At 34.3% G+C, this 260206-nt stretch overlaps 9 protein-coding genes across 14 annotated transcripts; 2 read left to right on the top strand and 7 right to left on the bottom strand.

Moving 5' to 3' along the window:
- Nucleotides 1–17086: 17086 nt before the first annotated feature.
- On the bottom strand, nucleotides 17087–110808 carry LOC128206747 (E3 ubiquitin-protein ligase rnf213-alpha-like). 2 transcript variants are annotated; one of them, XM_052909415.1, is made up of 96 exons: nucleotides 110691–110808; nucleotides 104740–105035; nucleotides 103597–104024; nucleotides 103400–103437; nucleotides 102994–103137; nucleotides 101213–101403; nucleotides 100510–100799; nucleotides 98938–99164; nucleotides 97162–97398; nucleotides 95282–95498; nucleotides 94420–94484; nucleotides 93398–93668; nucleotides 91300–91389; nucleotides 88284–88391; nucleotides 87506–87698; nucleotides 85850–86143; nucleotides 85005–85287; nucleotides 84229–84499; nucleotides 83734–83881; nucleotides 83328–83545; nucleotides 82709–82858; nucleotides 81196–81357; nucleotides 79916–80077; nucleotides 79370–79616; nucleotides 78151–78378; nucleotides 77437–77581; nucleotides 76722–76864; nucleotides 76429–76503; nucleotides 76214–76320; nucleotides 75843–75987; nucleotides 75548–75740; nucleotides 75125–75368; nucleotides 74343–74483; nucleotides 73568–73679; nucleotides 72998–73148; nucleotides 71681–71849; nucleotides 71014–71114; nucleotides 70539–70736; nucleotides 69062–69184; nucleotides 68491–68611; nucleotides 67984–68222; nucleotides 67147–67252; nucleotides 66719–66829; nucleotides 65490–65582; nucleotides 62509–62658; nucleotides 61826–61992; nucleotides 61048–61270; nucleotides 59747–59917; nucleotides 59361–59423; nucleotides 58278–58387; nucleotides 57409–57552; nucleotides 56658–56814; nucleotides 55488–55564; nucleotides 54679–54820; nucleotides 53036–53229; nucleotides 52074–52259; nucleotides 51813–51933; nucleotides 51408–51581; nucleotides 50857–50999; nucleotides 50519–50732; nucleotides 48876–49021; nucleotides 48221–48588; nucleotides 47929–48079; nucleotides 47363–47528; nucleotides 46652–46817; nucleotides 45551–45723; nucleotides 45194–45424; nucleotides 43227–43408; nucleotides 42814–42928; nucleotides 42312–42412; nucleotides 41314–41505; nucleotides 40573–40824; nucleotides 40077–40206; nucleotides 38885–39159; nucleotides 38491–38599; nucleotides 37788–37907; nucleotides 36927–37022; nucleotides 35930–35983; nucleotides 35230–35421; nucleotides 34523–34619; nucleotides 34142–34176; nucleotides 32505–32602; nucleotides 32264–32414; nucleotides 31426–31600; nucleotides 29750–29853; nucleotides 29343–29391; nucleotides 28954–29144; nucleotides 28531–28660; nucleotides 27696–27782; nucleotides 27291–27477; nucleotides 25259–25472; nucleotides 23987–24061; nucleotides 23048–23242; nucleotides 22364–22462; nucleotides 21258–21463; nucleotides 17087–20935 (listed from the first exon to the last, which is right to left on the bottom strand). In XM_052909415.1, exons 2-96 carry the CDS (start codon nucleotides 105005–105007, stop codon nucleotides 20758–20760), a joined length of 15573 nt encoding a protein of 5190 aa, XP_052765375.1. In that variant the 5' UTR covers nucleotides 105008–105035; nucleotides 110691–110808; the 3' UTR covers nucleotides 17087–20757. The 2 variants fall into 2 exon arrangements, with proteins under 2 accessions (XP_052765375.1, XP_052765376.1); XM_052909416.1 differs by having other exon boundaries at nucleotides 51813–51930.
- A 4563-nt stretch (nucleotides 110809–115371) lies between these two features.
- On the bottom strand, nucleotides 115372–129512 carry LOC128206754 (receptor-type tyrosine-protein phosphatase mu-like). Of its 3 annotated transcripts, none has more exons than XM_052909432.1 (21): nucleotides 128779–129500; nucleotides 127152–127290; nucleotides 126909–127006; nucleotides 126375–126470; nucleotides 125939–126097; nucleotides 125501–125664; nucleotides 125294–125381; nucleotides 124988–125052; nucleotides 124736–124772; nucleotides 123960–124063; nucleotides 123399–123524; nucleotides 122153–122301; nucleotides 121775–121910; nucleotides 121110–121238; nucleotides 120743–120845; nucleotides 120298–120374; nucleotides 118720–118854; nucleotides 118404–118544; nucleotides 118057–118214; nucleotides 116826–116961; nucleotides 115372–116258 (listed from the first exon to the last, which is right to left on the bottom strand). In XM_052909432.1, exons 1-21 carry the CDS (start codon nucleotides 129341–129343, stop codon nucleotides 116151–116153), a joined length of 2913 nt encoding a protein of 970 aa, XP_052765392.1. In that variant the 5' UTR covers nucleotides 129344–129500; the 3' UTR covers nucleotides 115372–116150. The 3 variants fall into 3 exon arrangements, with proteins under 3 accessions (XP_052765392.1, XP_052765394.1, XP_052765393.1); XM_052909434.1 differs by having other exon boundaries at nucleotides 127152–127270; nucleotides 128779–129499; XM_052909433.1 differs by lacking the exons at nucleotides 115372–116258; nucleotides 116826–116961 and adding an exon at nucleotides 117030–117676 and having other exon boundaries at nucleotides 128779–129512.
- A 2498-nt stretch (nucleotides 129513–132010) lies between these two features.
- Nucleotides 132011–142344, top strand: LOC128206778 (26S proteasome non-ATPase regulatory subunit 14). Of its 2 annotated transcripts, none has more exons than XM_052909473.1 (10): nucleotides 132011–132086; nucleotides 137768–137817; nucleotides 138167–138241; nucleotides 138731–138850; nucleotides 139210–139280; nucleotides 139656–139806; nucleotides 140286–140393; nucleotides 140956–141156; nucleotides 141440–141502; nucleotides 141803–142344. In XM_052909473.1, the coding sequence occupies exons 2-10, from the start codon at nucleotides 137770–137772 to the stop codon at nucleotides 141899–141901; spliced, it is 936 nt and encodes a 311-aa protein (XP_052765433.1). In that variant the 5' UTR covers nucleotides 132011–132086; nucleotides 137768–137769; the 3' UTR covers nucleotides 141902–142344. The 2 variants fall into 2 exon arrangements, with proteins under 2 accessions (XP_052765433.1, XP_052765435.1); XM_052909475.1 differs by having other exon boundaries at nucleotides 132047–132065.
- A 1457-nt stretch (nucleotides 142345–143801) lies between these two features.
- On the bottom strand, nucleotides 143802–166357 carry LOC128206758 (zygotic DNA replication licensing factor mcm3-like). The gene is made up of 19 exons (XM_052909438.1): nucleotides 166200–166357; nucleotides 162888–163000; nucleotides 159738–159860; nucleotides 158591–158676; nucleotides 158099–158229; nucleotides 157573–157731; nucleotides 157201–157280; nucleotides 156627–156923; nucleotides 155518–155615; nucleotides 155030–155238; nucleotides 153017–153106; nucleotides 152627–152711; nucleotides 152210–152339; nucleotides 150531–150681; nucleotides 149106–149246; nucleotides 148712–148818; nucleotides 148347–148444; nucleotides 145198–145297; nucleotides 143802–144873 (listed from the first exon to the last, which is right to left on the bottom strand). Exons 1-19 carry the CDS (start codon nucleotides 166272–166274, stop codon nucleotides 144687–144689), a joined length of 2460 nt encoding a protein of 819 aa, XP_052765398.1. The 5' UTR covers nucleotides 166275–166357; the 3' UTR covers nucleotides 143802–144686.
- A 228-nt stretch (nucleotides 166358–166585) lies between these two features.
- Nucleotides 166586–172945, top strand: LOC128206339 (tRNA-splicing endonuclease subunit Sen34-like). Of its 2 annotated transcripts, none has more exons than XM_052908724.1 (7): nucleotides 166586–166723; nucleotides 168149–168286; nucleotides 168705–168799; nucleotides 169146–169257; nucleotides 170060–170167; nucleotides 171061–171219; nucleotides 171880–172945. In XM_052908724.1, the coding sequence occupies exons 1-7, from the start codon at nucleotides 166633–166635 to the stop codon at nucleotides 172065–172067; spliced, it is 891 nt and encodes a 296-aa protein (XP_052764684.1). In that variant the 5' UTR covers nucleotides 166586–166632; the 3' UTR covers nucleotides 172068–172945. The 2 variants fall into 2 exon arrangements, with proteins under 2 accessions (XP_052764684.1, XP_052764685.1); XM_052908725.1 differs by lacking the exon at nucleotides 171880–172945 and adding an exon at nucleotides 171605–171668.
- A 1746-nt stretch (nucleotides 172946–174691) lies between these two features.
- Nucleotides 174692–179167, bottom strand: LOC128206576 (F-box only protein 43-like). Its single transcript, XM_052909149.1, has 5 exons — nucleotides 179112–179167; nucleotides 177258–178000; nucleotides 176870–176984; nucleotides 176497–176643; nucleotides 174692–176275 (listed from the first exon to the last, which is right to left on the bottom strand). The coding sequence occupies exons 2-5, from the start codon at nucleotides 177986–177988 to the stop codon at nucleotides 176033–176035; spliced, it is 1236 nt and encodes a 411-aa protein (XP_052765109.1). The 5' UTR covers nucleotides 177989–178000; nucleotides 179112–179167; the 3' UTR covers nucleotides 174692–176032.
- Nucleotides 179168–207862: 28695 nt separating this feature from the next.
- LOC128205095 (alpha-N-acetylgalactosamine-specific lectin-like) lies at nucleotides 207863–210810 on the bottom strand. The gene is made up of 2 exons (XM_052906513.1): nucleotides 210501–210810; nucleotides 207863–208744 (listed from the first exon to the last, which is right to left on the bottom strand). The coding sequence occupies exons 1-2, from the start codon at nucleotides 210780–210782 to the stop codon at nucleotides 208349–208351; spliced, it is 678 nt and encodes a 225-aa protein (XP_052762473.1). The 5' UTR covers nucleotides 210783–210810; the 3' UTR covers nucleotides 207863–208348.
- A 7526-nt stretch (nucleotides 210811–218336) lies between these two features.
- Nucleotides 218337–218708, bottom strand: LOC128204584 (lectin BRA-3-like). Its single transcript, XM_052905990.1, has one exon. The coding sequence runs from the start codon at nucleotides 218706–218708 to the stop codon at nucleotides 218337–218339; it is 372 nt and encodes a 123-aa protein (XP_052761950.1).
- Nucleotides 218709–235619: 16911 nt separating this feature from the next.
- On the bottom strand, nucleotides 235620–236872 carry LOC128204582 (lectin BRA-3-like). The gene is made up of 2 exons (XM_052905988.1): nucleotides 236861–236872; nucleotides 235620–236015 (listed from the first exon to the last, which is right to left on the bottom strand). The coding sequence occupies exons 1-2, from the start codon at nucleotides 236870–236872 to the stop codon at nucleotides 235620–235622; spliced, it is 408 nt and encodes a 135-aa protein (XP_052761948.1).
- Nucleotides 236873–260206: the final 23334 nt, after the last annotated feature.

The raw sequence follows: 260206 nt of genomic DNA, 5'->3' as shown, positions 1-260206 counted from the left end.
AAAACATGCAATCTGAGATAATATACAAAAAAAGAAAACCTATTGTTTACTCAAAAGTCCATTTCCACCGAGTTCAATGATAGCATATTCAGCAGTATTCTCTACCATAGACAGTTCAACATGTTGTGATTCCACATTTCCCTTTTGTCCGGTTTCCTGTTGGACATTTTCTTGTACAGTGTTTGAATCATGTGAACCGAATGAAATTTCTTCGTACAATGTGTTACCTGCGAAGCAAATGTTTGCATTGCTTATATATGTTACATATGGAATGAGTACATAATAGTAAAATTATAATCTTATATCGTGTTTAACGCTCACCCAATAGGTCGTCGGTTTCTATCATCCCAACATTGGTATTTTATAATGCCTTTCAAAATTGGGACTACTTCTGTCCCGAGAATAATTAATATCAACAAAAAATAATATCAACAAAAACCTGTCCTCACAATAAAGCTCAACTAGAATACATACAAATGTTCATGAATATCTTACCGGTCTCAGTATGATGTTCAGTAAATGAAGTGTGAGGTTGTTGAGCCATATGTCCAGGCCCGGTCTCCATTTGCTGGGCGGGTCCTGTATTTTGTAAATAGATACAGGCTTAGGACTGACTCCGAATAAACGACATGCTTGTTATCGCATTGTTATGTTGCATAGTAAAAACGAATTTCGAATTACTTGAAAACTTGTTAATACGACGAAGATTACGATATGAAGTTTTTGGTTAGAGCTGTTGTAAGCCCGCCCTCTCCTCGTTCTGGTTTCAATTCCCTCATTGGGTGAATGTGAATTTTGTCTGCTGTCACCAAGCCAGACAAGTGATGTTTTTCCGGATATTTGTCTTCAACCTCCCCCCTTCCCCTATCCCATAGCACAATACCAGTGTTAACAAGACTGATTAATATCATGTTGTTATTACTTGTTTCACCATTCTTGTAAACTAAATAAATGTAAACTAGACAAAGATTACTATAAATGAAACATTACTGTTTTCCTGCACTGTAGCGTACACAACTGGCTGTGGTGTATGTATATCTTCGCTGAGTTGTTGTTCACCTCGTGGCTTTTTGCAGCATAAATTGTGTCTTTGAAAAAAGTCATGCAAGTCTTCAATAACATTTACATATGATATTTACTATCTTGTTAAATATAAAACTAGTTAATAAACAAAATTAAACACATTTGTACGCAATATAAGTGATATCATCATGAATTTTAGGGGATTACTTCCTGTAATGTTATTATATTCATATACCCAATTAAATTAAATATTAAATGCATGTCCGAAGGACCAAAATCGCGCGATGCAGCTCAATTAGTTTCTTTACTACATACCTTCGTTTAAAAATGATGATAATAACGACAACCGCTACCACTACAAGAACCGTACTAACTGTCCCACCAACAGCCGCACCAACGTTTGGTTTATCTGCGTAATCTATATAACATGAGTGGTCAGTATGAATTATGTCTATAAAAATGTGTTTTTTTTTAATTCATGAAAACAAACCATTACCTGGAATGTGTATATTATACCATACATTCTAAGATAATGGCTTATAAGAGAAAACAACAAAACACGCCGTTATATAGTTACGCATATTTTAAAGGTTGTTCATTCATGACTCCTTTTATAATTAATAACACTAATTATATATCAAATCCATATGATGACGTTTTTTCATGAGTGGACGTGATTTATAATATAATGTAGTTTAAAAGTTTTGTTCATTTAAACACCTTCTACATTTTGTGTATAATAAGAAACTTGCATAAAGTTTAAACCATTTGTTGTTGTTTCGTCAATAAATGGTAGTATTATAATTGAGTATGACGGTTTATAATATATCAAAAAGAATGTTTCACCTATTTTCCTACTGTTCCTCTTATATCATGTTGATGTAATATGATACATAACAATGTGTCACTACCAAAGCGATTTAAGTGGAACGACAGAATACAAGTCAAAAGTCTTATTTCAGTTATTTGCCTTCATGTTTTACCTGAAGATATTATTTCCGCCTTGAATAATGATATTGATTATGCGAGTTTTTTATAAAGCAAAATGTTTTAATTAAGCGCATAAAGATATGACCTTATAAAAAGGCACGACACGTATGCAGACAAATATGGAAAGATAATTAAAGCTTTATATACAGGTAATTTAATATATCAATCTACGAAAAGATATAAATTAATGAGCATTTAGAATACTAAACAAATATAAATTGTTTTACCTAGCAAAGTATATTGTATAAAATACAATACCAAACGATACATTGTAAACGTTTTTTAATTGTGTTCGATATGGGTGATAATATGAATTCCCAAGCTAGGGATAATCAATATAATATTTACGACAATAATACACAAAATGACAACTTGCTGAACATTTAAATTACGAAGGATAAGGCAATGTTTAGTATTAAGAGGTTAAAGTCAGGAGAAACGCCTGGTCTTGATATGATTATTGTTTATTTTATAGATATATCAAAAGAAGTTACCTTGACACTGCGTACGTGAATATAGGTTATCAGACTAATTAAGAAAGAATTGGCATAACACTATGAAAAGCTCAATTAGATATGGACATTATTATTACGTTCAACCTCCTTAAGATGTTAAATACTATTTTAAAATCGAGTTCCCATTTTATTTAAGAAAGTGTTTGTGTTCAAGTAAAATTTGTCAATACATATCGGTCTTCATGTAGGTATCCCAAGGGTTAAAATACTATGTGGTTATTGTTTAATAATATTAATATTGGACTACATGCATTTTTTATGTCATATGTATGAAGAAGAATGAAAGCCTCACCTTTGATATTTGAATCCTAAGAACTTTACTCTAGAAAACAAAGTATGCCAATTTGTTCACTGTAGGTCACAATGAAAATGTCATAGTCATTTTTTATAAGTCTTTACATATAAAATTTAAGACTACATACATTAACGCCAAATTGCCTAGTCAAAGTCATAGTGAAAATGTAAATGTTAGTAGATGTATAAATGATATCGTTCACAGCTAAATGGATATTTATGTAAACTGTGCTTTTCATAACATGTCTATAAAGTATCATTTATTTAGACATATGTATGTTTGTCTTTTTGTACAAGTCAGAAATTTCATTGAGTTTGATTATGAATTTGAGAATAATAGTTTAAGTTGTTATAAACGCTTTTTAGTATATAACATGAATGGCAGAACTCACATTTACTCAAACAGTGGTGACCGTACCTCCCGTCAACACAAACGTCACAGGTATCTCCTTTGTAATATTCTTTACATTCACAATTGCCATTGCTAGAGGAGCAAATATCTTGTAAACAACCAGGATTACATGGTAGAGTACAGCTCATTCCGTACCGACCCTCAATACAAGACTCGCATTTTTCACCAGTATAATTACTGCTGCAGTTGCATGATCCGTCGGTGGAATTGCAAATATTTCCCTCACAGCCTCGGCTGCATTGCATTGAGCAGTTTTCTCCATACCTGCCATCTACGCACGACTCGCATTTGTTTCCTGTAAAACCAGTCGTACATGCAATGGTACACGTTCCGTTATCATTGCATGTATTTCCTTTGCATGCAGAAGAACACTTCTGAATACAGTTATTTTGTCTTCCATAATATCCTTTCTTACACGAGTAACATCCATTTAATTTGTAGCACGTACAATTTGTATATAAACAGGTATTTGTACAATTCTCACTAGCGTTCCAAAACCCTCCTCACAACTCTCACAGGTGAACTTGGTAGTGCAGAAACAATGAGGATATTTGCAAGTATTGTTACAACCGGCACCATATTTTCCGGGTGGACAGCTCGAACAAAACAACATATTTATAGAACACAATATTATCCACGAAATAATAAATATCATCATGTTGAAAAATAACACACGAATAACCGAAGTATTCTAAAATATTCTTCAAAATATTCAAACTTTAAACCGATCTTAACAGGCGATATGTACAAAAGTGATTCACCACTTGCTATTTAAAAACAAACCCTTTGTTACGACTGATCAGGAAGTAAAGTAATCCGGTATAATTGTATTAAAATTTAATACGAAATGTTTAAAAGAATTTGTGTCTGTTGAATATGAGAACAATAGTTTTAAACAGCTAGAACTAGTTCAAACAAAGGCATTTCCCGAACGCATAACATCATTCTGTAAATAGGACGACTCGACTGTTACCGGAAACATTTTTTTAAATGACGTCACAATAACGCGGGAAAATATCAACCACTTGAAATCGCTTTTAAACATAATGTTTAAAATATAATAACTTAGCACTTTCTAAAATGTTGATTTACATTTTACGTGACCTGCTTACACAATACAAACAATAACAAGATCAATAGTTTTCATGTATATTGTTATTCGATGAATTGCGATCCGAACATATCCGAAGATGTTGCGTTCATCGATTGATGAACGCAATTGCCGAAAGGCAGTTCATTTAAGGATTGGAAGTTGAGGTGTAAATATAGTAATATGAACTGATGACACTTTCGCGATGACAATTGTATTTAATGGTTTATATTGAGCTCAAACTACATACCACAGTTAAGGTTGTGTATTATAGCATGTAAGTTACATTTCAGAAAAAGAAAAAAAATAAGTAACTGATGGCAACATATGTAAACACTGAGTAAACTATGAGCAAAGGGATCTATATTTGTAATAAATGGTTATGTTTCGTGTGGCAGAGCAACAGGTAAACGGTCAGCTTGATTGTATTTTCAAACAAAACAAAAATTGATCCAATATTAGCTGAAATGTCTCTTTCGTGAGTTGTGTTTTGCAGCAAGCTTAACGAATATTATTTTTTACAACCACCCGTTAAAAAAGTCCTCATTGTTAATGCGGAGTCATTTTAATCACGTTCTTCTTAAGCTTATCCCGCTGGATAATTTATCTTCTTCATTAGCTTATCATTCGCCTACTGTGTGCTTCATAACACAGATGAATTCTACCATATGCAATGACTTACAAGGTTCCAATTTTGCTAATGCAAAAAATTCGACCATGAACTGACCTTCTGTTTCATCAGTCTGGCATTGACTTGTCACACTTATCTCTTTTCGTACCTACTTTCAAGTTATTGTTTCCTCTTTCGCACATTCCAATGTAGCGTGTGAGTGACGCTCTTATTCAAAATCAATACATGCACATGTATAACACACATTAGGTTTGGGTGATAAACCTTTAACTACTTACTAAATAATGCATTTATGGAAAATATTAATTACTGATAACAATAGTGTAACAGTGCTTTTAATAGTTGAAAACGCAATAATATTAAATGATTAGTGAATGCTAAACGATTTACTGTGATATTCTATCTTGTAATAATGTAGAAATACCGTGTTTTCTTTATCTTTCTTTCTAATTAAACTCGGTATCCTTAATAAGAACCATGGTTTTCGTCATTTATTCATTCATTTTGGTAAATTAAAACAAATGTTTTAGTTGTGGTAAATCTTATTTGGGAGTCAGAGTGCATCTTTAACGTTTTCCTCCATTCCCTCTCCCAGAACATAAAATGAGAAACAAATGCGGGTTAAAAACACATGATATGTGTCGATAAATGACATGATGTGTTATTGGTTTAAATGTTCAATAACTTACAATATCTAGTCCCTTGAACTCCACACATTTTAATCAGTACAACTGCGTTCATACTCCGATCACGCCTTAAAAGTCTAGTCCTTCGAAATCATTTGGACTGTTACACCGACTGATGGAATAAAAGTGCCTCTGTGCTCTGATTCTTTGAGTCTCATAAAAGGATATGATAGGATAAGGATTAATTCTTGATTACCAGTTTTGATAACTTAAAGGTTAACACCATGTATAAATGATTGTGTAGGTATCATTTACATTACTTTCCTCCTAACATGTCATAAACATTTGGCATCGTTACCTCTCTTTTTGTGTTAAGGCCATTTCCGCAAGTGCATAATTGTATTAAAGGGATTGTCTCACAGACTGGCACCATAACAAGTTTTTTTGTAACGAATCTCAGGACAATTATCTAATAGAATGTGTTACGCTTTGAGGTCAAAATTGTAAAAAAAATACCAAAATGTTAAAAAAATGTGTCGGAGCCCGGGTTCGAACCCGCGTCGCCAAAATTAAGGTATGGCGTCTTCCCTACTGAGCTATCAAGCTTACATGTTTAGGGTGACATAATTAAGCGATAAACCTACCCCGGTAATATCACGTGATAACGCCGACTTGCCAATCACACATAAGGATTGAATTCTACCCGGTAGACATACCCAGTAACTTTTTTAACGGAAAAATACGAAATAACTGCTAAAAAAGTGGTTCTTCAATAATAAAGTTTCAATGCATTGAACGCAATGATGCCAAGTTCATGCCATTTTTCGACAATTTATTTTTTTCATCTGTGAGACAGTCACTTTAAAGCTTATTATGTAACTCTTATAATAATCTTTTAAATTTTATTAAATGTGCATAAATTAAATTGTGATATTTTTCTAAACTATGTGATATGCTTTGGATTTAAGTTATGGTATACTTGTGATAAAATACGAACAAATACTTGCTGTGATACTTATTTAAAGTAATGTGATTATATACATGTGAAGTCTTAATTATTTTTCATGTATGTTAAATGTGCCTCTCTATGTCATGCCACCGACATTAAGGACCTCAATGGAAATAAGGGTTCCCTTTTTGAGTTTTTCTTGGTGCTGGTGTGCAAGGACTGGACTAGTAATATTTGCATGTATGTACTATTTTTATATTTACCGTACATGTTGCTTTGATTGTTAATGTTATGCACTCATTGCCGAATTAAATATATCTATCTCTCTGATCATTTAAGAGACGGTCATTTCAAACAAAAGAATTATGCAACACATTTTTTATCAAAATCAATTATAATACAGGGTCAAACTACAGTAACAACTTTAAACATACATGTTATATATAAATAAACAAGATCCTAAAGACAGGTACCAGTTACCAATATATGCTGGTCTTTGTTTTCAAAAACAAAATGTATTTTTACATACACACGCTTTTTCGCCTTTCTTTTATGACATGAACAACTTTTTAATGACTTTCAATTTACAATCACTTGCGCGGTGAGTTCGCTATTAAATGTAAAGGGTAACTGGGGTGCTGGCATGATATTACTACCCGAGATGTCAAATGATGGCTACAGACCATTGACCTTCATTCCCTGACACAAACAAGACCAGCTAGGGGGATCCCTAATGTGAGTATGATCCGAAAGTTGCTAGTCTTGAAACAACAATCTCTTTGGCTACCAATATCTTTTTGTTTTACAGACCGTCTTATCCAATGAACGTCTAAGTATTTCTAAAATGATTACCAATGTATTTGTTTATCTTTACATTGTGCACAATATATGTTAAGTACGTGAATTCATGAAACAATCTTTTTAGTAGCAATTTATGCACACGCAGTCTTCTAAAATTGGAAATGCAGAACTAACTGTAAAAATGTCCTTTACTTGATCAACAACGCACTTCAACATCGTTTTCTAATTTATTATTATTAGAATCTGGCAGACTAGTTGTTTTTCATTATCGGTAACCTCAACTAAACATCTTGCCTAGCTCTTTGTTTATTTGTTCCTGTTACTGCACATATTTCCCCGAATGCACACAGTGCTGGAAAGAAAAAGAATATGAATAGAATTCTAAAATCTGGCGCGATTTTCTAAAGATTGTGAATTAAATTAACTTTTAACATTTAAAATAAAAAATAAAAAGAGAGTATTATTTTGTTTGAAATTGTACGATTTCAATATATAGAACACCCCAGTTAGTCAGCCTATAAATTGTTTTACATACAATCCTTCTTATATTATACAACGTAGCATTACCTCTTTACAGCATTGCGCTTGTCACTGATTCTGTACGTACGTTACGTATATATTAAACCAAAAGATCTCGTGCTGGAAACATTTTGTGAAATACTGTTGTTTGTTCTCGATCGTGTTAAATGATATATCAATGACAATGTAAGACTGATATGATGAACGTTGATATAATAAACACTGGCATATCCATTTTGACATTCAGACTATTTCTGGCGCTTGCATTGTTATGCATATTAATTAAATATACGTTTTACAGAATGGCAAATATAACGGTTACATCATCCGTATAATGACAAATCCGGTCACACTTTCACAAATTGCGGCTGTTGAAACAACTCTATTTTCTTCAACAACTATGGCTAAATGAATATAGTATACCTTATGAGCATGTTCATTGTTGGAATAACAAAGTAAACAATGGCAATACATTCCAAAAGGGGAGATTCTATGAAAGCATAAACAACATGATAATTCGAAAAATGATTCATCATGTTTTGAGAAGTTTGTATTTAATTCGAACTGTTCATCGGCAGTAATGAACGATTCGATTATCGCAACATAAATAGAGAAAGTGCTTTTCTTTAGGTTTGCTGTAATACTTCCCAAGATGTTAAGTTCGTCCTTCGTTTACCCCTTCCGATTACATATGAGTTTTAGTGTCACATTTTGCATCTACGCCTTTTCTTCACATATTTCTGGAAATTAAAACCCATACTTTTGGCCAAATATATTCGGTTTCTCGCCCCGTACTACAGTCACCTATCGCTTTGTTGCATTGCATTTCTGTACTGGTAAAAAAACGTATCAAATTTCAAAACGGCCCATACACGGTTTCGATGTGCATTCGATGCATATGAAAGATGTGTTGCTTCAAAGGTTAAGTCGACAGTCTTTGTTACACCGACCACTGTCAATTTCAGATTTCAATTCAACCTGAGAATGAAGAGCATATAACATCTGTGTTTGGGAAGAACACATTATGGTTGAGTCTGATTACATATTACAATTGTAATCGTAATCTGTTCATAATATTGCACATTTTACACAGGTGTATCCGTCCTCACAGCAGTGCACTCATTACGCAGTTTACCGTTTAAATCACAACAACAATTACATTTACAGGAAATTACTTTTTTCAAGTAAAACAGTTTTCAAATGTAGAGCAACTGTAACAGCGATCGGGGCCGAGTTGCAAAGAATTCCAACTAAATACGTCATTACAAATGTCACATATATTACAGTTAAAGTTGTTTTCACAAATACATGTGACATTGTCATTGTATAACCTAATCCGCATGGTTTATCAGAGGAATCACCATAATGTCTTGCAATAAAATAGTCCCTCATTATACAGGTACAATTTGGTATTAAGTTGCAAGTTTTATCCCTATTGCACGTTCTATTGATGCAAATTGTTCTACATAGAGTTTTGCATTTGTCACCATAATATAAAAAGATCAAGTACTGCCGGAACGACGTTTAGAGTGGCAGTTTTTGTTAAAAATGTCCGTACAGTTAATGAATGACTGTTTCGAATAAACATAAGAGAAGTCAAGTTTCTCGCTTATAAAATTATAAGTAAAAATTTGTCCATATTTCATTGAGCTCACATGTATCACCTTCAACATTGTTAAATTTGCGACATGTGCCTTCATCATTTCATTTGCCTTTGTTGCACCAATTTGAAATACGTTCCATTACAAAACCCATCAAGGCAAAACTCACATTCAATGCGCATACATGTGTTGTGAGTGCATGTTTTATCGCAATTGTTTTCAGTTTCATAAAACTTAGGATTACACGAAATGCAATCACCATAGTCAAGCTAGTAAGTCTGGCAGTTTCCTTGACATGTCCATGCACAACGAGGTTGGACACCAACTATTCATGTTACCTGATAGTTTTATGAGAAAATGAATTACAGTGTTTAAGTGATAGAAAAACATTTACTTATTTCTCTTAATAATGTGTTATAATGTATAATAAATTTCACGAAACGAAAAATAAGAGTTCAAGACGGCAGTTGTTAAATAGTATGAAGATGTAAATTCAGGGTTCTGTTCAAAACGAACAAAAGTAATGTGAAGCGTAAATCACTGAGTTTGTTGAGGAGGTTCATCATTGAAGCTACAGGAACAAGCCAAGCCAATAAGGCTACATTGTTGTCACAATGAACGGGAGAAACGCTATTTTCTGGTATTCAAATTCATCCAATTTAATCAATACACACAAATATGGACACATATATCATAGTATACTACGAAATATGTTTAGGCCATGCTATGGCAACGTTATAAAACGAACTGTCCAACAGCCAACCCAAAATAAAACAACAAAAAAGAGCACAAAAGTGACATAAAACAAGATAAGTCTTAGAGCCAAAGTGTTGGGCCTTGCTACCTTTGTATGTGTTGTCACAGGAAACAAATGCAAATGAATTTTGAATGGATTTAGAGTTGCGGCCTTGACTCAAGTACTTGCATTACGATGACGATGACAACGCAAAGGCAATACCTCGACCCTTTCTTAGATAAAAAAAACCCAGAGAACTTTTAATAGTTGAATTGAATGTTAATGGTAAGATAAAGCAGCGTTATTACTTATTTATTAATTATTTGATACCTGATACTGGTTGGTGACAATGTAAAGTATATGTTGACGATGTAAGAAGATGTTTAAATACACATGCATATGATCATATTCTGTTTCGCCCTACTGTGATACAATATAAAGAATATATTAAGCAGCCTTTTTATTGCTCCTCTTCTCTATGAACTACTTTGTAGTAAAAATTAAAGTACATTCTTTTCCGTGTTAAACAAAAAGTTCAGCTAGTAGTCTTAGATGACGTTGGTCCTATGCGGGTATCGTAGTCTAGTGCCCTTAAACAATAACCTGAAGAATGTATATTGAAATGTCGAATGCCAGTGTCACTTCCTGAGCATTATGTTTGCGTATACGTGAAATTCTGAATTTGGTGTTGTTGGAATATCCATTTTTTTTAGTGTCAGGGTTGACACCTTCTGTTACTGAAGCTTGTCCTGTCGTGAATAGCCCGGTGTATGTAATACTCCTATCACAATAGTGCGGGTGGTATTTAATGTTTCGTATTGTCTGGGCTCAACTATTTCACCTCCTACAACATTTGAAAGACTGTTGATTCAAAGTAAATATTTTATGTAATTTAATGTTTCTTTTAAATTGTAATGACATAGTGTTAACTTCAGAGCCTAAAATTCATCTATATTCTTGTTTAAGTGCAAAGGGTTTAAGATGTAACAAACCTTCAACGAGTAGCACGCAATATTACAACGCCACAAGTATAGTTTGCATTGTCATAGAAAAAACGTTACAAACTGTTTAGGAAAAGGTTAAATATCATTTTTATATTCCTATCTAACGTAGTGATCCTTTTTTATTTAATTCTAACCGTTTGTAATATTTATTGGTTTCTGTTCATAAAAGGGTATAGATTGAACGTTATCAAATGAATAATATTTTTACAGCGTACTTCGATGGTTGCAGTATTTGTGTTTCGCATATCGTTTGAGCTATGATCTGAACAAGTACAAAGCCACAAAGACGCATTAAATATACATGTTTAAAACGTAATACATTAACAGTCCATTACACTCTAAAATGATGATAGGATGAAAAAACGACTTGCGCTAAAACTTAAATGATCAAGCGTAAGATTATGAGTCTAACACATTAACTTATAACCCACTGAACACAAAATATACGTTGATTGATAAAAGGAAACTTGGCCAGCTGATCACTGCAGGTACTTTAACAGTTATAAAAGAATGGAAATGACATAGAAAGAAAGACTTATAAACACTGTACTCATTTCTGGAGTATCTTCTTTCTCTCTTCGGTGTATATACAGTTTTAAACTTTAATCGTCTCGTTTCATGTTTCTGTTAAGGAGGTATTTGTATTTGATGTTTCTGATTGGAAATAATTATCTTTGATGTAGAAATACTTAGCTCACTTTTGGATGTAGAGCCTATCTTTATATAAGGGATTGGATACAGAATTGACTGAACGAGCTCAGAACATCAATATAAACAAGCACCACGCAAAACGTGCTTTCTGAAATCTTCTGGATCGTGATTTACAGTTATCGTGTCAAATCCAAGCTTATCAACAAGGTAGAAACGAATTAAACATAATAATAATAACACATTACGAATAAACCCCCGGCAATACTTCCTCCTACGGCGGTGGTGGAAACTTTTCCATTTCTTGCCGTACAGAAGCTGTGATACATGTAATATAATGTTAAACATTTGTATAATCTTATACAGCGCTAATAGGCTACAAACTATGAATGAATTACAGATATGCGATACCTTAAACCGTTTGTTTGTACAAATTTTTATTAACAGTTAATATTATCGGGAACTGACATTTAATGATATAAACTATAAAGTATTACATCAATGTCAGAACTCACATGTACTCAAACAGTAGTCACCGTACCGCCAATCTACACAAACGTCACATGTGTCCCCTTTGTAATATGCTTTACAATAACAACTGCCATTGCTAGAGGAGCAATGATCATGTACACAGCCAGGACTGTATGACTGAGAGCAGCTTTTTCCATACCGACCTTCAATACATGATTCACATAATTTACCGCTGTAATGTTCACTACAGTTGCGTAATCCATCACGTGAATCGCATGCTTTCCTCTTACAACCTTGGTTGCATTGCAAAGAACAGTTTGCTCCGTACATGCCGTCTGCACACGAATCACATTTGTTTTCTGTATAGTTTTGTGTACAAGTAAAACATCTTCCATTATTGTCACATGTATTGCTGTCGCATACAGCAGAACCTCTCGTGTCACACTTACTCTCTAATCCATAGTATCCATCTTTGCAATAAAGACAGTGTGTATAGTTTTTACATGCGCATGAGAGAGAAGTGCAGGTTGACGTGCAGTTTTAACTCGTGTCCCAATATCCAGTATCGCACCTGATACAATCCCATTGCTTGATACAGAAACAATGAGATGATGTGCAATTGTCGTTACAGTTGTCACCATATTTTTCATAAAACATTATGGCTATTATTTCATGTAAAATTAAACCATTTGGTTAGAATATCAGTATTATTTTAAGTCAATATAGTTTGTATGACTAATCAGGAAGAAAATCATTGCAACGAATCCAGTTCAAATGCAATTTCAGCATGTTTTATGAATTCATATTCGATGAGCCATACGAGTTAAGTATTGTAGGCTAAATATTTCGTTTGTGCGGCGGTATCAAATATATTAATATTAAGTGAAATTATGACGCTTTGACAATTATGTTAAATTTATTCAATTTAAATATTGTTCTGAAACTTTATACCACAGTACACTCTGTTACCGCTAAGATACATTTCAGTTTAATAAAATATCTATTCGCAAATTATGCTAACTTATGGCAATATATATGTTGACGCCGGGTGGAAATTTTATGTAATTGTTATAAAAATAGTTGTATGCGGAAGTGAAAAAGGTAAAATGTCAGTCGTTTCAATGATAAAATTTTCATAAAAAATAGTTTATTTTCAATTGCTTGTAAACTATTTGAAACGAGTTCAATCAATCCCGTTTTCTTTTGAAGGCATTTATTTGACTTGAAAGCCACTTTATAAAGAACAAATCATATTTAAAAACTTCATCATGACTAACAATCAGCGCGCATTTGTTTATAATATATTAAATATGTTTTCCTTGTTTTAAACATTTACATATCGTCTTCATATGCCGTTCAATAAATGTTCAAAATAAACAGCACACACTTATGATAAAAGTTTTAAGTAACAATTTATAGCATAACAACTTGAATACATTTAGTTGGGCATGACGTTATAAACAAATGTTAACTATGTTTCAGCAGTTTGAATGTGTCGTCTGATTGTAGCGCCATTTTTTTTTAATAATAATACTTGATCAATGATTACTAATACGTTGAACGTACGATTGCAGCATGTTTAACGTATATTTTAAACATACAACCGTCATTGCATTTGCGTGATAAGAGTTAGCCCGCTAAAAAGTTATCTACGTTTCGGTCCGTTTCTGTTCAACTCCACCTGATTATCAACTCTAACATCATTAATGATGCCCAAAGCCGCATTCTCCAAATCAACATACTCTGACCATGAACTTACCTCTTGTTTCTTTGGTCTGGCACACATTTAGTCGTACTTCTCTACTTTCACTCTAGGGCTTTCGCTCGTCAACCATTCCACTACATTAAGATATAAGACCTTCCGACAAAACCGATTTCACCACATTCCAAAGTAGCGTGTATGCATGATAAAAGCACGTTGTTGTCTTTATTAACAAGCTTAAACTTTTCTCTTACATTCTGCAAGAAATATATACACATCGGTATACAGTATTATCATGTTCATCTTTTTCACGACTTTTCATTTTTTATTTCATTTATGTTTTTTTATCTCATACACAATACATTGTAATCAATGCTGTTTAGACAATTAGGAATGATACAACTACAGCGATTCTATATTAGACTTAAAGAGTATTTTCGTTATGAGTTAAACAAAGCTTAATTTTGAAATAAAGACGCGCACTTGCATAATCCGTCCTTTACATCAAACGGTACTTAAAAGCATGCTTTGTTTCAAGATACATTCAAGTATTGAGTACTTAAAGCATGACTGTGGTCCTGTGGTTTTAGAAATAATATTCTTGGTTATATCATCAACTTTAGTAGAGAATAAAAATGTTGCTGTCTCCAATATATATCTAATGATGAATATTTAGTGATTAATTCATAAGACACTATACACAGAAACACACGTGTACAGTGTTTCTGCGATTATCAGTTTTGCGGCCTGTGCCGATTATCAAATATTGTTTTTGTTATTATTATCCGCCTGTGGATTTTTTATGCAAATGTTATTTTAATTTTTAAATCAAAATGACGTCCGAAAAAGGCATGCAATATTTACTACATAATCAAGTTATTGACCAACGCAAACAGAATATTTATTTAAAATGTAAAAGAAGGCAATTGCTAGCGTAGTATAAGAAAGTAAATTAGTTATCGATAATCGGGGTAGGCTAATAGGGCTTCTTTTTATTCAGCGTTGATATTGAAAAAATCCTTCCCTAAAGTTGGTACACTGTACATATATTTCAGCATTTCTATGAAATTTTAATTTAATATTTGTTTATTTTAGGCAAGAACATTGTCGTACTGGGTACAAAATCATTATTTTATTAAATTGAGTTGGGAAATTCAAGACATAAAAGTACGAATGTTAGTGCCAGACCAAATCCGTATAGGTTTATTGTGTAATCATAAGTTGTTTGAGTTAGCTAAGTTTGGTAGTAAAAATTTGCAACACTATGCTGTTTGTTCCTTTCCGACGTGGCTAACCCTTTTTTTATTAAAACGCACTTTAACATTAATCGTTCTAATTTCTCTAAAAAACAAGATTAGCCTCTAGCATACTAGTTGTTTTTCATTTACATAGTATCCACATCTAAATGACTTCACTAGCATTTTGATGATATGTAGCTGTTAGTGCACGCATTTGCCCGAGTAATTGAAATTATGCACGAAACATGCCAAGCGCAAATTTTGCATAAAATTGAATAGCGAGGGTTGAGTGTATGAACAGTTTTGTACCATTTCGCCAAGGTAAGCGTTTACTGATTACCATGTTCATACTGAAATATATTTGGGGTTTTTATCCTTACGTTACGTCATGCACGGAAGGAGCTCTGCCAACGCGATACAAATCTAATATGAGAATAACTGACTCAATAAAAATACCAAAAAAAATGCAAAATACGGTGAACAAATCTTACGACTTTTTATGAAAAACGTGTTCTGATATTAATAATTCTATTTGACAACAATCTTGATATATATATATTAATATTATTTCCTTAATATACGCTTTCGCCGCACATAGGTAAGACCGTGTCCTTTAGTCAGATGGTTTGATATAATACTTCGATACAGTTTGAGCAATCTAAGAACCATTTCGTTGATCGTTCGTTTCCCCTTATGCACCAGTCAATTATAAACACGCCCCCAGGTTTTGGGAATGGCGGGGACTTTGACTTTCCGTCCAGCCAAGCCCAGGTAAAATCCTCGCACTGCGGGGACGAGCGGCTGGTAAAATGTCCGCAAAATACCCCCGCGACCCAGGGAACATAGGTAAGGCTCATCCTCCGCTATTTTTGGTGCGAAGTCAAAACCACCGCATTCAACCTGCACTGCGGGACCACCTGGAAGGTAAAAACACGACCCATTTCCCCGGCTATCCCCGGTATACCCCCAGACCTTGGTGACCCCTAACATGCTGAACACTTAACGATATTCATCCCCATAAATAAATATTATAGTCGAAGGATGTCGGGTGATCAGTCGTTAGACGCATGTGCAATTGATAGTCGTTAGAATAGTATTTGCAAACACAAACGTGAACCACTGATGAGCAAATTGATTAAGGCAATAAATCGGGAATATTATGTTAGTCGGTAAATCCATTTCGCACGAGACGGAATGTCGAGTGCAATATTTTATTGCACAAGCAACGGGAAGTGGCACTATCCCACAGATCAACGGACCAACATCATAGTATTGTGTTTTTTATACCTTTAAGATAATATGTGAAATAGAAGTAGCAGTAGTTTTCTAAACAAATTTAAATTCGACGACAGGTCCTATTTCGAATGCGTATTATTGCCGAAGTTTGATTTTGCACATGCACACTAGGCTACTGTGTGATACAGAACCATAAAACACAGTGTGTAATTAATATGGAAAAAATATTCGATGTCCATATTTTATGGTCAAATCAGGCAATATTTAAGGGAATAGAAAAAAAAATGAAATTTAAACTTTTATTATTCGGTTGAGTGTTATAGAGTAGTGGATGATAGGAACATATTTGGGAAACTCACCGGGAACTGTTTATGTTTCGAAACATTCGAAAAAAATAGAATTTCTTTAAGTTTTGTTTCAATTATTTAATAAAATATGTTTTCCTTCGAGTATCATTTATAAAGTTTTGCTCGAGACATTCATATTACTATTTAATAAATGTGCATGTGATCAACGGCATTTTGGGATTTTGATTTATTCGTTAAATAATGCATATTCAAATACTTAATCGGGGGCCGGTAACAAGACAACACATTAATGTAAAATGATTTATTGTAAACATCAAACATGGTATGTATGCCAAGATTTAAATGTAGACATTTTAGCATATTTACGAATTGCAAAGAAGTATTATCAAAATCAAATCCAAGATGTATTAAGTGCTTGCCACCAAAATAATGCATGAAAAAAATGAGGACATATAATGGCTCTATAAAAGTATAACAACTTCTTACAGAGTCATACGTCGTACAATATAAATGATAAGTAATGAGAATTATGGCTTAATAAAGCACACTTATACAGTTTCTTAGAAACGTATAACCATCCATAGCATGCAATGAATTTATCACTGCAATGGTGTGTTTGATCTTAATTATACTTCTTCTTATCACAAACAATCCACGTCTCTTTTCTAAAACCATTGACACACTTTTTTTGTTTTAAATTTATAACTACCATGTTTGAGAGTACCATATATATTTAAAATCGATATGAGTTGATATAATCACGGAGAAGAACAATGCATCATTAAAAATATAAATACCGAATCAACATGCTTGATGCCACTTTTTATATTTGACATTCAAAACATATTTTGGTGAAAAACATTCATGCAATGCAGAAAATATAGTAGAAAAACGATAATTCGTAACTGTGTGAACCAAACACAACAAAAGATTGATTAGTAGCAGTGGATGAATAAATTATATCTAAAACAAATGAGACAAAAATTCTTACTAGAACGTGTTGGGTCTAATATTCAAAGTACAAAGGTATATCGACATTTATCAAATCAAACAGTGCTGGGGAGAAAAGTAATCCATGTTAGCTTAAGTTTTGCACATTCTTTCAAAGAATGTGAACTAAAATTGATTTGAACAGTTAATAGCATGATGTTTAAAATAAGTACTATTGTTTTATTATTATAAAATGTAAAACACATCTGTTGAAGCTTTTGATAGTTCTGTAGCAATCATGTGTGATATTACTTACATGAACTGAAGCCAAAATCTTTCATAAAAAGAAAACTACAACTAAAGAAAGCCAACACAATTATAATGAGCCAATTGGCTTAGATACGAACTTAGTAACGTATTTTAAAATATGTATATAAATAAAGCAAACATTTAAACAAATACGAAGATGTCAGGGAAACAAAGAATTGTTAAAACACTCAAAGTAGATTTATAAAATGACATCTTCCCAAATTGTCCCGAAAGTCGAATGTTACAAAATGAAAATCTATGCTTTGTAAACCTTAAATATTAGTAAAATTTTGAATATCTAAACAGGAAAAAGCTTACTGAAGTTTTTTTAATAAACAACATTCAACCGCGGATACAAATGACAATCGTTCATCATTATTTATCATAAAATTTGTCACATATCAGCTTTAATATAAATATATGATCTGTCTAAGATAATAACATACTTTTTGATAACTACGCAGCTACAACCAATGCATACGATATAATAATAACCGATATGTAACAAGCAACATATAATGCAGACACAATCATAAACCCTAGAAATACAGTTCATCAATTTAAGAAAACATTAGGTCAGCGCGATGAAAGTTGTAACGACCTCTTCATACTTCACGATCGTACACTAACATAATAATTTTCATTGCATTGTAAAAACTCAGTTAATCCTTCTAAGCATATTACACGCTATAAGTGCACTCGAAACGAAATAAAGCTTACACAAACTTTTTATTTGGAATGCAAATCTACATAATTTATGTTCAGAGTACGATTGAAAAGAAAGCAAGTTTTTCATGTAAAAGATGACATTTTATCCTGACAAATTGCAGTTTAAAACAAAATCAACTTATAAAAGACGTAAAATGTACACAATAAATATAACAAGATAAATATGTAAACATCATGTAAAAATATTTAAGATAAAAGATTTCTGAATACAACAAAGGGACCAAACATTAATGTGAACTAATTTTTCCTACACCAAACCTATTGATTGATACGGATCTTCAAGTGTTGCAATAAGAGCCTGCATATTATTCGAAGGATATTTTTCAAGGTATGTTTCAAGCCATATCAATTTAAAACAAAATCTGTTGCAGTTTCACAATCGAATAGTAAATCTTGCAAATATTTCAAATATATCGTAACAACTTTTTTCTAAAATTATAACGAACCCTGATTTTGAATGTATCTCGAAATTTGTGCATCCATTATAAATCAAAGTAAAACCTATACTTTAAATAAACAAATCAACAATACTATGTACATATCTTATACACGTGCATTGTGTTTCAATTTTAACAGTCCATCAAGATACCATTTAACTATTTTATGAGGTTATGTTAAAGCCAAGTATGTACAGCGTTACAAAATGAAAACAAAAGCAATTCAACATGAAACATATTAAAAATAATTATAAATTAATTTGTAACATCATTAAATAAACGTCAATCAAAATGAAAGGCGGTCTATATGTAAGATTATACTAGTCTGCTCTTCCAACAAACCAATAAAAAGCATCATTTTTGAAACATCACCACTCTAATCTAGCTCAACTATGTTAATGTCATTATATCACACAGTATGTGTTAATAATCGAATATCACATGCTAATGAATCAAAGGTATTCAAGGAACATGCTCAAAACAAATGGATTCATATACAAAATATACATACAGAAAAGTAATATATACAAAACATACAATCATATAAACATTCATAATACAGTAAAAACTACAGGGTCAAACAACACAACACAACGATTCTCAATACATAAAAAAGAAGACACAGAAAAGCGCACACACAATAAAAAACAACAACAAACAAACACTATGCTATAACAATCACAAGTTATAGCAAATATTTTACAATATCAGATGTGTATTTTCCCACAATAATATAGTTTGTTATTTTCACTGTAATAATATGGAAAATCGCAACACTAAGACGCACTAATTCTATTGTTTCAAAAGAACTTATTAACCTAAAAACAAAATAACAGTAAACTACGTATTAAATATAGTAGTCCATTCTTACATATAGTCACGTCAATATTAAGTCTTTATTTCCAAACTTCAATTCAGTCAATAATAACATTCTCAACAGCTAAAACAACGTATAAAACAGGAACTACAAAGTACGCGATAGCATTTACAAGTCATGTATTTAAAAATCTTTTATATTAAACACGGGACAGAGTACACTACACATACATGTACACCATGTTTCATTTGCAAGTGATAAAATACAAACAAATAAAAAAAAGAATCGCGTCTTAGCATCGGACAAATTCAATTAGGAGTTTTCATCAAACACATACTACAAAATTGTTTAACTACACAATGATCAACAGTAACCTTCCCTTTACAAATTACCACATTATTAAAAGTGCAATACAGTTTCAAACAGATGTGCCAAAACTATCAATACTAAAATACATTGTGATCAAAATAGTTGTCTGGTAAAACAATAAGTGCAAATAATCATGAAAGCGAATAATAAGCATATATCATATGAAAATACAAAACAAATCAGATAATAACGCCCACAAAATAGCCAATAGCAATTACATAATATTCAAATATGAAAAGGTCAACCAAAAGCAATATATGAAGTCCTAAATATTATACAAATGTTCAACTGTAACCATTGTTGTCTCGTGAACACGTGCATACTTTATGCTGTGGAATGAAATAGCACTTTGAAAATGTCTTACGCTGCATTTCAGAACCTTTGATCGTGTCTTCGTGTCATATACATCTTTTGAGTGAGCTCAATATAGGCTGCGATCCAAGCGTAAACAGTGTGCACTTGCAAGAGTCCATTTGGAAGGTTTCCCAAGACCTCATTAAATGGAACATCGGGGTTTTCGTCATTGTAGTTCGTTAATGTATCTCTGAGACTGTAATGGAGAAGATCACGTGTTTATTAAAACTCACTGGTAGACGTTATTGCAAAAAAAATGAATAACAATATGAACATAAAATGTGAGGGAACCCTTAATTTGTATATTTCATATATATATATATTGAACACATGTTTAAATGCCTACCATGACTTTGGTATTTTAAATTTATGTTTATTTGATTGTTGTACCTAATTTGACAAGATTCAAAAATTCCACATAGACATGTATTTTTAATTCTATATGTTTATTTACGTTTATACATTGGAGTTACTCGTTGTGTAACACTTTTTTTCGTGCTCATAGATATATGGCATACCTTGTCCCAGATGTGTCAACATAATCCGGATCATCCCGGCGACCTACGTCTGAGGTGGCAATATGTAGTAATAGACACTCATGTACAAACGACACAAACTGCGCATGCATATCTTCCGGAAGCCCCCTTACATAAACTTCGAACTCTTTTTTCACGTTGTCCGGTATCGGCTGATGGAATTTATCATCGATATGCTCAAACACCACCTTTATCAAGTAGATTTTTTATATGTTATTATTAGTTTCAACACAAATGAGGTAATTTTGTTCTTTTGTCAGATGCCGTTGATTAAGTGTCTGGTTTGTTATGCAAACTATTATACAGTAACGCAACAGTAAAACGGCGTATTTAAGTTCGCATTAAATATCTTTTCAACACATCAACTCTTCAGCAGTCAATGATATAAAACCTTTCTATTAAAGCTGTAAAAAGGTTGCCCTTTAGCTAAATTGTTTATATAATTGATTTGATTGGTAAGAAGTAAAGAATTTTTACATATTTGCGATTTTTTTAACATTTTGGCTAACTTTGAAAAATTGTAAGAAAGAAGCAGTTTTATATAATTAGCTGCAGCTGCCAATTAAAGACACTTGGATTTTCAAACACAACACATTTCGGTGGTTTAGTTTATACAAATTTCATTCAGCTCGATTATGACGAAAGCTGTGATAGTTTATATAACCACTCTCGAGTCCGATTCCTGGGTAAAACCTTTTGAGAGGCTATGAGAAAGTAAGTGGGGACAAACCAGTACTTGAGTCCCTTTTCAGAGGCTGTGATAAAGTAACCTTGTGGGATCGAACCGACAACCAATTGGTTGAAAGGCGGACTCCACTAGACTAGTTGCCCTTGATTGATTTTATAGGTTAAGTATTTAGTTTATATCTATTGCATATGGTCATAAGATCATGACCATAATCATACTTAAGTAGTGATCGTCATTTTAATTCTAAAACCAGGCTTGGTCCATAATGTATTTGTATACGGTATATACCAACGCGACTGTCTGAGTGATTCTCAAACACATACATTTGCTAGTGCTACTTTTTTATGAAACCAGACGCGGTTATAATAAACCAACGAAACTATTAAAACGCTTTACATACATCATGTTGAAAATGGCGATCTACCATCAGCATCGACTTTCGTAGAGAAAATAGCAGCCACAGAGATCTTACGTGTCCGAGTGTGCAAACTTGTCTTGCCTGAAAAAAAACAGAATTTTGAAAAAAAAAACATCCTTTGACAGATTGCATCGATCATCGATACTATTGATTAAAGGTCAAACACAATGCAATTTATAGCAAGGCATGTAACACACATTTTTGATGTTTTACTCAAGTGTCTCACTTGTGTATATCTAAAGCTTGAGATAGTACACACAGCGTTTGATCAAAACGGATCAAGAATAAGACAGTACATAAAAGCGTGAAATTATCAGAATTCTTTTCTAAGTAAATATGTATATACAGATATATACATATTGGTTTAAGTTATCATTCAAAAACCCTTCTGGTCTCATAGTAGCAAAAAAGTGCATCTTAACTGCAAAACTGAAACTAAACTTTATTAAGTAATGTACCTAAAGGCACGGAAAGAAATTCGCACGTTTTTATCAAATTTTTAAAACAGACATTATCATAACAGTCTGAAGATTCCAAGTATTTTACTGGTTTATTGGTCTTCGTCTTTGCTTCTATATATCTCGCTGAATGCTCTTTCGCTAGACATCACATGCTTAATTTAGATCCACTTACTTTAAGCAATACTTTTTTTACGAATAGGTGTACCTTTTGGCTACACAAGGCAGTCTTTTCTAAAAGGAGCGTCTTTGTCATAAACATATTCAAAAATATGTTCGCATCTCCACCCAATGTTCGAAGGAAGTTTATAGTCACGACGAGCTGATCTATCGAATTGCACAGGTCCGGTAAATCTTGCAATTCTTGGATAATAGAATGCTTGTGTTCCTCACCTAATTCAACCTGGAATGATAGACGGACGCATCTTTATTTTTTATAACGGGTGCAGGTATGTTACGGTAATACATTTGAAAGTATATATATATTGTTCTTAAATGTCAAATGTACGAAATTAATAAAACCACCTGTTTTGGACATTTTTTGTCCAATGATGACTTGTTAAATCTGTTTGATTTATGAAAAATCACACATTTAATGCAAAACCATGTCAGACAATAAGCAAAATATATTGTAAAAGACGAAACATCCTATTCTCTTAACTTCTGATATCATGTTGATAAATTTGTATTCGCTCTATTATTACTGTTAAAAGCAGATGTACATTGTACACATAAACATCTTTATTTATTTATTATATTTCTTACACAATCATTGTATACAATGTATGTATCACTTGGATGTATCAGTTTGCAATAATTGCACCATAATCGATTGATTATTTCTATCTTAATTCCAGTCATTGGTGCTACGTAAAATAGTACTTGATTGTTTGTATATCTGCACTGTAAAATTCAACTTATGTTCAATATGAAATTAATCAAATTATGTTTCATATACTGCCGATATATAGGTAACATAAAGCCTCGATGGGCCGGGTGTAAATGTAAAACTATTCATTATGAAATGTAATTATGCTATGTACACATGTCACTATAATAAACAATTTACTTACTTATATAAATATCATATAATATACATATATATAAATATTTATTGAACTGACTGTTATGTCAAATGCCAACTTACTTGCTGTATTTTCTCCTGCAAAGACTTAAACGCATCCGCTCTTGTTACTTCTGTTACATATTGCATCGTATCGATCTACAATTATCATAGAGGCGGCATTTAGTTTACAGAATATGTGCTAGAAACTATAAGCGGAAAAACGTTTGTTAACCAACACTGCCATAAAGGAACATAACCTTAACACTTACTGGTTAGATGGCATTCCGTTAAACTAGCATTAATATATAATGACACCCTTACTCTCTACTTTTTTCCTGAATACGTTTACGCGCAAAAGAAATACGAAGGCATTAATTAATACAGATGTTTTTGGTCATACATCATATCAACAGCCGTCCTTTGTATTATTGCAAATGTTTTCAGTGGCGTGTTTGCATATATATATCAGAATTGAACTGAATAAGTGTACCTAACTAATTAATTCAAATCAGTTATTTTTCACATTTCTATTCCTCAACCTAATATTTTTCTTTAAATATTCTGTTTGGAGATTTAACGAAATGAGTACTCAACATTTTTTGACAAATGATTTAAAAATGGTAAAAAAATAAGCACAATTACAGTTTGAAGAGAGGGCGACGATGTATGGATAGCGAAGAGTAGTACCATAGCATGTTGGTATGCCAATCACTTCAAAATATTTTTTGAAAAACACTATTTGTCAGTCAAAGGAGTGAACTTATCAATTCACAACACAACGCTTTATAGCATATTGTCAGCAAAGTGCAGCTTAACTATTATTATAAGTTTTAAAATTCAGAACGCCTTGTTTGCGCTCCATAAGGGGCACAGTCAGTCGCAAATGTTGATTGCTTTATTAGACGAATCAAGCTCTGGATATCTTTTCGTAAAATGAATCTTATGTCTAGATATTTTTGCTTTTGACAATTTTGCCAATTTGGCATAAACATACCAATAAAATATAAGTGTTTTGTTGTTATAATTGCTTAACCTTGTAAATTCTTTGAACGACTCTCATAATCACAGACTATGTTTGCTGGCATATATTTAAGGTATGTTGCGATATTTCGTTCTCATCTTTACACCGTATACGATAATGTTTACCAAACTGGTTTGTGGCAGTTGATGTCATAATAATTTAAGAAACGAAAGGTGGAAAATGGCCTTTGTTTGTCTCTTTTACGAGGTATTTCGTCTTGGCAGGAACATCAAATGACTAAATGCACTTCTATGTTTGTCGATAACCTTATTTTATCTGACATTTAGCATATTCTTATCGCAATTGCATATTGAAGTGCATATTTGCCTCACCTTCAAGTGGGATTTGATGTCTACATTGGACTTCGATATCAGATACTGGTCTACAAGCTGCCTCTGCAACCCTTCGAAGTCGTATTCAATTCGGTTTTCCTGTCCAATTACGAATGTGCTTTGGCAATTGGCAATTATCAATGGAATGATATCATTTTCGTGGTCATAGCTGATCAAATGTGCAGTTGTCAAACCAGTTGGTTTCACGCTTTTCCTATTAAGAAATAAACAAATTCGACAGACAAATTACTATTATGCATCGAAAACAAAGAACATCATTTATCTGCTAATTTTGCCTGTATACACTAATTCCTGCCTATGTTATTTTGTGTATGTTGTGTTTGTAAATTGCTTTATATATGAACAAACATCTGTAAAAAGCATTATCTAAAAGGTATAACCTAATCACTTTGTTGACATTTCATAGGTAAAAGAAATAAAGAAACACATCTACATTCTTCGGTTATTTAACCATTTATGTTATTGAAGTGCCCGAGAAGTAGAATATTAACCTTAATACAACTCATGTTCTTGATTCACCGGGGTATTTTTAAGTTTCACAAGTCTATTACTATTGGGCTATTCATCTGGCAATCAAAATTAACCTTGGCATTATGACAACTTATTACCCGAGTCAGCCTTATGTTTGCATGATAGTTATTCATCTCTGAGTATAAAACATGTTCATTTGATTTGAATTTATTTTTACTTGTTTTACTGTTTACACCATATGTATTTCTTTGTTTTCCTTATTGTACTTATACTCATATCAGAAAGGGAACCTGTAACACCATGCAATGAGTGCGGATAAAGTATACGCACACCACTTATTGCACGGTTTAACGTATAAATCAGTAATAACAAGTTGATACTGAATGTGAAATAAAAATATTATTATCGATAGTAGTGTTGTCGTCTCGGTGAAGACAGAAGATGTAGAAATATGATTTCATAATATGAATTAAGCCGCCATTATTTTTACCCATACACTTCAGAAGATGTATAGAAAATTCAAACCGTCGGAAGCAGTACGATGGCATAGTCGCTATACTAAGGAAAGAAACAAAGCAAATGCTACTGTACTAATATCAATGTTCAATGGCAGATCGACTTTATACCGGAAAATCGGACATAATGAACATTATTCGATGTCAAGTAAAACTGGGTGCGCCTGGACATAAAAAGACAGGCTAGGATAGAACACAGCACATGGGTTCCGAGATTTCGAATTTATAGTTGAGATTGGTGGACCGCAACAGAAACAGACATGATTTATTATTAATCAAAACTCAAACAGAGCTTGGTATTCCGGGTCGGATATACCAAATGCATTAACTAAGTATACCTTTAAAGACGAAATAAAAAATCTACTTCGCATCATTGTATAATGGGATAAGCGCGCGCAATCATTCTTGGTTGTAAATACTCAGTAACATACGTCTTTAGTCAGACGAGATCTAGTTCTTATTCTGACACTACAAGAATGTAAGTGGCTATTAAATCGTCTTTTATCTCATTCGACTGCACTGGAGTCAATTTTCACAATATTTTTAAACTACATATCGCCTTTAAATTAGGTAGAAATATTCCGGAAGTTGTTGGCTGATGATTATGACGTCAACAATAGAACGTTACTCTAGCGTAAATGATTGGAACCAAACACATATGCACTTTTTGTTTGGCAAGCTTCATTTAACTGTTCGTATTTTTCAGTGTTTTAGCTTTAAATTGTTTTACAAATCCGAATATAATTTTGTACATACTCTCTCAGTGTTTAAGACAATAGAACGCCCATATAAATGAATGAAACTCCAAACTCAAAATTGTGATTTATAACCTAGGAAAAATAGCATTTAAAATCATCGTGCAAATTAAGAATATATACATTCTCCGAGTGTAGTTTAGCAAATGTGTTTTTGATATAAGTAAATTATTAATGAAAACATTTCTCTGCAATTCTCTTTGTTGTACACTGAGACAATATAATAAATACACATACATATCAATCGATTAAACCAGGATGTATAAGTACCTTTTTCCGAGTCCACATTCGTCAAGAAAGGAGTTTTGCTTTCGTAACAAGAAGTCGATAAGCGCATAGGAGCAGAGTCCCTGACCATGTGTTGCCGGAAGAAAGAATGATAAAGGCGTGTCATCTGTGATGGGCTTCATACAGAACTCCTTTTGAACAATTTGCCTTTGGTCTTCTGTGTTACACACTGCAACATTTATTTTGAGGGATGTTAAAAAGAAGGCGACTTGCGAATATTTTTCGGAACATCTATATGGAAGAAATGCACTCAGATAGCCGAAACAGTTTATGGCAAGTCACTCAGATTGTCAGTGTCGTAATGTAATTATTTTCTCTGACAAAAGACGCCTTATCAAAATTAAAAAATAGGTTACAAATTATAGGAAAATATGCATTTCACTGTACCGTGTTTTTGCAGATAGTGCCTGGTTATCTCCCATGCATCAGAAAAATCCCTAAGAAGTGTTTCTGTATCTGTACCGGCTACTTTATCTGCAATTTTAATTGTTTTATTGCATAAAACTTATACTTTAGTATTCCAATTGCAGCGTAAAAGAAACATACAGGAAATAAACAATTACTAATGTAAAGGCAGTTTCCATGAAAAAATAAAATCTAGACGTCTGATAGTGTAAATCAGAGTTTGACCGGCATAAAACAGACACCATTGCTCTATGCTAAGAAGAGTACACTATAAGAAAAAAGCTGTTCATTCAACTTAAACGTAGTAATTGTAGAAGCAATGTCATACTAAACAAATGGCAATATATTTACTTGCGAAAACACAAGTATATACTTAAAAATTCATGCTGAACATTATTTGTAGGAGTATGGTTTCATAATGGGTTGGAATGGTTATCTAGGATAAGGTTTTATTAATTACAAATATAAAATGATCACATCAGATCAGAAAACGATACCATTCCACAGTGATTGCATGTACTAAGACCGACTTAATACTTCATGGAACAAATTATGAAATCGCTTATCAAGTTAGTAGAATTAAGCACGGTAACGTACATACTTTAAGATATATTATATTTCATATTACGTTTTAATACATTTATTGACATTGTGTCATGTTTAGTGCCTGTTATGCCTTTATGTGTGTTATGTATGATCAGTTAATCGTCGTTAATGTAGTTTACATTATGTTAACACTCTTGAAAAAAGAGATGAAATTTAACCTACGAACCTCAACATAAACAATGGTTTAAGGCGATAACAGTAGAAATCGAACCTGTTTTCATGTTCCGTACTGTACATCGTTTTGCTGCCGATCTGTCCAGTTTCATATTGTATTTTTGGAGAAGAATTCGGTGTAGTTTCATTATATTTGGCACAAATCGTAAGGCTTGTAGTGCATGGTCCTGGAATTAATGATATAACAACGATGGTAATTTAAAGCTAGTTTTGTGAAGCATACGCACACTACATACAGTATACCTTGCACTTCAAATATAAAGCTAAGGAATAATTTATTGTTATCAAATCATCAGGTGAGATAAATATTCTTAATATTTTTTGACAGTACAAATGCTTATGATGAGGCAATGGCTTAAAGTATAATTCAGTTAGCCATCTTGAAAAGGAATAACTATATAATTAAATAAAATAACAAAGCATTTATTTGACAGTTTGACGTATGATAAAAAGTTTAGACCTCTTGTAGAAATTCGCTCAAGATCTTCAGTGACAATTTATCTGCGATTTTCTTCTGTTCTAGGTCTTGTTGAAGATGTTCTATTGAAACTGGTGTTCTGTAGCGCCATGTTTTAGATGTTTCAGCAATTTTAGTCGGCTCGTCCGTTCCCTTCGTCCTATCAATGTCGTGAATGATGCAGTGAAATGGATCTGCAATATATGGTTGTTTTATACTTTAAGTACATTTTATAATAGATGTTTATACAATTATGCTTGCCTTTGATATCAAATTGGAACAAAAGCTTCAACATTTCACCAGGGCATTACTAAGGTATGCAAAACTAAGATTAATTAACGCAGTAACGACAATTATTACAATAAATGAACTGAGAAACAATAAACATATACCATCAGCTGCAACTTCTTTGTTTAAATTTCCGAGGATCTCGTTCACATTCTGAATAATGATAACATTGTCTTTAAATACAAACACGTTTGGCCACGCTTCGTTTAATTTAGATGTTATGCTATGACAACGAGCCACAGACGTTATTATGTATTAATAACAGCTCTGTATATGTCGTTTATATACAGTATATTTCATTATTTTTGCAAGGATCTATCGTCGCATTGATTTGGTTTGGCGATCTTTAGGACGTTTGAAAATTATGAAACTATTTCCCAGTCATTACATTCACACTTTAATACACCCTAAGTATTGAACTGTTGTTTTAATTAATGTTTCAAAAATGATGATATCAAATTATTCGTTTCAAAGGTGGGCTATTTGCATGTTGTGTTCAAAAGTCTGTAACCTTTAAGGTGTCATCTAAAGCTACTCTCGTGAAAAGTACTTCCCACGCCTGTCGATCATTCTTGTTCGTTAGTAGTGCCCTGTTGGGTGCAAACGCTGCAGATTCTGAAATATTAAAAAATCGAAAGCTCTTAACCAACATCACCCATTTACATTTTTGTCAAATTAGTGAAAATAAACTTTACTGTTCTGTGTTCGACGATATTTCTAGACATTTCAAATTTAGCGGAGTATGTGTTAGTGGTGAAAACTTTCTTATAAAATCAACCGCAAAAAAACGTAGAATGTGGTCCACGTAATGGAGTAATATAGGACAGGTATGGTGATGTCAGGGAGTGAAACATGTTACAAGGTGAGTTTGTGTTTCATGAAGAAAAAGGGTTTAAGGATTTTCCAAAATTTTAAAGAAGAAGAGTGGCTTCGCTTTTGTAAAGTTTTTTGGCAAGTTTTTCGGATCGATCTGTCTTGGCATGTTAAACAAGCCCTGAAGCAAGTTATTGCGTTGATTTAATGTAAGCCAATATGTGTTGGTACGCTCGTCTTCCTTGTAAGACTTTCCGATTGCATTATTGAACCAGGGTGGATGAATTGTTCACACTTCATCTACTTTAGCACAAAAAGAAAGGAACAAATAATGTAAAAACCAACAAAGGAAGTAAGTTTTCAGTATAGGTATAAATATCTTGGTGAAGCAGGAATTCCAATCAAATTGGAAACACGCTCGCTTTATCGACTATAGTACTTTTTTTTACATATCGTTTCAGGATAAGTATCAATATCATGGAAACAGCACGAATTCAGAACAAGTTCGCTTAGTTTAACATAGATTCATTTTGTTAATGTATATATCATATGTTTGAATTTAGAATCGATATCTTATTTGAAAATATACAATAGTATATCGAATAATGAACTCGAACCGACTGATCTTAGAAAGGTTTGCCAACACCTTACCTTTCAAATTTATTCGTCTATCATAATTGTTTATGTTACAAGATCTGCCTATTATTTAAGCCTTTTGACACACATAACAACTATAAATGTATCCATGCCATGATTGTCCCAATGTCGCGCGTGAGTAGGAAAGGCACGTGTCAATATTGTTAAGAGCCATGACGTTTGTGGGAGAAGCATCTCATACAACCCCATGTAAACAATTTGAAATATTAGTAAACAACCCTGCACAGTTTTTTGACTACGGATGATATAACTTTGGAGATATGAACGAGTTCAGCAGGCTCAAAGGTACTTAGTGGATGCAGCAACAAAGAAAACACCACGCGCACAACTTAAGTTACTGGTTAACATTTCGGTAATTGTAAAGACTTATACTTAATGATATATGTGTGACACAGTTATTTATGTTCTTTTTGACAAAGTAATTGGGTCTTACTCTACAATTATTTGGTGGGATTAACACAAAAAAGAAGTGCACAAGCGCTTAACAGTCATAAAAAGTGTTATCAGTTTGTGTAAGATGCGCGCGCCACATGTTTCGATAAACAAAAGGACGGATGAATACACAAGGAAACTTTAATATGCCCACCTTAAAAGCGTGTAACAACAGAAGAAATAGGTATGAATTAACTCGAGGTCAAGAATCATGCAAACCAATTTATATCATTACATTTCCAATTACTTAGAAACCAATGACAATTATCATATAATAAACCGTACCGACACTTTTGTTGTTCACCATTGAACTGATAAACGAATGCATCAAAAGCACGGTATCATCAAAACTAAGCTTTGTTGATTGCTGCAAGTCATCAAAATCCTTCTGAATGTGCTTCCATAAAAAGTCCTCGACAGTTTCAGGATCAATTTCCGGTTTGAAAATACCACATATAGTCTAAAAATAGCATCATATAGAAATAAGTCACGTTATTAATATTTTATAGGTCTTCTCTTTTCATATACCTTTTTTCATATGATACAGAAAAGGCAACATATCACTTAAGCAAGTCGACGCATAAAATCTATTTCCTGGACAGCCCCATTTTAATATATGTTCGTAGCATTTGAAAGGTATTTCGTTGCTGATTCCTTATATTGAAAATAAATGACCGAAAGTTATCATACAAATAAATATTACAGTTTGTATATTTCATGTTTCAACTCAAATCTAACCTCAAAGACATATTTTGTGGCCTTTCAGACTACGACTTTGTTGTAATTTCATTTTCGCTTTTTCAAATTTTCATTTTCTGCCAACATTATGCTTTCAAAGGATTACAAAATGGTACGGGGTCACCAGGCACTCAAACACACATATTCATGATCAGATACCTTACCGGCAATGGTCTCTGCGATTGTATGTTTTGACATACCTTATGAAACAGTGAATACAAGTATTTGAATCAGTGACGGTTAAAACACAGCTTATCCATTAAAATGAACTCATTTTTCATTCAGTAGCGATTTTATCAAAGTGTTCATGCTTTAATTTATTATACAAGATAATGAGAGCTAACTTGCTTAAAGCGCAATTTATCAAATAAATGGTTAATGATACCCTTTTGTTGCGTCCAGCTCCTCCTAAAAGAGCCATATGAAGAAAGATCCGAGTAATTGACAATGTTGTAACGGTCAGCTTCCTTTCAGGGACAGGTGGTCCCCTACTTTCCCATGGCCCAAGTAAATGCCCTGACTTTGTTTGGTCCGTTCTGCAAATTAAAACATCAACACATACTTTGGTATATATTTGATAACATAATCATATAAATTCAAGAATGCAGAACAAAACAAAAGCTTACAAGTCATCGACATTATTCCCTGGAAGAGGAACGTGTCCTGTACCACCTATTTCTGCACCACATTCTCTGCACCTATCAACTGTCCAAGGCCGTCCGCACTGCAATATATGAAAGTATTTTGTTGTCAAAATTATACAATATGATAAATGTACAATCGAAGGATAAAAATTGTATTTTCATTTCATGTTTTACTCTTAGCAAAATGAATGCGTATGCACCCTTTAGACAAAATATATACTTGTAACACATGTTACAACTATTACGACTTATTCGTTGTAATACAAGTGTCAACTATAGCAATGCATTTTTATGTTGGTCTGTAAACACAACAGCCAGAAGTTATTTATAGAGTTCTACCATTTAATACCTTCCGGGCTTTGGTGTTACTGGTTTTATGACTCTCATACAAAGGCAATCTTGTCGAAGACAAAACTGTTTGGTTTTAATAATATATATGTTAATAAACAAGCAAAGAACTTACTTTAGCAATTATATACGAAAAAATGAAGACAAATGATATCTACACTTAACAAACAAATCACGTCATAATTGAGAAGGTATACGGTGGAAATATTTTCAAATTCCAGCGAAAAAATAAGAACAATTTACTAGATAGAGAATCAATTTGACTAATTCACATTTAATTTTGGATTTTAATTTTCTTTTCATGAAAACATTGAATGAATGGGGGCATGTCAGATTTGTCAGGCTAATTCTCAGTCACATATCCTTACATTAAAGTTGTTTATGTACAGGGAAAACAAATTAGTGCACCCCTTGCACACTCAATCAAATATGACGAGTACTGTAACCATGGCAAGCATTGTCATTATAGTATCAATCGCAAGTTTAAACATGCGCTGTCAGAGTAACACGATAAGTACCCACGCTATGCATCGTTAAACAGTAGCAATTAATTTTAGGACTTATATGACCGGATAGCCTTTAGTTTCTCACACATATTTTCATGACGACCTTTCCATGCATTTTAAAGAACAAAGTATGACAACGACAAAAATAAGTCATTGCAAGATGAAGTGGATGCCATTTCGCGTTTTTTATCCTTTTCATGAGATTGTTGTACACGTGAACTCTTGAAATGATGTAAAACAATTGTCAAGAACTTTTTTATGAAATCCTGGAACAGAAAAAATGGTATGAAAGAAATACAACAGGATGTTAAAAAGAATGAAGAACCAAAATAATTATCCTGGTATCAATTATCAGAAAGTATTATCCGTGGTAGTGCTCCTTTAGACTAAAATGTCTGCGGTTCCAAGGTCCAAGCGTGCATACGTTATTTAGCTTATCCCATACTCTGCTCTGCTGCGCAGAAGGGGCCATGTGCTGGTCATGACCAACATGCCTACCAAGTATAAGGTATCTTGGTCCGAGCGTTCTTCGGTTATTGATCGGACACAGATTTTCAGCTCGAAACCACCACCACTTTCATTTGTGACTCATCAACATCAAAATCAGAAGTGTTCTTCTGCTAGTCATGACCAACCTGCGTACTAAGTATGAGATCCCTGTGCCTAATTGTGTTATAATAAGTGATTAATATACACCGTTTGCACAACTATAATGTCAAAACATGCTGCAGGCTAGTTGAATAACTTCGTTCTGAACATACTTACATCTCCGATTGCGTACTGATGACCGTTTGGACAACCTGTAAAATACAAAATAGACATCATATAGTTATCGTTTAATATATGCAAGGATTAAAAAACTACTTGTACTTGTAGTTTAAGCTACCCGTGAAGTGGGTTTCGATTATCTCAATATATTATTTGTCCTTTTAGCTTACTGATACTCAGTCCATAACCTCGTGATTCTATTCATTTAATGGCTGTTGAATCTTTTATATCAATATGATCGAACTGTATTTTGTGTCAATTTATAAAGATAACATAAAAATTCTTATTAAAAACTGTTTTGGCATTTATTGTTTGCCATGTTACTGGCATTTACTAAAAATATAAATATTAATTCACGGGCTTCATTTGTGTACGTACAATACAGTGTTGTGTTTTCATATTCATTTTCTAGGGCTTGTATTGCCTGTTTGACGTCTTCTCTGTCATCTTGTGGCATCGTCGGCAGGAACATTTCCTGTGACAATACATGGTATTATTTATCGCGTAATATCTTCTTTCATCATGTTCACAATCAAAACATAATTGTTTTTCACACCGATAATTGGCGTTTATACGGTCCATCTGTATTGCTTAAAAAATAATAGTTACACTATAATATAGGGACTTTCTCATTTTTAAGTTTCTGGTTATGAAGAAGCATTTGATCCGTGATGTTTGAGTGAAAATAAAAGTTCATAGAATGCGCAAATATTTGTTTCTTTTGAGTTATAATGAATTTCATTTTTCTAGCGTCTTAACAGAAATAAAAGAAGTAATAAATTTGATTTTAGCCAAAAATACTTTACATGAATATTTATCATTTGTATATCTAAACATGACTGAAAAGTATGTTGTAAACAAACTTGTTACCGGAGGGTGCAGAGTTTGTACTTGCAAAGTTATCCATTCCTTATTAAAGAGGAAATAAATTCGAGCCATTCAACGGCAATATTCTCTTTACAACTTACAAAGGACAACAGTACTAGATTATACACAGTAAAAGGAATATAAGTGATACTATCAAGGACATAAAACATTAACAACGAATATACCAGGCTCAAAATGTATATCCTAATAAATTATACCTGTATATTGCTTTCTCCATTTAAGAGTAAAACGAATGTGAACACGAAGGTCCCTTCCCATTGAACATTCTCTAGACTTTGCAAAAAATGTATGATCAGACATTTTAGATCTTTGGCTCTGACACTGTCCTCTGCCCTGCTGCGCAGAATAAGTGGCTGTATTTCATTCCTCAGCAACTTCACGGTACTTTCCTAAACAAACATATTATGGAAAGGTTTCATAATTATTCATATACTGATATTAGTATCAAAGCTGTTTTGATGATCCGCCATTGTCCATCTAGTGTAATGATTAGTCGTGCAATGTTAAGTTAGCTTCATATTTGAGAATATCTGAAAGAATGCGTGTACAATGCTGTCTTCGATTATATATTATGCTATAAGTACTGATACTTTCAAAATGGGAGTTCCTAAAGTTTCAACAGTTTTGATAAAATCTAACTACGCTAAAAAGTATTCAGAAATAGCTCAAAATTGATTTCAACGGACGTGTTAAGAAGGGTAATTATTACTGTTATGCAATATATCGATTTTTTTCTATTTATTGTTAACAATAGTGATTGTCGGCATATAAAAGTGTGTAAGATATCTCCACACATATATCGTATATATGACTGAATATGATATCTACATCAAGACATCTGAGTCTATGCCTCAATTCAATGTCGCCGAACCTTAGAACAAACACTTTGAAATTTACCTTCACTTTTGAAGTATAATCCTTTTCAATGAAAGTTGTCAGCTGTTGTGTTCGCTGAAATAATTATATTTGATTGATTATCAATTATTAATTTTTTATCCTTTGACTCAAAGACAGCCCAAAGGCATACATAGGTTGCAACGATAATGAACTTAAAACAATTGCCGCTTTATCAGAAGCATTTGCAAGATGGAATAAATGTGTGTGTTCTTTAATAAATGCTTGTAGAAATTTAAAATCATTGAAGAAAGGTGTCAAACAATTGAAGACCAAGTCGTATATCTTATTGATTCAAGATCCAAACTGGTTGATCTACCAGTGACGCTCAACATATACACAATGTTTCATTGTAAAACATAATTTTATCTCGTATATACTGAAAATACAAGGATTTTACTTATACAGTATGTGTCATCGAAGACTTTGACTTACTTACACCCAAAACAATTAAACAAGTATGGCCAACAACAACTTACAAATAAATGCTGGCTACGACCTTAAACGTAAATGGGGTCACACACTACACTATTCTATGAAAATTCCATAAACGTTGATGAATTGTGTGCAGACTTATCGCTCATAAGACTATAGATCGTGACCTTAACACTTACTTTAACATTTTAACTACTGATTCCTGAAACATAGGGTGGGATACTGGGTCAAGGGAAAGCTACCACTCTAGATTCATGGTTACAGATCCAATAGTTCTCAAGTAATTATGCGAGCAATACTTGTTCTTCCGATCGACCGATAGGCCAACGAACGGATGAATCGACCTACCGACACGTTCATGTATACATATATATCACTTTTGAGGGAAACGTAAAAATGTATTGAAATACGCCAATTTGATTATTGCCCCATTGCTTCGAATATTGAATTTTAAAACAAAACCCACCATGTGTCGTGAATGCTAGCTTTATTTCAAATATGAGAATCACATGTAACACAAATTAAGATCAAAACCCTTCATAAGATTTTTACTTCATGATATTACCTCTTTAGCAGGATATTCAACGCAGACACCCGTAACTTCTCTGTATATGGACAGTTGAACGAGCAAATCTCGCATGTTCGACATTGACGTTATTTCCTAAAACGTAAATAAAATAAAACGTAAATATCCAAATTCCTTGTTATGTTTAAAACTTGTTGCAATCGTACGTTTACTCTTTTTTTACTTTTTATTTGTACGTTTGCTTGCAACATTGAACTATTAGTAACACAAACAGAACAATAGAACCATTTTGGATAATCAGCTATACCCTAATTAGTCAGATTTACTGATTTATTTTTACAAAAAAACAACACAAAATATGCCTTTTCGTTTAGCATTTCAATGAATTAAAAAACAACAAAATAATTGTCTCAAACAGACTAACTTGACTCATGACAGACTCATTTACTTGAATGACAGTCGCATGTCAATACGGATGTATGTGTGAATTCTACTGAAAGATTGACTTGTTTCCACCTTTACTAACAATAACTTTACATGCGTTGATAATTGATTGATATAGCTAACTTTTAAAAGGGTATACTGAGTGTTCTAACCTAATTTATTAGCTAAGCGTGGAACAGTTGTCTTCTTTGAAAACAATATTTAGATAAGTTTAATATCAATGCTAATTTATTTGAAATATCAGCTCAAATTTTCAAGTCTTGAAATAACATTAAAATAGAATGAATTATTATATAATGACATCCCTATATCTTGTTTGTATTACACAAACAGTCCTTCGTCCATCTATTGCTTAAGCACAGCCTATATGACGTCAACACGTGATCTTTTGAATAAAATATTTGGCAAAAGTAGAGCATTTTCCATAAAGCTAAATAAAAATCTAATAATGTTTACCATGATGTCACGCCATATCTCTTCAAGACATCTCTCGCCGTGCAGGAAGCTTAAGATACATTTTCGAATATCTTTATACTCCTTTCCACAAACAACAAAGCGGTCCACTGACGACATTTTCTGAAACAATCGGTAGAGCTGAATGAAGCAATATGTCAGTGTTCAACAAAGGCATTGTTAAAAGTTAAAACATATAAAATAGGAATAATTGTGTAAGCTGACTGTCTGTATTTAAGTGGAAATACAATGTATTTGCAAACGTACCGTGTTCTTTACACATAACGGCTTACATGTCGCCTATTTCTTGCATCTATATATTGGGATTGGTGTGAGGTTGAGCTTTTGGAAAAGGGTTTAATCCACTTATGCGTTCATGGCATTAAAGTGAACATGCTATCAAAATAATTGTTTCTTAGCGTCTTATCGGTGTGACATAAAACGACCATCTTGTTTTCAATGCATTTTAATGAACCAAAACATTTTTTTCGATAATAGTGTTGTTGTTATGCTTTTGACAATACCTTTATAATATTGAAGAACTTATACTGCATTGTTTGTGATGCATAAACGATCATGAAGAGTCACTTAGATGAGGCAAACCATGACGACATTCTCTGACCGGCAGGCAATAACTCTTCTTAACTAGAGTCTACCATTAATCACTCAGATTCATGTCGATAATTTTATCATAAGATGTACGTACCTTTTCCTTGTGAATCTTAATCCATTTCAAAAACTTTGCCTTGGAGCCGCATATCGACATATATATGTCAAGCCCGTATGTTCGGCACAGATTCTTGACAAGAAACTGACTGTAATTACAATATATAAATAGACTGTAAAGTGAAGCATCTGACAACATATTTAACAAATAATAGCCATTTTTTTTAAAAACCTTAATCTCTTCAACTCTAATATTATTTATTTCAATTGAATAAGTTAGGATTGTAAGTAAACATTAGGGCTACGTACTTATACTTGCGCTTGTAGCTAAGTTACGCGTATTATAACAAAAATACCGTTGAAATTAGATGTAGGATATTTCTGAATCAGCGACACTTTGTATGTCAAGCGTGAAACTCTTATGAAACACTGACCTTGCATGCCCTGACTTTTGTTCTTTACACAAATATCTTGCCGTATCAAACATAACTTGTTCGGATTGCGGAACAACTGATGGGTTAGTGCCGTTTTTCACTATCCTATTCATGTAATCAGCAACAATACGCAATCCTGTTCTAGCTTTGGCAATGCTGTATATCATGTCCACGTTCAATTCATCGCTGCTTATACACTTTCTAGCGCTATTCAGAATTTCAGCTGCATATTCACATTTGTTTTTCTCCATGTAGGCTTTTTGCATGAGCGAATCCTGTAAAATAAATAGTTTATATGTTTAAAACACAACGCCTACAGTGACTATTTTTCTTCTATTTGATTGAATCCCTGTTTACGTTAATATGTTAATAATAACGGCATCTTATGACATGAAATTATTAAAAAATATGGCCCAATACGGTTTCCTAACTCTATAATCATATTTATTCCATATTGCATAGAACAATGTTGAATAATCTCAAGCAAAGCTTGTTTTTCAATTATTATTTCAATTTGTAAGGAGATGCATACTGAGATAAGGTGTAAAATATGTTAACCTGAAACCATTGCATGGTCAAAAAGAAGTGATTGTGCTGTTTTTAAATAAGTGCTGTTTAATACAACCACCCCGAAAAATATATTAAATAACACCTGTTTAATAGACTTGTTCTCAATTTATATTGATAAAAAAAATATTACTCCGCATTAAGGTAAACAATTCTATGAAAACAAAATGTGTATTTATTTATTCATTCTTTATTTAGTTTGCAAACTATTGTAAGCTGTAAATTTTTCAAACAATATTATAGCAGATGGGCTCTCGCGAGTAAGAAGTTGTCAAAGGATGTTGCCTGATGTAATATAAGACGTAACTAAAGTAAATGTTCTTATTACTTTTTGCTGTAAGTTTTAATAGACCATTACAAAATATAACTGATATTGTAATATATACTGGTATCTTCTGGAAATGGTTGATTGTGTCAAGTCTTTACATTATCTCGTTAGCAGTATAACATTTGTCAGCAATATAAACGTAACAAAACAAACATTTAACGAATAACGTCTAAGTTTTATGTTTCTTTTCAATTGCATGCATATATACCACGTAATTAAAAGATAAAATTATTCACACACATAAGTTTGGTTTTAAACATTATCTAGAAAATCTCATAATCCTATATGTAATGTTACCTCTATGCATTGTATGAAGAGTAAACACAGTTCGATTATATCAGCCGGTGAATATTCAACTTCATTGTCTTTGATACACTGAACAGCTCCATCAAAGAACTGTTGTAAATGTTTCGTTACAGCCTCTTCACTGCAATCGAAACGTTTATATATTACAAGACAACATTTTGAAAAGGCGTAATGTACATGAATGCTGTATCACAACGAAGGAACTAAAATGATCCGTTTGAACATTTTATTTTAAAAGATATCATTCTTTGCCGTTTAACGTAACCCAAATATGGTAATGTTTGGTCAAGAGTTGATAAATGTGTTATCAAACGGAAAAGATATTGGTCTTTGTCACGATGATTAACACTGTGTCAAAAGCAAGATGTCCAAAACTTCTTGAAATAGTCAAAATAGTTTCTCGTTTCATATCATTTAAACGCAAAGCTAATAATGATGTGTCTTTTGTGATGTATAATGAACTAAAATCTAGATATAACGCATTGACCTGCATCTCACGAGTAGCTGTATGAGGTAAGATCGGAACACCGGACTTCTGTCAATCCCTGTATTAAACATGGTCATTTCTTTTGTAAAATGCGATCGCCCCTCTGTTTTTGAACATGTTATATATCCAAAAAGCTTTTCAATAATTTCCTGACAAGGGGTTTTGTTTTCAGAAAAGCAAAGCTGTGATATAACGGCCATCAGAAAAGAGTTGCATTTTTCCTGAAAATTAACGAGTTTTCGCTTCTCTTCACTGAAATGATGAAAAAAATATGAATGCGTTTGCTCTACTAATTACATGTTTAAATACAATTACAACTAATGAAGGTCGTATCACTTAGTGTTTAAACCTGAAATTATCGGTTTAAATCTGGATCTATGCTATACCAATGATTTGACGAATAGTATTACAAGAACTTATTAATTGTATGCAATGATTGTATAATAGACTCACACTATTCTGTGAAATTGTATTGGACTCTTTGTGCAAAGTCAATTGTAAATGATAACTTGATAAAGGTAAACTCGTGGAACATGTTTTGGTAAGCCAAATACCTATGGTATGCTAGGTTATTCCTGCATAACTTTCGTAATTTTCGGTTTTAGACGGACCCCAATATGCTTTTTGCCAACGGACATGTACAATATTGGAATACACTTTTAATGTAAATGGCATATTACGGATGCGGTTGGACAAACATAGCTTAATGTGAAATTAAACATAAAACAAAGTTCCAATAACCGTTTTTGTTCAATGTCGGTTGGTTCCCAATCGACTGGAAACACTTCTTTGCAAGTGCTACACTTGTTTTGTTTCTCATTTCGAATTTCCTCATAACATTTCTCGCAGACAATATGGTTTTTAGAGCAAGGCAGGAAAACCGGTGGAGTTTTAACCTCATCTCCGCATTCTGTGCATTTCTTTAGATCCGTTCTATAAACAAAAGAAATATAATGTGAGGTTGGTTGGTGGTCACCAAGCCAAACAAGTGAGTTATTTTCAGTTACTCCGGTTTCCCCATCAACACAAGACCACAGTCGCACAAAACAACGATAGTGACTTAGTTTCAGTAAATATATCTCTCATCTCAATCGTTGTAACATTTTAAAACTCTCAAATAGAAGTAATTAAATTTACAAAACAAGATATGATTTTATACGGTTACGGGAGACGGCTGTTTCGGTGAGATATACAACACTGTTAAAATAACATTTATTTCAATATTGCTCACAAAAAGTTATTATTTATATATATATATATATATATATATATATATATATATATATATATATATATATATATATATATATATATATATATATATATATATATATAGTCGAACCCCGTTGGCTCGAACTGGCTTGGCTCGAACTCCTCGTTGGCTCGAACTTGATATAAAGGAACGATTTCTTTAAAATGAATGTAAACATTCCCGCTAGTGAATTTGCGAGGCTCGAAGTATTTTCTCCGGTCCCTGGAAGTTCGAGCCATCGGGGTTCGACTGTATAACATTTTTATTTTACTCACCGTGAATAAGTGTGCTGTATTTTATTCTTAAAATTGTGCAATGAAAGCGATGATGTAACACGTTATATTACATTGAATATTAATTCGAAATAATCCGAAAAACACCAAAACTTGTATTTTACAACTGTTTTGACTTTAGAATACTTGAACGAGAACATGCATTTTTAAGATTTTACATTCCTCAAGGCAGTATAATTTGCATATAAACTTACCCGTAGAAGAATTGAAAAGCTTTCTTGTTGCACAACGTTAAAAACTTTTCAACCTTTACAAAAGAAGGCAGTGTCGTACAATCCAGGTTGTCCCCCATAACCTTAAATAACAAGAAAAAACACAATAACATTACACTTTTATTATTTCAAATTCAAAGTTATTATTCTATACATCAGAATTAATTAATATAAAAAACTAAGGAAATTTAAATGATTCTTTGATGAGAAATATACCAATTTAAAGATTTGTCACAGGCACATTATCAAAGACTCCAATTCAGGACATAGTATTATTACTATGCAATGCTCAAAACCTAGCTTAAAACTGGATAAATTACTATGGTTCTAGCGACTTCTTCCAATCCGTTCATATCCGGACTTAAATATATTGAGAATACATCAACCCTAAGTAGGCCTGATATTAAAACGTATATAGGTCATTTTCTGTGATACACGAACTACATCTTGAATTATATTAGTACATGTATATTAAGTATCTCACAGTCCAAAGTTGTCCACATCGTTTCCATGTGATTGTACTGTCTGTGACGCCATCAAGTGGGATACAAATATTTTCGATAAACAGCTTCATCACCATGACTCTGTTCCATGTATGCCTGGTGCATAACAATATAAATAGATGTGAACATAAAATATGACAAAGTGTAAGTTAGGTAACAAATGTTGAACACGCCAAACCATGCCAAACAAAATACAAGAACATGGTCAGGCTGAGTGACCTCACAATTTTCTACGATCGTGTTTAGTGGCACAAGGATCAAAACCATTAACAGGCCAAACAAACAAACATCATGACACATTAATGTCAGGGTAAGTTGATTACTTAATATGTTAAATATGCATTGTTTCCATGTCAATGAAAATAACTCTAGATCATTTTGCTTGAAGCCTTACTTTGCCTGTATAACAATCCTGCTCCCACACATATCCGCACCAACTTCTGGTGAACTTAACACTTTTTCAATTACTGGTCTAACAATGTTAACCCTTTCTAACCATTGCTTTCGTGATTCAATCTCTTCTTCGCCTTGCTTTGGAGTTAGACTCTCGATCATAAGACAAAGCGCGGGAAAGATCTGGTGTATACAAATGACAATGTCAGAAACTATATATAAATAAATAAATAAATAAACATACTATTAGCCTGTTTAAACATTTAAACAGATTAAATTTAAAGGGCAAGAGTTTGAATATAACAATGACATTAACATAGTTCCAGCACGTTGTTCAGGGTTTTAGATATTAAACAAGATAGTTTGGTTTATGGTCACCAAACTGGGCAAATGAGTTTTCCCCGAGTGCCAGTTTCTCCTCCAACACAAGACCACACTCTCGCGTAGCATTTTTGTATCAGCGAGAATAATTATTATAATTCTTATAATAACTTGTTTCACAATCGTTGTAAAAAATACGCTTAAGAAACAATCGGCAATTGCGTAAAATGATGACCATGGCGTCTCTGATAATTCATCAAAATATCGCCCCAAAAATGATCATTTATCATTAAACCGTGACTCTGCCTAATCGACGCTCTTCAAAATCGTACATCACAATTTGATAATTTAAATGATTGATAAGAACTATGGTAGTTTTCATAATAATTCATGATGGCTTTGTTCAATGTCGAAGAAAGGGATCACTGACTGTAATGACGTCAGCAACTATATTCGTCTGACTTTACATACGATTATACCAAATTTATCTTACGCATATCAACTATTTGAGCTAATAATTTTAAATTTGAATTCGCATGTATTTGGCACAGCTTAGAAACATTTTACTCTGAATAATTTCGGGTATCACAAATATATATGCCGACATGATTATTGTCTTCAAGTACAATCTTTGCCTCTAACGCACACCGCATGAATTTGTGCCCAATACCTCGCTTCGTAGTAAATAACATTTGCACCGCGTTAAGGAGTCACGAATCATACACGAAATAAATGAGAGTTGACAAAATATTCGTCATATGTCGTCGATACCATTATACTTTGATGATTGAAAATTGAACCGGCTCGGGTTTTCATTAATTAAAGTAATACTTTTCTTTACTTAAATTGTTAAAAAGAACAATGAAATGCTATAATGACTCATTTCAATAGTTGTGCTGGAAATTATAAGTATATTCCATGACCGAGAGTGTAAGATAGGTTCATTCCGACCCGAGCGTATGGTGTTTTGCGGAAACGAGGTTTACCGAGTTTCCGCAAAACATACTGCGCGAGGGTCGGGATGAAACTATCTTACACAAGCGGCTATGGTAGATGCCTTTTCTCCCACCTCAGTTTAACAAAATTAATTAAAAATGTATTTCATGCTGTAACTCTTTTGTGCTTAGTGAAAATAATTGCGTATGGATATGAGATAGCACATGGTTGTCATGGATACGCGCGCAGTGATCCAGTTAATGTTAATAGTCAAATCGTTCTTTTTAAATAGTTCTAAGGAAAATGAAGCATTATTTCTTGAGTGGTGCGTGAAAACTGTTTTATAATGACATTTGAAGCGAGAAATAATTAATTAGCTTTCTTAATATTACCATAAGACAAGATTTCTTTGATGCTACTGACGACAGTCTTCAACAAGGGAAGAAATTATAATTTGGTGACCGTTAAAAAGAAGTTTCATACGGGCATTTTATCTTCGCCCGTGGGCAAAATAAGAATATCTAGCATGGTTAAATTATTGGATCTACTTATCTGAGGTGGGAGAAAAGGTGTAAAAAACTGTCTAGTCATTTGACATTCAACATATTGTTGAACTTCAATGCCTAATTAGTCCATATAAACTGACATATGGCTAAAAAACGTGCAATGTCACAGTTTATGATACGTTACATAGCTAAAATTCTAACTTACAATGCCCGCTTCTTTTGAGGCTAGAAAATTGTCTGGATTTTCCTTTCGAATATTTTGCAGAGCTGGGCTGCAGTCAGGCCATATTGAGTTGACCAATCTAAAATCAGCCAATGACGAAGACAATTCTTGAACGGCAAGGTGCGCACAGATAAGACTCCCGACAATATCCGAGCGAGATTTTGTTTCTTCGATGTTTCTCATTGTTTCTTGCCTGACAACTTCTAGAACAAGCTGAAATACTTCCATAATTATAGCAGATTTTTATCACTTTTATAATTAAATTCTACTTAACGAGGTATTATGTTGTCATTCTCAGAAATGCATATACATTATATACATTACATTAACTTAACATACCTTAAACTCTATATCATTGTCGCTGTTGTACAGCGTGTGCAAATAGTCCTCTACATAGCTGTCTACAATGTCTTGATAATCTTGGTCATCAATTTCAATGCCATACAGGGCTTTTCCTACACCACTTTTCAAAGTTAATGCTTTGCAGTCCGTGACTGTCTTGTCTTTATTATCTAAAAACAAGAACATAAAAAACTTACCAAATGACATCGTTGACATCGACTTACGTAAGGAAGACAACATAAGACACTTTTGTTATCGTGATTTTGAGTATATCATATTTATATTTGCACCTCTGTTTCAATTTTAAATTAATGTTACTTTACAATGACAAACTGTCAAAATTTGTTTCCCTATTGAAGCGTTGCGTTTACATTGCAAGCAAGGAATCAATTCGCAAGTGTTAGTCGTAAACGTTTTCAGTGAACGTAGGGTACTAAGGATTTTTACACAGTGAGTCACATAACCATGTTCAGCCATCCTGTCCTCAATGTTGATATTTTTAAATTAGCAATTTGTATTAGTTTGCTTATCATGTTAGTATTTGTCTAGTATTTGCACTCAAGAAGAATATCGTGAGATCTGAACGAGCTAGACTTATTTAAGTATATATTTTATTGATCAGAGCGACAAGACCTTTATTTTCGATACTTAAATTAGCTGGGGGGTTTTAAGATTAGATAATTAACGGTAATGAACGACACATGAAGCGTATAATTTCATGTGTTATAACTAATTTCTCCATATAGTTGGATCACGATTGGCGCTCACAACTGTTGGGAAAGATGACCTTCAATCTATAAAAAGAGCTATGAAGTAATTAATAAATTCCGATGAGGACCTGCTGTAACGCCATTCAAAATTGTCGCATTGCGTACGCGCTTGTGAAACTCAAGGCTCTTAACTATTAGTAGGCTAGCCTTGTGTTTACATACAAATAGTTGAATGGTTTTGTTGTATGAACATTTGTAACCTTAGAACAGTTTGATAAGTTATGTACCCACAAATGCTTAAGCAATAGTCGTCCCAAACGATTAAATGGGATTTACTTTATTAGATGTGTTCAGGCATGTACATATTTGATAACAATGGGTATATTACCTGTACATCCGGAAAGGTTTTTAAAGTGTAAGTTGCGTCGCATGGCATCGATATGCCGAGATATTACCCATGAAAATGGAAATGTGGCACTAAACAAGTGTCCCTCGTATCCTGAAGAGCCGATTGCAATTTGGCCATCCTCCTGTGTTGATCGAATGTCATCAAACTAAAAAAGTTCACCAATGTAACGATATGTTCAAGTGACAATGAGATTAAACATCTGTAAAAAGAAATCTATTGTTTAAACTGCTATTGTCATCTATCATATAACATGATAAGATTAACAAAACATTTAAACAACATATTTTTCAAATAAAAATGTTTACTTTTGTTAAGAACAAAATGAATTTAGCACAGATAAATCGATCACTTCAGCGTCTCCTTAAAACGATCAGATTAACTTAAAGCGAAAACTATATTGAATACTCAACTAAATGTATAAATCTACATTAACACAATAATTAGAGGATTAAACTGAAAACTTCTATAGCGTTACGATTAGTATATGAATATTGACCAAGCAATTATTAACAAGATATAATTAGGGCAAAATGCAATAATACAATGCGATATACTTTCGCTTATTCTCTTTAACGAATATGTACAATTCAAAGAAACAATCTTTGTAATAATAGAAACTCTGTTTTTATTTAAACTAACACTATGGCTGTGGGCTTCAAATTGATTTTGTAAAATATATGATTGTCAAACCTTGATATCTATTGCTCTCGGTGTGTTGATAAACTTTAACCAGAGTTGTGTCCGCCATGTATCTTTTGATTCAATAATATCTAAGTTTTTGTCCGTATCCAAGTAGGCAATCAAGCCAGCAAAAACCGGTGTAACTTTTGCGCACATTACTTGGTGGCAAGAATTCCTGAAATAAATTAATTTCATTTGTGCACTGCTTATTTTTTATCATACACACGGTGTTATTTAAAGGAAGTTACATCAATGGTCGGTTTATGTACCATTAACAACTATTTCATTAATCATTTATGCTTGTATTAGCAAATGACATTAAAAAGAAGACATCTTGATGATCAAGTCAATGGAATGCATGTAGAAGTGGCTACTATGTATGTACGGGAGCGAAAATTATTCAGGTGTTTTAATTTTGTGGGCTCAAACTTTTGCAACTCGTATTACTTCTAGCTGGCTTTACGCAAATCAAATCATTATTACTATAACTTTGAAGTTAATAACACAGATCAATCTGCGTAAGGAACTGAAATTCTTCCAATTACGTACAGCTATTAACTACAATAAAATGATACCTTAATGTGCCTGCTTTATTTATTTTCGACGTTGCCGCTGCCTCCTTTGACATCCAAGCCTTAGCCATCATTTCCGTTTCAACTGACTGTTCTTTTTCAGTAAGAAGTTTTGCGAGGATCATTTGCAAACCATGAAGAAAGTCATTCTGGTCTATAATAATATTGAATGTGAATGGATGTACATCTTCGAATTTAAGCCAACCAGCCCACACGTAGTTGCTTTTTGAGGCATAATACATTAGATCAAAATACATCGAATTAAATAAAACAAAATGTAACTGAGAAATCTTACCAAATCCTGATGATTTATTGATATTCTTTAGCAAAACTTCGACTCTTTTAGTGCCGCGAGAAGAGTCTGAAATGTCTTTCACCATTGCGGCGGCAGATTGCACACACTGAACGACGATACCTTTCACTCTTATCCTTGGAACTTGTTTGCATGTTTCGACTAGACCTCTACCTAAATCAGTTATTTCCATATTAGGTGGTGTTTCCGATCCGTCTTTTTCCGAATTAACATGGCTTGTCTCTACCAGGTGTGTTTGATCTCTTTCCGATTCCGAGTTGGTTTCTTCTTTGACCTCTGAGTCACCACGACGTTCTTCATGTGCAGTTGGTGAATTGTTTATAACATCGATGTAGACATCTTCGTTCACACTAAATATAAATTTTACTTTTGAATTAAACAGTACTCGATGATATAAAGTAGTAACTCTTTACATCAGTTGATACATATTAACAAACACACATTTTTTTTAATACACGGTGTCAATTCATTAACATAATAACTCAGTTCATGAAATAAGAAATATAATGTATATGTAGGTACACATTTGTCGAACGAATTATATGGAGTTCCATTCTCTATGTGATTTTTGTAAAGGCAATTAAGTTTTAATAAATAGTGTTAAAACTTAGTTTATTTTAGCAGAGTAAACACTTACTATGTCGATTCATCGTCCCTCGTTGTTGGTAAAGTTGATGCTGTGAATATGCTACTCACAGATATGCCTCGCATTTCATGAAGTTGTGGCGTTTCTATGTCTTCGGAATGCAAATCATCTATGTGAACTGATTCCCAAGTACCGCACTGAAAATCGAGCAGTATACCAGTACGGTTTGTAATTTCAAAGTTCTATGTGGAAGCGAGTGTATGTAGACATATGGATATTAATGTATGAACTTTCATATGTCAATCCTACATGGTAAGTTTTCCATATACAGTTAATGCATATCATTAGGCCAATTGAATGCGGGAAATAATACGCAGTATCTTGCAAGAATGCATTTTGTTCAACCAGGTGACTCTGTGTGTGAATTTTATTCCAATTACTTTGTTGAGCACCAGCTTATGCTAATTTTTTATGTCCTCATTAAATATAGTCATGCTTGAAATAAATCTATGATTAGATTTCAATAATGTGTAACCTTCTGTAGATTAGAGTGTTTAAACACATCTTAAAAACAATGCATACACCTAATATTAATTAATGCCAATAATAATGTGTTTATCATGACACAAACTAATGAACTTATGAAACTCTAAAAACGTTTGCTTCTGTTAAGTTTGTCCAACGTCTATAACTGCTTTGATTCATTTTATATTAAGGCTGCTAGTTGACATCATGGCTACGTCCGTTCACTGGATTCCAAAGGATAAAGGATATCAGTTTGTACCACGTTGGTTATTGCTTATTATTGCAACGCATTATCTTGTTTTGCCACTGACGTTACCATACTTTGGATAGTTATAGGCACAGCATCTTCTTACGAAGATTACAGTTAGATGAAATGATACATGTTCTGTGTCTCTTGTTTTTTGTCTAAAAAGGTTCTTCATTATTATTTATCGGTGTTTGCTTGTAGTCTTCGTGGTTTTATAGATGAATTTTCAACTACATTAAGTTAGCTTTGCAAAAAGACGTGTTTTTATCTGTTAAATTTAAAAAATGTCACCATTATTATAACTAACACAACAATGGAATCATGAATTCCGTGCAATTTGCTAACTAACTTTATTTAAATGCATAATTTGGTTACGCAAGTTCTAGTATAACATGAACAAAATAACATTCCCCTTTTCTCGCACCCACAGAGCTATATAAAATAGGATGATTGTGATAATTGAAATTGCTTAATGATTCTAAAGCAAAAAGAGGTTTTGCAATAGTACAGCGCATCTTATAAAGTTCATAGCGTTTCAATTGGGTCAACCCAATCAAGCGTTTTTGCGCAGACAATTATTGATTCACACAAAATTATTCATGACTTAAGAAAACTTTGCTGACCCGACCTCCGACATATTGACCGCAGAATACGGCCATTTGCAAGTGATATTATTCTACAGTTTTCATCAAATTGTACTCGTCTAACATGGTAAACCTACCACTGATCGCCATTGTATTAGCCCCTTTTTGTCGAAGGATACGATAAATATTTACTACAAAAGATTGAGTTTTCATTTTTTTCTATTTTGTGATATTTAAGTTATAGAGGAGAGCTGGGACAAACATGTTGTTGTTTTTTACTTTTGTCTTACAACAGTTTTCAAATTTATTTTGTGTTAAGTTCCATGTTTATTCTTTACCTGAAATCCTTTAAAGCATCCTCCGGCTTTTCTTGGAAGCTGCACAACTATAACGCAATGGATGTTTCCTTTTGTTTGCAATCTTTCGTGCATTTTTTCCATCTCACCAAGGACACCAAATCTAGCACAATCAATGAGATTGGCATTTTCGTCACCGGCTGCGCATTGAATCAATATCAAGCTTGGGGCATCACCTTGTTTATGCAAATGTTGTCTGAAAACGAAAAAAAAAAGTTTTGTCTATTGTAATCAGGATTAATTCGACAAAGTGCATTCATAATACAGCAAGCCAGATCCTGGTTAATATATATTTGTATAAATAAGGAACAAAGTCATACTGGATTCTGCTGGAAAATTGCTGTTCAGTCTCCAAAGACGTGAGTGCTTCGATAAACAAGATATTTTCCAGCTTTATCCCTGTTGCCTCACTTATTGCCTCTTTATGGTGTGTTCCGGATAACAACTTCGAATGCGTTGTAATCTGTATCATATAAATGACATTTTGCGCTAGGAAATCGATACGTTTACGTGTTTGAAACAAACTGTTACTTCAATCATATCAAATATCTATCATACAAAAGTGAAATGTGTTATCTGTACCACGATTATGTTACAATCGAGTCATTATTACAGTTATGATATGTATTTCTATTCACTGTCAGTCTGTAGGACTCATGGACAACAATGTCAAATCAATTAGTTTGCTTTCCTTACTTTCATATAGTTATTATATTATATCCACAATGTGTTTTCAGTCCGTAACGAAATATCCGATCCAAGGACACGTGCGTAAACCGGTAACGAGGCTTGGCGAGCGTGCCCGAGGGTCGGACTTTTCAATCCGGACAGGAAAAAACATCATTGGTGGTTTCATCGTTAATCGTTTTACCTGAGCAAGGAACTTTTGTCCGGATTTTATTTTGGCGTCAAGAAATCCAACAAGGCTATCGTGTTGTTTACTGTCAAAATAGTGTTTCGCAAGAGTTTCTTCTGTTTCCTCGTTCCGAACGACGCACTCCGGTGTTGCACATGAAAGGATAACTAACTTTGACTTCTCTAATATCTGTATTTAGAAAAAATAATAACGATACAGCATTACAGGAACAGTAAAGCTTTAAAACATTCAAAATACAATGACAAATAAAAAGTTACTAAATAACACGTCATTTTAGTTAAAAGTATTCGGATTACTTCAATAATTACATTTTGCTCATAACTAAATAAGTTTGGGTATTCTTAATGGTTTCTGTACTGTGGTGAAACACTAAGTCTTAATGTTTGGAAAATGACTGACTTCTTCTGCAGTTGCTTTTTTGTTTTCGAGAAACATTTGCAAAATGATTCCCGAGCATGTATCTTCGTTGTAGCTGATGAATCCATCTTCAATTTTGGACTCCCCGTTGCCACCGGGCCTTCTGATAAAACGTAAAAATTAATCTTGTATATTGCCTATCGTTTATAGCTACAGAACATTTTGTGAATATTATTTTGAAATACATCATACATAATTTAATGAATTGACAAATGCATGATATATTTTTAATAAATTCAAAACCTTAATTGCACAGCGGAAAACCGAGCCTCCACGTAACGTTTTGCCCAGTTCTCTAACCCTTTAGCAACTCTAGTTTGCTGCTTATCAAGCATGCCGTCACTGGTAAGAAAATGCTTTTCCAACCGGTTTATAAGCGGGATAGGAAATTTCTTGTAAACGGTGAGTTTTTCAGCAACAACAATGAGTCTGAAATTGGACGCTTTGTATATTTATGATGACCAAAGAGCCAACTATAAGCATATGTTAAATTTCCTTTGAAAATAAACCTTAAAGTATAGACACAATGACAGTTTACACATTAAAATATACTTTCGCAATTCTACTCAAATGAAAAAGCCGTTTGCTGTAATTTAAATGTTTTCGAAAGAAAATGTTATATAAATGTTTTTGAAAATAAATATTGTCATTTTCTTTAAGGTATAGACTAAAAGTAGTATTGCATTAATCAGTTGATTCGTTAGATTGTGTATTTTGCTTTTCTTGCGTAAAGTTATATTGCATTCGATTTGCGGTCTCGTGCAAAACGGACATTGCACAAGTAAACCGAAGTAATACAAAATCACACATCAATCAACTACTCTAATATACCCTATAAATGAAAACCAAACATTATCTTATCTGTGGTGTGTAACTGACACAGTATAACGTTTGTGGATTTTCGATAAGCTGTAGATAACCATAATCCTGAGAATGGTAATATACAGATACAAACTGCATAATACAATAACTTTAAATGTGATTTCAATTAGCTCCGTGAAAATGCTTTTAACTGAAGCGAATCACCTTCAATATTAAGATAGCAATTCGACCTTGTACATTTAGTTTGAAAGATCATATTTTATACATCATATAGAATCTGTAAAATAATGCAGTATATAAATCCCCAACAATACAGTTTAACCAAACATTTAATTTGAATGTTTCAGAAACAAAACACAATTAACATAAATAAATGTAAGGACCTGAATTCTGGGTGAACCTGGCATTTGACTCTGTGTGTTCCTAATCCAAGGTCAACAAATCGCTGGCCACCAAAGTACACGTAGTACTGGTTCAATGCGTCATAAAGACTCACATAAAGGTTTTCCAGATTCAACAATACCACAGTGTTGCCAGTTTCCATGCAAACCTTGATTTTGTTTATGTTTCTGCAAATCTGCAGATAAATAATTTATGAATGTAATTCGTATTTAAGATAAAACAATATCTTAAAGGATAATGCTAAAAAAAACAAAAGGTTTGCAAAAATAATAACGCTAATTAGATATCGTGTTTATACTGAGGAAACAATGATTTACGACTATAAATCTAAGTGACTTTGAAACTAAAAAAAGAAACACTCTTTAAGTAACCTTGACTGTACATGTATGTTAAAAACTGTTTTGGCAATAAAGTAATTAGTCGATATGAATAAAGAGTACTTAGAATGACTAGTAGTCTTTCGTCGATTTCAAAGCTTCAATCTCACAGATTGAACGTTATGACAACTTTTTTTGTCTTGGCACGAGCCAATTTTGGCGAAAATGCATGGAAACCAATAATATAAGACTGCTGACCGAAAGTTAATTCGCCGATAATCATATTTAAGTTCAAAAATTGATGTTTATGCATTTTTCTCAAACGGTTTATGCCATTAATAAAATTCGAACGGAAATATAAAAATCTGCGATCTGACCTTTTGTCAGCAATTTTTTATTATTGTTTTGCATATATTTATGAAAAAGTTTGTTCTTTCCAAGAGAAAAAAAATGTAAAATCAGTATATCTGTAAGAATGAAGCTATAAAGGATTTACTGTGATATTTGTTTGAATAAAGTATTGATTCTCAAGGACTTAATTTTTAAACTATTGTTTTATTTGCATTTATATCGCGTATGAAAATATATGTATATTTGTCGGCATATATAAACAAATGAAACAAATGTACGTAAATAGTTCCTCAAACATTTGAATTTTTAACTTAATATATAGAGTTTTAAAAGATCATCGTTAAGACATCGATGTGTGCTCCTCAGCGCCATCTTGTTCAATGATATAGAATATGGTAATAAACCTTATACTATTTAGTGCTGGACGCTCTAGTACATACATTCCTTCATCCTGATGTTCAAATATTACTGTCAAGGTTCATTTAACTTTAATTGCCACAGAAAAATATAACATTGTCTAAATGAAGCTATTTGACCTATAAGTTTGAACCAAGAGAACGAATGTTATTTGCGACACAATCATGCTGGTGTTTATTTCTGTGAGCCTTGATTGAAATTCAAAACAATTTAATAATTCTACAGTTGGGACACGATAGTAACAGACGAACGGCATTCCAGACGGAGAGTGTGACTATTGTTTACCTTATTTGGGACACAGTGCATTGAAACTAGCTGATTATCTTTGCATCTATGCATTATAAAATGTGTCAGTTGGTACGGTTTTCAGCAAGGTACCATATATCAATTTAATAACTGATATGAATTAAGTATTAATCTGTTTAAATAGACGTTTAAGAATTTATCATAGGCATGTTTTGCATTACTACACTGGTGATTTTCAAACTTAATTTCATTTTGACAGTTATTGTATAACATATTATAATCTTTTATTATACCTGTGTATATTCTTGATCTCCCCTGAAACTACTACCAAATATGATAATAGGTCTCGAAACTCTTTCGTTGCTCAAAATATGTTGCTGCATGAGAGAAACAGCTCCAAGATTGTCAGCCAATAAAAGCGGATACCGGCTCTCACTAGATGTTAACAGACAAACAAGATAGTATAGTAGTTAACTTAATCTGAATTTTTAGTGAACATTTACCCCTCCCTAAATTCGAGGTGTCTTTTAGTTCTTTTTCTCTCGTTTCTATAAAAGAGGGAAAAATGTTATTCAGTTTTTAGGCTAAATAAATCAAGTTTCAAATACCTGTACTATAAAACGAGTTTAACTTAAAATTAGAAAAAATAACAGTCAATGACGCTCAGGAATTTCATTTTGAATATGTTTTGGTCAAATTATTGGACAGCGATGAAAAAGATGTGGAAAAATAATTGTTATATAAACTTGAATATGCTTACTACCTTCTGTACATGATAGCCAAATTTACCAAAACATTTGCCTAACCTTGCTATAACATTTGTTTGATATCCCATACACGATTAATTTAAAAAATAATCAATCAAATAGTTAGGATATTGTTGGCAAAATTCGTTTTTAACATAATTTTTTTTTATCATATTATATGAAATCCTTCGCTCACCAGCATCCGATGCAGAATTATGGCATGTTCTGAACTTCTAACATTGTCTTTATTTGTGCTTGTTATTTTTTATATTTGTGTAATTTCATTTAAGTCACTCGCCTGTACATTTTCAAAACACAATTTTCAATCGTGGCTTGAAAGTTTAAGCCTAACCTACCCGTGTGTCTCAAATGAGCCGAAAATGCACGCATTAATAAGGCCCAAATGGCTGCAATCAGGGTCTGACTCAAGCACCTGAAAGTTAAAGCAAACGTTGTTGAAACTTGATATTACCTCCATTCATTATTTTTTAAACTTGCATTGCTTAAACCAATATCCAAGGTGCAAAGGTTCTGTTTGTTAGAAACATACAATCCATCAAATTACACATACTGAAAAAATGTTTTAAATTTGACAAATGATGTTACAGAGGCGCAATTTGAGAAATGCAGAATGCATATAGATATTGACAAGGTAAAGTATCTTAGCCCTAAACGTTTTCTTTTGAACATGAGTTTGTAATTTTATGCAAAGAAGATATTGTATAGGGGTATAACAAAACAAAACACCAGGAAGAGCGTCAAATCCAAACATGCGTTTCCATGGTAAGATAACTAACATGCAGCCGCGTGCAAATCGATGATAGTTTTGCTAATTATGATAATTACTTGTTAGAATTAATTGCAAGGCAGACTATTCAGAATTGCAAAGGCAACTAAAGACATTTCCCTCCGAAACACAACGTCTCAGGACATTTCTTCCCAAACACAGTGTGCAGTGGTTCGTTTAACACAAAATAAAGCTTGGTATTGAGGGTTTTGCTCCTGCCGTAGTGGGGCAATTAAAGGGATATGCAAAAGCATATTTAACTACTGATTGTTTGTCTTGTACAATGATTCAATCGCTATTAGACTGCTTAGTGTTGCATCTTAGCCTACTCTTTGACAGATGGTCACAATGCCACACTTTTTCGTATGCAGGTGATGTCTATATCTGACCTTGGAGTACTTTTTTTTCCTTTTATACTTCAACGGATAAGGCTTTCAGTGATTGTATTGGCCGTTCCAAAGCAGTAGCAAACTACTCATGAAGGGACACGCGTTAAACTCCGTATTATGTTTAATTACGTTGTTTTTCTATGGTTTCTTTTGAAGGACCAGCTTGTTGACAAAGGTTTGGACAGGTGTCAGATTAGGTGCCCATAAACTAGCTAAAACTACCAGTTCATCCTTACATGTGTTCACAGTCAAGGCGGTTACCCAAACATTTACCAATGGCGATATTTTGTGTTTAATAATTGTTGTAGTACTGCGTCTTTCTAATTGTATTCATTTGGCTATTCCCTTACCGTCTCAGTTGTCTTGTCTTGAAGATTTTCTCTGAAATGTTTGACTGAATCAACTTGCGGTAAACCGCCAAAATTCCGCTTAATACAGTGCTCCAACTCGCACCAAGTGGGGTTTTTTCGTGATCGCTCGATAAATGCAAACAGCATCTTGATCAAACTGTTGGAAAAATGTTAAAAAATATAAAGAATTAATGATCATGGAGAATGAATAATTTATGACAAATCCTTATGATCAACATCACTATCAACACTAAAAGCGCATGCATGTGTATGAACAAGGTACTATGTATATACGAGTTCTTTGTTTTGTAACTTGTTATCTTTGTTGATGTTGGTGTGATTTAAGTTCAAATACGTTTCTGAATCATAGGAATCGAAGCTACAAATCAAATCTATGCAATGAGTACAAACAAAACCACTTTAAATACATTATCAAGAGAATATATTTGGTGGAATTAAGCTTGCATGAAACGGACTGTATTGTAAAAGTCACTTTCTTTTTGATAATTCATTAATAAACTATTAATTAAATGAACATACATCGAATGATTTCATATAAAACTAAAATAACCTTTATATTACAATGCATATCAAATATTATTATATATTGTACAATACGAATGTGTTTTACTTATCTAAATGCTAACACTACTAGTATACGGGAACATGGGTATGTATTCACAATCAAACAGGAGTAATGATAGTAAAAAACAGTACATTCAACTTAATGTATGGTACCCTATCAACATACCTATAAAAGTCTCTCAGTCCGTAAAATTCACGCAATACAACTGTCGCTTCGTTAAAAACGTGCAGATATGACGTCGCAAGTGGTTCTATCAGAGGATCAATTATACGTTGAAGTATTTCGTCATTTGAAGACCCACATATTCCTCTAAGTATAAAAAATAAGTATAATGGAGGGGGTCACTTTTTAAGATGATGACAGTTTACAAACTACATAGCCAAAACCTCATGTTATTAAAATTCGCTTCGTTGAAATGATATCGGACAAGCCGCTAAGATATCATTCTATCTAGAAGCAACATCCTTTATTAGCGGGAACTGAATTGAATGTTCGAAATCGGTTTGAAATGACAGCGCTGAGATGTAAGACTGTTTTAAGCCGTCAGCACTTTACGTTAAAGGAAATCACACGAATGTTAGAACTTAAAATTGTATAAACACAGATTTCGAAAGTAAAACTAATTTGTTTACAACAGGTTACTTGAAATACATTCAGGGAAGGTGGTCTTTCGGAAGCAAAACAAGCATCAGAATCTATTGAATTGAAACTGTTCATTGGTAGTATTTTTTTAAAAATAATCTGTCAGTTCAATGAACTACAACAATAAATGTACAGTCTTTAAAACATATTACACAGTAGAATAGTTTAAATGCATATTCAGATTTCGTGTGTAATCGTTTTCTTGTTACTTTACCTATGTTATTTACAATGTCAGTATATGTTTTAAATAAAATTAGATTGAATTTGTGAATACGTATTGTCTTATGATGTAGAGTAAAACGAGTGAGATGACCGGATAGAAAAAGTGTTCACTGTTTAATATTGCAATTGTATTATGTTATATATAAACAAGTAAATTTCGAAATAAATACCTTGCTGTCTCATTCAGTTCCTTTTCATCAGGAACATCTCGCTGCACAAATATTCCACGATTCATTTTTGCAGGATCAAGTGACCAATTAGACAGCCCAATAAACGCAACCTAAAATAAGAATATATATATATATATATATATATATATATATATATATATATATATATATATATATATATATATATATATATATATATATATATTCAGTATGCTGCTACACACTTACTCCAAGCATATAAATTGTAAATATTTGGTTGTTTCATTTCAAAAATTTGGAACATGTACATAATACAAAATTAATGTTTGATTAATCGTCGGCTTTCATGGGCTGTTAATATAAATGCTGAACGAACGCAAAGAAGTGTTAATTCGGGAACATTTGGTCCATTTGGTTAATTTCGTACGCCAAAATGCACACCTGAAATGAAATAGCCGCTTCTGTCTTGGCAACAATACTAAGATGAAACATTCTCAATTATTGAATAACTGGCGTATTTGAAGCTTAATAGTGATACTTATAATACATAATCCATTAACAACTATTTACTTATCGTGCAATTAAATATGAGTGGTCCTTACCCTTTTGCAAAAGTTACCATTTAAAATTATTCAAGCTGTAATTGAAATACTCATTGACACAATTGTTAATGCATATTAAAACCATGGGCTTTACGTTATCATGAAACAGTAACCATGAAATAAATCATGTTTTTTATTCAAATAACCTTTTTCGATTTGCTGAAAGTTTTAACTCCCAAACCTTTTTAATTCATTCGAAATTTCTTTGCCCGTCTGTGAAACACAATACACTATCATAACTATAAGGATCAGCCCACACAATACGCCATTATTTTATTGCACGCAACGGCTTAAATAGGTAAATTGAACGTTACCTCCGCAAATGTTTTTTGAATCGTTACGGTTGCTAACACAGATAAAATGAATGACATGTTTTGCATTAACAATTGTTGATGATCAAATGGTACAAAACCAAAAATATATTTTTTCTCGCTTCAAAAGATATTTTGACGTGGTGCATTCTTTGGAAAAAACTATTTGGCGAATCAATAAATACATTTACCTTCATATAGTCCTCAGGAATTTCATCCCCTTGACAACCATCTTCCAGAAGTGGATGTAATGTCTGCATTTCATTAACATTGCCGTTTAGTAAAAGACTATTGTTTATCAGTATCACAACGAATTTCGTTTTATCAAATCAATAAAACCTGTTCAAATCTAAACATCAAAATACTTAAGACATGAATACATCATGTAAAAAATTTGATTTTAATCAACCTTTATTTAAGGATCGTTATAATACTAAGAAACGACAAAATTATTTTTATTGAATTCCACATATGTAGGCTTTGAAAAATGAGGTTTTGTATACAGTTGTTTTTTAACAAACCTTAAATTTGTATCAACCAAATTGGATTTGCAACACGTAAGGTGTACAACACTTACCTTGAGTGGCATTCGTGGACTATCTTCAGCAAGTCCTACCTCGTCAAGAACAACAGTTGATACAAAGGCTGACAAGTTTCTGTCTTTTTGAAACTGGGAACATTGTCTGAACGTAGCAACAATGCCATCTGGTGTCGCTAGTGGACTACATTGAAAAGACACCATCTGCGTCTGCATTGAAAGTTATTTTTAATGTCCGAGTTTTTTTATAAGCAAAACGAAATGATATTTGTTATCATGAAATAGTAGACGCATTGCCAAGTTTGATAACATGGATTGATTATTGCATGCATTGAAATAAAAACGATGTAGATTGTATTTCTACCATTCAATTGACAACATTTTCTCCTCAACTTCCATTCCTTAAATGAACTGCCTTTGAGCAATTGCGTTCATCAATCGATGAACGCAACAGCTTCGGATATGTTCGGATCGCAATTCATCGCATAACAAAATACATGAAAACTATTGATCTTGTTATTGTTTGTATTTAGTCAGCAGGTCCCGTAAAATATAAATCAACATTTTTGAAAGTGTTAATTTGTTATATTTTAAAAATATTCAACCCCGCAATTCATTCCTTAAATAACAGGACTGAAATTCGTCTATACGCTAGAGCTATCACTGAATACGCTAAATACGCCCAAATCCAGCATAAAAAACATACCTCTCCAATTTACTAAAATAGAATTATGTTTCTTTTAACTACACTTCCCCTCTTGTGTTTAATCATTGTATGAGGTTTAAATAATTGTTATCAAGTACATGTAGTTTTAAAGTCATTATCTAGACAAAAGATAAACGACAAAAAAACACACTGGGAAATTACTCTGTACTTTGCTTAAAATATGTTATGATTCATGTATACTGCACTTCCTCTTATTGTGATTTACCACTGCAGAAGTTTTATTAGATTCCATCTGGAAGTTTTCAAGTGATGCGCCGGACATGAAAAAGTAACATAGGGCTATGACTATTCAGGTAAAATGGAGTTATATAGAGAGCTCCTGCACAATGTACCTCGTCTTATTTTGTTCTATCATTGTAAAAAATGATTGAATTCAATCCAGTGGTTTTCAAGTTATGCTCCGGACAAGGAAAGATGTAACAGACCCCAGAGATTACTTTGACGACCTTTGCCAAGTTACAAGATGCACAATTTAAAATTAATTTATCTATGCATCCAGAACAAAAGTCCATGCTTGATTAAAAATGAAAACACGGTACCACAATAACGAAGTAATTTTATTGTGTGCATTGCTTGTGAATTGCATCCCAAAAGTAAACTTTATAAGCCATACCTGTTTAAGGTTCTTGAAAAGATTGTGATGAGCACTGTTCCCCTGCATTGCATCAGCTACTATCGTCTTTGCAAGCGATTTTGAACTTCCCGGTTTGCCAACGAGAAAGAGTGGAATCCTCAGTTCAATACAGATAACCATCATAAAGACATTTTCTTTCAGGGCAGTGTTGCGGGCGATGTTTTTTGCAAGGTTCACGTTGTTCAAAACCAAATTTTGACAACTGTAATGATATCAAAGGTTCCCATTAAAAAATCAAGTAGTATAGTTGCTGATTGTTTTAAGATGAAAACACATGTATGAACTCTTGTTGTTTTACGAAAACATCATACGTCAACATGAAACGAACATGTAACTAGTAATGCTATATTCCCTTTTAGAATTGAGATTGTCTATTAAAAATCTACTAATAGTTGTTGCTTCTTACTCATTTGAACGTCATGCTTTTTGATTACTCACTTCATTTATAACTAAATTATTTTCAGAAATGTTGGTGTAAATACGTTTTTTTATAATAACTTTATACTAATAATTCTTTAATGTATAAAAAAATGAACTAAATAAATTAGTATTTATTTCTTAAACATTTACATACAAAAGCGTCTTATACCATTATAACTGTTAAAACAAATCATCAAAATAACAAACAAAGTAAAGGCATTTTTCATTTAACAGCATTTACTTTAATAAATTATCTCAACCTTCATTCCCACTAAATACTATTAGAGCATGTCAAACTTTTTTTGGTCCTCATAGTACTGCGTTTTAAAATACCAACCACTCTATTTCTTGGCGAATCTGTTCAGCTCCGTCGGTTTCTCTTAAACTAAATGGTGCACTAAAGTGTTGCTGAACAGTTTCTCGATATTTCTGTCGGGATTTCAAGCAAGCGTGATAACACACACCAAGTGCCAGAATCAAGGACCTCGTAAGAGGGGTGGGTTCCTGTTATAGAAAGCAAAATAATTCATTATTATCTAGAACATACCAGTAATTTACTTATGTTTTTTGAAACATTTTATTCAAAAAACAAATTGTGATAGTATTCATTTAAACTGAGAAGATTGTATTAAGTAACTTTTTTTATTATTTTAACTGTGACGTTTACATAAGAAATATTAAGCATAGATGGCATACTGAATCAACAACGGAACTATAGTGGAAATGTAATGAATTATAATTATGTTATTGTCTCATAAAATATATTCAACTTCTATTGAATATTGGTAGGCCTGGAAATGTGAATTGTTTACACATACATGTAAATATACTTCGTGTACAGAAAAGAAATGTATAAATAAACCGTGAAAACAATGGGTTAATATCAATTTCCTTACTAAACTAAGCTTTAGACCTGATACTTTGCGCATATTAATAAACTTGTATAACTTGAAACATGATGTTGCCCTTTTGTTGTGAATATTGGCTATATATAAAAATATATGTATAATATTAACATACCATGTGTTCATCAGCATTTTCATTTTCGCTTAGCGTGTCGATCAGGTCATTCATAAATGGAAACAAACACTCACTGCCTTTCGAGTAAAACCATGACATGACAAACAAAACCCTTTCCACGTCTCGTAGGGAAACAAAGCTGCATTCATCCTTAAAAGTTTAAAATTAAACACTGATTTATATTATTTTCCACACATATATAGAAGTTAGAAAACGAGACAAAACTGCTTTCAATATGATGCGGGAGACTGACGCATATAAACACATACAAAAAAGTCATATAAAACTGAGGTGTCCTTTGTTCTTGATTTGCCTAACGACATCAGTAAATACTTTAAATTATTGCTATATGCGGATTATAGTGCAATACATTTTCCCACAAAAAATGATGATACACTAGCAGACAGGGCCTTGTATGTTTTAACAGATGACTTGAGGACAATACTAAACTACTCCATATATATTAGGAGAAACTAAATTATCAGATGACACTAAACGTCTTCTCAAGAAATATAACGTTCTTACAGTATGTTTATTTTTTTACAATGGAAACTCGCAGTAGGCCAAAAAGTTGACAATGATCTGTCTGAAGACTCTACTGCAAACAATATACTGGAGAAAGTAGACTCTAATATACCTTGTATATAGACAAATAATTGTTAAATAAATAAACTTACTAAAACCTTGATACAATGAATTAGAATTTAATGCTGTTTCTTTTTCATAACTCCTTTTTCTTATTGTACAATGGCATTACAGCCTATTTAAACCACTAGTCTTTAAAGTAAAGAAGAAAATTCATTTTAAATTGGGAAAAGCATGTGTCCAAATGTGTTTATGGGACAATAAACCAGATAAGATTGAAATAAAAATATCATATAAAACCTATGAATATAAAGAACTTAAATTCATTGATATAAAACATTTTAGTGCTCATTAAAATATATAAGGATAAAACGATATTAATATTTATGCACAAATAATAAAAAAAATATTAAATAAAGTATTTTTATCCAACTTAGACCAACAAAAAAGGAATAAGTAAATCATATTGAAAACAATGGTAATAAAAATTTAAGCTAAACGATTTTATATATGGAATTCAAATTACTAAAGCAAAATGGTCGCTCCTCATATTATAAAGAATTGTATAAGAAAGGTATAGAGTTATTTGAACATATGTAACAACATATAAGCAATACCTGCTACAGCTTTGAAAAACTTTCTGTTACGATATTTCCAAAAGTATATAACAGTTCTTACTTCTTTATCAGCATCATTAAAAGCGAAACTAAGTTCAGGAACCAAACATCAGCAGATAAATACACTGACAAATTACTAAAATTGTAAACAGACAGATAGACAAATCGGTTCCTTTATTCATTACAGCACATTGATATTTTGAAATCGCTGTCTGAAATTAATGACAACAATTTCAAAATTAGCATGTCGACAAAAGTGAAAATATAAATTGAATTCCACGGGATGAAATGATATGTTTTAACACCGAAATTCAAATAACAATCTCAATAATTTCAACACTTTAACGGAACATTTTTAATAGTATTAAATCATACATGTTACCAATGTATCTATACAAAATGATGAATGGCCAGTAATGTTCAATACATCAACATCAAATTAAACTCATGAGGCATGTAAATACATTTTATCACAACTACATACATGAATGGTGCTCTCTACCAGGATAAGGGACGGTATAAAACTAGTACTAAGCATTTAAAAAGGAGTAAAAAATATATCCGATGCATGTATTTAATAGTGTGTCAAGGTTTAGATTATTGATACACGTTTTTACAAGGTTTAAATATCAATATTTTACTTCATTGATGGAGGTCATAGGAGCATTTCATATTAATTATTATGTAAGCACCCCATTGGAAATAAGTTTAAGATTTTCCGCATATATACAACTTAGGGAAATACTGAATCAACCATTTTACTAAATTTGACATGTTATTAGGTCAGTGATTCATTTTATCATCATTGTATGAAGTTTTAGTTCACTGACCGGGATTGGAATGTAAAGGTGGTATTCAATTAAAACAAATACTAGTCATGACTCTTCATAACATCTGCATAACATTACTCGTTTTATGTAGGGTACATTTATATTTAATAACTTATGATATCTTAATTTGTTATAGAAATTCTAGTGCATACGTTCTCTTTTAATTACGATACATATTTAATTTGTGATATGTCGTATTATGCCACCGATTTATAGTGAAATCAATACGTTGTAAGCAACTCAGATACTTGGCCCTGTTTAGATAAATGATCTTAGTTGTTACTAAAACAGTGTTATATCTGCATGAACGTGACAGTTCTGTTTTAAACAAGCGTCTATGTATCAGTCGTAACTTCACAACACGAACATATACCATCACGATAGGTTCACCTTACAACTTAAATCGTTAATGACACTGGCTTCTGTAGTCTAGTCACAAGGCAATGGTGTGATTTTGTTTTGACAAGAAAACAACTAAGGTGGTTGCCGTTTTCTGAGCCCATTTCGAGTATACATATATAATTGATATCACTATTAAGCACTAACATTTATTGACTTCAATGTTTGTAGTACGTAAAGCGCAAATGTCATGTTTTCTACCAATCTGCCAACTATGGTAAAGGTCAAGGTCATTTGAAGATATTGCGGAATATAAGCTCAATAATAACGTTTTAAAATGCAACACGAGACTAAGTCAGTCAACATGAAATTAAACTGTATAATATATCAAAAATGAATTGAAAAACATTGATGAATACAAAAATGTAGGTTTGTCATCTTACTGAGATTTAAAACAATTACTAGAACACGAGTAATAATTTTTAAGATACTAACTATTGATGCATCATGTCATTATTTCTAACAGTCTATTTATAGCTTATTTACAGTTTTACTTAGGATTAGTTGCCTTTATATATAACTTAACATTATTACTTAAGTATTAACTTACTGCCTGTTTACGCATATACAACTGTGACTCGGTCAAAATCTTGCTCAACACATTTGTCAGGTTGAATATCGATGGCAATTGCCCGTCTTTGATCTGAAATATATAATCAAATAACGCGTTAGAAATATATGTGTACCCTGAGCTTCAGAGGGTATAACAGCCCTTCTACATGCGTACCAAATATTCCTCATTTCTTTCATAAGAAAAATGATATAACATTTATACAACAATTATAAGTGAAGGGACCTTATACCGTTATGTTTTAGATGTGAGACAATCATTTTATTGCAGTTTTTAATAGGTCAACACTTTCTGAGTATGAATTGAAAAATCAACGGTGCTGGAAGTAACATGGTTTTGAGCATCACTCCCTTTTAGAAGTTCAGTCTAAGGAATTGATTTGTGACGTCGTTCAAATAAATTTGATGTCATGAACACATACATCAATTATATTTATTTGAATGGTCACGTAAGTGATCAATTCAGTTTAAATAACATAAAATATCGTCCGAATATTATTCACCGTTTTAGTAGAAAACATTTTTCTTAAGAAAGTTATAACATATGGCTTATTTCAGCACATGGCGATTTATAATTGGATTGCTGCTTTTATATTATGCACCTCCAGCATTGCAAAAATAACAAGGTAAATGTTATTTTTTAATTACTTACACCATTATTTATAACAAATACTGATGTTGCATTAAGATCACACTACTAGATTGTTAATTCTCTAATCAAATAAATAATCACTTTCTTAGGCTAAAATAATTCAATCCGTACCAAAATGCATATTGTTTTATATAAATTTTAGATTGTTGTTCGTCATACTTTTATTGAACGTCTATTTCACCGACCATCGGAGATAAACTTGAAAACGGTAAAAACGCAAAAATATTCAATGATTGGTGAGTGCTTAAATATTTACTGTGATCTTTTATCGTTTCATAAGGTTTCTGCACCTTTCTTTAGAATTAAACTCGGTATCCTTCATAAGAAACGTTGTTTTCAATATGTATAATCCTTTTTGGTATATTAAAACAATTGTATTATTGTGGTAAATCTTATTAGGGAGTTAGAGTGCATCTTTAAATATGCAAGTTGAAATGTCAATGTATGACGTTTTATGATTGGGCTTTAACATAAAAAACCTGACCACAGTACATGAATATGAAAAGATGGATGCGTAATCGAATATATCTGTTTATATAATTAATATAAGGACTCACGTAACGTTTGACCATCTGGTTAATATAGAGTTCCTCAACTTCTATTGTCAGCTGTCCAAAATCCCATACTAAGGGTCGAAGACTCTGTGGGAGAGGGTGCACCCTGTATACCTGAAAGTTATCGTATTTGAAACATTCAACGAAACAAATTGATTTCGATAAGACTATACACACGTTTCGATTAGTTTGCAATAAATTACTGTATTTATGTGTCCTATTCATTCAGCATCACTTATATATGTACATATGTTTCTTGTATTAATCGGGATTTGTGTCGGTCGTTTCTGGCAGGACATGCGAAGGCATGCGCGCATTCATTAAGTGTTCATTCTAAAATTACTTAATAGCTTGCAAGTAATTACGTTAACTTAAACCTAAACTAAGTTTTGATCCTACAAAAAGGAATGCACAATTATAGTAGATCTTACCAGTCGGCGCAAGGGAATTTGTCCGAAAGTATCTGCTGTTTCTCCAGCCTGAACGTGATAGCCAAGTCCAGCATGCTCTAGTTTTTCGATCATTTTGTCCGAATGCCTTAAACGCGATAAGTCAGGTTAACATAAATGTTATTTTTTTAAATTACGCTATTAAAGCTGCATATTGTTTTCGTGGATACTTTTTTCTGTATCTGTATAATTTGTAATGTCGTTGATGTGATGGCGGAAAAAAACATAAATTGAACTTTCTAAGTTCATGAAATGCAGATTGAACATGCATCAATAAATGTTGGGGTTGCCGACTCGAAACGGGATAATTGGATTATAATTATTCAATTTTACACCTCGATGATACAAAACAGAAATTAAAATTAATGATACTCTCAATAATACTTTGACCGATCAATTTCATCCTTGTATAATTCATGTAACATGCATTGAAATCGTTTAGGTTCTCGGTTAAGTTAATACTAAATGAACTAATTTAACCCAATTATCAAGATGAAATCTGGTATGAATCAATCAGACGCTAAGCCACTTTTATAAAGATCGGGGGTGGGGGAGGAGGGGTTGTTTGGTAAAACTTACTGTCATGAATACATTTCAAACAATAACTGTTTTAAAGTTATTCAATGGTAACTAAAATACAAAGATGTGCTTGTGGCAGTCAAAGCAATGGCTCGACTCATCAAATCTGACGTAAGCTCAATATTGGAGTATGTCTTTTATTTGAAATATTTGAAATTAGTATGTGGAACACATTTATGAAATGTTGTACGCAAATGTAAGATGCATTTTTATTTTGAAAAAAAAACAACACGTGCACACCTTCTGTACGGGTTGCATGCAGCCACAATTTTCAGATTTGGAGAAAGATCTAGACGTTTGCCATGTAAAGACCTGTCACACATAATCTCCTTTAAAAGTCCAATTGCTTCAGTGGTGTTTGCCTCGTCGAAAAATAACACGGTGTCAATAGTATGATCCTGTTTAGCATTTTTCCTCGCTAGTTGGTCTGCCTTTTCTACTTTATTTGCAATATCCGCATGCGTTGTACCCCCATGCACCTGAACAGTGTAGAGTATAAAGTAGTTTTATTCATGAAACAATAACTATTAATTATTTTCTAAAAACGAAACGGTTTATCGGGTTTAAGCACATTTCCTACATATATAAACACACGAGTTTCTTTGCAATGTGTATGTGGGCTAATTGTCGTGGCTAAAACGTTATCGAAATCACGCCTGCAAACTAGGATTGCATATATGTTTGCAAACTAAAATGCTTACTAAGCTTCTATGTATTTTGAAGTAGACGTGACAGTAACCAACAAACCTTCATTACAACTGTATTTTGAAGTTCTAGATCGTCTGGAACTTGAAGAGAGCACATGAACTTGATGAGCCGAGTTTTTCCGCATCCTGTTTCTCCCATCACTATCACAGGTATGTCACACCTATAAAGAATACTTTTTGTCACAGTGTATATTGCACTAGCCCGTGGAGGTCAAGAAAAATACTTCCAGAATAAACTTTAAGAAAAGTTTGCATCGTAGCAAAGTATGTATTTCTTTTTTAACCAATTTATGAATAATTAAATCATCATCAGACTAAATGAAAATGGCTAAAGCCTCTCAAATTAACTCTGATTTGCTTGGTTTTCTTTTTCCAAGCGTTTGCCACAACTGTTATAAAGGTGTTGTAAATAAATATATAAACTTTATTTATTGTCTTGCTTGTCTCTTATTGGTCATCCTGTTTCGCTATGGATTTTTTTAATCTTCTGACAATTAACTAGATTACGGTAGCTTTCGGGGGAGGCATTTCTCTTAACTTCCTTATGGATTATTGATACAATTATTTTGCAATAACTTTCATCAAAAAGTACATTAGAACCATTTACTAACTTGAATCGCATGAAGATTGCTAGAATCTTCTTCACATTGTCCGTGGTAAGCTCGTAGGTTGGATCGGGATCTGTTTTCCTTTTACCTCCCATGACATTTATAAGTTTCTCGATTTTCCTTTCCCTGAATATTAAAGTGATGCTTTGGTCACCAGACATACATGTTTATATACTGATATTTAAAATTGTCCAAATCGTGGTCAAACATATTTTTTTAAGGAATATCCGTTGCAAGAAGTGTCTTTTTTATGTTTATCCGAAGGGATTGAATATTCTTTCATCGGATCGTTATGCACAGCAGAAACTGTAGCAGTGAGTTATAATTATGTTCATGTGTTATTGATTTTTATAGCAAAATCATTACTTCAAACATAAATAAAACGCAATTAAATGAAACCAATAACTGACGAGAAATATCATGCTAATAAGAAAAAAAGACTGCATACCGTGACATATGCGTTACCTTAATGAATTGTTACACGAACGTATGTTTTTTCTTTGAAAGTAAAATTATTTTTGTTACTAACATTATTTTAGCAAGGAGTTGACATTTAATGACGATTGCAGATAATCTTTGTACATTTCAAGGCGTTCGAACACTGTATATTAGCTCGACTACTTGTATACTAAACAAGACTTTAATTAATTGAAAATAAGAATATTGTGTTGACTTTTCTTTTATGAATTATGTAACCAAATCTAGCAATACCAAGGCATGTTAAACGAACCAAAACAAGAGTGGTTACAGTCATATGACAAATCAGCTGATCGGGCCTTGTCGGATGGATAGCCATTTTTAGAGGACGAGAGATGATGTAAACAATCTAGGTATCTACTAATAGAAGCCTATTTGTCATTTTGCATTAAATGCATGTTGGGTAATTTAAGGTTATGACCAACATGACCTTAAATGTTTGAGGAAAAAATGTATAGTTATTCACCAGTTCTAGATGATAAATAGGAGTTAATGACTAATATTATTACCAAGCCCCTTTCACAAACATCTTGAACATATATATTTCAGACAATAATTTACGCTGACCTTAAAATTCAATGGTCATGATAAACCTTCCTGCCAATTTGAGGACTTTAGGCCCAAGCAAACTAGTTGGTTTGGTCTACCAACCGACGGAAAAAGCAATCTACCACCTCTTATTCAAAGGGGGCATAGTAAATAATTAAGACACCCCAGCGATCTGGACTATTAACAAGCTATTAACAAGCTACTAAACATGACCGGTCAAAAACTATTTCCTAGTGATTTGTATATAGTTATGTGAAAATAACATTTATAGCCCGTCTTTGATATAAACACTTATGATTTTGTTCTATTTCCGATATGCATTGCAAAAAGATACGTTTAGTCATGTGTGTTTTTTAAAATATCAATATGAACAACTTTTAGATATAAGTGAACAAATGATTGAGTATACAATTTAAACAACAAATACTAACTACTCATTGCAATATTATTTTACCTTGTTAAGGCATCGAAGTCTTCACGGAGGTCAACTTGATTTCGAACGAGGGCAGTATACAATTGCCTTGTCATGATTCTTTCCTCAAGGATGATACCTGTTTGTTGGTCGATAAGATTTCCATTCACTGGGTCAATGTTAAATCCAAGAAAAGTAAAGGAAAACCCATCACTGTTGAAAAACAAGTATGGATGCGGACTGAAAAAGAAATAAAAATTGTGATTTATAATATTTGTAGATTAGTGTTTTTCGATTATGATTGTGTATTTAGCTCAAGGGTGAAAAGTTTGTTGTTTGAATAGAACCGGTTCTTGTGTCCATTTTGACATGTCAAGAGAAAACACTCATACTACGGATCTGTTGGTTGAGAGGTGGTTACATATATTACTCTCAACATTTATGTGATTATAGCGCATCGTTAATGTTTTCGTAGGTTCAATAACGACACATAAAATATTTTCGTCCATATACATACCTGCTTTCCCATTTCCTTCGTAATTCATAAGTTTCTAAATTAAGTCCTTGGTCATCTTTTGACGATTCGTCGCCAATATTAAGTGAACGATTCGAAAAATCCTGTCAATCAAATGTAAATATATATGCAAAAAGCTATGCAAAAAGTAAGTCATATTGATTTGATGCAGTAGTATATCAGAATTGTAATGACTAGCTGCCTTGACACGGATTATCAAAAACTTAAACACGATATTTATTCTGCCGGTAAATATTTGCGTTTAAGTAAGATTTTTTTCCACAAACGTAACACTACATCCAGATATGATCCCAAAACCCAGCTCATGTAAAACAATTTTTTGAGCGGCTTCAACTTTTTCCTTGATTTAATGCCATCCCTTATTGTCTAAATCACATATGTGTTGTAGCGACATATTTGCTGTCGCAGTGGTGTCAAATATTTAAGAAAAATAATCAAAAAGTAATGACAGCTTGTAGCAAGTTTTTGTGAAATGTACAAAAACTTATGTCTGTGATTATTACACCAACATTTATAATAATGTTAAACTAATTGGCTGCAATGAAACGTAACAATCATGTACGAGTGGTAAATTTAACCCACATAGACGGTAAATGGGGAAGCACCGTGGTCAAACTGGCTTTGAAAGAAATGTATACTATTGACCTACCTTCGACATCTGAATCAGAAACTTTAAAACAAATTGACCAAATCCTGGTAGGTCTTCCGCCGCTGCAACACTCACAAATGCGTTATTCTCAAAGCCAATTAGTTGGGTGTTTAAAAACCACACAAAGTGGTGCAATTCTGCCCACGACGGGTTAGGAATTCCACAGTGTCTGTGGAAACGGAAATCTAACTTAATTATATATAAAGACAATTGCATAAATAAAATATAGTTATCAATGGATGACATCAGTTGTGTTGATCTAGATAAAATTTTAATTTGTTAACACCAAAGCAAAATAGTGAACATTATAATGTGTTTCTTAACTGATTTCAAATATCTTAAGCAAACATGCGACAAATGTCTATAAACATAACTGTTAAATTCGTCAAAGACTGGATCAAACCTAATTGAGTAAGTAAGCATAGAAGGTAATATTGACCAAATTTGTGAGTGTGCTGTTGTTTATTGACAGCAGATATCACGGCTATTAACAGTGTGACAACATTTGGCAAACATCGACTGCTAGTTACAGAAGTAAGAAGGCGGACAAAATGAATGAACTAAAGTTATAAAACTGTTACTCAAAAACTGTCAAAAGGTATGATCATGTATATCTTGGGACATTGCATCTGGCAATCGATCTAGGTCAGGATTTTATGCCAATACATATTGTAAAAACAGTTTGAAAGGCATCGATGATAAATCCTTGTTAGAGAGCCGACAATAGAAATTGGGTCAAATTTTGCGATTAAAAAGGTCAAGATTTTATGCCTTCAACAATGAGACTTAGTTTTGTAAAGACTGGATTAAAAATGCTCAAGTAAAGAGAGGGCGAAGTAAATACAGTCAAATTTCGACAACTCAATGGTCGTTACTGCAGCGTTGGTAGTTCGACCAGGCTGAATAAAACTTAATAAAGTTTCGGAAAAATATACAAGATCAAGTACGAGTGAAAAATAAATTTGATAAAGACTTGACAAATCAAGACTCAAAACTCCAGCGGGAATAATACAGTGAAGCTGTCGATCAAAGTTTTGCCGAGATTTTAAACCCAATGATATTGTCACAAACTATGGAAAAGAAATATATAATAAATGCTAAAACATAGAGCGGATAGAGTTAATGTGGGCTAATCAACTGTCATACACTTAGCTGAAAAATGCGTTTGGTAAATATTGGATTTCACATGTTATAGTTTCAGAGCGGGCATAAACAGATCACTCCGCGTAGGGCACTGACGTCGACGATGGTGGCGCCGGACAAAAATAGCTTTATATGACTGCCACAATACTCAGAATATAGCAAAGTACGGTGTACCTGAGCAAAATTTGTAGACATTCCTGGCGTGTCCCGACTGTGCTTATGGGATTGAAATCCACCATTTTTACTTTTTCGTCGATTTGTTTAAGGTATTGGAACGGCCTCTGGAACACATCACTTCGAAATTCCTGTTCATCGAACAGTTGCACTGTAAAACGATAAAGACCATTATAAATAAATGTTGAACTTGCATTCAATTTAAAGCAAATTTGCACCACAAAAGTGAAAGTGGTGGTTCGATATGAAGCCCCGAAATCTATAAAAACCACGATGAATTAATCTTAATAGTAAATAACAAATGTCAATGATTTTATATCAACTTGACAGTAAACATTCATATATCATAACGTTCCAAACAGCCAAGCAGAAAAAACATTTCGGCTCATACCAACCCTTCAACCGTTAATGTATATATGTACACATAATCATCAATAATTGAAAACTATATGTCCTGTCCCGTATCCAGTCGTTGTATTTTTACTGCTAAAGGGACAAACCTTTTACATATGAATTATATAATTGCATTAAAATAAATGTCATTGGAATACAACATAAACGTTTATTTACCTGTTTTTATTTCGCTATCAGTCTTACATTCACTAAGACATTCATTTGGAGACCTGCATATTACTTGGGGTAAAATGCGAAACATCACTTCAGTATATTGCAACTTGTCGTTCTAAAAAAAACGATAAAATCATTAAGCGCTTGTTATCAAATGCTTTTCGGTGATTTATATAGGTGTATCAGTGCAATAAAATCGGTATTTCACTTCGAAATACCATTTGATATTTAGCACACTCTTGCTTCAAAGTTAAACGACAGCGCGCAATGAGTTGGGGCACAATTTGAACGACGTCATTTCCACCATGACGTTGCGTTTAGTTATGAATGCTGTAATTTCGTAGAATCGTAATGTCTTACCAGAAGTATTATGTCCAAGACAACTGTTTTTGCGAATGTGTTGCTATTTATAGAAAAACAAACGTAAAACTGTGTACTAATTGTTTTGGTATCTTTACTCTCTTGATATTCTCTAATCGGATTTATAAAACTTTCATGGAAATATCCTAAACATACGTTTTGTGTGTTATTTTTTGAATAAGGAACAAATAGAATTTTATTAACGCACTCGCTTATCAACAAGGCATCCTAGGTATAATTTTCGGCCTGACACTCGTTTGTGGCCATTTAGCCAGAAAAAGGAGGTTTTGACCGCCTTCTGCGATTTCTCTTTCACCCAAACCTACAGTTTCGCGAGAGATCGTGCCAAAAAAAAGTGTTCAACTCGTCACAAATATAAAAATTGTTATGGAATAAGTAAGATTAAACTAAGACTGACTTTTGCGGTAGATGCCTCTTTTGGCATATGTTCTATCAGATAGATATCTGATTCTGAGCGTCTCCACACTAATCCGGATTCTTCTTTGAGGCAGTTCAAAATTAAAAGATTGAACAGCAAATTATCAATTCCCTCTTGTACCTACAAACATCAAACATATATATTGAAACAATGTTCTTAAAAGTATTAATGTCAACGTAATTTAATTTCGTAATTTCATATGGCTCGTAATAACGCAAGAAGCTCCGAAGATCGGGGCGAAAACAATCACAAGTCATGCCTGGATGGATGATGGACTGCCGGTTAAACTGGTTAATATCCAGCATTACCACGCGCTCAGCATGTGCATGTTAATTAGAGCATGGTAATACTCCGTCATGATTACAAAACAGATATCATAATTATATCAATAGTTGATAAAAAAGAATTGACGTTTAGGTATGACATTCTTTCCGTTTCATTCGTGAACACGGCAATAAAGTAAAAGGATGACAGAATAAATTTGCCTACAACTGAAGCATTTTGCGGGCGTTTTCGACATTTGGAAAAAGCAAATATTTATATATACTATGGACGAATAAAGCATTTTGGCGTTAAGATGGGTTTACATACAAACGCACATGGCAACTTTAGCAAATAAAGTGTAAGATAAAAGGAGTAAATTTTGTTGATTTTTTAAGTTGCCCTCAAACATATCCTATCGTTACGCGTCTGCGAGAGGATAAATGCGCCAGCGGGTTAAATGAAAATGATTTTTTTTTTCAGATGATAGGGTGCCTTACCTCATGTGAGATATCAATATGAAACAATCGAGCAGTCTTTATCTCTGGTCCAGCTGCATGTTTAATAAGACTTCGTGTAACATAGTCCAAATCCACTATCTTCTCTTGAAGTGGTACTGTGACTCTTTTGAACTCGACATGCTTTTGAGTTTCAACATGTGCCCGTAATTTTTCATCAACTCTTTTAACAAACAAACTTTTTCCCACACCAGCTCTTTGCGACAGGACAGCTCTCGCATTTGACCTTTTTTAAGTATCACAACGCAAATATACTAACAAAACACATACCATGCAAGCCACAGTAGTTGATCCAATGCTTAATAAAAAAATATATCTCTGATTACGAGTCCTCATGTACTGTGTTAATATTCGGTGTAATTTTAAAATGTAATAAAATTGTTTGCAATTAAAAATCATACTTACTTTTCAACGTCTACATTTGATGCAAATGTCTGATCCGCGCCCTGTTTAAGCGAAAATTTGGACAGTATATACTGTGACAATTTCACTTCATCAATAGGTATGTCAGCTCGAATGTACTTTTGCAGTGAAGACACTAGAGGAGATCTGTTTTCATTGTCACGTCGGCAGATAATGAAAAGCCTATAGGCGTTGTCTAAAGTAAACACAATAACGGTTAGTTTAGTTAGTCTCAGTAAATCCTAATGTTTCAAATTGAATTAATCTAACTAGATTGTTATTTCTTTAAGATACATACCTCTCTTATAGTTCTTCTCTTGTACGCACTCCTCCAGAAAGTGACCTGCAGCTTCACTGACATCAAAGTCAAGGAGGTCTGCATTGACTAGACAATGCAATTTCCCTTTCTGCTCATTCATTGATCGTCTCAAGAAAATTTCAACCTGAATTAAATGTAATGGGGGGCAATATTTATGTGTTTGTGCTAAAATTCAAATTGGCAACACTAACCATTTAAGTAAGCGTTTTGATCTAAGTCGTTTACTCGAAATATAGTAATAACCTAATATATTTGTGTCAACTAGTTACCACTGATAATTGTCATCTATTAAGTACTGGATAGACTTATCTTGGGAATCATTCAATCAATTTAATAATTGACAATTTCACCTCTTCCTTGTTTGTTGTATGTGTACATAGCAAAACCTCGTCAGCAGATGGAAGCGGTTGTTCAATACTATGCATGTATATCGACAAAGCCGTTGTTAAGGTTTCATCTACAAAGACACATCAATATAAATCAATGGCGTAGAATCTTAATACCTGTCGTCTGCGATTTTTTCAAACAATGGCATGCCGTAAAAAATATGCATGTATTAAAGTACCTGATTTACAAAGGATCACATTAGGTTCGTTTTCCATGCTGTTTGCGGGAACTTCTCTTCTGATGTCAGCTTCATCTGAATTAAATTTGCATAATGATAAAAAAGTATGTGTCAACGATATTTCCCCCCCACACACACACAAGAATGGTTTGTGGGGATACTATTAAATCTTGCACTTAAGCTTTTTGTCTCATTTAATATAAATATAAAATATCAAATCCATTCCTTTTAACCTAGTTTATAATGCCTTGAACTTTAAAAAGGGATATCCGATTAAAATGCATTAACCTAACCTCTTCCTGCTAAGTGCTTGAGTATTATTCCAAGATGCTCTAGGTTCAGGTAATCACTGGTTCCTGTTGAATCAGTGATTGAAGACAGGAAGCAATCCCATAGCTCCTTCAAGGCGGAAATCAAGGCCACGACACCAGTTTTGCTAAAACAAACATGTATTTTTTCTTAAAATCAAACATGAATATTGTTCTAGGAGTTATAAGAGATTCTTCAATTGAAATGTTGAATATATTAGAGACAAATGTTTGAATCCAATTAGAGATAATATAAAATACATGAATGAAAACTGGAAAATCATAAAAAACCGGGTTACCTAAACCTTAAACATGATTTTTTGAAAAGTGTGTAAAAGGTTTCAGTTTCCTCTCGAGAAAAATAATAATCCATACTGTTCAAGTTTTGTTTCAGGTTAGTTATTTAGAAAATATGATTACACAAATCCATTTGTCTTTTTGTTTTAAGTGAAACATCTTGTATAAATACTTGTGAGGGATAAGTTAAGAGAAATACATCCCAATATAAAACGAAAAGTCAATGATTATGTGCCAAAATGTTTTAAATACCCAACCAACCTGCCATTCCTAATATTGCTTCTATTTAAAATTTTAAAAAGTACAGACAAACTGCCTTTAGAACACCTCTACAGAACCTAGAAAAAAGCTTTTACAAAAAGTTAAGACTCAAATGAAAGCAAATATCGCATTTCTAATATACCTGGAAGAATCATATGTTTCGATTTTCGCATTCCACAACGTTGACACAGATTTTTCGCCGGTGCACCATTTTGAAAATTTTATTTCTTCAGCCGAAGGGGTGATCTCTGCTTCTTCATTTTGATTGTCCATGCACCAGAATACCGCTGAAAGTAAAATGACAGCTTTTATTTTCAAGTTATTATTTATAGTTTTCGTGATAGAAGTGAGAAAGGTATTAAAAATGATACCGTCAAAAAAAACCTACTTTCAATGCGAATTAACGACCTTAGTTTCGATTTCAAAATTCGGAGTACAGTAATTTAACGTTTAATTTAAAGGTAGTGTATAAACATGTCTTGATGATGTTATGGCCATACAATGAAATCCTAAAATGGAATCACAATATCTTTCAATTGAGGTTCTTGTTTAATTTGTATTTAGTCTATTTTTGATGTTTTGAATTCCTATTGTGTTTGTTGTATTATTGAAACGGCAATGGAATATAATAAACAGAAAATCACTATATAACACCTTTCTGGTAATATGAATCAGCGTCTTTTCGCGTATTATACGAAAAATATCGGTTTTATACAATTATCTGTCTTGCCGGGTGTTTCTGTATTGTGGTTGCCAATCATAATGTTTTTTTATTGTGAACCTAATAACCCGTTGTATATATTAGTGAACTCAAACAGATTTATGGAACTTTAAAGAGTGCTGTTAACAAAGTTACCGTCGTCCACAACGCATGTTCTTATATCTATTTGTTCATCCACGTATCGTCTTGCAATATCTTCACTCAGTTCTGCAGCTAATAATTTCTCAACAAATTCCTCTCTTCTCTGTAAATCTATTTCGTCTTCTTCAGTCGTCTCGCCTGTTTTTCCCATGTTACGCTGTTTCACTTTTTCCATCGTCTGTATGTCCTTCTTTGCAAGATCCATGGCTTTCACTAAATCAGCTTAATATCAAAACATGTAAATGTTATAAAACTTTATCAATCACAAACATGTTATTTAATTTATATTTAAAATCAATTACCACACGAATTCAGTTCAAAAGTATTTATTTGTTAATTTACATAACCAATCCCTAATTCGTATTGTACATTTTTCTGCACAGTGTGTCTGTATTGTCACTATACCACATATACTAGAAACTAATTGTACTGATGTCTCCGTTTGACTGATATATATATATATATAGCATATCTAGCTTGCTATTCTAGATTCTCCCGAGAACCTATTTGTGTTTATGTATATTTTCAGTGATAAACTTTTGTAATGGCCCATAGCAAATACGATTGGGTTCTATATACAAATATTTAACCTATACAAAAATGCGCCTTGTGTGAGGCTCGAATCACTGACCGCCGGGGTTTTAACTAGGAACGTTACAAACTGAGCTCTCTTGTCACCTTGCATATCTTATCGCAAACTACACTCTTTAATTATTACTTCATCATATAAGTCATCGCCATCAGCAATTGCATAATTAACACAGATATGTTTTGCTATTCTAACGACGACGAAATTTACTAGCCTCGAGTGTTCTAAGCTGATAAACGATACATCTGATCTGATCTAAATTTTAACCCGACCTAAACAATCTTCGCTTTCAACTAGTATATGACTTTTAATACGTGTGCAAATTAAACAAATAATATCGTATCGTCAAAGTATGTGATGAAATACATGGCTTTTCCCTTATGTTTCTACTGCATAAATGACCCAGATATTTAAAAGATGAATGAAGAAAGTAATGTTTGTAGTCGCAATATCGGTACTGGTAACTATATTTATGTTATTGTTAATTATGACCAAGTGGATACAGATTTGGCCATGGAATGGACAAATCTAAATGTGAACAACAAACACTAAGCAACGGTCGATTACATGAGTGCGAAGGTGATTGAAATGAAATAAATAATATGGTGTGATCTAATTGATTACCAAGGCAGCAGTTAGATTTCACATTCGACAATAAGTCATATATTGCCATCAGCGGTGTTTCGCTAGATGATATTTGCACAAGTTCCTTCTGCAGTATCACTAGTTGATCAATGGTGAAAAAGTTCAGGTGAAAATACTTCTTCCGCGTTTCCTTTATGTAGCTGTACCAATGCGCTAGGCAAGATTCCATGTATTCTGCCACAGCGGGAATCATTTTGTCCAAGTTATCTTCACTAGATTGGCGTCCCTTATATAAAACAATGTTTAATCTATTACGTTTCATTCAATTCGATTTACTTACATCTTTTATGTATATAGATCCTTAACACGGTGTGTATAACAAATGGAGAATCAAATAGAAAGTGATGTACACATTAATTTTGAAATTTGAAAAATAATTATTCACATAACATATTCATAAAATAAAATATATGTCCACCTTTATTAGAACAAGTTAAGAAGAACACCAATTGGCTTATGATTAATTACTTATCTACTTATAATTTTTCTGAGACCAAAATTCAGTCATTTCGTAAGTTCTCTCACCCTTAGCATTGGAAGATCACTTTTTTGTCCAAAGCGCATAGTCAAGCAGGTATTCTTGTTTGCGTTGCAACGGAATGTAGCTTTAAGGTCGTTGAAAAGGACACATCCGGCAGAGCATAGTTTAATAAATACGTTTCCGAGACGAACGAGGCTGTTCAGAATCTATCAAAGAAATGAAAGCAAATGTTGCAATAAACCAACTTTATCCCAATATAAGATATTTTAGTAAGCAAAAAAAAAATAAACTTCACCAATAATACTGTCTACAGAGAAAAGATAATATAATGTATATGTACTACACTTATACCTAGTGGTGAATATAATATACTGTATATACTACACTTATCCTTGTTGGCAGATTAATTAAACGTGTATACTACTCTTATACTTGTTTGCGAATATAAAATATTGTGTATACTACTGGCTAATTTAATAGAACTGACTATACTACACTCATACCTGTTGCCGAAGATAAAATACTGCATAGACTACAAATATGACAGGTAATGACGATGATATACTGTATTTATTGCACATATACCTGGCAGTGAAAATAATAACAATGTATAAACTACATTTTTATCTGGTATTGAAGATGATATCATGTATATTTAGACATTTGTAAGCGAAAGCCAACACATAAGTTACTCTGCGTTATTCTCTTTTATTCTTATCTTTATTTAGTAAAAATATGCAGAATCAAGCTATCACCATGCAAAATAATCATGCATCAGTCGTTCGATGTTCCCAAATTCAATCTTGCATTATGATTAACAATTGTCAAACAACCTCTATCTATACAATATCATTACTTACACAATCTTAATTACATGTTTACCAACCGGTGTCCGGTATGTTTAATATTGGGTTTAAATTAGTGCTACCGGATGTGTAAACTCCCTAACACCTCTATATGTAATAGTTGTTTCAAATAGAGCTCGCGATTTTGAGCAAAATAAATTCATTTCCGGTACGGTTTCAAACGGCTTACGGTACGGGCGCACATACCATTTTGGAATCAAACTATTCGGAATCATTATTTTATTGACCCCATTTTCATGATGTTGTACGGATATAAAAATATAAGTAATACTTCAATCAAGACGTCGCGAAATATAACTACATTCCAGAATCTGTGCAATGTATTGTCCACGTTATTTAATAACCGATTTCAATTTATAGATAAATTATCATAATTTGAAATAACTGTATTTTGGACTTTGGCACTTAGTATTGAGCTCTTATCTGAAGTATTTACATCGTTATGCAATTTCACTTACGTCTACAAATTTATCCACGTCGATATTGCCTGCTTCGGATTTCCCCATAACAAGCATCAGTCTGCTTTGAAGGTCTTCTACCTCGGAATATGAGTACGTCTTCGTTTTTTTGGTTTCCTCACTTTTCGGGACAATAAGTTTTAACACCTTTTCGACTGTCAGCTGTTAAAATATTTCAATATTGATGAGCGATATTAATAATTTAAACACGTAAGTACTTATTGTATCAATGCGAAATTAAAAGGTCAATGCATGCATTTTTATATAACCGGTCGGGCAAATACTCTAAATGATAATGCCTGAAGAAAGTGGTCTTGGTGTACCTCATAAAGGGAATACTAACAGTCAATTGGATCAAACTGGATAAGATATCAACATGATATATTTTTGGCCAATTCGCACATAAACGCAATTCGATTGACCAACAGTAAGTATTGACCTATACATAAATATTTTGCTTTTACTTTCACAAAACCAACAAATGAACCAGCTGCTGGTCTCTAGCCAAGCGTAATTATATTGGCTTTCAACGAAGCGATACAGCTCAGTATAAAACAAATCAGTATAAAACAAAATAAAGACATTAAAACTTTCAATACAGCATTGTATCAGGGAGATGCGGCACTAAATTACTTTAACGGGATTAAGTTGATTTCATGTCGGCACAAGTATGTACTATCTAACGTCATATGGGAGCGCCACATAGCTTTTCAAGAAGTTATTGAATAAATCATCTTTGAATGGCAGGGCAGTGTACTTTTATGACATAGTTCTATAAGGAGCGGTGTCCCTACAAGGAATAACTAAATCAGTTTGTTGTTTAGACCCCCCCCCCCTTAGTGGTATGTGCATGTTAATACTTTTTGAACTGCATTTGAACAGTAGTAATGCTTGCCCTTCAACATGGTAGTTGAATATAAATGAGGATTACAACGGAAATCATGATTATTAATAATGATACAGATTCGAGAAGAAAATCCTCCAGCTTAGATGGACACAAACAAAGTTACACTGATTTCTATCTTTTTCGACTTCACAACCACATACTGCTTAAAAGTTTCATACCTGTACTAACCATAAAGCAACGTTAGAAAAAAGCTTATAAAGAATTCACTGAATATTCAAAATGGTACTTTAAGATATAAGTAATACACAATGTATTTTCAATATAAAATAAACAATAAGGGTTAGTCAGTCATTGCATAAAGTGCAATAGTCACAGAACATTTGATTATAGTTAAAACATAAAAGAGGGATAAACGTAAACATTCCAATTCCAGGCATGTTTTCGTTAAGCTCATAATATATTAAGACGTTAAAATTACTTAACGAAAACGCATTTACTGCACGACCAAACACGTCATTGAAATATATCAGTTATCACTAATATTGCAAATGAGAAAATTGGATAACACAAATTAGTACGTGCCTTTCGAATTTAAACGGGTTTTAAGACTACTTTTACGAAAATTATTGGTTATGCATCATTTGTAATAAAACACAAACACTTTACCTGGTGGAAGTAGCCCTTCATTCCATCGGCCTCCAAGACGTACTTGCCTTCTTTGTTTATCATTTCAGCCTGCTTCAGTGATGTAGTTTCCACAGCCCCGTGTGTTTTGTGTATCTCTTCTAGCCATAGTAGCTCGCGACTTGTATCCCGCTGAAAAATACCGGTAACAATACGGTGTCTTTTAACTAACAATTTAAATTGCATCACTACCAAACGGTTGAACTCGTATTAACACGAACATATTACTAGTTTTATTATATCAGTAAGCTTTGATACGTCTCGTATACTGCTGTTTTAAAAATGTAAGATTTTAAGTAAATATTTAATTAAAAATTGTAATAGATTCATGACAAAGAGCAAGAACAATCTCATTTCATATAATACATAAATAAGTGTTTCATTTTATTTTTGTTTCGCGTTTTTTAACCGCTTTACTGAAACAGTCTTGAAACCGTGATTCTTGGTTTGTGATTGTTTGTTTTTGTGTTCTATGTCGTTGGCGTTTACCCTGTTAAACGATGTTTATATATAAGCTTTATGCTACTGAGCTTGTTTCTGTAGTTTTTCATATACATATTAATGCAAAAACATAATTCATCAACTTAACATATTTTATTACCAATTGCTCCGGTAGTTTTGGGTTTTTATCTAAGTTTTTCCAAACTTCTTCACACTTTTCAATAAGTTCCACGTAACCAAAGTCTTCTTGTATATGAAACAACAGCGGGGCATATCCAGTGGCTGACGAATGGAGACACTGAACTTTTGTGATGTTTATTGGCACCTCGCCAGCAGACATCATTGCGAGATCAACAAAGACGTTCAAATCTCTTCCTCCTAGTAAGTATTATAAATAGTGCAATACTCAACGAATATGTTTTTATTTCAAAATTTACCTTTGATTCTGAATTATTCAACACAATTTGAAATATTAATGCAGCTATTATTGAAAAAAAATCGTTTAATTTTAATGTTGAAAATGAATTAACATTAGTTTCATTTAATGAAATAATGTGTAATTTTACCTGATCCCATCGAGTTGCGAATCCATTGCACGGCTTGGTAACATTCAGCATAAGCCTTCAGGCATCGTGTCTTTTTGTCATCTATCTGCTCGAGAAATTCCGGAACTTTTGGTTTTCGCCATTCTTTCATTTTCAGATTTGTGAAATTCTGAAACCAAAATGTTAGTGTTAAAAGAAGGTCCATGTATAGCTACGTCAGCTGAACGTACAGTGAAAACAAGACGCAACGTCTTGTACCATGAAATAAGATTATAGTTGTGACACATGAAAAGCTGTTTACAGAACGGCATATACGCATTTTCCATAGCAATAGTCATCGTTTAGATGAAGTGCCTACGGTATATTTTAAATTAAACGGGTCTTTAACGCGTAAGTTTCTTGCACGGGCTCAACAAAATTGATAAAAATGATAGTGGGTATGTTAGTAACCTAAAACCTAACTGCAATTACAATACTTAAAAATGTTGTTGTTTTTTCTCATTTTTGAATACTTGCAGCAACAAGTTCATCGATTTCCGTGAAATTTCCACGTAGATTGTTTTGCTGCTTTATTTCATTCAGAATTTCAGCGCCTGTATTGCAGGTATCCAAATGTTTCTTTTCCAAAAATTGTTTAATTCTTTCATCAACTGTAGACTTCGGAATGCCGCACATCACAAGCTCATCCTGTATGATGGCAATATCATTCTGAAGAGGTTGTATGTATTGCTCAAACTCGCAGAATTCTACATTTCCTGATGCGATAGAGTCCTTTATGTAAATATATCTAAAATATAACAATAAACATTTTTTTTCATACCCTGGTATTAAAGAAACATTAAAATGAAGGACGAGAGCAAACTTTTATTTAAGCAAATTAACAGCAAACATTTCATTTCACATATCAACGGCAGATGGTTTAATGAAAATATTTAACATAAACGTCCTAATTCTAGCAGGCAGCATTAGTCAATTCACTTCTGTCCTCTACTTACTTATGTTAACAAATAAGCATTACTTTGAAACAGATTGATTGAATACTTCTAAATGATGTTATATATAAGACAGTAATGCTGTATATGCTAGATAACAACACCTCGCAATTGCCTATTTAAGTCCATAAGAATACGGGCGGGCCACACATGAAAAGATTTGCTTGACGCAAACATGAGCAAAGTGAACGTGCCATGTCTAATATGGATATCTCTTAATTGAGAGAAATCATTTTCTTGAAGAATTGGTAATTTTATTTATTTATTTTTTATTTAAAGTTTGATCCATATTAAACATACCTCTCTGAAACAGGTTTCCACAGGAGTTCCAATATTTCCCGAATAGACTTCACCTCCTCGGAGATTTGACTACACATTGCAAACCACATGTGTTCGAATATTCTGCTTTTCGAACGTTCTGTTATATTTGGCAAAACATCCAACAGCTCCTTATCAACACCAATGTATGTCACAGTTTGCTTACTAGATGTTCTGTCGTCTACAGTCTGGGTTGTGCACAATTCGTCTAAGAATGAATCTTCTGTTTGTTGTCTAAGAAGTTGAATGATACAATTAACGGCCTCTAGAATAGAAGAGACATTTTCCTTCATAAATTACAATGTAAACATAAATCGGAGATAAAATGTAAGAATAGGCTGTTACCCTGTTTCGGTACGGAGATTAAGGTAACCACTTCTAATATGTTTCGTTTATTTTTTTTTTCTTTCTTTTCTTCATCCATGTTGATGTTATTTCGATTGTTGTATTATCAGAACAAAAACTCAAAGTAACGTTATCCTGCGACTTAACACTATGACAAGAAATGCCATATTCAGTTATTTCTCAAGCCCTACAAACGATTGCTTAAATAGTTGGTCGATACCTGCAATTCTTGAACATAACAAAAACAATATCCGTCGCGGAGACACGCAAAAACTCTGAGACAAAATAAAAAGCATGTTAATGCATGATTTTAATATATGCCATTTTTTCCTCATATTTCCTCATATTTACTTTTAACATCTTACTACGATATCTTGTCAACAATTGCAAAACGCATGCTTTATATCATATACTATCATGTAGTATAAGTCTAACACGGAGACGCTTGTAGTCGCTATGAAATATGTTTGATAATCATTTACCTTTTACGTTCTCACAATGTTGCACAAATATTTTCATCTGATCCTTCTGCAGTTTGCACACTTGCAATTCTCTCGATCGTAATTCAATTGTTTCTTCCACTGACGCACTGTCCATCTCACAGATGAGAGAAATGACTTCAACAAGTGTACCTTTTTTGGAACACATTATTTCAAGCATATTTAGTCTGATGTGTCCAGACAAGAGCCCATTCCATGCTTCTCTCAGAACACCAATTGATTCAGATAGATGTTTATGGTTATCTTCACCAGATAGAAGACCACTCGATCCATTTCCTGGAAGATACAGAATATTAATAAATGGTTTATCTATGCGAACAAGGTTAAAAACAACACTATAAAACTATAAGCATATGAACTTAACCTCGACGTCATCATCATCATCATCATCATCATCATCATCATCATCATCATTAACAAGAACAGCAACTTGATCATTGCTGGGTTAGCTTTTCGCATAAATATGTCAATTGGGGCATAGATGTGTCAGGTTTTAGACATCAAACATACCTCAACGTTATAAATAATACGCTAATTTGTACATCTATGTCTTAACTGTTGCTGTCTTCAGACATATGCAGCATTCATAAAGGTAGATGGAATAAATAGAGGATACTTGTTTATTTCAGTGTAAGATCGTATTTTATTTCACGAGTGTCATAAAGAAAGCGTAGCCACGACTGAAACTATTGTTTTTCTCTGATCTAGATTTAAATAAAACACGATCTTACACTGAAATAAAAAAATCTTTTTTGCTTATTTTCCGAGATATATACTATTTTAATATATTTTCTGAATTACCCCCTTTCCAAAAAGGGTGCTATTTACGCAGCTACCCGTAAGACGCCCCTCATGCAAAATTATAGCTGGTGAAGTAGCTGTCAGTTTTCTATTTCAGGTTTGTTGAGAAAATGTTCACTGATATTCTTTTTTATAGTTTATTATTCGCTCGTTTTTGTGCAACGATTTTATGAACAGTTATCAATGAAGTTTTACAAGTGCATCTTTGTACCAAAAGATAACGAAACACTTTTATTTTAGGTGAGGCATGAATACATGACCAAATTATTACGCCGCCATTTATTGAATGAAAATTCGAAAGATCGAATGTGTTAACAAACCAATTACAATATTATGTATGCTGTACAACTGAATAAGATTAATTAATGTGTAATTACACCTACAGTAAAATATGGATATATAACAAAGTCATGATAAAGATAGTTTGATATGATTGGTCCAACAGAACAAACCACCGCAAAATGCGGAACGAGTATGCCTTTTGCATTGTAACACAATGCCGCCGCCAACGGCAGGCAATGACATTAAAGAAAAGCATGGCTGTAGCAATTATACCGTGATATGGCGCCGCTAAATAATAAGGTAAAACCCTACGGGTACAGTAGCATATAGTAAATTTAGTATTACAGATGCACATTATATAAAAACATGAACTTATGCTTTTAACATAAATCAATGTATCTTATATATTAATGTTCAACAGGACAGCATTAACTATGATGAGCAAATGAATGTTTTAAAAAAAAATAAACCAAAGTTTTTAATACCGACTATGTTTTATGTGTAATGTAAACACATTATCGACACCATACATTGTTTCTAAATGTACGTATTTACCAAGACTTCTGTAGAACAATTTCATTGCAGGCCATTCAAGTCCATGTTGCAAAATTTTCAAAGTCCTGTGTGATTCTTCATTTCCGACACGTACTTGCCATTGTTCTGTGAAATGGTCTGACAATGTCTGTTGGACAAGCTGCATTTGCATCGCTTGAAAGTTTCTCACATCAACTAATCCGTTCAAAACGACCTGCAATTTCAAAAAGGACACACTCCAATACTTACAACAACCATTTACATGCAAATATTTACATCTCAACTTACATTCCTTAACTGAACTGCCTTTCGGCAATTGAGTTTATCAATTGATGAACACAACATCTTCGGATATGTTCGGATCAGACTGTGTCAGTAAGTCCCATAAATTATAAATCAACATTTCAGAAAGTGTTTATTTAGTATATTTTAAACGTATTGTTGCCAAAAGTGTATCTATTTTAAGTTTAAAAGTGATTTCAAGTGGTTGATGTTTTTCCCGCGTTATTGTGACGTCATTTGAAAAAATGTTTCAGGTTACATTTGGGTAGTTCTATTTAAAGAATGGGTAAGAAAGGATTACATAATTGTTGAATGAAATAATGTACTATTGGTGTAAATATAAGGAATTAATTGATGCAATTATCGGGAATATAAACGGGATATGAACGGCTTCGGACTCCACACACTTTGACAAGCCCAATTGCGTTCATTCCCCGTACTCTTTCAATTCATTCCTTAAATTAATCTAGTTTGCACTTGCCACTATAATTCTTAAGCATATGTATATATTATATACTTCGCATGTTATTTCCGTTAAAGTCGTTTGAAGTTCATTGCTGAAAGTTTCTAGATCGCTGCAAAACACTTTCAACAACACATGCTCGTACCCGCGGACGGTCATGATCTGGAAAAGAAATAATGTTTTGATAATGATACCGCATTAGCAACATCTACAAATTACCAATGATTTTTTAGAACTTTTAATGTTTTCGAAACGGCAAAGAAAATGTCCATTGATTGTTGAATCACGCTCGTTGCCGATAACATTCAGCTGTAAGATGCTATAATGTATGGCAAATGCAATGTAAAAACTAAAACATTTTTTGTTCTAAATGTTCAACCGGTTGTGTTATTTTTGTAACAATTAATATCTAGTTTTATCTCAAATAAAGCACATAAAAGAAACAATACTGAAAATCCAACATAACGCACACTTGGCCTAACACAGATCTTACAGGGAATGTTGAGAAATTGCAAGTGTTTGTAAAAATTATGATTTACATGAAACAACACCAATTCGTCATTTCTATTTCATGCCAATTATTCAATTAAAAATGATTTTACCGTGAAAAACCAGTTGTTAAAAAAATTGTTGATTCGTTTGACAGATTTAACATATCGACAATGGCTAAAAACCTATTTCATTTTGTTTTCTAAGTATACTCACTAACATTAAAAAGCGCATCAAAATATTGCTTATTGCTTATACTAATATCAATGAAATTTTACTACATACAAATAACTAAATTTCACTTTAAAGCTGCAATTTCACAGACTTACCATTTTTACAACTTTTTTTTTATTTTTTTGTCTTGGGCAGAGCAAATTTTTGTGTAAATATCTGCAAACCAAATATATCAGATTGCTGACAACAAATCAGATCTTAAATTTTCATATTTCCGTTCGAAAATTAATGTTTTATGGCTTAAACCGTTACTAACGGTTTAAGAAAAATGCATAAAACATCAATTTTCGCAAAAATAAAAATCTGCGATCTAATTTTTTGTCGGCAGTCTTATTTACTAGTTTCCATAGATTTTCGCAAAAATTGGTTCGTTCCAAGACAAAAAAAGTTGTCAAAACGTTTAATCTGTGAGAGTGTAGCTTCAATTGGGCTTCATTTATAAGATAATCAAACAGAAAGGGACCAGTGTTACCAGTATTCATGGTGGGTGCATTTATCCTTTTTGTACCCATGTGAAAACCATTATAATGGGTGATGCATTCCTTTGCCCATATTTTGGTGATACGTAGCTAAGAAGCGATAGTATAGCAAATAAGTAAAAAAGTAATCAAGTTTAACTAGAAGTTATTTACTTAAAAAAGCTAAGAAAAATCATACAAATTAACAACATGATAAAACACATTGTTAACAAACTTTTTTTGTGAAGAATAGTTAAGGGTCATGGTCCAAATTATGTTGTATGGATTCAAAATTACTACATGTATTATCCGCCATTTTGATTGAAATTTTAACAACAAACGAAAGATTATCTGAGCGGATTTAGTGAATTCCGTATTGAACTGACACGACTTTAATACTATGCACCAGTCAATTGTAACCACGGCCCCTCCAGGTCCGGGGAATAACGGGGACTTTGACTTTCGGCCGACTTTCGGACTAACTGATGGTAAAATCCCTGCCAAAAGCCCCCGCTCCCCAGGGACCCTTAGTAAGGCACATTTCCCTCTATATTTGGTACAAAACCACTGCATTCACCCGGCACTGCGGGCCACCGAGAAGGTAAAAAACGGCCCTTTTTTCCCGGCTATCCCCGGTATACACACGGACCTTGGGGGCCGTGTTTACAATTGACTGATGCATCATATAGGGGATATTATGATATGTCGCTTTTCTGATGACCTGTATCAAGTCGAGTCGGTGTGTAAAAACGTATCCGTCGAGACCGCAGGTCGAAACTAATACATGTCTACTCACCAGAAAGGCGTTTTATCGTAATATTCCATTTATTATATACCTGCATACCGTATAAATGTGTTACGTACTTTTGTGTATTGAAGTCAAGGGAGGCTACTTCAGCGAAACGAATCCAAAGTTACAGAATTCACTACATTGCGCAAAATGAGAAGGACATGTTTTAGATCTTAGCAAAATAAACAAACTGTTGATACGAAAACAATCACAAATGTCACAGAACAAAAAAAAAACGGTACTTATTTAACGAGTGTAGACTAATCGTCATTTCCTGCATACGTTACGCTGCCATTTTTAACAAAGTGAACATTCGCAGGATTTTTCACGATCATTATATGCAGAATTGAGGGAAGTTCGTGAGTCAATCGCTATTTCTATCGATGACACGAATTCGTCTTCTTCTTTGTATTTGCAAGCTGTTCATGTTCATGATAATGCTACAATTTATGAACTTTGAAATGGGAAACATCTAGATGTCTAGATACTGATAGATTGGAAGTGTTCTCTGCTTCGACCTTTGTGCTTGTCCTCATGTTTCTTTGAAGAACCATGTTCCTGCATATTTACATGCTTCTGGAGCGTGAGGAAAGTTAGATATTCTATGTATTAATTATTTCATATAAAAGTGGACAGGTTTTTTCAAGCTATTTTTAGCAACGCAAAAGTAGTTCCGAGACTTAAAACACAAGGTACTCGCATGATATGGAATCAGAAAACCGACAGTATGGTGATACGGATTTATCAATACGGCGTGCTTTATTTTCACTGTTGGATATGGTAACGGAAATTGATAGGCATATAATAAATTAATATATCATACTTTTACATTTATTACTTAAAGCACTAAATACATAATGTGTCGCTATATATAACATATTTTAACGACATTCTTTTATTACGTTACGTCAAAAGTTGTTACAATTGTCAAGCAGTTATACATTAAAGTATAATGACATTATGCAATTATTAAGCAATCGCATTTTCTATTTCCTGAATTCTTGCCATATTTATATATTGTATTAACAATTAATTTGCATACTTCTTTATTCATACTGCATTCAGACAAGGTTAAACTTTGACAAACTAAACCACTTACCTCTTTTGAAATTTCTTTTTTTATTTCTGTATTCCAGGCTTCCTCTGCATTTTCGAACAACGAAATTTGACATATGAAGCTATCACACATCTGAAATTTATTATTTGGCTGGAATAACATAACTAAAGTATATACATGTTACTTCTGCTCTCAGTATTGTTTAAATTAAACCAAAAGCGCACGTGAACGAACAAGGATGTTTGTTTAGAAATTATTTTTACAAGGGACCATTTAAACTACATACAGGAAAAGTGATCGTATTTTCTTAAATAATAGTTCACATATGTAGTATAACTATTGTTGACGAGAGGTGATATAGCGAAGCACATTGACGAGTCAAATACACTATTCATAAAACATTGTGATGAAGGGTTATGCAATATTTATTGGAGGACATTCATCTTTAAATCAGTCTTTAATACAGTTATTTGGACTATCAGCATATTATATAAGCCACAATTCAAAAAGTAACTATGAATGAGTAGCAATTCTTTTATACCAACACTTAGCCAACTTATTTGGGTGTTTTGGGTGGATCACTCAAACCACTCCTTTTATATTGGCGACAGCCTATCGCACTCTCACAAAAAAAATGCCTGGCATTTTCAATATTTAACCCTGCTCTTTTAAAATCCTGGCTTGGGCAGTGTATAATAAAAGTGAAAAAAAATGAATAATAATAATAATACTGCCTTTAAACTTTCAGATAGAAAAATAACTATATAAGCCTTAAAATTCCAAAATGCAATTATATATTATATATGCAAATTCAGATATTTGTTTTCCTAAAACATTAATGGCCAGCTTATATATGATTTTTGACCGGCTTTCTGTATAAAACATAAATAAAAGTAAAATAAATTCCGAGAATTACAAAAGATCAAGAGATCATATTTAGAAAGGTCGTCAATCGCGTGTCCGTTTATTTGAAGATAAATTTTGCACTCGAAATCTGATTCAGTCATATTGAGGACAAATTTTTGCGATCACAAAGCATAAAGATACTTGAAAAAGCACATACACATTTATTTCCTTCGTCGCTGTGAAATATTGTAGCTTACTGAAGATAGTAATTCATTGACTATAACATATATTTCAACGTAAAACGCGTATTTTCCATGGCGTTGCCTAGCATAACAACAAGATAAAACCAATGCTTCTATAATTATACACTTTATGCATTTTCCGGAACCGGAATAGTTACCGGATACGAGTACAGATCATTTCTGAGTTTAATGGTACTTGAGAACGGAAGACTAGAATAAAAATACCTTCATTAAAAATCTATGTTGATTTTATGGGTTTGAATTTCTAAATAAATAGAAATTAATTAGGGTGTGAAAAAAGAATTAGTTTTGAGATGTTTTGGAAAAAATTATACTTTATGTGAAGGGAAACAGCCGGGTTCGGCAGTAAATTTGACCAGAAATAATGTAGATGACTACGTTCTTCCAGGATCCTTCAACAATATAAAGTCTCAAATCAGACTGTTTTAGCTTTTCACAAATATTCGAATATTTACAGATGGACGCAACATCGCCAGATATGTTCGGAACGCGAATCATCACGTATTAACATAAAACGTATACTATTGCTTGTATTGTGTTAGCACTCCACAGTATATTTTAAGCAACATGTTGAAAAGTTTAAATTTATAATTTGATTGTGGGGCTATTCTGTCCGCAGCAATACAACGTGTAAACCGCTCAGGTCGTTCTATATACAGCATTGGTGAGTGTTCTTAAATGAATTTATGTATTTTGTTAACAATAATGGAAATGAATAATTAACTACTGGTATAAATATTAGGAATGAATTGCGTGATTGATGTCATTATCGGGAATATAAACGCAATTAAATATTTCGGACTCCACACACTTGAACCAGCCCAACTGCGTTAATAGCCCGAAAATGACATCAATCACGCAATTCATTCCATAAGTCTAAATTATTTCAAATATAAAGAACATTTTGTCTTAAATATTCCAAGTTGCCAAATTGTATGACTGATAAAATTTATGCTTGTGCTATACAAAATTCGACTCAGTGACATATCCGATATGTCTTTCCGATATGTCTTTTAAATGCCATCGTTTACCTTTAAGTACTCTGGAATCGATGCAGATGTCATTTTTACTGCTGAATACATGCGTTTAGTCCATGCTAAGAGTTTTCGCTCTATGTCACGTATACTCTGAGATGGATCAAAGGTGCCTGTTGTGTTTTCGTTGCTAAGCACAGAAAACTGTGAAATAGACGTCAAGAAAATGTGCACCCAATTCACGAGACTTTCAAGACTTTTTGAATTGCATGCCTTGTCAACACCATCGATGGCTATTTTGTAGGTCATTTCCCATGTAGGCAGTGAACTGAAACGAGAGATATCAACTAAGTCTTTGGTCTTCCCAAAGCATGAAATTGATATTGTAAAAAGCGATATATTGACCATTGTGTAGATAAATATTGTTTAATCCTATTAAAAAGTGAACTAGGTGCAAACAATAAAAGTACACGTAATATATATAATGTTTCAAAACGTAAACGCAATCATGAAAAGATATCAGTCACTAAATAAAACAAACATAAAAAGAATATTACAAATACTATGCATTTGAGTGCACATATGTGTCTCACAATACTACTAGGCAAAGACTACGTGCATGATAACAAATATGGCTTTAAAATTGCACTTTCAATGAGAGGAAAAAAGTTTTGTTTTTTTATAGATGAAATCACATTTGTGTCGCAAACAAATAACAATGCATCAGTGTGAATTCACATGGAAAACATCATCAACGCGAGACAATAAATTGGGATCCAGAAATGTATTTTCATTACAAATCATTGATCACTTATCTTTGCTTTTTTCATAACATGTTTTTCTCAGACGACATACTTTGTGCAATACGATATACGGTACCACCGATCGACAAAAGTTCCCAAGGCTTCTTCTCTAGGACTGACATAATAAGTTTCTTCTTCTCTTTTTTTACAAAGTTTGATACTTCTCGTGAGTAAATAAAGTACATTTATATTCTCATTTTGTTTGGAATTCCAATCCTTGACAATTAACAATTTTAAATGTTTACAGGATACTATTATACGATAAATATAACTTACACTTTTTTGTCCATTCTTTGCCTTTCTAGACGTATCCTCATTTCCTGCATACCTTTGTAAAAAGCCTGAAAAATATTAGAATAATGCCTCGACAATATGCCTTGTTGAATTCATGCATATTGAAACCACCCAAATAATAATTCCCGTTTTAACTTTTTATTTATATAACGCTTAACTTGTTGTCGTTTTTTACAGTTGCTCAAACCACATGTTTTTCTATGTAGCTATTTTTATTTCGTAACAGATATACATTGCTTAAGGTCAATCGAAGTGGTAACCAAAACATTATATGTTTATATTGATAAGACATTGGCCAATTTTCAAGCTAAATAGTAATTGGACCTTTGATTTGATGATCTTAATGTAATAGGGGTAAACTTGTATTGACCAACCTCCCAAACCACCGTAGGTCTTAGTATTGGATTTATATTGATTTAACAAAGTGTTTGTACCCAATGTCACTTTGACCTTGACTTTTGACCTTTGAATCTCAATATTTATAAGTGTGAGAGCAGTAGACCTAAGCATAATCTAGATATCAATTGTACAAGGTTTTTTTTCGGCAAGTCAACAGTTTTGTAATGCGTCAACTAACAGTCGGCACAACCGTTACTTACAGACCTTTAATTCAATATGAGATATCTGCTGGGCATGACCATTCTTCTTACCAAGAGTGAGGACAGTAGGCTCAAGTATTCTCTAGCATACTCTAGTTACCAATCGGATAGGCTTCGTGCAAGTTCGCCACTAACGTAACCTTTGACATACTGACCTCAAAATGAGAGTAGAGATCGTCAGCGTCTCATATATGTATATATAGATATATATTAACTACAATGGATGAAAGACATTAATAACTTACCAGCTCGTTTTGAGTGACAGATTGACTCAAGGTATACTCTGATTTGCTCAGGAAGTTCCAGTATTGCAGCGAAGCGCAACACGCTTCCAGCGAGATAAAATCCTTCCCAATCATGTTCTGAATTTCAGATGTGACCAAACAAGCTAGGAAACTTCGCGACAGATAGTAGTCCATTTTGAAGAACGGCATTAAGGTTGATACAACCTCGTCAATTGGTCTGAAATAATATGGTTTGGTTTAAGTGCGTTCCATTTTCCGATTGAAATATTCCCGTGTTTACAATAGCAGAACTTGTAATTAAATCCTTACATATTTTGTTATTAAATGCTTTGTTTCTAAAACCGTATAAATAAATTGATAAATGGTACCGTCCAAACGACCCCAAAGAAACTTAACAAATTTCCATAGAAGGTATTAAATATTTCTCGAAAATATTAGTATCAATATAGCAATGAAATGCTCTAAATCACATACACGTATATTTAGTCTGGTCTTGATCTGATCTAGATATAGTTTTTATATTGTATAGTTATTTCTTGATAAGCAAAATGACCAAATAAGCTCATTATTTAAGTAAAAATAGCACTATTTTGCAAAGTTTGATTAGATCGTCACCTTAGTGTTAGAACTCAATACCTGCTTCTATTTCTATATCCAGTTATTGAGTTATTGCACTTAGGTGACGAGATTATGCCAGACCGAATCAAAATTTAGAAAAATGTTGACAGTGCAACAGATATTTTGGACATTACATAAACAAAGAAAATTTGAATGACTCATATAGAAAAAAATCAAATATCAGTTGAAATTAAACATTTTCATTCGTCCAATATTATTTTTCCAAAATGCCAGAATGATATTATGTGTAGTTGTCTTGTGAAACCATTGCAATGAACACAAACAATTCATGAAACTTTAAAATAATGTCTAAAACTTCTTGTAAATATTTTGTGGGGAATTGTTAAGGTGAAGCAAAACAGGCTATTTCATTTACATGTGGATGAAATAGAATATTTTTGAAACATTATTTCTTGCAATATTCCTGTTTTAATGTGTTTTATTGATTACTCTAGAAATTATTTTTTTATAAATATATGTACGACATGTAATCTTTCATTTGTAAATATAATCTTTCATTATTTTTCAAGTAATTTAAAACTAATGAAAACAAAGGTGTAGTTGGTTATCAAGTCACACGGTATTTTACTCAAATAAGTTTAATCATATTAAAATTGAGCTAATGACCTTGGAGTCAAGAACAATCCCCCTACTAAGTTTGATTACCGAATGACCAACAGCAAATTAGGTTCGTCAGAGTACTATATGGAGTACAGAGTTGCTGCAGCTGTATTTGAAAGCATTTTACAGCTGTACCCTTACAATGAAATACAACAAAAGTCATTTATTACTGCTATAGCTGTATAATACAACGGCCATAAAGCTATAAGTTTCAGCGACCCACATTTACATTTATCGTGTTCGAACTTCATGCATATTTATGCATTTTCTAGTACACTTTCATTTAAATAGAAACTTTGATGATGCGCAAAAATATATTTTTATTAACATTAATGTGGTTTACACAAATGAGTCTCTATGTTGCATATCCGTTACATTTGTCATACCTGGTGGCGTACACATTCATAATTAATTAATGAGTATTTCACATTGGAATTACAAAGGTCATATATATTTTAAGATTTATGATCTATTAAGTTCTCATTTAATTATATTATGCCGTGTGTAGTATCGCATTTCCATCTCATAATGCCTACTTTCAGAAAAAAGGAAAAGTCATATTTCGTTCGCCTTTTGTTAAAAAAGTCCATGTTTCGGATAAAGCCCTATGTTTGAAATATATAAATTAAAATCAAGCTTACATCTGCCAATCATCTTTTGCCTCTTTGAAACATTGAACTGTTTTGTTTATCTCAACGGTTCCCCACCAATTTGGCTTTGCGTTTTTGTGAGTGATGTCTGTTGAAGGCTCTTCATAGGGAGCACAATAGCCACTGCCGATATGCAATAGTGGCAACAGGTACATCCACGAAGGGTCTTTTTTATACTTGGGAAACTTTAAGATAAACTTGACCAGTTGCATTCGTAGAAATCCACTTCTGCAATATAAACACACATTTCTGTAAGATATAAATTTATAAAACATGTAGGTATAACACTAATAATGGGGCTAAAATATTTAGGACGGTGCCGTTCAGGAAAATTATGGATAAAACATTAAGGACATTACATGGGTATATCTTATTTTAATTTCCAACCAGTTTCGCAGTATTCGCCCTGATCAGAATGAAATGAAACCACTTGGCAAATAACTTGGCAAATAAAGTAGGATAAACCCATGTTATATCGATCAAACAGTTTATGTTCGCGTTTGTGTGTGTATGTGTGTGTGTGTGTGTGTGTGTGTGCGTGTGTGCGTGCGTGTGTGTATGTGTGTGTGTGTATGCGTGTGTGTGTGCGCGTGTGTGTGCGCGCGTGCGCATGCGCGTGCGCGCATGCGTGCGTGCGTGCGTGTGTGTATGTGTGTGTGTGTGTGTGCGTGCGTGGGTATGTGTGTGTATTGTGCAAATCTTTAATGGATCACAGACATTTGAGTAAAGGTACTCCACGTTATCCACTTCTAAACACTTTTCAAAATGAAAAAATAAAAGAATTGTGGTGGTTAATAAAGTTGGTTAGTAAATATATTTTGGTTAGAAGTTGATTGATAGCACGAAAACAAACAGAACAATTAAATGCTATATGTCTGCATGTACAAGACGAGTTCAATGGCCAAAGGCTCCAAGTCAACGCTGTTTTACAGACCGTTCCGAAACCGTTGTACAAAAACGGTAATATCATTTTACTTTTATCAAAACAATATATCAATTTTGGCCAATTTTTATGTTCGTTCATTATCTAGATAAGCTAAACACCTTCAACGGCTAACAAATCAAATATATGTTCAATTCCTTCAAAGCACATAATTGGAGAGCTAACTGATATTAATGGACCTTTGAGGTAGGGTCCTGTGTCCTGCATGCAACACATCGCCAGTATGCACTGAACATATGTGTCAGTTTATTTTAAATCCTTCAGTGCATAATAAAAATACGACCCGGACATGATCAACTATACTGTATATGCCTATATGCAGCATTACATAATAAACCTTTGAGTGTGACCAAGACCTGTTGTATAAATGTGGGTATTACACGTTACAAATCATCTTAATGTAGAGCACACATGTGTCAACTTATTTCAAAACCCCTCCCTTCAAGACAAAGGTATATACACGAGCGAAGTAACAACAAAGTAACAACTCGGACTGACGCATGGACGGAAGGACGGGTGGTGCTATTTTGATATGTCCTTCTTCGAGGGCATTAAAAAGCGTTTTCGTTGATATTTGTATCTTATTTACCATAATACAACACGTTTTGAAGAACCTTTGTAATGAACTCTTAATTGTTGCAGGAGTAATTTTTATTTATGCTTTCACAATATTCATGCATGTAGTGAGATGGGGCTGGTATGTTTAGAGCTAGCTTTATTTTCCTCCCAACCAGACTAAGAGCAACGGACTGTCTTATTTACATTACGTACATGTTAATCCTGCTTGCCTTGTCTGAATCAAATATTTCATATAAACGTATTACCTTTCAGTGATGAGATCAGTCAAATCACTTAGAATATCGTCTGATGAAATATCCGGAAGGAGACGCTGGCAAAGGAATTTTCGGGTTTCGGCATTCATGTCGGCATTGACATTATTGCAAGCATCAATAATCGCTAGGGCGGTGATTTGTTGACTGTACAATTCTTCAGGAGTCCGTGCATCCCTTCTAAGATTCTCTATGGCAGGTTCAAACAGTTTTTGGCATATCTAGAACATAATGTGTATTCTTTTTCGGAAAGGATAAGAGGGCAAAAAAGCTCTTAAAAGACTTTTTAAATCAGCAAATGATGTTAGATAAAAAGAATATCGCATTCGTAAAATAAAACGTAATAAAACGTTGGCTATTGCGTATGTCATGTTGTTTAATCTAGAAATACCTCAAGAAAACTTTTAAATGAAAATAAATATCAATTTTTCACTTAAAACACGTATTTAATCAATTTCGTGTATACATAAAACCTTATTTAACTAAATGACTATTTTTAGAAAAGGCGATAACTAAACAAACTGTTAAGTTCCAGATACTAATTCACTTCCAACTTTTAATGGTTATCACTGCAATCAACATAATTCAAGTACAAAATATGCCCATTTTTATTAGAATGCAATGTTATAGAATACCACTTGATAACTTGACTTATTATTTAAGTTTTTGGATTATCCTTATTAAATAGTTTTTAGAATTTAATGATAAATGAAGCAATTTTTGATTCAGAAAACACGTTTAAATTAAATTAAGTATTTACTAAATCATAACCGAAACACTCATTTTAAGACTTTAGTAATAAGAATTTTTAATTCAGTTTTAGATGCTTTGAACTAGTTACTATGAAAACAGTGCCAGTACATGATACATGTATCACTACAAGTATGGCTATAGTCAACTTCCATCGCATTCATCATAAAATAATCTGGCAGGAGTAATTGAACTTTAAATGTTAATATTTGAGCAATAATAAAGATAAGAATAAGTTATACGATTTTCTAAAAAAATGCAAAACACCTATCACGCAGTGGGATAGTATGCAATACTTTTCTACACCCATGCAGTCTAACCAGTGCTGTCTATTTATTTTGTCATGATCAATATGCTTTCTTTTCAGACTATACTATTTCACTCTAATGACTACAAATTTCTTTTTGTTTGTTCTTGTGCAACCTTGCGTTCAATTTGTAAGATAGAGAAATAGCCGTTGTAGGTTCTGCATTTAACATTCATTTGCATGTTGGTGTAAACAATATATATACTTATTTATATTCAATACAAGTGTTTGACATATCGTTTTCCTTATAAAACATTTTTTTAATATTATGGCTCTAACAAGAGAATCCGAATATGTTGCTGCAAGTAGTGTCGTTTATAATAATTGTGAATATACGTTATACAATAACTTTAGGACGGCTTTTCTCTTCTTGAATGTATTGATCAATGTGAGTTTAATTAGAGCTCATCCTTTCCTTGTTCTAGGTTAAATAAACAGAGAGTAACTTTTGTAGGTTAGGTATTGTTATTCGTTTGTACATAATATATAGTGTCAACGACTGTACTCACGTCTCCAGTGAACTCATTCGGCGTTAGCCAAACGCGATTATCTCGCTGATACACCGCGTCAAGTCCTTTTATAAGACAAATCATTTTTTCAGATGATTCCTGGAAGGTCTCGGTAATTTCCTGATTAGAACATATTTGTTTGAACCAGGATGGACAGAATTCTCTTGCAAACATAAATGCATGTTGACGAAGCTTCTCTGTTCTAGATTTCTGCCGTTTATTGAAAAATATGTCTTTCAATGACGATGTCGGATCAACTGTGGCGACCCCATCATATTGATGCCACACGGCTGTAACGTGTGTAAATAAAAGCATATAAATAGGCATGCTAGAATGAGAGGAAGGGTGGAGAGCAGAAATAAAGGAGGGACCTGTAGATAGAGGAAGAAACGACAGGGGAAGAAGTAAGAGAGCTAGAGAGGGAGGTAAAAGTAAGAGATGGAAGAAATAGAGCAGAGAGGGGGGACAGTAATGAAGTGAACTAGTGGAGGAGGGGAGGGAACTAGTAAGTGAGATATAAAAAGAATGCGGACAAATGGACGGAGAAAATGGAGGGTGAAAATATGTTTTGCGTTCAGAATTTCCAATGGATTTATGAATGCAATAGAGAATGCTTGTGTTTGGCAGTTAACCATTTTTGTATAAATGTTCGATGAATGTTGCCTCCAATGAGCGTATGAATCATCGTCGGAAAAGTACATACCTACAGTGTTCATGTCTTCGATATATTCAATATATCGGAGCTCCTTCTTCTTACCAAAATAATAATCTTCTTCAACAACTTTTGAAACTCCTCCTTTGTTGACCCCATATGAATAGAAAATTACATCTTTCACTTTTGTTCTGAATAGTTCCTTTCGAAACTCAAATTCTGCATACTTTTTGTCTACATACCTGTTTGTCAGAAGAAAATTGCATGTTAGTATATTAAGTACATTTCGAAAGTCGTAATTTATATATAAATCTCCAAACTAAAAGCATCGCCAAATACGCTTCTTGCCTAGTGAAACATGGCCGTAATCCACTCTGCTGTGTTCACGGGATAATAAAAGTGCGTTCATAGCACGTTGATGTACTTGGTTGATAATATGCAAATTTTCATAATCAGTTCTCCGTGTGGCGGTTTAATGCCTATTTATATAAGACCAGTCGATCCCTTCAAGGTCAAGCATGCTTTTGTCTGAAGGGATCTTTTGCGTCTTTGGCTGCGCATTTTACGAATGTTGGCAGCGGTAGGAGAAAGACAACTGCCGGATCGGGGTTGCCTTACCCACGAGTTTCCCACGCCAAGACTCGGACGAATCTTCTCGGAGGGAAAAGTAATGTAACGTTCATAGTACGTTGATGAACTTGGTTGGTAATACATTGGCATAATCAGTTCTCCGTGCGGAGGTTTAATGTATATTTATATAAGACCAGTTGATCCCTTTAGTGCCAATCTTCCTTTTCTCTAAAGGGATCTTTTGCATCTTTGGCCTCTCACGTTACAAATGCAGTTGTCTTCATCACACCACTGCAACCATTTGTAATGTGCGAGGCCAAAGGCGCAACGAATTCCTTCAGGGAATACGTAAGTATTGAAATTGTGTATTATTTGACAACGTGTGTCAGATTTTGCTATATCATGTTCTTTTTTGTTCAAAAGTTTAGACTTCCAAGTTACGCCTAAGCTGCCGAATAAACAAAACGACACAAAGCGATTACAATTCCCCGAAGAGCTTGACTGCAGAAATGAAAATGATATTTGTATCCGATCGTGTTTTTTTTTGCCTTTAAATTGAATAAATCCATGCCATGAGATGAAATCCAGTCGGAATCGCAGCTAAATGATGTCAACAACAATAATGTGATAGTTGCATTGAGTGTGTTGTCTTGTGGCGTTGTTTCATTTGTTTTTCATTTGTTTAACCTTGACAAGTGTGTCTCTTGCGTAGGTCTTTCTTAATTTCAGGCTACTTCGTTTGTCCTTGTAGTTTCCATTGTTTTAAGTATTAAAGCAATTTGCTTTACATCATACTAGATTTGATTACTTACTAAAATTGCAGGTTACTGGCACTTTTTCTGAGTATTTTGTAGTTTAATTATCAATGAATTATCACTGGAATAATAGTATCTTTGTTTAGAAGCATAACGTCTGTTTTCTAGCGATTTAGAGGTAATTGTTTTCTAATATGATTTCGATACAATTGTTTTTTTTATCTGTTCAAATGCAAATTCATCAAAATAAATTGCAGGTGAGTCCAATTAAGCAATACTGTTTACCTGTTAAATTGTTTACAAATATGCGGATATACATATCACATTCCTGTGAGGGCGTTATTGAAAAATTGTCAACCTGAGAATTATAATGTTGACCGAGGCAGCGCCGACGTCAACATTATTTTTCGAAGGTTGTCTCGTCTTGCCTTGTCGTTATACATTCATTCTGTATTGACATTGTATATCTTGTCACACTATGTCTACTACTAACAATAACTCTCTTACCTCTTAAATGTCATCATTTCGTTGTACACCATGCCTTTCCCACCCAGTTTCAAGCAAATAAAAGCGCCGTTTGTGTTTTCTTCCCCAAGAAATTTTGATGAAAACAGAACGTGAAATACGACAGTTATTTGTTCAGTTATTTGCCTACAATGTACAAAACAATTAAAACATTATCACAAATTCAAATAGTCATTGTTCATGTGTAAACTAAACGCATGTTTTTAATAACAAATTAACAGTTAAAGAGGTGTTCCAAAAGGAAGTAGTTTTTATGCATTCGTTTAATAGATATGAGGTATGACTGAATGCAGAAACAAGATAAAAAGGAGCATTTTTTATCTTTTTATTTATGTTTGATAAGTATGAACTCATATAATCATCTTAAATATTAAATACAACGTATTACCTTTTCACAATATGCTGTTCGGGTGCAGGTACTTGCTTCTGAAATAGGAGTCAAACATTATTTGTCAGTATCATCGCACATACCAGAGTGAAAGTTATATCACTATGTTTTTAATTGATAGAAAATACGAATAATTTGATTTATTGTAAGAAACAATGAAACACTAGCCAAAAAGCGAAAACAAATCAGAATGATACCCCTTTTCGTCCTCTCTTTCTCGTTTTAATTTCTTTTTTTTCATGGCCTGAAATATCTCCTAATTCTATTTTTTCAAACTGCATTGACAGTTCATCAACATTTTTCTCCGCAGCATTCGGGTTTATGAAGCTTTTGATTGTATGGGTATCTTCCGTACGATCGGGTGTTTCATCGGACTCAGCGGAATCTGAGTCTTCTAAATTGTCTAGATCGGATGGATACAAACAGGCTGTTCTATAAGAACCCCCACTGCCTTCAGATTCCTGTGGGGATCCACTTTCAGGTGATGATAAAGCATCTTCATATTCCTCGTCCGAAATATCATACTTCGATTCTTGAACGGTATATGTGTCTTCGGAAAGTTTATTTTCAAATTTTAGCAAATTGTTGAACTGTTCTTCGCTTTCAAATTGTTGAGCTAGTTTATCTGAGAAAAAATAACCAATTAGTGAAATGCATTTTTCCTTAACCTGTTCACTATTTGACATGTGGTATTGTGACTCTTTGTTACTATATATCTCCATGAAGAAATATTCAGTAAGTATACATTACATGGATATCTGACATACCGCATCTATAGACAAATGCATGCAAATGCATAAAACTGGCTAATTCTTGTTTGGTCAAAGTCAGTTTTTTTAAAGTCAATATTCATCCATGAATGACTATTTACCAATCAAATAATTTAAATGTGTAAACGGGCCCATCGGTAACCTGTGAACAACTTATTTAAGATGTGTAAATTTTGCTGCAGATATCGGTCAAAATCGGTCCAAAAAATGAAATCGTTGCCATAGAAATCGATTTTTTCTTATAGCATTGCCAGTATGACAATCGCCTCTGTGACAAATTTGATGGTACACCAAAATTAAAAATACATATATCGTCTCTGTCTCTGAACCAATTTCAAATGGATTTTACGTCTGCGTGATAGTGATAGAACGACGAAAATAAATATATATAAAATAACAATGAATAAAAGGGTACAAGATATATACACTAAATACATTTGGATGTTCTTATAACTAATATACAGTAAATTAGAAATGCCTTTGAATGTGTTAAAACTACATCCGCGTTGCTTTGGTTTTATAAATTAAAAACTCGTACAATAATATACTTATTAGAAAGACACGACATACCTTCCGCTTCGATACAAACTGTGCATTCCTTTCCATTTGTCAATTTAGTTCCACATTTGGAACAAGACTTGTCAAATGGCTGTGTTCTATGAACCGGCTGTGTGCAATGAGGGCATATTTGATCATTCTCTGTTAGCGGCGATTTGCATTTCTGACCATTTTCCAAAACACCATCGCAAACGAACTCACACGTTTGAGCTTCTGTCTGGTTTTCACACTTTGGGCATTTCTCTGACTCGTGTGATGAGCCACACTTCGTACACTTCATAGTTTAGCTTTCCATCTTTTATCTTTAACTAAAACAAAATAAATAATTGTATGATTATTTGTAACTATTTGTATGAATATATATGTGTGTGAGCGTATGCGTGCTTGTGCGTTGGTGCATGAGCGAGTGCGTGTGCGTGTGTGGGTGTGGATGTGGAAGGCTGTAGAATTGCCCTGTGGTTATTTCGCATGGCGTTATATGTGTTGTTGCTGAAAAGACAGCAGACCAGAAGAGACCTTGTAAGATGCAATTATTTCGGGTTAATTTCGTAAAGGTCCCTTAATTTTTAACGTGCCTAGTGTAAAGCCTCGATACACGGGAAACGAGGTTTCTATTTTTAACCAGTACTGAGTTCGTATAATTGCACAGTACTACCCTTTAAGCCAAGTGCCATTACATGTTTCCACTCGTACCATTTTTATACCGGCGCTATATGTGCTTGCCTTAAAGTAGCATTAGTGCTCAAATTTAGGCTACTTGGCTTGTTTCTGTCTTTCCCATTGCTGTTGTTCTATGTTCTTAAATGCAGCAGGGTAGGTTTAAAACAATGTGAAGCCAAATAGATTTCTAAAGGCAATACGGGGTGGGAGCGGGCGGAGGCAGGTATCCCCTCTCGTATGCGTATTGTAATTAGTGCAGTTAATATATTTACAGCAAAAATTATGCAAGGTTTTCACGTCAACAAAATAAAAAGTTTTTTTATAAAAATCAAACTAAAAAAACATGTCAACTGTTACTGTCTCAGGAGTATTCACACTTGTTGAGGTCTAATTTTGTGTTTGGTTTTAAGGAGCTTGTATTTGCTGAAACCTTTTACACTAACACAGTCAGCAATTTAGAGTTGCAGAGTGATGGCAATTTTCATTTTCTTGCAGAGAGTGGGGTATGGTGTCACCCGTGTGTTGCTTGTAAGCACAGTATCTGCCATGTAAGAGAATGTCATAGTACGGTAGTTCATGTGGTGTTTGAAAAGAACCACTCAAACTTGATGTGTTTCTCACTCACTGCCATTGGTGATTATTGGTTGGTCACGTTGGGGTCATAATGCTTTCTGTGTTATCGGATCTGTTGGTCTCCATAAGTGGAGTTCGTTTTAGTGATTGGCGATTGCATTCAAGAGACATACTATGTATAGAAAGGTCAATTTTGAATTCATAATATTTCAATGGTGAGTTTGATGCCGCAATCTCACTAGCCCGACTGTCATTCCAAACAACGACTTACATCATTCTAATGACCAGATTTAACTATTTGTACCCTGGTTAACAATAATAATGCAACTAGGGATTAAGCCAGGCTCGAGTACTGCTAAATGTTTTAGTTGTAAAAGTAATCCAAATACAACATAGAAATATGTTTTCAAAATGTTAACAAGGTTAAAATTGCATGTATTTCTGTAGCTTCTAATGAAAGACCTAATCTAATCTAAGTAGGCCGAACGTTACATTATAGCTCAACCGCGGACAACATTGATAAATGTTTGCAAAATTACACACATGGTCTAAATTGCATAGCTGTTACTACACAAATAAGAAGGTACGTCAAAAGGTCACAATCAAGGTCATTCAATCACAATGCTCTTTCAGTTTTCGAACTGTAAACATGATACAAATTGTATTCCTATAGCTTTGAAAGAAAGTAAAAAAAATCGAAATGTCACATGCTAGGTCATCCAAGGTCAACAATGATATTTGTTTGTGAAACATGATCCGAATTTCATTGCTGTAGCTTCATCAATAAAATGTAGGTCGAAAGATCATAGTCAAAGTATCCAAGCAATACATTGATATTTGTTTTCAAAACTGTTCACATGGTCCAAATTTTATTGCCGATATTTCAAAAATAAAATGTAAGTCAACAGGTCACAGTCAATGTCATCCTAGAACACCATTGAACATTGTTTTGAAAACTGATCACATGGTCCAAATTTCATTGGTGTTCTTTACAAAAAAAAAACAGTAGCTCAAAATGGGTGGGACCAGCTTTGACTCCATGGATATAATTTGAACAAACTTAGTAGACTTAGTAGAGAACCATCATATGATGCTACATTACAAATATTAAAGGTCTGGTCCTTGTGGTTTGATATGAGAAGAGTTTCCTAAATAAGTATACAGGAAACTTTTTAAAATCCTGGGCGTGACCAGTTTTGTCCCCAAGGTAATAATTTAAATAACCTTGGTGGAGGACCACTGTATTATGTTAAATACAAATATCAAGGGTCTGGGCATAGCGGTGTCGGACAAAAAGTTTTTTTTTTCTTTTTTAAATACATAGGTTATTTGTGACCGCCAGGGCGGGGCCAGTTTTGACCCCAAGGCACGATTTAAATAAACTTGAAAGAAGACCAATACACGCTACGAACAAAGTATTAGTAGTCTGAGCCAAGCGGTTTTACAAGCATATTTTCAAAGATTTCCCTACATGAGTACGTAAGAAACTTGTCGTACCCCGCGGCGGGGCTAGTTTTGACTCTAGGAGCATAATTTCGAACTAACTATATAGAGGACCACAAAACAATGTTACACACCAAGATATATGCTCTATGCCTCACGGTTTTTGCCATTAAGTTTCATCGAAATTGGCCATGCGGTTTATGAGGAAATGTCTTTGAAGCAATTGTTGACTTACGACGGACGCAGGTAGTTCAGAGGTGTAAAATATGGCTTTGTGCAAATACGTTTTCAGCAGTTACCAGGTGTACTTGCACGGCTCGTCGTATTTATTGTTATAGGTTGCATTCTTAATATTGACCCTGTTAGCAAAACAAACACAAATAGGGTCAATTATTTCAACAAATACATTGAAATAAAATTGATAATGTTTATCTAATAACAGTTGTAACATTGCCAAATAAGTATCATCCAAATTTACAATAAATTAATATATTTGCATAACGATATGGAAACTAGTGTAGGTAAAACAATCGGCTAGTATGTTAACTTTTCAGTACATTATAGTTACTGTCAGTCTTTTGTTTACTTTAGTTATGAAAGGTGATTGGAAATCCATACAATACAACGTGCTAATGAGGTGCATACTTCAATCAATGATCTTAGTCGAAACTTCACAAATCTTGAATATATAGAAACATCACCTTCAATACTGAATTAAAGTCGGTTTTTACAAATATATAACAAAATCACGAAATATGACAATACGGTCATTTGACTTTATGACTTAGATATTTAATTTTAAAATTATTGAATTATTTCATTATAATTTACAATTTAAAGGGTGCAAGATCAACTCCGGCCATCATCAGATATGGTAAATTGTCTTTATTTAAACGACTTTTTTATTCAATCCCACGATAAAGTTTGAGTTGGAAAAAGATTAAATAAGCCATTTCATTTTTTAGCTATTTATAGGTTGATGTAAAAAAAAAAAAAATTAATGGATTGGCATGCTTTACTCATCTGACTTAAATGATAAAACTGCATACGATTTTGAAAAGATAAAAAATAGCCTTTGTTAAGTTGTTTGTAAATTAATAGCTACGTGACCCAAATTCTCCAATAGAAAAAGCGCCAAAATATATCTTATATTTTTTATCTGTGACAGTTAAAATACACTAGAAATAATAGACAACCAAATTGACCTGGGGTGATATTCAATATACAACTTAAGTCAATGTTTTGCATTTAATTCTTTCACTGTGTAGTTGCGGTATTCATACCATGCAATCCGATAGGCTACGTCAAATATTGGGCCCAATTAAGATCAATAATGATTACAACCCCTTGGTGCCCCTGTAGTGTCCATTGATTTACTAATAATTCAGACATTAATAATCACAATACCAATGCTCAATCGTTTCCTTCATAATCATCGTATCATATCGAAGCGATCATGACAATTAAACGCGCGTTGAACTGCAAAACTTTACTCGGGCGGACGGACGGTGCGATTTTAATATGCCCACCTTCTGGGTCATTTAATAGGTATGGCTGAAATTCGAACCTATATGTATGCCCAAATAATTAGAAAAACCTACAATGTATCACTTAACATAGGGGAATATAGTTTCCGACATGTTTTAACTTAATATGAAATTAATAAACAGATGTGACCATTGCGGAACTTGTCATAAAATATCAACATCTACAGTGATATAAATGCTTATTCAAATGAATAAAATTAAAGCCAAAACGTGTTACTCTATGTTAGATAACTCAATAAAGCACACCGATTGTTCAATACATTCAGGTGAGACATGAACTGGGACAAAGCACAAGGTGTAAACATGATGGTATGCCCTCGGAAGATAAACAATGTTTTTCGCACGTACGCATTAACTCCAAATAAAGTATGTCTGTTGTAAAGAATGAGAGTACAGTTTATTAAATGTTATAAATAAGTGAGGTACGCTAACTTAAAATAAACAGCGTATTTTCGCCTCGCCACTAAGGATATTTTCTTCTTTTTTTGTCCAGCAAATTTGCGTATTTTCGTATTTTTGCTCTGCCACCTTGAATGGCGTGTTTTCTTATTTTTGCAACGCCATTTGTCGTATTTTTGCATTTTGGCCGTCCGGTAGGCATACGCAAGCTGTTGAGCATCCGTAAGTAGACCAAGATCATTCATTTCAATGTTATGCATTAGAACAAAATACGTCAATGCGAAGAGTAAAGATTTTAGCAGATTGCGAAACATCTAATTGGCCAGATCTCTGGAAACCATTATAACAATGATACAGTACTTCGGACTCAAACATCGAAATGCATGCTAAGACAAAGCTTTTAAAACAGTGTCCAATCATTAGAGTTTGGTAGAAATGTCTATGACTGCTGTCATTCCATTCCAGAAAATCATATTCAGGTTTTTCCTACACTACGTTTCGTTTTAAAATGGTACATAAATGTACATGTCTGAAATTGTATGATACGTGTTGATGACCTTAGTAAGGTGCAAAAGTTGGCAGGATAACCAAATCATTTAACAGTTTAAAAACAAGTTTTTTAATTGAGTTTTGAGGTTCAATATTTAACAAGCAGAAAGCATACGCTCTTTGTATCATTTGTATGCGTAATTAAGCAAATTTGATGGATTTGCATTCAAAAAGCATTTCAGAAATGTCTCTATAAAATGACGTATTTTTTGTGTCAAATTAGTCATCACCACCAAATCAACAATTTATTGTGGCTTTGTGATGATTGCAGAAGGTATTTGCATTTTTGTAACCAGGAAATGAATTTAATCCAATATGTTCTGTTATTATTTTTTTTGATATTTTTTATTAGAAAATAATCTATCTAGAAATCTGAAGACATTAAGACATAGTTGATTGGGTGGTCTCTGGCATTTTGACACAAAACTATACTTATATAGTCGACAGTCTTTTCTGAAAGGAATTACAAATGCTTTTTATCAAAAATCTGATTAAATCTTCGTTCGTTAAATTTGTTAATCTCCTTATCACACCGAAACATGTCGCAAAGGATGTATGATTGACTCCAGTTGACTGATTGGTAAAATTGTTTATCAAAACTAAAAAACCTACTAATTTTTTGGCCTTCCCCACCCACTTATTCCTTGTGGAATGCCTTTGAGTATATAAAAGAAAACGTCTCCATTCTGTTTAAGATCAAAACACGCATAATGTGCTTACAATTAGTAACGTTCGCATTTTCAATGAATAACACATTTACTTCCAAATAGATTTACGTGGTAAACTACATACCTGCACTTCATGTTATCAAATATTAAACACAAATAGTTCGTATTCTCATCAAGGTCGCCCGGTGTAAATGATTTAACCAGCGCTTACGACAATATCTTTGTCCCAAATAGGAAGTAGAAACTATTGCACTGGTTCAATTCTGGCACGTGACAAATTTATCCCATTTGATTGGGAGAAAAGAATCGTCTGAATATTATTTACTCTTCTACAAAGAGAAGTTTTCATTTTCTAAAAATGATGATTTACCAATGCATAAATTAGCCGATATGTATCATAATAATTTTAAGTGCACACATTTAGGCAACTGTTCGTTTAACTTTCGTTTCACATATCCTTAGCCCACTTGTGTTCCAATATAAACTAAATATTTCTTTCCTAATTTACCAATCATTTTCTTAAGCACCTAAGAAAATCACAAAGTAATGAACTTTGTCTTTGAATGCAACAAAAATTGCATCGTAGTCAATAGATCATACCAACATTTAGGTGGTTTGTATGTGGTGTTGACTAATAGCGCTGTGTCTCTGGTGCCTTAAAACAGGATCTCGGTTAAATTCGTGGCTACTGTAGACTAGTTTCTATTGTTTTTTTATTTGTATTTCTCAACCGGTATTTTCTTTTGACAACAATGTAGGGAAACAAAGACATAAAACTCGTTGGCCTTAAACGACTCCAATTACATGTTTTAAGCTTACATACTGGCTTCAACCGGTTTCTTCGGGATAATCGAATGATATCTTCTCGTCCAAATAAGACAATACCTTAAATGTACATGCATATTTTGTAAGTATGGCCGTTTAAATCACTTTTGTATTCAACTGATAGGTAAGAGGAGCATTTGCTATCTTGATAACATATAACTGGGTCAATATAAGAGGCATTTATGGGACTGTTTACTTTTGTATAACTACAAGTTTGCGTACTTTCAATGTTTCAATATACATGCACATGTAATTTTTATAAAACCCAAAGTGTGAAGAAATTTTAAGGTTCTTCCCATACTTCGTTTTTGGTATTGAATTTGTACCAAATTAACAAGTTATTCTTCACAGAAAAATATTTATGGACTCTGTCTCTTCAAAGTGCCTTTTTGTTACCGGATCGTATAGAAATTACTTTTGAATTACGTGCATCATGTAGTAATTGTTGAGATATCATTTTTCTATGACCTTTAAATGATTCTGTTTTAACTTGTTCAATTTAAATTACGCATTCTAAATCATGCAAATGTCCATGCCCATTGTATCGATCATTTTTGTTTATGCTATAGGTACGTATGTACATGAATACATTGTTGGAATAATCGGTATTATATTTACAACGTGTGATTATTTACAAACTGTATAAATTTATAATATGTGGAAATGCATTTGCTAACCCACCGTAAATCATATTGAAAAGGAAAATGTGTTGTTGTTTTTTTTCTTATTTATTATGTGGGGATTTGATTATCTAATATTTGGCCTAGTGGCCTAGCTTTTCACCTGGGGTAAACCATATTTATTTATTTTCAAGACAACATGCACACATGTATTCTTAATAAGTTTCATAACAATTGGATGTTAAAGCTATTTAATTTATGACTGGGATTATTAACATCTAATTTGACCCAATTACCTACATTTTGACCTGAATTGACTCATATTCATAATCGTTCAGGTAAATAAGTAAGAAGCCAATGTTCATAACAATTTGATAAAAAATATGAATATATGACATGGATTAATAAAGTTTGACTCAGAATTGTAAACGTCATGCACCCTAACGCATGGCCGTCCCGTGTTTGTAACTCAATAACCTGTAATATTCCGTTATAAAATCCGACGAAAAAAAATGTTGTCAAACAAACTCGCAGTGCTAAGGGGCATTGATAGTGTTGCACTTATCATCCCTGTGCTAAGGTGTGTTGACAGTGTTGCATTTATCATCACTATGCTATGGGGCGTTGACAGTTCTGCACTTATCACCACTATGCTATGGGGCGTTGACAGTTTTGCACTTATCATCACTGTGCTAAGGGGCGTTGACAGTGTTGCACTTATCGTCGCTGTGCTATGAGGCGTTGACGGTACTGCACTTATCAAATATGTGCTAAGGGATTTTGACAGTGCTGCACTTATTATCGTTGTACTATGGGGCATTGGCAGTACTGCACTTATCATCGCTGTGCTAAAGGGCGTTGACAGTTCTGCACTTATCATCCCTGTGCTTTACGGCGTGGACAGTGTTGCACTATCATCGCTGTATTTAAGGGGTGTTGACAGTGTTACACTTATCATCGCTGTACTATGGGGCGTTGACAGTGTTGCACTTATCATCGCTATACTAAGAGCGTTGACAGTGTTGTACTTTTCATCACTTTGCTAAGGGGCGTTGTCAGTGTTGCACTTATTATTGCTGTACTTAGGTGTGTTGACAGGTTTGCACTTATCATCGCTGTGCTATGGAGCGTTGAGAGTGTTGAACTTATCATCACTGTGCTAAGGGGCGTTGATAGTGTTGCACTTATCATCTCTGTGCTAAGAGGCGTTGGCAGTACTGCACTTATCATCGCTGTGCTTTAGGGCGTTGACAGTGTTGCACTTATCATCACTATGCTAAGGTGTGTTGGTAGTACTGCACTTATCATCGTTGTGCTAAGGGGCGTTGACAGTTCTGCACTTATCATCCCTGTGCTTTAGGGCGTTGACAGTGTTGCACTAATCATCACTGTACTAAGGGACGTTGACAGTGTTGCACTTTTCATCACTATTATAAGGGGCGTTGACAGTGTTGCACTTATCATCAAGGTGCTAAGGTGTGTTGACAGTGTTGCACTTATCATCGCTATACTAAGGGCGTTGACAGTGTTGCACTTTTCATCACTGTGCTAAAGGGCGTTGACAGTGTAGCACTTATTATTGCTGTGCTAAGGGGCGTTGGCAGTACTGCACTTATCATCATTGTGGTAAGGTGTGTTGACAGTGTTGCACTTATCATCGCTGAGCTATGGACCGCTGAGAGTTTTGAACTTATCATCACTGTGCTAATGGGCGTTGACAGTGTTGCACTTATCATCTCTGTGCTAAGGGATGTTGACAGTGCTCCACTTATAATCGTTGTGCTAAGGGGCGTTGACAGTGATGCACTTATCATGGCTGTGCTAAGAGTCGTTGACAGGGCTGCACTTATCATCACTGTGCTTAGGGGCGTTGACAGTGTTGCACTTATCATCGCTGTTCTGAGGGGCGTTGACAGTGTTGTACTTATCATCGCTGTGCTATGGGGCGTTGACAGTGTTGCACTTATCATCGCTATACTAAGGAGCGTTGACGGCGTTGCACTTATAATTGCTATACTAAAGGGCGTTGACAGTGTTGCACTTATCATCCCTGTGCTAACGTGTGTTGACAGTGTTGCACTTATCATCGCTATACTAAGTTGTGTTGACAGCGTTGCACTTATCGTCACTGTGCTAAGGGGCATTGACAGTGTTGCACTTATCATCGCTGTGCTTTAGGGCGTTGATAGTGTTGTACTTATCATCACTGTGATAAGGGCCATAACAGTTTTTACCAGATCATGCTTAGCCTGAATGCTTACTTTGTTGTTTTAAAGCCTGATTGTCAAGACACAAGATGTTTACGTTTACTCAGACATACCATTAAATTAAAACTACAGTTGTGTTATAATGCTTTTGTAAACTGGTATCATCAAACGAATATTGAATTACTCATTTTGCAAAATGACATTCAATTACGTTTACAACTGTGGCAAAACTCTATCATGATAACGACATAAGGCTATATAATACCTGGGACAAAACTCAAGGTCGTCTTTTATCCACTCGCAGTCGATAAACACATTCGCCTGCACGTAGCCACGAAGACACTAAATCGATAAGGTTTATATTACATTTTTTAACTTAGGTATGCAGTAGGCTAAATAAGTAACTATATGGTATTGATATCAAACTTGTTAATCTTCGATTACATAAAGCTTGACTAAATAGTCATATAAAAGTTAAATAAGTAATTTTAGAGATTTTTCAAAGTTTTCATATTTACTTAAAGGGACTCGCTCATGTTTTTGTAAAATGCACTTTTTGGTATAACGCTATTAAGTGTGGAAATTCATAAGGAGTGTTAAAACTAAGACACTGACGGCTGGAACCCTTCAAGAAATGTTGATATGTGCTCAAGTATTGCTTTTGAAGTCAGCGATTTTCAATAGCGTTAGTAACGTTTTTTTAACAAAAGGGTTCAAGGTTAAGTTATCCATATGTTTGTGTATGAATCATTGTGGGTGTGTGGTTTTGTTTTCAGTTTTCGGGTGGGGGGTCCTTGACATTACCGGCGTGTGTTTACCACTCACTGAAACAAGAATATCTTTTCATGCTTTAAGTGTATTTTTTGCACTTTCGGTATCAAAGAGTAAAGTAGTTATAATATAAGTGTTCTCATATTCATTTCCGGGAAAACGAAACTGGTGCCAAAACATGAGCGACTCCCTTAATGTGATGGCTTTTGGCTAATGGTATTCAAAGGCTTTTGACCTGGAAAGATTGCTTAATATGACATTCATGTCGGATTGCAGTTGAACTAAACGCTTACAAGCCGGAATGATGGGAACATGAGATATCAGAATGAATTTTAGCAAATATACGAGTTCAACTCACAATTTCGCATTAGATAAACAATAATTACATTGCATTTATTTTCATTCATTAACAATTATCAAAATATATTGCAAATATTAATGCATATAACATCGTTCTAAAGGGGCAAGACAGCAGATAGTCCCATAAATGGCACATACATTTTTTCCACCAAAACAAGCCTAGAATTGTCAGTACGAGCTAGTATGAGGCCGATAATACATAATTTTACATGATTAAATGAATATTTTGTCGCTGTCTCAGGTCAGTTTACCCGTTTAAAAAGAGCGCATAATGGTTTCCTAGTTTATAGTGTGTATATTTAGCATGCGAATGTCACGTGATAAGTACATATACCTATACCGACGCTGTATTTAATTTAACTAAGAAATAAATGTGGTTGACAAACCAAGTAAATGCGTTTGATACACGTGCAGTAAGCGATGTGATAGAGTAAGGTGTAATTAGAGGTTAATGATTGCTTGCTGCTCGCCATTATGCGGTAATCGCCCGAAGATGTCCATAATGGCATGAGGGCTGTAGGCCCGAAAGACATTATGGACTCGACATACACAACAGCATACATATTGGATACAGTTTTGGACATATATTAACAAAAACAGATAGTATACATATATGTATGTTAAAACAGGAGAAAAAAATCTACAAGTATTGTCAAATATTTTGGTATCAATATATATCATCCTTTGGATTAATGTCACTTCATTTCCGTGAACACTGGACAGCTTCTTCATCTTTCAGTAATCGTAAGTACGCATTCTCTTCGTATGCTGTTGTTTACCTGGCATAGGCAATCGCATTATCTAGGTATTTAATGCATTAGATACATTCTCAGTGAAATTCGAGTATTGACTGTAATCAAATGACTTCACATAGGACAACACACATTCGTGGCAAAATTCAAACTGTGTCTGAAAATAAAGAACACATTTCGTGAAAACCTTTGTAGAAATATTCCAAAAGTGTACTTCATGTCCTCAAAAACACATGTACATTATAGTGCAATCCATTGTTTTTTCCTCAAAAATAAAGAAAATCATTTCGATACTAATTTTTTGGACAAGAATCCGGAATACCTCTGAATACCATTTAGTATAAATAATTGAATTAAACGTATAATATGTTTTATCTATAGTTTTGGTTTACCGGTCATTTCTTACATAATCAGTTATAATACACGTGTTGTCAGCGAAAACATAGCTGTGTTGACCCGGAACGCAAGAATATGCTCTATGGCAATGACGTGAACAGTATTTATTGTTGTCAGATATCAGTTTTTACTTGCAACAATGTAGTATTAAACCTGATACACAAATAGAACACAGATGATATAATATATGAAATATAACCAATGTCTGAAAATCACAAGTATTCCATTTAATTTTATTTAAAATTCTAAAAAAAATTTATGACCAGTGTGTTTTTTTATAAGACATATAGAAAGTGACTATGTATCATCATGTAGTAATACTCATTACCTTATTAGGAATCGCTGACTTCCGTCTTGATTTGACCTTTCTGATTGTGTTCACAACGCTGACTTCTTGTTCCAGTCCCATCTTCTCAAGCAGAATTGAAACAATACAGAACAAAGCGCTCTTGCCCGCCCCGTCTCTACAACGAGAGAATTAAAACAATACAGAACAAAGCGCTCTTGCCCGCCCCGTCTCTACAACGAGAGAATTAAAACAATACAGAACAAAGCGCTCTTGCCCGCCCCGTCTCTACAGCGAGAGAATTGAAACAATACAGAACAAAGCGCTCTTGCCCGCCCCGTCTCTACAGCGAGAGAATTGAAACAATACTGAACAAAGCGCTCTTGCCCGCCCCGTCTCTACAGCGAGAGAATTAAAACAATTAAGAACAAAGCATTCTTGCCCGCCCCGTCTCTACTGCAAGAGAATTAAAACAATACAGAACAAAGCGCTCTTGCCCGCACCGTCTCTGCAACGAGAGAATTGAAACAATACTGAACAAAGCGCTCTAGCCCGCCCCGTCTCTACAGCGAGAGAATTGAAACAATTAAGAACAAAGCATTCTTGCCCGCCCCGTCTCTACTGCGAGAGAATTAAAACAATACAGAACAAAGCGCTCTTGCCCGCCCCGTCTCTACAACGAGAGAATTAAAACAATACAGAACAAGGCGCTCTTGCCCGCCCCGTCTCTACAACGAGATAATTAAAACAATACAGAACAAAGCGCTCTTGCCCGCCCCGTCTCTACAGCGAGAGAATTAAAACAATACAGAACAAAGCGCTCTTGCCCGCCCCGTCTCTACAACGAGAGAATTAAAACAATACAGAACAAAGCGCTCTTGTCAGCCCCGTCTCTGCAACGAGAGAATTGAAACAATACAGAACAAAGCTCTCTTGCCCGCCCCGTCTCTTCAACGATATTGGATCAGTTAGGGAAGTGAGACAAGTCACATGTCAATGACCATGTTTAGATAAAAGCCTTCTATGTAGTCAACAAGAAGGGCAAGGCTCTAAAACTGAGTATACATTAAAATATAATTAAATATAAACGTTGGGCTAAAACTTATAAATGGTTAATAAACGTGACGATAGATGATGACGTCCATGATGATTAACTTGGCCAAAAATGGTGCCCTTAATATATTTTTTTCTATGTTTGATAGATAGAAAGTGTTTTTGGAATCACATAAAGGTTATGCTTAAGAAAGAAAACAAAACCAATTTCTGTACTTACAAACAATGAACAAGAATTGGGCCTCTGTTCGAAGTTTCCCTTAAGTTGACGTCAATACTTTCGATAAATTTAAGAAAATCCTTTGTTGACTCCGGAACTTCCCTTGTATGATTCCATCCATTGAATTCAAAGTGGTTAACTACCCTTTCGGAAGGTTGCTGTTTAAAGTAGAAGTTTTGAGACTCAGTAAATGGTTGGTTATAATTCAGTGTATGTTACCGATTTGACAAACGAATTTGAATACGTGCTAACTGAAATATTGTCGAATGCTAGCCAATTAGATAGTGTGCCAATATTTCTTAACATAATATGTAAAGAGCTAAATAATGAAAGAATTAAAAGGTTACCCCAGTAGTTCCACTGTGTTTGATAGTTAAAAGTCTTTGTGTGCAGTAGCCATGGTTCTCTGTTTTAGTACAGCATACTTGAAACACACCCGGTTTTAAAGTTTTGTTGTCAGCAGGATAATACAAACCAATAGTTTGTCTCTGAAATAAGCATTTCCATTTATATCATACCACAATGGCACTGATAAGCCAGTAACAGAAAGCATACTTATGATTTCAATAACGATGATTGATTAATACATGTAAACTAATACGTTTATTAAACGTTCAAACATTAATCAATGTAACACATGTATCTTGAATTAATACACCATACTTTGTGTTTTGCCATAGGAGGTTCAAAGCTTATGACACAAGTACAATTTTCCTGGTACAAGAGTGTCAAAAAGTCAATCACGGTTCCTTTCGTTGGACTTTGTACAACCAAGAATCGATTTCTTGCTTTCAAGCTCTGGAAAAGATGTAGTTGTTGCAAATTGCTACTGATGCACGTTGTAAATCATTAGCTTATTTCTATTTACCAACCCTTATTTAAGACTCAATTTTTAAAACATCATGAAACTATTGATTTGCATAAGGTTGATATATTTTAACAAGAGGCTCATGAGGGCCTGTGCTCTACTGGCTTGTCTAATTTGGTCACTTTCTGTATCAAGATTATAAGACATTTGTTAGCAATTGTTTGATAACCACGAATTTGCTAGTTTTGGAAAGGAACCGAGCTCTAATAGATATATAACTGTTGTATAAATTAGTAAACATAATAATTCAAATGAATTGCAATTATAACTATATCAAATGTAAAGTCAATGGCCATACTCCAGTCATGCATGAACAAATGTGGCTGGTTAAAATAAGAAACCGAGATCTCATATATTCCGAATCCCTGTATAAGTTTAGTAAACATCGGATATTTAATAAATGCGTTCTTGTGTTCACAAGTTAAAGTAAGCTGTTTGCCAGTTTAAAGTTTAGATGACCATAATCCAGTCATGCATGGGTGAATGAAGCTGGTTTTTAAAAGGAACCCTGCTCACACAGATATCTAGCTATTATAAGGTTTGGTAAACATTAGATAATAATGTAGGCGTTTTTAACATTACTGTTAATTTTAAGGGCCATCACGCAGTTGTGCATATACTGATCTAGGTGGATTTCGGAAGGAACAAGGTCCTCATTGATATCTTATTTCTGTATGGGTTCGGTAAACTTGGGGTTATATTTGAAGGCTATATTCACCAACTGAATTATTGCAATTTTGACCATTTAAAGGGCCATAATCAAGTCGTGCATGTACGGATCTAGCTGGTTTTGGAAAGGAAACAAGATGTCATGGATATTTAACCACTGTATACGTTTGGTAAATATTGCATTACAAAGAAAGAGTAAATCGTGTTCACAAGCTCAATTATTGCATTTTTGTTTCCTTTCCTATATATATATATAATCCAGGCATGCATGGACGGGTCTCTCAGGTTTTCTAAATAAACCGAGCTCTGACGTATATTTAGCTTCTGTATAAGTTAAGTATGTGTCGGATAATAAAAAAAACTGTATCGCGTTCACAGGATCAATTATTGCAATTTTGACTAAATCAGGGGCCATAATCCCGTCATAAATTGACGGATGTGGTTTGTTTTCGATAGGGATAGAGCTCAAATGGTTATCGAGCTGTTATATAGGTTTGGTTAAAATCGGATAAGAAGTGAAGGTTGAATCGCGTTCACTAACAAATTGTTTCACGTGCAGACGGACGACGGACACCATACCATTTCATAAGCTATTTTGGCTTGTGGCCAGTATATCTTATAAAACGAATTACTTCAATTAACGTTGATATAATACATAAAGTTGGTTATTAATCAAGTTAGCTTAATCAGTAAATGATACCTACATCGACGTATACTGCATTGACATATCCAGAGGATCCGGATTGAATATCAAGAAAGAGACTAGGTCTGTTGCGATCTCCTACAATATATATCATGAAAGCAGCTGTATATACGTTCAAGTATTGCCTTAAATATTTAGATAAACGACATGCTATTGTTTTACCTAATGAATGTCATTCCTTTGTAGCAGAAAACTTGCTTCATGTTTAATGTCACCAAATACCTTCATCGTGGCTATGCAACAAGCACATATGAAAAATAAACTAAACATGATATTTACACAAATTGACATCAGTCTACCATACTAATTACAATACCTCATCTCTGCTTTATGAGGATACAGCCTACAAATAACCACTGAGAAGTGATTAGACTGAGGATTTAACTTCTTTTCAAGCGAATGAATTGAACAATCACATACAGGAATATTGAACAACAACAAAATACCTGGTACGTCTGCAAATGGTCTGTTCTTGCCCTTCAAACTCTTATTCCTCTCAATGGCCTGTATTTCATTATCTGATGATTTTTCTAAAACTGTTTGCATTTCCTGAAAATATTATAAGCGATTTTTGTTTTGTGAAATATAACAACAACACATACTACAACAAAAACAACAGCAGCAGCACCAACAATAAAACATATAAACATTAAATATGTTTCTCTTGTTTTTATATTGACTGAATCAGGCCTCTCAACAAAAGCATTTGAATTGTATTACAGTTGTAGTCAACGCATTTAAATATGTAAATACAGAATAGAAATACCCTTTTATGTACAAAGAATGAACCGAAGTCAAAACAAACATTTAAACCTGAAATTGTCGACTGAAGTCTTCTTCCTCCATCGCATTCATGTACTGGCGAAAATGTTTCCCTCTTATTTGTTTGCTTATATCACTCAGTGAACAGACGAGAGCTCTATGTAAAAACTGGTACTGGTTCTAAATAGAAAAATGACCAACGAAATTACCAATTATGGTGATCAGCTTTAGTATGCAAACTTGAACCTTAGTCAATCAAAAGCTATTTAAGTATTATCAATTGTTTTTGGTTCACAGTCCATCTACTATTTATTTAAAAACAAAGAACAAAATATTTTATAAGGTCGTGGACAATAATTCTTGACTATTAAATTAGGGGCAGAGACAGGACGCAAAATGGATGGTCTAGACAGTAATTTTAAGTATAAAAACAATATAGTATTTGCTACAATCACTACAATTATTATTCCTGCTACATGTACTATGATAGAATAAGAAACACATACATACCTGGCTGTTTATAAAGATAACAGTAATACAGCACGGTTCGTATTATAATTGATCTGTTAAGCATCAGTGACTTAACATTTATAGAGCAACTAAATTCAATGGCACTGATATAAAATCTACTGTTATCAAAATTTGTACTACTGGCACTAAGGATATGGTAAAGACATATATAAGGCGTCAAAGATACCCCTGACACCATTACGCACCAACGTCTGTATCATGTAGGCCCTGTCTTGTCTCATGTTAATTACACAGCCAGGAATGTGAATAGCTCCCTCACTCTCTCCTTCCTTTGTCAACATATCTAGGGCGATGTAGGTGCCAGTTCTACCGACGCCAGCACTGGAAAAACCAATGACAATTGTTTTTAAATTGCGTTGGCATAAGCAAGAGAGACTGTTTCTTTGTCACATTAACGAACATGAATTATATGTTCGTCTTAATCGAGATAATATCCTTTGGGTTTTTACTATTTCGACGGATCCTGGCAGCACTGTTTTACTAACCAGGTAGGAACGTTATAACAATGCAACAATTGAAATGAAGCAAACCATTAGGCCTATTTAAAATAGGACAGGAAGTACCTGCAATGAACGAGAACAGGGCCATCAAATTGGTCAGGTAGATTCAGGACTCTCTGTCTGAACTCAACGATTCCTGTCACATCCTCAGGTACACCTTTGTCAGGCCAGCATGTAAAGTGAAGGTGGTGAAGCTGTCTGGTCTCGCTATCCTGTAAAAAATACTATTTCATTTTACCGCCGTTTTTACACACTGTTCACTTGATAAGCATTGTCGGATAGTTTAAAGTTATTCTTACATTGGTCTTACCACCGTGATATATCTCATACCATTAATCGATTGTACGTGGATATATCAACCTTAACTTCCCCATGCATGTTTGTCGCATTAATAGTCGGTAGTGCCCCTTTGCCATTATTTTACAATCGAACATTTTAATTAGTTTTCATGTAACAGAAATTCGAATAAGATCCGAGTAATTTCTTTACGACAAATAAAAGTAACTTAAGAATTTAATTAGTTTTAGTTTAATCAGTTTCTGACTAATTTTCGTGGTTATCAATCCACGATGGATATCGATATTAGAATATAGTATAGTTTAAATCAGGAAATGAATGTTAGAGCCTTGAATCGTGTGGCTTCAAGTTCAGCATAAATTATCTTAAGGATCCAGAGGTCATTCCTATGGTTTTGGTTGTGTTTTTATGCAATTATACCATCATTTTGTTAGTTCCTATTTGGTGAACTTTTAACTTAAGAATTTGAGTTTTAAGATATTTTCTACTAGCGTGTGAATTAAATAAGGAAGTAAATATTTGTAAATTTATATTCCGCATTTAAATAGTGTACCATTGTTCGATGTCCTTGTATTTGTAAGAGCGAACGATCTGTAGTTTGAAAAGAAAATGTAAACGTCTACCCCAATGTAAACCGAATGCCTTAAATGTGTTCATTGTATTGATGGCAGTTTAGTCCTGAATGATTCAGGAAGATATGTCAATATTTTAACTAATGAATATTGTAAACATGATTTAGATTAATCAAAATGTTAAGCGACTAAATAGAAACAGTCATACGGTTTATCGTTTATAGAAATAAGGTTTAATTGAGAGTTGATTTTAAAAATATGTCTAAGGCATAATATCTTCCTGAACGTTAGAGTTACGTTTATTATATTATTACAGGAATATAAACTAATCTAGCTGTTTCTAGATTTATAAAATAGAACAATATTTCGTTGCTAAGCACTTATATATAATTCACAGTAATACTTTTTTCATAAAGGTATTGTTCATTCCAATAACTCACCTTCGAAATTGTGAATTCTCTTCTCGTAAACTCGGCATATTCAGCTTCAGTTTGGCAAGAAATAAACACGCGTCCGTAATGTTTATCTGTTCCAGGGTTTGGCCAATATTGCTCGCATTTGTCTTTCTGTAAGAGAGCAACAAACATTTGATAAAAACACTGTATGGAGGTAGAAAATATGTATATGGCAGTAAGAGGCTACATTGAAACTAGAAGTTCCTCAAACTTTCATTTTTGTCAAATATATTTTAATAAAGGGCAAGTTATAAACCCTCGTATTTCACCGCAATGAAAGTATGAGTATAACAAGCGCAATTATAAAATAAAAGTTTGATTAATTGAGTCAATTATAACCACGCACCCCCCCCCCCCCTCCCCCTCAGGTCCGGGGAAGAGCGGGGACTTTGACTTTCGGTCCAGCCAATCCCGGGTAAAATCCCCGCTAAATGCCCCCGCATCCCGGTATACCTAGGTAAGGCCCATATACCCCTGGACCTGTATGTGGGATGAGGGGGGGGAGTGCTACAATTGACTGGCGCATTTATTGTGAAGTTATCTTACTCCTTCTTCAACAAGGTTGGTCAGCATGACAATTTTCTCCACTTTTTCTTGCCAGATCATCTGCCAAAATGGACCGAAATCCCCGAGCTGCTTTGACATGGGACCTACAAATTCATTGAAATGAAAAACCTTTCAGATGTTTGTTTTTTCTTAAATTGAATCGATTATATATAAGATAACTCAAATATCTATACTGAAATAATTGTTATGTTTGATGTTTTTGTTTAATTTAACTAGAAATTCGTGCCATTCAACAGTAAGGAAATAAAATCATAACAGGAAGAAAATAATAACAATCTTTGTCACACCAGCGTGAATAGAATGATTTATTAAACTCTGTATTTTAGACAGTTCCTTTTCTAGTGTTTGTAATTAAATGCACGTACAAAAAACGATTAAAAAATAATTTGTGAAATCAAGATAAGTATTCGGCTGTATTTCCCCAAGAATGATAAATCATGCCCCAAAATTGTAATTATACGTCAACAATTAAGATTCTAAATATTAAATACTAGTATTTAACGTTTTCGCAGACAAACCGCAATTTCTCGAACCGATCAAATTGCACATACCTTACACTTTTCAGAACAGTGCTTATTCATCTATTTAACATTGTGTGGTATCTGTATACTACTTTTGAGATGGAGAGAACTATCTACTAGAAACAAGAGTTCACAGTAAAAATCATTAGTGTAGCGTAAGTTAGTCAACCTTTGATCATGGTAGCTATATGTAACTTTAAAGTGCTTAAACTGTAGAAATACTGTATGCATTACCTAGTGCTGCAATGTACGCATGTCTTTTGTTGTATCCCTGAAATAAATATATAATTGTATGCTTTCAGAAAATGCATCTTACCAACAGCATCGACTGTTATATGAGACAACTCTGAACTCGAATCTTAGTGGCATCGATTCTTGTATTGGGAAGCACTTTAAGGAAACATTTCAAAGTTTAACAGTTACGTTTTTATTGTTAAATATAGTATACTTGCATTTCATACGAAACGTGCTATAACATTTACTTACATCTATGAAACTAGCATTGATGTAGTCCGTCTCACAGTCGCTGAGTTTGACCCTTGTGTCGTCATCTGAAATTACATTTACAATTTATCCGACAAAATACCCAGAACATTTCCATGAACGATGAATGTATACCTTTATCAATGCGTATTTTGAATAGATTAACATATGACATATATACGTAAACGCGGACATAGGGAATTGGTAAACACGCAGAGTTGTTACATGAAAAGATATAATGTCCTGGCAAAGAAAAACTCAATAACAATTATATTAAACGCCATGATGGTATCAAATGGCAAACCATACATGGATAAATTCCTTTATATCTGTTCCGTTGAACATTTTCGTGCTTCTGCGAATCCGCGTATGGTTTTGTCAATCCGTAGGGAAATTTCTGCAAGACAAAATTGTAACGTGTAATAATCGGTACTGATTATATCAATTAAAGACAATGAAACATACATTTTTTCTAAATGATGATGTGTTGTTATCAGCGCATGAACAGTATTTTACCTCGAATTCTTCTTCCATATCAATGTCAGTTTTCTCGATTACATATGTCGTTAAGTTGTCAACAGCGATTTTTTGTTTATTGATTTTATCAGCGTTGTTGTAATATAAACCTCCTTTCTCTTCAAACTTGGCTGCGATTGCTCTGGCTATTTGGTCATCTTCGTCTAAAGGAGGATTAATGTAATGTATTAATACATCAGTCAATAAGATAATAACATTTCATCCGTTATAGAAGAAGAAAAAGAAGAAGAAGAAGAAGAAGAAGAAGAAGAAGAAGAAGAAGAAGAAGAAGAAGAAGACGAAGAAACATTTTAAACTCATAAACCATATAACGAATAAAAATTAAACATACGAAAGTAAGAAATAATAACGTTATCATTATTTGTTAGGACCTTAAAAATATAATATATTATGAACATATAAGTATTGAAAGTTTACCGATTTCAAGGATAGCATCTTCAGCAGTTTCATCTACAATAAACAGTTCAACTTGTTGTGTTTCCACATTAACATTTCGTCCGGTTTCTTGAATGACATTCTCTTGAATAGAGTTTGGATCATCAGCTCCTAATGAAATGTCTTCGTATAATTTGTTATCTGCAAAGCAAATATTTAACAATACCTGTTTATGCATAACAACAAAGTCATATTGAAGGTAAAAGTGTTAGAATGGTTGTGGTTGTCGCCTTTTACCCATAACGTCGTGGGTTTCCAGCAAAGTATTGACACCATGTCTCTCAGACTATTCTCTTAATATGGAAATCTGTTTCGCCACAGGAAACAGACTCGAGATTGATTCATATCAGGTTATAGCTGTCTTCATAATCGGGGTTTTCTAAAACTAGTATACATAAGTTGTTCATGATAATCTTACCAGTCTCAGTATGGAGTTCGGTAGAGGAAGTGTGAGGTTGTTGTGTCTGATATCCATGCCGAGTATCCCTTTCCTTGGCGGGTACAGGTTTAGGCCCTAAGTATAAACGCATTTACTTCAGGCTTTAAATATCTGGTAAATAAATAACATCTGAGAACTGATTCCTATTAAACGATGTGTTCTTTTAATCTGAGTGTTATGCAGTAAATCTCTACTCTTACATTGTATACACCAAGTTCTAATTTGTTTGAAATGTGTGAATGATATTTTCTTTATGAGTCGAAGAAGTACAACAAATACAATAAAGATTACTTCTTCTTGTAGTATCCCATTAGTTAACGCACCAGCTTCTTACTAACGCGTCCCGAGTTCAATTCCCGCCGCGGGTGCATGTGAGTTTAGTTTGTGGTCATCATTGGGTCTCGTATTACAACGTACCACAACTTCATTAATATGATGTTGTAATAGATTATTTCACAAGTTATAAATAAATATATTTAAACTAAACTAAGATTACTGTTAATATCGCATTACTATTTTTCTGGACTGTAGCGTACACAATAAGCTGAGGAGTTTGGATTTCTTCGCTGTGTTGCTCTTCCCCTTGTGGCTTTTTCCAGCACAATTTGTTTCTTTGAAAATGATAACATGAAAGCAAATTGTACTTCAATAATAACAGCATATATAATTTAATATTTACTATTTCTCTTAATACAAAACCTTTAAATAACCAATTATGAACATAATTCGTTATCAATTAGTTAATTCACAACATACCTTCGTTTGAGAATAATGATAATAACGACACCAGCTCCTACTACAAGAACAACACTCACTCCCCCACCAACAGCCGCTCCAACGTTTGGTTTATCTGCCTCTGTCCGATCTGCCTCTGTCTGATTATTATTTTTTTCCGCTGAATATTTATGTCATATAACATTTTAAAATTATCAGGAAAATCATACTGTATTCTAATAGGATTACTCATCAAAACATTACGATCGAATAGAACTAGAACTACTACGTATGACTTAAGATGAACAGAATCACTAACAAATTGAGGATATAACATGAGTGCTCATTCAATATGGAATTTATAAAATGAGTTTCCTAAAAATGATAAAAACGAATCTTGACCGCGAAAGTGATATGATGACGACGTGGTTTATCATTCAGGGTATTTTTTTAAATCATTAGCACACCTTTTCCTTTTGCTGTATGATAATAAACTTGAATGAAGATAAAATCATTTAATGTTGTTGCTTTTTTTTAAAGTTAGAGTTGTATTTTATATAAGCGTTTAAAAATATCAAAATCAATGGTTTCCTTATTAATATTGTTTGAACACGCTTCCATTTCTTACATGATGATTGTGTTAGTTAAGGATGAATCACAACCTAAGCGCATAAAATGTGATGGTTATACAAGCAAGGAGCCCATAGGTATATTTACACAAATATCTAACTTCGCGAATTATAATATTTATTTCCACTTCGTATAAATGAAATTGATAATGATGCGATATATAGTTTAATTATTTATTGGAATTAATGTTTAAATCGAGGGCATTAATATGTGGCTCTTTTTAAAAAGGCAGAGCACGTATTATATACGGTCACAACCACCATACTGGGGTGGTACGTGTAAAGAGAATGTAACGCTGATACGGTGAGTTTGAGGCTGCTCTATCTATAAACGAAAAGAAAGGAATTAAACAGCACTCGGAATAATCCCAAGGAATTTAAGACTGTTTCATGTAGCTTAATATCAAAACCGTAAATGAAAATATTTAGAAATATGGATAGGTTTGTCTACATATGATTATGCCAAAGTGCCTACTTATTTGTCTTGGAATTAGCCAAATTTTGCATAAATGTCTGAGAACCGGTTAAACAAGACTGCTGATAAAAATCATATCGCATTTTTTTAATATTTACGCTCTAAAATTGATGTTTATGCCTAAACGTATTACTTACGCTTTAAGAAGAAGTGAAAATTTCGGTAGTTTTCCAAACAATTGAGATCGGTTATATTGTGTGTTTTTCAATATGACTGATGTGAAAGCATTGATGCCAAAATCAGCTTATTCTGAGACAAAAAAAAATGAATAATTAGTCAAATCAGTCAATCTGTGAGAGTGCAGCTTTTAATGTGTGAATTGTTGTTAGAAAATCGATAAAATATATCAATTTTCAATATGTGTCTGTGTAAAAATAAGGTTTTGAGAATAATATCTCAATAGGTTGTAAGAGCTTTTAAGTTATGTATTTGAAGAAAGGTATAATACATCAATGGAAGAACTCACATTCATTCAAACAGTGGTTACCGTCTACACATACGTCGCATGTATTGCCTTTGTAATATTCTTTACATTCACAATTTCCATTGTTAGAAGAGCACTCACCTTGTACACAGCCATGATTACATGGTTTAGAACAGTTAGTTCCGTACCGACCTTCAATACAAGATTCACATTTTACACCCTGATAATATTTACTACAGTTGCATGTTCCATCAAGTGAATTGCAGACGTTCCCTTCACAACCTTGGCTGCATTGCAAAGAACAGGTTGCTCCATACATGCCATCTACACACGAATCACAATTGTTCCCTGTATAATTGGGCTTACAATTTAAACACGTTCCATTATCGTTACATTTGTTGTCATTGCATCCAGAAGAACAATTATTTACACACTTATTCCCCAATCCATAAGATCCGTCCTTGCACGAAAGACAGTTTGTATAGTTGGAGCATATGCATGCTGGAGTAACGCATGTTGACACGCAGTTTTTCGTTATGTTCCAAAATCCATCTTCGCACATATAACATGTACTTTGCTGGTCACAGAAACAATGAGAATATTGGCAATTGTTGTAACAGCCGTAACCATATTTTCCGGCTGGACAATTTGTACAAACCGCATTAATAAAGCACAAAAGTATTGCAAAAATAGAAATTACAATCATGGTAATTAATCTTCACTGAAAAAGCAATGATGTACAATAATTCTTATTTTAAATCTCCAACTTAAAAACGATTTGAATTGTTTGTTATGCATTAGCATACTGAAGATTTGCACTACTTCATCTGATATTTGAAACCAACCTTTTTGTATCGAATGATCAGGAAGTAAAATAACCTGGAATACTGAAAATATTCCCAATACAGCTTATTGTGGTTAATGTAAGTGTAATGTAAGATCTGTAATGAAAACTTGTGAATTAGTTATGTATATTGTGATGTAGACATTTCTTCAATACAATGGTTTAACACGTCACCGACTGTTGAAACGTATTTGCTTTGTTTCCATTAAAAGGTAAAACAATTTAATAAGTTAATATTACAATGAAAACAACATGAATAGGCCCAGTGGCCCAGTAGCAACAACTTTACGAAGACCCTGTTATAAACAGTATATTTCCAACAAGCCATGCGATCACAAAATGAAACCTGTAGTGGCAGTTGATTAAATGTTTCTTTAACTTCAGTTGGCAATTTTACTAGCAAATAATGAACGTCCTAAAAATTACAGTTTCGTTACAAAAATAACTGTTATACTATAAAATCAGCGGAGTGTATTGAATTTCAACCATGACAATTCAAGCCAAAACACTGACCATGTTACAACATAGACTGAAAATTATACGAACATATCACCATTTGGTAAATTTTGGGGAAGCCGCCTTGACACAGTCAGTAAATACTTGGTAAAAACACTACTGGGTATTTAAACCGGTTTGCATGTGCCCATTTTTACACTTAATTTGTTCAAGGTATATGAAAGGGGTAAATGGAAGATAAGACGTACGTTCGTCCTTTCCTTGAATAAGCCGCGTATGTCATCCCACAGCGACTGTCACATATGAATTATCCCATGGCGTGCTGCGAGAATCGTGGAACACGATTGGAACCGCACAGACACTGACCTTATATAGAACGGTCTCCAATAGCGGTACATCAAATGCGATTTTTAAATAATAAACAACCTAGTTGACATAGCACTAGATCCGCCACTCAGTAATGATCAAAATACCCGAAAGGCACAATCGATGTTTCAATCAAATCCGAGCCCGAACCTTCATCTACCAAAACAGTTTTATCCCGACAACCATTGTTCAGTGGAAATTTTTGTCCAAATATGTCGTTGACAAATAATCCGGCAGAATTTCTTTCTTCGACGACTCGCTCGAAGCGCGTATCGACATGAGCGAGTGACCAAGACTCAAAAAGCAACTGGCTGCACGGAATCAAATGGACATCCAGTGACTCGGGACCGGCGGGACAGAAGAGTGACGCGAGTCTAGATGTCAGTGCTGTCGACATAAAAGTGGGTGAACAGTTATTAAACATTAAAAACTAATATCAAACGCATTAACTACAAGTTCGATGGTATTGAAAAATATGTTACGCAAGCAAAGGTTGTTTTTTTCTGACCGGGTGAAAACAGATCATGTCGTTGTAGATACCGGATGCGCCGTAGCTTCTGTGCATAGGGAATTTCTGCAATTAAGGTCATTTTTTCTGGGTTCGTGCCTCATAAGCAGACAAACATATTTGATTGTTTTCAATTTTTTGAAAAGGTTCTTTATTCAATAATATATATCGTTATACATGTACGTTTGCTTCTTTAACTTATTTCGACAGATTTCAGACGTCAGTTCCTTAAAATTTAAGTGATACGGTTGTGATGATATCCATTATTTATCATACATGTTTAGTTTTCGTGCAGCAGCTCACATTATTTTGTATACATTATTTCTTACTTACTAATTATTGGCGATGTGGCATTTTGCACTTCATTATATATAGTGAATCAAGCGAATTGTATTTTAGATGCTATATTAAGGACCAAATTTATCTCTTGGGAAATAATTATTATTTTGCAAACTGGGTTTTAAAAGTTAGGGAGATTCTCAAATCATCTGGTCATGATGAAGTAAGAATTTAAGTGATTGTTCCCGTACTAAAAAGTAGACTTAGATATATTCATGTCAGTAATTTGAGGATTGTGTTAGACTTGTCTTCTTCTCTAGATGTATTCAAAGAAATTAAGGCCAGTGTTGAACTATCCTCATAGCTCAGTCTTGTAGAAAATACATGAATAACATTAGCGTTACTCAACTGAACTATGTCGTTTCATGTTAAACATTGAATTAATTCCTAGAATACCTACAAAAACTGTCTAAAATGTACATGTTATTATATTGATTTCCATTAACGTAGCCCACAATAAAACGGGTCACGAATATCACGGACCATGGACATTATGATTATGGACCAGACATAACGGACCATTGTGCAGCACAAATAAGCACATAAATGAAAACAAGATTTACTAAATAACAAACGAAATAAAAATAAATAAAAGGCCAAACTTGTATTAACACTTTGAACAACGAATGAGAATAGATAATATACCTATGGTTGCTTTCAGTTAGGAGCCCCTGTTCCACATGTAAAAATGGTTGAACAATCAACAAAACAGGAGAAAAAAAAAATCATGAAACTTTTTCTAGCCTTAGATCTATATACTTTTTTATAAGATTGATCGGGATGCATCGCGCATTGTGAATTCATTTTACTACGGTTCTTCCGTTTCGCACTTTAGGAACTTCTTTTGTTGATACCGTTCGTTTAATTCGTGCTTTATTCCGCTATTTCCGGTATAATTCGCTTTGTCAGAAACCGGCTCTTTTCAATTATCGAAAGGTATATATTGCATTTTAAGTAAATTGAAAGATTGAAATCAGTTGGTTTGATACGGGTTTGCATATAATTTATTTAAAGATTTGATTGATTGTCTGGAATTTGTAATTTGTATAGAATAGATACAGTGATTGAATGTTGTTGACAGGTGGATAAACACTCCAGATTTCTTCATCTGCTAGCCACTTAATGCGCATTTATGCAACGTTTTTTAACATATAAATGTTCATTTTGTACCCTACACGCCACAAGTCGACTGATCCATACCCATGTAAAATATATTCTTCAACTCTAACTCCACAATACTAATGCACCAGTCATTTGTAACGGGTACCCTTTGTAATCACGACTCCCCCAGGTACGGGGAATAGCGGGGACTTTGACTTTCGGTCCAGCCAAGCCCAGATAAAATCTGCGTCCTGCGGGGACGCTCTGCCAAATCTGCGTCCTGCAGGGACGCTCTGCCTGTAAAAGCCCCGCAAAATGCCCCTGCACCCAAGGGACCCTAGATAATGCCAATTTCCGCTATATTTGGCATGAAGACAAAACCACTGCAGTCACCCAGCACTGCAGGGCCACCTGGAAGGTAAAAACACAGCCCATTTCCCCTGCTATCCCTGGTTTACCCCCGGACCTGGGGCGGGGGGGGGGGGGTTACAATTGACTGGTGCATTAAACACGAAAGTTATACATTAATTAATTTTAGCCAATACCCTTTTCTTATTACACTCAAGTGTTAAATGAAACAGAAATAAAGTCTAATTTAGATCGACTACTGTAAACAAAGTGTGGCAATTTTGGAACCTAGCAGGTTCCCATTATCTTTCCGCTCAATATACGCTGGGATCTGTCATTCTTGGCTAGGAAAAAAACAAGTGGGATATGGACGCGTAGAGCGGCCAAATAAAAAATCGTCAAAGACTCTGAAGCAGCTGTTTATATATGGACTACATTCGCTGCTTGGGCAGGGACTCAAGAGTTTACAATTTTTAGAGCTGTTTGAGAGCCAATTAATTAGACAAAAAAAAAACTAATTTTAAAACTGCTCCATAATTTGAATAGTACAATTGGTACTGCAAATTTAATTAACTCAGAATTACTCTAATAGCCATATTTGTGAATGAAACCATGCATCATACTTGTCCCTAGAATCATGACCAACCTTGATTTGCGATAAACTTTGTTTTATCGTGGTTATTTTGATATTTGAACATACTTGCAAGGCTGACATATTTTTTACTAGAATGTCGTCATGTGGCCAAAAATTGTCGGTACTCAGGTTCTTCTGACATTGTATGTTGCATGTTCATTCGTTAAGACCATGTAGGAACCATTGACTTTGTTGTTTTTTTGGTGAAATGTCATTGACAAAGCAGTCTTTTCCTCGGAAAGAGGTGTCAAAACTGGCCAAAGTTACAAATTAAGTGACAATATAGATCAAGGATTTTTGTGTACTCTTTATGTAATAAATTGATGTAAAATCCCCTGTTACTGATTTATTTTAACTTTACTTGGGAGATACCAGTATTCTGACAGAATTTGTGCCTTAAACGTAGCATATGGATGTTTAATGGAATCTCTGGCCTGTAACTTTGTATTCGGCTTGAAAAAGTTTGTCTTCAACAAGCCAGGCTTGCTGGTTTCATGAAATTTGAATTTCGTACATGTTTATATATAGTAAATAAAATCACAGTTAATTATTTCTTGTGGTGTTGGACATTGAAGACTTTAAATTAGGGTACCATTGAATAGGTTTCAACAGACAGCTTTCACGCATGTTATTTATTGATATACTGAACCTCAGATAGTTTGAACTGTTGATTTATTAAAAATTATAGAGGTATAACATTGTTAAGCAATTTTGCAAAACTTTTTACATGTGTACTTAATCAGCGAATAACTAAATGGTGTGAAAAAAATAATGTAATTTCTGATGCACAGTTTGGTTTTAGAAGAGGCAGGTCTACAATCGATGCAGTGTTTATTCTTCAGTCAATTGTGCAAAAATACGTTAACTTAAATAAACGGTTGTATTGCTGTTTCATTGATATGAAACGTTGTTTTGATTCCATATATCTCAGTGCGCTATGGTTAAAGTTGTATAAATCCAATTTAGATGGTAAAATATTACGTATTATACGCAATATGTATCAGTCAGTAAAGTCCTGTGTAAAACACTGTAATAGCTATTCAGACTTTTTTAATATAGCAGTAGGCTTAAGGCAAGGAGAGATACTTTCCCCGATTATGTTTTCATTATTTGTGGAAGACTTAGAATTGTATTTACAAAATAGAAACGATTGTGGTTTAGCTTTACGTGATATTTCTTTGATTTTATTGTTATTTGCGGATGACATGGTTGTTCTTGGTGAAACCCCGGAAGACTTACAATTGTCGTTAAACCGTTTATATAGTTATTGTAATACCTGGGGCTTAGAGGTCAATATTGCTAAAACTAAAATTGTAATTTTTCGCAAAAGAGGTGGCACAAAACGTAATGAAAAATGGTTGTATGCAAACGAAGATGTTGACGTTGTAAATGATTTTAACTATCTAGGAGTAACTTTAAATTATACTGGCAATTTTAGCCTTAATACCCAAACATTATATGGTAAGGGTTTAAAAGCAGTAAACACATTGCTGTCAAATCTTAAAAAGTATGAATGTAAACCTAGGGTAGCTTTGCAATTATTTGATGCCTTTGTTTCATCTATAATTGCATACGGGTGTGAAATTTGGGGATTTACGAAGTCTACACAGCTAGAAAAGATACATTTAAAATTTTGCAAAGCCGTACTAGGCGTCAGACAATCGTCTTCAAATGTTGCTGTTTACGGTGAATTGGGTAGATACCCATTGTATATAAATAGATATGTACGTATTGTAAAATACTGGTTCAAACTTAAGAAAAGTGACAATATAATTACTCAATCTGTCATAGAAGACGCAATGTTGAATATTAATAACAATCAGGATAATTGGTTCAATAAGGTTAAGAACCTTCTCACCAGATATGGCTTTTATGATGTATGGTGTAATGATACACAGCTAAACGAAAACCAGTTCATTTGTATTTTTAAACAGCGTCTGATAGACGAATATTTACAACAATGGCATGGAAGTGTTAATGAAAATGGTGTCTTAATAGTTTATAGAGTACTTAAAACTGCATTCGAGTTTGAATCCTATTTAGACAATATTGTGTCAAGAAATCTTAGAATTGCTATCACAAAAATACGTATATGTTCGCATAATTTAAGAGTTCATACTGGCAGATATGATAGATTAGAACGCCACTTACGTCCTTGTCAAGTATGTGACTCGAACGAAGTAGAAGACGAATTTCATTTTATATTTAAGTGTACACCTTATGTCCAATTAAGACAAACTTATATTAAAGGTTATTATAGAATAAGACCTAGTATGTTTAAACTTGTGCAACTTCTTAATACACAAAATACATCTGAAACATTTAGGTTAAGCAAATATATATCGGAAGCATTTAAGGTGCGTTCTACTTTATTAATGAATCAATAATTATAGGCCTTGATACACATTTTTATCTCAAGCAGTGGTATGCTTTGTTAACATTTGTAACCATTGGTTACTATTTATGTTGATATATACTATGTGAGTCTGTTTTATTGTTAGAAATTGATCAATTGTATCATTTGTTCCAACATATACTAGTATATAAAAAGCAAACTATTGGTTATTGTATTATATACTATTATAGTTTGATTGATTCGTGTTTTCTATTCCAGTTCATCCTTAAAAATAGATTAATTATAATATTTATTTAATATTTCACACTACATTGTATAATTGTAATTGTAATTTATAAAATATGTATATGAAACACAAAAAACTGTATAGTTTACGTGTAATAAAAATTCTGTTCTGTTCTGTTCTGATTATTAAGTTTAATTGATACTGTGAAATCATTAATGTTCGTGGGCATGAAATTTCGTGGTTTGCCAAAAAAAAAAACAATTTCGTGGGTACTTGAATTCGTGGATTTTCATTTTTGAAAAAAAATAAAAAAAATCGAAGATGCGGTCGTCCTAGATCGTCTGCATAATATCCACGTGCTGGCCCGTGATTTCCGTCTTCTACGTCACTCGGTTTATGACAATCGCTAATGTGGTACGACATGCCAATTAGTGCTTATACCCATGTCACTTATCGATTTAATTGGGAATAAAGGTAATAAAAGAAGATGTATCCTGATCATAAATATAGATAGGGGAAGCCATTGAATGCCAATTAAGAATTTTGCAAACTGTGAAAACACCGAAAAGGTGCGTATATTGTCACGTTTGGTGCTTAGTAACCTTCAATATACTAATAATCGATTAATTATTTCATTAAATAAAAAAATCGAGTATGGACACTCGTCACGCACATCTTGTAAACTTCGAGATTTTCATTAACAGCACACGTTTAAACACGTGCTTATAATTGTCATTTGCTGCATAAAACACATTTAATTGATTTGGTTCATTATTTGTTAAAGGCAGTTATAATATATTAACAGAATAATGATCGTAAGTTATACAGTGAGACAGGTTTTAACACTGTATACTGCGACCTCTGTAAAGAATATACTAGAGTATGTACGTAACAAGGCAATTGAAAAAGTGAATAAAGGGTTAATATTTCGTGGGATCTTGAATTCGTGGATCACCCAACCCACGAAAACCAAGAACATTAATGCCCCACGAACATTAATGATTTCACAGTAAGTAAAGAAGACTGGTGTTTCTTTTGATGTTTATGTTTATTTCATAAGCTCCCCAAGAAAATTTCAGTTTTTAAAATTCTTAAAACTGTGTTCGTGGTTGAAAACTATTATATAGAGACTACAGTATCCTTATGCTTCCTAAAACATTTTAAGAGCATATTGTCGCCGCTTTGTCCATCCCACTTCTCTTGCCAAGGCTTTTGCTCTGCAACCACTGGCTTTATTAAAACCATGAAACGTTCACAGAAAAGAGAATTTTCAGGATGATCATCGCACTAATTTTTCACTGAGTTTATTTCCATTTAGAATGATATAGAACAAGTTTGTTCCACTTTTTGTGCTATTTCTTATTAACTACATGCTTGAATTTAATGAAATTTTATGGCAACTATCACTAACAAGAGAAGATGTCCATATTATAGCATGTTCAAGTTTGATGATTTGTCACAGAGTTATGTCCCATTTTGTTTTTATGTAGTGTGATGAAGGTCCATTTGTGTCTGGGCTAATTCTCAGCAGGTATCAACTTTAATTCAATGAAACTTTATTTGAAGCTTAACTTGATTTTTCACATAGTTTGACTTTGTTCCCCCTCGGAGGCACAGGCATCTGGATCATTGTTTGTCACTTAAATGTTGTTTAAAACCATTTTGGGTACATACAATGAGATAAACAACACATCTGAAGATATTTAGTGTCTTTCATATACAAAAAAAACTTTTTTGTATATGAAAGACACTAAATATCTTCAGATGTGTTGTTTATCTCATTGTATGTACAAACTTTTTTGTATATGAAAGACACTAAATATCTTCAGTACATTTAAGTGACAAACAATGATCCAGATGCCTGTGCTCGGAGGGAGCAAACATTGTTTCCAACAATAACTTTGTTTAACCTTAAAACTTGTCCTTAATTCCATGCTGTCTCAATATTACAGATATGGACAGACTGTTAAGACTCGGAGGAGGGATGCATGGCCTGGGGCAGGTAGGTGGTTCAATACTTGACATAGATATGTGTAAGAATCCTGGTATAACGTGTGTTATGATTGAGAATTTGAAGGCATAAGTTACAAGCTTGTATGTTTGTAAGATTTGCAGCATTGATTGAACCAGACACCTTACTCTCAAACAAAACAACATCTTCCATTAATATTTAGTGAATTAGTGAAATAAAAGATGTTTCTTAAAATAATTATAGCCAATGGTTATGTTATCATAAACTTATTATGTTAATTAACACACTTATGAACAAAATAAGACAATTATAAAAGTTTCATTAAATTAAAAGACTTGGCAACAAATAGCATAAATAGTAAATTCCCAATTTATTGTAGGGAGCTCCGCCATCTGATGCCCCGGCAGTGGACACAGCAGAGCAGGTCTACATCTCATCCCTAGCTTTGCTTAAGGTAAGTGGTCTCCATTTGGGTTCGAGTCTCAACATTTTATGACTGGGGCAAGGGCCCTTTGAATTGTGAAAAATGTTGACACTAGTTTGAGAAAAAGTAAGATTTTAAAAACAATGATCTTTACAAAAACTACTAAAGATTTGGCTTGTACCTTTGCCTACCACAACTTACATGCTAAAATACAACAAAATTAACAAAAAAATCATGTATTTTCAGATTTCTGAATTTTTTACCACTTTTGTGAAAAAAGCAGTCTTTTTTTGAATTGAAATTGTGACCAATTTCAGGCACAAGGAGTTTCTCCCAATTCTTTTTACGCTATAATATATACATTGTATATTGTAAAGTACATATATATATTTATAATGTTTAGTCGCTCCCTTCCTCCCGCTCTTGCTCTCAACTCCGCTAAAGTATTTACCTGTAGTCATGTTCTATAAGCTGTGAAACCAGATAATGAACACTTCATTATATTTCTCGCTCCCATAGATGTTGAAGCACGGACGTGCAGGTGTACCCATGGAAGTCATGGGTCTGATGCTGGGAGAGTTTGTTGATGACTACACAGTCCGAGTGATAGACGTGTTTGCTATGCCTCAGTCTGGCACGGTTAGTACTAAAACATCATTGGATTCTAAATATCTGTACTGTTTAAAGCCACTTTTAAGTTGGTCAATACAGAATGTTGACAGTTTTGGTAATACTCAATACCTGATGAAAAAGCCATGTTTTTCACTAAAAGGTAATATATGACCTAAACTCTGCATTCTCTAGTTGGTTCCATAAAGTAAAGCTTATTAAACTTGTAAGTTCATAAACCCTAAAGCAGAGATGCTAATGTTTTAACGTACCAAGCATCATCCGGCAGAATAGTAATGAAATCTTCATTAAGTGCATGTTTCTTATTTATAAACAGTTTGATTTTACACAACTCCAGTAAACATTTATAAGAAATATGTGTATTACAGGGAGTGAGTGTGGAAGCTGTGGATCCCGTCTTCCAGGCCAAGATGTTGGACATGCTTAAACAGACTGGACGGTATGTCCCTTGAAGTATTGTTTCTAACCATTTATAAATGGTCAGTATCAATTATGATCCTTTGAGTTTTGATCTTTCTATTTGAGTTCAACTGTTATGTCGTTGCTGCAATGACAGTCTTCAAATGTCTTAAACATTTTAAAGCCATGATATGTTAACTAACAAACATTGTTTCACCTACATGTAGCCAAGCATTTGTAAAGCTGTGAAACCTGTGTTAATGATAACTAAGATGAAGCATGGATATTATAAAAACATAACTCAAACAATTATTTCCCCCTTCGCAATTGAGATATGGAGTTTTTAAATTGGTAATTTCTGTACAGATGTACAATTTCATATTTGCATTTTATTATCTTTATTATATCTCATCAGGCCAGAGATGGTTGTTGGTTGGTACCACTCCCACCCTGGGTTCGGCTGCTGGCTGTCTGGTGTGGACATTAACACACAACAGAGCTTCGAAGCACTTTCTGAGAGGGCGGTGGCCGTAGTGGTTGACCCCATACAGAGTGTCAAAGGAAAGGTAAGCTAGAAGGTTTAACTTTACTATTTAAAATGCATTGCAGTAATTTGGAGACAGGCTGACTGGCAGTATATAAATTTTGTTTGTAGTTCAGACTAAATAAGTGAATGTTAAATATCAAGAGACAGTGGTGGGATTGTTCCATGTTTTGTAATCTGTTAATTTGTTCATATTGAGATTAACAATGGTGTGTTAATTTGTTCATATCGAGATTAACAATGGTGTGTTAATTTGTTTATATCGAGATTAACAATGGTGTGTTAATTTGTTCATATCGAGATTAACAATGGTGTGTTAATTTGTTCATATCGAGATTAACAATGGTGTGTTAATTTGTTCATATCGAGATTAACAATGGTGTGTTAATTTGTTCATATCGAGATTAAGAATGGTGTGTTAATTTGTTCATATCGAGATTAAGAATGGTGTGTTAATTTGTACAAACTAAATCTTGGGTGTGCACCATTCTATTTGTGCAGGTTGTGATCGATGCCTTCCGCCTGATCAACCCCAATATGATGGTGCTAGGGCAGGAGCCCAGACAGACCACCTCCAACCTGGGGCATCTCCAGAAACCTTCCATACAGGTAATATACACATGTCACCCCATCATGTCAAACATGGAGGAGTCTGAGCCAAAATGCCTCTCCAACTCATATTTCTATGCTGCCTGAACTACCAAGGGATGTTGTGTAAATGTGCAAGACTTTGTGGGGAAATTTGCAGTATAGCTATTAACATTGAAAATTAAAAAGAAATGGGAGCATTTTATTACAATTAAAGAAACAATTACATTTTTTTAGTAGGACCTCTGATACATTACATGTAGAATTCATTTTTAATCATGTTAAGTTAAAATGAAATTTAACATAAAGAGAATTCGTTTTTAGTCTGCAAGACATCTGGAATACACACAAATGTTCAAAATTGTGAGCTCTGATGTCACACGTTTAAATGAAATTTAAGATAAAGTGATTTCATTTTAAGCCTGCAAGACATTTGAAACACACACAAACAAATGCTCAAGATTGTGAGCTGTTATATCAAATTTCAAAATTTCACATCAAGAGTTTTTAAGGTCAAGTTTTAAGTACTTCTTGGTTCCATAAATCAGCCGTATATATATATATTTATATTTCTCATTTTCAGGCATTAATCCATGGCCTAAACCGTCACTACTACTCCATAGCCATCAATTACCGTAAGAACGAACTAGAGCAGAAAATGTTACTGAATCTCCACAAGAAGAGCTGGGCGGATGGACTTACACTACAGGACTACAAGACACATTGTACAAATAATGAATCTGTTGTGAAAGAAATGCTGGAACTGGCCAGGAATTACCACAAGGTTGGTCCATGAAGTTTAAAACCTTGGTCACCGATTTCTGGATTGATTTTTTGAATTTTCAAAGTGTGTATGATAAAAGTTATAGTTATGATAAATCATGATAGTAATAATAACAAAAGTAATGATAATAATAGATGTGATATTAATAATAGTTCTAATAATAGTGGTATTAATATTTATATAACAATAATAATAATGATCATAATAGTAATACAAGTATTAAAATTAAAATGAGTATTACTATAATAAAGGAAAATAATAAGTCTTTATGTTGTCTGTTTAGGCCCTAGAGGAGGAAGAAAGCATGACACCCGAGCAGTTGGCAATAAAGAATGTTGGCAAACAGGTTAGGAGGGTCCATTCTTGTATATATATGTAAAATTCACACACTCTCACAAAGGAATGCATGGTTTTTGATAATGGTTGGTCGCCAATTTTAAATCGAACTACCAGTTTAGCCAATTACCATACATATTTAGCTTGTACCAGTAACATTAGCATACATGTATAAAGTAATTTGTCAAACATCTCAGGTATTTTAAATAACATCAAATAATGAAACAAGACATGTTTTTTGTTCAAAACTTTCCTTTCAATAGGAGAATTATTGGTTTTATCACTGTTAATCAAAAATTAATAATTTCAGGATCCGAAGCGCCATCTGGAGGAACATGTAGATGTCTTGATGACAGAGAACATCACCCAATGTCTCGGAGCCATGCTTCATACAGTTGTGTTCAAGTGATGGACTCGATATGTTTTCATTGACTCGTTGACATACATTTATGAAATTCACATGAACTTTTCACACATGATGCACGGAAGTGAAATATTCATGGACTTTGAATTACATTAAGATTTTTTATGGAATGAGACGCATTGTATCAGGGCTATGATTTACTTACATAATATTACCGTTGGATGATACATGTATGTAAATTGATACATGTTGTATGCATGTTTAAATGTAAAGTAAAATGAAACACTAATGCACCTTAAAAAGGTCATCATTCTGTTTACAAGTGCTGTTTAATAAATCATTTCAAATATTTTTAATAGCCTTTATTTAATATTTGTTAAAAATGCATATAAAAGGTTTATTTTTCTGATATATATATATATATACGAGTGATTGTTTCCTTTTCCTCATTATATTGCTACTAGAGCAAATAAATACCAGTAACCTGCTGTTGCCTGAGCGTCTCCATCACTGGCTACCAAAGTACTTTCTTCACTTACACTACATTCACACTGTGGGAAAATTGACAGACAAAATCTCATTTTAATGAATTATTCATGATGCAGGGGAGACAACACCTATTTCAAATAAATTACTCAATTCAAAACCCAGAATTTTCAGAAAAACATCTGTTGAGTGTTTGTGCATTTTTCTGTATTGGTATCTTGCGGAACCAATGAAACTACCTCATGAATTATTCCTGATTACCAGATTTCCTTGCCACATTGACATGGTACACAGCGAAACAAAGCGCAGTAGAGTATTGGTGGAATCCAATTCTGAACTTCTCTATGCAGTCTTGTTCGTTATGATATTGGATCAATCGTGATGGTTAAATCATAAAGAACAGTTATAAAAATCACTACTTGGTAATGTAATGCAGCAATTTGGTTTTTGTCAGACCTACAAGTGTGACCTTGAAATGACAATCAAAATAATGCACTATGCGTCATCTCAATATGATGAACATTCGCGTGCACTCTGGTTGGTCATCACAATATCATGAACATTTTGTGCATTTATTTAAATGTAAATTCAGCGTTTGAAAACAACTATGAAGCAGATAAGAAAAATCATGGCAATTTGTTCTGCAACGCCAAATAGTTACGTTGACAGGACTTGCCCTATCTGCTCGTTTTCATGTGGTGAACATAAAAATCTTTCGAATATTTGGAGAATCAAAAGCAGACGCTCATGATTTGAAATTTTTAAAGCATGCACATATTGACTTACCTAAGGTATTAAGCAGGGATATCATTTCATATTTCTGCTTCTGATGAAAGGTTATTTATATCTGGAAAAAAAATGATATCCTGTCTGCGTTCACATGTTCAGCCTCTCAGATCTCTAGGACACCTGTACCAGTTTTTATCAAGGAAATTGGTACAAGGCAACTTCCATCTAGCTTCATGAAGATTGAAATATGACAACTAATAACAATTGGACTAAAGAAATTTCAAAATACCAGTTTAAACTGAAGTTCAAATTTCTTCAGTCAATTGAGCTGCAAAGATGTGGTTGCATATACTTCACACAATGGTAAGGGAGCCAGGTGGTCTGGCAGATACTTCATACTACGACGAGCAAGCTGCATCCTCTGGCGTATATTGCATACTTCGGCACTCAACCGTTCTTTTTAAGTCTAGACACAAGTTACTATCAACGCGCATTATGGTCTCGGGCAATATGATCGCGCATTATGGTCTCGGGCAATATGATCGTAAAGCAGGCATTTTTCTTGTTCTCATATCAGTACGAGTTCTTTATTTCGAGTGTTTTCTATAGAAGTTTGACAAAATGTCTCTATTTAAAGCAACTTGTACCAAACATTCTCATTCCATAGCGTTGGAACAAACTGAAGCCAGAAGGTTATCAGTTGGGGGACATCGTCTAATGAACAAACAGGAAGATATTGTGAAGTTTATTTATACAAATATTATTTTTTTACATTCAGATATTTGAAATTAATATCAAATTTGAACACATTCTAGTGATAACATTGGCACATGACAATTTAAAAATTCCACAATAATTTAACAAGATCGTTCAAGATAAAAATTTGAATCCTGATTTTATTGAAAAACAGCATTTTGCAATAGGTCAACCCTTTTATAATAAATAAATACAAATATTTTATGGCTATTAAATTAATATAATTGCCACCTGTTATGAAATGAATATATAGCATGTTTGTGAAAATATCTATTGCAGTCCCAAAAACCATAATATGATTAATGACCATGATGAAAATCTTGATGAAATTCTATACAAAACAGACATACAAAATATTGCAAGATGCAAACTACAATATTCATGATTTCAACTTATATTATCACATTTGTTCCAAAATCAGGATTATACACAGGATCGATTTACATTACAATTAACAATTTGCATGAAAATGAAGGCGATGACCACTTTTCGTCAACCCTAACAGAACATTATTTGAATTGAATCATGATTATTTCTATCCCATAACACTGATAAATTAATACCAGTGAACATATACAAGGAAGAGAGTGAACACTGGAAAGCCCGATTACACTCCCACATTTTTGCAAAATGCATCCAATTTTATGGGCTTTTTACAAAAGTCAATTTCTTTAATCTTCAAAGAACTCTGATCCAAAAATGCACATCAACATCCAGATTAATTGTTTTATGTTAGTACAATTTTTTTCTGGTTTAAGGTTAACCACATCATCAGCAAAAATGAGCCTATAAACGTCACTGATCTGAAATTCCACATTTAGTCAGCAGAAATTAGAATCTTGATCCAAGTGTTTTTTTCTCAGATGAGGAAAACCACATCATCTGCCAACATGACCTGGTTAGCGTCCATCATTCTCTCAATAGCACCAAACACCTCATCCTCGGAAAAGCCAGAGCCCATGTGACCTTTCACCTTCTCCAAGGAAACTGACTGGGCGTGCTCATTCTTGAACAGGTCAAACAGCTTGGCCCGGAATGTCTTCAGTCTAGAACAAGTAAGGAAAGGTTTAGTCAAACCTAAGTATTGATTATCAGGTTTATAGCAGTCCTAATGCATAGGAAACAAACAAAATTTAACTACAATAAAATAGCTAAGTGATTTTCTGTTCCAAGGAAGCTGGTATTTCAAAGGCATCGTATACTAACTTTTGGTAAATTAAAAGCAACATTTCAAACAAGACTTCTAAGATAGTATTTAACCAACAAATAAAGTTGTGCCTTCAAATCAAGTAAAGACTGAAGTATAAGACAAAATCTTTAATTTAAATTACTGATGAACCTACAATTAGTGTGCAATCACATCAACTTACTTGGCATCATCAACTCCCTTGGTGCCACCAGCCCCAGACTCTGTATCCATGGCCTCTGTCTCCTGGGAGCGAGGCTTCCTTCTTGGCTTATCAGTTTGCCCTGGAAATATGAGGACAAACAAATTACTTGTGTATCCAATATAACCTTTATCACATGTATTTTTTTAACGTCCCAAGTGTGGTACATTTCACTTATCCCAGAGGCCAGCTTTTATCCTACCAAAAACAATGGCATTTTTTATTTTCTATTGTGTAATCGCCCAAATCTATCATAGTTGCTCTAACAATTCTCACACATAGCTTATTCTTGGTGTATACATAAGTTGATTTTTACTTCAAAGCAAGAAGCAAGAACTTGTTTGCATTCATTTGTTATTTAATGCCAGTGTATTTTTCTGCTGCACACATGCAATTTCTTCTTGTGATTCAAGTTGATTCCATGTGTCGATTTCATGAATACTAGTTGATTTAATGGATATGTTTACTTTTTACAACAAAACCATAACATTCAAAATGCAAACTGTATATTCATCCTTGTTCCACAGCAAATAGCAAAACACTCCTGGCAACTCCCTCACACACACACACAATGCAGGCATACCATGACAAAGACAGCACCATACCAGTGCCAAAATGTGGCAATCTCATCTTGTCCACTGGTTTGATGCCATCTCTGTACATGGACAACATTCCATCAAGCAACTTCAAACATTACATGGGCCAGGCCATAAAATCAAGCTGCCTTATTGTTAAGCAACTTCAAACATTCCATGCTGTCAGATTAAGCAGTCTTATTGTTCCTTGTCCACTGGTTTCATTCCATCTCTGTACAGAACATGTCATGAAACAAAACAAACACACATGCAGACTTTTCTACAGCATAAAGCAGGTTTCCTCGGGTAACTTCAGAATTTTCTGTGCTGCCAGAAAAATATGTTGAAACAATAATCCATGCAGACATTTCAAGCAGTTTTCTTTTTCGCACCTTCAAAATTTCTTTAATACACAGCTTGTTATGCTAGGTTTACATCTGGCCACGATCTCCCCGATTAGCCAGAGGCTAAAAAATCGTGGAGCTCTACTATTAAATTGTCTATTCCACGTTCTGTTATGCTTCCTTACGAAATCAGCACGTTTTGTTGCGCTCTACTACGATCGAGCCCACGATTTGCATCACGTTCTGTTACGCTTTGTTGCGATCAACACGATTGGCTTCCACGCTCCACCACGTTCCGTTACGTCCTGTTAAGATCTCCCACTACAAAGCCGCTTTGTTGCGATCTCCTGCGATTTGACCTACGATTTGAGACAAATTACCATGTTTTACGTCACGATTTGATATTTAAACAAGAAATAATTCACTTTAGGCTTATTATTCCTGAATTGACTGTTTTAATTTACGCATATATTGTTGAACGAAAGAAAAGGTCACAGCATACACGTCATACAAATATCGGAATAGAAGTCAGAAGAAGAAATAGAAAGCTAGGTCATGCTGGGTTAAGCCATGGTTAAGTGTTGAAAGTAGGCTTCAATATGGACATTACACACAACTATTAAACGCCGAATTCCGGTGTCGGGATGTTGGAGCATCTTCAATTTCTTCCGGTTGTGGAGGTGGGGGAGGGGGTGGTGGCGGATGAACATCAACCACAACAGTTCTTGAAGTTTTGGAACCTTTTTGTTTCGCTGGCATGATTAAACTGATAGAGTACCAGTAGATAAAGCTGTTAGGTATATGCAGCTTGCGTGGAAATCGTGGCTATGCAGCTTGCGTGGAAATCGTGGCTATCGTGAGGAAACGTGTTGGAGCGTGTCATAGGGTATCACATCGTGAACGACAATCGGGGATACCGTAGGAGAGCGTGACGCAACGTGAAGCAATAAATGATAGAAAAGTGTGTATCGTAACAGATCGTGGTAGATCGTAGCAGAGCGTGGAGCTATCGTGAGACGTCGCAGCGAAGCGGGATGAAAAAATGTGTCCACGCTGGTCCCGATCTGTTGCGATTGTACTCCACGTTCTGTTACGCTTCGTTACATTTTGTTACGAAGGCCATGCTCTGTCACGATTAGAAAATGAATCGGGGCAATCGTGGTGAAATTTAAGTTTGATTTAAAATCTGTCCCGATGCCCACGATGTCCCCGATTCAACCACGTTCCGTTACGCTCCCCCACGATCACCCCGATTCGACTCCACACTCTGTTACATTCGCCACGATGCTCTGGAATCGGGGACATCGTGGTAAGGCCTAATGTAAACCTAGCATTAGATGTCACATTCCATAAAGCTATATCAACACCCATGTTTTACGCAACTTTAAAATGTTTTCAATTCACACCTGGGTATGTTGATGCATTCCATGAAGCTATTATCAAATACACTTGCCATACCAATATCAAGCTTTTTTTTCCAAGCAATTTCAGAAATTACAATATTCACATCCATTATAACATTGCATTTCATGATAGGAAGCAAACTGTCTCGGCCATGCTGTCATCTCAAGCACTTTTCTTCAATGAACTTCAGAATTACCACAATTCAAATCATATCACTACTTGTTCATGCATCACTAATGTCACCATCTTCAAATGTGAAAGATATATTCCATTTTCACTTTTGGTAGTGTTCAAGATAGAGCTATCCTGTCCTTATTGAGTAGCACCCTCTCTGCCCTCATGAAGATAAACATCATCACCCATCTGCCTTCATGGACTTAAATGCTAAGACCATCAAATTTATATTTCATTTTTGTTTAAAACTTGCATGATTTATAGATAAAATAATTACTTCTTCAGCAGTTTAAACCTATGTTTTCATCAATTAAAATGGAATCCATAACATCAGTCAAATTCTGTTCTTCACAGTGCAATATATGTGCCTTTTTCAACTAGGTCACTCTTCTGAAGCAACCTTTCCCTAGTGTCAACACCTGGATAAAAACTCTACTTGACATGCCATTGAAGTCTTCACCAGAGCATGCACAAGCTTTGACTGTTTATAGTTTAACAAAGCTTTACTCAAAATGAATTCTGTGCAGATAGTACAGTACTAACTATTACAAACGACAAATCAATAACCAGACATCAAAATCAACAAACCCAAATTCATGAACTCACGTCCACATTTATTAACTTGTGTTCTTACCTTCATCAGCTGAAGCAGCCTCATCTTCATCAAAGTCGTAGGGATCATATCCCTCCTCCCCTTCCTTCCTGGCTGGACGTCTCTCCCGGACCTCACGTCTGAAAACAAAACATTCAGACATGTACTGTTTGAAAAGTTTGCATCAGGAAATATTGAGACATGCTGTAAATTTGTTTACAACTTGTTGGAAAAATCAGTAAACTTTGAACCATCTTTAAACAAGTTTATTGCGCAGCAAACAATAAGATTCATGAATGATTTGCAAAGATCAGCTGATGACACTTAGAGACAACTTTCTAACACACAGATCAAACTACTTTTATCTTACACTTTTTGAGCATGGCAAGCACACATAGATTTCTTACTTTTTCTTCTTAGGTTTGTCTTTCTGCGAGGATTCCTCCTCCTCCTGGCTACTCTCTCCAGTATCCTCACCGTCACTATGGCGGCGCTTCTTCTGCTTCTTCTCAACCTACAGGGAAAGCAATAATTCAGTATTAAATACTATTTCTACTTCTGGAATAATGTCTTGCAAAGCAAACCCAAAACAAAATGCTATCAGTGGTTGAAATAAGCACATGTCTTGCTGCAAGTCTTGCACTAGTAAAATCATTTTTAGGCTTGCTTAACTTCATAATTTTATTTAGCAGGCCTTATTCATTCACAAGTCTATTTTTGATGATGTATTATTCCCAAAGTAGTAATACAATATGACTAAAGCAATTGTTCACTAAGGTTATTTTAATGGTTATATATTACCTTTTTAAAGTAAGCATATTCAATGAGCTCAACAGCCGCTTCAGCATCCTTCAGGTCCACAGTCTTTGACAGGCGACACTTAGCGTGGGCGGTGGCCAGACGGATCATGGTCTCCAAGGTACGGGCTGTCACTGGGGTCGTCTATAAGGAAAATGAAAGTACATGTATAAAAGATAGGGATGGCAACGAGTAGTAAAATTAATACTCGAGTACTCGGACGGTCGTTCGATCGAGTACTCGGGTACTCGATTACTCAAAAAAATTGAATATGTGTTCGCAAAGACAAGATTGTGTATACATGTATCGTTTATGACGTATATTGTGCGTTGGTCGTATTATTGGTCATTTTCACCTAAAGTAAACTTTCATTACATATTTTTACTATTTTAACAAAAAATGATATAAAAAGGAAACAAATGCTGTTTCAGGCTTTTAATTTGTCTTATTCGTTTCATTTTATACAAGTATGCACTGCAGAAATGAACAACAATCAGAATTACAACGAACGAAAATTAATAGCATACATAAAAATATTCAATACGAAGTTCAGTTGTTGAGTTGTTTACTCTACAAATTTTTTTTTTTAAATTATAGTTTTTCATGTAATTGTTGTTTACCTCATTAATATTCATAATTCTTGATTTAATATCAACCAATCAATTGTGATAATCATTGCAAAAATAGTTAAAATGCGCCCATTAAAAAATCAATTCTCGTAACGGTCAAATTGTGTAGGTGAAAGTACCGCTATCAAAACTTCGCTACTTGACATCAGTGTTAATTTGAAATAGGGGTCCTTTGTTGACAGTTTGCAACTATCATAACAACTGTCAACTAATTGATTGAGGTCAATTGTGTACAAAGCGAGGATTAGAGGGACCGTAAATTGTCCTCTTGGCAACTAACCAGATCTGATATTTTGTCTGTAAATCGTGTATTTGGTGATTTTTATATATTTTTTTTATTTTTTTCCGAGTACTCAATGTGATTTGGTACTGGAGTACTCTGACGTTCGATCGAGTACTCGGGTACTCGTTGCCATCCCTAATAAAAGACAATCCTCATACACATGCAAGCTTCAGGTTAGGTCTCATTTCAACACAGTGAAGCCCCAATTTTGAAATGCTCAAACTTGACTGACCAAATCCCAACTTACCCTGACCAAGCTGCTGGTGCCTTGGAAATTCAATCTACTGGATAGTGCCAATAAAAGATTAATTTTGTTAACATATCTGGATTTGGAAGAAACAGCCTTTGCCTTATTTCTGCTATTTTAGCAATTGTTTCCACAGCCTTCAATCCAAAATTCCCTGACGTTTGCCAATTTCCATGAGAAAATTAAGAATTCCCGGACAGAAAATAAAATGAAACCCCAGACGGTGGATAACCTGAACATAGCACAAATGTATAAGAGTTCATCCTTACCCTAGCCACATTATCCTGTGACATGGAATCATGACTGCGAAGTTTGGAGTACTCCTCTGATAGCACTGTAGCAGCCTGCTGGGTCAGTGTAGGACGCAGGGCCTTCGCTACATGGATGTACTTCCTCATAAACTGCATGCTAACTATCTGCCTGGAAATACAAGGTATACAAACTAATAACTTGCGTCTCATAATTCTGGCACATTTAATTACTTTTCTAAACAAAAGTGAGTGAAATGGCTGAACATACTGCCACATTTTGAAATGTATTTCAGCATGTTCAAATCACTGTAGTCTACTTCCAGAAAAATAATATTATCAAGCTTTCAGAAATAGCGAAGCCTATTATGAAGGTTCTACAGTAGCATCAATCTCAATTTTATCAAACTTAAACAGGGTTCCCCCTGGGTTCTAAAAAGTTGTCGCCACTTTTTCATGGGGGGTTAAGGGGGCCGCGATAGGCCCCCTTACGGGTCCAGGGCAGCGCCCTTGTGGGGGCCAAGGGGGCAAAGCCCCCTGAAGCTCATGGGGTTTAAGCATTTTAAGAGCCTTAAATTGCATTTAATTAGCACATTGTCGTGCAAATCATAACATTTTGTTGTACATGAAGCACAAGATATTAATAGCAAATTGTTATTCTGTTGACAAAATTCATTGTATGTGGACTAGTATATAAATAAAAAAATATTGCAAAAAATGTGACATAAACATCAATATGTTGATTTCAGTCTAATGCCTGCATACAATAAAAGAATACATTTGTGAAATTATGAGATAAATTTAAAATAAATGGAAACTCAAAGAAATATACATTGTCAAACTAGGGCCATAACTTTCCTCATAGAAATTTGTCTACCTACTCTTTACTCCAGCCAACATATTAGAAGCCTTATCAAATGGGGTTTAATCCTATTTATTTGATTTCTGTTAATCTTTTTGACACTTTTTGAACTCTTAGAATGCTGCATTAATAACAATTACAAATTGCGACAAAACCGAAAGCAAGTCTATTTTTAGCGCATAAACGTCATTACGAAATTTGCATATCACGTGACTTTCCGACAACATAAAATTCTACGATTTGCATATTTAAAATTAACACGATAATTACGCAACAACAAGGCTGTTGAGCTAAATATTAAAATTGTTTGCTAATAGGAGACATAACAGTTAAAGGATGTCATTGTTTATCCGTGAAAGCAATAAAATTCTGCAATAATTAGCGAGGTGTTGACTGGGCCGTGACTGCTTGCCCTAATTATCGGATTAATTTTTGTTGTCGCACCAGCAGATGCGCTTGATTTATGACAGTGACAGAATCGATTATCATGCAGGCCGCATGGTCACCACTTACGTCATTCTAAGAAAATATTTTAGAAAAAAATCGTTGTCGCCATAAATTCGCCAAATTTGAAAAGTTGTCGCCACTTTTGCGATTTTGTCGCAAATGGCGACAATGGCGATCGCCAGCGGGAACCCTGCTTAAATAGACAGAATGGTCAAGGGGCGGAATTCATAAAACATCACTTTTGATGGCAGTGTTTGTTTATAATTGTATATCAATCTTCAAATATTTTGAAGAGCTTCCCTAAAATTATTTTAAATTCCCTTAATGTAAAGGCCAGGCCTTGTCCCAATTTTTGCTGTATAAGCTCTGTATCCTCTTCTCAACCACTTACTGTTTTGTCTTGGCCGGTCCATGAAGCATCTTGTTGTGTTTCTCGTACACGGGCGTCTCGGTATCATCGTCCCCTTCAAAGTCTGGGTCTGTTGTGGCCAGCATATCAACACCGGTACCCAGGGGTAAAACTGTTGAAACATAAAGTGGTTATCATTCTTGCAAACAACACAATAAAGATTCTTGCATTCACCATTCAAACAGTAATCTACTAAATATGGAGGTTTACATTTTTCCACTGGCCACATTTTTTCTACATTCAATTAAAAGGTCCCACAAATGCTTACACTTTTTAAGAATTAGGGTAATGATGCATTACATTACCTTACTCACCAGACAAAACTCTTTACATGAAAAACATTTCAAAAATTTCATCTGAAGCACCAGTTTACAAAGCATTTAAGAAGCTCTGCCCTACCATCTCCATCCTGCTCTGTAGCTCCTCTATATCTGTGCATTCTGAGTACAAAATCAGCAATGTTCCTGTCCAGCTCTGGGTCCATCTGCAAAAAAGGTTGTTAGAATTAGCACTCCTTGAAAGGTTCTTTTTTTACCAATATTTTAACTTTCTACAACTGTCTTTTCATTCTCTGAACAATGTTGAAAAAGACCCTTGAAGCAAACAAAAAATTTAATATATAAAATTTTCACAGTAAGTAATCACATCAGCACCGTGCATACATGTATGAAAATTATGACAATAAATAAGAAAATGTACAGAAACTCCACAGAATTATACGAAAGAACTTCAAATACATAATAATTGTTTTTAAATCAGAATACACTTCAAAATTGTTCCAAGACTTACCTTGTCCAGAACAATGAAAATCAGATCAAAACGTGACAGCAGGGAGTCCTGAAGTCCAATATTCTCCATTGGGGTCTTAAACTGGTCATACTGTAAAGAAACAACATTTTGAACCGTTAAACTTGACAAGTGTATTTTCAAAAAAAAAATTGTATAGCAATACTTGATAATCACAGAGCTGATTTCTACCTTCTGTACCCTGTGCTTTTGAGTAAAAACAATACTCAAAAACCTCCATAGGAATTGTATTTCCCGCTTCAAATTTCCCAGCAAAGCCAATGACTCAACTTCATAATAATGTTAGGGATAACTTGTTTTCTAAAAGTAAAGCTAAAGTTTTACCTTAAAAACATACAGATATGAGCCATAATATGGAGTCCGGGAATTTGCGTTACATCACAAACACTGTGGTGTCCTCTTTTTTAATATTTGCGTTTGTCAAATTTTATGCTGTATTAGGATAGAACAATATCTAAAGCAATTATATTTGAAATGGCATAACACTTCTAGCTTTAAATACAAAGTAATGTGGATTTTAAGTTTTATTGTTAGTAACACTGGACACCATATTACAAAGCATTCTTATCAAGTCCAGTTGATTGTTTTCACTTATTTATACCACTTACATCAATCAATAGCTTTATTTGAATTGCTTTTAATACAGAATCATGTATTTAGTTAAATATTTAGCAGTTTGTTACCTAGTTGAAGATTGATGTAACAAGACACAAAGTGAGATGTAACTGGACACAATTTGTGTAACAGGACACCAAAAACTGCACAAATTGTGTAACAGGACACCAAAAACTGCACAAATTGTGTAACAGGACACCAAAATCCACACTGGTGTCTTTGTTATGCACAAACAAAGTTGGAGTAATCACAATGCATCTCATCTATTTTATTATAAATTGTTTTCCATTCAAAAGTATATATAGATTCACTTATGCAAACACATTATTTTTGCGTATACATCATCTATATCGCCGTAGACGGTTGTCATATGCAATGGACGTAATACGGGACACGACTTTCTTCAGTCAATACTAAATAAAAGGTTATTTCTGTTGAATTAAATAATTGTAAAGGGTTTCCATACATCACTGATCACTTTGCTAAATAAAAGGACGTATTATGATACATTCTTGGCGACCAGTGAATGCCGCGATTTGTTGCCAACGTAATTTTTTTTTGAAGTCTTTCCTCGTTCATATTTGAGGTTGCCATGCTCGTCTTGTACCGTAAAAAGGCAACGAAAATACCGAAAATTGGTGAAACAGTTATGGATGTCGTAAACAGAACTGATAATACCGCGTTTCCGAGGTGTTGCACTAAGTATTTGTTACTAATATAAAAATAATGCGACGTAACAAAAAAGACACAACTTTCGCACCCGATAGTTGACTTCCCTGTCATTATAATCCGACGTTTTCCAGAACCACCAGTTTACGACATTATCAAAGTTCACGATCGATCACGTTGTTATCATGCTGCGCGAAGATGCATCGATGTCAAGGTCATGAGTTATAATGCTTTTTTCTGTGACGTAACAAGGTGGACACATTTGGTTACGTCGCATTACATGGTTTTATTTTGGAAAATAATAGTATTACCGCTGCTGAAATAAAACTGAAATTAGTAAATACAAATAAAATGTCCACGTTTTTATTTCACACAAATAAGCCTACAAGGATTACATAAAAAGAAATCACATTTAGTTTGTATTTTGAACAACCCCTCCTGAAAATGTCCGAACAGGACACCTGGAAAATGGATGATAAATGTATGATTTAAATGAAGTAACAGTTGCTTGAAAGGTCAACATCATATCAATAAAGACAGTTATTTGTCTTGAAAATTTTCTTTAATTTTACAAATCTGTATATCACATGTATTTCTCCAGATACATACGATTAAACTGAAATTTCTGTGATGTAACGCAAAATCCCGGACTCCATATTATGGCTCATATGTACGTAATACAGAAGTTAGAAAGAAAACTAATACACCTACCCGTCCATAAACAGGATTTGCAGCAGCTAACACACTACATCTGGCATTCAGTTTGGCGTGAATACCAGCCTTGGCAATGGTAACCCTGCCCTGTTCCATCACCTCATGGATGGCTGTACGATCAAGGTCAGACATCTTGTCAAACTCATCAATACACACAACACCTCGGTCAGCTAAAACCATGGCTCCAGCCTCAAGACGCCGCTCACCTTATGATGAAAATGAGCATCTAGATTAGTCTTTTGGCATAGCCTACACATTTCTTCAATCTCATATTTTTTTCTATGCAGGTTTCACTTCTCGCTAATAAACCCAAACAAAAATTTGTTGATGTTGTTTCTAAATAAATTATTACTCTTAAATTATTACTCGCAAATTAATTCTCTGACTTTAACAAACCTGATTATCAATGTATTAACATTTAACATTTAACTTCCAAAATCAAACACTGTATTAATCTTAAACGAGTTAGTTGTGAGCTATCATACCTGTCTCCTGGTCAGTTGTGACAGCTGCAGTGAGACCAACACCAGAGGAACCTCGACCAGTTGTAGTGACTGCTCGTGGAGCTGTGTGCAACACGTACCTGCACAATGTATACAAATTGAATGCTCATTTTTAGACGTATTACCACAGTATTTTAATTTTGGGCAAGTCTATCTAAAGATATATTGAACAGATCTTAAAATTAAATCTGTTTTCTACCATTATTACTTGGCTAAAGAAATTAACATAAGCCCAGTTATCTATAATATAATTTTGAGCGAGACTAGCAATCATTATACCATTGCAGGACATACAGGCTTATGCTATATGTGACCAATAATAGATCAAGACTCTATATAAACTAGAAATGTGTCCATAGGACACGGATGCCCCCACTTCGATTTTTTGTCACAGAAAATAAGCCATAATGATTATTCAGGATAATCTGCACAAGGGCAAATCCTTTTCAAAAATTAGATCGGATAAGATATTTTTTAAGTATTGTTGGGAAATAAAGGGCCCAAACTCCTAAATGATTTAAGCGATTTCCATGGCTATCGAACTTGATCAAGGTATTATGGTCACAAACATGTGTTTAAAGTTTGGTGAGGATTGGACAAACAGTTTTCAAGAATTAGATCGGAAACAATCTTCGGGACGTATTTTTCAAGTCTTTTTTTGCAAATAAAGGGCCGTAACTCCTAAATGACAAAAGTGATTTCCATGGCTATCGAACTTGATCAAGATATTATGGTCACAATCATGTATGTAAAGTTTGGTGAGGATTGGACACATACTTTTCAAGAATTAGATTGGAAACATATATTTTTGAAGTATTTTTGGCAAAAAAGGGCCGTAACTCCTAAATGACTAAAGCGATTTCCATGACTATCGAACTTGATCAAGATATTATGGTCACAAACATGTGTTAAAAGTTTGGTGAGGATTGGACAAACAGTTTTCAAGAATTAGATCGGAAACAATCTTCGGGACGTACGTACGTACGTACGTACAGACAGACGTACGTACGGACAAGGGCAACCCTATATGCCCCCACTTTGTGGGGGCATAAACATGCTACACAGCCACGTTTTTATGCAACAGGTCTCACCTCAACATCTGAGACTTGGCTACAGAGGGGTCACCAATCAGCAGGACGTTTATATCTCCCCTCAATCTTGTCCCGTTTGCCAGCACTTTCTCTGTCCCTCCCAGTAACATACACAACACAGCCTTCTTAATGTACTCATGTCCGTGTATAGAAGGTGCGAGAGAGCGACCCAGGACGTCAAACACATCTGTACCCTTCTGTCTGCTAAATTTCTTGATCTTTGCGACATCGTCTGCCGAGAATGTTGGTGAAACTTCTTTGCTCATCTGTTGGATGTTATTAGCAAGCAAAATTGTTCTGAAATGAACATTACAAAAAATTGTTTATACAAATTTCAGTGGTTAAATCTATTTTAAATCTCCACAAATTGAAAATGCTTTCATTAAACTTGCCTGAATGCTTATACTAGTGCTCAACATCGACATTTTTAACATGGCCAGGTATATAACAGTCAAATTAAAGCCAGCCCAGAAAGTATTTTACCTGGGCATGGATCCAGACTGGTGCTTATTTGGATCACTACATATTTTTATTTTATTCACTGGTCAGTTTTTCAATAAGACATTAAACTAACCTGAAAGTGCCAGATGTGTAGCCATTCTTCTTTCCAGGGAGACATCGGAATGTACCAATCACTTGTGCTCTGTCTCCAGGCTAGAAAAGTACAACAGAAAATACGATAAATTTCTTCGATTTTCTTTTTCTTTTTCTTACTTGACAAGACAGAAACTCATTTTTAAACTGGCACTGAACTTCAAATGTCTCTTGATCATTCTGATTTGAAGTGTGATGTTTTGGTTAAATAATATTGAAAATGAGCTGATCACACTTGGCTGAAGTGTATAATGGCACATTCCATGTTAAATGCAAGCTTTCATGTTGCACTACTTTATTAAAAGCCATATTGGAAATACACAACACATTTGTCAACGACCACCATTCTTACCTTGCACATGTCCACTAGGTCGTTATCAGCTATAATGTCTACTGATCGAGGCAGCTGTCCAGCGGGGGCTTTCTCAGGCATCTCCTGTATAGAGAATGTCTGGTGGTCCTTGTACGTGGACAGGCCATACTCTGTCTCCAGAAGGTTACCATCTTCATCCTTTGATAGAAAGTAATATTCGTTTGGTAACAAGAACTATTATCATGTATATAATTCGCTGTGCAAGCAACATTTTTTATTCCCAAACATTGATTTTCTAGAACTTTGTGTTTAGGAAGTCTTGACTTCATCTTTTTCTAAATATCCTACAGGCAGATCTTCTGACCCATTCCCAATGGCAGAATTCTTTAAAATCATGCAAAATGGCCAACTTGTTCTTAATTATTTTTTTTTAAATGTTCATTCCTAGGCAACATTGGAATTCCTTATTTAGGTAAGAAATGCCACATTTTTGTGCGATTTTTAACATGGGCAATAATTTTTACAGTTATATTGTATTAATACTTCTTATGAAACATCAGTATACCTTGGTCGGGTATGCTGCACTGGATGGGAAGGCATCTAGTGAGGTCATGTCTGTATATTTTCTCTCCATGGTTTTTGTAGTAGCTGGGCAGTAGTGGACACTACGCACCATCTTTGGTCGGATCAACGAACCTGAAATACATATATTAATTGTCAAAAAGATATACAAACTTTTAAGATGATTTGCAGGAATACAAGTTAATTCAAATGCACCCATTTAAGCTTTATCAGCTCCTTCATAATCAATATTATTCATTCAGCATGTTTAATAAGTTATTTCAATCACTCCTACTCCTATCAACAATGGTCAGGTAGTTGAAACGAGGACACGCCCGCAATATTCTGCACTTGCAAAATGCTTCCCGAGCTTATGTAAGAATTTGGGCTTGTTTATGATTAAAACTTGTGGTACAACAGACAGTGAAACAGTAATCAAGACTTTCAAGCCCACTTTGTAACACGAGTACAGGGGGTAGGCATAAATTGTACGTACATTTTGTGACAATGCCCTCCACACACACAAGGTTGCCCAGGTATCTGGATGTGAGTGTCCTTGGTGAAACATGCTTTGCTCCAAAACTGTAATAAAAACAAAACAACATTTATTACCACCATACATTTAACAACTTCTAGTAACAATCCAAAATTTAAGACACCTAACTACTAGTATCTGAGCCAAGAAGGATCAGGGCTCGACATTAACGGTGGTCCGATGGTCCGGGACCACCAGATTCATGGTCCGGCCCAGTAGAAACCAGTTCTGGCTAGTCCGACTGGACCAGTGAAATTTCCAAGAAGAAATAATTTAATCAGAAATGTTAAGCACGATCCCTGACTAAATCTGACAATATGTATAATCCAACAAATAAATGCAGTGCAAGCAGCGTTCGTTGTTTTTATTTACATTCCCTTGCGCATGCGTTACATCTGCGACCGGAAGTAAACAGCACAGAACAGTTTACGATAGCTGTGAAATCATCGGAATTAGGTCAATCTTTATTACGATGTAAAATTCCAATAACTTATTTTAGCAAATCATTTCGTCCATATTTATTGAATTTGGTTTTTAAGTATTTATCGTATGCATAGTAAATTAAAGCCATTTGCTAATGTGATTGACAAATTTTAATGTACATTCAAGTCAGATATGTACTATATATCTTTTATTGCTGCCTGATAATCCAACGTATATTCTAGTCAATCCTCATACTATTGTTTCATTGTTGTAATGTTAACCAGTTAAAGTTAGATTAAAATTAAAAGCTCACCATTATTTTCATCATGTGTGTATATAATAAACCTTCACAGGCAAAGAATTAAAATCATATCATCAAAAAGTATCAATTTGGTCAGGACCAGTGGATATTAGGTCAGGACCAGTAGAAAATATATCTACTAGTTCGAATGGACCAGTGGATTTAAAAGTTAACGTCGAGCCCTGAGGATACATTTCCATTTGTTCTTTACCACATTTTAAAATATACTTGTCATTGAATAGAATTTTGTCCTTTACTAGTTCTGTAATTCAAAGACCATGCAATTGCCTTTAATGACAATGCCTAATTTAGACCATAGCATCAGCAAACAAGTGAAACCTCACTTCTTTTTAATGTTAAAGCACACAATCATGTTCATCGTACCTTCCAACAAATCCCACAAAGAATTCCTCATACTGCTTGCTGTAGATAGGGTCAGCCGAGGCCACAAACTCCTTCAGTGCTCTCTGCAGTGCTATCAGTTCTGTGAACGCCTCTTTCAGCAACCTAGAAAAGTGATGGAAGACCATCTTAATGATCAGGACAAAGACCAAGCCATCTTCAATCATAATAACGAATGTTGAAGCATGGTGAAATTGAATGCTGCTCTTGGCACAATGTGTAAAAATGTACTTATACAGGGGTGTAGAAATGGGCCGGGAGCCGGTAAAATCACCCGGTAACTTTTGCATCCTCACCCGGCTACTTTTTAACAGCAACGAAAATATCATTTGTGTAATAGTTTTGTAAAGTTCGTTCGTTTACGTCCTTCCAAAATTGGTTTCCCAGCACTCTGAATACAATGCAGCAATACCTCGCTTTGTGACGTCATTAGTCTTATCCCCTCTAGAAAGTAATGATTTAGATGTCCGGAATTTCCGAAATTATGTTACGCATTTTGGCGCGAAATGTGAGGTTATTAGCGTTATCCCTCTGGTAACAATTGTTCGAATGCGAGGCAATGGAGGGGAAAGCGAAGCCGAAGCAAGAAAATCTGTTTCGTTTTTTCCAGAAAAAAAAACAGAGTAAGTATGAAACCAACTAGAACTGTAAGCCATAGGCTAACGAATACCCCCCACCCCTCCATGTCTAGGTTGTTTGCCCTGGCGTTAGGCCGGACAAAGGTAATTTTGCCTACAAGGGGAGATAACTCCAGTCAGGGTCATGTGACCTGTACCAAATTCACAGAGGCGAAAGTTTACAACATGGCCATTAATTTCTGAAAGTTTGATAAAGATTTGTTGAATAATAACAAAGATGAATCCCGGACAGGGCTTATTTTGCCTACTTTAACACATCAAGGGGAGATAACTCCAGTCAGGGTCATGTGACCTGTACCAAATTCACAGAGGCGAAAGTTTACAACATGGCCATTAATTTCTGAAAGTTTGATAAAGATTTGTTGAATAATAACAAAGATGAATCCCGGACAGGGCTTATTTTGCCTACTTTAACACATCAAGGGGAGATAACTCTGGTCAGAGTCATGTGACCCGTACTAATTTCACAGAGGCGCAAGTTTACATCATGGCCATTAATATCTGAAAGTTTGAAAAAGATTAGTTCAATAACGACAAAGATGAATCCCGGACAAAAAAAAACGGACGGACAGACGGACAGACAGACAGACGGACAACCCGATTCCAGTATACCCCCCCCCCCAAAACTTTGTTTTGGGGGGTATAATAATTTAGGCCAGTTGTCGTTTCAAATAAATTCTAGTCCAGTGCCCTATATATGTGAAAACTTGATTTTTGTTGTGATGTCATTGTCAAATATTAATCAGGGCATAGCGTATATTTGCATATCAAGCAAGATGGCGAATCTTTACTCGTACATCCGGGTACTTGCAAAAGTTGTAACGAGCCTTCCGAAAACTGTTAACGTGTACACATAAAGCAGAACGGGTTCATACATTATCGGTAAATTTTATGAAAACGAAAGTAACTATGTTTATGAAAACGAAAGTAACTATATTTTGTGCATGCAAGAACACCAGGGGTACATTTTCAAGGCTGATCTTTTTCTCTGTGCTTAAAAAAATATTGATATTAGGCCTAAAAAATGTATTTTGAGCAACGATCTCGAAATTGCTTGGTAGTGACACAAATCTCAAATTTCGGTTGCGCGAAACACAGCTACATGTATATTTAAGGACTTGATTAAGTATGGAAAATAGCCGCCACAAATTGTTAAAATTTTCAGGGTTTTTTTTCCAGAAGAACCTGAACCAGGTCAGACCACTGATGTTGTCAGCATCGAAGCTAAGAAGACCAAAAGTATGTATGAAAACAGTTGCAATAATGAATTAATGTTTAATCACACTATTTTATGTGAAATAAACTTACATTTTCTGTATAAACTTTCAGTTAAAATTTTGTTTAAAATAGTGACAAAACACACACACACACAAATGGTTCATAAAAAACAATATATTTCAGGTTCTGATCACACGAGTCAGTCTTCATCCCCAGAAAAAAACTCAAAGGTCATCGTGTTATGGTATAGCTACCAGGTAAGTGCTCTAGCAGTGTACTTTTGTAGTATTAGTTTTAAAGCTACTACCTGGTATTTTTAGAAAATGAACAAATTAGTTTCTTTTACAGCATAATCCTGTTGATGGTAGTGATCAAAATTACAAACAACCTATTTCTAAATTAGAATAATCAGTCAAAAAATGTAGTATGTGTTTAATTTCGTACACTTTAGGTTTCGATTGCCACGGGCAAAGCGAGTTGAAGTCAACCTTGCAGAATCCTTAAGAAGATGGAGCCACATTAATGGGCCAGATGTTTTGGGCAAAAGAATTTGATAATATCTGTGGATCTGCTGTTAAATTATGGCTGTCTGCAAAAAATCGGAAGAAGTTACCAGGAGCTTTAGCTAAGGCTTCAGTTTCAAACACCAAAGAAGGTGCAGTTCACTGTTCTGAGGCTCAAGTAGATTCAGTTTCTGTAAGTGGTATAAGTAGGGAAGAAATTTTTGAAATTGTAAGGAGGGAGTTGCTAGCCTATGACAAAATGTGTGACATTGAATACTCTGAATCTGAAAATGATTCTGATGGTGATAGCTGGGACTAAGTTATCCAGAAGCATTTGTTTTCTATTGATAACAAAACTTATCAGTTTTTATGTAATAATATGAAGTAAAAATAAACAAAATCAAACACCAGGAGACTAGATTTTTGAGTTCAAATATGGCTGAAATCATTTTCAGTCAAGGGGGGCTTCGCCCCCCTGAACCCCCCACAGGGGGCGTTGTCCCCTAGACCCCTTATGGGGGATGGCCCCCAACCCCCCCGGCTACTTCAGGAAAACACCCTGCTACTTCAAAACATTTCTACACCCCTGCTTATATCAAGATTTGCAGATGACTGATAGTTCACTAACCATTCTAATTATTTCCATCATTATGGTTTTAATCTGATTTTCAATTTCTTCGAGATCATTGGTAGAGCATATCTCCCATATACAGTCAGGCATCTCTATCAATTATACAAATTTTTATGAGTTATAACAATGAATGTGCACTTACGAAGCAGCTCTGGTTGGGTTTTTCCTGCGAAGGTCATTGATGTTTACGATAAGCCGAACTTCATTGTTGGCTATCATGTCCCGCACTTTCTGCACATAAATTCCCTGGTCATTCTGAAATTATACAAGATTTTCCTCCAAAAATGCAACATGTCTAACAAGAACAAAGCGTTAAATGACTTGAAACCCAAGATGTCTTTGAAATATGGCAAAATATTTTACCATTTTTGACCCTTGACCAGGGATCAACAAATATTCTCCCAGCCTTAGCATACAAAGCCTTGATGACGAAGCTGAATTCGATCAACAGAGATTGCCGTGTTGCTACGAAAGTTCAAAACAAAGGCACTGGACCCAGCATCACCTAGCGAACATTTGAGCCAGTACAAAGATGATTATCCTTAAGAGTGCTTGTCATATAAAAGGCTGCGACTTACAGAATTTCAATGTGAAATTGAAGACTGCAACGGTTGTTCCTCAAATCATATGTTCGGAATGATTTAGTATGATCTATACAGAGAAGCATTAAATCACTCCCAAGATATCTGTGTATTGTGCTATTTACACAGGGATACATTGAAAATTGGAATTTGCTGTACATATACTGTTTCCAACTTCAGAAAAAGGCAAAAATGGGACAATCAATAAGGCTTGGACTAGTCTAAAATAATAGATGTGTTATACAGGATTCTTTCAATCCCTAACGTCTAAACAGGTTTGTGCAAAAACTGGGTGGGTTTGAAAAAAATTGAAATTGTATTAAGTGAAGAATTTTATGTTTGAAATGGATAATAAAGGTTTATGTTCATATTTTACCATGTAAGTACAAAGCTATTTTGAACAAAACAAGCATTAAACACATGATATACCTTTCCAAAAAAACGAAACTTGACTGACACAGACAACAATTATGCCAAGCGGAACAACTCGACCCAATCATAATAACTCGGCCACCTCCGACAAGCTTCGTGATAGACCTCATAAATACAATCGTAACAACTCGGCCATGACCGAAGTGCTCCGATTGTTGTAAAACTGTGAACTGCAGCCTTGTGTTATGTTTTGACAGAATGAAATGAAGGAAACCCCATCAAACTCATAATTATTCTTTGGATTTTATTTTTTGTGTACAGAACTTAACTAATATAAAATAACATTATCTAGTAATATTTCTTGTTTTTATGATATTTTATGGATACAATATGCTTTTACCCGAGATCCCGATCAGAACAACTACCAACTTTTGGTACAAAACAATTTGTACGTTGCCTAGTCTAAAATAATAGACGTGTTATACGGGATTCTTCCAATCCCTAACGTCTAAACGGGAATGTGCGAAAAACGGGGGTGTTTTAAAAATATTGAAATTGTTTAAAGTGAAGTATTTTATGGTTGAAATTGATCATAAAGAGTTATATTCATATTTTACCATGTAAGTGAAATGTTATTTTGCACTAAACACGCATTTAATGCATTAAAACAACTTGTTTACCTTTCCAATAAAACGAAAGTTGACTGACACAGACAACAATTATGCGAAGGGGAACAACTCGATACAATCGTAATAGCTCGGCCTCTTCCGACAAAGCTTCGAGATAGACCTCGTTTATACAATCGTAAAAACTCGGCCATGGCAGACAATGCGAATGTCCGTCGGACAGTCGGACATGTCCGGTATATTTCCATTTTGACCGACGGAACTTTTGTTTTGGTCGGTCACAATGTCCGGTGAAAAAATACAGTAAGCACCGTTTAATTTTCGGAAAATTTACTTTCAGTTTCTAAATAAATGTTCAGAGTTATTTTTAACTATTATATCATGACTATTCAGCGTGTTAATCCGTGTATCACTATCTGTAAACCCCGTTTTGCACATGTTTCCGTAAAAGCCGAAAAAACACGTAAGGTTACGATTTCAGTTTGTACTCCAATACTTTTTAATAGACGGAATTTTACGGAAATGTTCGGACCTTGCAAAATTCCGTATGTATTTTTTTCGGCAAAGTGGTTCCCGGCAATCGTGTTAATTGAAATATGATGATAAATATACCGAGCTGACACTTTCCGCTCTGTTTAACATTGGCAATAACAAGAACTCTACTTTCGTTTTTGCATAAATGTTGTGTCTGAGTTTGACATGTAGTACAATTCGTTATATATTTTAACCGCACTTTATCTTTAATTTAAAGATGAATTAAAAGAGTAAGATCTGGCTGCTCCATTGGTAGACGAAGCGGATATGAGTTTTTTTGGGAGGAATGGGAGGAAAAAATAATGACTTAAGATCCGAAATATTGATTTTTTTGACCTGATGTTTAGCTTCTTTTTTGTAATTTATAATAGTAGGACACATCTAACCAAGAAGATCTAAACCTGTTATAATGGGGAATTACAAAACTTATTTAAATAAGAGGCTTAAAATCAAGTTTTAGGCTGATGTAACTGAATACTGTTTGTTACATTGCGACAGGTAAAAATTTGGTGCGACAGGTAAACTTTCACGGTTTACCTGTCGCAATGTCCTGTGAAGAAAAAAAAGTTTTCGCGTGGTCTGCCATGGCCGAAATGTTCCGAGCGATTTAAAACTGTGCCCTAAAGCCTTGCAGGTGCCCTTCATGTATATATCGTTATATTTTGACAGAATGAAATGAAGAAAAGCCGTCAAACTCATAATTATAAGTTGGATATTTATTTTTTTGTGTACGTAACTAATATAAAATAACATTATCTGGTAATATTTTTTGTTTTTATGATATTTTATAGACGCTATATGCTTTAACCCGGAATCCTGATCGGAACAACTACCCACTTTTGATACTAAACAATTTGTACGTGAAGGATTTGCCATATCAAAAATCTAAAAAAAATCCTTCAACGTACAATTATTTGCACTAGTACGTTGCCATATCAAAAATCGTAAAAAAAACATCAACATACAATTGTTTGGACTATCGCACATGATTTTAAGGGGCATTTATATATATCCAAGACAACAAATGCCTGTGACATGGTCACAACACATAGTCAACAATAACATTCAACATTTCCAATATATCAAACCACTGTGGGCCCTCTGGCTAAACCCCGGACTGCGTCATACAGACATAAATGATAAATCATTTGAACAGGTAGCTTTCTTGCCTCGTGCTCCACATGAATGAGAGCAACTGGCAATTCTTGTAACAATGCAACTTGTGTAAAAACAACGAGACTTGTTTCCGTTTGCCAGTGCTTTTCACCGACCAAGAGGTTAGCGCGTAAAGAAAGTATAGGTTGAACGTATCTCAATTATCATGCAAGAAGAATACCTTACCCCATCATCAAGGAAGTCCAAGTATTCACGTTGAATTTCTCGCTGTCGTTGATCGATGTCAGTTGGTGGGTCCATGATTTTCGCACAAAGCCCGGGTCTGCTTTCCCGCCAGTGAAACCACGTGGGATTTGGATTTCGGATTGCCTCAAATCTTTTCGTAATGACTTACCTAGCGCATAAACGCCGGGCTAAAACTGAGAACAAGCAGCTTCCTTGCTGCACAAAATATTTTAATTTTGACAAATACTTGTTTTCATTAAATAATCAGATGACTTTTGAAAATAATTTTGAAGAGAAATAAAGTTAATTTATTGTTCATCCGGAATATTTGTATTGGTTTTAATTTTAACAGAATCATTTTTGTGCATCATTTATAAAAGAAAAACAAACATGGCTGCGCCCATGACCAACAATGAAATAATTTACGTTCTTGATGTTTTACGAAACTAATAAGATGTCCACAGAAAAGTTTCCAGTCAAAATAACAAATTTTCAAAATGATTTCTTAATATGGTCTGCCTCAGGTATAAATTCCGTTTACATGTGTACTAGTTACAGTTTCAGAAATAATTGGGAGGGGGCTATTCCACACAGGGAGTTTTTTTGTGTAAATCCTGCCCACTAAGGAGAAAATTGTGAAAATCCCTGACTGGCCTGAGGACAGGAATTTTCCAAGTATTCAGAATTCTCTGAAAAAAACATCCAAATCTTTCCCAGAAGTGGTTGTCTCACTGGGCCTGTCAAAAACCTGACTACCGCAAATGACTGATTATAAGATGCTAGTATGTATAGGATGCACTTCTTATATGGTTAATAGGACACAATGAAAAAATATTAAAATCGTCTGCCACCATATTTGTTTGGACTGTGACATAAAAAAATAATCATGAAAATGGTGATGGTTATTGTAAACCATGCTATATTAAAAACATTTAGCAAAATATGTTTCTTTGTTTTATACAATAATACATAACAAATTGTTTAAAATGAAAAACATTCAAAATTAAGGACAAAGTTCATAGCACTGAAAAGTACCTCTTATGACAATTTGTTGGTGTTCATTCTGATGGCATTTGGTCGTACCCTGCAGCAAAGTATAAAGAACATGGCAAAGTGTGAAAAAACAAGACTATTATCGCAACAGTTTGTACTATTGGTATGTTCATTGCTTAAAGGCAGAGCGGAATTTTCACATCTTTTCACTCTATTGATAGAATGTATTTCAACAGTGCACAGGTATGCTTTTATACATGCACGTTTGATTATTATTACTTGTCCCTCTTGGTGACCACTAACCAAATTCGCATGCTCCCAGGCCAGGAATCAAACCTGGGTTGCCTACCTGAGAAGCAAGTGCACTAACCACTGCGCTAATTGGACAACCTAAAGATAATTTATATGCAGTAGTCAGATCCAAAGTCAGAGTTTAAAAAATATTTTAAATTTTGTACCCATAATTTTATGATGTCTTTTATTTCATTTTTTTTATTATTTTATCTTTAAAGCTGTACTCTCACAGATTGACCATTTTAGCAACTTTTTTATTTTTTGTCGTGGAACGAGCCAATTTTTGCAAAAATCCATGGAAACCAGTTATATAAAATTGCTGACAAAAAGTTTGATTGCTGATTTTATATTTAAGTTCAAAAATTGATGTTTTATGCATTTTTTCTTAAACCGTTAGTAACGTTAATTTTCTAACGTAAATATGAAAATCTACGATCTAAATTTTTGTCAGCAATCTTAAATCATTGGTTTGCAAATATTTACACAAAAATTTCATCTTTCCAAGACAAAAAATAAAAAAGTTGCTAAAATGGTCAATCTGTGAGAGTACAGCTTTAATAAGTCCATTATGCTTCTTTGGAAACTGAACGATAGTTGAAATATTTCAAATCATTATATTTTAAGTTCTTATAAAGCTTAAGTAAGTCTTGTTGTTGTTTTAGATTCACGTGTAGTGAGGGAAGAGTTCCGCATTGTTGGGACCCTAACAGGGTGTTTGCCGCGGGCTCCACATCAAAACACACACCTTGGTCTGCCTCTGCAACTTTGTAAGGAAGAGGTCAGACTTCTCATTGATAAAGGTTGGTGTAGATTTCTTTATTTTATCACTCACGTTGGCACGATATTACGTGAGAGTGTGGTCTTGTATTGTGGGAGATTGGAGTACCAAGAGGAAACAACTTGTCCTGCTTGGTGACCACAAACCAAATTCATGTGCCCTGGCCGAGAATCAAACCTGGATCACCTACCATATTGTCAAAAGTACCATTCTATAAGAAGCATGCTTGCATATTGAATCATCAGTGTAATATATTCACATGCTATCATTATTGCTGGGTACTGCTCGTAATTTTTCTCATAATATGAGTATTAATTATCAATCAAAACACCGATAAGGGGTAGCCAGTTTTAGGTACTCAACCTGTAAATTATTTTCTACATTAATGTTGTCTTACTTGCACAAAATATTGTTTCCATTTGAATATATTTTATTTATAGGATTTGCTGAGCTAGTGGAGACTGTATACGAAGATGTTAATGACACAACTAGAAATGAGTTCAAACAGAGAGAGCAGGAGAGTTATGAAAGACAGGTACAAAAAGAAAACAAATGAGAGTTTTGAAAATAAGATGAATAAATCACTATGTTTGATATATTTTCAAAGGAAACAAGAAAAAAACTGGAACTGACTATATAGAACATCTGGCTTCCATAGCATGACTGTATTTTGCTGCTTCAGTGCAAGACTGTTGCAACTCACTGTAGAAATAGCAGGCAGTACATTAGCCTTGCATTAAGCCCTTGATAATTTGTTAAATGAAAAGACAACTGCTTTGATACATTTAGAAATAAAGTGGCAAATAAACTATTTTATGACTAGACAGTACCGGTATGTATAAATTTATTTTTTGATAAGAAATATTTTTATCTGGTTTCAGATTGATTTGTTTAAAGAGGACAGAAAGGTCGAGCTAAAGCGATGTCTGCCCAAGATTATTGAGGGGAAAAAAGCAAAAAGAAATAAACTTCTGGATGAAAGAAAGAAGAAAGGTATTGATTAAAGGGGATAAAGATTAGTCATCAGTGTTATCAGTATGTTTTTGTTTTTGTTTTCAAAAAAGTAGTCTGCAATATTTATTTACCAGGTCTTCTTGCATGTTTTTTTTGTGAGCTTTTTAGTATTTTTTTTCTTGTTTCTTGCATATTTCTTTCTTGTTTCTTCATGTATCTTGTGTGTTTCTTTTATGTATCTTGTGCGTTTCTTATGTTTCTTCTTTGTATTTTGTTTTTTGCTTGCATGTATCTGGTGTCTTTCTTGTTTGTATTTTATATCTTTCATGCATTTATCTCATGTGTTTCTTGCTTTCTTTGTGTATATTTCTTCATGTATCTTGTGTGTTTCTTGCAGTTATCTTGTGCGTTTCTTGCATGCATCTTGTGGAGCACTGTAGTTTCTTTGAAACCATAAACATGAAATTTGTTGAACAGAATGGCTATTTGCGACTCATTAAGTATTCAGAGTAATTACACAATGTTGTATATGTGACCTGACTGCCATCGGCAGCATGAGCTTGCTTAAGCTACTTTTGCTTAATCCTTTAGCAATTATATTTATTATATTACAAAAAAAATAAAAATAATTTGTTTCTATATTGTCATTCTCAAAAAATACGTACTCAACTGATCATGAAGTGTTATTTTGATTTTTTGCTTTGTTGTTAATATATTTTCAATGAATACATGAAATTCCCATGAAGAAAAAAACACAACTAATAATTTGCTATTTTGCTGATTTGCTAATGATTTGAGCCATGAAAAGATGAATATCAAAGGCTTTTGTTCAACTTTGCAGGTGAAGACATACCAGACAGTGAGTATGAGGCAGAGATTCAACTATGTGTCGAGGATATCGCCATTCCCGATATAGAGAAGAGACACATGATGGTGCAGACACCCCTTGGTAAGAGTTGGAGACAGTTGTGAGGCTTATATAGTTGGGTTTTAAAAAGGACAGGGTGTTGAAGGAAAGGGACAGGGTGTTGAAGGAAAGGGACAGGGTGCTGAGGGTCAAAAGTGCACATTGTATCGAACAGTGAATATTTAAAGCATTACAAATTTGAATGAAAATAATGGAATTGAACTTATTGGATGTAATATTAGGTTCCAGCTATTAAATATATAAAGTCATAATCATGTTTTAAGTTTTAATAAAAAAAATAATATTTGATTATCTTAAAGCTGCACTCTCACAGATTAAACGATTTTACAACTTTTATATTTTTTGTCTTGGAACGAGCGATTTTTGCGAAAATCTATGGAAACCAGTTATACAAGATTGCTGACAAAAAAATAGATCGCAGATTTTTATATTTAAGGTCAAAAATTGATGTTTTATGCATTTTTCTTAATTTGAAGCCATAAAACATTATTTTTCGAACAGAAATATGAAAATCTGCGATCTGATCTTTTGTCAGCAATCTTTTACCATTGGTTTGAAGATATTTACGCAAAAATTTGCTCTTTCCAAGACAAAAAAGTTGTAAAAATGGTATATCTGGGAAAGTGCAGCTTTAAGCATTTAATTTGTTAAAGGCAGAAGTGTGCACATTCTAATCTCCATGAGGGCAGAAGGGTGCCAAAAAAGGGCAGGGTGTAGCACCCTTCCATACCCTCTAGCTAAAAAAACTATACAGTGAAACACACTATTTAGTGACGCTATTTTTATAATTGATTGGTCCCTAGCCCCAATCATACAGCAGTGAGAAAAAAACCTGAATTATTACATGTATGAAGAATTCAGTCTTTTGCTAACAATTGTGTACAATCCACTGTAACTGTTTAACATTTTTTCAGAATGTGCTACGAAAAAGACCACCTACAAACCTGTGGACTGGGACTTTCCCCACACCGACAGCGAGAAACTCCGCTATGCCGTATTCAGGGATCTTTGGGAGAGAGGACATTTCATAACATCAGGACTGAAGTTTGGAGGGGACTTCCTCTCATACCCAGGTTGGTTTGTTTGTTTTTTAGTTTGTTTTTTAACAACAGTGAAAATATCAATTTCAGATTTTCACTGCAAACTAAGGAGAGCAAATATCAACTTTAAGAACAACTTTTTGTAGTTATGTCCCCTTGATCAAAACTAAACATGTCACTTTTGAGCCAGAAAATCACTGGTCAAACCAACACGTTGAATATTACCACATTCTAGAACAAAGGTTGAATGTCATAAAGAAATTGAGGATATTTGTTCATTTCAGTGTAAGATTAAAAATTAAATACTGGTACGATCAATGTTAATGGACTAACACATCTTTGCATCCTAATGATGGATGGACTACATCAAAATTTCTACACAATAGACAAGGGGAGTGTAACTTATTCTGTATTACAGGTGACCCCTCTCGGTTCCACTCCTTCTTCATAGCTGTATGCAGGCCGTAAAGGGAACCATTATGTGAATGTAAATGTTATTCTGTATTACAGGTGACCCCACTCTGTTCCACTCCTTCTGCATAGTTGTATGCAGGCCGTACAGGGAACTATTATGTGAATGTATATATTATTCTGTATTACAGGTGACCTCTCTTGGTTCACTCCTTCTACATAGTCGTATGCAGGCTGTACAGGGAACCATTATGTGAATGTATATATTATTCTGTATTACAGGTGACCCCTCTCGGTTCCACTCATTCTTCATAGTTGTATGCAGGCCGTACAGGGAACCATTATGTGCAGGGGATATTGTAACAATGGGAAGGCTGGGAACCAGTGTTAAGAAAACTGTGGTGCTTTGTTCACTGGATGATGCAGGAAAAATCTGCTATACCTCATTACAATGGACTGGCATAAGCTGAACATGCCTGTATTGCAAACTTTTATATGTTAAAATTTGGTTTGTGTTCTGTTAGGCTTTTGAAAATCTCTATCCTGTGGCAAAGATTTTCCAAAAAATAATATTTGCATGTTTACTGAATCTGGGGTGAACATGCTTGTAAAAAAGTTCAAGCCCACAAATGTCAAACTTAATTGTTCTGCTTTTTTTGCTCTGATTCAAAGACCGGACATATTTATTATATATGTATCTAAACAGTGGACTGGCAATAATATAATGATGCTTATTAAGAATAACGATTGTCAGTTTAAAAAAAAAATCAGCAATTTGCACGTCAATATTTTACATGATTGTCTTGAAATTAAAACTCGAGCTGAGTCACAGTGGTATAGGTGTAGGGTTTTTGACAGGCTTTCAAAAGGAAAGGGTGCTGCAGAAAAAGGACAGGGTCCCAAAGGAGAACAGGGCATATAGTGTCTGGCAGCAAAGAATTTGAACATATGATTCTGCCAAAATCAGTAAGAATTGTGCTTCATTGAAGTAATAATGAGTTTCAATTGCCAAATATGTCAGGTTTGTATGAATTTATATTAGTATTTTAAGTTTTAATCAAACCGAAAGAATTTTTTGATTATCTTGAGCATTCTTTGAAGGCAGGAGGGTGCCCATGCAAGATAAGAAGAGACTGAGAAATTGGGGCTAGGCATTGAGTGTGAAGAAACTGTTATGCCGTGTTCTCTAGATGATGGGTTAGCTGATCATATCATATTTTTACAAAGATATGAACTATTTGGCAAACTACAATGTATATGAGTTATGTGCATGTATGTTATAAATGTAATTATGTACAGTTTATTGACATTTTTGCGATAGTTTTTCTTACTGCAATAAAATACAATTCAATTGAATTCACTCTGTTCTACATTCAAAACCTAGGTAAGTGATTTCGATTAGTTAGATATCCAAGAACTGTATGTTGGTTTGCCCGAAGCATCATAACAAATCTAATTTAATGTATAATGGGTCACCATGACCTTGACATCAAAATTAATAGGGGTGATTTACTGTTCATGATCAGAAAAGCCTACTTTGCTGAAGAATTGTAGGATAAAGCATCTTGCAACAAGTTTTTCTTTGAGTAAGGGTCACAACAACGTTGACCTTTGACCTACAGCTGCTAAAAAAAAACTAAGAAACATCTAATCATTTCCAATGTGCAAACAAACTTTGAGGGGTCAAGGACAACAAAACATTCATATGAAGTTGATTTGATACCATATCATTAAAAAAGATATTCATGACCCGACCTTTAACTGCAATATCGAATTGGGTCATGCAATGTCATTGACCTCTGTTATTGATCTGTAACAAAGTTTAACACATAGATGGTGATATATTGATCCATGTCTGCTATTCTTCACATATAAAGCTTAGATATGCCTGTTAACAACTTCTGTTAATAACTTTAAGGCAGAACTCAGATTGGGTGTGTGTAACTATATGAATTGTGTGTATAGTGCAGTAATGCAAATTTTGCCTGCATCAGAGCTTAACCACATTTTAATCATCCAGAACTGACAGAGTGAAACCTTCAGGAATGAAATATACCTGCCAACGAGAGACGTTTGTCAAACATTATGCCCCCCTAAAATCTATATTGTCAAGAATTATTTTGTCATTTTAATCAAACATGCATGGACCGAAAATGCCAGGTTATTTGAATGTCATTTCACATGGGATGCTTATGAGGCAGTTTTAAGATATGACCAATGTTCATTCAAACTTTGAGGAAAGTAGGGACAGTTAATCATCTGAGATGATGACAAATATTTGCATATAAACATGTATCCTCCTGGCAACAGGGTATGAGTACATGACACAAATTTTAATGTGACTTTGACCTTTCAATCTGATGACTCCAAATCAATATGGCTCACTTACTGGTCACGTCCAACCTCCATGTCAAGTTTGAGGTATTATCAAGTTATCACTCTGATATTCAGATAAGCGTTTCGCATTCAAGGTCATTGTGACTTTCAACCTGATGACCTCAAAATCAGTTCGGGTCATATACTGATCTCACCCACAAACTTTTCAGTCTATTGGTGCAGGCATTGTTATCACCCTGACAAGCTTTTCAGGGTCAAGTTTACTGTGACCTTTGTCAGAAAAATAATTAGGGGTAATCTACTGGTCACTCCAAAACTTCATGTCAAGTTCGAAAGCAATGGATGCAAGTGTTGTCAAGTTACCACTTTGACAAGCTTTGGTCTACCAACAGACGGACCGACAGATATACTCCATTTGGGTGGTATAACTATATCAATAGCATTGATAAAGAAGGAAACGACGAATGCTGCAGATTTGGCCTTGTTTGAGTATTAGCCAGTTGACCTCAAATTGTGACCTTGACCTCTTAGAGAAGCGGGAATGCTATGCCCGACACTTTTCTATAATTTCTGTACACTGTGAAGTCTTATCAAAATTCAGTTAACATTTAGTAAGTTAAACACGATAGAATTGGACAGACGGAAGACTCACTTCAATGTAGGTTTTATTGTTAGTTATAATATAAGTTACATTGGAAGTTTAGTTATTAACTCCCTTTAGGGTTTTTAAAAAATAACTTGAGTGTTCATGTGTAAATCATAGTTTATTCAAAATAAATTGTAAACATTACAATACAATATAATATAAAATATGTATAAAATTTTATGGCATCATCAAATGATTTAATATATTACAATCCATGCAAATATTGCAGTTTCAATCATCTATGAACACATCTCATGCCCTATTCATTATATTAATGGAAATTTAGAGTACAGATTTAAATACCGAAATCCATACTTTTTTCACTCAAATAAATTATTATAATGTGAAAGACAAATACAAACACATTGTGGTAAAAACAGCAACATGAAAACGGGTAGATTAGATCGAACTCAGAGAAGGAAGATTTACGAGAATAGAAACTACAAACATGTACACACACAAGACTACTCAAACTACAATTGCGAATATCAATGTAAGATTAACATTGATGAAAAAATATTATGCATTCAGTTTATACCTATTATAGCAAGTTTTTTTTTTATTTAGAACTTTGAAAATAATTTGTTTTTTTTGTTTAATAATTTTAACAGTTCTGAAACATAAGTTGTTTTAATGTTAATTAATAAATAATGTAATTAACAGTGATCAGAATAATGAGAACATAGCTTGGTATGTTGGAATGTTTTGATGCCATACACTAGTGTAAGACTTTGGGCTTATGAATTAAAAAATATGACTTGGATGACTGTTCTTATCATATATATCAGGCAAACGTGTACACATACCCCGGTATATTAAAAAATATTAAAGTAAAACTCATGTACTTATGTAATACTTGGTCTTAAAAGGCATTCTAGTAAATCTAAAAAGAGACTCTTAAACTAATTAAAGTAAAATTTCAATAAAATAAAGCGACTAAAACCATTCATGTCTAAAAACAAGTGTAAGCTATTGAGATTTCGATCAAGAGAAATTCGATCAGTACTAAATAATAATTAAGAATGCAGTGATATTTTGCGATAATTTGCTGAGTTTCACAAACACTTCAAATAGTGTAACTAATTTACACATTACTTTGAAGTTGTCATGAGTGACAATTTTAATACTGGTCTGGCTGAATCACAAGCCAAATGATATGTCGTGTATAGATTCACTGCAGTCACTGTGCCTCACTCAGTAGATGATTTCTTACACGTGCGTCACTCTTCAATGGATCTTTTAGCGACATATTTCATTCACTCATTGGCCCTGCATCATGCAGGGGGGACGCAGGTCCATCCAGGCCAGCTCTGCTACCAGTACCCACTCCTGTAATATATCTGCGTCACATCTTCTCCACACTGGATATAGCGAGCACCTCCTTTTTCCTCCGTTGTCATCTTTGGTATGTCCATCGTTCAACTCATATTTCTTCTTGCCATTATCACAGATTCACAACCGTTTCAAATTCTTCTTGCTCTTTTTCGTACCAATCGTGGAACTTTTCGTCTTTTTGCTCACAATGGGTACACACCCCTTGGAACCATGGAAATCGTACGAGCATTTTGTGCAGAAGTCATACCCACAGTCAGGGCTTTGACAATAGCCTCTATCCTGAACCGGGAGACACTTGGCTGGTTTCCGACACTTTGGACACTTCTGTAGTTTCTCTTCATTCTTCAGCTGAGATGCTGCCTAAAATTTTAATGAGTTTTCATTTATTTTCATTGGTTTTAAATGCAGTATGCCAAAAAATTCAAAACACTGAACCCAGATAACTAGTCACCCAGGCCTGTATTAATAAAACATCTTAAGTCAAATATTTTACTCATCATAGGATTTCACAACTATTCTAAATAATATCAGAAATACTTATTTTCATTAGTTTTATTGAAATTGCATTAATCTCTGCATACCTCAATGAACTGTTCAGTGACTGTTTTATCCCTCTGTATGGTTTGTCTGGGAGGCCCTTCTGTTGTTTCCTGTGTGATAGGCAGATTCTGTAGAGGCCCAGTCGCCGCTCTGGGAGCACCAGAATGTGTCCGCTTTCCAATATTCTCCTAAAGAAACAAGATGAAATATAGCTCAAACAGCGTATAATAAAACTTTTTCTCTATTTTTAACATTCAGTTGTCTGTTTTGGTCTGTCTCTCAGCTCTGGAAGAAAGGGGCGGGTGCCCTTCTAAAGTTATATTTTGTCAGAAAATATGGTTTTCAAATATAACGTCAAGTAAGATCAAGGAACCTTTAACATAACCAAACAAAAACTAACAGAGCGAATCTTACCTTTCCTTGTTCCTGTAATCGGGCCCGATGTTGTTGAAGGAAGCGCCTCCGTCTAGAGTTGGCCATGGAATCACTCTCGACAACCCTCTTCCAGTCAGTGCTTACTTGGGATATGCTGAAAAAAGGCAGTCAGCAAACTAACTTAAGGTTCATTATTAATAAATTCAACAGTTGGGGTAATACAGGTAAATATTGGTTAAATTCTTTACATTCTATGACAAGATTTGAAAGAAGAAAGAAATGTGAAACAATAGTTTAGTGTGATTAATATAGTATTTTTAGTATTTTTCATTTCATGACTTTAATTTATGACGATTTTCAGTATTGTAGTTACATGAATGGATTAAAAAATGTTATAACAATAACATAGTAAGCACTTTACACACACCTGCAAAGGTCTTGAGGATCAAGGTATGAGAGAATTGTTGAAACACATGAAATATTCAGCTGGTCCAGCTGTGATAGAATGTCAACATGGTTTCTGCCCATTTTTCGCCCAATGAGACGATCTGGTTCACTTGGAGAGAATTTCTGTAAGACAGCTTCAAAGTTTTTCAGTATATGAGATTCATTTGGCAATGAGGATGAAAGGAGTGGTGAAGATGATGATTGAGATTCTTTTTGATTGTCATAAATGTCTAAATCTAGATCCAACTTTCTCACAAAACTGCAATCAAAAGATCGTGAAATGCGACTTTGACTTGAATTAAGAGTGTCATTACAGCTTGCACTAGACGTTTCAGCTTCATCAAAACTAAAGTAGGATTCTAAACTTCGCCGACTGGAGAATCTTTTGGAAGACTTAGGACTAGCACTAGATTGGATGGTATTGTTTAAATGGAAAGGAGAGTTCACACTTGAAGTTGGTGTTTTACACACGGTAAAGGTTACAGTAGGCTTAGCACTGTCCATGGGGTTTGTGACTGAGATCTCTGTAAGGGATGATCCCAGTCCACTGTCATCTTGCATAGATAAGCCAATACTGATGGATAAGGCACGATTTTTGTGAGACACATGTTGTCCGATGAAAGGCGTACTGGTACTGAAAGACCGTTTTTTCTCAAGATCCTTTGGAAGATGCAACCTCTCTATAGGTCCATGTAAAAAATCTGCTTCCATCTTGCACTCTCACTGGAAAACAATGCAAGATTATAAAAGACTGAAAACCTTTCATGCATAACAATCATATTTATATCAAGTGTATAGATAGTCTACTCAAAACATCATTTATTTTTTTAAGATATATGGAACAAAATTAACTTCAAACACACTTCTGTGAGTGTGTTCAAAATAATATCATTATTCAACGTCTTAAGCTTGGCTACAAGTTCAAGTTTTGTTGAATAGATAGTGAAATTTCATTCATTTCATTAAAGGTCAGTATAGTCCACACTTTATAGTTTGTCTCTAATTTAAAAAAAATAATATGGCTACAACAGGGTTCTACACTGTTCAAAGGGAGTTGGTGATTCTGTTGCTCCTTAAGACTTAATTCCTAGAAATTTCAAGTTGGCTGTCCACTATATGAAGTTTTGAGAAATTGGGGCTGAAAGAGGGGTTTATAGTCATTTCGTACCCTGACCATTGTGTACACTCCGATTTTAGGTCTAAAAACAAACTTAAAAGACAAATAAAATATGTACAAAATGACTTCAGGTCGGGTATGAAATGACTATCCAAAGGTTACAAAATTACAAAAAATCGGAGGATATAAAATGACTAGTTTCCCCGAGGAGGAAGTGCTCGAATCATTAAGCGCTTCTCGCCCATGTTTACTGCTTTATTCCATTGTATATGTATTTTTTAAGAAAATGAAAATGAATAGTAAAGAAAAGTAAGCCAAAATGAACCAAGTAAAGTTTATCACTGAGCTGAATGGACCTTGATTTGGCTAGACCAGTGACTTTGTCCTGGCCTTTTTACATATTCATAAATGTGTGTTGTTCTTGGCTTATAAAACAAAACTTACACATGTACCCACGGTTTTCACATGCTTTAAGCTAGCAACCACGTCAAGATATATGCCCACATTTCTTAAGACGAGTATCACATTATTATTTGTAGCTATTTATAAGTCACGACTTGTGACCATCATGGTAAAATGATGCAAGTTTTAAACCCAAATCGGCAAATACTTTTTTGTGGGTTGCTTGGAATGTGTAATATAAATTATTTCTAAACGGTGAAAATAATAAAACGTAACCTTAATATCAAAGAGCGACAGAAACTACCTAATAAATACCTTTATATTGATGATTTTCACAATATTTTTTTACTTGTCAAGTTGTACGTTCTTTGTAAACATTTGAACTTTTCCGCTAAATGTTAAGTCCAATAGAATTATGTTTAAGAAACGCCCTCGACCAATGAAAACACTTTTAACAAATATGTTTTAATCGATTAATCAACTACTTCGGTCAACTTTCACTATTATAATAAGTGTCACATTTAACGCAGTATCCTCCCCTTAAACAAACAACATGAATATCTTCATCAAGTGATTAACCCAATGACTTTTTATGTGTTGAATTGGGTCCTAGATACCTGAAAAGTCATGGTTTTTATTATACGATGTACACAATTATAGAATGAAGTCATAAATTATAATTATTGCACTAGTGAAGATAAAAATAGTTTGCACACACGCACGCACGCACGCACGCACGCACGCACGCACACACACACACACACACACACACACACATATATTTAGTGTTTGTATGTATTTCTTTAGACCTTGCAGTCAAGGATAACCCGTGAAAGTGCAAAAACTTATTTCCAACGGGGATCTTTGTTTTTGCTGAAGAGACAGCACGCGGAAGAGACAGTTATGGGATACAAGGAAGTTCGGGTGCGATACCCTAGCTCTTTTTCGAAGAGACCCGACCCTTGGTTCTTTTACGTGCTCGGTGTGAAGCACCGATACACGGGGTACAACTGTCCTAGGTTAAACCAGTACTGAGAAAACCACTTTTCTACGCTTTAAACGCCAAGCGCCAGGCAAGGGAGCTACTTGCACCAACTTTTAAAACGTCTTTCGGTATGACGCGGCCAGAGATCGAACCAACGACCTCCCGCTCCGTAGGCGGACGCCTTAACCACTGGGCCACGGAGTCGGTATGGTAAATTGCTGGACATTCAAGATGGCTGCTGTCATTAGGATCAATCTGGACGTCTAAGGTGGGGATCAGCCCCATGGCTACAGACATAGCTTTGACCGGAATAATCTGGATAAGAGGAGCGATCGACCAGCCTTGCTTGATAGAGAGTAGAATTTGAAGTATCCGGATAGGAAACCTTAGGACACTTTAGTTTTATTCAAGAATATACTCATCTCTTGATCATTTTTTCTCATCAGTGAAAATAAAATCTCACCCGACTTCCAGAACAGATACGTGCTGTTCCACTGTAACCCCCGCGACAGTGTCAGCGGCCGGTAAGAGCTCCACACGTTACCCTTCAATAATACACGTGCACGTTTCCCTGCAGGTGGCGCCATATTTGTCTGAACCTCAAGCTGCATCGGTCGCATCCCTTTAAGTATGTGTTGATCAAATTAGGAAGTATTGGCCGCTTGATCTGAAATGCTATGTTTTATCATTTTATGTTGTATATTCAGACCTGTTTTACGATGGCATGCCATTTCTTAAGTTTTCTATCGCCGTTATTTTTTTATATAAATAAGTGATATAGGGTGTAGGATAATACAGGAATCGAATAGGTTTTGCATGAATTCCACATGAAAAGTGAAATCCACTCGTAACTCATTTTTAAAAACATCGTTTTTTATTATTATACTCATATTAGAATATCAATTAATCATAAAAGGTTTATATTTTAAATTTTATTGAAAGTTAATGTACATTTTCATGAAAATGTTCGCGAAATAATGGCTGATTTCATGTTTATTTCTATCAAATAACAAAGTAAAAAGAAGGTAACGAAATCTGATAAAACATCTAAATAGAAAATCCCATACGTTGATGACATAATACGACACTATAAACTCATAACCATTTTTAACAACATTTTATTATTATTATACTCGTATTAAAAAATATTCATAAAGGGTTTATATTTCAAATTTTATTGAAATTTAAAGTATATTTTCATGAAAATGTTCGCGAAATAATAGACGATTTTATGTTTATTTCTATCAGATAACAAACAAAGTAAAAAGGATGTCACGAAATCTGATAAAACATCTAAATGGAAAATCCAATACGTTAATGGCATAATAAGACACTATAAAACAGTTATATTTTATTCATAATAAAAACAAAGCCTTCAGGCCATTTTTCAATACAATTGGTGAAAAAATAATGTAAAAAAACGCACACCATATGCTATTTGCACAATGCTTTGACTTATTCAGGCAGTTATCGCATGATCTATAATAGCGAGCAGGAGCCACTCGTGGGTTACAGAATTTGAGTGAGAGTAATTGATATATCACTGTTTTAAAACAGTGAAATGACATGTTGATATCACACAATGTTTCGAAACTGTTGCCCATTGTGCCGTTTCAATCCAACGTCATATTCAGAATAGCTTTAAAGGTAATCGCTCATGTTTTTGTTAAATGGACTTTTTGTATGAAAGAATAAAATACGGTTTATCATTAGGATTGTAAAACCCAGATACCAAAATCTGGAACCCTTCAGCAAATGTTCATATTTACATATAAGACCACAATTTTCATTAGCGTATAATCACTTAATTGCAACTTTGCTGTTGCGCGATTGATTGATTGACATTGTCACGTGATTTTCAATGATCAATGTTCTGTTAAGAGGTTAAAATATATACCACTTTTGTTAAAGTCCCGGGGGCCTTGTGGTTCAGGCGTCGGTTTTCTATTTTTCTTGGCTCTACCGGCGTGGAATCACACCCCACTAAAACCAATATACTTTTTTACATTATAATTGTATTTTTCTGCAATTTCGAATCATAAGGAAATATAATGTTAAATTAAATGTTTTCAGATGCATTTCCGGGAAAACTATTTTTGGTCCAAAACATGATTGAGTTCCTTTAAGTAATCAAGTATTAAGCGCACCTTTGCGATGAAATTCTAATTCACATCATTTTGAATGAATTTAAGCATAACACATATGTTTGTTTCAGTGAAATATCAATTTTATTTGATCTAAACCCTTAAACCCTAAAAGTTCTCATTTTCTCTCATGTGAGTCATGTCACTTGTGATCTATATACTGTCGGTGCTGAACGTTAAAATGAAATGTATATCTCACTGAAACAATCAATTAATAAAACAAAAAGAGATTAGTACATATGCTGGAATATAATAATTTAAAAAAACAACAACCCAATATTGTCGTTACAAATAAGCTTAAGAGAATTTCTTTTTCAGACAAATACCACTATTCTTAGAGAAACGTAAACTTACACATGTTTAATATAAAAACGATCTTAATTCCTGTATTAAACCGGAAACAATTAAGGGATACGTGATAAGCGTTTTAAACATGCATAACATAAATACTTTACCAATTAAGATAACTTTAAAACAATACAAAGAAAATAACTAAAACTTTCTTTGAGATAGCAGGATCTTTATTCAAAATATTAAAGCAAATGCTGATCGTGAATATTAATTACTACTACGAAATCTACCAGCATTTAAGTGCTTGTAGATATTACTTATACAATGTAAACAGTTATCAAATATTCCACACTTTCCGATATCAGATAGTTGTAGGATATATCAAGAACCAGGTATTTATATGTATTATTCATGAATATAAAAATATATACATTAGACCTTAGCTGGGACCAATAATAAATCCTACTTCAAGACCTAAGTAATAATCTTTTAGATGCAAGTATCGTTGAAATGGAATCCGGGTCAACTCGAAATTGAAACTTTCATTTATCAAAGGTGTTGTCGGCGTTCATTTTAACACTCTCGCACTTGCACGGCTCTAAATATTTGCGCCAACATAGGTGTGATTAACTCAATACCATAGACACGCTTTCCTTTCAAAAGTAGGCCGAAACGGACTAGGCCGATTTGGACCAGGCCGAAAAGGTAATTGGGCGGAGTTGACCCGACACCGTTGCCACGCAACCTTTCGATACACTGGAGAATGATTGTCATATTGCAATGTTGTTGTTTTTTGTTCAAATTGGTATAAATGTGTAGTTAGCAAAAGAACTTTGCACGGATCTCGGTAATATCCTGAACACTTTCCGTAAACGTTCCCAGTGTAAATCAAACCGGTTTGACGGTTTGTAATTGCAAAGTCCATCAAGCTCGCCGATTGTTCTCGTTCAGGTAGTGCAAATTTGGTAATCTACTTCGTTATTCCGCAGGGAATCTCTGTTTTATCAGAACAATTATTCTGAAATACCCATGCTATTATTATTTTTCAGAGAAAAATGTAAACATTTCGTTTATTATCATTTAAATATATTGAACTTTGATTTGTCATATAATTTCGCGATACCACTTTATCACACAGGAGTTATTATCACACAACATTTAGGTTACATTGAGCTTATTTACGTTTTCATATGGAGAATCTTATGAAGAAAATAAGATTGCATGCATTTTTTCAGTGATCATGAAAGAACCTCCAAACTTATGTGTTTAAGTAACCCTAGGAGGAAAAGTATGCTTTTTGTGGGTCAGCGGGAGTGCTAGCATAGTGCTCTAACCAACTTAGCTACCTGGGTGAACGGTTCTTGCCCACACTCACACACACACACAACTTTCCTCCCCTATTATCTTTTAAGCTGATGCAAGCACTCTTGCCATTTACTTCTGACACTATTGAAGTAAATCTGTCAGAAAACTTACAGCATAGCAAATTCATGTGCATATTAAAAAGCAACAACATTGAAGTCTTAAGTGCAGCATAATAACAAACAAATGACAGTGTACTGTACCAATAATTCGCCCACTTTAGAAAAATGTAATCAATCTTACATGCTGTTTTATTTAGAGGCTTATTTTGTGGTGAAATATTTTTTTCAAGAGGTAAAAAGTCCATAATTCCGCACTGAAACAAATATGGTGACATTTTAATAGCTGTTTTTTTTCTGAAAAATATAAGTTTTCCTCTTTTAAAGCTTCACTCATATATAATGATTGAATAAATCATTTGTATGAAAAACAATCACTCTGAAATTGTTGAACAACTATTTAACAGGGTGGGCGAATAATTGGTAAGGGCCAAAAGGTGGTCCCTAACCAATATTAAACATTATACAATCTCTAAATTTACACATGATGTGCATTCACTCATTTTATTATTTGAGTCCAGCCCCTTGATTTACATTTGGCAATATTTAAGTGTATTAATTCTTATTTAAATTATATCATGATTGACATGATATCTAATATCATCTTCTATCTAGTGATTCTGCACAAAGGTGCATAGTAGTCATTTCTGATTTGCCATACATATATATATAATAATATATTCCCTATTTGTATCAGCAGTCAAGATTTATTGAAAGTTTAAAATATCAAAATGTGAAAGTATAGCTACATAAAGGGTGACATGCTATCAGTTTGTTTTTTTTAAATTTGTTTGTTTAATCCACTTTTGTGGAACTGGCTTGTTAAAGTTGCAAACTATTTCAAAATTTTATCAGAATAATTGTACAATAATGTAAAAAAAACATTTGGTAAACTTGAACTTCCATGTTTTGGATTTTAAATTTTCTTATTCTCATGGTTCTCATGGCTTCTCAAAACAAGTATTATAAAACTGTGTGTTTTCCTACCCTTCATTAGCTCCTTTCAAACATCTTCCATTGACTTATAAATTTATCACTCTTATGTTTCATTTTACAGTCTTGTACAGCAATGGAAACACCGAGACCAGAAGGGGATGCTGCCCCAGCAAAGCAGCAGACAATGATTTACATTTGTGGAGGTAATTGATACTTACAAGTACCAATTAAAAATCACATAGATGTCAAGTATACTACTCAAAATTTGCTTTTAAGGATCACCTAAAGCTACTACTTATTCATCTTCTTAAATAAGCTAGTGATATTGATTCAAGGTTAAATAGTCAACAGTGGTTTGAGGATAGCCGAGCCATTTCAAGCCTTAATGGAACTCTTGGAAAAACCTAAAATATTTATATCCTTTTCAAAAACAGGTAGGGTAGGTAGGGTTTTTTTTTATAAGGCTTTATAAAATAACGTTTTTGTCATTATTGGAAAGTGGTGTTACTGTATTTTCCTGTATAAAGCTTGAAAGATTAAATATAACAATCACACGCTAAAAAAATAAAAATAAATAGCAACTGACTATAAAAACGGTAGGGTCAGCACCTGTTTCGTAGGTAGGGTAACCTGAACCATATTAATTTTATTTAGGCTTTATATTACGGGTACCCTGACACAGTGACATAAATCAGAACTAGAAATGCAATCGCATCAGTTCTAATGAATCTGAATAGAATGTGAAAGTATGTCATGATACTCTCAGGGTTTTAAACCTTTGATCTTATGACTCGGTTCCACATACACTAGCAGAATAAAGAAACAGAGCATGATAAACTATTCCACTTCACAAAACACAATTTTTAAGGATGGTTTAATTCTGAAAAGTGTCACACGCTTTAATTAGGTTATTCCCTGTATCTCAGATACAATTTGTATAATAATGTGACAAATAATTTTAGACAGATTTTATATAATGCACATTTTTTAGACAAATTTCGGAGAATGCACAGTTACCTTTTCAGACAAATTTTGTATAATGCAAAGTTACATTTTTAGACAAATGTCGTATAAAACACAGATTTCCTATAATTCAGAGTTTCTATCTCAGCTATTATGTATCTTATTATATTCGTTACAGAGTGCCATATGGAGAATGAGATAAAGGCGAGGGATCCAATCAGATGTCGAGAATGTGGATACAGAATCATGTACAAGAAAAGGACAAAAAGAAGTATCCTTTGCCTTTCGTCAGTATTTCAAAAATGGTTTAACCTCTTTGGTACGGATATATATATATATATTTATGGTGGAACCATACATGTAATCACCCGAGTCTCAAATTTTAACATTAGGCTGGTAACTATTATTTATGAATCAGGTACGGTTACAGCACATATATAAAGATCTACCGTATGCTGGCATCATTGAACTCTTGTGTTGCATTTACTGGCAGCATTATTTGAAATCCTGTAGAGCATTTGGTGGCAGCATTGTTTGAAATCCTGTAGGGCATTTGCTGGCAACGTTATTTGAAATTCTGTAGAGCATTTGGTGGCAGCATTATTTGAAATCCTGTGGGGCAATTGCTGGCAGCATTATTTGAAATCCTGTAGAGCATTTGGTGGCAGCATTATTTGAACTCTGGTAGGGCGTTTGGTGGCAGCATTATTAGAAATCCTGTGGGGGGGATTTACTGGCAGCATTATTTGAACTCTGATAGGACTCGACTGGCAGTGTCCGTTTTCCAACTTTAATGTTTCATCACGTAACTTGGTCATAATCTTAATGGTCAAAGGTTTCATGACCCAATTCCAAAAATCTTGAAAGTCCATGTTACTCCAGAGTTATGAACCATTGAATTGACCCTCAAATATTGACAGTCAGCTATCAATTTTGGCAAACGATTACTAATCATCATTAATCTGCACACGGTATTAGTATATAAATACAGAGGTAATGGTGATTAGTAATATATTATATAAACTAAGACAAATTAGATTATTAGCTTGAAAGTCCATGTCATCCCAAAGATATGACCATTCAATATAATTCTTTTTAAAGAATTGACAGTGTTCCCGCTCTATCATTGGCAAATGTTTACCATCATCACCTAACTTGTCACAAAAGCAGTACAGGCTTAATATGCTTTAGTTGGCGCATTTTTCTTTGGCATTCAAATGTGTCAGAAACATGATGATCATTTAGATTGATGTTTTAAATTGGAACTTTTTAGTGAAAAAGGGGCAGCTTTTAATTAAAGGATTCGTTTTTTTTTTCTGTAGGTAAAATAATGACATAATGTAGAGTCGTTTCTGTTTGACATTTCTAACATACTACAATGTTCATATTTTAACCCATTAACATCGTATTGGCCTATGCAATAAAGCTCTTTGTTGAAAACACATATACATGATGAGCATTTATATTGATTTCAAGGTATATTTCGTCATTATTTGTTATGTTCCTTAATAAGCATTCACAGTGATTGTGTTCGATGCTAGGTGATATGGAAACAACGGTGGTGTACGAATGGACGGAAATGGATCATGTCAGAGACATGAAAAAAACACTTAAGAGAAAGATCATGTCGTTGTGATTACTGTTAACTTCTGACTTATCAAGCAGAAATAATATAATGCAACATTGTTAACTTGGATAACATAACAATGTATGATAAAGAAACATCACCATTCTCATGTTCTGGAATTGTGACACAAGTTCATGTCTCTTCAACTGCAAGTGTGTAATGCTCATAATTATTATAAACCCAAACATCTCCATCTTTACATTATGATTATAAGAATTGTGTCGATAATTCCATAACTCATTTTTATCCCCTTAATAAGTTCTGCATTATTCTTTCATAGGTGTCTTACTTTGTATGTTTATTTTTGTCATAGCACTCTGTTTTGTCATACCATTGTGTATGTCATACAATCATACCATTTTGTTTTTTCATACCATTCTGTTATGTCATATAATTCTTGTTTTGTCATACCATTATAATTAAGCATACCATTCTTGTTCTTGATGTCAATGTAAAATTAAACATATTGAACTTGTTTGCTTTATGCTTTATTTTTAAGAACATCGACCTTCCTTATTATTATTTTTCTGACTAGCGTTGTTTTATTCAAGTGACACTGTTATTCAAAATCAATACATACACATGTATAACAAACATACATTTTGACTGATAAACCTTTTACTACTTACTAAATAATGCATTTATGGAATTTTTTTATTACTTATAACAAGATTGTAACCGTGTATTTATAAGCAGAAAGCGCAAACAAATTAAATGATTGGTGAATGCTAAAACTTAAAAAGATTTACTGTGGTCTACTATAGTTTTTTAAGGTAGAAATACCGTGTTTTATGCTCATTTCTTTCAAATTAAACTCGGTAACCTTCATAAGAACCATTGTTTTCGACATTTATTCATCCTTTTTGTAATATTTTAACAACATTTTTAATTGTGGTAAATCTTATTTGGGAGTAAGAGTCCATCTTTAACTTCTTACACATGGGACTCATCAATTTTTATCCACTGCTTAATTGAAAACAGCAGACAATCGGTTTTTAATCATATGCTTCACAAATCATATTGACTGTCGACAGTTATTTTAATTGCGTTTTAGGTTTCGTTTATGTTGTCAGTGCATAACGCAGTGCACAAAGCATTAGTTATATATATTTAGCATGCTCTCATTTCAAGCATTATCTACTATGTAAATGCAAATCTAAGGCTTACACTCCTGTCTCAGCCAATGGGTTATGCGAAATGATTGTGATTCAAGCATTTAAAAAGCCTCTGATGGAAAAAAATGATTATTTCCCATTGCACCGAGAACTACGCAGGATTTTTCTGCTTAAAGAGTGTTTCGATCAAAGTATATGTAAGGGTCCTTCGGGATCGAGGAGGCAGGTGGGCATGCATTCCCACAAAAGCTACAGAAACAAGTTTTTTAAGAGTTTTGCAATCAAAGTATATGTTAAGGTCCTTCATTGTAGGGGATCGGGGAGGGAGGTTTTCATGGAGTTTTCGGGTATATTTCATAGTGATTATACACCCATTTTTGATGTGTTCCACTCGATGAAGGCATTTGTAAAGGGTTGATATGATAGCTGAAAAAAACAACATTTTCAAGGTTTGAAATAGTTTGATACATACCGTTACGATATAGAATCCTTTGAATGCGGGCCAACATGTCATAAAGCCCAGCACTATGACGTTCATATTCCCTGAAAGGCTTGGTCCAGAAAGGCCCGGCACTATGACGTTCATATTCCCTAAAATTCTTGGTCCAAAAAGGCCCGGCACCATGACGTCCGTATTCCTTAAAAGACTTGGTCCAGAAAGGCCCGGCACAATGACGTCCATATTTTCTGAAAGGCTTGGTCCAGAAAGTCCCGGCATCATGACGTCCATATTCCCTAAATGGCTAGGTCCAGAAAGGCCCGGCATCATGACGTCCTTATTTTCTGAAAGGCTTGGTTCAGAAAGGCCCGGCACCATGAAGTCCATATTCCCTGAAAGACTTGGTCCAGAAAGCCCGGCACCATGACGTTCATATTCCCTGAAAGGCTTGGTCCAGAAAGGCCCGGCACCATGACGTCCATATTCCCTGAAAGGCTTGGTCCAGAAAGGCCCGGCACCATGACGTTTATATTTCCTGAAAGGCTTGGTCCAGAAAGGCCCGGCACAATGAAATTCATATTCCCTGAAAGGCTTGGTCCAGAAAGGCAAGGCATCATGACGTCCATATTCCCTGAAAGACTTGGTCCAGAAAGGCCCGGCACCATGACGTTTATATTTCCTGAAAGGCTTGGTCCAGAAAGGCCCGGCACCATGAAGTTCATATTCCCTGAAAGACTTGGTCCAGAAAGGCAAGGCATCATGACGTCCATATTCCCTGAAAGACTTGGTCCAGAAAGGCCCGGCACCATGACGTTTATATTTCCTGAAAGGCTTGGTCCAGAAAGGCCCGGCACAATGAAGTTCATATTCCCTGAAAGGCTTGGTCCAGAAAGGCAAGGCATCATGACGTCCATATTCCCTGAAAGACTTGGTCCAGAAAGGCCCGGCACCATGACGTTTATATTTCCTGAAAGGCTTGGTCCAGAAAGGCCCGGCACCATGAAGTTCATATTCCCTGAAATACTTGGTCCAGAAAGGCCCGGCACAATGACGTCCATATTCCCTGAAAGGCTTGGTCCAGAAAGGCCCGGCACCATGACGTCCATATTCCCTGAAAGGCTTGGTCGAGAAAGGCAAGGCATCATGACGTCCATATTCCCTGAAAGACTTGGTCCAGAAAGGCCCGGCACCATGACGTTTATATTTCCTGAAAGGCTTGGTCCAGAAAGGCGCGGCACCATGAAGTTCATACTCCCTGAAAGGCTTGGTCCAGAAAGGCCTTGCACCATGACGTCCATATTCGCTGAAAGGCTTGGTCCAGAAAGGCCCGGCACCATGAAGTTCATATTCCCTGAAATACTTGGTCCAGAAAGGCCCGGCACAATGACGTCCATATTCCCTGAAAGGCTTGGTCCAGAAAGGCCCGGCACCATGACGTCCATATTCCCTGAAAGGCTTGGTCGAGAAAGGCAAGGCATCATGACGTCCATATTCCCTGAAAGACTTGGTCCAGAAAGGCCCGGCACCATGACGTTTATAATTCCTGAAAGGCTTGGTTCAGAAAGGCCCGGCACCATGACGTCCATATTCCCCGAAAGACTTGGTCCAAAAAGGCCTAGTACCTTGACGTCCCTGTTACAAGAAACGTTTGGTGCAAAAAGGCCCATATTTAAATCCATAATGCTTTTCATGAGTGGGGAGTATATTTGATCCGGCGTTCATTTCGTTTATTAAGACGTTTAATTATGGCTCCGGTGCTAATAAATAGACATATACTCAACATGGACATAAAGACATTCCAGCGAAAAATAAAGATTTTATTAAATGACTGTGCATATATAGATTTACGAAGTGCCCAAAGTTTTTATGTAAAATACAGTTAAAGTTTTAGTTAAGATGCACTCTTACTCCCAAATAGAATTTACCACAATTATAACTATTGTTTTAATTTTCCAAAATGGATGAATAAATGTCAAAAACAATAGTTCTTATGAATGATACCGAGTTTAATTTGAAAGAAATGTGCATAAAACACGGTATTTCTACCTTATGAGACTATATATAGTAGATCACAGTAAATCTTTTAGCATTCACCATTCATTCAATATTTTTGCGTTTTCAGCTTTTAAATACACGGTTACAATCTTGTTATCAGTAATTAACATTTTCCATAAATGAATTATTTATTAAGTAGTAAAAGGTTTATCACTCAAAATTGATGTTTGTTATACATGTGTGTGTATTAATTTTGAATAAGAATGTCACCTTAAGCATTACATAAGTTATCCGAAACTTCAGTGTCCGTATAATAGGATGGAAATGCCTTGTTTTGATAGTATGGTACATACGTAGCAGAAATTAAGTTTAATGCAGACCAAAGCGGTCAAGTGCCATAAAGGTCCAGTTACCGGAGAAACATGGTCCAAAAAGGCCAACGTTTAAAAACTTTAAATCCATAACACTTCATAAGTATCCGTATATTTGTTTCGCCGTTCTCTTCTTAATACTTAAAATAAGCAGTTGAATCAAGAATTCGGTGAGTTTGAATAAAAAAAGAGGCATATATAAACTACCAATGGGAAATGCGATAAAAAAACAATCCAGATTTTTTTTTATTAAATGTGCATATATAAATTTACGAAGTGTCCAAAGTTTTTAAGTAAAATACAATTAGTTACAGTAAAACATTGCATAAATTAACCAAATACTTAAATAGATTTTGAAAAAGTTGCAGTTAAGTTTAGGTTTACCAAAGCTCAAATTGTTTTTGAAAACAGAAAACTAGTGTATAGTTTGTATTTACATAACTTGATGGCAGGATCGCCATCACCTTCGTCCATATGCATTCCGTATTCGCCGTTGAAAATAAAATAAATTATTTCGATGATTACACATGCAGGTTATTTCAATTATTCGACAAAAATGTATAAAACATTGATACACGAAGGTTCTTGAACAGTGTGTGACATTTTTCAGAATAAAATACATTCTTAAAAATGCTATTTCGTTTTTGTTTTGTTTTTGGATTTTCATTCCACTTGTATATTCTGTTAGTGTTATACAGGAAGTAGTTCTGTCTATAGATGCTATGTTACATACGCATGCATTTCGATATAAAAGCACTATATAGGCGTTTCGCAGACAAACATCAACATACGGTCGCATTTCGCGTCATCAAATTTGTTGGAGAAAAGGGGATATTGAAACTGATCGCGTTTGATAAGCAAACACTCGTTTTTATCGGGAGGACCACCCCATGCGTCCGCATTGGTAAACATGTTGTACGTCCACTCCTCTCCAGTTACCCAGGTGAAATTGCCCTCGATCGAAAGGTCATTTGCGCCAACCCACGTGTCAGATAAAGGGTCAAGTCGTAGGCTAAGGACGAACTTGTATTCTTCATGTGTTGTTATGGTAACAAGATGGCCGCCTATCAGCTCGCACGTGCTTTGTGCATCCTGCCAATTTCTTTCAGCGAAAAATGGCCAATACATTGATGATCCAAATTGAGTTCTTACCTGAAAGATATATCGTTTCTTGTTATGTGTTTGACTCCTATGATTATTGACGGAAAATTGCAACAGTTCTAATAGTTTAATTTGGTGTTTTCGTAGTTTGTGTCATTTAAACACTTAATATGCCTAATCTGAAATAACAAAACTTTCAATATATCCAGATAAAATTGCCAGTCGTAATACTATTATGTGTAGTAAAGCCCCTGTAATTGTCTAACAATGACCTTTGATCGACTGATTCAGAAATGAATGAAAGAGAGCGCTGGTCTCCGCGCGTTGGGACATTTGATCGACTGATTCCGAAAGAAATTGAAGAGCGCGCTGGTTCCTCGTGCTGTGATGTTGTTCTATAGGTATCAAGCTTTGACCTTTGATCGACTGATTCAGAAATGAATGAAAGAGCGCGCTGGTTTCCGCGTGCTGTGATGTTGTTCTATAATATTCGAGCTTTGACCTTGGATCGACTGATTCAGAAATGAATGAAAGAGCGCGCTAGTTTCCGCGTGCTGTGATGTTCTATAATAATCGAGGTTTGAACTTTGATTGACTGATTACGAAATGAATTGAAGAGCACGCTGGCTTCCGCGTGCTTTTCTGTTAATCAATGCGTGTATACCATCTGCCATTTAAAGGAACTGAAAAAGATTATTTCGGACGCTACTTAAGCGTATAATTTAAATATTTCTGAAACTACAGACCATTATGAACCCCTCAATATTTTTAGATCAAAAAACAACTTCTTTAGTTAATTTTATTGGATAATTAAAGGTTACATAAAGAAAAGATTTGTTTTCGATTATAACATCGAATGTGAATAGATGCAACGAGACAAAACCTTCAGCTGTAATTCTTTGAATAGGGCTTCAGACCGGGCATACCCGGCCAAGTTACCACAATAGTCTGGATTCATAATAACTTGAGTCCTCAGTCTGAGTTTTAGACTCAGATTAGGAACTCTAAATTTGAATTTTGTTGTAAAATGCTATTGTACGAGCAACGATAGTAAAACATTACGCATTGCAGATTATCTGTTAAACAACCAGCAATTATCTTTTTTCACTTTTCTGAGCCTGCGTCTGAAAATCAGACTGAAGTCTTTTGTGAAAAGTCGAGAAAGGCACACTTTTGATACCAAGAAAAGGAACGGTTCTTCACAAAAACGGTCGATGAGTTTGAGGGAATCTCTTTTTGTTAGCATTAAAAGAAAATATAAGATGTTGTGAGATATAATGGTTTTTAAATGCAATTATGCATGCATAAAAATATGTACAACATACCCTATACATTAAGTCCAACACAGTATGCTTGAACTCCAGTGGACCAGCAAAAATAGCATGAGCTTAAAGAATCCGAGCCAAGTGATAATCAGTGTGTGTATACCACGTGATAAATTGCGTCATAAATGCTACGTCGGAAAGCAACGTTTTACTTCGAATAAAGACTTTAAACAAAGATAACTTTCCTATATCTTCACCAATTGAATATTCTATATGTTTGACAAGAACAGTTTCTGTTTTACAGGAACAGTTTCTTTCAGAGAATCTAAATTCTTACATGGCTAGATGTAAACGGTAACATGTTTTAAAAATCACTTTAAACCACAAACATGAGAAGTTGAGAACCAATCCTATAGCAGTTAAATTACAAAGAAAATTTGTAATAAGGTACTGTTGTGACTTATTGACTTGATAAGAATATGAGTACTTAAGTTAACATAGTAACACCTTAACATTTCAGCATAAACTAGCATTAAGCAGAAATAGGTAAATTAGTTGGTAGCGGTTACGTCCCTTGTTTCTATAATCGATTGTTCAAATTTTACCTTCGATTGTCGCCGACGTAGGCCTTTCCGATCAATTGTCGATTATAATCGATCATCGGCAAAACACTAGTATAAACATAAGAAGTATTTGAATTATTTCAGTAAAATATAGTTTAAGTTATAGTTCAACATATTATGAATAAACTTAAGCTCGAATAGTTTTTGAGAAAGAAAACGTTGGTGTTAAGTTGGCATTTACACAACTTTGTGGCAGGGTAGTCATCGCCAATGTACATATACATATACATTCCGTATTTGTAGTCTAGCGAAACAATAACTATGCCGATGACGTATTCGACACAAATATACTCAGTGATGCATCGAGGTAATGCCATAAAGCATGTGACATTTTTAAGAATAAAGTAATCCGTCAAAATGCTAATTCGGTAACGGAACAGCTTTTATATTTAACTTTTTTTTGTAAGTTTTATACAGGAAACAGTTTTGTCTTTTCTATTTCACACACGCAGAGACCATTCACAGACAAACTTTGCCAAACGGCTGCAACGTGCGTCATCGAATTTGTTGGAGAAAAGGGGATCTTGAAACTGATCGCGTTTAATAAGCAAACAATCGTTTTCATCGTGAGAGTCAGCCCACGCGTCCGCATTGGTAAACTTGTTGTACGTCCACTCCTCTCCTGTTATCCAGGTGAAATTGCCCTCGATCGAAAGATCATTTGCACCTACCCACGTGTCAGATAAAGGGTAAACTCGTATGCCAAGGACAAAGTTGTTTTCCTCCTGCGTTGTTATGGTAACAAGATGGCCGCCCATCAGCTCACAAGTATTTTGTGCATCCTGCCAATTTCTTCCAGCGAAAAATGGCAAATACATTGATGATCCAAATCGAGATCTTCCCTGAAAGATATATTATTATTGGTTTGATCCGTTTGTTTATTGACAAAGAAATGAGAACAGTTCTGATAGTCTTGGTGTTTTCGTTGTCCGTTTCATTTAAACACATATTGACCATTATATTATCTAAAATAAAAAAAAATAAACACTTTCAATTTGTTCATATGAACTAACTAGTGATAATACGATTTTGTTTGGTTATGCCCCCATAACATTCTAGCCATTAGTTTTGATCGACTGATTCAAAAAGAAATGGTAGAGCGCGCTGGTGGCCGCGTGCTGTGATGTTTTACAGTCATCGATTTCCGATGGACTTCTTACGAATGAAAGAGCGCGCTGGTCTCCGTGTGCTGTGATGTTTTACAGTCATCGATTTCCGATGGACTTCTTACGAATGGAAGAGCGCGCTGGTCTTCGTGTGCTGTGATGTTTTACAGTTATCGACTTCCAATGGATTTATTACGAAATAAATGGAAGAGTGCGCTCGTGTCTGCGTTTAGTAATTTTGCAATATAATAATCGAGCAATGACATTTCTTCAACTGATCAAGAAAGAAATGAAAATCGCCGGTCTCCCCGCACTGGTATAATGTTGAATGCATGCCTACCATTTGCCGTTTAAAGAAAATGGCAGTCATATCACTGCTGGAGCGCCCGTTTATCTATTTATCTGTTGTAGGTTTAAGAATACTTCGGAGACAAGTTTTCTTCCCCACTGCTGTACGCTTTTAACGCATTAAATTTTAATGTTTGTGAAGCGTTAGACCATTATGAATCAATCGATATTGCTAGATCAAAAAAGAACGTTTTCAATTAATTCAATTGGTTAATTTAAGGTTAAAACCAAAATGCTTTGTTTTCGATAGCTTGGGCAATATCATAACACCAAACTATCTCGAATGACATTAAATGTAAATGCACGAATCTTCAGGAAGGCCAATGAATGGAAGCGACGATTCTTCATAAACATGGTCGGTGACTTTGATAGAACCTTTTGTTGCGTGCCTTAAATGTATCGATGCCATTGAATAGGATAATCCTTAAATGTCTACGGTTTCTTTTGATGCTTTGTTTCAATATACTTTCCACGTTGTAAGAACTCTCAGTCCTTTGAGTATCGACGGAATCATGTATTTACAATTGTGCCTGAACATGAATATTAAACATATACATTGTTAGAAGGTCATTAAATGTTCGTGTTGTTGAAATGTAAAAAAGTATCATAATCTTTGCTTAATTTTCCCGAAAAAGGCCACCAATATAACTGAATTATATTTTCGTTGTAAAGTTAAATCAAATGATCTAAGATTAATTGTCCGTTAAACATTTGTGCCATGGATACACTGGAATCTCATAAATTTATTCAAATAATAATCGTATGTCTATCACAATCGTAACATATTTCAAAATGGTCATTGAATGCCAACATACTTGTTGTAGCAGATACATTTGTCCAAAGCCAGTATATTCCGTCCTCAAGACAACGACGCCTTTATACAGCGAACATACTCCATTCACGTGCCTGACCGCGTCACAATTGACGTCAACCCTCTTACACCTTGCGAGGCATGAACCTATGCTAACGTCTGGAAACGTTATAATGACCTCACCAGTAATGTCCTTAGTCAATTTTGAAAATTTAAAAAAAACGACAGAAAGAACACAGCGCCACAAACACATTGAAAATAAAAGAAGTATCCCAAAATATTTCATTTTTATTCAATTATAAAAATAAGAATTAAGGAACACTCTACTGCTGTTTGAGGTAAGCTGTGTTACCAATGGGTAGTATGAATCAGTGATCCTAATGGGCAATTTAAAAATTCATTTTTATTATACGGTTCAGATATACTTTTCCGTAAAATGATGAATAAGTTATAAAAGCACAGGAGACATATATACTTTTCATAGCAGAATACTATTTTGTTCTTTTCCTTATCTTAATCATCTTCGGAATCTCAGCGTGTTCATAACATATATAATACCCTGGGAATATCAGCTAGCGAAACCACATACCTACAGGCCTTGTTAAGGTTTAGCTAAAATATTAATAAGCACTCTCATACCAATAACATATCCTATAACGAAATGAAATGAAGCTTTTGAAGAGCTTTCTATTTGATGTCATTCAAAAAAGGTCTGAACGCCGCAATCCCATGAGATCTTTCAGAAACGAGATTTTATCCATTAAGTTTTGGCCAGTTCCGTACCGCATAAGGTATGTCTCAATCGGAAAATCAAGCGGCTGTATTTAACCTCATTAATTATATATGTGTACGAATTTTTTACTGCCGATTGGCCCAAGTTATCGTAGATGTTTAAAATGTCCTCGCGTGCCGAGGATGAATATTATACAATTATTCCACTTCAATGAGGTCAAAATGATCATTTATCGATCTGATAAAGGGATATCGACCGAGGGCATAGTCCGAGGTTGATATTGCTTTATTACGTCAATAAATCACCTTTTCGACCGAAACTGAAATGCAGCCATCGTTTTCTTATTAAAACTATAGCATTTATAACATTAACCCAGGGTAACTCTTTCTAAAAAGTATACAATTATCACAAATATGACGTAAAGTTGCGTACCTAGGCTATTCGCACGTGAGACGATTCGCTTAAGTCAATTCGTGTTTTAAGGTCCGCCTTCGAGTCAACACCATAATTTATCGTCTCTCATGTGACCACGTTTAATCCAATAAAAATCGCCAAATCAATATGATTTAATAATAATTATTTTTTTGTGCCTGTATTTTCCAAACACATACAATGACTAACAATATTATCGGATCACTCGCCGTATAGGCGAGTGCGAGTTTAAATATGCTTAAACTCCATACCTTCACTTTGTATGTTTGGAAATCTGAGAGCACTGGCAATGTTCGTTCTATTGACCACTCAAAGCATTTGTTTTCCCAGAGAACAAAAACAAGACCGATTTTTGACTACTAACATTAAACATAACATTTTTAATAAGTTCCTAAACTTAAAAGCCTAGTTTAATCCTTCTATAAGTGACCCCCTCTCATCCCAAACCGTGAATTGTACACAACCTATGTCTATTGATCTTAATCTAATTGCCTAATTGTCTTATCAGATCTCTGATATGAATATCCTGTTGTGTAATTCTGGAGGTTTTAATATAAAAAAGGACCCTAAAAAGTCCTGAGTCAATAAACAAATAAACAGGAATTTGGCCCCTACTGTGACATCAGTGCAATTAGCAGGAGATACACAGCTGGGGATTGTCATGCCAAACATTCCTTAAACTAGGCTTTTAAGTGTGACACAACCATGAAGCAGTTAATCCCATTGAGAACACACATTTAAATAATGTAATAAAACTGTTTGATTTTGCACCTTTTATTAGCTACTTTTAAGCATGTTGATGATTGATATATGTTATCCTCTTTAGATTGCACATGTTTGACCAACATTTGGGGCACACTTCAATTTAAACTTACATCAACATTTTGTATTACTGTGTCACTATTGTGTTGCAATGGAAATCCCACGACTTCACCAAATTTGCAAAGGATCACCTAAAGCGGCATCTGAACTCCTGCAGGGCATATGGTGTTGGCGTCCTTTCTCTATTTTTTTCATTATTTAACGTGGTCATAATGTTAATGGACAAAGCTTTCTTCCCCCAAATTCCAAAATTTTCTTGAAAGTCCAGGGCACTCCAGTGTGATGAACCGTTTAATAAACCCTCAAACATTGACAGCCAGCTGTCATTCTTGGCAAATAATTATCACCACCAACATCAAAAACAACGCCAACCTTCAATAAATTGACGATTATAATCATACCAGCATAAAACACACAAATGACTGTAATGAATGTAAGGGGATAAGATATAATTATCGTTTTATATAAATTATAAGGAAATAAATAAAAAGTTGTCTCATCTATTTAACAGGTGTTAAATCAGCCGGCTCGTCATAAAAACTGTACAGGCTAACTTTGCTCTAGTTGGCACTTTTTTGCATCTTAATGTGTCAAACAAATGATAAAAGATAACAGATTATTTAGCTTCATTTCAAATTTAAGTTGTTGGGGAAAATAGGAACAGCTGTTTATTAAAAGTTTTATGTTTGTTTTTTGAGGAAAGGTATGACAAAATTTCGACTTACACGATTGTTTAATTAATCTATATGTTGTACGAAATCAATAGCCATTGTGAATTATATTATTGTTCATTTTACGATTGCTGTATGAATTTATCAGTGTTAATCTCTTAGAATATTTGAAAAAATGAGATGTTTTTTTTTGAAATCGCACTAAAATAAAGTATTATTGATACCATGTTATTATACTGAATGCGGGTTAAAGGATATTGCAATAACGCTAATGCATGCCATCAAAAACATCACTTTTGAAATTATCTGTCTGTCACGACAATTTACATTTTACTCATTCACTTGACAAAGCTATTCGTTTCATTACTTTTCTTAACTGGCAAATAAAGATTTAATGCCACAACAATTTTTCATCCGTATGTTTTTGAGAGACAACTGGTCACTACCTAGGAAAATAATACACTTTTTTTCAATTCTCAAAATAATCAATATCATGCGTACATTAAACACAAAAGGGCTCGACAATAAGCAAACACGCATTCAGGTATTTAAATATCTAGAGTTTAAAAATATGATATAATATTTTTACAAGAAACCCCATTTAACAAGTCAATCTTTGAATAGAGAATGAAAAGGTATTTCATTGTATGGATAAAAATCAAATACAGAAGGTGTTGCCTTCCTTGTGAATAATGAATCAAACGTTAAATGCATATACTATGAGCTAGTCTCTGGTCGGCGAATAACCTTAGATATATAAGTTCATAATATAGACATTACTTTACATAATGGTAATGAACTAACATTATTCGACAGATTAGAAATGTTTGTAGCTGAAAATAATTAACAAAATATAATGATTGAAGGTGACTTCAACACTGTGCCTAACCATTTCATTGACAAGAAGAATGGCATGAAAGATACAAATTAAAAATGTCAACCAACATATATAAAAAAAATATGTAATTCTAGTTTGATTGATATTTAGCGCAAAAACAATAAGAATTACATCAATTTACCTGGCATTCTAATAGAAAACCAGTCATATTCTCTTCCTCGAATATGTTTTGAATAGCCCGCGCAATACAATTTCTAAAAGTAGTATAAAACCAGGTTTTTTAAATGATCACAAAATAGCATTATTCGACTGATTAGAAATGTTTGTAGCTGGCAATAATGAACACAATATTATGATTGAAGGTGACTCCAACACTGAGCTTTACCCTTCCATTGACAAGAAGAATGGTAGGACAGATACAAAAAAAGAATGTCAAGCAACGTATAACAAAGTAATATGTTATTATAATTCGATCGATATTCGGCGCGAAAACAATAAAAATAGAAAAACAGTCATACTCCCTTTCTCGATTGTTTTCTTAATAACCTGCGCAGTACAATTCCTAAAAGTAGTATAAAAACCAGGTTTTTTAAAAGATAATTCAACAGTTATTCTAAATCTTAACACAAATGAGCAAATTAGGGGACCTGGTTAATTTTAAATCAAAATTAGTATTATAAATGACAATGAATATAAAAAATCAAAGCAGAAACGCAATAGGGGAAATTATAGAAATTAGCAGTCGCTGTAACCTAAACACAATGTGGGAACTAATCAAAGGGACTATACGAAACATTTCAATCAAGTATTTAACTAATGCTGACAACGAAAAAGTAAAAAAGAAAACACTATGATCAGAAGAATCAATATACTACATGAAAACACACACTTAGTAATAATGACAGTCAGATAGAAGGAATAAGGGCTCTTAACAAGAATAAGATAGTAATGACTACAGACAAGTTAACGGAATGATATTGAGGTCAAAAGCACAACATGTAGAATATAACGAAAAGTAGATATTGCGGAGGTCTTAAACGCCACTATGAACAAAACAATAACTAAACTTAAGTCGAACAAAACCATATTAACAACAAACAAACATAAAATATATATCTTAAATGAGCAGCGGATTATTTTATGAAAGTTTATACAAAAAACAAGTACAAACAAACAGTGAATAAACTTGTTTGATGTTCCATCAACAAAATTATGCAAGGAAAATCAAATCAAATGTGAAGTTTACTAACTGAATCCGAATGTACATATTCTCATAAAGAAATGAAACTAAAAAAAGCCCTGGTTCAGATGGTTTTACAGTCGATTTTTATAATGTATTTTGGAATATCTGAAAAAAAAAACCATTTCGTTAAATCAATCAATTTTACTTTCCAAAACTAATCTCTTACTTAATTACAAAATCAAGGTATTCATTTCCTTATGCATAGCCAGTTTAATACCTTAAAATACTATCAAATTAATAATCTGCTTATGATTCTAATTATTGTTACCAGTTGACAATACTCTGACGAACAATAAATAAACAACACAAAGCCATAGTTATAATGTATTCGATAATTCGAACTTGAGTTGCAAATAAATTGACGATAAATAAATCAATCAATGACAAATCAACAAGAAATAAATTTCAGTATAAATCCATCAATCTTTAAAAATCAACAAGAAATTAATTTAAGTGGGCACATCAAATTTCACAACTCAAGCAAACCAACTATTGTCCTAAGTAATATATAAATGTAACCAAGTATCAATTGTTCCACACAATTAAACAGTTATATAATACAACAAATAACAGAATCATAATTATAACATTCCATTATCCTATGCATAAGACATGAATTCAAACCATTTTTATGAAAATAATATCACCAAAACATATTGATTATTATTGATTGTATTCATCTTAATCAATTCTTATGTATATAATGTATGTACATAGTTTTTCAAGACATATCAATCATTCATATATCCAACAATTTAAACAAACACTTACTACACCAACACAACACAAACATGTCATGAAAGCACACACAGTACATACATGTTAATATAAACACTTGCAGGGCAGGGAGGGAGGGAGAGCCAAAATTTCTACAAACTTGAAACTCGAAGAAAAAAAAATGTCCTAAAATGTTTTAATGAAAAAAACGCGAAACGTTTCCTTTATTTATACCCCTAAAAAGAACAGCCAATCAAATGAAAGTTAAAAGGCAATGACCTTTAAACATACATACAGCAGAAACTATAAACCAAAAGTGAAAGTATATTACGCAATAAATAATCATAAATATTTTAAAATTTAAAAAATGCAATTCGGCGTCCAATCAGTCTACTTAAGATAGATTATGAAATTGCAACGAATGAAATTACAAGCAGTTTTAATAAAATAATAGCTACATTAATATCACCAATTCATACTTTCATGTCTTCAATCATTACGTATTTGCCTCGATACGGGGACAAATCGTCGTACCAATACCAGACAATTGACGAAAATATATGCCAAATCTCGGCCAATATCCACCAAATGTCTTTTTCCCTGACTTTCCTGTGTATTTTCATATGTTTATATATTGTTTTGCCTACTTACATGTTTAACAAAAAAGCAGTACAATCAATGTCGAAAATGTTTTGAAAAACATATATATATATATTGTTGTGTTGATATGTGAATAAAAATGTCGATTTGTTCCTTTTTGTCTTTTCTAACATATTACAATGAAGATGTTTTATTGAATATGCATGATATTCATCCTATTAAAAATGCATGTTGGCTTATTCAATACTGATCTTCAATGATAACACATATAAATGATTAGCATTTATAATTATTTCAGGATACATTTCTCAATAATTTAAAATTCTGCCTTCAATGTGATTGTGTTTTTGCTGATTTTTGAAGTGGATTACGTGGCAGTAAAGACGTATTTTTGTGCTCTAACGTTACTTTAAAATTCCATAAGTTATGATTAAGACATAGAGTTAGAATTCATATGTGCTTATTTGTTAAAGTAAAAGGAACATCGCTAATGCTTCAAATTGTATGCCAATATAGTGGTCGAGAAAATATATTGGAAAATAAACAAACAACGTAACAAACAAAGGACAATCATATTTCGCGTGCTACTGGATCTAATAATTGGTTTACTGAGGATTAGAGTGCTATATTAACGATTACGGTACTTTTACGTTTTACAGCCAGAGCAAGGGAGTTAACTTTTTGTCGACAATAAGGGGGTCCACAGGAGTTGCAACACATATCAACGCCACTAAGCCCAAGCGACACGAGGGTGGTTGTCAGCAATGAATGTCTAAATATTAGAAAAACAGATGCTCGATCAATCCGACCTATCCAACTATTTCGAACTCGACAGATCCGATGTCAAATAGTCGCAAGCCCCACTGCAGCAGCAGTTCCTGGAGGAGCTCGACGACAAATTGTTTGAACTGCCGAGTGATGCTTTTATTAAGGACCTCATCAAGTCTACCGGGGTGATTGTACAAGAGTCACCGAGTATCGTGAGCGCCTGGCGATTAGAACGCGGCCACTCTCGGGATGCCCGAAAGGTAAACTAATGAGTTTCCGAAATATAAGCCACCAGAGAAGAGTAGAAAAATGCGCAAATGACTGTTTCACTATCCAGGCATTCATTAACGGCGTTAGAACGCGTGAGATTGGTTAACGAGGCCGCTTAAATGACGATTGGTACGACCATAGCTACGAGCGTGACGGAAAGGACGACTGGGCAGGAAAGAGTATTAGTCCGATAGTATTCGATAACTGACCGCATTTAGTTCGTATATTACCTTACCATTGCCATGATCAGTGTTATCACACTACTTGTTAAAATTATGATTTGAAACATTTCATGTTGGAACTGTAGAGGCATTATTTCATCTGCTTATATGTTAAGCACTATTTTAGATACGTTTTAGGTGGACGTATCACTTATTCGCGAACACAAAGCTACACAGATCTTTAAACTTGTTTTATTCATTTCACAACAAATATGTTTCATACGTGAATATAGACGTTTCATTAGATCCCCTTAGTATGTTGCGGAAAGGTTGCTACCGCGAATATTATTAGAAAGCACATAACAAAAGTAGACAATTTTAAGAACAGCCGAATTCTCGGAATTGAAATTAAGACTGACCTTCATTTATTAATACACGTTGCTGATCGTTGGTTGACTTTTCAATGAATACATGAACGAGTACTGTACCATAAGGAATATACGGAAAGTCAACGTTTGATTCATCGACACTCTGAGCATATTGTAGGTTTAAATAACATATTAGATGAACACGTAATTAACGCAGGCACTGAGTTCACTTCGGAATTTACCCTACTGTTTAATAGCATTATCGCGAATGAGCGGGTCCCGTTATCATGGCAAACGAGTGCTCTTATCCCAGTCTACAAGGGTAAGGGTAAATCAGAACTCGCTAGTTATCGGCTAATTTCGTTGATACAATGTTTCTGTAAAATATTTGAAAAGGTTATCCTAAATAGGCTAAACACAGTCACAAAAGAAATGAAAATATACTTACCTGGCCAACAACAACATGGATTTCAGAAAAAAAATTGTACAACTACATCTTTTAACTTTCAAGAGACTGTTCTGTAAACCATCGAACGTGGCAGCGACGTCTACGTTGCTTTGTAAACAACGTGTCACCTTTGATACCGTGTGGCACGGCTCCTTAATGCTGACGCTCGGATGTCTTGGCGTCAATGGTAATCCCCTTCGCCTTCTTCAGTCGTCATATAACAACCTGCGTTGCCTCATCAGATATAGCGGCCAGACATCTAACGCCTTCAAAATCGTGCGTAACAGCCCTACATTTGCAGAAGACATTTCCTTACTAGCAACAGTCTGCAGAGTCGAATTGACGTCGTTTATAGAAGCTGCCGTCGATGGAATATTGATGTAACGTAATAAAATTGCAAACCTTATCATTTTCAAAATTGCATTTTTCATTATCCCTTCCTGACCATTGCTTGATTTTTTATATGATAAATGATTACATTGTTGAACCTGTTCTGTCGTCCAAATACGTCTGGAAAGCACATGTTAATCAATGCTTATGAAATTGACATGTGGAACACTAGAATAGCAAATGATCCAGAACTTATTTCGTATATTGCATCCATACATCCAGTCATGTGTCATTTACATCGTAAGTAAACAACGATCATTTCTAATCACGACGCTAGGTATTGCTAAACTATGGTGCAAACCAACTGTCTTAAGAAACATGTACTGTATAAAATGTAATTGTATTTACCAAGAATAATTGTCGCATGTAATTGCCGAATGCGACAGCACTGTCCACCTACTTAATGAGTTTTAAGTGCATGTAATTTCTATTTGTTCAAATGACGTTTTAACCAAATGTGTTAGCCTCGATGTCATTGGTCTCTGTCTCCGTCTTCTTGGCTCTCCATTGCCGCCATTACTTGATTGCTCTGATGAATTATGCTTACCTTAACGCTTTGTGCTTTTTCATAGTTAAATGCATGAACGCTTACTTCTTTTAGTAGAAGTATGACTGATGTTAAGGTTCATGTACAATTATAAATGAACCTTAGCATGTGTTGGTCTTTACTGATACACACTTGTTATATGTTTTCAAGTCGTTCAAGCAACGTATGATTACTTACTCAATTATGTATTGTATTGTGTATATCGAGCGGATATTGCACAATTATTATATAGTTTTTTTCCATTGTACACATAAGCTATCTGTGTTCATTCCAAATACCTTCTGTTTCATTTCGTTAAGGTATTTATCACATTGTTCGCCTTGTATATTTGCTTATATTTATTATTTCGTTTATATATAACCATTTAATAATACTTATTTTTAATCCAATCTCTACATATATGTATGTTTCTTCAACAAGTAATTTTGTATGTGTTTTGTCTAATATATATATATATATATATATATATATATATATATATATATATCTGTTTATCTGCAAGTTGGTCATGCTCAGAAAATTATAAATCCAAACACCTCCATCTTTACATAAACATTATATGAACTGTGTCGATTAAACCAAAAGTCAGTTTTGTCCGCTTAGTTAGTTCTGCATTATTCTTTTATAAGTGTCTTACTTTGTATGTTTGTTTTTGTCATACCATTCTGTTTTGTCAAACCATCGTGTTTGTCATCGTGTTTACAATCATGTCATTTTGTTTTATCATACCATTATTTTATGTCATACCATTCTTTTATGTCTTACAATTCTTGTTTTGTCATATCATTCTATTTTGACATACATTTCTTGTTTTGCCATACCATTATATTTTGTCATACCATTCTTGTTATTGATGACAGTACGTGTAAAATTAAACATATTGAACTTGTTTGCTGTAAACCTTATCTTAAAAAACTTCAACCTTCCTTATTAATTTTTTGACTAGCGCTGTTTCATTAATTTCTTACACATGGGATACATCAATGTTCTCCAACGCTTTATTGAAAACAGCAGACAATCGGTTTTTAATCATATGCTTCACAAATCATATTGACTGTTGGCAGTTATTTTAATTGCGTTCTAGGTTTTGTTTAAGTTGCCAGTGCATAACGCAGTGCACAAAGCATTAAGTTTCAATAATTTAGCTGCTCTCATTTCAAGCATCATCTACTATGGAAATGTTAATTTCAAGCTCTACGTCCCAGACAATGGGATAGAAGATTGTGATTCAAGGATGTAGAAAGTATCTGAAATGAACCGAGAATTATGCAGTCTTGTTTTCTGAAATTAAGAGTGGTGATATCATAGAATATGTAAAAGAACTTCATTGTAGGGTTTTGAGGGGGGGGGGGGGCATTCATACTGGCAATTATTTAATTTGAGTATGCGCATTACGGCATTTTCGGTTATATTTCATACTTAGTATACACCAATTCTTAATGTGTTTCACTACATGAATGCATTCTATAAGGGATCGATATGCTAGCTGTGAATTAATGGTTTACAAGTTTGAAATAGTTAATCATTTCCGTTAAGATGTATATTCATTTCGATGCAGGTCAACATACAAAACGCATACATTTGTTCCGGTATTCATTGCCTTTATATTTAAAGATGCACTCTTATTCCCAAATAAGATTTACCACAATTAATATTATTGTTTTAATATTCCAAAAAGGATGAATAAATGTCGAAAACAATGGTTCTTATGAAGGATACCGAGTTTAAATTGAAAGAAATGTGCATAAAACACGGTATTTTTACCTCATGGGACTATAGTAGATCACAGTAAATCTTTTAGCATTCATCAATCATTTAATATTTTTGCGTTTTCTGTTATAAAATACAGGGTTACAAACTTTTTATAATTAATAATTATTTTCCATAAATGCATTATTTAGTAAATAGTTAAAGGTGTATCAGTGAAAATGGATGTTTAGTATACAAGTGTATGTATTGAATTTGAATTAGAGTGTCGCTTTAAAAATTGAATCATGACTCCAGTGAGTTTGAATGGATTATCAACAAGCATATACTTAACATGGGTATAGAGATATTTAAACCAAAAATAAAGATTGCATTAAATGTGAAAAAATAAATTTATGAAGTGCCCAAAGTTTTTTAGTAAAATACAGCTAAAAATTTTGCTAACATTATATACTTAGATACAAAAGTTCAAATGAATTTGTATAATAGGGTAGAAATGCATTGTTTCAATGGTATGGTACATAAGTACTTGAAATAAGGTTGATTGCAGGCCAATGAGGCCAAGTGCCATAAAGCTCCAAGAGAGTCGTGGTTCAAAAAGGCCAACTTTAAAAAAATACTTTTTATGATTTTGAGTATATTTGTTTCGTCATTCTTTATACTTAAGGGATGAATCAAGAATTCGGTGAGAATGAATAGATAAAAGACAGGCATATATATATGTATACATATATATTTTATTAGTATATATATACTACCAATGCGTATTGAGTTGAAAAAAAAATCCAGATTAATTTTGTTTTTTTATTAAATGTGCACATATGAATTTGCGAAGTGTGAGAAAATATAGTTTAAGTTATAGTTTAACATAACATAAGTTTACCAAAGCTCAAATAGTTTTTAAAAAAGAAAACATTGGTGTATAGTTGGTATTTACACAACTTAAGAGTCAGGATCGTCATCACCTTTGTACATTCCATATTCGTCGTCTGCATAATGTAAACAAGCGAGAAAAACTGCGCTTTATGCGGACTTTGTTAAAAAATAAGATAAGCTATTTCGATGATTACATGCACATTATTTCGATTATTCGACACAAGTGTATTAAACATTGATTTGGCGTTATTTAAACAAAGTGTGTGACATTTTTCGGAATAAAATAGTCCTTAAAAATGCTATTTATGAACTATTGTATTCATGTATTCGTTATTCCCCTTGTATATTCTATGAGTGTTATACAGGAAAAAATATATGTCTATGCTATGTTACACAGGCATAAATTTCGATGTAAAAGCATTATAGAGACATTTCGCAGACAAACTTCACCAAACGGCTGCAATAAGCGTCATCGAATTTGTTTGAGAAGAGGGGACTTTCAAACTGATCGCGTTTAATAAGCATACAATCAGTGTCATCATGAGATCCATTCCAGCCGTCCGCATTGGTAAACTTACTGTACGTCCACTCCTCTCCTGTAATCCAGGTGAAATTGCCCTCTACCGAAAGGTCATTTGCGCCTACCCACGTGTCTGATAAAGGGTCAACTCGTAGGCCAAGGACAAAGTTGTTTTCTTCCTGCGTTGTTATGGTTACAAGATGGCCGCCCATGAGCTCGCACGTGTTTTGTGCATCCTGCCAAGATCTTTCAGCGGAAAATGACAAATACATTGATGATCCAAATTGAGTTCTTACCTGAAAGATAAATTGTTATGTGCTTGATCCGTATGTTTATTGACGAAACAAATGGAACAGTTCTAATAGTTTTTATATTTTCGTCGGTCACGTCATTTGTCAACATCATGAGACTAACCTGAACAAAAGACCTTTCAATATATTCAAATGAAATTACCAGTTCAAATACGAGTTTGCTTAGTAAGGCTTTTGTAGTTGTCTAGCAGTGATCTTTGATTCAGATCTAAATGGAATAGCGCGCTGATCTCCGCGTGCTTTGATGTTCTAGGATTATCAAGCTGTGACCGTCGATCGACTTATTCTTAAACAAATGGAAGAGTGTGCTGGTCTCAGCGTGCTGATATGTTGTTCTTTAATAATCGCGCTATGACTTTATACAGACATATTTAGAAATAAATCGAAGTGCACGCTGGTTTGCCTCTGCGTGCTGAGATGTTGTTCTTTTATAATCGAGCAATGACCTATTGCCGACTGATTCATTCATAAATAGAAGAGCGCGCTGGTCTTCGCGTGCTATGATCTTGTTCGAAAATTATAGAGCTATGACCTTTGATCGACGGATTCAGAAATAAATGGATGAGCGCACTGGTCACCGCGTGCTGTGATGTTGTTTTATAATTATCGATATATATGATCTTTGACCAACATAAATAAATGGAAGAGCGCGCTGAGAGGTTGAGCTTTGACCTTTGACCGACTGATTCAGAAAGAAATCAAAGACGACATTCCTCCGCAAGTTTTGATCTTAAATAAAATTGCAGTCATTTCGTTGCTGAATCATACTTATTATTATATTGCAGCTGGGAGATTATTTTGGGTAGCAGTCTACAACCCCACCATCGGGAGCTAATTACGCGGTAAATTTGAATACTTTTGAAGATTTTATACCATTTTGAACCAATCGCTTTTTATAGATCGAAATAAAACTTTTAACGTTAAATTAATACTGCGTTGTTTTCGAAAGCGTTGACCATTTAAAACAATTAAATCATCTCGATTGACAGTTAATGTTACTGAATGATTCTTTAATGATTTTCAGCTCTAATACTATGCATAGGGCTACGGATCGGGCATTAACGGTAAACTGACGATACAGGCCTGTATCTGTACTACCATCCGTCCTCAGTCTGAGTAAGGGACTCCGACTTTATTATGACGGCTAAAATTAAATTGTGTTGTAAAATGCTATTATACGAACAACGATTCAGACTTCAGACGTTTGTGACTTTCCTGGTCCAAAAAGCCAGTCATTAGGCCTATTTTAATTATCAATGAAAACGACGATTATTCGCATTACGGTCGCTGACTATGATATAATCTTTTGTTGTGTGCCTTAAATGAGACAATATGATGTCATTGAATAGGGATTACCTTTAAATATTTTTGGTTTCCATTGATACCCCATTCCAAAATACTTGCCGCGTTGTTAGGACTCTCAGTACTTTGGATATTATGTATATAAAAGTATGCATGCATACGTATACGATAGTCATACATTGTTTGAAGGTCATTATACGGTCGCGTTGTTGAAATTCAAAACAATATCATAAACTTTCAAATGTTTCATTTCCTTAAGAGGGCAACAATGTTACTGAAACTTCCATTTTCATTAAAAAAAAATAATCTAACGGACATATATGAATTGTCCGTAAAAATATGTGCCATGGATACACTTGAATCTCGAACATTTATTTCAATAATAATCATATTTCTGATTTACAACTTCAAAAATGGTTTATGTGTACCAACGACATACCGGTTGTCGCAAATAAGTTTCTCCAGAGCCAGTATAATCCGTTCCCAAGACAACGACGTCTCTATACAACGAACAAAGTCCATTCACGTATCTGACCGCATCATAATTGACGTCAAACCTCTTACACTTTGCTAAGCATGTACCTATGTTCCCGCATTGAAACGTTATAACGACGTCAGCAGTAACGTCCTTATTCAATTTTGAAAATTTCAGAAAATCGACAGAAAACGCACAGAGCCACATAGACATAGAAAGTAACAGAACTATCTCAAAATGTTCCATTTTTATTTAATCTAAAAATGAGAAGAGAAAAAAGTCAACTGCTCTGTAAGAAATCTGTGTTACAAATGGATTATGATAATCATTTTTCTTAATTGACATATTAAAAATTCATAACTTTTTAATGGTACTGCTGATCTTAACTGAGAGATGCCCTTCTGTGGCTGATGAATACATAATAAAATCACCGGGGACCGACATACATTTTATATCAGCAAACTATTTTGTTTTGTCCTAAACCTAAATCATCCCCGGCGATCTAGCATATTCATAATATATATGATACCCCGGGAAAATTGGCTAGCACAACCATGGACCATTAAACCTGGTTATAGGTTTGTGGTAAAGCCTGGATATTCATAAGCAAATTCTGACCAATGAAATAGCCGATAACAAATGGAAAGAATCTCCTTTTTGAACAGCAATCAACAAAAATTACTGCTTGATGTCCTGTCTAAACCAATCTGAACACCGCAAAAATGATTATATTTTCAGAACAGAGATTCCGTAACGTTTCGGTAATTTCCGTACCGCATAAGGTGTTTCTCAAGCGACCGGTCAAGCGAGTTTAGTTCACCTCATTAATTAATCATGAGTATGAGATTTTTGCTTTTTTCGGATCATTCGAGCGTATTGAAATGTGTGTTTTTTACAAATGTGGTGTAAATGCTACATAACGGGGGACATGCTTTCAGTGATTTTTAAATCAAAATGGTTTCTTTGAATTCACTTTTGTGGAAATCGAATGTTGAAGTTGTAAATTGTTTCAAATTTGTCAGTTGTGCAATAATATTTTTTTTAGCATTTGAGAGACTTTAAAGCCGCAAAAATCCATGCCCTGGTACGGATAATTTTGTAGGCGTGTTCATCAGATAAACACAATATCACTCATACAGAGGGATGCTGTACCTTTGCTAAATATATCAAAATAGTAATATTTCAAGCCACAGGAAAGTGAATACTACCACCTGTATTTCTTTGCAATCTGCATTTCATGGCCTCATAGACAGCTCTTCGCGATTCTTTTTTTTTTTAAATCTTTGACAGTTAACATATATATTTTTCTCACAAAGTGAAGTTAAGTGCATTTTTTCATATTTTTTTCTCTGCCAATTCAATTGAAATGCTGCAAAAAGGTATATTATTATTTTTTAAGGCAAAATTCTTCTTGGTTATTTCACTTTTTGATAAAAGAGCTCATAGATGTGAATTATGTTAAAAAATACCACGAACATCTAGTGGCTTAAATGGTCAAGTTGGGGGATTAACGTCCATGTTTGAGTTCTGAGAGCTCTGCCAATGTACGTTCTTTAGGCCACTTAAAACAAGTAGTTTTCCCAGAAAACAAAGTCAAGACTGATCCATGTCTGCTAACATTCCAAATTCCGTAACGCAAGTGTGACACAATTATGAAACAAGAAATCCTGTTCTATTTCTGAGCGCCAATATTTAAGTACTCTATTAATACTCTGTGTTTTAGTACCCTTGGTTAGCTACTTTTAAGCATGTTAATGAATGATATTTGTCATCCTCTTTTGATTGAACAGCCTTTGACCAGAATTTGGCACACACTGCCACTTAAACTTACATCAACATTTTGTTTTAATATGTCACTATTGTGTTTCATTCTTCAGCCTCATAGAGCAGTGGAAACCCACGACTAGAAGGAGGTGCATCCCCACGGAAGCAGCAGACAATGATTTACATTTGTGTAAGCAATATAAACTTACAAGCACGAAGTCAAATAAATGTCAAGTATACAAAATTTGCAAAGGATCACCTAAAGCAATAACAAATTAGTCTCCTAACGGGCCTTCATTTTTATACAAACGATGGACTAGTGAAATCGATTCAAGGCTGATCAGTCAAAAGAGGTTTAAGGATGAGTAAGTGTTTTTGGGCCTTAATTATTTTCTTGGAAAAACCTTAAATCTTTATAGTATAAAACCTAACATAGTGACAAAAATCAGAACTTGAAATGCAATCGCTCACCTATACTCAAAATATTGTGAGTTAGTCCATTATAACAGTAGTTATTATATAATTACAATAATTGTACCAGGAATGCACTCAAATGAAGTTGTCAATTGATAACTTAGAGGGCAGAAACTCAAATACTACTCACTTGGTTTTCATTTATTTTATGTTTATTATTACGTTGTACTAGGAAATATGGATATGTACCAGGACATCATTTTTAGACATCATTTCTATTGAATAATATGTGGAAGTATGTCATACTACTCTCGGTTTCTCTAATGACTCCGGTTGAAATGAATAATTAACGTACACTAAAATAAAGAAACTGGGCATGCAAAACTATTCCAGTTATTAGTTTGATTAAAAACGCATTATTTAAGGATGGCTTACTCCGATGACACAGTGTCAGACGCTTTAATTAAGTAATTCCCTGTATCTGAGATAACATGATGTGACAAATAATTGAAGAAGGCAGCATGTTTTAACGAAAGAGTTGATGTTGTTTGAGACATATTTTATATACTGCAAACAATTCATATAATGCACTTTTATTTTTTACACAAACTTCTTATTATGAACAATAACGTATTTATACATTTCATGTAATGAGCAGTTCAGTTTAAGACAAATTTCGCATAATTCACAGTTACGTTTTTAGGTAAACTCGTATAATGCACAGTTACGTTTTAAGACAAACTTCGTTTCATGCAATATTACGTCAAGACAAATTTCGTATAATGGATAGTTACGTTTTTAGACATCTTCGTATTATGAAAAGAAACGTTTATTTTTTGACAATTTCGTATTATTCAGAGTTACGTTTTCAGACAAATGTCGTATCAAACTCAAGTTTCATATAACGCACAGTTTCTTTCTCAGCTAGAATATATCTAATAATCTTCGTTTCAGAGTGCCATATGGAGTATGCGATTAAGGCAAGAGCTGTCGGTAATGTGGATACAGAATCATGTACAAGAAAAGGACCAAAAAGTATCCTTTGCCTTTCATCAATATATCAAAATGGTTTTAATCTCTTTGATACGGATCTATATCTATGCTCTATTCCATACATGTAATAAATCGATTCTCAAATATAAACCGTCAAACTAGTAACTATTATTTATTGATTAGATATGGTTATACTGACATACATGTGTATTGTGCAGAAATGCGATTCGATTGTTGCACAATGCTGACTCTTACATCTTTGATTACGGTATCACCAATTATTAAATGTTTGACGCCAGACAAAAAACATACATTTTTACAACCCCATTATGTTGGCTTTTTATTACATAACAAAAAAATAAAGTATGATTCACATGTCCCATATCCGATTTCATGTCCCACGATTGAAAATAAAATTGATCTAATCTATTTTATATTATGACGGTTTTTATTATTGAACTTTTTTGCGGCCATTTGCTGGCGGTATTTGTTTATATCAGCTGCTGGCGTTTGCTCAAGGTACCATTTGAATTCCTGCAGTGATTGGTTGCAGCATTATTTGAACTTCTGCCGGGCATTTGCTGGCCGCATTATTTGAACTTTTGCTGGGCATTCGGTGGCCGCATTATTTGAACTTTTGCTGGGCATTTGGTGGCAGCATTATTTAAACTTTTGCTGGGCATTTGGTGGCAGCATTATTTGAACTTTTGCTGGGCATTTGGTTGCAGCATTATTTAAACTTTTGCTGGGCATTTGGTGGCCGCATTATTTAAACTTTTGCTGGGCATTTGGTGGCCGCATTATTTGAACTTTTGCTGGGCATTTGGTGGCAGCATTATTTAAACTTTTGCTGGGCATTTGGTGGCAGCATTATTTGAACTTTTGCTGGGCATTTGGTGGCCGCATTATTTGAACTTTTGCCGGGCATTTGGTGGCCGCATTATTTGAACTTCTGCCGGGCATTTGGTGGCCGCATTATTTGAACTTCTGCCGGGCATTTGGTGGCAGCATTATTTAAACTTTTGCTGGGCATTTGGTGGCCGCATTATTTGAACTTTTGCCGAGCATTTGGTGGCAGCATTATTTAAACTTTTGCTGGGCATTTGGTGGCAGCATTATTTAAACTTTTGCTGGGCATTTGACTGCCGCATTATTTGAACTTTTGCCGGGCATTTGGTTGCAGCATTATTTGAACTTTTGCCGGGCATTTGGTTGCAGCATTATTTAAACTTTTGCTGGGCATTTGGTGGCAGCATTATTTAAACTTTTGCTGGGCATTTGGTGGCCGCATTATTTGAACTTTTGCTGGGCATTTGGTGGCAGCATTATTTAAACTTTTGCTGGGCATTTGGTGGCCGCATTATTTTAACTTTTGCTGGGCATTTGGTGGCCGCATTATTTGAACTTTTGCTGGGCATTTGGTGGCCGCATTATTTAAACTTTTGCTGGGCATTTGGTTACAGCATTATTTGAACTTTTGCTGGGCAGTTGGTGGCAGCATAATTGAACTTCTGCCGGGCATTTGGTGGCCGCATTATTTGAATTTTTGCCGGGCATTTGGTGGCCGCATTATTTGAACTTTTGCTGGGCATTTGGTGGCAGCATTATTTAAACTTCTGCCGGGCATTTGGTGGTAGCATTTTTTTGAACTTCTGCCGGGCATTTGGTGGCGGCATTTTTTGAACTTCTGTGGGGCATTTGTTGGTGGCATTATTTGAACTTCTGCCGGGCATTTGGTTGCGTCGGCATTATTTGCACTTCTGTGTAGCATTCTCTGGTAGCATTATTTAAACGTCTGCAGTGCATTTGGCGGCGGCATTTTATGAACTTCTGTGTGACATTTGCGTATAACATTATTTAAACGTCTGCCGTGCCTTTGGTTGCGGCATTATTTGAACTTCTGTGGGTCATTGATGGCAGTATTATTTGAACTTCTGTTGGGCATTTGGTGGCGGCATTAATTCAACTTCTGCCGTGCATTTGGTGTTGGTATTATTTGAACTTCTACCGTGCATTTGGTGATGGCATTATTTGAACTTCTGCCGTGCATTTGGTTGTGGCATTATTTGAACTTCTGTTGGGAATTTGGTTGTGGCATTATTCGAACTATTATTCATTATTCAGGGCATTCCCTAACAGGATTGTTTGAAACACTTCAAGGCAATCGCTTGCAGCAAATTTAATACAACAGAATGAATTACAAATCTATGGGTAAATGTACACATGTATAAACGTAGCTAAACAATGTTCTCACTATACGGGCCAGACGTAATCGAGCAATGGTACGTAGGGTAAGATTGCATGACGGTTAACCAAACACCATTAACTTGCACACCTTACTTATGAGCAAAATCTATGATAATTTTGATAATAAGCTCGAAAGTCCCTGTCATCTCAAGATCATTGAATTTAAAATAAATAAATAACATCCAATCTCAATCTTTGGCAAATGTTTACCATTATCACCAAACTTGTCATCGAAGCGGTGTGACCTTATTTTGCTCTAGTTGGCGCTCTGATGAGTCAAACAGATGATGATCATTTAGATTAACATTTTAATGTGAAAACTTTGGGGAAAAATAGGAGTAGCTGCTTATTAAGTTCATTAAAAAATAAATGGCATAATGTCGATTTGTTTCTGATTATCATTTGTTACATATGACCATGAAAATATTTTAAAAGAAAATGCATTATATTTAAGCCATTAAAATCCATACTGGCTTATTCAATAATGATTTTTGTTGAAAACACATGATGGGCATGTATAATGCTTTCAGGATATATTCCTGCATTATTTGTTATGCTCCTTAATCTGCCTTCACAGTGATTGTGTTATATGTGGAAACAAGAGTGGTGTACCGACGGACGGAAAAGGATCCTGATAGAGACATAAAAATGACAATTAGGAAAAAAGATCATGGCATTGTTAATACTGTTAAATTCAGACTCATCAGTCAGAAATAATGTACGGTAACACTGATACCTTGGAAAACATTGCCATGTACAGTAAATAAAATCACCATTCTTATGTTCCAGAATCATTTCACAAATTCACCTTTCATCTGTAAGATTTTCTTATTCAGAATCAAGATGTTTTGAATTGTGTCGATATTTCAAAAGTTATTTTGTCCACTGTTTCATTAACTTCTTACACATGAGACTAATAAATGTTCACCACTGATTATTGAAAACGGCAGACAATTGTTTTTTACTCGTATGCTTCACGAATCATATCGACTGGGGCAGTTTAATTGCCTTTTTATCAATTTCGTTTATGTTGTCAAGCAGTGCACAAAGCATAACGTCGTAAAACATGTTCTCATTTCAAGCATCATCTATTATGTAAATGCAAAGTTTACACTCATTTTTCCGCCAATGGCATAGACAAAATGATTGTGTTTTAGGAGTTTAAAAAGCAAAAAAATGCTCACTTCCCATCGCACCTAGAACTAAGCATGCTCGTCTTCTGCTTGTGAAGATTGGTTGTTTAAAAGAATATGTAAACGGTCTTTGTTGTAGGGGGTCGGAGGGTGGGGCATGCATTCCCGCAATTTATTTGAGTATGCGCATAAGGACATTTTCGGGTAAAATTCATAGTATGTACAGAAATTCGTCATGTGTTTCACTCAAAGAATGCATTTTAAGGGATCTATATGCTAGCTAAAATATATTTAAAAAGTTTGAAATAGTTTGATACATACCGGTAAGATGTAGATTCATTTTAATGCTGGCCAACAAAAAGGCTCAGCACCATGACGTCCATGTTCTTTATTTCTTCCGGCGTTCATTTCTTTTATATTTGGACATTGAATCATGATGCCGGTGAGTTTGAATGGATTATAAACATACATATACTCAACATTGACAAAGAGATATCTAAACCAAAAATAAAGACTGTATTAAATGTTAATAAATAAGTTGATGAAGTGCCCAAAGTATTTAAGTAAAATACATAATAAGCATTACATAAATTATTCAAAAATTCAAAGGAGTCCGTAAAATAAAATGCCCTACACTTTTTATAAGTTTGAGTATATTTGTTTTGTCGTTCACTTCTTTATACTAAGGGGTTGACTCAAGGCTTCGGTGAGAATGAATAGATAAAAGACAGGCATATATATTGAGATAACCATGTCATCATCAAAATAATCATAATACCATGTATGCCTTTCTTTTATTTATTCATTCTCACCGATCCATTGATTATATTGACATATAAACTAGCAATGGGAATTGAGGTGAAAACAAAAAAGAAGTTATTTACCTAAGTTCGTGTCAGGATCGTCATTATCTTTGTACATATGCATTCCATATTCGCCGTCTGCATAATATATACAAGCGAGAAAAACTGTGCTGTGTACGGAATTTGTTTAAAATAATGTAAATTATGTCGATGATTACATGCAGATTATCTCAGCTATTAGACACAAATGTATAAAACATTGATACACTATGTTACTTTAACAAAGTGTGTGACATTTTTTAGAATAAAATACATCCTTAAAAATGATATTTATCAACTAGAATAGTCATGCAGTCTCCATTCCACTTATATATTCTATTAGTGTTATACAGGAAAATGTTATGTCTATGCTATGTAACACAGGCATGAATTTCGATATAAAAGCACTACAACGACATTTCGCAGACAAACTTCACTAAACGGCTACAATTTGCGTCATCGAATTTGTTGGAGAAAAGTAGACTTTCAAACTGATTGCGTTTAATAAGCATACAATCGTTTTCATCCTGAGAGCCAGCCCACGCGTCCGCATTGGTAGATTTGCTGTACGTCCACTCCTCTCCTGTTACCCAGATGAAATCGCCCTCGATCGAAAGGTCATTTGCGCCTACCCACGTGTCAGATAAAGGGTCATCTCGTAGGCCAAGGACAAAGTTGTTTTCTTCCTGCGTTGTTATGGTTACAAGATGGCCGCCCATCAGCTCGCACGTGCTTTGTGCATCCTGCCAAGATCTTTCCGCGGAAAATGACAAATACATTGACGATCCAAATTGAGTTCTTACCTGAAAGATAAATTGTTATGTGCTTGATCCGTATGTATATTGACGAAACAAATGGAACAGTTCTAATTGTTTTGATATTTTTGTCGGTCGTGTCATTTATAAACTTTATGAGTGTAACCTGAACAAAAAACTTTCAATATACTCAAATGAAATTACCTGTTCAAATACGATTTTGCGTAGTAAGGCCCTTGTAATTGTCTAGCCATGATCTTTGATCGACTAATTCAGATCTAAATGGAATAGCGCACTAATCTCCGCGTGCTGTGATGTTCTAGGATTATCGAGCTGTGACCGTCGATCGACTTATTCTTAAACCAATGGAAGAGTGCGCTGGTCTCCGCGTGCTGATATGTTGTTCTATTATAATCGTGCTATGACTATATACCGACAGTTTTAGAAATACATCGAAGAGCACGCTGGTGTACGCGTGCTGTGATCTTGTTCTATAATTATCGAGCTATGACCTTTGGCCGGCTGATTCAGAACGGAATGGATGCGCGAGCTGGCCTCTGCGTGCTGAGATGTTGTTCTATTATAATCGAGCAATGACCTTTTGCCGACTGATTCAGAAATACATGGATGAGCGCACTGGTCACCGCGTGCTGTGATGTTGTTTTATAATTATCGATATATATGATCTTTGACCGACTGATTCAGAAAGAAATTGAAGACGACATTCCTCCGCGAGTTTTGATCTTAAATAAAATTGCAATCATTTCGTTGCTGAATCTTACTTATTTTTATATTGCAGCTGGGGGATTATTTTGGGTAGCAGATTACAACCCCACCATCGGGCGCTATTTTAGCGGTAAATTTGAATACTTTTGAAGCTTTTATACCATTTTGAACCAATCGCATTTTATAAATCGAAAACTTCTTGGTAAATTTAACATTAAATAAATACTGCGTTGTTTTCGATAGCTTTGACCATTTAAAAAAATTAAACCATCTCGAATGACAATAAACGTTACTGCACAAACCTTCAATGATTTTCAGCTCTAATACTATGCACATGATTACGGATCGGGCATAACGACAAACTACCGACAAAGGCCTTTATCCGTACTGACCTCCGTCCTCAGTCTGAGAAATGGACTCCGACTTTATTATGACGAATAAAATTCAATTGTGTTGTATATTTGCTATTTTAAGAACAACGATGGTAGAAAATGACGGATGTGTTTTGCAGATTATCTGTTTTATAACAAGGCAAAAATAATTTATTTTAATTATATATAATTATTCATTTAATTATTCACTTTTCTGAGCCTCAGTCTAAATCTCAGACTAAAGACGCTTGTGACTTTCCTGGTCCAAAACGCCCAGTCGTTATGCCTATTTTTATTATCAATAAAAGCGACGATTATTCGCATTACGGTCGCTGAATAAGAGATATTCTTTTGCTGTGTGCCTTAAATTAAACAATTGTCATTGAATCGTGTTTACCTTTAAATATCTTTGTTTCTTTGATACCCCATTCCAAAATACTTTCCGCGTTGTAAGGACTCTCAGTACTTTGAATATCGTCGTCATTATGTATATAAAATTATGCATTCATATGTATACGATAGTCATACATTGTTTGAAGGTCACTATACGTTCGCGTTGTTGAAATTTAAAACGATATGACAACCTTTCAAATGTTTAATTTCCTTAAGAGGGCAACAATATTCCTGACACTTCCATTATCAGTAAAAATTTCAATCTTACAAACAAATGAATTGTCCGTAAAAATATGCGCCATGGATACACTTGAATCTCGAACAATTATTTTTATAATAATCATATTTCTGATTTTCAAATTCAAAAATGGTTTATGTGTACCAACATACCGGTTGTCGCAAATAAGTTTCTCCCGAGCCAGTATATTCCGTTCCCAAGACAACGACGTCTTTATATAGCGAACACAGTCCATTCACGTATCTGACCGCATCATAATTGACGTCAAAACTCTTACACGTTGCTAAGCATGTACCTATGTTCCTGCATTGAAACGTAATATCGACGTCACCAGTAACGTCCTTAGTCAATTTTGAAAATTTCAGAAAATCGACAGAAAACGCACAGAGCCACATAGACATAGAAAGTAACAGAACTATCTCATGTTCCATTTTTATTTAATCTAAAATGAGAAGAGAAAAAGGTCAACTGCTCTGTTTGGAAATCTGTGTTACAAATGGATTATGATGATCATTTTTCGTAATTGACAGATTAAAAATTCATATCTTTTTCATGGTACTACTGATCTTTACTGAGAGATGCCTTTCTGTGGCTGATGATTACATTATTAAACCCAAGGGACCGACATACATTTTATATCAGCAAACTATTTTGTTTTGTCCTCAACCTAAATCATCCCCGGCAATCTAGCATATTCATAACATATATGATACCCCGGGAAAATTTGCAAGCAAAATCACGGACCATTAAACCTGGTTATAGGTTTGTGGTAAAGCATGGATATTCATAAGCAAATTCTGACCGATAACAAAATGAAAAGAATCCTTTTTGAAAAGCAAACAACAATTTTTACAAAATATTTTATGACCTGTCTTAAACGATCTGAACACCGCAATCTGATTAGATTTTCAGAACAGAGATTCCGTAACGTTTCGGCAAGTTCCGTAGCGTATAAGGTGTGTCTTAAGCGACCAGTCAAGCGGGGTTATTTCACCTCATTAATTAATCGAGTACGAGATTTTTGCAGCCGATTCGCCGAAGTTATCATGCATGTTAAGAATACGCTGGGTCTGCCTAGGATGAACCTTTATTTACTAAGTATAAACAGTATATACACGCTAGGAAATCATAAAAATAGCATGCTTTTTTTGGATCATTCGAGTGTATTAAACTATGTATTTGTTACAAAATACTTTAATGTGGTGTAAATGCTACATAAAGGGTAAGATGATTTCAGTGAATTTTAAATCAAAATGGTTTGTTTGAATTTACTTTTGTGGAACTTGCGTGTTGAAGTTGTAAAATGTTTCAAAAATTTGTCAGTTGTACAATAATATTCTTTTAGCATTTGAGAGACTTTAAAGCCGCAAAAGTCCATGCCCTGGTACGGATAATTTTGTAGGCGTGTTTATCAGATAAACTCAATATCACTCATATAGAGGGATGCTGTATATATCAAATCAAAGCACTGAAAGTGCTGATGGACGGTGACATTGTTCGGTCTGCAGAACTAAGTCCTTCCTCTTATAAACACAGAAAATCATCGGAACCTAATCTTGAATAAAGAAGCATAATTTGAACACTTTTAAGTGAGGACAATTAGACAATGCTTCAAACCAAATATCTGAGCTTGATATTTATTTTCCAAACATAATTATTCATCTTAATGCTGTAGCTTTGAAAAGTTGATGAAAATGTCACTTGGCAATATCATCGTTAATGTTTGTTTGCAGAACTACTTCATAGTCAAAATTTCATTCCAGTTGCATAACAAATACGCCAAAAGGACACAATCAAGATAACTGAAGCATAACATTAACATATGTTTTTTAAAACAGTATACATGGTCCAAAGTTCAATGTTGTACTCAAAATTAAAAACGTACGCCTTAGCTGAAGCAACTGTGCACAAGATGATCAATTTGCAAGAAAAACAATTGTCGAAAACTGACATAAACTTGGTATTAATGTGTAGAATGCATTGAATCTTACTAACTGAAGTACCACATAGTTTACAATTTATTTTAGCTAAGCAGTGATTTTGTATTTTTCCATTAAAAATATTACTGAGTATGTCTACGAAGTTATATAGCTTAAATATACCACCAGTTTGGAGTAAGCCTTTGTAGCACAGTGGATACAACACTGGACTGCTATTTTTTTACATTTTGGTCCTTTCTCTATAATTATGATTCAAAGCATAACACATTCTATTAAATAATTGTCCTGAGTTGAGTTACAGGAAAAAAAAAATGGTGCCAATCTGGTGTACAGTCCCTTTAAAGCAACACGAGAACAACAATGATGAATTGTTTTCCAAACATAGCAACATTTTATTGCAGAGGCCACAAAAATAAAAAAGTAAGTGAAAATGTCACAATCATGGTTAGCCAAACACAACATTTATAATTATTCTTAAAGCAGTACATTTTATGAAAGAGGGTCAAAAGGTCACAGTAAAGAAGATCTGAGGACAATATTGATAATTGTTTTGCAAAACTTACTGAACTTTCGTTGCAGTACCTTAGAATAGAAAAGATGGTCAAACGGTAATTATAAAGGCTATCCAAGTACAATAATATTGCTATTTGTTTTAAAAGTTATACACATGGTCTAAATTTCTTTGCTGTTGCTTCAAAAATAGAATGTTTGTCAAAAATCATATTCTATGTCATCAAAGCACAACATTGCTTTTTGTTTTGAAAACTGTACTAAAAACTTTCATTGAAGTAGCTTAAAAATAGGAAAGTATGTCGAAAGGACAACGTTATCAAAGCACAATTTTGATTTCGAATCAATGGTCTTAATTTCATGGCTGAAGCTTCAAATTTTAATGTGTGTCAAAAGGCCATAATCTAGGTCATCAAAAGACAACATTAAATATTGTTTTCAAAACTGTCTAAAATGCTATAGCTCTAAAAAAATAATTAGGTCAAAAAGGTCCCAGTCAGGGTCATCCGAGAACGACATATATAAATATATGTTTGTTTTCAAAACAGTACAAATGTCAAGTTTTCATTGATGAAGCTTTAAAAAACATATTCAACAACTTCAGGAAATGTGTAAATAACTTAGCCTTTGTCGATCATACTAACATATTTCCTTGACGAGTTGTATAATACAGTCTATTATATGATGACGAGTCTTAGTATCTTTTTATCAAAATATTCTTTAAGTAAAAACAGCAAAAACAACTTACCTGTTTTACTTCTTTAGTAAACAAGAGCTGTCACAGAGACTGCGTGCTCGACTATTACGCCGCTGTTCAGTGTAAGGATTAAAAAGTTTTGTCGAAACATGGATCACTGTAAAATTAGATTAAATTTCAATGCAATACATTATGTATTTGTTGAGATATTAACATGAACGTGGTTACATGGAAAATTTTAAGTCCAATGCTTGAAACTTTAACCAGTATTTCTAAGTTGCATAATAAAGGGGCAAAAATGATAAAATATAAAAGATAGAGTTATCTTTCCTGATTATTTAAGAAGGTTGAATAGTTGGGACCCTGTGTATAAAGTTTCAATGCAATACATGATGTATTTGAATTTATATGTCAAATGATAAAGCAAAACCTTAACCAGAATTTTTAAGTCGAATAATAAAGCAGTGTTCGACACTAACGGGGTCCCGGGATCCCGAGGACACCAATTTTTCAGGAGGGACACCTGAACTTCGAAGTCCGGTATTCCGTCGGAACACTTAAATTTTTGAAAGGGTCATTATTTGCATTAAATGCAAACTAGAGTTATCTTACTTGGTTAATTAGGAAGGTTGGATGGTTGAGTACCATTGTATAAAATCTTAATACAATACATCAAGTAGTTGCTGAGATATCAACCTATGTGTGCTTACATGCAAAACCTTAACCAGAATTTCAAAGTCAAATAATAAAGGCCCATTTTTTGCATTAAATTCAAATAAGTGTTATCTAACTTCATTAATTTAGTAGGTTAGATAGTTGGGAATACATATCTAAAGTTTCAATGCAATACATGATGTATTTGCTGAGATAATGACAATGATAATTAAAGGTGCTTACATGCAAAACCTTAACCAAGGTGTGACGTCGACGCTTGGGTGAGTAGTATAGCTCTCCATATTCTTCGAATAGTCGAGCTAAAAACAGGATACATGTACCATTGAAGCGATGCTATTCTCTGCACTACAAGCATGCATTGCAAAAATTTGTATTAGTAAAAATTTCAAACCAAAAAATCATGGGATCATTCTCACACTGTTTGTAAGAAGAATACATATAAAGGTGATATCAAGTACAGCAGAAAGGAATAAAAACAAAAAACTAAACTTTTTTTAATTGTGACATCATAATGGTCACCGGTAAGATGAAGTCATAGATTACTATGTGTTCATGACGTCATTTCCTATTTAAACCAATATAGTACCCCATTCAGTACCCAACGTGATTGAAAGTTTTTATCAGGAGATAAGATAAATATCACATTTTCCTCTTAAGAATTGATTGGAAATTTAATTTGACATTTTTTCATCACAATGAATACAAAATGACAAATTGTCATTTGAAAAAAAACATTCTTGTCTATGAATTTGTTTAAAAACATGTGGAAGGATACTATAAGTTCCATGGTCAGTAGGTAGCCCGCGATATGGGATATTCAATGTAAAGGAAACCATATTGCGGTGGAGTGTAGCTCGAACCTAAATATGGATTCTTGCCCCCCATATTTCCAATACTATGTCACCTACTAACCCTGTGATGTAAGTATAACGTTGACAACCTCTTACCCTGTTTAAAAGTTTTATTTATTCATTGAAATATTCATCAAATCCGAATAAAGATGCCATTTTGGTGTAATTTAAATTTGGAAAATGGAAAAATGTGGTGTCACCGCGTGACCTGTCCTTGACCAACAGCGGTGTTTCATAAATATTGGAGTTGTTATATTTTTTTAACCAATTGAAATAGACCAATGTTATATTGATATACCCATGTGTATTTATGAGAGAACAAATGTGTGATGGCTGTATTTAACTGGATATAAAGTATACAAGTAAATAAAAAAAACACGAAAAAAAAATCTTTATGAATAAACATTATTCAGAATGGGTGGAGTGATCGATGATAATGAGCCCTTCTTAATCATTAAGCTATTTACTTTAGGTCATTCAATTGACTTAGAAAACAACCTCATTGTCTAATTCATTGTCGACGTAAAATCTTATGCAGGGATTGTGCATCAGGTGAGTGACAGTAGGCTGAGGAAAAACCAAACTTGAAGAATGAAATTGTTAATGATTAAGGATAGCACTTCATTTATGCCTATCTGAAATTTCATTTGCTTAATTGTAGGCTTATTCTATTTTTGTTGTTAAAGCTGCACTCACACAGATTGAAAGTATTGACAACTTCTTTATTTTTTGTCTTCGAACGAGCCTTTTTTTTGCGAAAATCCATGGAAACCAGTAATATAAGACTGCTGACAAAAATCAGATCATAGATTCTTATACTTAAGTTCAAAAATTGATGTTTTATGCATTTTTTCTTTAACCGTTAGTATCAGTTTAAGCCATATATTAAGCATCGATTTTTGAACATATATATGAAAATCTAAGATCTGATATTTTGTCAGATATCTTATTATTGGTTTGCACATATATATTTACGCAATAGTTTGCTCTTTCCAAAACAAAAAATAAAAGAAGCTGTTAAAATAGTCAATCTGTGGGAGTGCAGCTTTAAGGGCTCATTATTTCTTAGTCTAAACAAGTTGATTTTCAAATTAAGAGTCTTCTTATCCATAAACATCTATTAAAACAAGTTTTTAAAAAAGAGGGTGTTTTGAAAATATCAAAATTGAATTAAGGAAAAGAATTTCATATTTATCAGGTTTGAACTGACATTTCCAAATGCTTTACCCTTTGGAACAAGCCATGTGGTAACTAAGAAATATGTCAAGTCCAAGATATACGCATTAGCACAAAATAAACCAAGCACAATTTTGATCACAGTTCACACGCTGTGCAAGCATGTCAAAACATGGCCATGTTAAAATTGCAAAATTTCCTTCTGATTGAAAAAAAACAACAGGCTGTCAGACTAAATAACTGACACTCCTTTTCTATAAAAGTTCATGCTGTCTTCAGAAATAAATTGAAATAACGAATAAGGGTAATGTAACATTCTGCTAAAGGGGGAAGTGCATTCATAGTATGTGGATGTCCTGGATTAAATATGCAAATTAACATACCAGGTCTCTGTTTGGAGGAAGAATACGTATATGTATATACAAGGGTTATGCATGATTTCTGAAGGGATCTGTTGGCCTTGAACATTTCAGTAATATGGCTTGTTTTTATTGATCTTTTTTAGACATACATGTTTGATGCTTGATAGGCATACCAATGAGAATGATTTGCCCAAAATTGCAACAGAACAATTTCAAGGGCGTAGCCAGCGTTACACACTTACGCACATGCGTAACATCAATTTGAAAAACGAAAAAATGGCCAAACATGGCATCAAAGTCGAGGGTTATGTTTTGACATCATAATAAAACCTTAAAGGGAAGATCAGCTATAGAAAGCATTGTTCCTCTGTGCTAGATATCTAACACAGTCTTAAAAATCACTTAATTTTTTTTCCGTGGGGAGCAGCCCCCCTTAACCTCCTACGGTTACAGGAATTCCCCATCCCATAGCCTCTCACATTTAGTACAGCCTGGCTACGCCCTTGAATTTAATTAATTGCCAAAAAATGTCAAAATCCTGTCTACATTCTAGTATTTTGATTTTTTTTTTTATTGAGTAAGACCCTTCTGAGCTATTTAAACACTGTAAATATCCGTAAAGCTATATGCATGTATACAATATTGATATCCCCAGCATGCACAATTAAGTTATGCATTATCTTTTACCATTGTTAATTTTAACATACAAGAAAATACTGTAATTTACACTTACCTGAAAAAAGTGTAGTAAATGATAGAGAATAATAAGAGGCAGATTTCAAATCAAGGCATTTAAGGCTCACCAGGGGCTTAGCACCATCCAGATAATACAGACAGGCTAGCTCCGTGTCCTAATGCCAGGATCATTTATAGTAACTTTATCTTGTTGAAAAGTTTAATACTTGACTAGTCCAAATAAACAGCAACTTCAGAGTCTTGGACAAGTTTTGTTTTGGCGAGTCTTCATGTCCACATCCAACTTTTTCTCCTAGCCAAGAATGACATTTCAAGCACTAAGTTTATTTAGTTCAAATAATTGTACATTGAATGATTTTTTACCATTTTTGATATGGCACATCACATAGTGAACACATCTATAATTTTCGACTTGATGCATATTGAGCTTCAAGATGACACGCATCAGCCAGATAGGTCCAAAATGGCAATGCTATGTTGACAGAAGCTGATCGGAATTTAAGTGTTTAATGAAACACTTGTGTAATTATACACACTTGTGTGATTAAACAATGATATTGGCTCAAGATAAATTATGTGAAACTTTCATGTTCCTGTTTTGCAATGCAATCTTTAATATTGAAGTGTTGTTACAGTTGAAGAAAATATTTTACTATGGTATGAATCAGATCAACATGGCATAAAGGCAACCAAATTATGCACTGGTCAGTCAATTGTAACCACGCCCCCCCACCCACAGATCTTGGGAATAGCAGGGACTTGGACTTTCAGTACAGCCAAAACCGGCTAAATTCCATACCATGCGGAGACGAACAGTTGGTATAATCCCCACCAAAGTCCCTGCACCCCGGGGACTCTAGGCAAGGCCAATTACCCGCAAACAAAACAGACAAAACCACCGCATTTACCCGGCAATGTGGGGCCACCTGAAAAGCATAAACACGACCCATTTCACCGGCTATTCCCTGTATATCCCCGGACCTGGGGTGGCCGTGGTTACAATTGACTGGTGCATTAATATCACAATTTTAAAGAAAATCTGAAATACCCTACTGAACTATGCAGAAAGATAACAACTGTGACGCAGATGCAAATTGTTTCGAGTTATTTATATAATCATTATTTTTCACATCAATATTTGCAACAATTATTAACATCTACTAATGCTAGTAATGGCACGAAGCAAAACGACGTCATTGTTTTTTGGATTTTCACTTAGTTTGTATTTCCGTGTTTTACTGCAACTTACTTTTAGTGGTGGGTGACCTTTCACCAGATGTATTTCAGTCATTAATTGTATTGCGTTAAATTCAGCCAATTTGACCACAAGGTGATGATGTTATTCAATTAATTATTTTTAATTCTCCTTTTTCCACTAACAATCCATTGTAAAACTCGAGTGTGATGCCTTAAATCCGATTTGACATCGGAAATCCCACGGACATGTGTTGATTCATCCGCCATCTTGGATAAACCGGGTCATTTTGGGTCATGCCATTAACACATCATATTTTGATGATTCTACTAAAAGAGTCTACAGTATGATATATATTTTAAAATATTTCGATAGTTCAAAGTATTGAATTAATTATGTTTAACAACAATGTACTTCAGTTCGAAACATTTACAGATTTAATTTTATCGATACAGTAAAATGGCCGAGGAGTTCCGAATGAAAATTTGTAGTAATGTAGTGGAACTATTTCCATGTAGTAGTCAATATTGGCGAAATGATTTATCAATATAAATATTTGATTTCAGTACCAATTGTCAATAAATTATACATGACCCACTTCTCTCACTATTCGCCCAGACATTTTAGAAAAAAAACTATGTAACAACCACTTTAAATCAGCTGTGTATTCAAAACAATGATGAGAACTATTTACTGAGCGCACTGGCGTTCTTTGGCTTGTAGTTTGCTCGGCTGATGTGCCTACTTAGGACGGGCCCTGAGGGGCACCGTCCAAAAAGTAATATTTCAATCCACAGGAAAGTGAACACTGCCACGTGTATTTGCTTGCAATCTGCAGTTCATGACCTCATAGACTTCTCCTCGCTTTGACAGTTAACATATATATTTTTCTTACAAAGTACAATTATGTGCATTTTTTTCATATATTTTTCTCTGCCATTTTATTTAAAAATCTGCAAAAATCTATATTATTTTTTTAACCAAAATACTTCTTCGTTATTTCACATTTTGATAAAAGAGCTGATAGATGTGAAGGATTTTATAAAATACCACGAAATTCTAGTGGCTTAAATAGTCACGTTGCGGAATTAAAATTCATGTTTGGATTATGAGATCACTGGCAATGTACGTTCTTTCGGCCACGTAAAACAAGTAGTTTTCCCAGAAAACAAAGGCAAGATTGATCCATGTCTGCTAACATTCCACGTTCCGTAACGCAAGTGTGACACAATTATGAAACAATAAATCTTTGTCTGTTTCTGAGCGCCCATCTTCCAGTTATCTAATAATACTCTGTGTTTTAGTACTGTTGGTTTGCTACTTTCAGCATGTTAATGATTGATATTTGTCATCCTCTTTTGATTGAACAGCCTTTGCCAGTATTTGGCACACACTTCCATTTAAACTTACATCAACATTTTGTATTAATATGTCACTATTGTGTTTCATTCTTCAGCCTTTTACAGCAATGGACCCCTCCCCCCCCACACACACACACACGACTAGAAGGAGGTGCACACCCACGGAAGCAGCAGACGATGGTTTACATTTGTGGAGGCAATTTAAACCTACAAGCACGAAGTGAAATAAATGTTAAGTATACCTCACAAAATTTGCAAAGAATCACCTTAAGCAATCACTTATAACTATAAAAAACTGAAGGTCCGTTAGGAGATTGATTTGTAATGGCTTTTGGTGATCCTTTGCAAATTGTGTATACTTGACATTTAACGGACCTTCATTTTTTATAGGAAAAGATGGACTAATGAAATCGATTCAAGGCTGATCAGTCAAAAGAGGTTTAAGGATGAGTAAGTGTTTTTTGGGCCTTAATTATTTTCTTGGAAAAACCTTAAATCTTTATAGTATAAAACCTAACATAGTGACAAAAATCAGAACTTGAAATGCAATCGCTCACCTATACTCAAAATATTGTGAGTTAGTCCATTATAACAGTAGTTATTATATAATTACAATAATTGCACTCAAATGAAGTTGTCAATTGATAACTTAGAGGGCAGAAACTCAAATACTACTCACTTTGTTTTTCATTTATTTTATGTTTATTATTACGTTGTACTAGGAAATATGGATATGTACCAGGACGGCATTTTTAGACATCATTTCTATTGAATAATATGTGGAAGTATGTCATACTACTCTCGGTTTCTCTAATGACTCCAGTTGAAGTGAATAATTAACGTACACTAAAATAAAGAAACTGGGCATGCAAAACTATTCCAGTTATAAGTTTGATTAAAAACGCATTATTTAAAAGTCTGCCGTACATTTGGTTGCGGCATTATTCGATCTTATGTGGGTCATTGATGGCGGCATTATTTGAACTTCTGTGGGGCATTTGGTGGCGGCATTCTATATATTTCTGCCGGGCATTCGCTGGCAGCATTAATTCAACTTCTGCCGTGCATTTGGTGGTGGTATTATTTGAACATCTGCCGTGCATTTGGTGGTGGCATTACTTGAACTTCTGCTGTGCATTTGGTTGTGGAATTATTTGAACTTATGTTGGGAATTTGGTGGCAGCATAATTCGAACTCATTTAAAGCATAAGCTGGCAGCATTGTTTGAAATACTTCAAGGCAATCGCTGGCAGCAGATTTAATACAACAGAATGAATTACAAATATATGGGTAAATGTATACATGTATAAACGTAACTAAACAATGATCTCACTATACGGGCCAGACGTAATTGATCAACGTTTCGTAGGGTAAAATTGCATGACGGTTAACCAACCATCTTTAACTTGCACACCTTATTTATGAGCTCAATATCTATGATAAATTTGATAAAAAGCTCAAAAGTCCCGTCATCCGAAAGCTACGAACATAGAGTTGAAAATAAATAAATAAATAATAGTCCCCTTTAAATCTTTAGCACATTTTCACCATCATCACCAAACTTGTCAAAAAAGCGGTATAGCCTTATTTTTTTTTCTAGTTGGCGCTCTGATATGCCATTTTAAAGCTGCACTCTCACAGATATACCATGTTTTACAACTTTTTTTTATATTTTGTCTTGGAAAGAGCACACTTTTGTGTAAATATCTGCAAACCAATGATATAAGATTGCTGACAAAAAATCAGATCGTAGATTTTCATATTTTCGTTCGAATATTAATGTTTTATGGCTTAAACCGTTACTAACGGTTTAAGAAAAATGCATAAAATATCAATTTTTGAACTTATAAAAATATAATAATATAGAAATATAAAAATCTGCGATCTATTTTTTTCGCAGCAGTCTACAATAACTAGTTTTCATGGATTTTCGCAAAAGTGCAGCTTTAATGTGACAAACAGATCATATCATTTAGATTGACATTTTAATTTCGAACTTTTTAGGGAAAAAAATAAGAGCAGCTGCTTATTATTTTTTTTCAAAAAAAATAATAACATGTAGATTTGTTTCCGTTTATCTTTTGTAACATATTTCCATGTTGGTACTTAAAAACAAATGCATGACATTTAACCACTTTCAAAACCATACTGGCTTATTCACTAATGCTTTTCGTTGAAAACACGTATAAATGATGAGCACTTATAATGATTTAAGGATATAATTATTCATTATTTGTTAAGTTCCTTAATCTGTCTTAACAGTGATTGTGTTCGATGTAGGTGACATGTGAAAACAACGGTGGTGTACGGACGGACGAAAAAGGATCCTGATAGAGACGTGAAAATTGTAATTTCTGTTAACTTCAGACTCATCAGAAATAATGTACGGTAAAACTGATACCTTGGAAAACATTGCCATGTACAATAAATAAGAATCACCATTCTCATGTTCCAGAATCATTTCACAATTACTGCTTATCTGTAAGATTGTCATATTCAGAATTATTATCAACCTAAACACCTACATCTGTACATCAAGATGACTAGAATTGTATCGATATTTCCAAAAGGTTATTTTGTCCGCTGTTTTATTAACTTCTTACACATGGAACTCATACATATTTACCACTACATATTGAAAACAGCAGACAATTATTTTTTATTCGTATGCTTCACAAATCAAATCGACTGGTGGCAGTTTAATTGCCTTTTTAGTTTTCGTTCAGGTTGTCAATGCAAAAAGCAGTGCACAAACATAACGTAACATTATTTAACATGTTCTCATTTCAAGCATCATCGAATAAGTAAATGCAAACTTAAAGCTTACACTCATGATTCCGCCTACGGGATAGACGAAATGATTGTGATTCAAGAATTTAGAATGTCTCGAAAAAATGCTTACTCTCCATTGCCCCGAGAACAACGCATGCTCGTCTTCTGTTATTAAGATTTCAAAGCATATGTAAACGTTCTTCGTTGTAGGGGTTGAGGGCATGCATTCCAGGAATTGTTTTATTTGAGTATAGACATAAGGGCATTTTCGTGCATAATTCATAGTTAGTATACACAAATTCGTTATGTGTTTCACTCAATAAATGCATTTGTTAGGGGTCGATATGCTAGCAGAAAAATATATTGTTTCAAAGTTTGAAATAGTGAATATTGATACATACCTGTAAGATGTAGATTCGTTTTAATGCGGGCAAACATAGAAAAGGGCTCAGCACCATGACGTCCATGCTCTTTATTTCTTCCGGCGTTTATTTCATTTATATTTAGACATTAAATCATGACTCCGGTGAGTTTAAAAGGATTATAAACATACGATACGTATACTCAACATTGACAAAGGGATAGCTAAACCAAAAATAAAGACTGTATTAAATGTGAATAAATAAATTTAAGAAGTGCCCAAAGTATTTCAGTAAAATACAGTGAAATGAATAGTTAACATTACATAAGTAAACCCAAACTTTAATTTCCCGTATGATAGGGTAGAAATTCATTGTATTAATAGTATGGTACATAAGTAGCAGAAATTAAGTTCAATGCAGATCAATGAGATCAAATGCCATAAATGCCCAGTTACCTCAGAGTCGTGGTCCAAGAAGACCCAGTTACCAGAGAGTCGTGGTCCAAGAAGACCCAGTTACCAGAGAGTCGTGGTCCAAGAAGACCCAGTTACCAGAGAGTCGTGGTCCAAGAAGACCCAGTTACCAGAGAGTCGTGGTCCAAGAAGGCCCAGTTACCAGAGAGTCGTGGTCCAATAAGACCCAGTTACCAGAGAGTCGTGGTCCAAGAAGACTCAGTCACCAGAGAGTCGTGGTCCAAGAAGACCCAGTTACCAGAGAGTCGTGGTCCAAAAAGACCCAGTTACCAGAGAGTCGTGGTCCAAGAAGACCCAGTTACCAGAGAGTCGTGGTCCAAGAAGACCCAGTTACCAGAGAGTCGTGGTCCAATAAGACCCAGTTACCAGAGAGTCGTGGTCCAAGAAGACCCAGTTACCAGAGAGTCGTGGTCTAAGAAGACCCAGTTACCAGAGAGTCGTGGTCCAAGAAGACCCAGTTACCAGAGTGTCGTGGTCCAATAAGACCCAGTTACCAGAGAGTCGTGGTCCAATAAGACCCAGTTACCAGAGAGTCGTGGTCCAAGAAGACCCAGTTACCAGAGAGTCGTGGTCCAAGAAGACCCAGTTACCAGAGAGTCGTGGTCCAAGAAGACCCAGTTACCAGAGAGTCGTGGTCCAAGAAGACCCAGTTACTAGAGAGTCGTGGTCCAAGAAGACCCAGTTACCAGAGAGTCGTGGTCCAACAAGACCCAGTTACCAGAGAGTCGTGGTCCAAGAAGACCCAGTTACCAGAGAGTCGTGGTCCAAGAAGACCCAGTTACCAGAGAGTCGTGGTCCAAGAAGACCCAGTTACTAGAGAGTCATCGTCCAAAAAGGCCAACGCTTAAATACTTTTCATAAGTTTGAGTTTATTTGTTTCGTCGATCACTTCTTTATACTAAGGGGTTGAATCAAGGCGTCCGTGAGAATGAATAGATAAAAGACAGGCATATTATTGAGACAACCTGCATGTCATCATAAAAATAATCATAATACCATATATGCCTGTCTATTATTTATTCATTATTCATTCTCACAGATCCATTGATTATATTTACATATAAACTACCCATTGGAATTGAGATGAAAACAATCCAGATTTATTTTTATTAAATGTGCATATATCAATTTAAGATGTGTCCGAAAACATAGTTTAAGTTATAGTTAGACGTTACATAACTTTATCAAGGCTAAAATAGTTTTTAAAAGATAACGTTATTTTATAATTGGTATTTACACAAGTTCGTGTCAGGATCGTCATCACCTTTGTGCATATGCATTCCATATACGCTGTCTGCATAATATATACATGCGGGGAAAAACTGTGCTTTATACGGAATATGTTTAAAATAAGGTATTCTATTCCGATGATTACATGCAGATTATCTCAATTTTTCGACACTAATAATATCTGTCATGTGTTCCCGTTCAGGATAGAAAAATCCGACCCGAGGGCACCTGCGTTGCCTGGTAACGAGGCTTGCCGAGTTACTTGCTACGCAGCGTGCCCGAGGGTCGATTTTTTTTATCCGGAACGGATACACATGATAGATATTTTTTCTAGCATACCTTAATTATTTTTTGTGTGAAGAAACTGCATAAAAAAGCTCATTTTTGTACATTTCACCAAAAAGCGCGTGCGATAATGTTTACTGACGCGCATCTTAATTTTTATTCACTGTCAACGTCAATAAGTTCCTTCGATATCAAGTCTTTGAAGGGTTATTTCGTTTTGTTGTGAAGATATATTTTTGCAAAGTTAATGTTTATGAAACTCATCTATTGAAATATCATAATTATAGTTACTTAAAGTATATGATCAAAGAAATAAAAAGTATTACGTCACAGCGCGTGACTAATCTGGCATGGGGGGATGCCAGATGGGATTTTCCAGCACGGCTGACGTAACCGGAAATGCCTGTCCGGTGTGCTTGAAATATGTATCAAACATTGATTGATACACGAGTTTACTTTAAAAAAGGGTGTGCCATTTTCAGAATGAAATAATCCTTAAAAAGTGCTATTTAACAACTGTTTAATTTATACATGTTTCTATATTTTATATAATGTTAGTGTTATACTGGAAAGAATTATGTCTATTATATGTAACACGCATGTGATTTCGATAAAAAAAGCACTACAAGGACATTTCGCAGACAAACTGTGCCAAACGGCTGCAATACGCGTCATCGAATTTGTTGGAGAAACGGGGACTAACAAACTGATCTTTTCTAATAAGCAAACAATCGGTGTCACGTTCAGAACCAGCCCACGCGTCCGCATTGGTAAACTTGTTATACGTCCACTCCTCTCCAGTTATCCAGGTGAAATTGCCCTCGATCGGAATGTCATTTGCGCCTACCCATGTGTCAGATAAAGGGTCAACTCGTAGGCCAAGGACAAAGTTGTATTCTTCCTGCGTTGATATGGTTACAAGATGACCGCCCATCAGCTCGCACGTGCTTTGCGCATCATGCCAGGCTCTTTTAGCGGAAAATGGCAAATACGTTGATGATCCAAAGTGAGCTGTTGTCTGAAATATATATTGTTATGTACCTGGTTCGTATGTTTATTGACGAAGAAAGTGGAACAGTTCAACTAGTCGAGGTGTATTTGTCGTGCGTGTCATTTGAACACTTTATGAGCCTAACCCGAAATGTAAAACTTTCAATATTTTCAGATGAAATTACCAGTGATAGTATGATTTTGTGTAATGAGGCCACTATTATTGTCTTGCCACAACCTTTGATCGACTGATACAGAAATAAATGGAAGAGCGCGCTGGTTTCCGCGTGTTGTGTTGTGATACAAGTATCCAGCTATGATCGACTGATCCATAACTTAATCGAAGAGCGCGCTGGTCCCCGGTTACTTTGATGTTGTACTATAATAATCGTCCAATGACTTTTAATCGACTGATTAAGAAATAAATCGAACAGCGAGATGGTCTCCGCGTGCTTTGATGTTGTTCAATAATTATCTAGCTATGACCTTTGACCGACTGATTCTGAAATAAATGGAAGAGCTTGCTGGTCTCCGCGTGCTGTGATGTTGTTCTATAATAATCGAGCTATGACCTTTGCTCGACTGATTCAGACATAAATTGAAGAGCAATGGCCTCCGCATGCTTTTATGTTGTTCATTGCATGTATACCATTCGCCGCTTAAAGAAAAGGACAGTGATTTCGTTCCTGAAAGTACCTATAATATCGTGCATGCGCGATGTATTGCAGCTGGAAGATTATTTCGGATACTGAATTTCTACCCCACTTTTGGAAGATATTTAAGAGGTAAATTTAAATTCTTCTGAAGCTTAAAAACTTTTTTACAATCGTTTTTTATACATCAAAAAAGAACCTTTGGTTAATTTAAGGTTACCTCCTCGGCCATTTTTTTAGAAAACAACCTCTGATGTATTTGGACGGTTTACATACTCAAAAAGAGGTACGTTTAAGTCCGCTGCAAGTAGATCGCGTAGTAATTTTAATTAGCAGTTAAACTTTATGTCTTAACTCTTGGAAATCGTAATTATGTTTGCAATATATGTTGTACCGGCATACATCCGAGGTTGTTTTCAAAAACAATGGCCGAGGAGTTCCGAATTTATCAAAATAAAAATGAGCCAGACGTTAGTCTCTCGCTTATATTGCCTTTCAAATTAGCAAAACGAAAGGTAATGAATTGTCCATTAAAAACATGTATTCTACTTCAAAAAGTTGTCTATATGACTTGTATCAACCAATCAAGAAAAACAATCATAACACTTGATATATCAAAGTATCATACGGTTAAATGGTCATATCGAAAAGGCTATGGATATGACATTACAACATATATTAAACTTTGTAAAGTATGCTTTATGACGTATATCAACCGAAGAAGAACAGTTACTATAAGGAAACAAAATCGAGATTTCAAAACGCCATGTGGTTACATTGCAATGCTACTGCTAGAGTAAAATATATAGAACTCAACTCATCTACATTTCCAGCACTCGGTGGTGATTTGTTTTTCAGAGCATGTATGAATAATCATGATCAAAGATTATAATTGACAGTAGAGTGTTATCTAGCAAACTTCCATGCAGATCTTTGATGTGAAAATAATAATAACGTCAAGAATGGTTTTGCCTCATTATCAATATTTTAGTTTAGTTTAATAATATACTTATTTAGTAAAGCTCTGACTGTGTAAATGTTTTTATAAGCTGAACTGAATCACTTTAGTGCCACTAAGTTTTTGGTTGAAACCAGCAGTGGTGTCCATTTTTAGAGGCCAAGGGAGTTAAGCACTGAGGCCCATATTCACTAACATCCTTTAAGTCTGAGTTTGAGACTTAGAAAAGTTTATCATAGTTTTTGTTGCAAAAATGATATTATAGCATTAAAGATGGTAAAAAAAAATGATACATGTGTTCACAGATACAGTCGAGTCCCGTTGGCTCGAACTGGATGTAAAGGGAAGATTTCTTTTTATTGAAGGTAAACATTCCCGCTTGTCTCGAATTTTCCGAGTCTCGTGTATTTCCACCGGTCCCTGGAAGTTCGAGCCATCGGGGTTCGACTGTAATCAAGTTAATATGGAATCAGGTGGGGGTCAAAGCCACCACCTGTTTGGGTAGAAATTTACATTTGAGCCGCACGAAGCAAAAACCAATGCTTGTCTTTTTTCTTCAGTCAAACATTAGCTGCATAACCTTACAATTATCAAAGCCAGAGTACTATATATGAGCATGTTGTCTCTAGAAACATGTGTTATATGTTTTATTTGAATATTTTGAAGGTTATTGACATATAGCCAAGCGCAGGCAATGACACAAAGGTTATGACAAAACCGTGACTTTTATCTGCGAAATACAGACGAGCTAAAAATTACTTTAAAATTCAACTTACCTCTCCTTTGATTGAGCTGACCTGGGGATATCACTCCAGTATCTATTTTATTGGGATTTCAGCTTTAGAGATCTGAAAAAAAAACATGGTAGGTTACACACCACCAATACCACACATTACATGGGGTTTTTATAATAAAAACAAGGGGGCCATTTTATCAAGAATTCCAGGCAAGAGTTCATTTGGTATCTAGGAGAGATTTTCACCAGTAGGACTGCCCTGTTGCTAATTCAAGGGCCATAACTCTGGTTAAAATATGTGCAACTTGAAATGAAACCCCAGAATGTAGGTTACACTTTCATTTGGTATCCAGGCGTGATTTCCACAAAAGTAACGCTCTGTTGAAAATTTCTCAGTACGAAATCGCTCTGAGAACACTTGATGAAATGACATTATTTGATCACTGTAGTTAAACATAAATGGCATAAGTCCAGAAATGCCTATTATTGCTAATCTAAAGCCCACAACTATGGTTTTACTATGTGTAGCTGGAAACTTAACCCCATATGCAAAACGTAATCACCTAAATAAAATTTCACCAAGGTTTCTTGACTCAAAGATAAATTGATTTGAGCGACACAAGTTTGCATTTATATATATATACATTTTAATATACCCACCATTCAGGAGCATAAAAATGGTAAAACGTATGAAACTTTCCTGAACAATAAATAAATCAATGGTACAATGGCCATATGTGTACAAAAACAAAAGTGTACATATAAACGATGCTTCAACTGTACCAATCAGTTTAAGTATAGTGAATTTCTTCAAATCTGTTAGCCTATACAGTGAGAAGGAGAGCATGGAATATTTCCATGGTATAATGACCACAAGTGTATAACATGACTTACTAATCAGTTTCAGCATGGTGAGTTTCTTCAGATATGCAAGACTGTCTTGGAAAAAGGAGAGTATGGAATATGTCCATGGCATTATGACCACAGGCGTATAACATCACTTACAAATCAGTTTCAGCGTGGTGAGTTTCTTCAGGTCTGCAAGGCTGTCTGGGAGAGAGGAGAGTATGGAATATGTCCATGGTATGATGACCACAGGCGTATAACATCACTTACCAATCAGTTTCAGCATGATGAGTTTTTTTCAGATATGCAAGACTGTCTTGGAAAAAGGAGAGTATGGAATATCTCCATGGCATTATGACCACAGGCGTATAACATCACTTACAAATCAGTTTCAGCGTGGTGAGTTTCTTCAGGTCTGCAAGGCTGTCTAGGAGAGAGGAGAGTATGGAATATGTCCATGATATGATGACCACAGGCGTATAACATCACTTACCTATCAGTTTCAGCATGGTGAGTTTCTTCAAACTGCCAGATTGTCTGAGAGAGAGGAGAGTATGGAATATGTCCATGGTATAATGACCACCGGCGTATAACATGACTTACCAATCAGTTTCAGCATGGTGAGTTTCTTCAGATCTACCAGATTGGCTGGGAGAGACGAGAATATGTCCATGACATAATGACCACAGGCGTATCACTTACCAATCAGTTTCAGCATGGGGAGTTTCTTCAGATATGCAAGGCTGTCTGAGAGAGAGGAGAGTATGAAATTTGTCAATGGCATAATGACCACAGGCATATAACATCATTTACCAATCAGTTTCAGCATGGTGAGTATCTTAAGATCTGCAAGGCTGTCTGGGAGAGAGGGGAGTATGGAATATGTCCATGGTATGATGACCACAGGCGTATAACATCACTTACCAATCAGTTTCAGCATGGTGAGTTTCTTCAGATCTGCAAGGCTGTCTAGGAGAGAGGAGAGTATGGAATATGTCCATGGTATAATGACCACAGGTGTATAACAACACTTACCAATCGGTTTCAGCATGATGAGTATCTTCAGACTTGCCAGGCTGTCTAGGAGAGAGGAGAGTTGATTGTAACATAGTTCTAGCTCCCAAAGCTTGTTAAGGAGGCTGATTTGTTCCGGTTATGCCCGTAAGCTTGAGTCCTTGTTGTACAAATACCTTTAACTGAAGCAATTCATTTGGTCGAATAAAACTTATGTAATAATGTATTGAACTAATGTATTGAACTTATGTATTCAACTACGGTAATACATTAAACTAATGTATGCATGTATTTAACTTATAAATCAAACTCAATGTTATCGACATATGTGTTTATTGTGTTGTTGTTTTTAAATATTGTGTTTAACCGAGAGATAAAACTGAAATAAAAAAAATCGAAGATATTTATTATGAGCAATGATTGGGACTGGCCATCACACTTCAGAAAGTATATGGCAAATGCAACAAATTAATACAAATAATACAAATACGTTTTTCAGGCTATATGTCACAGTTTAACACTTAATATGATATATTTATATGTACATACTAAGTAAAGACCTAATGGCAACAAATGTTTAAATATTTGCAAATTATACTACCAGAAGTCGACTTTTGAAGTTATGCTCCGCACGCAAGCACGTTCACACACACGCACACACGCACACAAATACAATCCCCGCCACACACACACAGCTTTTCGGTGAAGGTTATTAATGACAAAAGATGTTTAAAATTAATTAAGACTAAATCTCATTTAAATAATCATTCGTAGAAACAATAGAACAAATTGCACTCACCTGAAATTATAGATGTCAAATATATTAATAATGAACAATAATTGTGACTGGTCATCACACTTCAAAACGTTTGTGTCAAATGCAACATAAATTGCACTTGACACATGAAAACTTAAAAGGGAGGGGTGGAGTTAGAGTTGGGTACATAAATAGAAGATGATAGTAATTTATAGTAGTTGGGTAACTTAGCATTTTAATTAATGTAAACTGGGAAGACTCCTGATCAAACAAGCAAATATAAAAGGTTATATTAGTGTTACTGGCCGACACCATTACCACTCGGCCAACACCATTACCACTCGGCCAACACCAAAACCATTCGACCAACACCATTACCACTCGGCTAACAAAATTACCATTCGGTCAACACCATTGCCACTAGGCCAACACCATTGCCACTAGGCCGACACCATTTCTACACGGCCTTCACCATTACCATTCGACCAACACCATTACCACTCGGTCAACACCATAACCACTGGATCAACGCCATTACCACTTGTCCAACACCATTTCCACTAGACCAACTCCATTACCACTCGGTTAACTCCATTACCACACGGCCAACACTATTCCCTTTCGGTCAACACCATTACCACTCGGACACCATCATTACCACTCGGCCAACACCATCACCACTCGAACAACACTATCACCACTCGGACAACACCATTACCACTCGTCCAACACTATTACACTTTGCCAACACCATTACCACTCGGCCAACACCATTAACACTCGGCCAACACCATTACCACTCGGTCAACACCACTACCACTAGACCAACGCTATTACCACTTGGCCAATACCATTACCACTCGGCCAACACCACTACTGCTCGGCCAACACCATTACCACTCGGCCAATACCATTACCACTCGGCCAACACCATTACCACTCGGCCAACACTATAACCACTTGGTTAACACCATTACCACACGACCAACTCTACTTTCATTCGGTCAACACCATTACCACTCGGAAAACACCATTACCACCTGGCCAACACCATCACCACTCGGACAACACTTTCACCCCTCCGACAACACCATCATCACTCGGACATCATTACCGCTCGGCCACATTCAACTCTTACACCTTGTGCAGTTTAAGCATAATACTTATCCCCCTCTGAGGCAAGTTAAACTAAAATAAGTTTATACTAGTTTATCTTAGCTCAATAATAAAGACGGCTATAATCTGGTATGAAAGAAATACCAAGTGAACTTATATGATAGTTTCTTTGGGAAAATCCCCAAGGCCCCATATCATAATCAGAGCATAAAGAGTTCGGTCATTGGAACTTGTGTATGAATCAATGATAATTCCTTTTCTCATGTATAATAATATTAAGACATTCACCACTACGACTCATTTTTGCTGTTGCCAATGTCAAGGGAAAATAAGTAAATAAGGACTTAACCTCAAAAATGAATTTAAGTATCTCTTTATTGAAAGGCATTTTGCTGACAAGATGCCCGTACAAATTGCCCATCGATTTCTCCTTGCTTATATTTGATCCGTTAAATAAAGGAGAGAGCTACATGTACACCAATGGCCATATGACCATGAATAATCGTTTGAGAGCGAAGCATATGGTCATATAACCATGAAAAGTTTTTCATTATGAGTGATGCATTATAAAGTTATAATATAATAATATGTATTATCAGAATCGATAAGGTTAAGCATGACAGTGAAATAACATTAGATATGGTACTTTTGGTTATATTTTTTTTTACATTTTCCTCTTGGAAAACCCAGTATTTAGTGGTATGCTGAAATGGTAACTCATTCCGTTAGCAAGCAGGTTGATAACTTATCGAAGTTATAAATAATAATGTTTTTTTTATAATCATTATGTAGTTAGTTTGCCAGTTTGACCAACATACTTGTATTCAACAGTTCATTTCTCCAGTACATTGGCAACAATGTGCTGGACTAAATGTGATAATAGCTCTTCAGAACTTATAAAGGCGATATAATAAAAAAATGTGAAATGTGGTTCAAGTAGAGGGTTATCGGCTGAATTATTTAACCGGTTATAATAAATATTTTGTTTAATAAATATCCACTAAAGGCCCGCTGCAGTATCATCTTAAATCTGTAGAAACGTCACAATAGGTGTTATCCGGAATCCAGTGAGAAAGGTTTGTCCGCTAATTTGCATGTAGGTACAAACACATTAAGCCCAGATTGGTGTGGTGATCTATTCATATTAAAATTCAGCTGATCCATAATCTTTGTCCATATTAAATTATTTAGATGACATAAGGTCATAACGGTTAACAAAGTATTTGTACCTACAGATTAATAACATTACGGAGTAAATCTATTAAATGTCAACAACCTGTTGTGTTATTTTAATTTAAATAACTTTATGTTATCTTAAATGTCTAAATTGAAGGCATTTATACCAAAATCAGCCGATTCTGAGACAAGTTCAATCTGTGAGAGTGCAATTTAAACTGGCTGAAGTCAAATTCACACGAAAAACATCACAAATGGCAAGTTGTGTTTACTACCAGATCAACATGTATATGAAATGCATCCCGTGAGTTGTTTTGGTCGCATGTAGCTCCTACACCAATGAAACTTCATAAGACTGTTGGTCAGCAAGTATTCAAATTGCTTCAAGTAGTTTTTGGGTAGGCTGCATAAATCCCAAAGAGACCATGTTCCAAGTTTCAATCAATTCGTTCAAGCAAACATCTTTCCCGTTCTGGGTAACAAAGTGACATTTGGACCTTACTCAATACTTCAGAATTAACAGTTTTCACCAAAACTGATACTGTAAACGAAGAAATAAACAAAACGAACATAACAATTTTAACATTTATTTAGTTCAAACAAAAACACTAGGCCATAAAACATATGGAAGTTTTATTAAAGCTCAAACACCGTCAGATTCTGCCCGAATATTACTTCAAATATTGATACAGACAACAAACTAGGCTTCGTGCCAGAAAATCTTGTTTTCAAGAATTTTTAACTATCGAAACCGAAGAAACCATATTCTATATAAATATAAACTACTCAATATTTTAATACTAGTTGGTTACAAAAGCTTTAAGTAAAGATTATTCAAAAATGGCAGCTCGTAAAATCGAATTTGAAAAATCTACTTGACGTATTGAATACACTGGACTGAAACGCAGTAGTAATAAACCTATTTGATTATTAGTATAATAATCAATAATTTTCAAAATCCTAAATTTTGAAGTCAAATTAACAGTCTTTGGTTTATTTTGTTTAAATCTAAAAAAACACGAATAAAATACCAGACCAGTAGTTTATTAAGAGATGCAGTGCAGCCGACAAAGAAACACGTCTCAACAAACCCTTTACAAAAACATAAACATAAGCAAACACACACTGCTTAAGAGACTCGTTTATTTTAGGCAACAACAGGCACATGGAGTGACAAAAAATAGCTTTACAACAGATGCTTAAACAAGGTTCCCACAAAGATGGCAAAACAAAATTCCCGGACCTTTCACCGACTTTTCCCAGACTAAATTCAATTTTCCCGGACCAATTCACGTGCCACACATACAGGTCATATATGAGCATGAAATGTACTTAAGATGCTGGCCTCATTCCTTCCCCATAGCCAACCCTTACCTCCTTGTACTATTTCAATAAATATTATGTTTATTCTTTTTTTCTTCTTTTTTTTTGTAATCTCCCTCCTCATCCTAAGTATTATCTAAAAAATATCCCATAGATTTAATTATTATCGTAAAAAAATCCAAATGTTTGTATCTACTGGTAGTATAAAACAAGACAAACAATCAAATTAAGAAAAACAAATCCCGTGCCCTTAATTGTATTTTTTTCTCTGTATGATTATTAAATGGATTCAACACAAAACTTGTGCAAATAATAATCATAGAAATTCTCCTTAAGGTCATTTCAGTAAATGCTATTTAATACTGATACTAATACTTAGGAATGAATTAAGAGAATCATAAACATACAAATCAAGCTCATATATGACATTACAATGCTCTAATATTAGCAGTTGCTCACAAATTTAAAAACACCCTGTGATATAAAAATAAAGTGCATGAGCTTATATCACAAGTACTTTTACACAAGCATATAAAGCAATATAAAGTTATTGGTTAATAAGGTACATAATGTGTGTATATATTATTAATGACAACAATAATACAAAATGGAAGAAACTGCCTCAGCCTTTTGTCACTAAATGAGAGTAGTTGTATGACCAATGCCACTTCATCATAGAATTCCCTGACTTTTGCCAAAAATGTTTTCCCTGACCAATTTTAAAATTCCATGACTCTTCCCTGACCGTGGGAACCCTGTTAAAAATATATGTACACATATCCGAGTGTCAAATGTTCCGGTCACCAATTATAAATAATAATCACCCCCAAACTGAGCATGTCACGATTTTATCAGAGTAAAACACATGGATAAATAAACTTACGCCATGCATTGTTAAGTGATAAGATCGAATATTTTTCTCTGGGATACTAGCCGCCCAGGCAAAACCCCGTTTTTGTTTTTTAAATGGACGAGGAAACCTGTGTTCGTAACAATGCGCGAAACAATTCATGTTTCTTAGACTAACCCTCCAAATATGAGATAACGAACATATCTCAACATGCTCCATTTAACAAATACAAATATGGTAAAATCAATGTAAAATTGTTTTGTCAATAAACACAAATCCCGAATTTTCCTTTCCAGTTTTTCCCGTGAAACAGCATCCATTGTTTTCTCTGAAAGAAAAAAGAAAAGAAAAATACTAAATATTATTTCAAATGTTTTTTCTGAACATTTAATTAAGGTATTGGAATCACAGAGCGGTAAAAGTTTCTTGCAATGTATCAAAACAATATATTGTCATTGTCATCATTTTGCTAGACCATTAATCACTTTCCATAATATGATAGCCCATATTACACTTGAAACATTTTCTCAACACTATTTACAAATATCTTTGTATTACCATGATAAAGTTTCATAAACAATTCGCACCTACCTCACCCAGTCAAATATCAGGCCATTGTGTCATCAGTGAGGTGTGACCCATTGTGTCATCAGTAAGCGCCCATGGCCAACTCAAAAAGCGCTCTATGCCAAAGCAAGGTCCGTATTTTCTCCTTCGGGCTAAAATTATATAACACATCAACAATTCAATAAGGCTATCAATCATGTGTTTTACTATGTTACTGTTAACTGGATGGCAAAAAATACCACTTTTCATAATCCTTCAGAATAACAGCAACAACAGCTTTGTCAACAACAGCACCACCATGATCTTTTTAAAAGCATCATTATTGTTGTACGAAATGACATTTAAGCTAGAGTGATATTTCAATTAATGATATTTCCTTAAATTAATATCGTTACCGTATTTTAATTCTAAAATCCATCTATTTTTTTTTCAAATTCTTACCATGGCCACGGCCAATGATGGAGCATTGTTGCACGGGGTATCACATCCAGTTGCATGATGGGGCTGTTCCGGTTGCATGGTGGGGCACTTCTGGTTGCTAGTGGGGCATTTCTGTGGACATTGAAACATTGAACCAAAGCATGTATCTTCATTTTAATATAAAAGTTAAATATCACTAAACAAAGCTATAATAATAATAACAAAAATATTAAACATATGGGCCAAATGAAGGATAAGTTAATCATCATCATCATAATCATCATCAAAAGCTGTCTCAGGGCAGCGCACTTAGTCTTAAAAATAAGTTAAAGTTAAATAAGTGCATTAATGTTGAAATAGATATTTTGCCAAAAAAAAAAAGTAAACAAGAGCAATAATTTGCATATAAGATGATATGTAGTTTAAATCTAATTGTTTGATGGTTGTAAACAACATGATGAAAAGTATAGACATCGTAATTGTTTGAAAAGTCGACCTAAAACAATACCATAATCATGCAAGAAAAGTCATTCCATGAATACCCTTGACTGTAAGTATTTACATACTATTACCATTGACTATGAATTTACCAATCATAGTCAACCATAAGTTTAATAGACAATGCTTACATGATCCAGTTCAGCCATGAAGCAAGTGCATCATAATAACCCAATTGTACGGAGCATCACTTCTGACTAGATGGTTGGACACACCCTGAAATATAGAACAGACGCAGTCACCTATTTCAATAAAATTTATCATCAAACCCAGTACCATATAATTATTAAACAAACAAATGTTAAAGAGTTGAATAAAAGTGATAAGCATATATCGTTCAGAATGAACTCAAAATATATTCATTCAACAAATATATTCATTATTTAAATTATTTCTATGATTATTATTTCAAACTTACATGATCAATAAGCAAAAATAATTAAAAACAGGTTTAATATTACAAATATATTCAAATTGCTTTAATTATGTCTTATATTGCTTTTCACAACATATTCATGTGTCTTTCCTACTGCTAAGTTTATAATTTATCACACTCAAACTAATGCAATCCAAACCCTCAAATTTTCAATATAATATGTACATACATATCTTTTACATATACACGAAAATGAAAAAAACAACAACATTTTCTGCTGCATGGGTTTGGTTAAAGAAATCTTGGGAATGAATGCTGGTGCCTTTTAGCATTTTCACTGTAAGATTTCAAAAACCAACAGAAAATGCCTTTTCAGTTTTCGTGTATTTCTTAAAAAACAAATTTGAATTAATAATACAAAGAATAATTTATTTTTATCCAAAATTTAATAATGAACAATTGAAGATTTTGTCCATGAATTTCAATTAATAAATGATGATACATGTATATAAAGTGAACTACTCAGTGAAAACATTTCTTTTAAGTTAGACGTTTTTTTAAAAACGAAAAAAAAACCTTGATACAAATAGTGCAAACCATTTAACTTTTTCCATCATTTAAAATGCATAATATTTTTTTTTTTACATTCGATTAATTTTTAAACACAAAAAATGACCAAAATAATACATATCTTTGTTGATAATGTTGTCCACAGCATCCGGTGCGAACAAGACTGCCATTGTAGCCCAAGCACAACCATCATCATCACCAGTACCACCACCATCAGACCATCCACCAGCACCACCACCATCATGACCACCACCAGCACCATCATGACCATCACCAGCACCATGACCATAACCACCAACACCAGCACATCCACCAGCACCAACCCCAACAGCATTAGCTCCACCTCCACCAGCATCAGCACCACATCCACCAGCACCATCATGACCACCACTACAACCACTTACACGACCACCAGCATCACCAACACCACGAGGACCACCTACACAACCATCATCATGACCACACCAACCATCAACCACCACCATCATCATCAACACCAACGCCACCACCACCACCACCACCAGCTTCATCACAAGCAACATCATCTCTTCCTGTTAAATGGTTGAACACTTCCTATCAAATAGACACTGAAACATGGAACCAATGCAGTTACTTATTACATTAAAACTCTTATACATAATTGAAACAAAATGCATAATTAAAGAAGCAAATATCAAAGATACTAAGAAATGTGCTTATTTTAACTGATATCGTTCACACTTAATTTAAAATATGTTCATTACACTTATATATTTGCATTACGTAAATTATTTGCAAATCGTGTTTCACTTATCAATTCATGAGCCTTTCCTAACAGTCTATTACAAGCCACATGCAAAATTATACATATGAAGCCACTCCAATGTGCAATATTTTATATAAAAATATTATATATTAATATACACGAATATGAAATAAACCTTTTCTGCTACCCAAGTTTGGTTAAGGAAATCTTGGGAAAGAATGCAGGTGCCTTATAGCATTTTCACTGTAAGATTTCAAAAACCAACAGAAAATGACTTTTTCAGTTTTCGTATATTTTAAAAAAAACAAATTTGAATTAATAAAACAAAGAATAATTCATTTATTTTTGTCCAAAATTTAATAATAACAATGAAGATTTTGTCCATCAATTTCAATTAATAAATGATAGGCTCATGAAATATAAAGTGTCCTACTTAGTGAAAACATTTATTTATTTTAAGTTAGATGTATTGTGCAAACAATTTAACTTTCTCCATCATTTAAAATGCATATTTGATTATTTTTTACATTTGACAAATTTTTAAACACAAAAATGACCAAAATAATACATATCTTTGTTGATAATGTTGTCCTCAGCATCCGGTGCGAACAAGACTGCCATTGTAGCCCCAGCACAACCATCATCACCAGCACCACCACCATCAGACCATTCAGCACCACCACCACCGACAGCACCATCATGACCACCACCACCACCACCGCCACCTCCACCAGCATCAGCAGCACATCCACAAGAACTTTCATGACCACCACCATAACCACTACCACGACCATCACCACCACCTCCACCAGCATCAGCACCCCCACCAGCATCAGCACCACCTCCACAAGCACCATCATGACCAACATCAGCACCACTCCACAACCACCACCATCACCAACACCTCGAGGACCACCACCACCATCATCGTCATCATCATCACCACAACCAGCACCAGCACCAGCAACATCAACATGACCACACCCAGCATCAACCAATACCATCATCATTATCATCAACACCACCGCCATCACCAAAACCAACATCACCACCAGCACCACCATCATTACCACCATCATCATCATCATCATCATCATGTCTTCCTGTTGGATGGTTGAACACTTCCTATAAAATAGTCACTGAAACATGCCAAAACCAATGCAGTTACTTATTGCAATACAACTCATATATAATTGAAACAAATATCATAATTAAAGAAGCAAACATCAAAGATATTAACAAATGTGCTTGTATTTAACTAATAGCATTCAAACTCATTTTAAAATATGTTCATTACACTTATATATTTACATTACTTAAAATATTTATGAATTGTTTTTCACTTCTCAATTCATGATCCTTTCCTAGCAGTCTATTACAAACCAGGTGCAAAATTAAACATAAAGTCTCTCTAATTTGCAATTTTGATATAAAAGTATTATATATTAATATACACGAGTATGAAATAAACCTTTTCTGCTAACCTTATTTGGTTAAGGAATTCTTGGGAAAGAATGCTGGTGCCTTTTAGCATTTTCACTGTAACATTTCAAAAACCAACAGAAAATGCCTTTTCAGTTTTCGTGTATTTCTTTAAAATCAAATTTAAATTAATAATACAATGAATAATTATTTGTTTTATCCAAAATTAATAATGAACAATTGAAAATTGTGTCCATGAATTTCAATTAATAAATAATAGTTTCATGAAATATAAAGTGACCTACTTAGTGAAAACATTTCTTTTAAGTTAGACGTTTTGTGCAAACCATTTGACTTTGTCCATCATTTAAAATGCATAATTGATTTTTTTTTTACATTTGACAAATTTCTAAACACAAAAATGACCAAAATAATACATATCTTTGTTGAGCATCCAGTGCCAACAAGACTGCCAATGTACACCACCAGCACAACCTCCACCAGCATCAGCACCACCACCACCAGCATCAGTACCACATCAACCAGCACCATCATAAACACAACCAGCATCACTATCACGACCACCACCAACACCACGAGGACCACCACCACCACCATCATGACAACCACCATCACAACCACCACCAGCACCATCATCATCACCACACCCACCATCAACCAATACCATCATCATCATCATCATCAACACAACCGCCACCACCAACACCACCATCATCATCACCAGCACCACCATCATTATCATCTCTTCCTGTTGGATGGTTGAACACTTCCTATAAAATAGTCACTGAAACATGAAGCCAATGCAGTTACTTATTGCAATAAAATTCATATATAATTGAAACAATTATCATAATTAAAGAAGCAAACATCAAAGATATAAACAAATATGCTTGTATTTAACTAACAGCATTCAAAATTAATTTAAAATATTTTCATTACACTTATATATTTACATTACTTAAATTATTTGTGAATTGTTTTTCATTTCACAATTCATGAGCATTTCCTAACAGTCTTCTTCAAGCCACGTGCAAAATTATACATATGAAGCCAATCCAATGTGATTTTTTTTTATATAAAAGTATTATATATTAAAAAACACGCATATGAAATAAACCTTTTCTGCTACCCGTGTTTGGTTAAGGAAATCTTGGGAAAGAATGCTGGTGCCTTTTAGCATTTTCACTGTAAGATTTCAAAAACCAACAGAAAATGCCTTTTCAGAATTCATGTATTTCTTTAAAAACAAATTTGAATTAATAATACAAGGAATAATTCATTTTTTTCTCCAAAATTTAATAATGAACAATTGAAAATTTTGTCCATGAATTTCAATTAATAAATGATAGGCTCATGAAACATAAAGTGACCTACTTAGTGAAAACATTTCTTTAAACTGAGACATTTTGTGCAAACCATTTCACTTTCTCCATTATTTAAAATACATTGATTATTTTTTACATTTGATACATTTTTCAACACAAAAATGACCAAAATAATACATATCTTTGTTAATAATGTTGTCCTCAGCATCCGGTGCGAACAAGACTGCCATTGTAGCCCCAGCTCAACCATCATCATCAACAGCACCACCACCATCAGACCATCCCACAGCAACAGCAACATGACCACCACCACCACCAGCACAACCTCCACCAGCATCAACACCACCTCCACCAGCGCAATAATGACCACCACCAGCACCACTACCACGACCACCACCACCAACTCCACCAGCATCAGCACCACCTCCACCAGCATCAGCACCACATCAACCAGCACCATCATAAACACAACCAGCATCACTATCACGACCACCACCAACAACACGAAGACCACCACCACCACCATCATGACAACCACCATAACAACCACCACAACCAGCGCCAGCACCATCAACATCACCACACCCACCATCAACCAATGCCAACATTATCATCATCAACACCACCGCCACCACCAACACCATCATCACCAGCACCACCATCATTACCACCATCATCATCATAATCTCTTCCTGTTGGATGGTTGAACACTTCTTATAAAATAGTCACTGAAACATGGAACCAATGCAGTTACTTATTGCAATAAAACTCTTATATATAATCGAAACAAATATCATAATTAAAGAAGCAAATATGAAAGATATTAACAAATGTGCTTGTATTTAACAAACAGCATTCAAAATTAATTTAAAATATGTTCATTACACTTATATATTTACATTACTTAAATTATTTGTAAATTGTTTTTCACTTCTCAATCCATGAGCGTGTCCTAACAGTCTACTACAAGCCACGTGCAAAATTATACATATGAAGCCACTCCAATGTGAAATTTTTGATATAAAAGTATTATATATTAATATACACGAATATGAAATAAACCTTTTCTGCTACCCAAGTTTGGTTAAGGAAATCTTGGGAAAGAATGCTGGTGCCTTTTAGCATTTTCACTGTAAGATTTCAAAAACCAACAGAAAATGCCTTTTCAGTTTTCGTGTATTTCTTTAAAAACAAATTTGAATTAATAATAAAACGAAAAATTCATTTTTTTTGTCCAAAATTTAAATATGAACAATTGAAAATTTTGTCCATGAATTTTATTTAATAAATGATAGGCTCATGAAATATAAAGTGACCTACTTAGTGAAAACATTTCTTTTAAGTGAGACATTTTGTGCAAACCATTTAACTTTGTCCATCATTTAAAATACATTGATTATTTTTTACATTTGATAATTTTTTTAACACAAAGATGACCAAAATAATACATATCTTTGTTGATAATGTTGTCCTCAGCATCCGGTGCGAAAAAGACTGCCACTGAAGCCCCAGCACACCCATCATCACCAGCACCACCACCATCAGAACATCCACCAGCACAACCATCAACAGCACAATCATGACCAGCAACAGCACCATGTCCACCACCACCAGCAACACCTCCACCAGAATCAACACCACATCATCCAGCGCCATCATGACCACCACCACCACCAACACCATGAGGAACACCACCACATCCATCTTCACCACCACAACCAGCGCCAGCACCATCATCATGACCACACCCACCATCAACCAATACCATCATCATCACCACCGCCACCACCAACACCATCATCATCATCACCAGAACCACCATCATTACCACCATCGTCATCATAATCTCTTCCTGTTGGATGGTTGAACACTTCCTATAAAATTGTCACTGAAACATGGAACCAATGCAGTTACTTATTGCAATAAAACTCTTATATATAATTGAAACAAATATCATAATTAAAGAAGCAAATATCAAAGAAATTAACAAATGTGCTTATATTTAACTAATAACATTCAAAATTAATTTAAAATATGTTCATTACACTTATATATTTACATTACTTAAATTATTTGTAAATTGTTTTTCACTTCTCAATCCATGAGCGTTTCCTAACAGTCTACTACAAGCCACGTGCAAAATTAAACAAATGAAGCCAATCCAATGTGAAAATTTTGATATAAAAGTATTATATATTAATATACACGAATATGAAATAAACCTTTTCTGCTACCCGTGTTTGGTTAAGGAAATCTTGGGAAAGAATGCTGGTGCCTTTTAGCATTTTCACTGTAAGATTTCAAAAACCAACAGAAAATGCCTTTTCAGAATTCATGTATTTCTTCAAAAACAAAAATGAATTAATAATACAAAGAATAATTCATTTTTTTCTCCAAAATTTAATAATGAACAATTGAAAATTTTGTCCATGAATTTTATTTAATAAATGATAGGCTCATGAAATATAAAGTGACCTACTTAGTGAAAACATTTCTTTAAACTGAGACATTTTGTGCAAACCATTTCACTTTCTCCATTATTTAAAATACATTGATTATTTTTTACATTTGATTAATTTTTAAACACAAAGATGACCAAAATAATACATATCTTTGTTGATAATGTTGTCCTCAGCATCCGGTGCAAACAAGACTGCCATTGAAGCCCCAGCACACCCATCATCATCACCAGCACCACCACCATCAGAACATCCACCAGCACAACCATCAACAGCATCATGAGCAGCAACAGCACCATGACCACCACCACCACCAGAACCACCTCCAACAGAATCAACACCACATCATCCAGCGCCATCATGACCACCAACACCACCAACACCATGAGGACCACCACCACATCCATCTTCATCACCACAACCAGCTCCAGCACCATCATCATGACCACACCCACCATCAACCAATACCATCATCAACACCACCGCCACCACCAACACCACCATCATCATCACCAGCACCACCATCATTACCACCATCATCATCATAATCTCTTCCTGTTGGATGGTTGAACACTTCCTATAAAATAGTCACTGAAACATGGAACCAAGGCAGTTACTTATTGCAATAAAACTCTTATATATAATCGAAACAAATATCATAATTAAAGAAGCAAATATGAAAGATATTAACAAATGTGCTTGTATTTAACTAATAACATTCAAAATTAATTTAAAATATGTTCATTACACTTATATATTTACATTACTTAAATTATTTGTAAATTGTTTTTCACTTCTCAATTCATGAGCCTTTCCTAACAGTCTACTACAAGCCACTTGCAAAATTATACATATGAAGCGAATCCAATGTGACATTTTTGATATAAAAGTATTATAAATTAATATACACGAATATGAAATAAACCTTTTCTGCTACCCGTGTTTGGTTAAGGAAATCTTGGGAAAGAATGCTGGTGCCTTTTAGCATTTTCACTGTAAGATTTCAAAAACCAACAGAAAATGCCTTTTCAGTTTTCGTGTATTTCTTTAAAAACAAATTTGAATTAATAATAAAAAGAAAAAATCATTTTTGTCCAAAAGTTAATAATGAACAATTGAAAATTTTGTCCATGAATTTCAATAAATAAATGATAGGCTCATGAAATATAAAGTGACCTACTTAGTGAAAACATTTCTTTAAACTGAGACATTGTGTGCAAACCATTTAACTTTCTCCATTATTTAAAATACATTGATTATTTTTTACATTTGATAAATTTTTAAACACAAAGATGACCAAAATAATACATATCTTTGTTGATAATGTTGTCCTCAGCATCCGGTGCAGACAAGACTGCCATTGAAGCCCCAGCACTCCCGTCATCATCACCAGCACCACCACCATCAGAACATCCACCAGCACAACCATCAACAGCACCATCATGACCAGCAACAGCACCATGACCACCACCACCAGCAGCACCTCCACCAGAATCTACCCCACATCATCCAGCGCCATCATGACCACCACCACCAACAACCATGAGGACCACCACCACATCCATCTTCACCACCACAACCAGCACCAGCACCATCATCATGACCACACCCACCATCAACCAATACCATCATCAACACCACCGCCACCACCAACACCACCATCATCATCACCAGCACCACCATCATTACCACCATCATCATCATAATCTCTTCCTGTTGGATGGTTGAACACTTCCTATAAAATAGGGACTGAAACATGGAACCAATGCAGTTACTTATTGCAATAAAACTCTTATATATAATTGAAACAAATATCATAATTAAAGAAGCAAATATCAAAGAAATTAACAAATGTGCTTATATTTAACTAATAGCATTCAAAATTAATTTAAAATATGTTCATTACACTTATATATTTACATTACTTAAATTATTTGTAAATTGTTTTTCACTTCTCAATTCATGAGCCTTTCCTAACAGTCTACTACAAGCCACGTGCAAAATTATACATACTAAGCCACTCCAATGTGAACTTTTTTATATAAAAGTATTATATATTTATATACACGAATATGAAATAAACCTTTTCTGCTACCCAAGTTTGGTTAAGGAAATCTTGGGAAAGAATGCTGGTGCCTTTTAACATTTTCACTGTAAGATTTCAAAAACCAACAGAAAATGCCTTTTCAGTTTTCGTGTATTTCTTTAAAAACAAATTTAATTATTAATACAAAGAATAATTCTTTTTTTGTCCAAAATTTAATAATGAACAATTGAAGATTTTGTCCATGAATTTTAATTAATAAATGATAGGCTCATGAAATATAAAGTGACCTACTTAGTGAAAACATTTCTTTTAAGTGAGACTTTTGTGCAAACCATTTAACTTTCTCCATCATTTAAAATGCATAATTGATTATTTTTTACATTTGACAAATTTTTAAACACAAAATGACCAAAATAATACATATCTTTGTTGATAATGTTGTCCACAGCATCCGATGCGAACAAGACTGCCATTGTAGCCCCAGCACAACCATCATCATCACCAGCACAACCACCATCAGAAAATCCAAAGGCACAACCATCAACAGCACCATCATGACCAGCAACAGCACCATGACCACCACCACCAGCACCACCTCCACCAGCATCAACACCACCTCCACCAGCGCCATCATGACCACCACCAGCACCACGACCACCACCAACACCACAAGGACCACCACCACCACCATCATGACCACAATCATCACGATCACAACCAGCAACAACACCATCATCATCACCACATGCACCATCAAGCAATACCATCATCATGATCATCAAAACCACAGCCACAACCAACACACCATCATCATCATCACCAGCACCACCATCATTACCACAACCATCATCATAATCATCATCATCTCTTCCTGTCGGATGGTTGAACACTTCCTATAAAATAGTCACTGAAACATGGAACCAATGCAGTTACTTATTGCAATAAAACTAATATATAATTGAAACAAATATCATAATTAAAGAAGCAAATATCAAAGATATTAACAAATGTGCTTATATTTAACTAATAGCATTCAAAATTAGTTAAAATATGTTCATTACACTTATATATTTACATTACTTAAATTATTTGTAAATTGTTTTTCACTTCTCAATTCATGAGCCTTTCCTAACAGTCTACTACAAGCCACGTGCAAAATTATACATAATTATGAAGCCACTCCAATGTGAACTTTATATAAAAGTATTGTATATCAATATACACGAATATGAAATAAACCTTTTCTGCTACCCAAGTTTGGTTAAGGAAATCTTGGGAAAGGATGCTGGTGCCTTTTAGCATTTTCACAGTAAGATTTCAAAAACCAACAGAAAATGCCTTTTCAGTTTTCGTGTATTTCTTTAAAAATAAATTTGAATTATTAATACAAAGACTAATTTTTATTTTGTCCAAAATTTAATAATGAACAATTGAAAATTTTTGTCCATGAATTTTAATTAATAAATGATAGGCTCATGAAATATAAAGTGACCTACTTAGTGAAAACATTTCCTTTAAGTGAGACATTTTTTGCAAACCATTTAACTTTATCCATCATTTAAAATGCATAATTGATTATTTTTTTTCATTTGACAAATTTTTAAACACAAAAATGACCAAAAAAATACATATCTGTGATAATAATGTTGTCCACAGCATCCGGTGCGAACAAGACTGCCATTGTAGCCCCAGCACAACCATCATCATCACCATCACCACCACCATCAGACCATCAACCAGCACAACCACCGACAGCACCATCATGACCAGTAACAGCAGTATGACCACAACTAGCACCACCTCCACCAGCATCAACACCACCTCCACCAGCGCCATCATGACCACCACCAGCACCACGACCACCACCAACACCATGAGGAAGACCACCACAACCATCATTATCACCACAACCAGCACAGCACCATCATCATGACCACAACCACCATCAACCAATAGCATTATGATAATCAACACCACAGCCACAACCAACACCGCCATCATGACCACCACCAGCACCACCATCATTACCACCATCATCATCATCTCTTCCTGTTGGATGGTTGAACACTTCCTAAAAAATAGTCACTGAAACATGCCAAAATCAATGCAGTTACTTATTGCAATAAAAGTCTTATATATATATTGAAACAAATATCATAATTAAAGAAGCAAATATCAAAGATATTAACAAATGTGCTTATATTTAACTAATAGCATTCAAAATCAATCTAAAATATGTTCATTACACTTATATATTTACATTACTTAAATTATTTGTAAATAATTTTTCGCTTCTCAATTCATGAGCCTTTCCTTACAGTCTACTACAAGCCACGTGCAAAATTATACAAATGAAGCCACTCCAATGTGAAATTTTTGATATAAAAGTATTATATATTTATATACACGAATATGAAATAAACCTTTTCTGCTAGCCGTGTTTGGTTAAGGAAATCTTGGGAAAGAATGCTGGTGCCTTTTAGCATTTTCACTGTAAGATTTCAAAAACCAACAGAAAATGCCTTTTCAGTTTTCATGTATTTTTTTTAGAAATAAATTTGAATTAATAACACCGAATAATTCATGTTTTTGTCCAAAATTTAATAATGAACAATTGAAAATTTTGTCCATGATTTTTATTTAATAAATGATAGGCTCATGAAATATAGAGTGACCTACTTAGTGAAAACATTTATCTTAAGTGAGACATTTTGTGTAAAACATTTAACTTTCTCCATCATTTAAAATGCATAATTGATTAATTTTTACATTTGACAATTTTTTAAAAAAAAAATAAAAAAAAATAATACATATCTTTGTTGATAATGTTGTCCACAGCATCAGGTGCGAACAAGACTGCCATTGTAGCCCCAGCACAACCATCATCATCACCAGCACCAGCACCATCAGACCATCCACCAGCACAACCACCATTAGACCATCCACCAGCACCATGATCACCACCACCACCAGCACCACATTCACCAGCTTCAAAACCACCTCCATCATCACCATCATGACCACCACCAGCTCCACTACCATGACCAACACCAACACCACGAAGACCACTACCACCACCATCATCACCATCATAACCACCATCATCACCACCACAACCAGCACCATCATCATGACCACACTCCCCATCAAGCAATACCATCATCATCATCATCAACACCACCGCCACCACCATCATCATCATCAGCACCACCATCATTACCACCATCATCATCATCATCTCTTTCTGTTGGATGGTTGAACACTCCCTATGAAATAGTCACTGAAACATGGAACCAATGATGTTACTTATAACTCATATATATAATTGAAACAAATATCATAATTAAAGAAGCAAATATCAAAGATATTAACAAATGTGCTTATATTTAACTAATAGCATTCAAAATTAATTTAAAATATGTTCATTACACTTATATATTTACATTAATTAATTTATTTGTAAATTGTTTATCACTTCTCAATTCATGAGCCTTTCCTAACAGTCTATCACAAGCCATGTGCAAAATTATACATATGAAGCCACTCCAATGTGCATTTTTTATATTAAAGTATTATATATTAAAATACATGAATATGAAATAAACCTTTTCTGCTAGCCGTGTTTGGTTAAGGAAATCTTGGGAAAGAATGCTGGTGCCTTTTAGCATTTTCACAGTAAGATTTCAAAAACCAACAGAAAATGCCTTTTCAGTTTTCATGCATTTCTTCATTTCTTAAGAAATAAATTTGAATTATTTACACAAACATTTTAGAAAATAAATTAAAATTATCTATTAAATAATGAACAATTAAAATTTTTGTCAATTAATTTTAATCAATGAATGATAAGCCCATGTAGTATAAAGATTTCTTTTATTAAAGGTAGACTGTTTTTTTTTCTTCTAAAAAAAACATTGATATTTAAATGATAATAGATTGTTTTTACCTTGAACAAAAATTAATACATAGGAGTGAGCAAAAATACATATCTTTGTTTATGATGATGTCCACAGGATCTGGTGCAAACAAGACTGCCAATGTAGCCACATCACAACCATCATCACCATCATCATGACAACAACCACCACCACCATCATCATGCCAATGTAGCCGCATACCACCAATCTAAATAAAACAGCTAATGTACAAAGGCAAAGACATTTAAAGAACTTCAAAGGTAAGCTTAGGGAAAAATGAGTGCCAGGGATCATCATCGTCATCATCATCGCATGACAACAACAACAAACACCATGACCACCACCACCATCACCACAATCATCACCATCACCACCACCACCACCACCACCATCATCATCATCATCGCACGACCACAACAACAA

Source organism: Mya arenaria, chromosome 10, assembly GCF_026914265.1.
Source record: "Mya arenaria isolate MELC-2E11 chromosome 10, ASM2691426v1".
Taxonomy (NCBI): domain Eukaryota; kingdom Metazoa; phylum Mollusca; class Bivalvia; order Myida; family Myidae; genus Mya; species Mya arenaria.
This window is presented reverse-complemented; position numbering and strand designations above follow the sequence as displayed.

Coding starts and splice junctions, on each gene's coding strand:
- LOC128206747 (XM_052909415.1), bottom strand. CDS start 105,007: ATGAAGTGTACGAAGTGTGGCTCATCACACGAGTCAGAGAAATGCCCA. Junction 91,390..93,397: donor CGATTCCAGAGTACTTAAAG/GTAAACGATGGC, acceptor AATAAATTTCAG/ATGTGTGATAGCTTCATATG. Junction 31,601..32,263: donor GAGCTGGACGCAACAAAAGG/GTATCATTAACC, acceptor TGCTATTTTTAG/ACTATATGTGGTATTTTCAA.
- LOC128206754 (XM_052909432.1), bottom strand. CDS start 129,343: ATGATTGTAATTTCTATTTTTGCAATACTTTTGTGCTTTATTAATGCG. Junction 121,239..121,774: donor CCTACATGATACAGACGTTG/GTGCGTAATGGT, acceptor TTTTCTATTTAG/AACCAGTACCAGTTTTTACA. Junction 118,545..118,719: donor CTCCTATGGCAAAACACAAA/GTATGGTGTATT, acceptor TGCTTATTTCAG/AGACAAACTATTGGTTTGTA.
- LOC128206778 (XM_052909473.1), top strand. CDS start 137,770: ATGGACAGACTGTTAAGACTCGGAGGAGGGATGCATGGCCTGGGGCAG. Junction 137,818..138,166: donor GGATGCATGGCCTGGGGCAG/GTAGGTGGTTCA, acceptor AATTTATTGTAG/GGAGCTCCGCCATCTGATGC. Junction 138,242..138,730: donor CATCCCTAGCTTTGCTTAAG/GTAAGTGGTCTC, acceptor TCGCTCCCATAG/ATGTTGAAGCACGGACGTGC.
- LOC128206758 (XM_052909438.1), bottom strand. CDS start 166,274: ATGGACCCACCAACTGACATCGATCAACGACAGCGAGAAATTCAACGT. Junction 155,239..155,517: donor CACAACTGACCAGGAGACAG/GTATGATAGCTC, acceptor TTTCATCATAAG/GTGAGCGGCGTCTTGAGGCT. Junction 152,340..152,626: donor TACAGAGCAGGATGGAGATG/GTAGGGCAGAGC, acceptor ATGTTTCAACAG/TTTTACCCCTGGGTACCGGT.
- LOC128206339 (XM_052908724.1), top strand. CDS start 166,633: ATGTTTTACGAAACTAATAAGATGTCCACAGAAAAGTTTCCAGTCAAA. Junction 166,724..168,148: donor CTTAATATGGTCTGCCTCAG/GTATAAATTCCG, acceptor TTGTTGTTTTAG/ATTCACGTGTAGTGAGGGAA. Junction 168,800..169,145: donor AGGAGAGTTATGAAAGACAG/GTACAAAAAGAA, acceptor ATCTGGTTTCAG/ATTGATTTGTTTAAAGAGGA.
- LOC128206576 (XM_052909149.1), bottom strand. CDS start 177,988: ATGGAAGCAGATTTTTTACATGGACCTATAGAGAGGTTGCATCTTCCA. Junction 176,985..177,257: donor GATCCTCAAGACCTTTGCAG/GTGTGTGTAAAG, acceptor GCCTTTTTTCAG/CATATCCCAAGTAAGCACTG. Junction 176,276..176,496: donor TCACTGAACAGTTCATTGAG/GTATGCAGAGAT, acceptor TTAAAATTTTAG/GCAGCATCTCAGCTGAAGAA.
- LOC128205095 (XM_052906513.1), bottom strand. CDS start 210,782: ATGGAACATTTTGAGATAGTTCTGTTACTTTCTATGTCTATGTGGCTC. Junction 208,745..210,500: donor AAACTTATTTGCGACAACCG/GTATGTCGTTGG, acceptor TTTATCTTTCAG/GTAAGAACTCAATTTGGATC.
- LOC128204584 (XM_052905990.1), bottom strand. CDS start 218,708: ATGTATTTGTCATTTTCCGCGGAAAGATCTTGGCAGGATGCACAAAGC.